The 288,358-nt window shown below is 42.6% G+C and overlaps 1 protein-coding gene and 1 pseudogene across 1 annotated transcript; both read right to left on the bottom strand.

Annotated features, from left to right (window-relative positions):
• Positions 1–62,075: 62,075 nt before the first annotated feature.
• On the bottom strand, positions 62,076–201,693 carry frem1b (Fras1 related extracellular matrix 1b). The gene is given in 38 exon segments (XM_034141012.1): positions 62,076–62,388; positions 63,375–63,460; positions 64,068–64,186; positions 64,701–64,847; positions 64,930–65,016; positions 65,230–65,537; positions 65,862–66,011; positions 77,200–77,272; positions 77,392–77,521; positions 89,047–89,191; positions 89,299–89,500; positions 93,651–94,071; positions 96,231–96,367; positions 96,369–96,496; positions 102,034–102,238; positions 103,768–103,909; positions 130,018–130,162; positions 137,779–138,004; positions 138,446–138,642; positions 138,731–138,872; positions 138,874–138,920; positions 143,031–143,225; positions 143,337–143,589; positions 145,843–145,936; positions 159,014–159,222; positions 159,424–159,591; positions 162,970–163,060; positions 163,257–163,453; positions 163,563–163,705; positions 164,324–164,668; positions 168,405–168,536; positions 168,662–168,770; positions 169,083–169,406; positions 169,891–170,090; positions 190,190–190,446; positions 190,857–190,951; positions 191,029–191,273; positions 201,674–201,693. Coding segments are annotated over 37 exon segments (6,459 nt in total). The 5' UTR covers positions 191,248–191,273; positions 201,674–201,693; the 3' UTR covers positions 62,076–62,197.
• On the bottom strand, positions 196,485–198,991 carry LOC117491150 (annotated as a pseudogene).
• Positions 201,694–288,358: the final 86,665 nt, after the last annotated feature.

The raw sequence follows: 288,358 nt of genomic DNA, 5'->3' as shown, positions 1-288,358 counted from the left end.
GCCGCCTAATGTAAAGTGAATGAGGCTCCTTTGTCGTGGTGCATCCACACGCATTTCTAACAACATCCCGCAGTAGTGACTTTTATTCTATAAAACGTTTTTTTAAATCTACTTTAGTAGCTTGTAGTAACTCACGGGAGGCTTTCTTTTATTTTTCGTCAGAATGTAAAAATTACATTAGTTACGAATTTTTTTTTTCTCAAAAACAGTGCATTGTGATGTAATAAAACTGTGATTTTTATTAAATTAGTTAGTTTTTAAGGAAGGCCAGAGCTTCAGCTGTGTCAAATAGATTGTTCCCTTTAGTTAACGTTTATTTAAAGGGCCCATGTCATGCTTTTCCGGTTATTACCCGTTCCCCTTGTGTTGTTATGAAGGTTTTTTATGCATTTAAACGGTGTGCAGAGTCAAACCCTCAAAGTACACCCGTGTAGCGAGTAAACACTCTAACACAGAAAATACCTCCCCCAAAACGCCTCGTTGGAGATACGGTCACTGCCCATTTGAGTCTTCCATTTAGTTCCGGGTACGGCATGATGTCCATGCTGGTACCCGGAACGAAATGGACCAATCCCGAAGAGCTATGGCCACACCAGCCTCTGCCAGCCTAACATTTACTGTTGGAAGCTCTGGTTCAGTTCACAATCGATCCAGTCATGCCAATGCCAAGGACCCTGTTTCCTGAAATGTGAGGAGAAATCTGAGCTGTTTGTCCTACCGACGGAAGAAGAACCACGACGAAGTCAGTGTGTTGAAATGTCTTTTTAACACTGTTCCTTCAGAGGTTCGAAGAACGTTACTGTGTAGCGCGGCATTTCACAGACAAAGCTTCCAAAACATTGCTCAGTTTAAGGCCGGGATATGCACAGCATTTGAAACTGAAGGACGATGCTATTCCTAGTTTGTTTGGACCGTTTGGAGCAGGGGAAGAATTCGGGTAACACAACCTGTAAGTTTGCATTGTTTATTTGTGTATTTATCAAACAAGGTATCTACCACGACTGTTTAAATGTGTAAACATGTTTCGGACTGCTAAGCCAGTGCTAACTGTGCTAACTAAGTTGCTAGCGTTTCCATATCACTCTAATATCAGCAGATGGCCTTACATACATGTATCTCATAGCAGAAGAATGTCTGCATTCACACACGAAATACTCATAGACAGTATAGTTCAGGTGATTTACCGTACGTCAGTCGCGAAACGTAATTACATTATATGCTGGCGTTTCCGAGCCGTGTATGCTACCGAGCTAAACAAACAAGGCTACTAAGAGCTAGACATGAGTTTGCTCGGAAAAACATTGTTTTTTATGCCAGCTACATATAAGATTGCAATTGTAAACATGTGCTTGATAGCCCTAATATGAACCACTATCTGTTGTTCATAGTATAGTATAGCATATATTGAACAACTGAACAACTAGCAAACGTAGATTAGCATTGTAACCAGCTGGCAAGCTGACGAACATCAAACAACTACGTTTATTTCACACTTCCAGCAGAGACAACGGGGAAATCCCCTCTCTTTGCCGCTCACAGACCCCAAAGGACGGCCTAGAGACCTCCAAGAGGTGTCCCTGAAATGGGGACTCTGTTTTTTCACACTTCCAGCAGAGACAACGGGGAAATCCCCTCTCTTTGCCCGCTCACAGACCCCCAAAGGACGGTACATTACAGTTGGCTTTCCTCCGATGCTGATTAGCAATGTATAGCTAACGAGGCTAGCTATACATGTGTTAGAAATTAAAATCAATGTTAAACAGCATAATTCAGTCTAAAACATATCGTCAGTTTAAAGCTGTTTTATTGTGGAAAACCCCGGAAGTTCTCAGGAAATCAATGCCAAGCTTTTATTCTGAAAAATCCTTTATCCGGTTAGCATGTGACTAATGTTACGTTTTACCAATGTCGAAATCATCTGGTCTCTCGCCGATATCGAACACACAGATGAGAAGGGCGGGTCCCACCTATCTGCACAGCGGGAGACAACGAGACGTGAATAAAAAGGGATGAAAGAGGACTGCTCGCTCTCTTTCCTTCGCTGCAGCCTCCCTGAAGACAACACCGGCTTTGTCTCTCCATTACCCATGCTTGTTCTTCAACCACGTTACTTAATTAAACTACCCATTTGAACCTTTCAGAGGACTCCATTAGTCTCGTTATTTTAAGTTTCTTTCCTGGGGAGCGAGAAGATCACGAATTATCAACACATGGCTAGCGGGAAACATTGTATGACCGAACGTAGCAGACTACCCGTATAAGATTGCAATTATAAACACGTTATTGCTAGCCTAATATGAACCACTAGCTTTTGTTCATAGTAGTTTTATTACACTCCATTATAGTTGCCGTTCCTCCGAGCTAACGTTCATATCGTGTTTGCTAAGGTAAACAAGAAAGCTAGATTAGCATATTAGCTGGCAAGCTTACTGTGTTGATTATATAGATGGATTATATAGATCCACACTCCTACCACAACTACTACTAACGAATCTAAAACAACTAAGTTTCTCTAATATTTTGTGATTTGCATTTGATTTCGTCCAGCCAGATCCTGGCGGAAAATACATCACGGGGACGGGACTACCACACTGAGGCCTCGTCCTAAAAAGCCCCGGCTGCGCCCAGGCAAGATGCCGACAACGGGGAGGAATGGATGATATACCGTGTATATATGTATATTTATGTTCATTTTGTACATTTCTAAAAATAAAGTTTGATGGAAATACTTAGTAGGCCTATCCTTTCTTCTCATCAAACAGTAGTAGTTTATTACAGGTAAAAATAACGTACTCTTCTATAACAACAGTTGTAGGAACAGTTCGGTTAGTTAGCGTATAAAATATACGGCTGTACCGACGCCATTATAAGACTGATGTTCCGAGAGCGAGCCGAAACAAGCAGTTTAGACATGGGCGGAGCCTCTCTGGTGGTTGACTAATCAGAACAGAGTGGCCGAGCTGACCAATCGGAGCACACTAGGCTCACAGGGAGGGGGGGGGCAAGAGCTCCAACGAGTCGTTTAGTACACATACTTTACAGAGATGCTGTATGCGAAACCAATGTGAGTTTGGAAAATTGCACAGTATAAATCTATTTTAGTATACCTCAACAATGTAATTATGATCAGTGGAAATGGCCATGACATGGGCCCTTTAAAAGATAATTATATTCCTATTTGATGTCCCCTTTATTGTATTACGGACGCAAAGAGCAATGTGAGCGTCCATTCCCATTGGATAACGGAGGATTTTACACCCGGAAGTAAGTATTCTCCTTACTGTCGATTGATTTTACAGTGATATCTGCACTACTCATCAACTCAAAAACACCAGATTATCCTTGTTAATTACACAATATTGATTGGTTTAAATTGTGTACAATGCTTTTGTATTTTCCCCCTTTCGATTCGGAGAAGAAACAAAATATTTTTGGATGGCAGAAGACACGACACTACCCAGGATCCTCAGCTATCGTTTGGGACTACACCATGTGCTTAGCTTGACAAACCCCGTGATCAGTCCTCAAGCTCTGTGATTGGTTGACCTCCAACTGCATTCCATATGAAAAAAACGTTTCGTAAAAGATAAAATCATACTTTATTCAGCAGTGCTTGCTTTACTCTTTGAAAGTCATCACATGAATGCATTGTAATGAATGGTTTGGCTGCATTAAACATTACACATCTGTCGTAGTTCTTTATTTATCTACAGAGATCGGGCATCAGAATAGACCGGAAACTATTCTTTTACCGTTCTGTTTTAATTTCACAATAAAGTTAGTAGTAATAATATGTTTTGATATTATTGTTTTTTATTAACTACTAGACCGCTGGGTCATGTTAAGACCATCTTTTCTGTGTTGCTGTGGGTTTTTTATATCGCTTTTGTGTTACAAATATCAAAACAATAACAAAATATATCCATCGTAAACTAAACCAGAAACAGCAGTATATTTTATTTTGTTAACACTGTAAACTTGACAGCTTTTTAACCCAAACCACCTACTGGTTAAAGCACGTTATTACACGTTTAGAGTAATTGCAATGCAGGTAGATTGTGTTGCTTTTTAATGACTGGTTAAAATGTCTTTTTCTTAATGTCTTTCATTTTTGTAAAGCGCTTTTGAATGTGTTATATTTGACATTTAAATATTAAGAGTACATACATACGTACATCAATGATATAAATATAGAATAGAAAATATCAAGAAGATACTGTAAATAATATCTACAATAAAACAGTTTAGTGCCTGATAGGAGGATGTGCAAAACAGACAAACTAATAAGGCTTTATTTAAACATTAAAGAATACTTTAGGTTAAGGTCTTCTTTTAAATAAGAAAAAAAGCTTTGGGGGTATCTATCTACAGATAAATATTAAGCCTGACAAAGTACTTAACGTCTAATATATTGCATGGTTTGTTTTGGAACTTGACAATCAACTTTCCTGCAATGTTAACTATGTTGCGGAACCTGTGACCCAAGTTTTTAATTCATTGCATAACTACACCGTAGTGTATATGATATGTCAATAAACCTTAGAAAATCTTGAAATCTTGAAAGGGATGTGCAAAATAGCCATTATATACAGTCTTTAATGAACGATTAGAGAATAACGAGTAATGAATATGCTTTATAGGGATCTGCAGATAAATATTTAGTCTTCTCAAGCACCCACTACCAAATATCTCGCCTGATTGTTGGCACTTGACAATCACCTTCACTGAATTTTACTCAGGTGTAACTAAAGTCTGATTTAAGGGTTGTTTATATTTCACATCATTAATCCAAATCTGTAAAGTAACTAAAATAAATGTAGTGGAGTAAAAATACCAGGTTATAAAAGACCCCCATCACCCCAGCCCAGGGGGGGCGTAGGACACGATTCCTGTTTTGGATAATGTGCCGTCGATGGGTTTCATTCATGGATGTATAATAAGAACTGGATACAGCGTGGGAGGCGGGGCCTCATTCATTCCTATGAGAGTTGCTCAATCGCGCATGATGACAAAATGGCCCAACTTTTGAGAGAGCGAAACGTCACAGATTACCCGGCATGCCCGTATGTGGGCTCATAGCGCATGCGCAATTTTAAACATGCCCCCCAAAATGCTCGTTCACATCAAGCACGTCAATTTGCGTACACGTAACAGCACCGCGCATTCATGACAGCATGGTAATGGGTTGTTATGATGGATTTGATATTAACGACGAGGCGGCAGTTAGCAGCTAGCGGCTAGCTAGTAATTATGCTAATTTACACATCAGTCGTTATGTACTTTTATATTATGCTGATGTAACAGGATCTAGTGATATCCAAGCAACAGAGCTTAATTTAGCATGAAACTTGTGTGGGTTGTAGCCTACATGAAACCACTTGGTAATATATAAAAATATATGTATTTTGAGTTATGATCAATTGTGATTTAAATCTTTATCTAAAAAGTAAAGCTGATGATGGATTACTGTGGTGGAGTTAAAATAACAATAGCCTATTTCTCTTTGAAATGTGATGGAGTAAAAGGATAGTAACTGTGATTATTCATGTTAAGTACCCAACAAGTAACTAAAACGTATAATACTTGAAGGAAAGGTGTAAAATGTTTCCATAAATAGAATACCAATATCACACAGTACAACACCCCTTGTTGTTAAATACCAACCATGTGTATGTATATATATATATGCCGCTAAAACTGTGTAATATACCTGGCTGCTAAATCCTCCAAATTGTTACAGGATGTGTATTTTGTAAAATGTGTAACTGTTTTTATTATAATTTCTTGTTTTTAATCTTTAATACTTTTTGTATGCATACTTTAAGTAACATTAGGCTGTCTTTGGCTCTTTTCTGCTGTAACAATGTAAATGTATTCTGATTCTGAACTAATTGATATGTTTTTGTCACAGTTTGTTTCCCTATATTGCGACACTTGTTTTGTTTAAGATTATTTCTCCTTTTTTTACAGACATCCCCAACCATAGTGGAATGCTGTTGTAAAGGATTGCATTGATCCGTGCATCAATACCTTCACCCAGCTTTGAGGCCTCCAATGAATGAAATCATCTTGTGGCTGGGAAAAATGTGAAAAAATAAATATCACAAAGAGTGACTTTCTGGTGTAATCATTATAATATCAAAGACAAGCGCATTCAGTAACAATATATAAAATCATTCAGCAGCAGAGGTTGGGGTGGAAACAGCATTTCTAACTAAGATGATTACAATATTACAAGTTAAACATCAAGATGAACATACTATTATTAATTTAAAAAGTACATGGGAAACTTAAATATCCTGCAATATACCATTAGCAGAATAGGAACAAATGTGCCAAAACATTTCTAACGTTAACATAAACTGAGGGCTTTCTTCCTGAGCCGCTGGGAGTAAAGGTCCTCCATGGATGGCAGCTCCGTCCTGGTGATGTTCTGTGCAGTTTTCACCACCCTCTGTAAAGCCTTACGATTAAGGGCGGTGCAGCTGCCGTACCAGGCCGTGATGCAGCCGTGTCCGTGATGGACACAGAGGAACCTGAAGCTGCTGACTCTCTCCATCGTAGTCCCATTGATGGCGATGGGGGCGTGTCCCTCTCCCTGCTGCTTCCTGTAGTCCACAATCAGCTCCTTGGTTTTGCTGACGTTGAGATGGAGGTTGTTATCCTGGCACCAAGATGTCAGGTTTTCGACCTCCTCTCTGTACGCCGTCTCGTCGCCGTCTGTGATCTGGCCGATGACGGTCGTGTCGTCAGCACGTAGGCCCGTACCAGTGTCTTGAAGTGGCTGCGCTTCCTCCTGGGCCACATCCAAAATTGAGAAGAAAGAGAACAGACACACCACAGCTGGGTGAGGCTGGTGAGGCTGGGGAAGATGAGTAAAACAACTCAAGAGTAAGAGTGGGTAACTCAAGAGTAAGACTGGGTATGTATACATTCACTCCGCAGCTGCTTATAATCAGCTCATCACAGGCGTTCTCTTTAACCTATTACATTCACCTCATTCTCCAGCAGCCAATCACCGAGCTGCAGCCAAACTTTAAAATGGTTCTCCTCTCTCCTGCAGTCAGCTGTGATTTCAGGTGTTCATGCTGCCGCCCGCCTCCTCCCCATCCACCTCCTCCCCATCCACCTCTTCTCCACCCACCTCCGTTCATCATATCCAGAGCCAGGAGAGCTAACCAAAGACCTCATCACACCTCCTCTTCATCCCATCTCCTCATCAAATCCAGATCTTCATCATCATCACCAGTGTCTAGACCCCGGGGAGGTTCCCTATATGCTCACGGCTGCATTTCCCCCTTTAGATATAAGATTTCAGGATCGGGGTCTAATCGCCAAAGACTTAACATTTATCATATGACATGTGTCAATAAATGTTCTTTAAACAAAATGAAGTCTCTCCTGATTTAACTGTCTGGACCCCATCCTCAACTTTTTTTCAAACCACAACATGCCTTCAGAGGGCTTTCCTGTTGATCATAATTGGTGGATCTTTTAATCTAATAATTGCAATCAATATTATATATATTATATAAATTGTATTTACATTTGTTGTCACTATTTTTTCCACCTAGTTCTACAATGCCAGCCATAAGAGGTATACATTTCTTATTTTTGTGAATTTCTATATAAAATGCTGATTTTCTACCTGAAAATGCTTATGTATTTTTAATTACATTTTCGTAGAGCTTTGACTTTTTCAGCTGAATAAATATTATAACTAGATGGTTTTGTTCAGCATTGCCAGCTTCACTTTTGAGCTTTATGTTGTGCCCAGCATTCTCCTGTGCTCTGAAATCAAAATGTGGATAAGCATAACACAACACTAAAATAAACACTACAATACAACTTGTTATTTGACACACACAAGGTTGCTCATTTGTGTGTATAAATATAAAACACAGGCTATATACATATATATATATATATATATATATACATATACAAGTATAATTAATACAACTGTTAATTTGATTAGAGCTTTGACACATATATCTTTATTTATATATGTATAAGTATGATGACTTCCTCGGGCGATATCATGGTATAGCTAATTAATCTGGTTCAAAACGTGTTGTGCCCACATGCAAAGGTTGTAAACTCTGGTTTATCCCTGCGTGGTATTATAGTAATAGCAAACAGCAACGTTCAACTCCTTTAATGGTATATTGCAAGTGCAATAAGAAGCTACAGGGACGTTAATCTACGTCGGTAATATTAACTTTATTTAATACAAGATTTACATCATACAGCCCATGTCGTATAATATTTTACAAATGATGAATTACAGCAAACATGTGCAATATATCCATTATTACAGCTCCGTGGGCTGGCAGTAAGGCGATATGGGTCCGTTCTTATCCATGGGTAAAGATAAACGCATGTGGTGCTGAACACGTCACATCACATGAACGTGCCGGGCGGCGCGGTCCCGTGGGTTAGATGCGCGTTCATAATACAGAGGGAAATAACTCTCAGAATAACGTTATTAGCACATTTTTACAACTTGAGGAACGAATGTTTTTAATAAGGGCTATACAAGTGTTCATACTAGGTAGTTTATTTAGTTTAAAAAAAATTATCCAACGAGTTACAGACCACTCTTTCCCCATGTAAGTCAATGGGAAAAAGTGTTTCCGGGCCTGGCAACCAAAAGGAAGTGTAGTACCGCCGTTTGGCCAGCACAAATATTTTCATCAGAGTCCGGCGCACTTCCTGGGGGCTTGGTTTCATTCCATTTCAAAGTGCTTTTTGACGCTCCGTGTAAATTTCGCGCACTGCCACTCCAACATCCAATCACAGAGCTTGAGGACTGATCACGGGGTTTGTCAAGCTAAGCACATGGTGTAGTCCCAAACGATAGCTGAGGATTCTGGGTAGTGTAGTGTCTTCTACCATCCAAAAACTCCGAAAAAATATTTGTTTCTCCGAATCGAGAGGGAAAAATACAAAAGCATTGTACACAATTTAAACCAATCAATGTTGTGTAATTAACAAGGATAATCTGGTGTTTTTGAGTTGATGAGTAGTGAAGATATCACTGTACACTGTTAAAAATGATTTGTTGACTCAACTTGACTAAGGCTAGTCATCTTGTTGCTTTGACTGAGTTAAGTTGTGTCAAGTTGATTCAACATTTAGTGTCAAGTCTATTACACTTCAATAAACTAGTTGTTACAACTTGTAGTCTGTTGACACAACATTTAGTGTCAAGTCTATTACACTTCAATAAACTAGTTGTTACAACTTGTAGTCTGTTGACACAACTTCATGTGTCAAGTTATTTGGACTAGAAAATATTAGTTAGGATAACTTAAGAAGATGTTGGTTTAACTTATTTTATTGAGTTCTTAAAAATGTGTTAATCAAGTTGGCTCAACATGTACAACTGTTTGTTCAACTTCTAGTACCAAGTTAGCTTACCAGGACAAGCAAACTAATAGCTACAAAGTTATACTATAAATCAACATGAGAACTAGCTTAGTCTAAACTATATTAACACATGAAAAAATAGCTGAAAAGACATTTCATTCAGGACTGTTATTACAATATCAATAACTGAAGAAATGAAGAACTCCAACCCACACACTCATTAACTGTTCAGTGTTGCTTTTTAATTCAAATAAGTGTGTCAATGGATGTCAACATATCATAAAGACCTTCCTTGGGACATGTAGACAAAACAAAAAACACCCTCTAACACACCATTGTTTTTGCTCTGGGCTGCTCAAAAACTGAAATGACACTGTCCCATGGATAAAACTGTAATTGAGTGACTTGTTAAACAGAGTCCATTCTGAGGAGTAAGTGTTCAGGGTTGCTGCAGTAAAATGCAGTAAAACATACATAGAAAATAGTATCTCTCTTAACTTAACTTTCAGTCAGAAAATGTTTCACTATCCCTTAAGCCTTTGTACCACCATGTTGTTTATTAAATCATTGAACTGCATCAATCTCTGCCTCAGGCGCCTGCTTTTGGGTCCTTCCCCTGTATCCCGTCGTAACAATTACATTTGAGTTTACACGAGAACATAGAATGAATGTGGAAAGGCAGCTCTATTGCCTCAAAGTACTTTAAAGTAAAGAACTGTACTTACATCCTTGTCGAGGCTCTCCATTAAGGATGTAATTTCTTTGATCCCCTCAAAGCGCTTTGACCTGAACAACTGAAGGAATTTCTGCAGGTGGCTGTCCAGACCCTCATAGAGCGAATTGAGGTCCATCGACATCAGCCTGGTGAATTCATTGACGATCTATATGAAGAAGTGACATTACATCATTTTTAGTGCAGTGGCATTACTGTACATCATTTTAGTCCAAGTTAAAAGTGACCTACGTTTTCACATTTCACAAGCTGCCCAGATGTAATATTTGGTATTGCACAAGCATATAGATTTCAAACCATATACAAATGTTGAACATGCAATACATGAAATAGAAGAACATTATTACTTTGTCATGCCTGTTGCTACAGTCATCTTCGAAGCCTAAGATTTTGCGTTGGTAAAATTCAAAGCACTCAAAGCAAGCAAAAACGTATGCACTTTACCTGTCTTTCAGTAAACAGCGCGGGCCATCTGACTTTCATTTCGGCCACAGGTGGCTCCTCTTCAACAAGCTCCTGTCTTCTCAATGCATATGTGGCGTTCATTGCATCATCAATGAAGGCCAGGTTTGGGGTTGTTTTTCTCATCTCCTGGGCCATCTTTTCTCGCTCTTCTTCAAGATCTTGTCGGTCTCTTCCCTGGGGGAGATCTGGAAAGAAGTTTGTTTCAGACCGTCTTGGTTTCTTTACTTTGTTTCTCTTCCCTCGCGTGTCCCCAGGACCTCTCTTCTCGGAATTTACCATCAGTTCTTGACAGCCTGCTTCTCTCAATTTCTGCCTGTAATAGCCCATCTTAAACTTTAAACTAATTTTCCATCCATACCATCCAGATGTGGAGCCACGTTCTTTTAGGCAAGGGTGTTTTTCAATGAGTGCAATGGCTGCACTCTCAAATTGTTGTTCATCAGGGTAGGCCTTGAATGAATACATTGCTTCAGCCATTTTCTCCAGAATTTCAGATTTCATGTCCCTTGAAATGGATGGAAGTGTTCCATCTTTTCTGAAAGCACCATTGCCGTGACTGAGCCTCAGCTCAACATCATATGAGAAGGTGGGAAGGGGAAAGAGAGTTGGCCACGGCTGTGAACGACCTGCAAAGGACTCTGTATGGCTGCTCGATGCAGAGGACGTTGAAGGAGATGATGGACACCCTGCACTTAAAGTTTCCAAACTGGAGTCTGAGGAGACGGAGCAAAAATTGACTTTCAATGTAACCTTCTCCTTTGGGAGATCGTCAATACACGTGAGGTTACAGAAGTCTTTGAAGTCCTCATCTTCATATTGAAGGTCAAACAAGGAGCATAGCTGAAAACTTTTTTTCAACACAAGTTTCAGGCCATGAACTGAATCTGGAACCGAGTCCAATCGGAGCTTCCTTATGTCCTGTGGTGAAATGATCACGCGCAACAGCATCTTCCTTTGATTGAGAAACTCTCAGGACTTTTCTGGAGATGGAGAAGAAACACCCTGAGAAAAGACAAAATGAACAAAAAAGCCAATTAACATTAATTCGTTTTTGCGTTGGATGAGAGGAATACACCATTTAAAGTAAAATAACAGTTAAACCATACCTTAGTGAAGCAAGAAAACTACTGGTGTCACCATCAGTTTGCCTGCTCTTGTGTATGGATACAGGGGTTGATATCCATTTAGTTCATGTGATTCCACAATCTCCAGTTCATAAGACTGTTTTTCTTTCAGCTCATAACTCCGCAGGTGCTCTATGTACCATGCTTGATATGGTTTTATGATGAAAGACACTTTGCTGGACGCAACCACAATTTTAACTAGCTTCCCAAAGTTAGGCAGGCCACTGGTGTGCCCCACGGACAGAATCATACCCTCCGAATACTTGGTGCCAAAGAGGCAGGCATGGGTTGCAAGAGATACAAGAGTTGTGTTTCCATATTTCAGCTCTACAGCCTGCTTCATGGGGTGCTCAAGTGTATTAGGAGAAACAACAGCAATGTGTCCAACTTCCAAATCTGGTCTGAAAAGACTTGGCAAGTCTAGATGGTAAGCTAAAGAAAGCTGGTGTTTTTTCGCTAGAGTGAGCAAGATGTTTCTGAAGTTGTGAGAATCATGCACCACCCTTTTAAAAAAGCTGTGCTTTGCTTCAAACCTAATAGTCCAGAAATCTATCACGGGCCCAAATCTCCGAATCAGTTCCAGATAATGTTCCAGGAAGTGGTGCTTGGGCAGGAGGTGGAAATCGGGAAACACCTCTTTTAATAGACACCTGTGATCAGAGATTTTACACTCCAAGTATGACAATGTCTCATCTGAAAAATGCCCACTAGCCAGTATTTCAACTATTTCTTTTAAATCTAATAAGATTTGCCAAGTTTTGTCTTCTTCTGGTATAACGTGACCGATCATCAACGGCAGTAGTCTCAATAGCGTCCAGTTTTCATGGCAATTCCCACCAATAGAATTTTTCTTTGCAAAATACTTTGAAATTGGTTGAGGTCTGTTGGTTTTGTCCGTAAACTTGAAAGGGAAGGATTCAATGATGGAATTCAGATAATCTACTGTAAAATACTTTTTGGATACCAGAGACTTTATACAAAGACTCAACTCCTTTGGCACTATTCCTTCAAAAAGGTCATGCATAAAATCTGGGGGGAAGCCCTGGATTGTGTGGAAATGAGAAAGTCTATTGAGAACACAGTCTCTCTTTACTCCATTCAGGGAAACTAACTGCTGTCTGTTCAATTCCAGAAGGTCGTGATTGTGAGCTTCAACTGTCCGCAGTGGAAATACTCCCTCCTTCACCTCGTGAATGTCAATATCTTGCCGACTAGCTAAACAAAACCGGCAAAATTTGTTAACATTGAAATTCTCTTGGAATCCAGCAAGCGAATGGGCCCCCAAGTTGTCTGCAGACACGTACAGCACAGTACCTCTAACAGTTGTTCCTAATTTCTGAACATACAATCCTTGCTGCTCAAATACTGCAAGGTCTTTTAGGAGTGGTTCAAGAATCGCGCCATACCCGTACTTCTTCACATCGTTGCTATTACACAGACATGCAAGATAGATTGACTGTACAGATGACCTATACCGTATTGGTACATTTGAAATGACCCAATAGACTGCACAAATCTTGTGTTTTTTTCTTGATGTTCCTAATGGGTTGCAAACCTCAAAGTCATCTATATACAGTCCTAGGGCAATGCTTAGATCTTCTGATGAGAGCAAAATATTCTCTTTGCAATATAGACCGTCTCTGTATGTTTTATACTGAGTTGAGTGTTCAACAGTTTCCCTGTGTTCTGTCTCCAAGACTTTATCTAACACATCGTTACGATTTAACAGCTCTGTCAAGACTTTCAGAATTGGAATATAAACAAATTTACGTCTGGAAGATGCATCTAAAACATATTCAATCGGCTCAATCACTTTAAAATTATTCTTGTAAAAGGTTTCTCTTTTGTATTCAGAGCCAAAAGGTCCGCCCTTTGACAGGAAACTTAGGGGGTTTGCTTTTTTAACTATCTCTGTTATAGCAGTGGTGACTGCACTATTTACTGCACAATTGTGGTTGATCAATACACTTTCAATTATTTTTGGTGTGCACTCTTCCACAACTGAGCTAATACTACATAGCTCGTTTATAATTTCCTGAGTTGTTGTCTTAGACACATGCAAAATCGTTTGCATACGCAGTAAGAGAGATGCAACTTTCTGTTGTAACAAATCATGCAGGTCTTGATCCTCTATGTAATCATCTGTTAAATCTAGATGGTCCGAATTTGTTTTATCAAATCCTGTACTTTCAGAGTTTGAAGTGACTTGAGTACAAGTTTGATACAAGTTTATACGGAAATCACCAACAGTACAGAGGTGATGTTTCTTGCTCTTATGTGCACGAAAAGTACTGTATACGCTGGACTGAAAACTACAGTCTTTGAAGGGACATTTCACAGTTTCCTTATTGTGTATGTGTGTTTTTAGATGTGCAAAATACTGTGTATCACTACAAGTCTCTGAGAAATTGCACAGTTCACAATTTAACCTTGAGGTCACCTGCGTTGAATGTGCTTGACTATGGTCTCTAGTTAAATGTTTTTTCAGAGATGATTCGGTCCTGAAGGAGCACACACAGTCTGCATAAACACAGGGAAGAGGACAGTTCCTTGCCTGATGACAGTGTTTCAGTTTGTAATGGACAATTAGTGTGCGTTGGCTCGGTGAGGAGTAATGACAACACTTGCAGGACCACCTCATTGAAGGGGAATTGCTCCAAACTGCACAGCCTCCACTGAAGTTATCCTGTACAGAAAAAAGAAAGAAAAACATGTTATATTACTGAGTTATGAGCACACAACACAGTAAAATAAGTCCACATACTCTACTCTAAAATGTTTTTCAATCCAGATTTTAATGTATCCAGACATGTAAACACTGTTATTACAAAGTGGAAATAAATACATTGAACAGATGTTAAAAATTGATTGATGTAAACGATAAATGTCTGGTAGACAATCAAGTTTATCAAATCAATTGTCAATGTATCACTATTTTTCACATCACATGCATTTTCATCACCTCCATTCTTTATTTGTGTTACATCCACCCTTGAGGACACTTAAATGATAAATGACAATTTTATGTTATGAATGCTGAAGAATGATGAAATGTAAGACGGGAAAATTATGTAACATTGCTCTGTTTTCATGATCACATTACAACTGTTTTAATCAAATCGGCTTTAGATTAATCTAATCACTTTTCCAATTCACATCTGTTATACCCCCTTCAGGGTTCTTACACCTTTTCCAAAGTCAAATTCAAGCACTTTTCAAGGTGCATTTTCAAGCTTTTCAAGCATCTTACAGCTGTTGTAAATTACATATTTATATACTCAAATGATTATTTCCCTACCACACATTAAATCAGATGTTCTTTATGCTATAAAGTATAAACAACCAAATGTGTTTCGTGATAGCATTCTCCATGAGGATGAAAAATTAAAGAAAAGAAAACTAAGTTTAATATTTCAAAATGAGTGACCCATCTGTACGTAGACTGGGCATCCCATATAACCTGGCTGAGCCAATATAAAACAATTAGCCAAATCACTTTTCAATACATTATTGATTACTATTTTTTAGGTACTTTTAGGTTGGCAGTAAACACAAGTCAGAGGTAAATGGTGTACTTTTACTCCACTACATGTATTGAATACCTTTAGTTACTTTACAGATGTGGATGAATGATGTGAAATATAATCAAGTGTTAAATCAGACTTTAGTTCCACCTGGAGTAAATCCACAAGCTACCCTGCAGTATACAAAGTCATTCAAACTAGCTGCACCTTTACCAGCTTTGAGAACACTTTCATGATCAATCATTATAAAACATATCATATATATTATTCTGACATGTACCAATTTGCACAATGACTACTTTTACTGTCGCTACTTTAACTATATTTTGATGATAATACTTTTCTACTTTTACTTGAGGAACATTTTGAATGCAGGACTTTTACTGTAACAGAGTATTCCTACACTCTGGTACTTGAGTACAAGATCTGAGTACTTCTACTTTTACTCAAGTACAAGATCTGAGTACTTCTACTCAAGTACAAGATACGAGTACTTCTACTCAAGTACAACATCTGAGTACTTCTCCACCTCTGGTAGCGTATTAGCCTGAATTGTAGCCACAAAATCACGCAGAGCTGCATACAAATAGACTCACAATTGTAACAAGTGGAAAATAATATTTACAAATGTGTACAATGATTTGTAGGTAATGTTGACTACTGAAGACACCTGATTTATAAATCTTCAAAGGAAGACTGTGTTCATTCTACAATTACATGGGATTAAAGCTAAATGTAGTTTTACTTGTATAATACTTCAAGATGTTATATTAAAGCCTGTTTCTAAAAGTATCAACCATAGCGACGCGGTCAAATCGCACCCTGCTCTTCCGCAGCGCCGCTCGCCCTCCCTCCGGCTGAAATTATGAAGTAAAGGCGTAATCAAAGATAACACGACAGGGTCCGGGACAGTTTGTTTTCAAATAAACAAAGTATTGGCTTTCAGAATATTAAACTTGTTTCAGCAAATTCAGATGATAAATACAACTTTGAAGCTTGTAACAGCATAATTACAAGCGGAGAACCGAGTAATTTAACATCAGAACAAGCATAACAACAGCCGGTGTTTCTTGTGAGTGTTTCCCCGGTACACAAACACAATAGGCCTACATACAAACGCAAAAATACACAAACACACACACTTGCGAGCTTCCCCCAGACCAGTAATACAAACGAAAATGTGTCTTCGGGAAGTTCGGGTCAATGTGACGATAGAGCAAGTCACATTTGGTTTAGGCACGAAACATACTACCAGTAGAAATACATTGCTTTTTAAATCGCTCTGTGTCGAATCAATAGATTATATTTCGTGACTAAAACACGAAATGCCGTGAGACTGGGTTGAATTACAACAGTGAGTGCTTCACCCTCTGAACACCACAGGATGGCGACTGTAACTCTGTAACTGTTTGTCCCCTGCAATTATTATTATTATCCCTCATCGAGTTCGCTATTCAGCTTGCTAACGTTAGCTTAAACAAACGTAACATTCACGTTAGCCTAATCTAAAATGCTCTACGACGGCATACCTTTCATGTGGCCCGTCAGCGCACTCTCCCATCGTTATTTTTTGCAAACTTTGCAGGAGGCTACTCGTGGGCTTGACCCTCGTCTTAGCCATGGCTTGTATTTGTCTTCTGCTAGCCAACGCTCGTTGAAACTGCAACCTCCTGGCATACTGTCATCTATCACTCTCATCAGAATGCCCAGGTCACACGTAAAACAAACACTTGCAGGTCACGCGCATAGCGCGGGAAGTTTGGAGCGGAGCTGTTTTATGTAAAAGCGAAGCAATTAAGCGCACTCCGACTTCTTTATTTTCTTTTAATCTAAAAATCGAAGCATTTACAATTTAAAGCACTTTATCCCAAATTCAAGCACCATTCCCAAAATGCAAGCACTTTTCAAACCTTGAAAACACCTCATACAATTTCAAGCATTTTCAAGGATTTCCAGCACCCTACGCACCCTGTTATTATCGTCTTTAGCTGAGTTTCTTCCCGTTAAGAGGGTATGACACATTAATAGGTTGTTAAATGTTAACAAGCCCTGGAACAGTGTTTGTTACAAGATGCTGCGTCAGCCCGCGTGTCCGGGGCAATCGGGCTAGCAACAAAAGTGCTAAATTGGCATCACTGCACGTGTGTGTGCTTGCGCTTTCGACTTTTTACTCGTAAAAAATACTTTTACTCGTGAAAAGTACATTATCCGTACCGGATACTAATTTCAGCCGAGTTTTAGGCTCAACCCTCCTTCAAATACTCGCTATTTCACTCGGGCAGCTCTTAATTTCCAACCCACGGCTAGCTAGCTAGCTAGCTCGCTAACATGCTGTTTTTCCTAAAACTAACTAACGTTAAATATGAAATATGCATAAAAAATTGTGGCGACAGACAGTCTGAGACAGAGACTAACGTTAGAGGATTAATTTGCATTGTCTGCTGATGAACTAGATTACATTTGAATGTACTTACTTGATAACTGCAGTCCGGGCTCTGAGCGAGGAAGAAAGATGGCAGCCAACTTCAAATTAATTTCAGTTTTGGGACACTGCGTGAGCGTGTGACGTCATATTGCAGGCGCATGCGTGTTACATACAATGCCGAGGCTGACGCATGTTATCAATTTAATGCAACGGATTATTCAGAGTTTACAAATATTTTTCAAGTTGAAGATTTTGTAACTCGTCTTAATGTGTTGTAATGGGCAGTGGGTTCACTCAGCATGATAACATTTGCCCATCTGACTAAAATCCAATATCCTTTTTAACAGTGTACAATCAATCGACAGTAAGGAGAATACTTACTTCTGGGTGTAAAATCCTCCGTTATCCAATGGGAATGGACGCTCTGCTCTTTGCGTCCGTAATACAATAAAGGGGACATGATCAAATAGGAATATAATTATCTTTTAAATAACGTTAACTAAAGGGAACAATCTATGTGACACAGCTGAAGCTCTGGCCTTCCTTAAAAACGAACTAATTTAATAAAAATCACAGTTGTATTACACACAATGCACTGTTTTTTGAGAACAACAATTCGTAACTAATGTAATTTTTACATTCTGACGAAAAATAAAAAGTATTATGAATACAAATAAAATTAAAACTGCGGTCACAGACTTGCACGCAGTTGTGGGCGGGCCTTCGCATCCGAGCGCCTGTAGGGGAGTGTCGCCGGTCGTCCCGGCGTCCAGCGGACGCGCGCGAGTCCGCCGAAATGAGCCGTTTGTCAAATGTTTGCGTCCCGGAGTCCCAGGTCCTCCGGCAGCGACCCGGAAACGGATGTGGGCGCGCCGCCTGGAAGGAAATGGAATTTCTGTAAAGGCTCGTCGAGGATCGATTATGGCGGAGGCTGTCTGGAGGAGCAGTAACCGTGGCATGTGGTGCAGTGGGTTGTGCAGACTTTCTGCCCTTTACCGTTTGTTTACTCAAGAAACGCATCTTCTCTGGATATTAGGCCATGTATATTTTTAATACAACTGCTTTAATTGTGAGCCGACATTTACAGTGACAACAGCTGCTGAGGCCAGTGCAGAAAGCAGAAGAGTGTGTATAATATATATCACTCAGTAATATAAGTTAGACCCTCCAGAAAAACGCGATTATGCGATCGCATAATTTACCGCATAATCAGCAAAATGGCGCAGATTTGTAAAAGGGTGCATATTTATTAAAAGGGCGCATAATCCCCGCATTTTTCCACACAAAGTTGAGAAAAAAAAAAGTGAACTCGAGAGAGAACACACCAAGATCAAAAAATCGAATCCATCTCATTTACCGACGAACATTTCTGCTAAAGACCGGGCAAAGCAAAGCTGATGTCTTGCACGAAAGTGGGGGGAAACTATTCTGCATCCCGTGCAACTGTGTGTTTGGAGCATTAGATAAAATCGACGGTGACGACCCACTTTGATTCATTCAAACATTCGAAAATGCTTTCTGCTGCTGCGGACAAGAAAGCCAAACAACTCGCGTTCACCGAGGCATCAACCTCCAAAACCCTTTCGAGGGCTACAAGAAACGAGGTGAGTAGCCTACAAGATTGAAGCTGGTCAGATAACGAACGAGGAAATGAAAACAGAATGAGGCGGAGAAGAGTGTGTGTGTGTGTGTGTGTGTGTGTGTGTGTGTGTGTGAGTGTGAGAGAGTGATTAAAATAGCCCATATATAAATACATAAATAACACTTTGTGATGTAGCTTGCTTCTAGTATGCTTGTTTATCATAGGAACTCTTTAAAAGGGCTCACTTTCATTCAGTAGTAGCCTAGTAACAGGGTGTGGGAGAAGAATCACCTTTTTTCCGCTTCCCGCATATTTCGCAACTTTTCGCATATTTAGCATATTTCCGCATATTTCGCAACTTCACCGCATAAAATCACATAAAAACCCCACATGTTTAATCGCATAATCAAGGATTTTAGCCCGCATAATCAAGGATTTTAGCCCGCGTTTTTCTGGAGGGTCTAATAAGTAACAGGCCAACATTACACACTGTATTTGTATGCTTTAGTAGATATCTACAAATAAACAGTTGATATTTTGCATGAAACCAAATAGTGTAAATGGTGAAAAGTGGTATCTTCTCTGTTAGCTTACGACCGCCCCGATTGAGCTAGCAACTTCTTCATTCCCAATTCAGCATGGCTGTGGATATGGGCATCATTTGTCCTTGAATGGAATGTTTCCGATCATTTCCCTGAGAGCAGTGTGCAAAAATGTGCTCAAAATGCATGGCAAACGGCCATCTTTCAAAATGGCCATTTGTCTTGGGGGTGGGGCTAATGAAACGCCATGTCAAAAATGTGTGCCATGATAATAGCAATGTGTATACAGCGTGTCATGAATATGGGGAAAACTATATGCGATGAGTGACTAACCCCTAACCCTAACCCTAACCCTAACCCTCGTCAAAAATGGTACATTCTCTGTTCGCTTACGACCGCCCCGATTGAGTTAGCAACTTTTTTATTCCCAATTTAGCATGGCTGTGGATATGGGCTCAACTGGTCCTGGAGTGGAATTTTTACGATAATTTCCCCAAGAGCAGTGTGCATAAATGTGCAGAAAATGCATGAAAAACGGCCATCTTTCCAAATGGCCATTTTTCTGGGGGGCGGGGCTAATGAAAAGCAATTTGAAATATGTGTGCAATCATAAGAGCAATGTGTATACAGTGTGTGGTGAATATCGGGAAAACTATATGCGAGTAGTTTGGAGTAACCCCTAACCCTAACCCTAACCCTAACCCTCGTCAAAAATGGTACATTCTCTGTTAGCTAACGTCCGCCCCGATTGAGCTAGCAACTATTTTATTCGCCATTTAGCATGATGTTGGATATGGGCTGAACGTGTCCTGGACTGGAATGTTCCCGATCATTTCCCTAGGAGGTGTGAGCAAAAATGTGGTTAAAATGCATGAATAACGGCCACTTCTGAAAATGGCCAACTTTCTGGGGGGCGGGGCTAATGGAAGCCATTTGGAAATATGTCCGCAATTCCATGAGGAACGTCTGTGCCAACATTCGGGTAGTTGGGAGAAACTATATGTGAATACCGCACAATAGGGGGCGCTACTGAGCTGATTTCACAAAATGCACGATTTTATTGTACAGTCTGGAAAAGGTCGTGGGCAGTGACGTGTGTCCCAAGTTTCACGTCCGAAGCTCATTTTAGCGAATTTGTGCCATTGAAATCGTCGAACATGGCACATTCTTCTACAAATGTTGAAATATGGCTGAAACCCTCCGTCTATTTACGATGAATAACTGTCCCAGTGATAAGTTAATGTCCAGGAGCCGCTGCTCAAAGTTTTCAGAGAATAAGAATAGGAAAATCAGCATAAAAAGTAAGCAGAGGCAAGAGCGAGCAGAAAAGCGTCTGCACTGTAAGAAAGATAAGGGAGGAAAAAAAAAAATCTCCAGGTTCACTTTGAAATCTATAAAGAGAGACTTGGCCTTTATAATTTGGAATTGAAAAACGCACGACAGTCTTTCTTCTCTGACATCATTACCAAAAACAAAAACAACGCACGTGCCTTGTTTGCTACCGTCGACAGACTAACTAACCCCCCAGTGTCAGTAGCCTCTGAATTTCTATCCACCAGGGCGTGCAATGATTTTGCCTCCTTCTTCACTGACAAAATTCAGCAAATTAGACAAGCAGTCAGTGCCTCTGCATCAGGTACAGGTAAATGTGTCCACCTAATATCAATTCAAACACCATGACACAATTCCATCAGATTAATGGTAAAAACTTAGAGGACATTATTCAACTTCTGAAATCCTCCTCCTGCTGCCTTGATATTATTCCAACAGGATTTTTCAAAGATGTTTTTCCTTGCATGGCCTCAGATCTACTTCATATAGTAAACACATCTCTTCACTCAGGTATTTTTCCAGAGGCCCTGAAAACTGCAGTCATTAAACCGCTCTAAAAAAAGAATAATCTAGATGCTTCAGTAATGAACAATTACAGGCCAATATCAAACCTGCCATTTCTAGGTAAAATCATTGAAAAAGTTGTATTTCAACAGTTGAGTAACTTCTTGCATTTAAATAACTGTTTGGATGTGTTCCAGTCAGGATTTCGTCCAAACCACAGCACTGAGACTGCTCTTGTAAAGGTCTTCAATGACATCCACTTAAACACAGACAGTGGCAGAACTTCAGTGTTAGTATTATTAGATCTCAGTGCTGCGTTTGACACTGTTGACCACAACATATTACTAGACCGACTAGAAAACTGGGTGGGACTTTCGGCAACAGTTCTAAATTGGTTTGAGTCCTACTTAAAGGACAGAAAAAACTTTGTTTCTATAGGTAAATACACATCAGAGTTGACAAATATGACATGTGGGGTACCTCAAGGCTCCATCTTGGGGCCTCTTCTCTTTAACATCTACATGCTACCACTGGCTCAGATAATGAAAAACAACAAAATAAGTTACCATAGCTATGCGGATGACACACAAATTTACGTAACAATTTCACCAGGAGATTATGCTCCAATTCAAACACTGAGTAAGTGCATTGAACAAATCAATGACTGGATGTGTCAGAACTTTCTCCAATTAAACAAAGATAAAACTGAGGTAATGGTTTTTGGAGCCAAGGCAGAACGTATAAAAGTTAGCGCTGAGCTTCAGTCTGCAATGTTCAAAACAACAGATAAAGCCAGAAATCTAGGTGTAGTCATGGACTCTGACCTGAGTTTCAACAGTCACATTAAAACAGTTACTAAATCAGCCTACTATCACCTAAAGAACATATCTAGGATTAAAAGACTAATGTCACAGCAGGATTTGGAAAAACTTGTCCATGCTTTTATCTTCAGTAGACTCGACTACTGCAATGGTGTCTTTACAGGCCTCACTAAAAAATCTATTAGAAAGCTGCAGCTAATTCAGAACGCCGCTGCTCGAGTCCTCACTAACACTAAGAAAGTGGATCACATCACTCCTGTTCTGAAGTCCTTACACTGGCTTCCTGTGTGTCAAAGAATAGATTTCAAAATATTGTTGCTGGTTTATAAAGCTTTGAATGGTTTAGGCCCAAAATACATGTCTGACCTACTGCTAAATTATGAACCATCCAGAACTCTCAGGTCTTCAGGGACTGGTCAGCTTTCTGTCCCCAGAGTCAGAACTAAACATGGTAAAGCAGCTTTCAGTTATTATGCTCCAAATATCTGGAACAAACTCCCAGAAACCTGCAGGTCCGCTGCAACTCTTACTACTTTTAAATCCAGGCTGAAGACTTTTCTTTTTGCCGCTGCTTTTAATTGAACTATTCACATCTTAAACTGCACTGTAACTTTTAACTTTTATCCATGTATTTTTTCTTTTAATGTTTATTTTATTATCTTTTCTTTTTAATGACTGATTTTAAATGCTATTTTCATAATGTCTTCCATTTTTGTAAAGCACTTTGAATTGCCTTGTGTTGAAAGGTGCTCTATAAATAAACTTGCCTTGCCTTGCCTTGCCATTCTCCGTTAGCTAACGAGCACCCCGTTTGAGCGGTCGACTATTCATTCGCAATTTAGCATCACATTGGATATGGGCTGAACTTGTGCTGGATTTGAATTTTTCCGATCATTTCCCTAGGAGGAGTTCGCAAAGACGCGCTTAAAACGCACATTTTCCAAAATGGCCGACTTTATGGGGGGAGGGGCTAATGGAAGCCATTTTGAAATATGTCGGCAATTCCATGAGGCATGTCTGTGCCAAGACTCGGGTTGCTGGGAGAAACTATATGTGACTACTGCACAATAGGGGGCGCTACTGAGCTGATTTCACAAAACGTACGATTTTATTGTACAGTCTGGAAAATGTCCTGGGCTGTGACGTGTGTCCCAAGTTTCACGTCCGAAGCTCATTTTAGCGAATTTGTGCTATTTAAATCGTCGAACATGCCACATTCTCCGTTAGCTTACGAGCACCCCGTGTGAGCGGTCGACAATGCGTTTCGCGATTTAGCATCACATTGGATATGGGCTGAACTTGTGCTGGATTGGAATTTTTCCGATAATTTCCCTAGGAGTAGTTTGCAAAAACGCGCCTAAAACGCACATTTTCCAAAATGGCCGACTTTATGGGGGGAGGGGCTAATAAAATATGTCGGCAATTCCATGAGGCATGTCTGTGCCAAGACTCGGGTCGCTCAGAGAAACTATATGTGACTAACGCACAATAGGGGGCGCTACTGAGCCGTATTTGCAAAAAGGCACAATGTTTTTGTACAGTCTGGAGGAGGCCGTGGTCTGTGACGTGTGTTCCAAGTTTAAAGGCCGTAACTGTATTTTCCCGCTACTTATGGCTCGGTACGTTTTTTAACCCTTCGATTTTGACAAAAAACTGAATAGGTCACGCCCACTTCCGTCATTGGTTGCGCCCCTTTAAATCTCAGTTCATACTCATCCTGCCAGTATGTGTATGACAAAATATATTCATTTCGTCTATCGGATCTTGAGGTATAAATTTGTTGTGCTTTTGGCGCCCCCTATTGTCCAAAATGAACATGCTTTTTTGTGCCTATCCACCGAAATCTGTGATATTTAGATACATTGCGGATGAATTAGGAGCATTTATGTCTAAGCCACACCTTTTTGCTAATACGTTGCGATTGATGTCGGGCACATTTTTCCACACGTCGTGCTCATGTTCTACGGTAGTGTGTCTGACCCTCCACTGATGCTGTACACTAAGTTTGGTGTTGAAAAGCCAAAAATTGAAATTATAGTTATTTCACTGTTTTTCACATTATGCTAATTAAAAAAAAATCAAAGTAGGCGGAGCTTAGGGATATGAGAGGATAATATGTAGGGCTGCTTCACCCGGATCAGTGTGCAAAATTTCAGGTCCATCCGATTTACGCTGCGACTATGTACATTTTTCGAAAACTGAATTTTGACAGGTGGCGCTAGCGAGCATGTCGGACATTTTGCAACCATCGAATCCAGAATGTAAAATTTTTCACCCGTCCTGGCGGCGTTGCCAAATGTCGCTACGTGAATAGTGTGGGAACCCCCTCAAAAACAGGTCCAAAGCGCAGACCCGGTAAAATAAGAATAAGAACACTACCGATTTCAATAGGTCTTCGCACACTTCGTGCTCAGGCCCTAATAAAAGAAGCCTCCCGTGAGCTACTACAAGCTATAAAGTAGATTTGAAAAACGTTTTATAGAATAAAAGCTCACTGCGGGATGTTGTAGAAATGCGTGTGTGCACCACGACAAAGGAGCCTCATTCACTTTACATTGGGGTTGTTTGCGTGGTGCCGACACGTAAATGTAGCAAAGTGCGTGACTCCACCACGTACTGCGGTGTTAAGGAGTCGTGGTGGAGTCACGCATTCTGGTGAGACCAGGTTGGTCTAGTCATGTCCAACCTAATTAACCCAGCCTCTCCCGGCCGTTCCATTTTGTATTTAAATTATAAATGCCTAAAATAAAAATAAAATCCCAGTATTTCAACTGTCGATACTTTCTTGTAGTCTTTCCCAGCCCTTATACTTTAGCACATTGATAGCAATACCTGTTTTTTGCTTCATTTCTTATAACCTCTCCTAAGATCTCAGCTGGTAGGCCTGTAGCTTTTCTCTCGCACCGTGCCCTGTCTCCCTTCTCGGCTTAGCCCCGGTCACTGTTTGCCACTCTGTCCCTCCTCGCGTCCTCTCCGCTGCAGGTTCACTGTCGCCGCCGGGGATTTCCACTGCATAGCCCCTTTCCTTCATATCTTGCGCGGCTTCTCTGGCGCTTCCATACGTCTGTGCTCCGTTGTTCCAATGTATTCGCATTTTTGCGAGTGGTGTCTGGAAACGTATCCCCTTTTCTTTCAAAAGGCGCTTTCACACCGCAGTACTTTTCCCACAAAGGTTCATCAGAACTTAGTTCATGAGAACTCTTTAGTTCTCATGAACTAAGTACAGATCGCGTTCACACCGGAATAAGTTCCTGGGGGAGGATTAGGCAAATGAAGCCGCTGACGTCACTTCTTCTTCTTCTGCTTTGGGTTTACTGGCAGGCCGCAAACAACTTCACGACGTATACTGCCACCCGAAGTCCCCGGAGTTGGGGACTGGCTTCAGTAGAAGCTGCTGGGACTCCCAGCGGCTTCCACCGTCCTCCAGAGGGGTCCCGCCCTTTCAGAAACGGCTGTATCAGAAACAATGCGCGACGTGTTTTATGTAATATGGTCTGTGTTTACATTGGCAAGCATCGCTAACACTCAGAGCTAACGCTGTACTGGAGAATATGTGTAAAGAAGCCGGATATAAAAGGTACTGTCCACAAGAGAGAAAGCGTTTGAGCTTCATACTGTTTCAGAAATAATCCTTGATGTGGTTTGGAACATAATATGGCGTTTAATCACGGCAGTGTTTAGCTGAGTTTCTGCTGGTAGACAGCCTTCTCTTCACAGAGCTCGCTGCTGGCATGTGGACGCTCCAAAGGGGCGTGTTTGTATCTCTGTTTAGAGATCCATGTTCCATTTACTTGTAGCAAACATAACGTATTGGTTAGCACCTTGAGGGGGCGTATAAACCTTTATTCTGTGATGTTTTCCAAATCAGATATTCATATGTGTAAAACTAAAATATGTGAAATAATAGTTATATCCTGTAAAATGATGTGAAAACTTGAATAAAACTACACATCTTCAGATGTTCTAAATACACATGTGTCCTACACTAATAATAAAAAGCTATTTTGGCATTGTATGCTGTTTGTACCTTATTTGTAACATCTTCAGAAAAAACCTTTCTAACTCAACTGCCTGTTCTTGACTATGACAGGTGTATACATGGTAAATTGCAAAAGCCTCAAATAGTACATATTTTGCTTGGTTATGATAATTACATAAGTGTAGAACTTGAAAAGTAATCGTTATATTGTTGAGGTTGAGCCTCCAAAAGGGTCGGTGGAAAGTAACCCTGGGCTAAGGCTGTGTGGAGGAAATGGCAAAAATTAACCTGTTAACCTTTGAACGTTGGCTTCAGTTAATTTTTAAGAGCTTGTCATTCTGTTACAGAAGGGACCAACTGTTAGAAAGACCACTTGACCTCACATTCACATAACATAGGTCCGAAGCTATGTGAATATGCCTAACTGGGTAGAATCAACAAACGGGGGCGCTGTAAAATAGGGTGGAACAATTAAGTTCAGTTATTTAACGGTTAGCTATTGAAATCAGATTCCATAGATTTGTCTCCCATCACCTACAACCCCTGACTATACTCTCATCTCAGTATTTACATTCTTTAATGCAAAGGAAATCAATAATATAAAAAAAAAATACAACTCCCATCATATCTGCTGTGCACCGTGATGTAAAACAACACAATATTTGTAGTTCATTTTTTGGTATGCAAAGAGAAGTTGTGATTAAGGTTAATACAAAAATAGCCTATCTACAGATTTGATCAAATATAAATGTCAGCCGAATTAGTATTGATACTGCAAGGAGATGTATTGTACGAAGAGAAATGTAAGATGTTGTTTAATTATGGATATATTTATGATCCACGTCATGCATTCAGTTTCGTTGTGGGAGTTCTTCCAGTTTGCCCAAAGGTCTTCTAATCAGGGCTCTATAAATAAAGAACTACGGCAGATGTGTAATATTTAATGCAGCCGAACCGTTTATTACAATGCATTTATGTGATGACTTCCAAAGAGAAAAGCAGGCACATGCGGATTAAAGTATTATTAAAATGTTGTTTTTTATGTTTTGTTTTTCTTATCGTATCAACACCATATCCCAACGTGCATTGCGACTAAAACATCCAATTACTGAGCTTCAATGATAGCTGAGGATTATGGGTAGTGTAATGTTTTCGGCTATCCAAAAGAAATGTGTCCGTCAGAATAGAAAGGGAAAAACAAAAAAAACATGGTACATAATTTAAACCAATCAATGTTGTGTAATTAACAAGGATAAAATGATGTTTTTTAATTGATGAGTACTGCAGATATCACTTTAAGATTATTTGACAGTGAGGAGAATACTTCCGGGTGTAATATGCAGCGAGAGAGCGTCCCTAGCAACCACCCTGGAACTACATCATTGGATCTTACACAATCATATGTAAACACAACAATGCACCTTCGGACATGGTGTGATCCAGGGGCGTATGGGGGTTATTCCCTATCTTTATTCAAGAGCGTGGTATTTAAATTTGAGAGCATACTTTATTGATTTCACGTTCAGATTATGTATTTCTTTCCCTCAAACCCTGTCCTCACACTCAAATAGTGCCTGCTTGCGCTTAGATTTGCTCTGCTTCTGCTCAAACTGTACGCTTGCACTCAGATATATTGCTGCTTACAGATTTCCTGTGTTCCAGCTTAAAACCTTCTCCTCGCACTCAGGCTGTTTCTGTGCGCTCGTGAAATGTCTGCTCTCAGATTTCTTCTGTGCACGCTCGGATCTTTTGTGCAACAACCCTGTCAAAATCCCTCAACCAATAGGAGGCCAGGTGTCCTTGCGGGTGCGTTCGCTTTACTTATTAGAGCGTCCCGTAAGGGCGGTTACTCTTTGGTTTATAAACTACCGCCCTCCACGGCTTTATAACATAACATGTACTTCACTTGTTTAATTTACAACTTTTAGGGGGGGAAAGCACAGTTAGTATATATATACCAGCACCTTACATAATAGCTACGTTCTGTGGCGGACTGGGACTAAAAATCAGCCCGGGAATCTCGACCGGTGTTCCGGATTAACTGGTTTCCCGATCAACTTGGCCTTCGACTGAAATACACATTTCGATCGCTTCTTCTGTCGTTTACATAAATCTTTTGGTATATTTGGCTCGGTAGGAAGACTTTGATGCACATTCAGTACCAGTGTGTGAGGTTGTGGTTACGATGGCGATATCCGGACGCGAACAGCGAGGACTACAAAAAGAAAAACGAGTTGACTGGGGATGTCTGTTGCGAGCTCCAATAAATCATTTAAACCAACTATTGTTGCCAGACTTATTACTGAATATCGTTCTTAATGTGATACCAAGTCCATCTGAGACCTGTGTACACCTTCAGATAGCCTCCAAGTGAGACGTTGATGTATGGAATACATATTTATTACCGGGACACATAATATGACTGTAATAATGATTGCCACAATTATAACAGGAGAATGGAATGGTGTTTGGCGATTAGGCCCCAGTTTGCAGGATAATCATTCAGGAGGGGGAAGAACCGCTCCGATGAAACCCCCCGGGGTCTAGACACTGGTGGTGGTGATAAGTAGGTGGGAACGGACAGAAGGGAGAAGGTTTAGCTTGGTCCTGAAGGAGACGGGAGGCGAAAGGGGTGGAGGAGGGTTGCGTTTTGTCACCTGAAATGACAGCTGACAGAGGGAAGAGCAGATATAACGGGATTAGCGGGAGCTATGATAGGCTTGTGAGAATGGAGAGAGGAGAGATTGGTTAGCTGGGGAGTGACGCCCCCTATCCCTTACGGCCCGTCCACACAGCAGCGTTAAAAAAATCTTGGAACGCTTCTGCCCATTCACTTTGAATGGGGTGGCGTCACTTTGCCTCACTTTTCGCCGAACTGCATTGTGGGCAGCAGAGCGAAGATTTTCAGGATTTTCAGGATTCAAAGTTGAGCAATGTTCAACTTTTGAAGCTGAGGTGGAAGCATCAGCCAATCAAATCCCGTGTATGCAAATTTGACAGTTCAAGCGCTAGCCAATCAAACCGCGTGTAGGCTGGGAGAGACATACCGCAGGTCATTTCGTCATATTCCAAAAAATGGAGGAGAAATTAGCGGTAGGGAATCACTCGGTGCTTTATGACCAGTCCCTATTTACCTACCGGGATACAAACCGGAGGAGCCAGGCATGGAGGGAGGTGGCAGAGACAGTGGTAGGTTTTCGCCTGTTTGGGGAGTTTATATCCAGTTTACTTCAAACTTTTTTGCTTCGTATGTCGGGGGCGGGAGATTCATGTGATTGGTTGTTGGTGCCTTGCTCGCAAAAAATCCCCAAGCTTCAGATACGCCCACCGCCAAGATTTTTTTAACGCTGCTGTGTGGACGGGCCGTTAATGAGGAAGGAGAGTGTAATGAGGTGACGTGTAATCTGAATGAAGAGCTTGGTCTTCCTGATTGAACTTACGCTGAGCTTCATTTCAATCAGGAGAGACGTTGATGTATGGAATACCTATTTATTACCGGGACATATAATATGACTGTAATAATGATTGCCACAATTATAACAGGAGAATGGAATGGTGTTTGGCGATTAGGCCCCAGTTTGCAGGATAATCATTCAGGAGGGGGAAGAACCGCTCCGATGAAACCCCAAAAGAAGTGAAGTATAATATACTGAGATGTAATGAGTTTCTTACCTTGTGGGCTGACTGCAATGATCTATGGAGGAAATGAGAGATTAACACATGATCGCACAATTTGCCGGAATCAACTGCCGGGTTTACGGGTCCACCCGCGGACGCTGACGGCCAAAATCAGTGCCAGGCTTATATGAAAACGACCCGATGGTCGCCTGCCTGGCTACGCAGGGCTTGACTACGCCGACACGATGGTCGGACGGCCTGACGATGCAGGGATCTTTATTACGCACGGACACGATGGTCGGTGGCCTGACGATGCAGGGTTTAACATCACCGACACGATGGTCGATGACCTGACGATGCAGGGTTAAACATAACACAGACACGATGGTCAACACAGACACGGTGGTCGATGGCCTGACGATGCAGGGTTTAACTTCACCGACACGATGGTCGATGACCTGACGATGCAGGGTTAAACATAACGCAGGCACGATGGTCAACAGCCTGACGTCACAGGGTAAACATTAACACAGACACAATGGCCGACGCCTGACGTCACAGGGTTTAACATGAACACAGACCAGAAATCAGTGGGACATAGGCCCGTGACTTGAAATACGAACATGTGACACGAACATTATTCCCCGGGGATACGAGCCCATGAACTCAAGTAGACATGAAATTAAAATCCAGAATCAGATGAGAGACACGTATACATGCTGACGTGCTATGAAACCACCACCAGTTATATGCATAAATCCCAGAGTTAAGGGTTGAAGAAATGCCTGATGGCAGCAGAGGTGGCTGCACCGTCTTGACGGGAGCCCTGATATGCTATTAAGACACCACCACCAGTTATATGCATATTTACCATAGGTAAACTGGAGAGATCTTGGATTGCCAGCACGAGCCGATGTCCAGGCGAAGAGGGAGATGTAGACCACATAATGCAAGTGAGCTGTTACTTAAGTACAGTAATGCATGAATATCATAACCTGGCTTAACACAAGCCCTGTGAGCATGAGCCAAAATATGAATGAAGTGCAGGATGCACGCATGAAATGACATGCGCTTAAAAATGTTAGCATTTTTAGCTACCTAGCGTCACCTGTTTTGATGTCAGTTTTTGCTTATAACGTCGCAAATACGTATAATACAGTGTTAATGTCGGTGTCAATCGATTCTGTGTCACCTCACGATGTGAAATGTGTTGTGTTGGATGTGGTGAAAAGATAAATAATAAGGTTTTGTGAGTGATTTTCGGTGCAGTTTTCTTTTGAAAACCCACAATTAAGCTAACGTTAATAGCCATGTTAGTTCATGCAGCTGTCAATGAGCAAGACCTGACGTGGTTGATTCACGACACCCTTGCCAGCGTAAAAAGTATGGCAAATAAAACGATATCACACAAAACAAAAAACAAAAACTTACTTGGGGTCCTTGACTTTGCTCCATGTTGGACAGCGATCCTCCAGACTGTTGTTCTTCTCCAGCACGGTCTGCTACGGCTTGGTTCGGCCTGAAGTGAGCTATTGCATTTATAAAACGGTTACCACGTGTGGCTGGCAATATGATAGAAAAATACACACTCCAATTTAAATAGTTTTTATTATTAAATAACAGAGGTGAGGACTCGAGTCACATGACTTGACTCGAGTCAGACTCGAGTCGCATATTTTTTGACTTGAGACTTGCTTGACTAACATTGATAAAAGACTTGACTTGACTTTGACTTGGTATTCATGACTTGAGACTTGACTTAAGCTTGAGACAGATGACTTGAAAGGACTTGACTGTCTAAAATTAAATATTTGCGTTTGTTTTTGTAGTGAGATATTACGTTTAGTTTTTTCGAAAAACGTAATTGGGTGATTATAGCGCTATGCGCGCAAACCTGGCAACCCACTAGACGGCAGGAGCGTCGGTTAACATGGCAGCGGCTAGCGTTACTCCACAGTGAAGTTTGGATTCAAGGATTATGTTGTCGATGACGCTAATAAGAAGAGAACAGCGGTATGCAGGGTCTGCAGCATAAAGATCAGTGACACGACCACCAAAACATCCAACTTCATTCGTCACTACAAAAAAACCCACAGAGAAAGGTGCGTGAATGTGTTGTGTTAGCTAGAAAGCTAACGTTAAGTTTAAGCTACGTTAGACTTGGTTTCAAATCGATTAAGCATTGCAAAGAAAAGAGATGCCTCGTTTATTTCCCCTGTGTTATTATCAGAAGTTACTGTAAACTTTTGAATAATGTAGTTCATCTACTTTTAGTAGTTTGTTTAAATGTTTTAATTATGTTGTTTTTGTTTGTAGAAGTGCATCATTCCTTGATTTATTGTAAAATGAATCTGAACTTTTTGATCTGTTATGATGATAAACTGAAGCAATTTCTAAATTAACCCAATTAAGTGAGTTTTAAATCGTCCTACTTATAGTTTATAAGGAAATTATGAAGAGGAACAAATTAAATGATTTGAAAATGATATCTATGTAGGTGCTGACGCTGTTGGCGGTTCTAGTGTTAACAGACATTTAAATTAAATATGTGTAATGGCAAATGCCATATATGATTTTCTTACCTGGAATTCTGCCTTTTTGAACAGGCTTTTTGATTGAGTCCTAGCTATATTGTCTGCAGTTCTAGGGTTAATATGAATCTAATATGATTGTCATCGGTCTAAATTAGATTTCAAATGATTAACTGTGTATGTAATGAAGATCACAGTGTGGGTTAAATCCATTTTCATAACCACTGTCTGATTTAAATGCGGAAACTGGGCTTATTCATCAGAATTTCGTATGACTTGACTTGACTTGCTTGACCTGAGCAATGACTTGACTTGACTTGCTTGACTCTCACCACAGTGACTTGGGACTTGCTTGATACTTGTAGGTCAAGACTTGAGACTTGCTCATGACTTGCACATGTAGGACTTACTCCCACCTCTGTTAAATAATGATGTTCAACATAAAATAGTCCCTCCGTTGCCTTGTGCACAAAACATAGTGCGAGGTGGTTGCTATGCAACAACAATAACAGCTAGCGAACATATTAGACAGACAACATTGTCGTCGTTTAGGTGCTTTTTTTTCTGGAGATAGGCACTTCTCAATCCACTCCTCCATAGTAAGGCCACCCCGGAGGTCGAAGTTAACCTTAAAGGTGGGGTAGGTAAGTTTGAGAAACCGGCTCGAGATCGCTAGAATTTGAAAATACACAACCGGAGAAAATCTGCCACTTCCTTATAGAGCCCCTCCTCCAACACACACGAACGCGCACATGACCAATGAGGGCACGAGATAATTTTGTGCACAGATGGAAGGCTGACAGGCAGGTAGGCCATCCAGTTATTTTAGCCGGGCCGGCTAAAATAATTGGTCGTGCTTTTTACAGTACTACGGCTTCCACAGATTACATTTTTTTATGGATTTTTTGTCAAAGCACTTAAAGGGCCCATGTCATGGCCATTTCCACTGATCATAATTACATTGTTGAGGTATACTAAAATAGATTTATAGTATTCACTTTCTCCACTAAACGACTCGTTGGAGCTCTTGCCCCCCCCTCCCTGTGAGCCTAGTGTGCTCCGATTGGTCAGCTCGGCCACTCTGTTCTGATTAGTCAACCACCAGAGAGGCTCCGCCCGCTTTTTTCGGGGAACATCAGTGTAATAATGGCGTCGGTACAGCTGATATTTTATACTAACTAACCGAACTGAACCTACAACTGTTGTTATAGAAGAGTGTGACGGCCCCAGGGCTTACGGTGGGGTGGAGCTGAAGAGGGTAATCAGCGCGATCACGGACACCTCCGTAGCCGGTGCTATTAATCCCAGCGGCCCGGAGTCTCTCTCCAAAGCGGCTGCAGAAGGACGAACTCGGCGACCCTCTCCCCTCGACCACCTATCTCTGCATTTACCACAATAAATGTGCCGTGGTTTTGTAAACTCGTGTATGTCTCCTTGCCTTTCCGTTGTGGCCTACGAGCCGGTCATAACAAAGAGTAAGTTATTTTTACCTGTAATAAACTACTACTGTTTGATGAGAAATCAAATCATGGTTTGCTATATATGAATTCAGGGAAGAAAGGATAGGCCTACTAAGTATTTCCATTAGGGCTGTCAGTCGATTAAAATATTTAATCGCGATTAATCGCATGATTGTCCATAGTTAATCGCGATTAATCGCAAATTAATCGCACATTTTTTATCTGTTCTAAATGTACCTTAGAGGGATATTTTTCAAGTTTTTAATACTCATATCAACATATGAGTGGACAAATATGCTTTATATGTTTGTTTATTATCATTTGAACAATGACAAATATTCTCATGAATATTAAACACAACAACCTCTGAACATTACAAATATTCGCCTCAATTCAACCTGGAACCTCTCATACAATAATACAATAGTGTGTGTGTGTGTGTGTGTGTGTGTGTGTGTGTGTGTGTGTGTGTGTGTGTGTGTGTGTGTGTGTGTGTGTGTGTGTGAATGTACTGTGATGGATCGTTGGAGCTATGTGCAGCTCAAGGCATATATGCTCGAACGGGAGCTGCAATCATGGTGCGCGTACTGAGTGTGCTGACTTTTCGTACAATGTCCCACTGTCTGGCTACCTGCATAAAGTCAAGTGCTCGGCGCAGTTGTCGGCGAAATGTCATTGAAACAGCTCCTTATATCCGTTAGCGCAGCTAGCTAGCACCGGATGATAACAACAACACGTAAGGTGTGCCTCGCTCGCGCGAGTCGCGCCGCGCCACACATACATACACACACACACACACCCTCCCGGTCCTCCCGATGGCCAGTCCGGGCCTGCCGGTGAGCGTGGAAGTGTGGTCTGCCACAAGCGGGCGGCAGGAACGGGGCTGTCAGCATCAGCTTGTACAGTAGATGGTATTTTAAACTCGATGCGCTCTGAAACTACGGCGGCCGAGGACAAAAAATACACATGCGTTAATCGCGTTAAAATAATTAGTGGCGTTAATTTTTTTTTGCGTTAACGCGTTATTAACGCGTTAACTTGACAGCCCTAATTTCCATTAAACTTTATTTTTAGAAATGTACAAAATGAACATAAATATACATATATACACACGGTATATCATCCATTCCTCCTCGCATCTTGCCTGCGCACAGCCGGTGCGGTGCCTTTTAGCACGAGGCCTCAGTAGTAGTAGAAGTCCCGTCCCCGTCATGGATTGTCCGCCAGGATCTGGCTGGACGAAATCAAATGCAAATCACAAAATATTAGAGAAACTTAGTTGTTTTAGATTCGTTAGTAGTAGTTGTGGTAGGAGTGTAATGAACAGCTTGCCTGCTAATATGCTAACCTAGCTTTGTTTACCTTGGTAGCTAACACGATATGAACGTTAGCTTGGAGGAAAGGCAACTATAATGCAGTGTAATAAAACTACTATGAACAAAAGCTAGTGGTTCATATTAGGCTAGCAATAACGTGTTTATAATTGCAATCGTATACGGGTATTCTGCTACCATACAATGTAACTTGCATGAATACATTGTTTTGCGCTAGCATACAGCTAGCCTCGTTAGCTATACATGCAGTATATGTACTGTCACAATGTACGGTAAATCACCCGGAGTATACTGTATGAGTATTCCGTGTGTGTGACTGCAGACATTCTCCTGCCATGACAAACATGTAAGGCCATCTGCTGACATTGTAGTTGATATATTTAAACGCTAGCAACGTAGCATCACAAAAATGTTTTTCCGACCAAACCTAGCTCTAGCTCCGTGTGTTAGATCGGTTGCATACACGCTACGCCAGCTATAATGTAATTACGTTTCGCGACTGACCGCACGGCAAATCACCCGGAGTATACTGTCAATAGGTATTTTGTGTGTGAATGCAGACATTCTCCTGCTATGAGATACATGTATGCAAGGCCATCTGCTGATATTAGAGTTGATATATGGAAACTCTAGCAACTTAGTTAGCACAGTTAGCACTGTGTCAATGGCTTAGCAGTCCAACACAGTTTACACATTTAAACAGTCTTGTTTGATAAATACACAAATAACAATGCAAACTTACAGGTTGTGTACCCAGATCTTCCCCTGCTCCAAACGGTCCAAACAAGCTGTGCATATCCGGCCTCAAACTGGGCAATGTTTTGGAAGCTTTCGTCTGTGAAATGCCGGTTCTTCGAACCTCTGGAGGAGGAACACGCCGCTGCTGGTGTGGCCATAGCTCTTCGGGATTGGTCCATTTCGTTCCGGGTACCGCATGACATCAGGCGGTACCCGGAAGAATCAAATGGGCAGTGACGTATCTCCAACGAGGCGTTTTGGGGAGGTATTTTCTGTGTTAGAGTTTTACTCGCTACAGGGTGTACTTTGAGGGTTTTGACTCTGCACACCGTTTACATGCATAAAAACCTTCATAACACACAAGGGGATGGGTAATAACCGGAAAAGCATGACATGGGAGCTTTAAGATATTCATTGCTATCGGGATGTTAAAGGAGAGGTGTCATGGCCATTTCCACTGATCATAATTCCATTGTTGAGGTCTACTAAAATAGATTTATACTGTGCATTTTTCCAAACTCACATTGGTTTCTCATACAGCATCTCTGTAAACTACTTGTATTCACTGAATTTCACTATTTGCCTTTAACGGCTCGTTGTAGCTCCAAAAGCTCCAGCCCCCACCCTCCCTGTGAGCACAGTGTGCTCTGATTGGTCGGGACGTTGTGAATCGCGCTGAGCTCCGTGGAGGTGTTGCTTCCTTGTTTAGGATACATAGCGAAACACAGCCAAACTCATCCTGAGCACACACAAACTCACATCCGAAGTAAAAACAATAAGTGTGGCTTGATATTGAGTAAGAAAAAGGTTGATAAACGCTGTGAGAATGGGTCTGCAGAGAGAATTTTGCCGCGATCCCAACTGTCTGTTATCAGCCTGCAGCCAGGGAGGAGAAATCAGCTGAGCTGCCTGCTCCCTGCACACAGATGTGTGTGTGAGGAAGTCCGTGGATCGGTCAATTTGGACCAATCAGCGGGGGCTTAACGTAACGGCTCCGCGGACGTAACGTAACGGCTCTTCGGGATTGGTCCATTTCGTTCCGGGTACCGCTTGACATCATGCCGTACCCGGAACGAAATGGAAGACTCAAATGGCCAGTGACGTATCTCCAACGAGGCGTTTTGGGGAGGTATTTTCTGTGTTAGAGTTTTACTCGCTACAGGGTGTACTTTGAGGGTTTTGACTCTGCACACCGTTTACATGCATAAAAACCTTCATAACACACAAGGGGACGGGTAATAACCGGAAAAGCATGACATGGGAGCTTTAAGAGCATTCCATGGAATATAACAAAAAGTGTATCTCGAGCCGGTTTCTCAAACGTACCTACCCCACCTTTAAATGTTTCCATCTTAAGCTTTGTTAGTTAGTTTCGTAACAGACGTAATGTAACAGTTGTAACGGTTGTAGCTTTTCTCAGACGCGGAGGGATACTGACTTGTGAAAAGTAACTACAATTGTACCCGGGATATACGCTCATTATATCACGGCTAAGAAACATCATTGCAGATTGCTTGATTTGACTTGTCCGTTTTATAAATATATACTAACTGTGCTTACCCCATCCAAAAAAAAACAAGTGAAGTAAATGTGATAAAGCCGTGGAGGGCGGTAGTTTATAAACCATAAGTAAAGCGAACGCACCCGCAAGGACACCTGGCCTCCTATTGGTTGAGGGATTTTGACAGGGTTGTTGCACAAAAGATCCGAGCGCGCACAGAAGAAATCTGAGAGCAGACATTTCACGAGCGCACAGAAACAGCCTGAGTGCGAGGAGAAGGTTTTAAGCTAGAACACAGGAAATCTATAAGCAGCAATATATCTGAGCTCTCCCCCTCCTGCCCCCAGGCAGGCGAGGGGAGCCCTTCAGCCCTGTAAGGGCCCAGAGCGCATTACATCACCCCGCGACCCTCCAGGGGTCCGGGGAAATGTAAGCGCATTTACGCCCGGGGAGGGGGTCAGATGCCCACTGACCCACAGCCCCCCCCCTCCTCACCAGTCCTGTGTTGCCACAGCAAGCACAGACGATGAGAAAGAGCCAGACATATCCAAGAGATAAAACTTTATGAAGGGGCCTGGCGTTGACCAAGACGCCGCCGTGCATATATCCTCCACACTCAAACCGCTGAATAAGGCTGATGCAGCCACAGCTCGTGTGGAGTGCGCACGGACCCCCATGGGACAGGCTCTCCCTGCCTGCTTGTAGGCGTGTGCAATGGTTTCACAAAGCCAGCCTGCCAGGCGTTTCTTGGACAGAGCTTTCCCAGTCACCCCGCCCCCGAAGCACACAAACAACTGTTCAGTGCGTCTCAGGGTAGCTGTGAGCTCTACATAATATGCTAATGCGCGCACCGGGCAGAGGAGGTGTAATTTAGCTTCCCTGGCCCCACCATGGGGTGGAAGACTAAAACCCCCCAACTGAATAGCCCTCATACTGAACACACTCCTTAGGCTCTTGGGCACAAAGGAGGGGTTCGGTCTGAGTGTCGCCCCACTCTGGTCACCCCGAATCAATAAACAGCTCGGGTGCACCGACAGAGCGGTTAACTCGGACACTCTTTTGGCTGACGTTAAGGCAAGTAGCAACGCTGTCTTCCACGACAGTGCTTTCAGGGAGGAGAGCTCAAGAGGCTCAAATGGCCCCGTGACCAAAGCCTCGAGCACCAGCGGCAGGTCCCACTGTGGGGCGGAGGCGTGCACCACCGGGCAAGCTGTCACCGTTGCCCCCTGTCGCAGCCTGTGCACCGCCCTGAGAAGGGACGCACGCCTGTTCTCTGACAGGGTGGCACGCAGCGCGTCTGCATCGAGCACCACTCCCAAATACAACGCCTGTTGGTGAGGTATGGGGGTGCTCTTTCCCCAATTGATCGCAAAGCCTAATTTGGTTAGGTGTGTGATCAATTGTGCTGTGCAACACATTGCCTGTTCCCGGGACCCAGCCATGACTATGAGGTCGTCTATGTAAAAGAAAACTCTCATGCCCTGGGCGCGCAGCGGTTGAAGCGCTGTGGCCACACATTTGCTGAATGTGCGTGGGGATAGGGAGTAGCCGAACGGGAGTCTGTTGTACTCGTAGGCTATCCCTTGAAAGGCAAAACGCAGATATTTCCTGTGCTCTGGCACAATCTCCACATGAAAATATGCGTCTTTCAGGTCGATGGTGGTGAACCAATCGCCCGGCTGCACTAGCCCCATTAACTGTTTGATAGTTAACATGCGAAATTTCCTGCGGCAAATGTGAAGATTCAGGCTGCGCAAATCTAGAATAGGTCTGAATTCCCCTGTCTTCTTGGAAACCAGGAAGTACATGGAATAAAAACCCCTTTCTTTTTGCTGAGGATGCACCACAGACACTGCCTGTTTCTGCACCAAAGCCTGAATCTCTGTTGAGAGGAAACCCATCTCCTCTTGGGATGATAGAATTACCTCTCGCATGCCTCTGAATGGAGGTGGGACGCTGCAAAACTGGAGTGAATAACCCCGTTTCAGCGTCCTGTCCATCCACTCTGACAGTACACAGCTGAGTTTCCATTCCCCATAATATTGAGTTAATGGACAAGCCCTTAGCTGTGGGGCCGCAGCTATAAAGCTGTGATACTCTCTGGTGACCCGTTCCGCCGCAAAATCCCCCGTGAAAGGAAGATTTGCCCATGGAGGGTCGACACAGAAAGGGCCGATTTTTTATTGAGGTCCCTAAACACACCGTTGCGCGCTCTTGTGTGAGCGCGCGCTCCACCCTAACGCTGTTCTCATTACCATGGTAACCAGCATTAACCGGAGTTTTTGTTGACGTAATGTGTTCACCTGAGGTCCCTGAACACACCATGGGCTCTTGAGAGAGCGCGAGCTCCGCCATAATGCAGCTCTTACCACTACGGTAAACTGTATTAATTGGAGCCTTTATTCTAGGCGTAGTGTGTTCCCTAACCATAATGCGCCGACTAGCAAGCCCCTGCACCCGCATAGCGCTACTATAGCACTTCCTGCGGTTTATCTCTCTCATCTGCGCATGCCCACTAGCTATCTCCTTTACAGGAGAAATAACCGGGGTAGCGAGTGGGGAATATGTACAGTCAACAATGTGTGTGAGTGCAGGATTGTGAAAACAAATGACACTCAGACTTGGCTGAAACGCTGAGTCACCGAGGCTATAGACCCAAAGAGCCCTTCCGTGGAAACGGGGGCTCCAAGGAGATCTGCTCGGTCCTTTTTGGGCAGCGCGGTGAGTCCCAGCCACACATGACGAGACGCCACTGTGGCTAAGGACATCACTCGCCCGGCTGCGGTGGCCACTCCATGGATCAGATTATTCATCTGACCTATGCAGCGGTCCGGATAATCCTCCCCGTCCTGAGACGGGAGAGCGGGGGCGTCTGCTCGAGGAGTAATCAAGGAGACGCCCAACACAACCAGATTATTAGCCGCAGCCGCCATCTGTGAACCGAGCCTGAACATTTTATCCAAATATTCTAAGGCTTCCCGGTCCCGCGGCAGCGGGGGCAGAGGTTTCTTCCCCTCCGCCCAACCAGCTGATCGTGGCAACAGATGGGCCGCCAGGCTCTCGTCGAGGGGGGGCACGCCAGAACACACCGTGTCTGATCGGCCCTGCACCCTGATAATGCCCGACATGGATGATATGGCGGCCTTCGTCCTCAATGGACGCCGCCATGTCGCCTCCACACACTGCCAGATGTCTGGCAACGGGGGCGAGACGAAAGCCGGCTGCGCCGGAAGCACCGGGCCGTAAAACCCCTGCCTAAGGCGGCTTACAGGCCTCGGTGGCAGCGGTGGGGAGAGCGGTAAGCCTACACGCTCTGCTGCCTGAGTCATCACCGCTGGGAAGTCCAGTCGCGCAGACCTGAGTGCTGGGCCCTCCTGGCTGTCGGACCCAGGGGTGTCGGACAAGGAGATGTCGTCATCCTCCTCCGTGAAGTCGACCACTCGGTCCCTCGGAAGGACGAACTCAAACGGCACGTCCTCCAGGTCGTCCATTTCCACCACCTCGAGGTCCACATCCTCTTCCTCTCCGTGCACCTGCGGGCCGAACTTCCTTGAGAAGTACTCCGCACGATGCCGGCGGTTTAGCATCGGGATCGAACAGCAGGAAACACAGGCCGGTGTCTGGCCTGCTCCCTGCTCAGCGTGATCCTGTCCCAGGCACTGGAACATTGGCGATGCGGGTCTGCTCCCGCAATCAGTCCAGGGCACGACGGGCAACTGCGATGCTCCAGGAGTGGCTCCATTTTCACAATATCTCTCTCTTTCTCTACTTCCTTTCTCCCACTTGTACGTCTCGGACTCAGTGCTAGGTTACCACCTCCGCTCGCTGAAGAGTAAAGGATGGTGGTCAGGAGGCGAGGCCTCCTTTTATAGGGAAGTGAGATGCGCACGCATTCAGGTAGGCCCGCCCCGGGGCCGGCTACGTCTATAGAAATCTCAGTAGGTGAATGCTTGCATGATAAGGTAGTACCCATAGAGTCCAGTAGAGGGCGGAGCCTGTGAGAGATATAACAGGGTAACACTTTATTTTGATAGTCCATAGTTAACACTCTATAAGTCATCAGTTGACATTTAGTAGCATGTCAACAGTGCATCAGTTGACATGTATCAGTTGACATTCAACAGCACCGTTCAAACCGACAAGTAACATGTTTTTTGCAACAGCGTGTTAACCAATATTCAACCTTACTATCTGTAGATTGTGTCAACATCTTCAAAATTGACAATCAACTACTCAAAATGAATCTGTCAGTTGAAAATCAACAGGGTCATGTCGACTATCTGTTGATAATCTGTTGAGAGTCAAGATGTCAACTAAAGATTACATTAACCATTAGTTGATGATCAACAGATAAGCAACTAAAGTTTAGTTGACTATTACATTAAGCATAAGTTGATGATCAACAGATAAACAACTTTAGAGTTTAGTTGACTATCTGTTGATTGTCAACTAATCTAGAGTTGACTATCAGTATACTTTTAGTAGGCATTCTCCACTAAGCGTTTGTAGGCATGTGTTAGAACTATCCAATTAAAGTGAAAAACATTTGAGAACAGTAGAGAGTCTATAATCTATCAACAGAACACATTCATCCACTAATTATATGCAACACACATGGGAATAAAGCGAAATGTTTTGCACAACTGATCACGAACACTGGATAACTGAAGTCAATACCAGGCTATAAAGCACAGTAGAACAAACACTATATGCAGCATATCAGAGAAAGAAAGCTTTTTTATTTTAAGAATATACTGGAAATATAGTAAAAACACTGAACAATGGTCAAAAATAAAGTTTGAAACACATTATCTACCAGCTGGTAGTCAATACCAGGCAAACGGAAATAAATCACTGCACTGCAGATTTGAACAGTTTAACGAAACTTGACCAACAGAAGAACATTCAATTATTGATCTACCCTGAGGCCAAGGTCAACCGTTAAAGGTATAATATGTAGGAATTTCCTAAAAAACAATATATAGATATATATATATATATATGATCCACTACAAGTGTGTGATGGTGTCTGTATCTACAGAGACCCTGCCCTCTGCCTGTATTTTCTCTTCTCCTTACTGTACTGAAGTTTGGCTTCTTAATTTCCTGTAGATTGTAAATAGGACATCCTTGGCAGGGGAATGGGGAGGGTGGATCACCATTGTAAAATTACAGTGGCATGATGACATCATAATGAAACAGTTTTTTTATTAACTGATTGACAGCTTTGGCCGAAATATTCATTTCGGCCATTATTTATTTTTTATCCTATCTATGACTCTCCCCTCCCACCCACTCTCTATATCTATCCTAAATTATGATTCACATAATGATGCAAGCTCTTTCAGGTTATAGAAAATGTAACACATTTAGTCAAGTGTATTGCACATTTAAATTAAATTACCTTGCGTTTGTGGCAGAATTTGCTCTCATCAATGTGAACAAGGACATTAGGCTTGTTTGAGACGAGCTGCGGCTCGCCTCGAAAGTAGACGAGAATAGTCGATCGCAGCCGGGGGAGGTCTCAAAAAGCTCGCCTGAAGTCAGACAGCTCGAAGTCGGCTTCTTCTTCTTCTTCTTCTCTCGGTTTTTTGGCGGATTGCAAACAACTTTAAGGTGCATACCACCACCTCCGGAGTCGGCTTGACTCGGTTTGCATTTATAAAGAATGCACAAATGTGTTTAATCGTTAATGTCAGATATGTACTAAGTAAATACATTTGTTCCTGCTCAAGATTAGATTCAACTTTATTGTTATTGCACATATTACAGGTACTGAGACAACGAAATGCAGTTTAGCTTCTAACCAGGAGTGCAAAAAGCAGTAAAGTGAAAAGTACACAATCTACAGAATAAAATATAGAATGAATTGAATGATGAATAAACAGTGAGGGGTATGAACACACTAGATATACACAGCAGCCTGTGAGCAGTATGAACAGTGTGTATGAATATGCTAAGATATATAAAGTATGACAACGGTAAGCAGTGCAAGTATAGTATAAAATATATAGATATTCATTTCATGATGATAAACATTGTGGAACAATGATGAAAAATGTGAATGGAAGTGGCGACTGAAGGAAAAAGATATGATTCTACACTGTATTGAAGTAAACATGTATTGTTTGAACGGGTTTTGATAATCACTTAGAAAAAGAATGTTATTCTCACTTTTAAACTCACTGATCCAGAGATTCTGTGTTTCACACACCAACATTGGCTGTTATCATCTCTAAGAGCCAGATGCTGTTTCTAAGTCGTTAAAGACATCGTAAAATAGGAAAAGATCCCCTGGGAAAGGAATGTAGAGTAAGATAAGGTAAAGATAAACATTGACTTTTGACCTGGGGTGGCTTGGGATCTCACATGCTGGGCAGACCTCTGATTGAACCCGGCCAGAAGCGAATCTAGCCAATCAGGACACTTGGGGGAGGTTAGCAGTTTAAACAGCTCCTCCCCAGGGGTTCTCTGATTCGCTTGGGAGAAAAGTGGGAAGGAAGAATCGACAAATCTCCGCCCCAAAGACAGATAGAAATACTGACGTTTGTGTGTGTAAAATTGCTTTTGGGTTTGGTGAGTGGTTTGATCCCGATATCTGTATCCGTTTCGCATCACAGACCTGAAGTCCAATTTCTTTTTGGTTTGATGAGTTGGTTTGATCCCGACACATTTATCCGCATCGCATCACAGACCTAAAAGCCCGGGGTACCCGGAGTACTCTGTATAACTTGTATATGTGTTTGGTTTCCTACTAGAAGTAAACTCAGATAATTTGTTATAACTTTGATTCCGGTGTTTTCAATTCCTTTCTTAATTTAATAGAGATCCAGCCTCATCCAACGAACGGCGCGTAGCAGAGGTATTCTACCCCAACACGACGTAAAACTTGTTCTATTGTTATAAGTGTTCACTATAACTTATATAGAGGCTCTTGTATAGGAAAGGATTGGACCAACGTGTAGGTTGACTTGCTCTCATTTATTAATCACCGATGCACAACACGTTACATCATAAAGGTTCCTACCCGATTATGCCTGATACTACAAAACTGACACAAAACAACAACAAACTTTTGCCGAGCCAAATGGAGAGTTTCATCACCAGCACGGGGTAAAACCCACCAATGAGCGCTCAGCTCGAGATACCAGCGAGTCGTTTCCCATCAAGCATTTCGCTTCCGCAGCTCGTGGAGAAAAACTGCGCCGCCTCGCCGCGCCTCGCTCTCAAGTCTGCGGGCGTCTTTGTCCCGCGAGATTTCAACGTCTCATGTAGGCGAGCCTCCAGAGCAAGTCGGACAAAATGACTAACCATCATGCAACGCACTAGCAAGACGGCGATCGCAATTGCGCAGGTCTGCGTCGGTCTCGCTCGTCTCAAACAAGCCTACCAACTCCACCGACTTTCTGCTTCTTTTTCTTTTGGTGCTTTCCCAGGCTTTTTACACAGATTCGTCTGAGTTTTTTTGACATCATGGAAAGTGTCAGCTCTTTGCAATGCCATCTTGAAGCATGTCAATTTGCCGTAGATGCAAACCCTGTGCAAATCTATCAAGGATTAACACAAATAATTAAATAAGGACAGTGCTAAAACTGATGCTCATTGCAACACAGTGTCACATCTGGTTGTAGATAGAATCACCACCATACTCTTCTGTCAGAAGCCCAAACTTAAAAAGAAATCCTAATGCTTGAAAGCAAAAAAAATAATACTTAAGAGCAGAAAAACAAAATATGGTCAACTTACAACATGATGAAATTATATATATATTATATATATATAAAACTCTGCCCCTCATGTGTTGTATAGGCTGGCATGATAGGCTGTTCAATGGGGCTGATGTGTTGTGTAGATTCTGCCAGAAGAAAAATCAGCGGGGAGGTGCCACATTGCTTTTCTTCACGACTGCAACGCTGGTCCCGCAAATCAAGCAAGAACGTGATTGGTCGATATTCATTGTGGGGGTGGGGGGAGGAGGGGTGTTAGATAGATATAGAGTTGTAGTAAGTAGATAATAGAGTTCGCTATGATTGAGGTTTCGTTTATGCATAGGGTAGATTCTTTTAATTACATTTCCTTTTTTGTTTTGTGTATTTTATACATTTTGGATTTGCTTGGCGAGCTATTTTTAGAACATGCCCCGCGGGCGACTCACGTTGCCCCTGCGGACGACTCACGTTGCCCCTGCGGGCGACTCACGTTGCCCCTGCGGGCGACTCACGTTGCCCCTGCGGGCGACTAAGTGCCTACCCCTGTTCTATACTATACGCTGAAATAAATATGTTGTAACATTAGCTAGCTGGCTACTTGTCTAAATTGTATCTTGCCTCCATGCACTGTAAAAACAGTTCCGATGGTGAAGTCAACAAAACTCAATTTTTTATGTAATTAACTTGCCCTAAATTACTTTTTTTTCAATGTGCATTTAAATAAGTAACACTTAAGCAACAATGAGAGCATGTTTTAAGAACTCATTAATATCACATTTTCTGAACTTTCTTTTAATACGTTTTGGAAAACTTCATGAAAATGCTTTTGTCAACGCCACAGTCATGACACGCCCTCAAACGAGAATCCCGTGGTGTGAGACTTCCTGTTCCTCTTTGCAGCGATTCTTCGGCAGTTGGACACGTGTTTGCGTTGGATTCTCTTCAAATCATCGTAAAACAAGTAAGCATGCCACCTGAGTTATTAATTACTGCTTTTTAACTAGCAAGTGTTATTTACTTTTCTTGTATTCACTGTTTTGAACGGAACATCGACATGCCAGCGCCATTACTGCTGTTAAAGTTAGACTCAGCCCTGTCGTGCTCATGTAGTCTATTTTTTCGCGCAAATGGTGTTGGGCAAAGTTTGCATCAAGTGCCTACCGACCAGTGGCAAGCCGTCAGGGCCCTCTAGGCCTAAGATATTCAAAATATATATATTTGAAAACATAAAAAAAACAAAAACATTTTCTTTTAAATATTAAAAAATATATATAATATATATATCTTTCATTAGTTTTACCAAAAATAATTTGATTTAATTGTATTTAAAATAACATTTCCAAAGAAATAAATCCTTCGAATCTGCCTGTTCAGTTTCTGTTGGAATGTGAAGGGTTAAATCGTCTGGCCCTCTCTGCGATTCACAGAGGGCTATGGAGCTAATTTCCTGCCATAACTCCACAAACAAACTAAACAGGTTTTACAAATGCCTTATGATTCACTAACAAACACAATGTGGTTTGCAAATACAAAACACCATCTACAAACTAATGAATTTAGTTTTGCAAAGAAAAAACGTATCTATCAAACAAACACATAACAGTTTTCTAATAAATCATGTTTCAGAGACAAATTCAGCTTAGGTTTTACAAGTACACAACTTTTTTTTACAAGTGCACACATTTGTTTTACAACTACAACACTTTGTTTTACAACTACAAAACTTTTTTTTACAAGTACAACATTTTTTCTTCTCACGGCGGAATATTACTGCCAAAAGTCACGTGAGTGAGTCACGTGACTTTTGGCAGTAATATTCCCTGGCTCATGCACAGTCACACATGCTCACTCACACATGCTACACGGCAGCAGGGGGCGCTACTGAGTCCATTGGGAAGACGGGAGGTTGAGCAGAGCATGGAACAGCCCTTGCCAGTCTGATGACAGGTGTTTCTCGCGATCCAGCGATCTGGGTCAGTGTTATAGTGATAATATTATAAACAAGGTGAATTTAGGATCACAACGAAAACAGCCAAGACACATATTGAGCCCAGAAAATAAATGTTATTAGGGGTTGTAAATATAATAAGCCTTTGTCTAAAATGGACAACATTGTAACTAAGGAGATTTAAACTATATATACAGCCAGGGGACGTTCGGGATGAATCCCGATGGGCCGGTACTGAAGTGGGCCGGTCGGATCTGTGTGTGTCTGTGTCCTGTGTGTGTCTGTGGTCTGTGTGTGGGGGGGATCTGTGTGTGTCTGTGATCTGTGTGTGTCTGTGTTCTGTGTGTCTGTGGTCTGTGTGTGTGTGTGTGTGTCTGTGGTCTGTGTGTGTGGGGGATATGTGTGTGTGTATATGTGTGTGGGGTCTGACATATATTTTTTTAATCATGTGTATATTGTCACAACCAAGCAAAGCAAAATAATCTTTTTTTTCGATTATGTTGTTTTCGTAATTGTGGCAGGCCAAAATCGTAATTGCGATTAAAATACGATTAATTGCACAGCCCTACTATAGATGCAAATCCATGTTTGAATCTGCAGGAGAGTTAACGTTAGCTCTCTTCAGTTAAGGTGCATTCAGGCGCAATTCAGTAAAATTGTGTATTGGGCGAAGATGGATTTATAACGTCAGCAAGATGTGTTCAATGTAGTCCAGTAAAATGCAGTCTTTAGCTAGAAATATCAATAAGTACAGTTGTATTAAGGAGATGTTTTACTACAACGTAAAATAGATATTAGACAGTATGCAAACGAGATAAAGGAGTGTATATTGAAGTAATTAGGATCCGCTGTGTCGAGAATCATCGAATTGTACTGGTATCTACCAATACCATCCTTAACCTGTTAAGCCCTGAGCCTGTTTTTCAGGTCTCAGGCTCGAAAATGACATTCCCAGAACAAAAATATCTTCCCTTCTAAAAGGGTTAAATTAATAATCTTTTTTCTCAAAGTAATGATAAACCTGTGAGTTGGATGTAGAAAAGTCAGAACAATATAGATGCTTTTTATTTTAAAGAAAATTCAGATTTTACATAGTAAAAAACTGTAAATTATAGTGTCCGTCCAAAAATTATTTTTTACTTATAGTGAAAACTACCCTTGGATGATGGGTTAGTAGACTAAAAGCTTTAGGAATCCAAAGTACAACATATAATAAGTACCCTGTATCAAGATTGATGCAAAACAAGTGACATTTGACCTTTTTAGAGAGGTTTAGCCAAGAAAACTCCACCTCTGAGGTGATTTGGGTGGAAATGTTTTTTTTTCCATATCTCTGGCCCCCCTTTGTCGATTTTGATGGTTGACACCTCTTTCTGACCGTTAGAGCCAATAGAATTGAAGGGGGACTCCCCCACACAGACACGTTGTAAAACAAAAAGGTGGGGGCTTCGCGCATGTAGTTTTGCATCAGAGCAACCTACACTCTACACTGTAAAAAAAAAACGTTGTTTTTACGGTAAAAACCTGGCAGCTTTGTTGCCAGAATAATGATGTAAAAAACAACTTTACAGAACAACGTGTATATTTTACAGTTTAAAACTGTTGTAATTTATATTTTAAATCTGTAATTTCAACAGCCCTTTTCTGCTGAATTAGCATGATCACATTGCTATTAAACTGATTATTTCAGTAAGATTTGCATGCAGTTGTCTATTGTACATTGAATCCCATTCAATTTTACAGAAAAATACCAAACAAATAACACTGTTTAATTGTAAAAGCATCAGTGTAATGCTGTAATTTAACTGAATTTTCAGAAAAAACTGTTCTATGAATATCAATCTCAAATATATAGTATAAAACCGCCTGTAAGGATTATTGCTCAGTGGAAAAAAAAAGTTTTTCCTATACATAGGTCAGATTGAAAGATTTCATTTAAACTACACTGCCTTCGTATATATATGTTTGACTATTACCAGAAATGCAAAGCTAGATAAACCTCAAGAGCCACTGTATTAAAAGTTGAAAAAATTCCAACAAGAACTTGCCTTTCCAAGAATTTATTATATATATATATATATATATATAATAGCAGTGATCAAAAACATCTGTCATTTCTCAACATACATATTGCTAAAACATACAAACTAAGGCTGCACAATAAACAAACAGCTCACATTGTCCAGGAAATTCAAGCTGAACAAAGTTGAGAGGTTACTTACATCACATCAAATGATTTATGGGAAATAATGTTTTTAAATATTTTATTACTTTATATGTCTCATCTCTTATCACCTGTATAATATAATACTCGACTGTCACAGCCACAGACTGAGCTGTAACTGTAAGCCAAAATAAGGGATTGTCTTAGTTGAATACATGTTCATTGCTAAAGGAAGTGTGTACGTCAGGGCTATTCAATTAGTTTGGAATGGGGGCCGGTTGATGAAAATGATCCAAAGCAAGGGGCCGGGAAAAAGATGGCTTGAAATATGAGCAATCATATTTAAGAGCTTCAGATACAGTAAATACTACAACAGCATAGTGGAGTGCATATATTGTGTTTAATTCAATCAAACAACATAGCCCCAAGGCCTTTATAGATCTAAATGGCAAGTTCAGAACTCAGTAGGCCTACATGTTTCATTTGATTTCATTTAGGCCCCAGCTCCACGGGAACCCATACGGCAAAATGCATCGGAGTAACGCAAATGCAACCGCAAAAAACCTTCCGCCCACACGCAATATACACCGGATTGTGTCAAGCTCCACGAGACGGCTCCGTTTACATCCAACCGCTGGAAAAGCTGCAGTACATATGCCGAACCTGTACGTGGCGCTGTAACTTCCTCCACAAAAGCAGCAACTTCCTCCACAAAAGCAGCGAAGAAGAATGGTTGTCATGGCTGCACTTCTGTTTATTCTCCGCGGTGGGGGCGGAGGGAACCGCGCAGAGTTTTTCGCCGGTCAATGTGTGTTAAAGTTTAAATCTTCATGCTTCCTCATGCAGCAGCTGATCCAGTAAGTAAACCCGACAGTAAAAATAAACATATTTATAACTAGTTTAGGTAGTTTGAGAGGTAATTAAAATAGCTAAGGGTGGTGATCTGACTTGAAGTGTGTGTTTTGCTCCCGCTGCTTCACAGCCGGAGGAGCTGCGTGTCTCCGTCCTGTCAGATTAGACTTCACTCGCGTTTATGTTCATATCGAGATAAAGATAAATAATCTGAATTCAGTGTGCAGTGTACTTTTGCGGGGGTGAGCAGCAGAGGTGGGGAGAGGCGGGGCTATGAAACGGGTGACCGTATAGGCGACCCCACGGCCCCGTTGGACCCCCCAGAGCGCTCCGTTCCCAGATCTATCCACCTTTGGACCCGTTCTCGTTTGCGGGGTCTGTTTCTACGTTTCTGTTACGGCGTCGTTGAGCTTAAAGGGCTATACGCATGAGAAATATGCGGATTCAACCCGTTTTCGTCCTCGTGGAGCCTAGGCCTCAGGTGAAATGATCTAATCATTCACGCAGAGATGCAATCAATGACAGGAGTTGTCACTACAGTATAGTAGGTGGGTTCGAAACCCGAGCCCGTCGAAGTTTTCAGGCATTGTCTACCCCTCTATCTCTCAATGTAACACCCTCTCTGGAATAAAGGCACTATGGCACAAAAAGAAAAAAAAAAAAAAAAAAAAAAATTGATGACTTTTTAACATTATACTCAAAGGGCCAGTAAATATCACCCAGGCCGCCAATTGAATAGCCCTGGTGTACGTGATGAAGCTACAGTTGCAAAACAGATGTGAGTGTGTGTCTAAGTGAGATAGGTGAAGAGGTAGGGTCAGCAGAGACCCTTCACTTCAGAAGCAAAAACCCAAATGGAAAACAAAACAAAACCACCCAGTGGAATGTAACACGTCAACATTTTTACACTCAACAGTGATGTCCTGAGCTTTTACATCCACATAAGCCAACCGAAGATTGTTTAAGCAACTTCACTTTGTAACAGCAAACCCCAAGAGTGGCTACAATGACCTTAAAATAATAGTTTGACATTTTGAGAGTTACATATTGCATTTTTTTTAATTAGTTAAAGGGGACCTATCATGCAAAATGCACTTTTGTACGTCTTTTATACATGAATATGTGTCCCCGGTGTTCCAGGGAACTCACCAAGTGTCAGAAAACACAACCCTCTCTATTTTCCTCCATACCCAAATCTCTAAAAAAGGGGCTGCAACGGATCTGATAAAAACTGATCCAGATTTGAACATTGTCCTGACGTCAGGACGGTGGAGCTACGGCTATTGGGCCAACTCCACCAATCAGGAGGAGACAGCCACGGCCATTGCTGTTCGAAAGCGCTGGAGACGCTGTAGTACATATGCCAGGCCTGTAAGTGGCGCTGTAGTCTGCCACAAAAGCAGCGAAGAAGACTTGGTTACCATGGTTACCCTTCTGTTTATTCGCCAGCTATAATATAATTACGTTTCGCGACTGACCGTACGGTAAATCACCCGGAGTATACTGTCTATGAGTATTTCGTGTGTGAATGCAGACATTCTCCTATGAGATACATGTATGTAAGGCCATCTGCTGATATTAGAGTTGATATATGGAAATGCTAGCAACTTAGTTAGCACTGTGTCAATGGCTTAGCAGTCCGACACACGTTTACACATTATTAAGAATAAACATCTTAAAGGTCCCATGTCATGGCCATTTCCACTGATCATAATTCCATTGTTGAGGTCTACTAGAATAGATTTATATTGTGCATTTTTCCAAACTCACATTGGTTTCTCATACAGCATCTCTGTAAACTACGTGTATTCACTGAATTTCACTCTCTGCCTTTAACGGCTCGTTGGAGCTCCAATAGCTCCAGCCCCCACCCTCCCTGTGAGCACAGTGTGCTCTGATTGGTCGGGACGTTGTGAATCGCGCTGAGCTCCGTGGAGGTGTTGTTTCCTTGTTTAGCATACACAGCGAAACACAGCCAAACTCATCCTGAGCACACACAAACTCACAACCGAAGTAAAAACAATAAGTGTGGCTTGATATTGAGTAAGAAAAAGGTTGATAAACTCTGTGAGAATGGGTCTGCAGAGAGAATTTCGCAGCGATCCCAACTGTCTGTTATCAGCCTGCAGCCAGGGAGGAGAAATCAGCAGAGCTGCCTGCACTGAGCATAGATATATATAAACACTAGATGGCTCATGGGAGATTTTCCAGCATAGCTCACCGGCCGCCATCTTGCTACAGTCAACAGCTACTCTGGAACGCGCTATGGTAGCTGTTGTAAGGTGAGTGATCTGCACAAAAATACTCTTAACTCGCTGAAATCTTGACTGATTTACAAACGGTTTGGTTTATTATAAACATTATTAGCATGGCTATGATACAGGATGCTTGGACATGTTGAAATTGCAGCTTTTATTTGTGTATGTGGCAGAGTTCCCGTTAGAATATTTGTTTGCTGGTCAACATGTCCGTTAAAGTTGAAATCTTCCGGACAAAATGAGAAAAGTGCCGGTCAAAGGTCTTCTTTGTTATTTATTGAGCTTTAAAACAAATTGATATGATTCGATATTAAACAAACTAATTATAGTAGATTAACTACATTATTCAAAAGTGTACAGTAATTTACAAAAACGCGGGAATAATAAACGGAGCGCTCTCTCCTTCTCCTGACAGCCCGTCAGTATCATGCAGCTCGCGGTAATGAGTGACCCGACAGTAAAACTAAACATATCTATAACTAGTTTAGGTAGTTTGAGAGGTAATTAAAATAGCTACGTGTGATGTTCTAACCTGTAGTGTGTTTTGCTTTGCTCGCCGCTGCAGGTGATCATGCAGAGCTGCGTGTCGACTCGTCAGCAGCAGCCGATCTCTCTCTCCCATCAGATTAGACTTTACTCGCGTTTATGTCCATATCGATCAGATCTAGCTAGTTCTAGCTAATGATATGACTACCTGCTTGTTAAAAGACACCTAAACAATAAGCGTCGCTATGCAACCGGGTGAGGCCACAAAGTATAGCGCAGCATTATGCATTTGTTTACAGGAAATTGCTGGCTTTGTGTTTACAGAAGTACCTGACTATGCCGGACTTTTGTGCAGCCTACGGATGCTCTAATCGCCGCAGTCTGGAAACAAGAACCCGTGGAATCACCTTTCACGTGTAAGATATGACAATATTATGACTATAATTAGGATAATCGTTAATTACTTAGTGGATGTATGTACATTACAAGTCCTGCTACACAGGATCAGTGGGGCTATGTGAGATAATAGTATTGCAAGATTGTTGTTGACCCAGCCTCTTTAGAATATGTTGCAACCATTTCTTTACACAATTATTTAATGTTTCTTTTGGACACCTTTTTTATAACTCTTAGTGTGGTTGTCTTATTCTTAAAGTATACATTACATACATACATACATACATACAATTACCCCAAAAATATGATAATTTCTGTGTGTATTTTTGTCCTTACCCTTAATGTTAAAGGAAAGAAGGGAGGAAAATGTTGACAATAATGTATATATCTGGCTACCTTTCTCGTGTTTTTAAGGTTTCCCAGTGATCACTTCAGGAGTGAGGACTTTGAAAGGACGGGGCAGACTGTCCGGCTTAAAGACGGTGTTGTGCCAACCGTATTCAACTTCCCAGCTCATCTTCAAAGGGTATGTGTATCATTGGCCAACAAGAATTCAAGGTGTATAAGATTGATATATAAATATGTGATTAAATGTCACACTTTAGTTTTTCTTTCTGCAAGTTTAGGAATAAATAATGTGTTGTGTATTACAGCACATTTTAAACACTCAAAATGTCTTTAATGTTTATTTTAGCCGGAAGCAACAAGAAGCACAACCACTTCAAGAAGAGCGGAAGATGAACCTCAGCCTAATGTTGTGAGTATTCTGGTCTCAACAAAATTATGTTGGACATGCTGGAACGACGGCGTCAGGAAGATGAGGCCAAGTACGGATGTGTCACTCTGATGCTGGATGCCATGGCCATCAAAAAGCACGTCCAATATGATCCTCAGACACAAACAATGTCTGGATTTGTGGACATGGGGGATCGAATGAATGAGACTGACATTGCTTCTGAGGCTCTTGTGTTTATGGTGGTTGGGCTTCAAGGTTATTGGAAAGCTCCAATTGCTTATTATTTGACCAAGTCCCACAACAGAAACACAGAAAGTCTTGGTAGAGCATGCATTGGAAGAGCTACATCATCGTCAGATAAGGGTGGTGTGCATGACAATGGATGGTCATGCATTCAATGTCAGTATGTGCACCCAACTTGGGTGCCATCTAAAAGGAAACCCCTGTGAGCCCTTGAAGACCCATTTCCCACATCCAGTAACCCATGACAAGGTTTTTGTTATGATGGACGCTTGCCACATGCTGAAGCTGACACGCAATATGTTGCAGGTACATGCTGATTATTGCCTATTTGCTCTGGTTGACTCTATTCTGCTTTTTATACATTTCGATGTATGTTTGTATTTACATCATTGTGGAGAATATGGTGCTTTACATTTGACGTGTGCTAGCAGTGAAAAAATATTCTGATTCTGCAGGCATACAGCCCAATAAGAAGCATCACTGGCAGCATCAATTGGAGGTACATAGTTCATCTGAACAATGTCCAAAAGAAAAGTGGACTACATGCTGCCAACAGAGTCACAGATAAGCATGTGGACTTTGCTAATCAGAAGATGAAGGTATGTTTGTATGATGATTTATGTATAGAGGGCCGCAATAGAAATAGGCTCTAAGGCTTTATTGTGTTTTTATCCGTGGTGATGATGTTTGTATCTTGTAGAGCTAATGTGCTCTTCATTTGAACTATCTCCTTATAAACTCAATCAAGGTCTCCCTGGCTGCTCAGACTTTGAGTAACTCTGTGGCAGTGGCGCTCCGCACCTTGCGGGAGATGGGCTATGCAGAGTTCAAAGACTGTGAGGCTACTACAGAATTCATTGAGGTAATACAGCTAGGGATTTGCATCATTGACCAAAATTCATTTTCCAATATTCTACTGTTCTTAACAACATTTGAGTGATTAATTGCTTTAACCCATTTGATCCTGGTGGCATTCCCATTTTGTCATGTCATCACAGGTGAGAGATTTCAATGTTTGGTGTTTTGGTGTTTGGTGTTTTGGTTCCAAATTTTGGTTTGGTGTCCTCTGCTTACTTGTAATACTTGTAAATAAAACTTTTGGCCCGTCATTTATTTCCCTCATTGTAGCGACCAGAGAGGGGGGGGGGGGGATATATCCAGTCTCTGATAGTGTTATTATGGGAGTGCTCTGTTTGATTCTGAAATTGTATATATTTATATAAATATATACATATTATGTGTGTGTGTGTCTGTGTGTGTGTCCGCATCTGTAGCCTGTTATTGTCTCATTATACCGCACTGTGAATGAATTAAAAGTAAATATATAAGTCGTCATGAACACATCTGTCCATCAGACAGAGGGCTGTGCCTCCTGTCATTATTAATGGACGTCTCTTTAAAATGACCGCTCAGAGGAGAGGAGTTCTCATTTCTCTAACCGCCTGCTGCTTCCCCTCCTCTCTCCTCGGTTCCCCTCCTCGGCTCCTCCGCTCGCATCTCCTGTGGGCGGGACTAAGTCTCGAGGATAGGAGTCGAGGAGGGGAGTCGAGGAGGGACATTTGAAGACATGAGAACGGGCCCTGGTATTACAAAGTTGACCCAGCAACTTTACACCAGTGGGAGAGGCAGAACTGCTCTTTCTTTTCAACATAACTTAAGTTACACATGATTTCTTCCAAGTGGTTTGGCTTGTTAAAAATATCTTACATTTAGATACATTATGATCCAGGAAATTGCTGGCTTTGTGTTTACAGAAGTACCTGACTATGCCGGACTTTTGTGCAGCCTACGGATGCTCTAATCGCCGCAGTCTGGAAACAAGAACCCGTGGAATCACCTTTCACTTGTAAGATATGACAATATTATGACTATAATTAGGATAATTGTTAATTACTTAGTGGATGTATGTACATTACAAGTCCTGCTACACAGGATCAGTGGGGCTATGTGAGATAATAGTATTGCAAGATTGTTGTTGACCCAGCCTCTTTAGAATATGTTGCTACCATTTCTTTACACAATTATTTAATGTTTCTTTTGGACACCTTTTATATAACTCTTAGTGTGGTTGTCTTATTCTTAAAGTATACATACATTACATACATACATACATACAATTACCCCAAAAATATGATAATTTCGGTGTGTATTTTTGTCCTTACCCTTAATGTTAAAGGAAAGAAGGGAGGAAAATGTTGACAATAATTTATATATCTGGCTACCTTTCTCATGTTTTTAAGGTTAACCAAAACCGGAGAGAGGAGGAGGCAGTGGGAAGTTTTTGACGGTTTTGTTTCCTGTGGCAGGACACTGCTCTGCAGTGAGCACTTCAGTTGTGAGGACTTTGACAGGACGGGGCAGACTGTCCGGCTTAAAGATGGTGTTGTGCCAACAGTATTCAACTTCCCAGCTCATATTCAAAGGGTATGTGTATCATTGGCCAACAAGAATTCAAGGTGTATAAGATTGATATATAAATATGTGATTAAATGTCACACTTTAGTTTTTCTTTCTGCAAGTTTAGGAATAAATAATGAGTTGTGTATTACAGCACATTTTAAACACTCAAAATGTCTTTAATTATGTTTATTTTAGCCGGAAGCAACAAGAAGCACAACCACTTCAAGAAGAGCGGAAGATGAACCTCAGCCTAATGTTGTGAGTATTCTGAATGTGGCCAAGACCAGAGAGATGGTCATTGATTTCAGGAGGGTGAGGACGTCTCCTCTACCCCTGTGCATTCTGGGAGAGGATGTGGCTGTTGTGGAGGACTACAAATACCTGGGAGTGCACTTAGACAATGGGCTGAACTGGAGGATCAACACTGACGCTGTGCACAAGAAGGGGATGAGCAGACTCTATTTTCTGAGGAAGCTGAGATCCTTCAACGTATGCAGTAAGATGCTGGAGATCTTCTTTCAGTCTGTTGTGGCTAGTGCACTCTTCTTTGCTGCGGTCTGCTGGGGGGGCAGCATAAGAGCCGGTGACACCAGCAGGATCAATAAACTGATCAGGAAAGCTGGGTCAGTCATCGGCATCAAGCTGGAACCCTTTGAAGCTGTGGTGGAGAGGAGGACACTGAACAGGCTGTTGTCCATCATGGATAACCCCCCCCCCCTCTCCACCTGCAGCTGGACAGTCAACGGAGCTCCTTCTCCAACAGACTGCTGCAGCTCCGCAGTGCCATAACTCTGTACAACAAATCACCTCTGGCTGGAAGATAACTCTGCTCCATAGTTTATCTTGAATATAACCACGTTGTACATTTTACACATATATAATCTGTTCAATATTTAATATTTAACATTAATATTCCATATGCCTTATATGTATGTATATGTATATATATAGATATATATATAATATCCTGCCAAACTCAACATGTATATTTTCCTCTTTCTTTATTTTCTTTATTTTTCTTGCTTATTTCTAATTTATTGTAAAATGCCTTGTCCCTTATGCTGCTGTAACTAAAAATGTTTTCCCAAATTGGGATCAATAAAGTACCATCTTATCTTATCTTATCTTATTTGCATGTGGAATGTGGAATGTCACTAACAAATGAGAGCATCATATGGCTTGTCATATTAAATCCTTTATCTCGGTGGTACCCAGGAAGGTCTATGATGGTGTTACTAGGAGAGCCCAATATCATTTGAGCTGGTACTCTGTGTAAAAAGTTTGAGAACCACTGGCCATCTCACTTGCTCTATGTCACTCATCCACTTGAATAAACATGTGCAAACATTGAAACTACACCCAGGGGTTGGCAACCTTTACAATCAAAATAGCCATTTTTGTCCAGAGCCTCAAAACATATTTCTGCCTTATAAGGGGACAAGCCTATTAAGATCAATTTCTTAAAAGTACGCTGAGTTGTGTTTTCTGTTGGAGAACGTAAAACATTTTTAGGAGAATAGAAACCACACCAAGTTGTTCTTCTTAATAATACATTTATTTTGGGGGGCCGCCTTTCATAACACCCAAGGACACCTTACAGGGCATAGGGGCAATATAGGGAACAATTAAAACTGGATTTAGTGAGATATCAGCCGGGGTAAGACAAGACAAACAACAGTAAATGGACTACAAAAGGACACGGGGTACAGTTTATATTATTCTTGGGATTTTTTCGACTACAAGAACTCAGCGCACCGTGCTGTGAAGTGGTAACGTATTTCAAAGGTTCTGGATTTGTTTACAAATCTAGAAACTAAATACAAAACTAGGACGATATGAAGATCTCATGTCAAAAATAATTGTGATAAATGAGACAGAACTGGCCTGTCTGTGAGCTCATTTTATGTTGGTTTGGTTCTTCTGATAAAGGTGTGAATATCTAAATAATATACCACCATATGCTATTGTCATTAGTTGTGTCCCTGTTCTTCAAGCAAAGGTATTGCTAAATTAACAACTCTTGGCTTACAGAGTGGTAACATGACACCGATTTTTATATATAAAATATAAATATATTTTAATTTTATAATTTATTTTAAATATTAACAATATAATAAAATAAATGGAAATATATACACCGGCAAATATTTAATATAAATACCTTGTGTGTGTGTGTATAGCTATTGCTTTATCTGCTTAATGTTATTTTCGTATGAAAGTCCATGATTATAAGTATGCAGTATCATAACTACATCTTTGATGTTTATAAAAAAACAAACCGTTTGAAAATTGGTTGAAAATTGAGCAAGCTATGGTTATTTAAATAGTAAACCATAATGTTATGAATGAGAGCACTGCCTGTAGCAAGATGGCGGCCATGTGGCAACGTTGGTCTCCATTGGCCAGCAGCGCGGGTGAGTCATCTAGTGTTTATATATATCTATGGCACTGAGTGGGTGTTTCTCAATCGCGAGTACGCTTGCTTGGTAGCACATGTCTGCCGAGCGTCTTGCTTCAGAAGCGAGTCAAGAATACTTCCTGGCATTCGGAAAACGAAGTGTGGAACACGCTAGCAAGTGTGCGTCATATGAGAGGCCACGCCTTACATCTTCCGCCACAGATTTGGGGAAATTGGTCCGTGCGCAAAGCATTGTGGGGATTTTAAGACCGCGGAGTCTACTCATGTGCAGCCTCGATATTTCTCCAAACGGAGTACGCCGTGCTCGGTAGATTTCCAAGTATGCTTGAGATTGGAACAGTACTTCGGTGGCACTCGATGACGTAGTATGCTTGAAATAGTGGCTCTGAAGCAGCTTTACTCGCGATTGAGAAACACCCAGTGTGTGTGTGTGTGAAGAAGTCCGTGGATTGGTTAATTTGGACCAATCAGCGGGGGCTTAACGTATGGCTCCGCGGACGTAACGTAGCGGCTCCACGGATTGGTCCATTTGGTTCCGGGTACCGCTTGACCGTATCGTGTCATAGCTCTGGGCGTGGCTACTGGGTATCCAGACGTCACGATGCCCAGGAAGAACATGAGAAATCTCCAACGAGGCGTTTTGGGGAGGTCTTTTCTGTGTTAGAGTTTTACTCCCTACAGGGTGTACTTTGAGGGTTTTTGACTCTGCAGACCGTTTACATGCATAAAAACCTTCATAACACACAAGGGGACGGGTAATAACCGGAAAGGCATGACATGGGACCTTTAAAGTAAATAACAATAAACAATAGCCCTTAACCCTGTAAGGCCCCGGTTGTAATCTTACAACATTACTTTAAGCTATCCTACAAAAGTCAGAAAATGTTTTGTTTTTTTAAAAGACTACATTTAGTCAAAAGGTCCTTTTTTTCAGCCTCACAATGCTATTGGGTAGTACATGTGTTTATAGGTCCGGCCCTCTGGCCATACACGCCAGGAATTTTGGGCCCCATGAAAAGATATCACATTGGGCCCCACCACCAGGCCCAGGCCACGGCAACCAAGCACAATCACTGTAACCACACCTCCAGAACCCAACCGACTAATTTATGCTTTAAATAACTCTACCTGTACAGGCTTGCATCTATCTTGTTGTCCAATACTAACCGCACAATATTTACTGACACTGAGCTGTGAAAATATAACACTGTGCAGACGTGCAACATTCTGCTGCAGTAGAATTCACTATTTGATATAAGACTAACATTCCTGACAATAGATCTCAATAGTCATCTTTTATGGTGTAAATGCCTTTTTAATAATAACATTTTTTAATGGAACATTCTCAACATGAATGCATAAATCCAAATAAATATAACTTACGGGGTGGGGGAGGGGGGTGGTGGACCCATTCAAATCCAGTTTTGGATAGTCTGCCGTGGTTTCATCCCATTTCAAAGTGCTGTTTGACGCTCGGCGTAACCCTCGGCGCACTGCCACTCAAACATCCAATCACAGAGCTTGAGGACTAATCACGGGGTTTGTCAAGCAAAGCGGAGAGAATACTTACTTCCGGGTGTAAAATTCTCTAAAGCAACTACTATGAGCTGCTCCGACCCTCGGTCCTGACGGACTCCAAAAGTCCGACATTATACAATCAAACAAATAAATAAACACAAGGATAATTGTGTCTTATTGTTGAGTAAATAACTGTGTGGTTTAGAAAAGAATACAAAATTAGAAGGAAAAAACAATGAAACAATACAGATTTCAGTTTTCTTAGCCCCTACCCTCCCCCCTAACTGACGGCAACAAAAGTCCGACATTATTCAATTAAAATAAAGAAGTAAAAACAATAAGTGTGGCTTGATATTGAGTTGGAAAAAGGTTGATAAACGCTGTGAGAATGGATTTTTTGCGCAGACACATATTCTTACGCATTCATTATGCATGCAGCTATCAAGTGTACTATACACTGACAATTAAGCACAACTAAACTATACATAACATAACTTTGAGTCAATTCCTTCATCATAATAAAGCCTACGTTAAATGAATAGGTACACATGCATGCAACTATAGTAGGCCTACGTCTTAATGAAAGTATACCCAAACTCATTCAACAACACCGTTAGCTACGGGAATATCCGTCTATGCATCCATTAATGCATATTCCATAGGGCTTGAGTTTGTCGTAGCCATCTACGTGCCATATGAAATTAGGCCCTTGTGAAAAATACTTTCTCCGGCTGAGACGTCTTGAGAGTTGACTGGGTCGAGCAGAGAAAGAAGGATCCTCACGTCTTCTTTCCGGATGCGGATACCTCGCTCCAAAAGCTTTGCATACATCCAGCGATATCCATGAAGTTGTCCAGGGCCTTCCAATTGATCAACTATATAGTCGATAGCATCTTCCAAATCAGCATATTTCCGACGATTTAATCCACACGCTCTCTTTTTATTTGTCCGCACAAATGAATAAAACGTGACCTCGTTTTATTTAAATTGAGGCTACGAATTACATCTTGTGCGCACAAATTAATAAAACGTGGCCTCGTTTTATTTATTTTTCTATCTATGAACCCTCCAGGGCTCCGTAGATTTATTTTACTATTCTTTGTTTGCTTTGAGATGTAGCCTATAAGAGTCGTGTTAAGTTGCTGCACATGGAAACTAATGTTTCCTGATTTTCCTGCTTCACAACAAAAGCAAAATAACGGGGCGGTTTATTGTAAAAAATGTCCACTCTTAAAGTCTAATACTACATGCATAAACCTACATAAAAATACATATACATTCCTCAAGTAAATAAAACGTACCTCCAGTTGTGCAGTACTTGAGTAAAGTGTTGGAAATGGATATAAAAAATCTGAAAACAGTCAGTTTGCACAGCCATGTTTATTATGAAAAAAATATGAAAACTATTGTACAGTAAAGCATTGTTACGTATCATTAAATATGACCTAAACATATTCAAAAAGGTTATTACGACAGAGCCCTCTCAGTGAGTACGAGCCTGCGAGGAACAGATGAATGTGTGTTGAGTTTCGGGGGAGCAGCTTGTGGAGATCCAGCTTCTGGGGTTTTCAACCAGCACACAGTCTGAGCCCAGCAGCGTCTCCCCGCTCAGTCTGGAGAAGGAGACTGACTGACCGTCAGCCCACATCCAGCGACCCGGACCTCCAGACAGACCTGAGGTAAACAGGAGGTACTGATCAGGATCCAGTCCTCAAACTCACACAGGAACACATTTTTATTCTTATCCTAAAGCTGTCTGTGTCAGATTCACAAAACTCTCTTAGCTTCACAAACTTGTTAACTGTGAGGATGGGGAACGCACTGGCAACTGGCTATAATTTCCTTCAATCATTTATTTGATTTCTGACACACGCACACGCACACGCACATGCACACGCACACGCACACACACACACACACACACACACACACACACACACACACACACACACACACTGTATGAGAGAGGTTCCAGGTTGAATTGAGGCGAATATTTGTAATGTTCAGAGGTTGTTGTGTTTAATATTCATGAGAATATTTGTCATTGTTCAAATGATAATAAACAAACATATAAAGCATATTTGTCCACTGATATGTTGATAAGAGTATTAAAAACTTGAAAAATATCCCTCTAAGGTACATTTAGAACAGATAAAAAATGTGCGATTAATCGCGATTAACTATGGACAATCATGCGATTAATGGCGATTAAATATTTTAATCGACTGACAGCCCTAGTTGATTGTAAAAAAGTTTGACATGACAAGTTAGGGCTCTGTGATTAATATGCAAGTAGGTCATGTGACGGACAGAGAGATATTAGACAAATTCGTAATCCTCAGTGTTTGATGTCACACTGTCAGGTGCTAAAGCAGAGGATGATTCTGGACCAAGACCTACAGAAAAATCTCTCAGTAAATTGGCAGACATGATGGCATTGATAATATAGAGAGCATAATTTTAGGTTTGCATTACGTTTGTTTTAGTTATATTTTAGTTCAGTTTCTGTATCAATATTTTTCTTGATATGACAAAACTGGCGAATGTGACAAATTCTATTTAATCACTTGTATGACATTTAAAAAACCAGTCTGCACGTACAAAACGTTCTTGCATGAGCAAATTGGAAATAATCTGACAGTATGTTAGCAGCCACTTACCAATCCAAAACGGCTTCCTCCCTGCAAACTTCCATAGCCAGGTCATATCTCTTCTGGAATTCACGCCGGTCAGGCTGCTGTTGAACCTGACACACAAATATTCCAAGTTCCAAAAACACATTAAAAGATGTATTTACAACTAAAGTTAACTGAAACGTGTGTAGGTCCTTAAACTCAGACTGAAACTGTACACACAACAAGCATTATGACAAATGAAACACTGTTCCACCCAGTTGGGCACGTTTTTATGTAATTCACCCAGTATAATGTTTCATATAAATTAAATTAAATGTAAATTAAAATGTTTCCTCTATTCAAGTGATTTGGTAGCAACTGTTAGGGAAACATGGTAAAAATCACATCTGATGAATACAATGAAAATGTTAATGTAAAATAGGTAATTTTTTGCCAATAAGGTTGTCAGAGTTTGGTGCCATGGTGAAGTTGCAAGGGATCATGATGATGTATTTAGAAGCTGGGTCTTATTTTAATTTCGAGAAGAAAACATGGTAAAACGCTGTACCAAAAAAATCTACATTTATTCACTTCTATAAAAATAAGGATAACAGGAAAACCTTTCTGAATTATCCTCAAGTATTAAATCCAATAAGAAACATTCAAACCTGAGGTTATGATTTTAATAAGATATAGTCAGAATAAAAATAAAAAGAGGAGTGTTTTGGTGTTATTTACAGCATTGAGCAGCTCCTCTCTGCGCTGGCCCAGCTGGCCACAGACGAGCTGACGGTGTAACAGCGCCTCCTGTAGTGAGTCCAGCCTTCAGCACACCAGCTGCTCACTGACTTCCCCGTCTGAGAGCACCATCACAACAGAAACATTCAAACACTCAGCCTGGAGAGGAACAGTTATTATTACTTTACTGAAGCTGCATGACCGTTTTATTTGGGTTTTCTGCCTCCACAGTTTAATAGTATTAATATATATTTACTTTCGAGTACAGAAGTATTAGCATTGAAATATGCTAAAAGCTAGGGTGGGTAGTGTGTTTAAAAAACGTTTTTGTTATATTTATTGAAAGACTCTTTACTGCTTATAATGACTGAATTCTAATGACAATGAAAGAAAAAAGAAGACTCTACGGCTGCTACAAGACTGTAATCAATTCTCCTAACTAACTTTTAAAGTTTTGACTGGAGCAGATTTTGGTCTATTCTTGCTTGCACTTCCAATTTGTCGATTTGGAATTAGAATGATCGATGCATTGTGGATGTGTTTATCATCACTAATGTTGTGCAGCCAGGGCTTATTTAATAACTTCATGTGCTGCTTCACAAGGAAAAATGCAACTGAACTGTGTGTTTATACCTTGCGCTGACGTAGCTCTGGGTTGTGTCTGGGTTCTGGATGATCCATCTGAGGAGGATCCTGCAGGGGGGGACTGTCAGGGGACCAGTTCCTCCCAGCATCGCCCGGCTTCAGCTCCTCCAGCCGGAGAGGAGTCAGACTGTGGAACTGATGGAGGGGAAGAAATTAACATTTTTTTTATCAATTCACAGCACTGTTTTTATTTAACTGTGGAATAACTGAGTCTTACCGTCCAGACCTTCTCCTCAGACCTCCTCCCTCCTGACAGCTGGACCTGAACATCAGCAGAAGGGTCAAACGGACCAAAAGGACCAGCCTTGTACGGGAGATTCACCAATAACACCAATAAGTATATTTAAACAACTCAACATCCAGACCAAATCTCTTCATTTCAGAATAGGTCTTGCACAGACATATACTGTAGCATATGAGACAGCCTGATTATAAGATACGATTGTAATTACATGAAATCTTCCTTTAAATAGTATAAAAGTAGGATAATAGGCAGCAAAGCTGGAGGAATCCTCACCTTCAATCCTCCATGCATGACCCTGGGTACAGAGCTCCCGGAGCTCCCAGTGCTGGGGGAGGATCTGTGGCTGTGGGGGGCCACCTGATCTTTTGATTCCCCCTCCCTGTAGTCCAGGTAGGGCCGGCGGTTAGGGACATCTCCTTGAGGAGGGTGGGGCTGGTTCTCCCACAGCAGCTCTGCCTCGATGTCTGTGACGCTGTCCTCCTCCTTTACTCTGGTGGGGTCAGGGAGTTGAGCCGGAGGAGGGGCGGTAGGGAGTCGCTCATCCTCCTCCTCCACCATTAGGTCATCAGGATTACACCTTCCTGATACATAGCAGAGAGGGTATTCTTTATCTTTTACTGGCCAAACTTTCTCTAAACTACCACACACATCTGTACTAATCTCTGACATAAATCTTAGATTATACATTTAGTGCACAAGAGATACATCTCATAAAAAGAATGACATAATTATAAAACATCCTCATCCCTTTCCTAATCTAAACATAAGGAATTCACATACAAATTACCAAATAATCAACATTTAGCAAGGTGATAAATAGAATTACAAAAAGAGTTAACTCAAATTAACTTTGCAGAACTTAATACTAATGCAAAACCAAAAGTATGTGCCTGATAATGCTTCACCTCCTCTGGGGTCGATGATCTCGACACTAGCTGACGTCCTCTGTCCCAGGACAGCATTTTTTGCATTTTTCAGGGTGACAGTGAAAGTCTCGTGGTTTTCCTCCAGACCGTCGTCTATCGGGTAAATGTTCCAGGTTTTCACACTCACTCCTAAGCAGGAAACAATTTAAGAAAAATCACCATCATACTGATTTTTGTATAGCAGGAGCAAGAGCTGCATAATAAATACAAGAATCTGAAAGAGCATCGAAAAGTATCTAAAGTTCTCAATATAATACATTATGCTCATTCAAAGATCATCTTGCCAATCTGAAGCTCTCTGATTAGACGTTACTTACAGCAGTGCTTCTCAAACTTTCTTCAGTAACGTACCCCCTTTGAAACATTTTCTCAGCCAAGTACCCCCTGACCGACCCCGGACATTTTTGATAGAAAAAGCCTGTATAAATAATTACAATATAGTGATGTTCCATCAGTGTTTGATTTATTAACTCCTTCATGCATGAATTACAACAAACTAAGGATATTTTCATCTTTATGCATGAGACATTTTTTTAAAACAAAATTATATATTATGCAAAAACTATAAAATACAATACACAAATATTATAATAAAATCCACTGTGGTGCGCCTGATGTGCAACAATACCATCCGAAACCCCATGCATATCAAGAAAACAGCATTTAATTAGCAGTCTCTAATGAAGTGACCACAATGAATGAAAGGTTGTTTTTTTTTAAAACGTTGTAACTGAAAATAAATGTGCAATTATAAAACAAACTATGTAATAACACTGACACTATTTAGGAGTTTTAGGTCCTCAGAGACCGTGTACGGCTTTTTGGCTTTAGCGATGAGCAGTGACACCGCATACGATGCCTCCAGTGCTTTGGCTGATGTTGTGGAGGCTTTTTGCATCATCTCTTGCGAGGATCTGTAATCAGCAAGTTTTCTCTTGAAAAACTCCGGTGGCTGACCAACATGACACAGGTGTTTGGTGCTGAGATGTCTCTGGAGGTGCGCTGGTTTCATCAAGCTGTTGGGTAGTTTCTCCCCACAGAAAAAACACAATGCCTGGGGCGGATTGCCGTTTGTTGACGTGAATCCCATCAAAGCATACGCCTCCAGATATTGACGGCATTTTGTTGGCTACATTTTGGCTTTCTTTTTTTCTCAGTTGTCCACGTTCCCTGCTGTAGTGCTGCTACGTTTGAACCACGATTCCATTTCAATGTCTATTTCTTATACTCTAATCTTGCAACTGGCTTCCCGCTCAGCGTGGTTCCGGGCTAGAGCCTGGTTTAGCTCTGGTTCTTCCTGTTTCTACTGCAGCGGAGCCGGCTCTCAGTACCGAAAACCGGTTCTTAGCTGGCCCCACTCGGCTGCCCGGCAAGAACCAATACTTCATGCTTACGTCGGAGGGGGGCGAGATTAACCTGAGCAATAACAGTTAATGGCGAGTACGGCATTAAAAGTTGTAACAAGCAGTAGCGCTGAGCAAAGTGACTAGAACGTGACCACACACTTGTAAAAACAGAGAAGAACCAGTTAAGTACCAGAAAAGCTTGAACCCTTTTTCTAGGAATATTTTATATAAAATTGTGTTTTCTATTTAACTTATTGTACTATGATTATTTTTGTAATCATGGATGGTATTTTTTTAATTAACCTTTTTTTTTTTTGTATCCCTGCAGTACCCCAACGTACCCCCAGAGGTCCATGTAGGCCTAGCCCCATTTGAGAATCACTGACTTACAGCAATGCTTTCTGGGAGTTGTAGTTGATATTTCTCTTAAGAAGAATGTTTCTTATTAAATTGATCATATTTTTATGAAACCAGCAAAGGTTTCCTCGTCACGATTTTTAAATAATCTCACAGATTCCCCTGACAGCATCAACTGGTGGAAAGTAACTAAGTACACTGTGGCAGCGGGTTGTGGTTAGAGCACCGGCTGCTAGAGTGATGGGAGTAGCTCCGCCGGAGACCAGACAGCTGATCAGAATCAGGTAATCAGTCACTCAATAAAAGCATGTGGTAACCTGGTTCTGGTCGGTCTTGCTGGGTCCTGGGAGAAAGTCTGGACCACGGACGCGTGACTAATGCTGCGTTCACACCGGACGCGATGCGAATATTCGCTTCGCTCTAATCGCTCCTATCGCATCGCTCTAAACGCTCGAGTTTCACCGCGGCAGTCAGCTGTGTTTACTCGCGTCATTCAAACAAGACCCGCTGGCTCGGGGGCTACAACTACAACAAAATGAACATATTTTACCGTGATTAAATTGTAATACACGTTTCTAAATTATGCCGAAGTAACAACATACTGATACCGGTTAGTAAAAAACATGAATTAATGCTTGACAAGTCTACAGACAAGACGGCAGGCGAAAAACCTTTTAAAATACTTGTTTTCTGAATGAAGATCGGGCCGATCAGGCTAAGCTAACGTTGTATACAGATGTAGCAGCTTATTTAGGACAGTTTGAAACGCGAGGGCCGTGATCTGCCCGTGATCAAGAGACAGCCTCCAGTCTGACTTGAGACCGCCCCGTGATAAATAAATGTAATTATTGTGAAGCCAGCTGCAATGGATAATTGATCCACCAGGGGTTGCAGTGGGGTTCCACACTGGAGCTCATGTGAAATCAACTTCGATACAGTACGCTGGATGTACAGTATGTCCAGTGGCGTTTTTATATGTACAAAAGTGGTGGGGCACAAAAAACTTAGATGTCTATATATAAGCTTCTGCAGTGACATGCAGTGAGGTTCATGGCTGGTGAGGCACTGGCACTGACTCTTCAGGTTTACAAATATTATATTTTGACCTAAACCAAAATATAATATTATTTTCAAAAGCTTTTTTTGTCTGATGCTTCGATTAATTTTAAACAGACAGTTCAACAAAAGGATACCCAAAAAATGTAATTTTATCATTTAAATATTGAATTGTTCTCTCTTAGTAAGATCCCATTTTCAATAAAATTGCGGTCTTACCTTGACTTGAAGATGAAGTCCATTTGCCTATCCTTCTGGACAAACATTTCTATTACTTTTTTGTAAAAGTCCTCCTTATTTTCTTGTAGTTTCAAAAGTCTATCATAAATCTAATCGATAGATTTATGATAAAAAAATTATAAAAGTAGGGTAGACATGTGGATGTTATCCGGCTGAACAAAACGTGCATTTATCTAACAGGTACGTTTCCCACAGATCTTATTTCGAGCTATTTTCTAAAATCCTATGGAGAAATCTCATTGCTTTTTTGTGCTTACTTCCTGGTTTTAGGACGCGCCACTGCAGCTCTCTCGTCTCCTCTTCAAGCACCACACTTTTCGCGGCACACGTACTTACAGCCAATCAGCTCTGAATGATTTGAGATGACGTATGGTGGGGATGGTAGCTCTGTGCCCCTCTGGTCATTATTTTTTTGCCACACACATTACATAGAAAAATACTCTGAGCATGCGTAGTGTAGTTTTTACAGTCACCGTTCACTTCACAGCGAGAGGAAGGGGCAAGATCAGGTTTTGTCCCACATGGCTCTAAACAGCTCAATAGGCACACACTGTGACTGTAGACACACTAATTAGAAGAACACAGACTAAAACAGCAATGTACAGACGAATCAGATGATTAAACATGATCTTAAAATATATTTTATGTATAAATATAAATATATTTGTAATCATTATTTGTAATACTTTCTGCTGACACTAGGTGGGGCTGTGCCCCACCTGCCCCTAATGACCAGTCGCCACTGAGTATGTCTGGTACTACTGTATAGCGGATCTTTGTTAAGATCCATATGTCACGGATAGGATCATAGTCTGTGCTAAATAAGAGACATGTAATCATTTACAAAACATCACCATGTTGTTATTTAACAAAATAATGTTGTTTAGTCGAAAAAAACGAACGAGAGGAAATGCAGCCGGCTCTCGATTTGTAATCCTAATTTAATCATCATCTTCACCACGATCATTTATGTTTATGTTCGCCGAATTGACATGAAATCACTGACAAATATGAATATACTGTATTCAACTTCATTAAAACGTTATTAACGTGCTTAAACTCAGTAATTCACTAAAAATATTTATATTTTAATGGAGCCTTGTCAGGCAGATCAGGATCCCGACGCATAGCGGAGGCATCTTGATCCCTGGGTGTTATTTTTCCCCATAATGACCAAGTCGCTGCAAATTATCCCGCTTATTACATGGCCACATTTTCAACAAAGTAACGACATGACTCCCAATATTAATTGAAATGCTTTTATGGATTTAGAAAATGTTTTTATTGATTTAAAAAATAGTTGTATGTATTGATTTAAATTGACATGCATCCGCTAAGAAAAATAGTCCGTTGTTACCGTTTTTTAAACAGTCTGAATGAAACGGCAGCTCTCAGCTGTGTGTTTACACACCTAATGGCCCATCAGCCACAGCTCTCTCCCCCCCCTGATCTTTCTTCTCCAGCAGTTAAGGCTGCTTTTACACGGGAACGTTTGCGTTTATGCACAGTATGCGTTTTCAAAAAAGTCTTCCGTTCACATGCATTCGTTTCATTTAACGTGTCTGTTCAAACGAGACCGCTGGAAACGCTGTAGTACATATGCCGGGACTGTAAGTGGCGCTGTACTTCCACACAAGACCGCTCGAAAGCGCTGGAAACGCTGTAGTACATATGCCGGGACTGTAAGTGGCGCTGTAACTTCCGCCACAAAATACACCAAAAGCAGCGAAGAAGACCCCGGAGCAGCCCGGAGCAATGTTGCCATGGCTACCCTTCTGTTTATGCCCCGCGGTGGATTTAGCAACATCTAGTAGTTCATGTAATTCTCCATGTCCACTTGTTGCTGATGGTTGTGGTAGAGGAGCTGTAGATTTTGCACTAACATCTGTAGCATGGTCGAGCTGTAGATGTTGTACTAACATCTGTAGCATGGTCAGTAGCAGTAGCACTAGCAGTAGCTACTGGCCATGCTACAGCAGTGAGCAGCAGAGGCGGGGAGAGGTGGGACTATCGTTATTTTTTCAGGAAATATTCGTATAGAGGCGATTACACGGACTCGTTTGACCCCCCAGAGAGTTTCGTTTGCAAATCTATCCACCTTGGGACCCGTTATTGTTTGTGGGGTCCGTTTGTTACGGCCTCGTGTAAATAATAGGGCTATACGTAAGAGAAACTATGCAGATACAAGCCGTTTCGTTCCCGTGTAAATGTGGCCTAAGTTAACTGTAGGTTACTCTGAGTGACAAGCTTACAGTTAGTGAAGTAACACTTTTTTTTTGTGAGTCACGACCTGGCTGTTTCATTCTAACATAACGCTCCAAATGCTACTGTTTCCACTCGGACTTCAATACAGCTACACCATTGTTTGGTTTCCATGGTAGCGCGTCTCTTTAGTAGCGCGCACTCCTTTCCTGTAAATTACAGGTCCAGCCAGGCAAAACAGTGCACTTCTCTTTCCTGCACTACTGTGACAGACCATGGGGCTGGGTCAGCCACTAACATATTCATATTGCTCTTCTCAAAAAGAGAAATATGAACGTTAGTTTTTAACTGAAATGATCAAATAAAGTAAAAATGTCACAGTGTTTACAAACATTGACCATACCGTTCACCAGCCCCCACCCCCCATGCCTACTGTAGGCCTATGTTGAGTATACTCTTTGTTTAAAACTAATTGGCCATCGGAATGTGTGTGTCCCAACCCCCCCCTCTGATATCTCTTCTCCAGCAGTCTGTAGGTTTGTGTTGGCATATTTATGCTGTCGCAGTTCCTAAATGACACGTTTACACCTTAAAACGATGTTTAAAACGAAAAGTAAACGTTCAGGGTTTTTATTAATGGTAATTTTCAGACTATGTTTAGTGGTAGCTCATATAGTCTTGATTCTTGTGGTTAAACTTTTCGCTCCGTATTTGATGGTAGTGGTGTCGAAATTCATTCGTCACTTCCTTTTCAGTTTTTGTTTATCTTTTTTTGTTGTTATTATTGTTACGTCCTGTCTGTATACACGTGCTTTAAAATGTATTGTTTAATTCTACATATTTGTCATATAATAATGAAAATATATGTTTACAAATGTTACATAGTCTTTGTCAGCATATTTTTGCCACGATATGCACCCCTTGCTATCTTACATAATAAAAGTGTCACATTCATGAAACTTGCTCCATTCATTGGTACTAGTCCTACAACTATACCCTAAAAAATGCTTGAGGGTGGGATTAATACAAACATTTTTTTGGGTGGGGTGCATTTTATGACAGGCCTGGTTATCACAATATGCCCCCCCTTGCTATCTTACAAAATAAAAGTGTCACAGATGCATTTAACTTCAATATAAAGAAAAACATCTTCTGTTGTAACAACAATAACATTATAAATAGTAACATAGCTGAACATGGTATTGCATATTTAGCTTTCAGTGTTACTGACCTGAGATGTTTTTATTACATGAATTAAGGTGACTGAGGCTTTTTAACATAGACTTTTCAGTGTCCCACATTTTGCACAGAACTGTCCCACATTAGGAAATGCAGATTGTCTGAGACAACTTGGCACTAAGAGTACTGATATGTCTACCATTTCTTTTCTGAGTGTAATATCTGCATTCTCTCTTTTGGTTTGATTAGGACACATCCTGGGGATTGTGTTTACAAACATTGACTATACCGTTCACCATTCCCCACCCCCCTACTGTATGTTGATTTTTGTTTAGAGCAGTGAATTCTCTTTCAACTTGGCACTAAGAGTACTGATATGTGTACCATTTATTTTCTGAGTGTAATATCTGCATTTTCTCTTTTGAAAAACTAAGTCTTAGTTTGGCCACTCATTTTTAATCACACACGTCTCCCCATCCCATTCAAATTCAAATTCTTGACTGGAAGGGCAGTGTTGCCTACATGTAAATGGCCTATATGCATTTGAAAATAAATAGTACCCCCCTCTGAGTGACTATCTGTTGACTTCACATCTTGTCACAAACCAGGGGACTTTACTTCCTGATTTTTGGAATACAAAATAATTTATCTGTGTACGTGTTTTACTGAACGAGCATACTGTACTGTGATCTGCATGCACTTATCAAACATTTAATTAAAGTAGTGAGAACAAATAGTGAGGGGGTCCAAAATCAGCCAACGTGCTTTGTTTTTAATGTTCATCACTATAATAATAATTACATTATTCAAAAGTTTACATTCACTTTGGATAATAACACGGGAGAAACGGATCCTCTCTTTTCCTCTCTCCCTCTCCTGACAGCCCGTGAGTTTCTCATGCAGCTCGCCAAACAGTGGGCGGAAATAATAATAATATTAATTATTTCACACAAAAAGGTTATGACAATATATGACTATTGACGTACAAATAACACTGTCACTCACACTGTAAAACACTGTAAAAACACTGTAAAATAAGAGGATTAGATTACAACTTGTATTTAGAAATACTCTGTTGTAATTATTGATGCATAAATGTGTTCATCCATTCAATGTGGCATCTGCTATAATGGGGTTAATGTATGATATTACTTAATAATACAATACACTATATAATATATGATATGATAATTACATTTGAATTTGATTCATTTCTTATTTCATAGTTTCTCATCATTATTATGAAAGCACCTATTGTTTTAAATAATGGTCGGAATGTGACCTGTGAGTCTTCTGAATTACCGTGGGATAGAACATTCTAAACTAAAATGTTCAATAAATAAAGTAACATCTTATCTTATCTTATCTTAATAATATCTTCATATTAATAATAATAATAAATCATACAGTATGTGTCCGAAAGGGAGCAGGAGGAAGCAAACACAAAAATATACAAAAAATATACTGCATATTAAAGCAAACGATTGTAAAGGTAAAAGTATGAGCATCAAATCAAATCAAGTTTTATTTATATAGCACATTTTTAAACGATTTTTGGTTGAGCCAAAGTGCTGTACATATAATAAAAATACCCTACAGTAAAGACACTTTACAGCAAATACAACAGCACAGTTTGTTCAGAATATCAGTATGAGAAAACGACACCCTCTGTCCTTAGACCCTCACATCGTACAAGGAAAGACTTCCTGAGAAAAACCCACATTTCAAAGGGAAAAATGGGAGAGCAAAAGAGGAGGGATCTCTCTCCCAGGATGGACAGACGTGCAATAGATGCCGTGTGTAAATCGAAGAGATAATACATTTTACAGCGTAGGTAGACCGCATGACGCGAATATGACACTCGAGTTGAAAAAATTGAACTCGAGCGTTTGTCGCGGCCCCTTCAATCGCCTCAATCGCACCGCGGAATTCGCGTCCACCGCTTCATGCTTGCCGTCGGAGCGAATTCGCGTCTGTCCGCACCTCTGCATTGACTTTACATGTAATCGCGCCGCCCCCAAACATCGCATCGCGTCCGGTGTGAACGCAGCATAAGTCTCCGCACCGCCTCCGCACAGCCTCCCGTTTGTTTTTGGAGGAGCTTTTTATTTTTGCATTATTTCGAACAATAAACACCTGTGTTAACCCTGAATCCTTCTCTTTCTGTCCATTTCAACCCGTGGGTGAGCTGAGGTGCTCACATACACCTTCTTAAGTAGTTAGGCACAATGTTGAGGTACGTGTACGTAATTAAGTTTTTCCATTTTATGATACGTTATACTTCTACTGCACTTTATTTTGAAAGCAAATCATGTATTTTTGATAGGGATGCTCCGATCGCCAATTTTGGGGCCGATCGCCAGAATCAGTATCGGCCGGAATCAGTATCGGCCGATACCGATCGCCGATCCGATCGAGTGGGTGGGGCCTATGGGGATCTTCCATTTAAAGTGATGTTTAAAACTCAGTTAATGGGGCTCATTCACTGGCGCTTCCACAAACAACAACCAACATAATTATTACATTCAAATGAAGTAGCCTACATTATTCAAGTTTACATTAACTTTGGATAATAACACGGGAGAAATGAGCTGAAGCGCTCTCTTTTCCTCTCTCTCTCTCCTGACAGCCTGTCAGTATCCGTCTCATGCAGCTCACTGATCCAGTAATGAGTGACCCGACAGTGAAGAATAAATATATTTATAACTAGTTTAGCTTGTTCCAGAGGTAGATAAAATAGCTAAGTGTGTTAGGTCTAACTCTTAGTGTGTGTTCTGCTCCGCTCACCGGTCCGTCACAGCGGGTGGAGCTGCAGGATTTCTGCTTCACACACGTTGCATACCGCTATTTTATTGTCATTTTCGGACACCTTAAAATACTGCCAGACTGGTGAAGACATTTTGGCGAGCTTGTTTTGCCGCGCACAGAGAAATGTGTCATGTATTTTACGTCATGTGATCGGCTCTCCTGATCGGCCTTTATAGAGAGCACCGATCGATCGGCAGAGAATGAATATCAGCCGATAACGATTGGCGGCCGATCGATCGGAGCATCCCTAATTTTTGACTTCACTAAATTCATTTGAAAGCTTTAGTTAATAGTTACTTTGAAGATCTATATTATTATTTCAAATATAAATGTATAAATCACTATAATTATTATAAATGAAGCGACCAAGACGTTTATAAGTATTTTAAATGTGACCCACATTTACCATATGCAACAATGAAGGGACTAACACATTAATGCATTAATAATAATATAATAATAATAAATTGAATTTATATAGAGCTTTTCATAGTCTCAAAGTCGCTTTACAGTTTGGAGGGGGGGGTGTGGGAGAAGGACAGACGAAGACGAACGACAGACAGGGATCGATGGGGGGGGCTATGAGTATACTGATGAGAAGAGATGGGTCTTGAGGCCGGACTGGAACAGGGTGAGGGACTCAGAGTCACGGAGGTCTTGGGGGAGGGAGTTCCAGAGCTTCAGGGCTGCCACAGAGAATGCTCTGTCCCCAAAGCTCCTGAGTTTGGCCTTGGGGGTGGAAAGGAAACTGGCTGAGGTGGATCTGAGGGACCGGGGGGGTTGGTAGAGGATGAGGAGGTCAGTGAGGTAGGGGGGGGGCAGATGGTGGAGGGCTTTGTATGTGAGGACCAGGAGTTTGTAGTGGATGCGGTGAGACACAGGAAGCCAGTGGAGTTCTTTGAGGACCGGGGTGATGTGATGCCATGATTTGGTGAGGGTGAGGAGTCTGGCGGCTGCGTTCTGGACACGCTGGAGTCTACTGAGGGAGGTGGAGCTGATGCCGTAGAGGAGTGAGTTGCAGTAGTCAAGGCGGAAGGAGATGAAGGCGTGAATGAGTCGCTCAGCTGCAGGGCGGGTGAGAGAGGGACGGAGTTTTGCAATATTGCGGAGGTGGAAAAATTAGGTTTTAACTACTTGGCGGATGTGGGGCTCGAGGGAGAGGGTGGGGTCAAAGATTACGCCGAGGTTGCGTGCCTGGGGGGGGGGGGGGGGGGGGGGGGGGTTGGGGACGGGGGGAGGCGATGGTGAACTGTATGAGTTTGTGATCGGAGAGGGGAGAAGGGAGAGGGGAGAGAGGGGAGAGGGGAGAGGGGAGAGGGAAAGGGGAGAGGGGAGAGGGGAAAGGGGAAAGGGGCAGGGGTGGAGGTTGACTACTGGGAGGTTGGTGGAGCAGACGAGGTCAAGGATGTGTTCTATATCATTGGTGGGGAAGGTGACATGTTGGGTAAGTGAGAAATTCTCACAGACACAAATAGACTTAATATTAAGTAATAAACCTGAGAGAGTGGATAAAACATTTAATTTCATCACTGGACTATCTGACCACAACTTAATATTAATATCCAGAAAACTCACAAAGAAACGGTTACACCACTCTTACAAACCTCTGGAACAACTAAGAATACCTAAAAATGAATTTGCAAACTTTGAGCAAGCTGTGCAACAGACTGACTGGGAAAGTATGCTAACTGGGAGCAGTGTAGAAACAGACAGCCAAATGTTTGCGACCAAGCTACATGATTTAGTGGAGATGTTCTCCAGAAAAATGAAAAGTGGAAAAAACTAAACAATGCACTTCCTTGGTTCAATACGGACATATTGAACTTGATGAAGGAAAGAGACTTTGCACTGAAAAGAGCACTGAAAACTAAATTAACTACTGACAGACATAGGTTTACTTCATTACGTAACAAAGTAACTCAAACAATCAGAAAGGCCAAAGCCAACTTCTTCATAACAATAATTAATGAGGCAAAAGGTGACACTAAAATAATTTGGGAACAGAGTAAAACCTTACTGGGAATCAAGTACAGGCTGTAGCAGAGTATTTCTACACTGTTGTATTTCTACTTTGACTGTATAATGTTACTCCCATCACAGTGTGTATGGTAGATGAAGCAGGGTCAGACCTGGGTCAAACTGGATGAGAGCAGCGGTGCTGTGAGTGAAATCTCTCCCCGGTTTGGCCGAACCTTCCTCCACCTGCACAACATTAAACAAACACTAAACACTGATTTATTGGCCAAATATTGAAAAGATACTTAATTGACAGCACTTAAAAACTAAGTAAGCCAGCCTGGACAAAGAGGTCTCACTGGTACCTGGATGGCGACGTATGCTGGGTCGGCGCTCCCCCCACTGCGGTGGATGTGGATCTGAAGCGTTCCCACCGTCTCGCAGGTTCTGTAGCAGGTTGCTGACAGCTCCACCCGGGACCAGGACAGCTCCAGTCTGCAGAGACACTTTGAGTCCTTCACACTGAACACACACACACACTGCTGTATGTGACACATACAGAAGGTTTGGGTAGTTGTGAAGTTTGTGACGCTGCGTGTGTGGGGTGAAGGCAGAAGATACCTTAAAACCAAATCTATCGGCTGAATCTGAGCTTCGTAGTTAGAAGAGAGGGAATATGTCGTTTTTAGTCATTTGGGTTAAAAAGGTTATACTACTTCTAAACATATGAAGAAAATACTCCCCAACACCTGAAAAAGGAGGGGGAACCCTGGTAAATTAGCATTGTGATTTAACCAGATTTTTTTATTCAAAATCGTACTATTTCAATTTTCTTCTGCTTTCATTTTCAACGAGGAATGCACCCGGCAGATACCTCTTTTAAAGTAGTTAAAATAAGCTCCACCTTTTTCAACATTAAAATCATTAACCCATTAAGGCATCAATAATTATAAACTTATAATACCAGTCCAGCACAGAGACTACTCAGCTGCTGTACTAGGACGCTTTTGCCAACAAGAGCAAGTCTCCTGCAGCCAGAAGTCATTCAAGCACAGCAGGATCTGAGGAATAAACAACAACGTCTGCATGTCTATTATGACAGATCATCGAGGGACCTCGAAAAGCTGAAACCAGGTGACTGTGTGAGGATACAGCCACTCAGACCCCATACTGTTTGGAGATTAGATACAGTGTTGAGGTCTATTGATGCTAGATCCTACGAAGTCAAGTTGGACTCAGCTGGTCTTTTGAGGAGAAACCGGAGACACCTGAGACTTACTCAAGAACTGGGTTTTACTGATAACACTGACATAGCGACTGTTGACACCAGTCACTCAGAGACTGTGCCTCAGCACACTACACACACGGCCAGGGACACTGGTGATGGGCCATCTTCAGTTACCACCAGAGGTGGTCGCACTGTATTGAAGCCACAACGTTACAGTGACTTTGTTGCTTAAAAAGAAAAAGAAAAAAAAGAGAGACGAGAATGTATTTAAGTTGACTGGAAAGTTGGTGTACATGTTAATGTTTGAAAATGAGAAGGTTATGTGCAATTTATTGTGATATTCAGTCAGCCAGTATTTGTGTTATGCTACACTGTTCTAGATCTCAGTAGTAGAAGATGTGCCTTATATTGAACATACATTGTAATGTTATTTTAAGAGAAAGTTTAGTTTCAGGTAGGCACAAGGCTGACATGGAGTTGTTATAATTTCTATACAGGAAAAGAGAAAACTCTCAAAAGAGAAAGGATGTAATAGTAGGAACTATTGTTTAGGCAGTAGAGCTACCTACCAATTGTGATGTTGCTACTCTGACATGTTTTGGTGTTACACACATGCGGAGCATACAGGCATGAGATATAAGATGTTCACGTTTACCGAGGTAGAAACAAGGTATTCTGTAGTCTTCCTGTGATACAAAGAGCATAATATAACATTTTGGCAGCAGTAGTGAACTTCGCCTGTGTTAAGAGAGACGGTCGACAGATTTTGCTAGCTTGATTCCGCTGGAGGGAAGCTAGTTTGATGCGCAAAATGACTAAAACCACCCCAAACTTTGTGCCTAGACTCCACTAATCTTTCAATGACATGGAAGACATGGAGGGACGAGTTTGTTCTGTATGTGGATTTAACCATGGCGTCCGACTCTTTTCAGCTATCTGGTCGGCGAGAGTGGCAGGGAGCTACTAGACACACTGATGGGTGATACGTCTCGTGATGAATGGCAGGTAGACAACGTTATTGAAAAGTTTGATCGTCATTGCAACCCCAGTGTTAACGAGACTGTGGAGCGCTATCGTTTCTTCACAAAGAACCAAGGCTCCGGTGAGACTAATGACAGTTATGTGACAGAGCTGAAATTGCTGGCGAAGACATGTCATTTTGGGACTTTAAGAGACTTGCTCTTTCGCGATCGGATTGTGTGTGGGATTAACAATGCAAGCATGAGAGAGAGACTGCTACGGGAGAAGAACATGATGCTGGACGCATGCACACAGCTTTGCAGAGCTGCGGAGCTGTCTCGTGAGAACAGCAAAACCATATGCGGATCGCTGACTGAAGAGCTGCACGCAGTGCAAGGTGCAGCCCGCCAGAGACAAACCAGCGGCACAGTGGATTGCAAGTTCTGCGGGAAAACGCATTAAAAAAGCACAGAAGTGCCCGGCATACGGTAAGCAGTGCAAAAAGTGAGGAAAAGAGAACCATTTTGCCGTGAAGTGTAGAGCAAGACTGGAACACAGAAAAAAGAAACCAGTACACAATGTTGCAGAATGCCAGAGTGATGAGTATGAAGATATTCTCTGTGTCAGTGAGTTAGAGACTGAAAGTGTGAATAAAATGGACACAAGTAAAGAGAAGGATACTCAGCTCTTTGCAAGCATGCTCCTGGGCAGGGATGTTGTAAAATTCCAAATAGACTGTGGTACTATCTGCAATGTCATCCCAATTAATCTGCTCAATGCTGATACGAAACTTGAAGTCACAAAGACTGTACTCTTCATGTACAACAAAAGCAATCCGAGGCCACTGGGGCAATGTAAAATCAAACTGAGAAACCCCAGAAACAAGAAACTGTACCAGCTGATGTTCCAGGTGCCACTGCTTGGTAAAAGAGTGATTGAAGCCATGAAGCTGATGAAGGTGCATTATGAAAACATTATGGCTTTAGACACTATTGTTACCTCAGAGAAGCACACAAGTGGACAGTGGACGAAAGATAGGATAAAAGCAGATTATTTAAAAAGCTAAAGTGTTTACAGTGTGCAATGTCAAAAGTGGTTTCTGGCATGTCAAACTGGAAGAAGAGTCCAGTTACCTAACAACGTTTTCAACCCCGTTTGGTCATTATCGATGGCTAAGAATGCCTATGGGGATAAGCCCTGCACCTGAAGTATTTCAGAGAAAGCTCACTCAAGCATTGGATGGACTGCCTGGTCTGTACATTATTGCAGATGATGTGCTAATCACCGAACAAGGTGAGACGCAAGAAGCAGCTGAACGTGGTCATGATGAAAAACTGAGACTGTTTCTCAACAGATGCAAGCAAAAGTGCATTAAACTCAACACAGAGAAGCTCAGACTGAGACAAAAGGAGGTCCCATACATAGGCCACCTCAATCTAAAGATTGATCCTGAGAAGGTAAGGGCAATCACACAAATGCCAAAACCGACAGATGTTAAAGCAGTTCAGAGGCTGTTAGGTATGGTAAATGATCTGGCCAAGTTCTGCCCACATCTTTCTGACCAGTGTGAGGTGTTGAGGAAACAGGGGGTTACGTATTGTAACCCTAGTTATATAAGCACAGGCGGAGCCCTCTACTGGACTCTATGGGTACTACCTTATCCTGCGTGCATTCTCCCACTGAGACTTCTTTAGACGTAGCCGGCCCAGGGCGGGCCTACCTGAATGCGCGCGCATCACACCGTATAAAAGGAGGCCTCGCCTCCTGACTATCATCCTATACCTCTCTTCAGCGAGCGGAATAGGACAGACAGTGCCCTGAGTAGAGGGCTCCGCCTGTGTTAATATAACTAGTGTTACAATACGTAACCCCCCGTTATATCTCTCACAGGCTCCGCCCTCTACTGGACTCTATGGGTACAGTGGGTGGAGCCCTGATGTATACGCGCACTGTCGTCCAACACCATTCTACCCTACTGCCCCTGACCGGCTTTTCTGGTCAGCAGCTGCTGCCCCACACTCTCCCTTAACCCGGTTGTGACCGAGGAGAAATCTGGGCTGCGGCTGACAGAGCACACCCTGCTGCGCTTACCTCGCAGAAAGTGTGCTCAAAAAACAGTGCCGGGGGACCCCCCCACCCCCGCCGCCCATAGATGGATGGGGAGAGCCCCCTCGGCCCCGTATGGGCTTACTATGCACCTGCCTTCCTGAATCCCTAAGGATAACAGGGAGAGCGCCAGCGCCCATGCCTCACACTCAAGCACTGATCCCGTGCAGAGTGAGAGGACTAAAATGTGGGGGGGCAGCCCCTCCGTCCCGTAACGGGCCAGCGCGCCCCTTTCCTATCCCGGGACCCTCAGAGGGCCCAGGAAAGGCGAAGGCATCACGTCCGGGGAGGTGGTCAGATGCCAACTGACCGACAACCCCCCCCCCCCCAACAAATCCTGTGTTGCCCCAGCGAGGAGAAAGAGCCAGACATGTCCAAGAGATAAAACCTGATAAACGGGCCTGGCGTCGACCAAGACGCTGCTGTGCATATATCCTCCACACTCACACCGTTGAATAAGGCTGTTGACACAGCTACAGCCCGTGTGGAGTGCGCACAAATCCCCGTGGGGCAGGCTCTCCCTGCCTGTCCATAGGCATGTGCAATGCACTCGCAGAGCCAGCCTGCCAGGCGTTTCTTGGACAGAGCTTTCCCGATCACCCCGCCCCCGAAGCACACGAACAGCTGTTCGGTGCGTATAAGGGCAGCTGTGTGCTCCACATAACATGCTAGCGCACGCACCGGGCAGAGGAGGTGCAGTTTAGCCTCCCTGGCCCCACCATGGGGGGGGAGACTAAAACCCCCTAACTGAATAGCCCTCGACCTGAACGCACTCCTTAGGTTTTTAGGCACAAAGGAGGGGTTCGGTCTAAGTGTCGCGCCGCTCTGGTCACCCCGAACTAGTAAACAACTCGGGTGCACCGACAGAGCAGTTAACTCGGACACTCTTTTGGCTGACGTTAAGGCAAGAAGCAAAGCTGTTTTCCACGACAATGCTTTCAGGGAGGAGAGCTCCAGAGGCTCAAATGGTTCTAAGACCAGAGCCTCGAGCACTAGGGGCAGGTCCCACTGCGGGGCGGAGACGTGCACTACAGGGCGCAGCCTCCTGACCCCCTGTAAAAACCGTGACATCAGTGGTTGACTAAAGGCTGACCTGCCACCAAATCCCTCATGACAGGACGAGATGGCTCCTGCATACACCTTCACTGTGGAATGCGCCAGCCCTCTGTCCACCAATAACTGTAAGAAGGACAAAATAGAGCCTAGCTCACAAGATAGGGGCTCTATTCTCTGCTCCTCACACCATCGCTGGAATCCCAGCCACAGGCTGTGGTGGATCCAGCTCTAGCTGCCTGGATAGACTGAATAACACTGTCAGACAATCCACCCTGTCTCAGCCTGTCCCTCTCAGGAGCCAAGCCTGGAGAGGTTGGCCGAGCGTGGGTAACGCCCCGATTGCACCTGCCTCTTGAGACATCGCCCCCCAGAACTGGGGGATCGCCCAGGGCTGGCCCACCTTCATCTGTGTCATTTCTGAGTACCACGGAGCCCCGACGCGATCCGGTGCCACCAGAATGACTGCCAGACGTTCTCGCCTCACTCTCCCCAGGAGAGGGAGAATGAGACGCAAAAGCCTATAGCAGCTTCCTTGGCCATGGCTCGTGTGCAAACGCGTCCACCCCCAAGGGCGGGTCGTCGCTCAGGGCCATGGAGAACCACAGGGCACAGTGGCTGTTGCGCCGGCTGGCGAACAGGTCCAATTCCGCTCTCCCGAACTGGGCCCAGATCTGCTTCACCACCTCCGGGTGAAGCACCCACTCGCCTGGCAGGGGGCCGCCCCTCGACATGAGGTTGGCCCCTCTGTTCTCCAGTCCCGGGACATGGAGGGCTCTCAGAGATAACACCACCTCTGAGGCCAATAACCACAGCTCCTCCGCTGTGGTCAACAAGGAGGCGGAGCGGACTCCGCCCTGCCTGTTGATATAAGCCACTGTGGTGCTGTTGTTGCTCCTGACCATTACATGTCTCCCCTGAATTAGGGGCATGAAATGCCGAAGGACTAACACAACTGCCCGTAGCTCTAGGAGGTTGCTGTGTCGAGACTCTGTCACTCTGCCCACCTATAGCCCTCTTCAGGCAGGTCCCTCCCCATCCTGTTCTGGAGGCGTCCGTGAACACTGTGATGTAGGAGGTCACCCGTCCCAGTGAAGACCCCCTCCGGAGGTGGTCCGGAGACCCCCGAAACCGGAGGTTGCCCTCCACTGAGGGGGGGATGGTCACCAGCCGTCGTTTGTGCCTCTTGGGGTCCAAACGCAGGCTGGAGAACCACCTCTGCACCCTCCGCCCAACCAGCCGCCCGCGGGAGCAGATGGGCCGCCAGGCTCTCATCGAGGGGGGGCACACCCGGACATGTCGTGTCCGAGCGATCCACCACCTTAATGATACTCGCCATGGCGGCTACCGGGGCCTTCGTTTTTAATGGCTGCTGCCATGTCGCCTCCACACACCGCCATACCTCTGGCAGCTGGGGCAAAACGAAGGTCGGCTGCGCCGGATGCACCGGGCCATAAACCCCCGATCTCAGGCGGTTTACAGGCCTCGGTGGCAGCGGTGGGGGGAGCGGTAAACCTACATGCTCCGCCGCCAGAGTCATCACCGCCGGGAAATCCATCCGCACAGAGCTGAGAGTTGGACCTCCGGATAGCGAGGCGTCCTTGTCGTCAACCATCGGAACCGGGACTGTCTGGCCCCACGGCAGGGAGAACCGGAACGATGTGCCTTCGCTTCCCGTATCGCCCATGTCCACGACGTCGAGATCCAGCTCCTCCGACTCCTCCTGCGGGGCAATCTTCTCCAGGAAGTGCTGCCCACGATGCTCCCTCGTGTGCCGCAGGATCGCCTGGCAGGCTGAGCACGCAGGCGTTGAGCCCATACCGTTCATCGCGTGGTCGGGCCCCAAACACGTGAAGCAGAGGGGGTGCGGATTGGCCCCCGCAATCAGATTCGGACATTTCGGGCAGGTCTTATGGTCCAGTACTGGCTCCATACTTTCTCTCCTTCACTTTCACTTCAGATACGTCTTAGTCTCCTGTGGAAACACTTCCGCTTGCTGAAGAGAAAAAGGATGATAGTCAGGAGGCGAGGCCTCCTTTTATACGGTGTGATGCGCGCGCATTCAGGTAGGCCCGCCCTGGGCCGGCTACGTCTATAGAAGTCTCAGTGGGAGAATGCACGCAGGATAAGGTAGTACCCATAGAGTCCAATAGAGGGCGGAGCCTGTGAGAGATATAACTGACACACAAGGATTGTGAGTGGACCTGGATGGAACAGCATGAGGAAGCTTTCCTCAAACTGAAAGAGACAATTGCAAATGCTCCAGTGCTGAAATATTATAACCCAGAGGAAGAGCTTACAGTACAGTGTGACGCCTCAAGACACAGGTTTGGGCGCAGTGCTCATGCAGCATGGCAAGCCAATCGCATTCGCAAGCAGACCACTCACACAAACAGAGCGAGGCTATGCTCAAATAGAAAATGAATTTTTAGCTATGGTGTTTAGTATGGAAAAGTTTCACCAGTACACATATGGACGTAAAGTAACAGTATAAAGTGATCACAAGCCGTTGGAGGTCATAGTATGGCGACAAATCTCTGTCATAAATCACGAGGGCATATGAGATCCACGCGAGCACAAGTCAAGCAGCCGCAGACTCATATTATTTTCGCGAGCACTAAAACGGCACCCGCGCGAGAGCAATATTGAAGTGTGCATGGGGAGAAACATGCCTTGAGCATGCGCATAATCTACAGGAGCTCTCCTTGCTCTACTGCGAAGGTCACTTCGCTCTCGGGGAGCTCTTCTGCTCGCGAAACCTTTGCCTGCTCGCTCGAGACATTTTATTTTTGACAGGAAGCGGGCGTACCGTGTCCCACGCTGCCGTGTAGACGGGCCGTGACACTTCTGGTGAAAGCGATATGTTTCCACTATAGACTATAAGCTTTGTCCCAATATTTTATGTATATATAAAAATAAAGAAATCTTGTATTTTATTTACATGCGCTATTGATTTATTCAGTAAAAATAGGACCTTGACACCGTCCACATAGCTATAGTGAAATAAAATAATAGAAAACATAAAGCCTCTTTGATTTAATAATCTGATTTGAAGTCTCTCTGCCATCTCATATAAAACACACTTCCTTATTTATCTTTGAATAATAATAACGTAAAAATAAAGACGACTATACTACGGTATTTTTACTGCCATCAGCTGAGTTTAACATGATTAACCGACAGCTGTGGGTATTTTGTATGATAAATATTTTAACTATGTCAGCATGTCACCACTTATGGAGGTCAGTAAAAGTTAGTTAAAACCATATTTATTTTCTTAAAATGATTAGCCTCATAAGCCTCAAAATCTTAAATATAATATGTTACTTTCAACTCTCTATCTCTCTCTCTCGCTGTCTTTGTATGTGACGATGAGCTCGCTGTTCTTTTGCCGGGTCGCTTATGGTGGTCATTTTGACCCGGCTGAAGACTGGGGGCCAGCGTCGGAACTGAAGCTTGTACCCCTGGGTTAAGGTGGAAACCACCCAGGGGTCTGAAGCTTGAGCTACCCAGTAGTTGAGCTGCTGCTGGGAGAAATAACCAACAGCTGGCCCCAGACCCTCAGTACCTTGCCCCCCGGCCTCTGGTTCTGGGGGGGCGACGGTTAGGCACCGGATACCGAGGCTGCCTTGGGGGCGAGTTAACAGGACCGTAGCGGGCCAGCCCCCTCGTGGGGCGCTAAGGCCCATGGCGGGCACCGGGGTGAGCCGGTGGATGGGAGCGGCCTCGGGAGGCAGACGCGGAACCTCTAGGCCTACCGGGGGGAGGGCATGTCTCTGCGAAGAGCTGAGAACTGTTGCCTGGTCTGACTAGCTTGGACAGTCCGTTCGAGCACCTGTATGGCAGCTGAACCGAACAGCTCCCCCGGCTCCACTGGGACAGCACGGAGAGTCCTCCTACATGTCTCTGATAAGGGTGATTGTGCCAGCCAAACCTGGCGACGAGTCTGGACGAGAGTGGACATCAGGCGCCCAAGCTCTCTAGACATCAGAGCGAACGCCTGTAATGAGGCATCACTGAGGCTGGTAGAGGAAGCGCTGAGAGCATCCTGCTGCAGGGAAGCTGAGAGGGCGAGCATGAGGTGAGAGAGGGAATTGCCTATACGGCCCATGCGCGCCGCTGCATCGTAAGCCTTAGTGAGCAGGTCATCAGTGACCCGACATTGGAGTCGAGGGCACCTGGCCTCCGACCTCAGAGCTTCGTCAGGGGAAACTATGAGGGAAGCAATGGTAGGCTCAACAGCCGGCGTGTGGTCAAGGCCAACTCTTGCCGCATCTTGCATGGCTGCCAGGGCTCGGCCATCGGACGTAAGACGGTAAAGAGCCTTAGTGTCCCTCCAGCATGCATGTAACTCCCTCAGATACTCACAAGAAGGAGGAACAGTAAAGGTGGCGGGTGCCGGAGAGCGCCTAAAGAACGCACTGGCAGGCGCTGTTTCGGGCTGCTGCGCATCCAGCTGCTGGTGAGCCAGTGCCATGCGAATGACGGTACCCATGGAGCCGTCATCTGCCTCCTCCGAGGGACCATGAGCTGAGGTACAGGAGCCAGGCCCAGAAGCATGGGATGGGCTCTCCCCGTCATACTCATTAAATTGAGTGGCTGAAGCTGCCATCGAGAACACATCGTCATCTAGAACCAGCTCAGCCACGGGTGGATTGGGTGCAGCGGCGTGCTCTGTACGGGCACCAGAATGGAGAGCCAAGAGGAGTGACTTCATCTGGGCTAGCTCAGTAGTGAGTAGGTCCACCCTGGAGGACAGCCTATCAGGCTTAGTCCTCTACTTGGGCGGTGCATCCGCAGCCTCTGCGGCCCAACGCCTAGGATGGGTAGGTTGGGCTGGAGTTGACTGTGCAGGGGGAAGGCCACCCTCAGTCAGTAGTTCAACCTCGGCTAGTCTAGCAGCTCCTACCGCACGAGGCATGATGGTGCAATTCATGCACGGGTCCTCCGAAAGGCCCTCCCTCAGATGCTCGAGGCCAAGACAAGAGGGGCAAAGGTCATGGCCATCCTCTGGTTAAAGAGGAGCCATACAGGTGTTAGAGCCGTTAGACCTAGCGATAGCTAGAGCACTCAGCTGAGTGTAAATAACTGGGCCAGGAAACAAATATGCAGTGGAGGGGAGTGAGCACAATAGTAGTTAGCTTGAGCGTGAGCACTCTGCTAACTGGGGTGAGAAAAATTAAGTCAGTTAATGGTTTTATGCCGTGAGAGGAGAGCGGAAACACTCTCTTCACTAGCGCTGTAGCAAGTTAACTTTGAGCGAGAGCACTCAGTTAACTGGAGGATGGATGCACTTTATATGTTGTTGCCACTCTTTGCATATCATGTATTTTGTTTTAGTTTTGTTGTATTTTGCATTTTACATTTTGTATTTTGCGATCTCACCGGCTGACGTGCAGGAGCGTCCGCTCTTTACCGGTCCGGAGCTCCTGGGGTCCGAGCGGTGAACACCGCGGTCCCCTCCCTTGGGAGGGCGGACAGCTTGTCACAGCCTTTGGAGGGCGAGCGTTTTTCTAGCCCGCAGCTCTGATCGAGACGATCGCAAGGCTACAGGTAGCGATGAGCTAGAATCTAATTTTCAATAAGCTAGCTTGGCTTCTACTCAAAAAGTAGTAACCTGCGCAGCGAGAAGATGAAAAAGAACTGAACTCGTTGACAACACCGGAACTTATGCCTTCCGGGGTCATACGAGGTCACACGTGACTTTGTTGATATAAATATTCAACCTACGCATGCGCGAGACAGAAGATATCCAGTGCTAAAGCACCGCCTCTGGCGGTCAGTATGGATGAAATAGAACTGGTCCATGCCTTCATCACCTCCCGCATTGACTACTGCAATTCTCTGCTTGCAGGCATTCCAGCAAAAACCATTCAGAGACTACAATATGTTCAAAACTGTGCCGCCCGGATACTCACAAAAACACGCAAATCAGAGCACATCACCCCCATCCTTCACTCACTCCACTGGCTCCCTGTAACACACCGGATCAACTATAAAGTCCTCATAATGGTCTTCAACGCCATCAACCACACTGGCCCCACCTACCTACAGGAACTGCTAACCACACAACATTCCCATACCTCACACACACTCAGGTCAGACAGCTCCAATCTCCTGGCTGTTCCGCGGACAAAACTAGTCACCATGGGAAACCGTGCTTTCTCCTCCCTGGGTCCACATCTGTGGAATCAGCTTCCAGAGAACATACGGACCTCAGCATCACTCTCAGTTTTTAGGAAATGCCTCAAGACCCACCTGTTCCGCACCGCATTTTACTGACTGTCCTGTATTTTATTTATTTATTTATTTTTAAACCTTTTATGCTCTTAACCTTTTATTTATTTTTATTTTTATATTGCCATTTTTTATCCAATATGCTCCTTTAGATAACTTTTTACTTATTGTTCCTTATAGCTTTGTGAAGCACCTTGAGATGACGTTGTCTTTAAAGTGTGCTATATAAATCAAATGTATTATTATTATTATTATTATTATTATTATATATCTTTATATGCCAGTACATTTCTAAACTGTGATATTTATACTTGAGTGAAAGACTTCTTCCTCGTTAACTTTATATTCATATCATATTTGTGATATTTAAGATGGTTGACCCTGACTGGACCAGGGTTCCCGAGCTTCTCTCGGACCCTTTCTTTTACAAACCTACATTTGGGGTAGCATGGTGTTTCCTGCAGGGTCAGTGAGGAGGAACTGGAAGCTGTCCGCCGTCACCTCCATGTCGGCAGGGAGGACGAAGGCCACGGCGCGCTGGTCCACGTCCCGCTGCGTGAAACGACCTTTGATGTATGCTCCTGACAGGACAGGAATTTTTAGTCCAACTTAAAGAGTATAACAGTATGCAATACATCTATAATTTCTGATTCTGATAACCTCAGCTTTAAGTTCACACACAGCCCACCTGTGAGAGCATTTTCCAGGTAGCCGAACTGCGGAGGCCTGCTGATGGAGAACTCCAGCTCTTCCGCGGGGCTGTCAGGGTCGGAGGCCTGCAGGTGTTTTGAGGTGATGAAGATGCCATACCGGCCCCCGCCTAGACCCACCACAGTGCTGGGAATTCGCCTGGTGGACAGACTAGGCGGTAACCTATCCACACGATCCACCTGAACACAGCAGGAGACTTTTATTTAGTAAAGAACTTTGATTTAGTGTAGGAAGAAGAGCAGATCTGAGCCTCTGTGGGAATAATCAGCTGTTTCAGTCGATTTCTTTTGTTTGGTGGAAGTGTACGAAAAGATAGAGACAAAAGATAGGAAATATCAGAAAGAGAAGTAACTAAATACAATTAATGCAGAACTGTCATTTAATTCAAGTGTGCGTCATCATACACAAACCTAAAAAAGATAATAAAATGATTTACAGTGCAGAGGCAGAAAACACGGGTTTTATTTGAAGCCTCCATCTTAATAACGTTCAAATGTTTCAAATGTTATAGAGAATACAATATTCTCTAATATAACTAATAACTACTACTGCTACTACTAATAATAATGATAATATTAATAACAATAATAATAATAATAGGTTCTGGTGTTTTTTATTCAACTACATTATTGGTTACTGAGCAGTTTAAGTTTGTTTTATATTTTTGTTATATTTATAAATCACTCTTTAAGCAAGGAAAGTAGAAATGAAGTGCAATAACATGAAATCATAAAAGCAGCAACAACCACAATCATTTCAACACAAAGACATAAAAACAAGTTACATGACCAAAGCCAGTCTTTGTCAAGTCTGCAGAGTCTCCAGCTGCCAGATATATTGCAAATGTTTCATTGTGAAAAGTTTCAGACCAGAAACAGAAAGTCTCTACATGGTTTGAAAATAATTACTAGAGATGTAATTGTTCTTGTTCAGACAATTGACACAGGTGCAATTCTGTGTTTCAGCCACTGGATGCTGCTCCTGTCATGTATCACATCAGATGAATAAACATTCTCCTTTTAAATGTTACAACCTCACCCATATTTAAAAGTTACTTTATTTTGTATTTCAAATGTTAAGATATGAGTTGTAACTATTCAGGCATCTTCTGCTGTATTTCATTGACCTGATGTGAGTCTTTATTCTGAATACAGCACATGAGAGAGCTCTGGCAAAAAAATGTTGTGTAGTCTTCTCAAAGAGTATGCACCATCAGCCCAGTGAAAGTGATGTAAAGTAAATGCTCATAATTTGTCTGTTGATTGCCTTATAGTTACATTTACAAATGACCATTTTATATCAAGAACTTACCCCATGTTGCTTTTAACTCTGGAAGAGAACAGTCTTTCTTTTATCTTATCACAGTCCACAAAGAGAACATTTAATAAAAAATAAGTTTAACAACAGCAAAACCAAATTCCAAAACAAAAATCATTTTCACTAAAACATTACTATTTAAAAAACGTTTAACCTACTTGAATAGACGTTTTTTGGGGAACATTGAACTGTTAGGACGTATTGAGCATACGACTGTATAAATACCTAACCCTAATACCTGGAATTTCCCGCAGAAGTTTGTGAACATATGATTCGATATAGTTTTGCGGTTTAACAATCCACCAGGTCATCAAGACTCTCCTCCGCTTTTTGGTTATTTGTTCAACACGGAGAGATGTGAGCAAAATGAGTCTCTTGTTCATGAATTTACTTCTACTCCGCTGCATCTCAGAGGGAAATATTGTAATTTTACCTCCAATGTATCGACCAATTTGTTGATTTTTGATGTTTTTGATGAACTGATGAAGAAAGTGTTCCTTCTTCTAAAGCTAAACAAACTATTTGAAATCCTCTTGGACCAACCACACAGCTGAACACCTCATGAAAAGTAGATCTTTAATCATATTCATTGAAAAACATCAAATATAAAAATAAAACACTCACAGGTAAAACTTAACTACTACTTTTATCAACACTACTTTTTAAACTTTTCTTTTCTTCAAAGCTTTTGGAATTGTTTGATAATTCTTTTTCTAAATTAGTTTCCGCTCCTAACCCTGTCTTTATTGCTCTGTGCTCATGTCCTTTGGCCTTATTGTCATTTCATCTGACTTGTCTGGTTTTATAAAAAATAAATAATAAAAGGTACTTATTACACTGAAGTACTCTTATGGCGCATTTCCACTGCAGGGCCTCGCACGGCTTAGTACGGTATAGTTAGGCCTTGGTAGGCCAGGCTCACTTTATGCTGCATTTACATTACAGTTTAGGAACTGTGGTAGTAACTATAGTAACGCAGTGTAGGCGGAGCCGCGATGTCATCTTCAATGCGAAACACAAAACCAACATCAGCCGTTAGCTGTTAGCACTCTGAGCTCACAGCTCCTCATATCTGTTCAGAAACTAGACAAAAGTTAAACAAGTACAAACCACAGACTCAGGGTCGGCGTCATGGGGGGTCATTCGCGGGCCATGCCCCCCCAAATGAGTCACTGTGCCCCCCCAACGCAGGGCGGGCAAGCCTTGCCACTTTGCGGTTTTTTATTTTTTTATCATATAAGTGAAAACGTTTCCACTAAAAGTTTTTGGTGTGAAATAAAGAATACAAATATAAAACACAGCCTGAGGTGTGCTCACTGCTGCTCTCTGATTGGTGTGTTGCTTGACCAATGACCCCCGACCTTTGTTTTGTTATCATTACTTGGCTGTGTGTTTAGATGAAAGCCCAGTGGCGATCTGTTCATCTGTTATACTGATTACAGTAAAGCCATCGAAAATAATATGATATACAGTACAGTATAAGTACTTCTGGGTCTCTGTGTTTCATTCAAGCTCGGCTCTGTGTGTGTGTGGCACGAGCACATTTTGTGTGAGTGCGCGAGCGGTAACGTGGAATGTTGTTGTTAGCATCTGGTTTGCTAGTTATGCTAACGGATATAAAGAGCTGTTTCTACACCAAGGTGGAGGAGAGTCCTCTCCTGTCAGACTGAGAGGATCTTATAACGTCAGCTCAGTGAGGTAAAGGACTCTCTCAGTGTTTAGATAGTTCACTTTAGTGTAAGTTATCTCAGTGGGTCTCAAACGGTTTGGTCACCATTTATGTAAACAAGTATTTGCGAGGAACACCTTTTATATGATCATTATAGTTATTAAAAAATAAGAGATTAAATGAAAAACAGGTATGAAATACTATAGGACAGTAACACAAGAATACAGTTTAAAAGGGGAGTGATTAGTAAAATATCCATAAAGAAAAAGTACCATATGTTTACAGTTCTGTTTCAAATGGGTGTTGAGAGAGGTATCCATAGATCTCTTAATTTTGCTTTCAAAGTGCACCAGATTGATGCATTTAACTTCAATATTTAAAAAAAAATCTTCCCGGGGGAGCATGCCCCCAGACCCTCCTAGAGGAGGTTAGGTTCACCCTCCACCTAAAACATGTTCACATGTATAGGATACTAAATACATTTGCACACTTTTTATATGGTGGCCTATGTCCATATGTTTCTGTTTTGGTGGTCGTGCCACAACCGTGTATGCACAAGTCATAGGTGCGCTATAAAATAGCACGACACCCCTGCAATGTGTGTGAAAGACAATAGACTTTACAGCATGTTTTTTTAAATTGAAGTTGCGTTGGTGTTTGTGTGTTGGTTGTTGAGGGCAGTGTGTGCCCCCCCGTGGTAAATGATTTCCCCCCCGTTCGATTTGTTCTAGAGCCGACCCTGCACAGACTGTCTGTGTCATGGCGAATACAGTCGCTGGTTTATTTATGTCTGTCGGCCGTTGTTGTGAGTGTGGACGGTCGGAGCATATACTGCGTTAGCTTAGCTGATCTCCATTCAGAAAACACGCATTTTAAAAGGTTTTTTTCCTGCCGTCTTGTCTGCAGACTTGTCAAAGCATTAATTCATGGTTTTTACTAACCGGTATCAGTATGTTGTTACTTCGGCATCATTTTGAAACGTGTATTACAATTAAATCACGGTCAAATATGTTCATTTTGTTGTAGTTGCCAGCGATTCTCTCACTAGTTTAGCATACTCAGACCGGTTGTTGGCCCGGAAAGAACCTCGATTTTGGAGAGCCAGAAAACTGTGAAAAAGTACCCGCTAGCCGGAACTACGCCTAGTGGAAACGCAACCAAAAACGGGCCGGGCACGGCACGCTTAAACCGCGCTCCGCACTGTAGTGGAAATGCGCCATTACTCTAAGCACAGTGTAGTATTACTTGTTATTACTTGGTACTTCAGTAACGTATACCTCTACAGTTCAGCGCAGTCTCCTGTGTTAAAGAAATAGGAAATGTGTTTTGTGTGTGCTGCTCACCTGTATGTTAAAGACAGCCGGCTCCTCCCTCAGCTGTCCAAACTCCAGGTACCCGATGTTGGTCCCGTCGGTCGGCAGAAAGTAGAACCTGTCTATGTCCACCAGGCTGCCCAGCTGGTGTTGGTAAGCCAGGTTCAGCTGGTCCACATCCGTTTGGGTGAACCCCAGTGGGGGAAACAGAGGGACTCCTCTCAGCAGCAGTCTGCCATGGCCTGGCGGCTGCGTGATTACGAAGCTCAAGTTGGAGGTGGCGGTGTCGGGGTCGGTGAGCTGCATCTGGGCGGGTGAGATGGTCTCCGTGGAGCCGTCCTGCAGCCGGAGGCCCGTGTTGTGGTTGAGGGTTGGTGGGATACGGTCACCGTGCTCAATGGTGAAGTGCAGAGTTCCACTGCGGGACGAGGCGCCGTTGGTGACCACAAAACTGCCAGAACAAAAGATCATGAAGTCAGAAGCAGATCGCATCATGTTAATGTGTTGAGCTTAACCTGTTAAGCCCTGAGCCTGTTTTTCAGGTCTCAGGCTCGAAAATGACATTCCCAGAACAAATGACCATATCTTCCCTTCTAAAAGGGTTAAATTAATAATCATTTTTCTCAAAGTAATGATAAACCTGTGAGTTGGATGTAGAAAAGTCAGAATCAATATAGATGTTTTTTATTTTAAAGAAAATTCAGATTTTACATAGTAAAAAACTGTAAATTATAGTGTCCGTCCAAAAATTCTTTTTTACTTATAGTGAAAACTACCCTTGGATGATGGTAAGGTAGACTAAAAGCTTTAGGAATCCAAAGTACAACATATAATGAGTACCCTGTGTCAAGATTGATGCAAAAAAAGTGACATTTGACCTTTTTAGAGAGATTTAGCAAAAATAAACCACTTCTGGGGTCATTTGGGTGGATTTTCCATATCTCTGGCCCCCCTTGCTCGATTTTGATGGTTGACTCCCTCTTTCTGACCGTTAGAGCCAATAGAATCGAAGGGGAGTCCCCCACACACACTCATTGTGAAAAGAAAAGGTGAGGGCTTCGCGCATGCAGTTTTGCATCAGAGCTCTAGCTCTGACATCTGGAAACGGAAAAGCAGTTTTATTGCTTATGGATTATCAGAAATCATTTCAAAGGGACACAGACACATTGGATTAACCTATGGATTAACTTCAGCAGCGTTTTTATCGTTTTAATGCCATTGAAGACCACTTTGGAGAGACTACAGAGCCAAGGTAAAAATGTTAGCATTTTTAGCTATCTAGCGTCACCTGTTTTGATGTCCGTTTTTGCTTATAACGTCGCCATTTCGTATAATTCAGTGATAATAAGGGTACCCATCGATTCTGTGTCACCTCACGATGTGAAACAATGTCATGGATGTAGAGAAAAGATAAATAATAAGGTTTTGTGAGTGATTTTCGGTGCAGTAATCTGTTAGCATTTTTCGCTCGTTGCTAATTCAGAGGCTCAGTGTTAGCATTGTGGGTTTTCTTTTTAAAAAAAAAAAAAATTATCAGTTAGATGAGTTTCTTCCCGTTACATGGATATAAAACATTCATAGTTTATTAAATGAACATGCCCTCAGACACTGTTTCCTGCAAGATGTTGCGGCAGTGCCCGGTACCGGGGTCTCTCGGGCTTAACAGGTTAATGTATTGTTCCTAAATTACACATACATTTTTAAAACAAGCTATTTACGATTCACACCGTTAATATCACAACTTAAAATATATATGTATTATGTCTAGTTAAAAATAAATGCCCTGGGCCTCAGTACACAGGCCACACACATACAAACACACACACATTCAGAGGAAGGCAACATCTGGCTTCGATGTCGGCCATATTTGCCCAGGGACGGCACTCTGGCCACAGATGCCATGCCAGTGCTGTTGTTACTCTCCTAGTAATGCCTATTCATCATCTGCTGTCACAGCAAACACAAGTAATGCACAGGTCTGTCTGTCTGTCTGTGTCTGTCTGTCTGTCTGTCTGCCCTCCTTCATTCTCTCAGTCTGATTATTGGCTGTGATCTGTCTGGCTTGTTGAGAGCCAAACAGGCATCCGGTTAAGGCAGCAGAGGTCTGAGTGATAAACCCGGGGTCTGCACACACTCCAGGTCACAGTCACCCTCCTCCTCCCTCCCCCTTCCCCCTTAAAAAACCCTGCTGCTGCCAAATTGGCTGGAAAAGCAGATAAACATACTGTAGCAGAGAAAAGCTTTGCGTCTCCTGACACTCTCTCGTCTCGCTGCCCATTTTCTTTTTCGCCGGCCAAATGTTGTGAGTGATTATTTTTTAGGGTTGACAGAAATATCCTCGTCTCACAATATGTTGGCAGATCATGTGCCATCTATTCTCCCCATGTGTGCAGAATGTTATGATGTCCTGCAAAATAGCTTCACTTATTGAAACAGCTGGACATAATGCTGACACATGGATGGGTGCATTACACATTCTGGAAATATTAAATAAATTCAAGTTACTTATATATTATGTCTAGTTAAAACAGGACCAATCGCTATTTAACCAAGATGATGATAACTTCATTTGAATATTTCCCTCGCAGACCTCCATGTGTATATTCTCACCTGAAGGAGTCTGTGTCTGCGTGGTGGCTGTTGTCGTGGGTGTAGCACACTCGATGTGCGGCTATGTCCAGCTGAGTGAAGCTGGCCAGAGGGACGCCCGGCTGCTGGACACCGTGGACCAGGCCCTGCCGGGGGGGGGGCCGACAGCGTGTAGACCAGCTCCTCTGGATGGCCCGAAGAGTCCCACGCCAGCAGGATGTTGGTGTTCAGGACCAACCGCTGCCCCTCCGTCAGATGTCCCCCCCTGATGAGCAGCAGCAGCTCACCTGCAGGTGGATCAGTTTGAAACTCTCACTCAGCCAACTTTATTTACCTGAATGAGTTTCTAAACACTACATGTTGCCAAAGTACCAAAAACACGTAATCTTAAAAAAAGGAACACAACACATTTTCTTTGTGTTTATCTGGGCAATACATCCAAATAAGAATCAGTATAAATTGTTCTGCTCCTTTTTCAAAAAAACATATATTTAAAGGTATTTGTTCACTACTGAAAATCAATAAAAACACAAAATATGGATTTTGTCATCCTGAGATACAACACGAACATCTGCACTGTATTGACAAGCCGCTCAGAATATCTTCAAGACATGAGGAGAGCAACAGCTGTAGACTTCATTTTCGAAATGATCTTGGCAATGCTTTTGATACATTGGTTATTGTTTTACTGTGAATTATTTCAGTCTCCAACAACTGGCAAAAGTTAAAGGGTAAAATAATTTTTTTGTAAAAAGAGGATAGATTTGAGTTCATCTGGCGACAACCACAATAAAAAAACAAACAGGCCTAAATGTCTCAGCACCCAGAGGACATGAGCCAACGCCCCTCCACAGCTGCTCACCCCCCCTCCGTTAATTATTCACCAGCTGAGGAGGCCGGTCGTTTCTCACCTCCGCTCCTCCAGGATCAGAGGGCCCGGAGCCAGAAGGGCTGAGGCCTCGCTGCTCTGTGTTCACCCGACTGGCAACGCTGGCACGGTGAGTGGGAGGGGGAGTTCAATAATAAATGAAGCGACCGGCCAGAGGGCCCAAAGAGGACCGAGGTGTGTGAAGGTGCAGTCTTGCTTCTCTTCTGAATTTAAAAAACACTTGATGTTGATTGTTCATTGGTCATGGAGCTTTAAGAAATCCTTGTCCATGTTGACTTCAAAGTTTAGCCTGTTAAGCCCCATTCCCCCGCGGGCGGGGGAAGAATCGCAACATCTGCAAGAAACAGCGTCTGAGGGCTTCTTAACATTTAAAAACCTATTAATGTGTCATACCCACTTAACGGGAAGAAACTCAGCTATCAGACAATATTAATAATTTTTAGCAAAACGAAACATAAGGGTAATAACAAATTAGCCCTGAGCGAAAAAATGCTAACACACGCATCTCAGGATCACAATGGCCGCCGTTAGCCGGAATACCGTCCGCTGACTTTTCTATATCTGGAGAAGACTTGTGTTTCGTTTTTCCGGCAGTTTTCCATTTCCGCTAAGGCTGCTTTTACACGGGAACGTTTGCGTTTATGCACAGTATGCGCTTTCAAAAAAGTATTCCGTTCACATGCATTCGTTTCATTTAACGTGTCTGTTCAAACGAGACCGCTGGAAACGCTGTAGTACATATGCCGGGACTGTAAGTGGCGCTGTACTTCCACACGAGACCGCTCGAAAGCGCTGGACACGCTGTAGTACATATGCCGGGACTGTAAGTGGCGCTGTAACTTCCGCCACAAAATACACCAAAAGCAGCGAAGAAGACCCCGGAGCAGCCCCGCAGCAATGTTGCCATGGCTACCCTTCTGTTTATGCCCCGCGGTGGATTTAGCAACATGTAGTAGTTAATGTAATTCTCCATGTCCACTTGTTGCTGATGGTTGTGGTAGAGGAGCTGTAGATGTTGCACTAACATCTGTAGCATGGTCGAGCTGTAGATGTTGTACTAACATCTGTAGCATGGTCAGTAGCAGTAGCACTAGCAGTAGCTACTGACAGTAGCTACTGGCCATGCTACAGCAGTGAGCAGGAGAGGTGGGGCTATCGTAATTTTTTCAGGAAATATTCGTATAGAGGCGATTACACGGACTCGTTTGACCCCCCAGAGCGTTTCGTTTGCAAATCTATCCACCTTGGGACCCGTTATCGTTTGTGGGGTCCGTTTGTTACGGCCTCGTGTAAATAATAGGGCTATACGGAAGAGAAACTATGCAGATACAAGCCGTTTCGTTCTCGTGTAAATGTGGCTTAAGTCATTACACTAACGCCTTGTTAACCTGTTAAGCCTGGAGCCTGTTGTTCAGGTCTCAGGCTCGAAAATGACATTCCCAGAACAAATGACTATATCTTCACTTCTAAAAGGGGTAAATTAATAATCTTTTTTCTCAAAGCAATGATAAACCTGTGAGTTGGATGTAGAAAAGTCAGAATCAATATAGATGTTTTTTATTTTAAAGTAAATTCAGATTGAACATAGTTAAAAAAAACATTACTTATAGTGAAAACCACCCTTGAATGATGGGATAGTAGACTAAAAGCTTTAGGAATCCAAACTATAACATACAATAAGTCCCCTGTATCAAGATTGATGCAAAACAAGTGACATTTGACCTTTTTAGAGAGCAAAAGAAAACCCACTTCTGGGGTCATTTGGGTTGATTTTGACGATTGACACCTCTTTTGAACCATTAGAGCCAATAGAATCGAGGGGAAGTTCCTAAATCCACCTACACGTCAGGCCCGGCTCCAGGATGAAATGACTGAGGGGGCTGTTAACAAATCCGAGGGGGCGATTCTTTTTCACAACAACGTAAAAAACCGGCAATGTAATGAATTGACACACCAAGCTTTTTTCCTTCTCACTGCTCTACAATCTCTTTGCTTCTTTATTTTTATTCCGGATTTACCCCTCTCATTCTGTTCTTTTCCTCTGATCTTTAATAATAGTACTTTATTAGATGGCTGCACTTTGGTTAACAGACTAACATTGATTTCCTCCATTTATACATTGACAGGCTCTGTAATTATACCATAACCTTTTCTCCTCTATCCCTTAACTCCTCTTCCTATCAGACTTACTTACTAGCTATCTACTCTAGTCATGTCAGGATTAAAGAACAATTATTTACAGGATTGAATGTTCAAACCAAGGCTTAAAACCTGGCATTTCATAAGAAAGTGACTAATATATCAACCAAATGTAATATTGGATCAAACACTACACCAAATGGACAGACACAGATTAAACATAAACATAAAGTCCCCTGGTTTGTCTCTAGAGTCTTCTGCCAGGAGAAAAATCAGATCAATTTTCCACAATCCGCCACTAGATGTCGCTCATTGTACCCATACGGTTTATATAATACATAGGCCTAACATATTATTATTATTATTATTATAGTAAAAGGGCTCGCTTTGGCAGAAGCCTGATCCATACAGGCAGCCCTAAATAATAACAAGTAACCATCATGTGTGGTGCTATCTATAGTTGTCTGTCTTATTTTTTGTTGATTTCATATTGTTTTCACAGAGCTGTGAAAATGAATTTCCCCCTGGGGACAATGAATCTAATCTAAACTAATTTAATATTCAATCCCACACTTGGAGATTGAGAATATAAATTCGTAATTTACCTCGTTTAAAGTACTTTTGTTGTAATACTATGGATTTAGTTGACACTACTAGCCAAGTTTATTTTGTCCAATATCTCGCGGGCATTGAATTAGAAGTAGAAGAAGAAGAAGTAGGTAGAAGAAGAAGTAGTAGAAGAAGAAATACGCTAACGCTACAAACAGGCACAACACTGTTACTCTGTTTTTACTGACATGTAACGTTTTATTTCACCGTGCTCTATGTTTTTTAACGCACATTCAAAAACGGGAACATTTTCAGGAGTTTCAACCGGGTACCGGCCACCGAAAACGGGGACTTTGCCCGGAAAACGGGGACGTTTTGGTCACCCATCCGACTGTGTTTACAGCTAAGCACACACGCTAACATTAATTAAGACTACAAGCTCACTTGGGTTTGAGGCTTTTTTACACGTTTCTTGACTGCCTGCCGACATATCTGATCTAAACATAGTAACGTGTATTGGGGAAGATAATTATTTAAATGATTATTTAATAATTGTGACATTTATTGTACTTTTTGATGGATGAATGATGCTCAAGGTGAGGGGGCAAAGAATACAACTGAGGGGGCAATGCCCCCTTTTGCCCCCTCGTTGTGCCGGGCCCGCTACACGTTACCATTGAGGATTGAGAGTGATGCGCACGCAGTTTGCCCAAAACAGGAAGCTGGGTTGTAGCTCTCACACAAAGGGACATGAAATCTCAGTTTTTGAAAAAAATGGAATGATGGATTATCAGTAATCATTTCAAAGTGACACAGACACATTGGATTAACCTTCAGCAGCGTTTTTATCGTTTTAATGCCATTGAACACAACTTTTGATCAGAAAACAGCAAAGGTAAGACGTAATTATTGTTATGGTTTTGAAAACTGATGTTGTTTTCTTGCTCTGTTCTGGCTGCTCGCTCAGTGAGTTCTGGCCGTGCAGTGATGAGACTTATACCAATGGAATATGTGGAGATAGTATGAAGTATAAAAGATAGTTTTTGAGAGTTATGAGCAGAAATAGCATTAGCCCGTTTTCGCTAAGGGCTCATTTAGACGCTTCTTGTGAGACTTGTGTTTTGTTTTGGTAAAAATTGTTCATATCGTCAGTTAGCTGAGTTTCTTCCTGTTAAGTGGGTATGACACATTAATAGGTTGTTAAATGTTAAGAAGCCCTGAGACACAGTTTCGTGAAAAAACCTGTTTCGTGAAAAGGGCTGCCGGGCTTAACAGGTTAATAATACATGTCTTTAGGACAGTTTTAACCACAGAAAGAAGGCGTCTTGCTGTCAGGGTCAAGGAGCTCCAACGTTAAGCTGCCGGCATCATGGCCGCTCAACTGGAAGTCCTATGAGGTGCTTATTTAAGTCAATGTATACAGTAGACCGGGGGTCAGCACGCCCCCAGTTTGGAGAAACAGGCAGTATTGGCATGGAAGCCAAGAAATGCCGAAAAATGTATTTTAACCACAGGAAAAAACACTTTATTTCTCTAATTGTTTTTTTTAATGAGAAAATATACCCTGTGGTCAGACATTCCTTTCCCACGTCCTCTATGCTCTCGCCGTAGCCACCAGATTCCTTTGACACAAACATTACATTTACCTCAAAGAACAGGGGTGTTGCTTGTCTACTGTTGCCTCAATCGGTGGGTAGTTTGTTTCATTGTGTGACTGGAGCTTTATTGGGTTAGTTCGGATTTACCAAAGTCACACCATAACACAAACAAACAAGATACAATTATATTTGTTGTCAATGGAGGTCTGGAGGCTTAGACGAGAGCATAGATACTAGTGATGGGAATTACGGCTCTTTGAAGGCTGCCGGATCTTGAGTAAGAAAACTACTTTTACTCACAGAAAAATGTATAACTTGCTACATCTCTAAGGTGAGTGGATTTATGGCAGGCAGTGAACCAACGATAAAAAGAACGGCTCTCACCAAGTACGACTCGGTTCCCTTCGTTCATACCAAAGAGCCGTTCAAAAGAATCGGATCGTTCGCAAACGTAACATCACTAATAGATACCACGTCTGTTCCCTGTGGGTAAGGGCTGTGTGACACAAAGGTAAAGCTGTGAAAATATTGTAAAATTATTGAAACACAGCAGTTCATTGCTTCCTTGTAAAGTTTTATAAAGGTTAGGGCATGCCATCCGCCATGAGTGAAGTCTCGTCTTCACTCTACCACTGAGGTGAAAGCTGACCTTTCTGCACAGTGTGCACGTTGATGAAGAAGCTCTGTGCCGGAGTCTCGTTGTCCAGGTCGCTGAGGGTGAAGCGGAAGCTGTCGTGACCTTTGAACCCTGCTGCGTTTGTGGCGGCAGTGTGAGCATACCACAGACGGTTCATCTCCACATCGTCCTGAGTGAAGTTCTGACCGGCCGACAGCTCGCTCCAAGCCGACTCCTTCTGCAGATGAACCACCACAACATGAGCTCATCTCAAACAGAAACAATGACCAGTTTATATTCTAGTTTAGACAAATACATGTATTGCTTATAATAAAAAAAAATAGTAGAGGGTAAGAAACCATCTATAAGGATAGGTACTTTTCCAGGGATACTAGAAGTGTTCAGATCCTTAAATCAAGTCAAAAAAGGTATTTGTGTGAAAATAGTACAAAAAAATTAAAAGTACTCAATATGCAGTTGAATGTTTCCTGTGTCAGTGTTATCACTATTATATACATAAACTGTATACAATGTTTGTTGGATCAATATTACTGCTAAATGTATATGACTATATCTCTAAAAAAGTAGCTATTCAGAGTTTAGCTTTGTGACAATGCATTTTCCAGTTTATTGTTGAGGCTTTTTAATTAAGTTTATTAAGGTAAAGAATAAATATAATGTCCTCAACACATAAAGGAACACTTCATCATTCAGTTTATCACAAACATTCAAAAATATCAGCAGACAGTGAGGGGATAACTAACAATAATCTGTATAGTAACTAAAGCTCTCAGACCGATGTAGTGGAGTGACAATATAGAATGGCATAAAAAGTAAATACTTAAAGGGCCCATGTCATGGCCATTTCCACTGATCATAATTCCATTGTTGAGGTCTACTAAAATAGATTTATATTGTGCAATTTTCCAAACTCACATTGGTTTCTCATACAGCATCTCTGTAAACTACGTGTATTCACTGAATTTCACTCTCTGCCTTTAACGGCTCGTTGTAGCTCCAATAGCTCCAGCCCCCACCCTCCCTGTGAGCACAGTGTGCTCTGATTGGTCGGGACGTTGTGAATCGCGCTGGAGGTGTTGTTTCCTTGTTTAGGATACACAGCGAAACACAGCCAAACTCATCCTGAGCACACACAAAGTCACAGCCGAAGTAAAAACAATAAGTGTGGCTTGATATTGAGTAAGAAAAAGGTTGATAAACGCTGTGAGAATGGGTCTGCCAGAGAGAATTTCGCCGCGATCCCAACTGTCTGTTATCAGCCTGCAGCCAGGGAGGAGAAATCAGCTGAGCTGCCTGCTCCCTGCACACAGATGTGTGTGTGAGGAAGTCCGTGGATTGGTCAATTTGAACCAATTAGCGGGGGCTTAACGTAACGGCTCCGCGGACGTAACGTAACGGCTCCACGGATTGGTCCATTTCATTCCGGGTACGGCATGACATCATGCCGTACCCGGAACGAAATGGAAGAATCAAATGGACAATGACGTATCTCCAACGAGGCGTTTTGGGGAGGTATTTTCTGTGTTAGAGTTTTACTCGCTACAGGGTGTACTTTGAGGGTTTTGACTCTGCACACCGTTTACATGCATAAAAACCTTCATAACACACAAGGGGACGGGTAATAACCGGAAAAGCATGACATGGGCCCTTTAAGTAAAGTGCGAGAACCTCAAAATAGTACAGCACATTCCACCACTGTCTCAAATCAAAGAAAGATATCCACACACATCACCGTTGTCTCCTCACCTTTATCTGTAGCTTTCCGAAGCGTGGCGCAGCGATCAGGGAGTAGAACAGCTGCTGCGGGGGGTTGTCCGGGTCCTCTGCCTCCAGAGCCACGCTGGAGATCACCCTGCGCTCACCAGGGTCTACCTCCAGCCCAGCGTTCCTAAAGACACCAACGCAGAAGAAAATATGGATTTACATATTTTTAACATTTTAGAATTGGGATGAGGTTTGGATGAGTTTTAGTAGATTCTTCTTTCGTCTGGTGTTCAGTTAATTATTTATTTTGTTTGTTAAAGAGCTGGATTAGTGGTTGAAATGTCCAACATCTACCAGTCCAAGTGGTAATATGGAAATCATTTTTATATTTTATTTTATATTTTGATTTCCTCACTGTTGTGTGTACTTTTTGATTTACTTACTTTTTTTTATATACATTGTACTAGTATTGTTGGAGGCAGCCTGGGAGCAGAACATTTGGTAACACTTTCTATAACTACCATTTGTATAATGCATTATAATGTGTCAAAATCAGCAAGCACTGTTTAATTAATCCAGTGAAATGTCTCGTGAACAACACAGTGCTGAAAACCTGCAGACACAAGCAAGAACATTTTTTCTGAGAGCAGATTTTTCCAGCGGGACCATGGAGATCAGGGGTGGTGTAGTTGTTGTGTGTAGCTGGTGTTTGGGGGGGGTGGGCAAACATCAGAAAGCGTCTGGCTGCTTCCTCATTTGGAAATAAAATCCACGCAGGAGAGGAAGCTGCCACGTCCATCTTGCAGGAACGCAAAAACAAGGAGGCTGGCACCTGCCAAGTCTTTGTGTTACTTCTGCCTCGGCAGCTTAACAGGACCTGCCCGGCGTGTGCCCACACACACACACACACACACACACACACACACACAACACACACACACACAACACACACACACACACACACACACACACACACACACACAACACACACACCCACACACACACACACACACACACACACACACACACACACACACACACACACACACACACACACACACACACACACACACACACACACCCCCAACACTGACATGGGGACAGCGCAAGTTAAGGGGGGGGGGGGTCATAGATTTCCAGCAAAGAGAGCGTCCACAGGTTAATGAGGTACTTGTATTTCTATTGTATGTAACTTATGTAACTGCTTTGCTAATTATAAGACAACAAATATATCACTGTTAGTTAGTTTTCTGATAAGAAAAATTAAATATACATGATTATTATAATAAAGCTATCAAGTTTTACAAATATCTCCGGCTTTACAGATGTAGCACCTCATTTCGGACAGTTTAAAATGCGAGGGCCGTGGTCGGCACGGGCTCTGCCCTCGCTCAAAGGACAACCTCCAGCGTGACTTGAGACCGCCCCCTTGATTAATAAATGTAATTATAATGAAGCCAGCTGCAATGGATCATTGATCCACCAGGGGGTGCAGTGGGGTTCCACACTGGAGCTCATGTGAAATAAACTCTACGGTAGATTTAAGGACAGAGGGTGTCGTTTTTCTCATACTGATATTCTGAACAAACTGTGCTGTTGTATTTGCTGTAAAGTGTCTTTACTGTAGGCAAGGCAAGGCAAGGCAAGGCAAGGCAAGGCAAGTTTATTTATATAGCACCTTTCAACACAAGGCAATTCAAAGTGCTTTACAAAAATGGAAGACATTATGAAAATGGCATTTAAAATCAGTCATTAAAAAGAAAAGATAATAAAATAAACATTAAAAGAAAAAATACATGGATAAAAGTTAAAAGTTACAGTGCAGTTTAAGATGTGAATAGTTCAATTAAAAGCAGCGGCAAAAAGAAAAGTCTTCAGCCTGGATTTAAAAGTAGTAAGAGTTGCAGCAGACCTGCAGGTTTCTGGGAGTTTGTTCCAGATATTTGGAGCACAATAACTGAACTTCTCCATGTTTAGTTCTGACTCTGGGGACAGAAAGCTGACCAGTCCCTGAAGACCTGAGAGATCTGGATGGTTCATAATTTAGCAGTAGGTCAGACATGTATTTTGGGCCTAAACCATTCAAAGCTTATAAACCAGCAGCAGTATTTTGAAATCTATTCTTTGACACACAGGAAGCCAGTGTAAGGACTTCAGAACAGGAGTGATGTGATCCACTTTCTTAGTGTTAGTGAAGACTCGAGCAGCGGCGTTCTGAATTAGCTGCAGCTTTCTAATAGATTTTTTAGTGAGACCTGTAAAGACACCATTACAGTAGTCGAGTCTACTGAAGATAAAAGCATGGACAAGTTTTTCCAAATCCTCCTGTGACATTAGTCTTTTAATCCTAGATATGTTCTTTAGGTGATAGTAGGCTGATTTAGTAACTGTTTTAATGTGACTGTTGAAACTCAGGTCAGAGTCCATGACTACACCTACAGATGGAGCGTCTTATTTTGGACAGTTTAAAACGCGAGGGTCGTGATTGGTTCGTGCACGTTCCGTGATGGCCGGCCGGCCCCCAGTCTGACTTGATACCGCCCCCGTGATAAATAAATGTAATTATTGTGAAGCCAGCTGCAATGGATCATTGATCCACCAGGGGGTGCAGTGGGGTTCCACACTGGAGTCATGTGTGGAGTCTTGTACAGTATGTCTGGTACTAATGTATAGCGGATCTTTGTTAAGATCCATATGTCACGGATAGGATCATAGTCTGTGCTAAATAAGACATGTAATCATTTACAAAACATCACCATGTTGTTATTTAACAAAATAATGTTGTTTAGTCGAAAAAAACGAACGAGCCGGCTCTCCCGATTTTTAATCCTAATTTAATCATCATCATTGATGTTTATGTTCGCCGAATTGACATGAAATCACTGACAAATATGAATATTCTGTATTCAACTTCATTGAAACGATCAGGATGGGTGTTATTTTTCCCCACAATGACCAAGTCGCTGCAAATTATTATGGCCACATTCTCAACAAAGTAACGTAACGAAACATTCTGTATTCCTTGCTTACTTCCTTAAACCTTTTCTCCTCCTTATCTCTTTCATGACTTTTTATTTAATGCTTTATAACAGCTGGAATAGTTCGTTTAGAACAGGCACCTCACTCGCAATCTGCTCCTCCGCAACGCCTACCAGCTACCTCCGGCTGAAATTATGAATGTACAGTAAGGCATAGTAATCATAGATAACACGGCAGGGTCCGTTACAGTTTGTTTTCATCTGATTTCAAATATTTCAAATGTCTGAAGTTAATAAATACATTCTCAGTGTTCAAGTCAATAATAGTCATATAAGAAAAGTACTGATCTAATAACAGAGATTTTATAAGGACTTTTCAATGTTCGACATCGCTCATGTGAAATCAACTTCGATACAGTAAACTGGATGTTGTGGTGCCGAGAGACGGGAGTCAGAGGCGGGGTATCAAAAGTACAAGCTAAACTTTTATTTAGCATCTGAACACACTTGTAAACAACGTCATGCCTGGGAAGCGAAGACCGGCGGAAACAGCTGGTCTGGTTCACTAAAATGTCAGTGCGGAACAATACCCCAACCCATAGATCCGTGGGTGAATAATGTCAATCACCACAATGTACAGTTTGTCTGGTACTAATGTGTAGGTTACTCTGAGTGACAAGCTTACAGTTAGTGAAGTAACACTTTTTTGTTGTGAGTCACGACCTGACTGTTTCATTCTAACATAACGGCCGCTCCAAATATGACTGTTTCCACTCTGACTTCAATACAGCAACACCATTGTTTGGTTTCCATGGTAGCGTGTCTCTTTAGTAGCGTGCACTCCTTTCCTGTAAATTACAGGTCCAGCCAGGCAAAACAGTAATATGAAATATGAACGTTAGTTTTTAACTGAAATGATCAAATAAAGTCAAAATGTCACAGTGTTTACAAACATTGACCATACCGTTCACCAGCCCCAACCCATATGTTGAATATAGCCTACTCTTTGTTTAAAACTAATTGGCCATCGGAATGTGTGTGTCCCAACCCCCCCCTGTGATATCTCTTCTCCAGCAGTCTGTAGGTTTGTGTTCGCATATTTATGCTGTCGCAGTTCCTGTTCTTTCTATCGCGCATTGCCGGTATGAAAGGGTCTGTGCCGGAAATATCAAGATAACACGGCAGGGTCCGTTACAGTTTGTTTTCATCTGATTTCAAATAAACAAAGTCTTGGCTTTCAGAATATTAAACTTGTTTCGGCAAATTTAGATGATAAATACAACTATGAAGCAATCGTGAAAGTGCAAAGGGGTCTGAAACCAAGAAACGAAATCTCATTGGCTGGTGTCAATTTCTGACAACGTGATTCGTTCAGATGCGTCACGTGGTGTGCTAAAGCACTTCCTGGTTAGCTTTCCGCTAGAAATTTAAATCTGAAAATGGCAAAATAACGGAGAAAAAAACGTTCACAGAGAAGACGACAACAATTGTCACTTGCACAAAGCAAGGTTATACAAAAAACAAATGACCCCGAACATGAAATACCTTCACAGAGTGCGTCGATGTGCAAGCTATCATCCAGATAACAGGAGGGTTTAGCTAGCGTAACACTGCAATCTTTAAAGGTCGTTTTCTCAAAATGAGTTTTTTCTCCTACTCTGAGTTCGAAATTTCCACTTCAGTAGCAGTTACATACACCAAACCTTCCAGTTATATTCCTATCAATATTATGAAGGCTTTTACAGAAGGGTTTGGTCATATATAATTCATAGCCTGAATTATATAACATTTTATACCTAAAAACATGGTGAAAATTGATATTTTAGGGCTGTTGACAGTATTTTCTGATTTATGGAGTGATACAAAGAGATATCCAAAATCCCTTCTGTAAAAGCCTTAGATACTAATATGACTACAAAATGAAACAATAATTTTGATCCTGGCTTTATCCAAAGTTCAGATTTCGGTTTCTGAAATGTGTTAAAATGTGCGCATATTTCATGAGATAATGGTTCATTTGCATATTTAAACATGCTATTTCAGAAAACTTGTAATACAAAAAACAATTGCCATATTGTAAGTAATTAACTGGAGAAATTTTAGCTGATATCTTTAAGTTAAAAAAATTACCCTATTCACCTGGGGTGTCTCGCCTTAAAGCCTATTGTATACTAACTCTTCCCGTCAAGAATATGAATAGAACTTAGATAGATCACTTCTGCGAATGAATAGCTAAAAAAATGTATTTCTTAATAAACTAAATAGGCCACCATTGGTAGCAGTTCTCATTATATACTTCTCAGTAACTTTCACACACGTTGACCGGCGAAAAACTCTGCCCGGTTCCTTCGGCCCCCACCACGTTGAATAAACAGAAGGCTGCTTTTTGTGGAGGAAGTACTGTATGTTGATTTTTGACATGTAAATGGATACCTACCCCCCTCTGAGTGAATACCTGTTGTACCTGTCCGGGGCTAAGCCCATAGGACGATGCGCTGATGTCATCACCCTCGCACATTTGTCATATGTTTACAAAAAACGATGTTAACACTTTCTCGTTCTTAATATATGCTATATTTAGGGTCGATATGTGTTGAATTTACTTTAAAATAGCAGATCACTGTGATTCGGCTTAGTGAACGTGTGTCTCTTCTCCGCGGCTCCTCCGTGCAGAGAGGCCCCCCCCCCGTTGACAATTCACGAGCGTCTAACTCTCTCCCCCCTCCCCTGTCGCACCTTCTAACAGAACCCCCCACATATCAAATCCCAATTTAACTGCTCTGGAGCAGAAATGAAAGAGTTTTAAAAATGTTTACGTTTTGGTAAGTTTTTAGGGAAATGTTGTAATATTGTTGGCCTTAGGTGGGAGCAGAATTTCTGTATTTCTACTCACATTGTCTGAATAAATATATTGAACAACTAAGGGTTCATTTGCAGGATTGATTGCTTACTTAGCCCTATATCAGTATATAGCATGAATAATAATCACACATCACTCATATTTGTTATGAATAATCATTTATCATTTATTAAATAGTAAGTTGCTTTGGATAAAAGCGTCAGCTAAATGCAATTTATGAAAGCCTCACTCAGGATTTTTTTAACAAGTGTTTTTATTGCTCTTGGGGCATTAAAAACAAGATTTTAACTTTAGTTTTTTATATAATATCTGCATTTTCTCTTGTGAAAACTAAGTCTTAGTTTGGCCATAGTTATTTAATATATAGCGCCATCTCCTGGTTAAACCCTGAAATTGGAAAATAGTGGGAGGGCTTAACATTCCCGGATACTGGTCTTTGGCAGGTCTTAGGCAGGTAACTGGCTGGTAGTAGGCAGGAAGCTGTATGCTGGCGTCCGAAATAAGATGCCCCATCTGTAGATTTCTGGCTTTATCTGTTGTTTTGAACATTGCAGACTGAAGCTCAGCGCTAACTTTTATACGTTCTGCCTTGGCTCCAAAAACCATTACCTCAGTTTTATTTTTGTTTAATTGGAGAAAGTTCTGACACATCCAGTCATTGATTTGTTCAATGCACTTACTCAGTGTTTGAATTGGAGCATAATCTCCTGGTGAAATTGTTACGTAAATTTGTGTGTCATCCGCATAGCTATGGTAACTTATTTTGTTGTTTTTCATTATCTGAGCCAGTGGTAGCATGTAGATGTTAAAGAGAAGAGGCCCCAAGATGGAGCCTTGAGGTACCCCACATGTCATATTTGTCAACTCGGATGTGTATTTACCTATAGAAACAAAGTTTTTTCTGTCCTTTAAGTAGGACTCAAACCAATTTAGAACTGTTGCCGAAAGTCCCACCCAGTTTTCTAGTCGGTCTAGTAATATGTTGTGGTCAACAGTGTCAAACGCAGCACTAAGATCTAATAATACTAACACTGAAGTTCTGCCACTGTCTGTGTTTAAGTGGATGTCATTGAAGACCTTTACAAGAGCAGTCTCAGTGCTGTGGTTTGGACGAAATCCTGACTGGAACACATCCAAACAGTTATTTAAATGCAAGAAGTTACTCAACTGTTGAAAAACAACTTTTTCAATGATTTTACCTAGAAATGGCAGGTTTGATATGGGCCTGTAATTGTTCATTACTGAAGCATCTAGATTATTCTTTTTTAAGAGCGGTTTAATGACTGCAGTTTTCAGGGCCTTTGGAAAAATACCTGAGTGAAGAGATGTGTTTACTATATGAAGTAGATCTGAGGCCATGCAAGGAAAAACATCTTGAAAAATCCTGTTGGAATAATATCAAGGCAGCAGGAGGAGGATTTCAGAAGTTGAATAATGTCCTCTAAGTTTTTACCATTAATCTGATGGAATTGTGTCATGGTGTTTGAATTGATATTAGGTGGACATAGGGACAACACATTTGCTGTACCTGATGCAGAGGCACTGACTGCTTGTCTAATTTGCTGAATTTTGTCAGTGAAGAAGGAGGCACGCCCTGGTGGATAGAAATTCAGAGGCTACTGACACTGGGGGGTTAGTTAGTCTGTCGACGGTAGCAAACAAGGCACGTGCGTTGTTTTTGTTTTTGGTAATGATGTCAGAGAAGAAAGACTGTCGTGCGTTTTTCAATTCCAAATTATAAAGGCCAAGTCTCTCTTTATAGATTTCAAAGTGAACCTGGAGATTTGTTTTTCGCCACCTACGTTCAGCTTTTCGACACTCTCTTTTTTCTGTTCTCACGGTCATGGCCTTTCTCCATGGAGATATTTTCTTGCCAATCACTTCCTTTACCGTAGTTGGAGCAATGGTATCTATAATTTTTTTTATTTTTGAATTGTTTACTGTAGGGTATTTTATTATATGTACAGCACTTTGGCTCGACCAAAAATCGTTTAAAAATGTGCTATATAAATAAAACTTGATTTGATTTGATTTGATTTGATTTGATTTATGTCTGGTACTACTGCATAGCGGATCTTTGTTAAGATCCATATGTCACGGATAGGATCATACTCTGTGCTAAATAAGAGACATGTAATCATTTACAAAACATCACCATGTTTTTATTTAACAAAATAATGTTGTTTAGTCCACAACTACTGTACAAAAAACATCAGGAAGCCCGCCGGCTCCAAAAACGAACGGGAGGAAATGCAGCCCGGCTCTCGATTTTTAATCCTAATTTAATCATCATCTTCACCACGATCATTTATGTTTATGTTCGCCGAATTGACATGAAGGCACTGACAAATATGAATATACTTTAGTCAACTTCATTAAAACGTTATTAACGTGCCTAAACTCAGTAATTCACAAAAAATATTTATATTTTAATGGAGCCTCGTCAGGCAGATCAGGATCCCGACGTTGGCCACATTTTCAACAAAGTAACGACATGACTCCCAATATGAATTGAAATGCTTTTATGGATTTAGAAAATGTTTTTATTGATTTAAAAAATAGTTGTATGTATTGATTTAAATTGACATGCATCCGCTAAGAAAAATTGTCCGTTGTTAACGTTTTTTAAACAGTCTGAATGAATATTTCAGACTCCAGCATACAGCTTCCTGCCTACTACCAGCCAGTTACCTGCCTAAGACCTGCCAAAGACCAGTATCTGGGAATGTTAAGCCCTCCCACTATTTTCCAAGAGGGCGTTGCCAGATTTTCAATTTCAGGATTTAACCAGGAGATGGCGCTATATATTAAATAACTATGGCCAAACTAAGACTTAGTTTTTCACAAGAGAAAATGCAGATATTATATAAAAAACTAAAGTTAAAATCTTGTTTTTAATGCCCCAAGAGCAATAAAAACACTTGTTAAAAAAATCCTGAGTGAGGCTTTCATAAATTGCATTTAGCTGACGCTTTTATCCAAAGCGACTTACTATTTAATAAATGATAAATGATTATTCATAACAAATATGAGTGATGTGTGATTATTATTCATGCTATATACTGATATAGGGCTAAGTAAGCAATCAATCCTGCAAATGAACCCTTAGTTGTTCAATATATTTATTCAGACAATGTGAGTAGAATACAGAAATTCTGCTCCCACCTAAGGCCAACGTTGCAATATTACAACATTTCCCTAAAAACTTACCAAAACGTAAACATTTTTAAAACTCTTTCATTTCTGCTCCAGAGGCCAGGGGTTAAATTGGGATTTGATATATGGGGGGGCTCTGTTAGAAGGTGCGACGGGGGAGGGGGGAGAGAGTTAGACGCTCGTGAATTGTCAACAGGGGGGGCCTCTCTGCACGGAGGAGCCGCGGAGGAAGAGACACACGTTCACTAAGCCGAATCACAGTGATCTGCTATTTTAAAGTAAATTCAACACATATCGACCCTAAATATAGCATATATTAAGAACGAGAAAGTGTTAACATCATTTTTTGTAAACATATGACAAATGTGCGGGGGTGATGACATCAGAGCATCGTCCTATGGGCTTAGCCCCGGACAGGTACAACAGGTATTCACTCAGAGGGGGGTAGGTACCCATTTACATGTCAAAAATCAACATACAGTAGGGGGGTGGGGGATGGTGAACGGTATGGTCAATGTAATTAATTCATGTAATAAAAACATCTCAGGTCAGTAACACTGAAAGCTAAATGTGCGTACGTAGAGCTGTAACTTCCTCCACAAAAGCAGCCTTCTGTTTATTCAACGTGGTGGGGGCCGAAGGAACCGGGCAGAGTTTTTCGCTGGTCAACGTGTGTGAAAGTTTAAATCTTCCTTATTGAGCTTTAAAACAAATGAATAACGACTATATATAATAATAAAATAAACACCGGCATTAAATAAAAAGTCATGAAAGAGATAAGGAGGAGAAAAGGTTAAGGAAGTAAGCAAGGAATACAGAATGTCGAAATCCTCTGTTTTCACGCAATGAAGACAGAGGACGGCGGTCCCCCAATCTACACAGCGGGAGAACGAAGATCTTAAAGCTGATCGGAGGAGACATCACGATCTTTCCCACATTAGTGCAATTCACCTCTACTTAACCCCAAATAAAAGAACCCAATAAAAACAGTTGTTAAATAATAGTGAAGTCACGTTGTAATAATAACTCATCTCTCGGTTTGAGTGTTCTTTTTCTGCTTTTCTGACTATTTCTCATTGTGGGGAAAAATAACACCCAGGGTCCTGATCATTTTAATGAAGTTGAATACAGAATCGTGGTGAAGATGATGATTAAATTAGGATTAAAAATCGGGAGAGCCGGCTGCATTTCCTCTCGTTCGTTTTTTTCGACTAAACAACATTATTTTGTTAAATAACAACATGGTGATGTTTTGTAAATGATTACATGTGTTATTTAGCACAGACTATGATCCTATCCGTGACATATGGATCTTAACAAAGATCCGCTATACAGTAGTACCAGACATACTGTACATCCAGCTTACTGTGTCGAAGTTGATTTCACATGACTCCAGTGTGGAACCCCACTGCACCCCCTGGTGGATCAATGATCCATTGCAGCTGGCTTCACAATAATTAAATGTATTTATCACGGGGGCGGTATCAAGTCAGACTGGGGGCCGGCTCTTCATCACGGGCCGATCACGGGCCGATCACGGACCAATCACGACCCTCGCGTTTCAAACTGTCCAAAATAAGACGCTCCATCTGTAGTTTTTAACTGAAATTATTAAAGTGAAAAACAATTAACAAGACTTAACGTATTAATAATAATTAATTATATTTATTCCGTTTGAATGTATGATTTTTGACTTTGTTTAGAGCAGTGATCTTCTCTTCCTCTCTGCAGCAGAGAGCTAAGTGCTGTCAGACCGGACCTAACCCTAACCCTGAAAAGTATTATCATCTGAAAGTAAAATGAATCATTATGTTATTAGTATTAAATACATATAAGTATTTTTACAACTTGTATTTAGAAATACTCCGTTGTAATTATTGATGCATAAATGTGTTCATCCATTCAATGTGGCATCTGCTATAATTGGGTTAATGTATGATATTACTTAATAATACAATACATTATAATATATGATATGATAATTACATTTTAATTGTATTCATTTCTTATTTCATAGAAACTTATCAAACATGTAATTAAAGAATGGTGATATACACAGTGATAGATGTTAAGGACTAACGTTTATAATAAATAGCCTAGTATTTATCCATATTCATAATAATATTTATATATTCAACAACCATTTTTAATGTAAAAGGTTCATAAAATAAAAACACAACACTGTCATTGCAAGTGACACTCAGTTAGTTGACTTTTATGTTCAACTGCTAAATTCGTTACTGATAAAAAAGGGCTTCTACCTAATTACCTTAAATAAACTCACTAATTAATGAAACCAGTTCAATACGCATTATTCTTATCATTCTTTATGAGCGCAGAAATAGTCTTAAAATCAGACCTGTTTTTTAAATGAAATCTGACGGCAGGCAGGCAGCTCTGATCACCTAATGATAAATGTGCAACACCTAATCGCCGGCCATTCAGCCACAGCTCCCTCTACTGTATGCAAATCAAACTGTAGACGGTGTGAAAGCGCCTATTGTTTTAAATAATGGTCGGAATGTGACCTGTGAGCCTTCTGAATTACCGTGGGATAGCACATTCTAAACTAAAATGTTCAATCAACAAAGTAACATCTTATCTTATCTTATCTTAATAATATCTTCATATTAATAATAATAATAAATCATACAGTATGTGTCCGAAAGGGAGCAGGAGGAAGCAAACACAAAAATATACAAAAAATATACTGCATATTAAAGGTAGGGTAGGTCAGTTTGAGAAACCGGCTCGAGATACACTTTTTGTTATATTCCATGGAATGCTCTTAACATCCCGATAGCAATGAATATCTTAAGTGCTTTGACAAAAAATCCATAAAAAAATGTCATCTGTAGAAGCCGTAATACTGTAAAAAGCACGACCAATCATTTTAGCCGGCCCGGCTAAAATAACTGGATGGCCTACCTGCCTGTCAGCCTTCCATCTGTGCACAAACTTATCTCATGCCCTCATTGGTCATGTGCGCGTTCGTGTGTGTTGGAGGAGGGGCTCTATAAGGAAGTGGCAGATTTTCTCCGGTTGTGTATTTTCAAATTCTAGCGATCTCGAGCCGGTTGCTCAAACTTACCTACCCCACCTTTAAAGCAAACGATTGTAAAGGTAAAAGTATGAGCATAACAAATAAATAAGTGTAATGTAAACATTTACATTATTATTATGATTATTTAATATATAAAGACTATATATTATTGAATTACAAGATTAGATATACTTTATTTGATCTAAAATATTGATGTGTTCAAATGCTCTTCAAAACACAACTCTTTCTGTATTTGTGAATGAAGCGCCATCTCCTGGTTAAATCCTGAAATTGAAAATCTGGCAACGCCCTCTTGGAAAATAGTGGGAGGGCTTAATATTCCCAGACGCTGGTCTTAGGCAGGTCTTAGGCAGGAAGCTGTAAGCTGGAGTCCTATCCAGAGTGCTACATCTGTACATGCTGCAACAGTGATTAACTCATTATTCATCAAAAATAAGAATCCAAAAATATTATATATAATTCTTAAATTGGCCATTCTGCACAAGAGTACATTCACTATTGGTCAGTGGTGTAGTGGGCGTTGGACGCGGGGGTACGCCGTACCCCCACTTATTTGGAGCATGATCTTTTTTTTAATAGTCTAATAAATATAAAATCATTGCCAGTGTTATCAGTTGCAAGTGTGTATTTGTTGTAATAATGACAACAACATAATTCATTTCACAGTAATTATAATACAAAATAAAAACGATTTTGTTAAATAATTATGATTCGTCATCACGCTCGTGACCCCGCGGCGAGCTGGGGGTGTGTCAGTGACACACCCCCAGCTCGCCGCCCGCCGATTTCGCGGCAGCTCTTTCCTTCAAGAACGCAAACGAAAAAGCTCTATAATGGCAGGCAAACATTTTTTACTTGACTTCTTTTCTAAAAAGAATATAATTCACAAGAAGAAAGAGGCTAGCAGCACCGAAGCTACAAGTGAAGCTGCTACTAGTACTACATCATCAGAGGAGCCGCCTAAAGACGTGGATAATGCTAGCACTAACGTTAACGTTAGCTGCGCTAGCAACGTTCCCCTGGCTAGCTCCAGCTCACCTTTCCCAGAGGTATGGACGGAGGAGATGTGGCGGAGGAAACAAGAGGCATACCCGTGGATAGACTGCAAAGCTGGGAAACTGGGCTGCAAAGTTTGTTCATCCATTTCGGATTGATCAGTCTTCAATCGGTGTGTGTGTTTGTGAAGCAGCGCTGTCTGCTTATTTGCAATGTAGGCTAGGCCTAATCAGAATAATTTCAAGTCCAGATTCAATGTTGTTTGCATAACAAGTAGTTTATTTAATAAGTTAATTTCAGGACAACTTTGGGAATTTTGTTTGTTTGTTATGAGTTTTAAATAGAGAGAGAGAGAAAAAAAAGAAAAGAAAAAAAAGCAGCGCTGTCTGCTTAGTTGCAATACTGTAGCATATGCAATTTAGGCCTATACATTGTTTATGTGTCGGTGTGTCCATGGTTTTGAGTCTGTGTGTGTGTTGAGCGCAGCGCCGTCTGCTTTTTGCAGTACAGTAACTAAAGTAGGACGAAGCATACCGGTAGTTTCTGTGGACCTGTCTGCCCGTTTTGTGAGTGCACTGCGCGCTTGCGCACTTGTGTGGCATTGTTTGGGATGACCTAATTAAAATAGCGTCCCCCCAGTAAAAAAATCCCCACTACACCACTGCTATTGGTACTTAAGGTTTTGGTGCTTATACTTTTGTAGTAAGTCCACAATAAATTAGTAAGGTATATTGAATGCAGGGCTTAACGTATTTCTACACTGTGGTAGTACTACCTAAAAATACACGTAAAGATGTTTTCTCTATGTAAAACTACGTATAAGTCAAACCTTATCCATCTGTCGGGCGTTCAAAAAACCTAACCTTGACCTTAAACCTCACACAGACCTCATATTTCCATCATATGAACAAACGTGTGTGTGTGTGTGTGTGTGTGTGTGTGTGTGTGTGTGTGTGTGTATATGTGTACAGTGCATCCGGAAAGTATTCATATCCCTTAACGTTTTTTACATTTTGTTATTTTAAAGCAGGGGTGGGGAACCTCCGGCCCCCGGGCCGTATACGGGCCGCGAGATCATTTGGTACGGCCCTCGAGGTAATTTATAAACACACGAAAAAAATTAAAGAAATCTAGACCGCAAAATAATTAAACAAGCGAGTGCCTGTTTTTCCTGGCCAAGGTCAGGGTCCTTGAACACAACACGAGCCTAACGGTACGTCTACACAGCAGCGTTAAAAAAATCTTGGAGGTAGGCGTATCGGATTTTTTGCGAGCAAGGCACGAACAACCAATCACATGAATCTCCCGCCCGCGACATACGAAGCAAAAAAGCCCTAAGTAAACTGGATATAAACTCCCCAAAACAGGCGAAAACCTACCACTGTCTCTGCCACCTCCCTCCATGCCTGGCTCCTCCGGTTTATATCCCGGTAGGTCTGGTCATAAAGCACCGGGTGATTGATTCGCTACTGCTAATTTCTCCTCCATTTTTTGGAATATGAGGAAATGACCTCGTATGTCTCTCCCAGCATACACGCCGTTTGATTGGCTAGAGCTTGAACTGTCAGATTTGCGTACACGGGATTTGATTGGCTGACGCTTCCACCTCAGCCTCAAAAGTTGAACATTGTTCAACTTTGAATCCTGAAAATCCTGAAAATCCTGAAAATCTCCGCTCGCCTGCCCACAATGCATTTCGGCGAAAAGTGAGGGAAAGTGACGTCACCCCATTCAAAGTGAATGGGCAGAAGCGTTTCAAGATTTTTTTAACGCTGCTGTGTAGACGCACCGTAACGTGTCATCACATGGTATATGTCTCGTCTGACAGGGGTGCAGTTCTGACGGAGAGCACCAGAACACCGCTCCGCCACTTCCAGAAATGTCAGTACCCATAAGGAGCCGTACACATGCCGCAGTTTTTGCGTGGCTGTGTCTTTAGTTGAAAGCCCAGTGGTGATCTGTTCATCTGTCATACTGATCATACAGTCAATAACTTTGTTGTTATTAGCATCTGGTTAGCTAGCTATGCTAACGAATATAAGAAGCTTTTTCTCCAACCAGTGAGGTAAAGGCACATCTTTATATGATCATTATAGTTATAAAAAAATAAGAGAATAAAGTAAACAGGTATAAAATACTATATGACAGTAAAAAAAAGTTTACAGTTTGAAAGGGGAGTGATTTGTAAAATATCCATAAATAAAAAGTAAATCTGCTTACAGTTCTGTTTCATATGGATGTTGAGAGATGTATCTAATCTCTTAATGCTGCTCTCAAAGTGCACCAGATTAATGCTTTTAACTTCAACATTTAAAAAAAAAAAAATCTCCCCCCTAGAGGAGGTTAGGTCCCCCCCCACTTAAATCATGTCCACATGCAGTGGCGTTTTTATATGTACAAAAGTGGTGGGGCACAAAAAACGTAGATGTCTATATATAAGCTTCTGCAGTGACGTGCAGTGAGGTTCATGGCTGGTGAGGCACTGGCACTGACTCTTCAGGTTTACAAATATTATATTTTGACCTAAACCAAAATATAATATTATTTTATCTGTGTTTAGTGTCCTGTCTGTCTGTAACTTTGTGTGGTAGTGTTACCACTGACAGGTCTCTCTTGAAAATGAGACCTTGTGTCTCAATGAGATTTTACACCTGTATAAATAAAGGCTAAATAAAAATAAATACAATTTTCAAAAGCTTTTTTTGTCTGATGCTTTGATTAATTTTAAACAGACAGTTCAACAAAAGGATACCCAAAAAATGTAATTTTATCATTTAACCTGTTAAGCACAAAGCCTGTTTTTCATGTTTCAGGCTCGAAAATGACATGCCCAAAACAAATGACTACAACTTAACTTCTAAAAGGGTTATATGAATAATTTCTTTTATCAAAGCAAGGTTACATCTGTGAGTTGGATGTAGAAGTGTCAGAATCAATATAAATGTTTTTTTATTTTAAAGAAAATTCAGATTTTACAATAGTAAAAAACTGTAAATTATAGTGTCCGTCCAAAAATTATTTTTTACAGATAGTGAAAACTACCCTTGGATGATGGGTTAGTAGACTAAAAGCTTTAGGAATCTAAAGTACAACATATAATAAGTACCCTGTATCAAGATTGATGCAAAACAAGTGACATTTGACCTTTTTAGAGAGGTTTAGCCAAAACCACCCCACCTCTGAGGTGATTTGGGTGAAAATGGGGTTTTTTCCATATCTCTGGCCCCCCTTGGTCGATTTGGATGGTTGACACCTCTTTCTGACCGTTAGAGCCAATATAATCGAAGGGGGAGGCTCCCACACACACACGTTGTGAAGAGAAAAGGTGGGGGCTGCGCGCATGTAAATGTGCAGCAGAGTGAAGCGATCTCTAGCTCTGGCATTTGGAAACGAAAAAGCAGTTTTATTGCTTATGGATTATCAGAAATCATTTCAAAGAGGGCACAGATACATTGGATGAACCTATGGATTAACTGCAGCATCGTATTTTTATCGTTTTAATGCCATTGAAGACCAGTTTTGACCAAGGTAAGCCATGTTAGCGTTTCTAGCTACCTCGCTCCACGTTATGATGTACGCTTTCGTTTATAGCGTCGCAAATGTCTATCACTGAGTGTTGAGGTGGGCACCCCTAGAATCAGTGTCTCCAGGAGAACAAAAACGAGTGGTTGGCTGTGCATCTAGGATAAGTAATAAGGGAGTTATTGTGAGTTTAAGTGCCGTTTTAGGTTACATTTTTTCGCTCGTGGATAATTCAGAGGCTGAGTGTTAGCATTGTGGGGTTTTTTTGGAAAAAAAAATTAAAAAGATCAGTTAGCTGAGTTTCTTCCCGTTACATGGATATAAAACATTCATAGTTTATTAAATATTAAGATTCCTTAGACGTTGTTTCCTGCAAATGACGCGTTTATCCGCCCGCTACCGGGGGGGCCGTGCGTAACAGGTTAAATATTGAATTGTTCTCTCTTAGTAAGATCCCATTTTCAATAAAATTGCGGTCTTACCTTGACTTGAAGATGAAGTCCATTTGCCTATCCTTCTGGACAAAAATTTCTATTACTTTTTTGTAAAAGTCCTCCTTATCTTCTTGTAGTTTCAAAAGTCTATCATAAATCTAATCGATAGATTTATGATTCAAAAATTATAAAAGTAGGGTAGACACATGTGGATATTATCCGGCTGAACAAAACGTGCATTTATCTAACAGGTACGTTTCCCACAGATCTTATTTCGAGCTATTTTCTAAAATCCTATGGAGAAACCTCATTGCTTTTTTGTCGAGGGAAGCCATGCGCAGCTTACTTCCGGGTTTTAGGACGCGTCACTGCACCTCTCTCGTCTCCTCTTCACACACCACACTTTTCGCGGCACACGTACTTACAGCCAATCAGCTTTGAATTATGTGAGATGACGTATGGTGGGGATGGCAGCTCAGTGCCCCTATGGTCATTATTTTTTTGCCACACACATTAAATAGGAAAATACTCTGAGCATGCGCAGTGTAGTTTTTACAGTCACCGTTCACTTAGACAGTGAGAGGGAGGGGCATGATCAGGTTTTGTCCCACATGGCTCTAAACAGCTCAATAGGCACACACTGTAGACACTAATTAGAAGAATACAGACTAAAACAGCAATGTACAGACGAATCAGGTGATTAACCATGATCTTAAAATATATTTTATATTTTTATTTTTATTTGTTTTGCATTTTTTGTAATCATTATTTGTAATACTTTCTGCTGACACTGGGCTGTGCCCCACCTGCCCCTAATGACCAGTCGCCACATGGATAGGAAACTAAATACATTTGCACACATCTTGTGTCCATATCTTTCTGTTTTGGTGGTCATGCCACAACCGTGCATGTGAATGCATGCGCGAGTCATGGTAAGATATCTGGATTAAGAGGTTGCTTTTTCTTTGCACAGCATGAAAGAAAGGCCAAATGAATGGGCTGTGATTTTAGTTTTTTTAACCTGTTACGCACCTTCCGCCCGGTACCGGGCGGATAAACGCGTCATTTGCAGGAAACAACGTCTAAGGAATCTTAATATTGAATAAAACTATGAATGTGTTATATCCATGTAACGGGAAGAAACTCAGCTAACTGATCTTTTTACATTTTTTTTTTAAAAAAAACCCACAATGCTAGCACTCAGCCTCTGAATTATCCGCGAGCGAAAAAATGTAACCTAAAACGGCACTTAAACTCACTCATAACTCCCTTATTACTTATCCTAGATGCACAACAAACCACTCGTTTTTGGTGTCCTGGAGACACTGAATCTAGTGGTGCCCTCCTCAACACTCAGTGATAAACATTCGCGACGCTATAAACGAAAGCGTACATCATAACATGTGGAGCTAAGTAGCTAGAAACGCTAACATGGCTTACCTTGGTCAAAACTGGTCTTCAATGGCATTCAAACGATAAAAAAAACGATACTGCAGTTAATCCATAGGTTCATCCTATGTATCTGTGCCTTCTTTGAAATTATTTCTGATAATCCATAAGCAATAAAACTGCTTTTTAGTTTCCAAACTCCAGAAGGAGAAAATCTGCAAATCTAGTTTCATTTCTAAACGCGCAGCCCTCACCTTTTCTCTTTACAATGAGTGTGTGTGTGGGCCTCCCCCTTCGATTCTATTGGCTCGAACGGTCAGAAAGGTGTGTCAACGATCCAAATCGACCAAGGGGGGCCAGAGATAGGTCAAATCCACCCAAATGACCCCAGAAGTGGGGTTTTTTGGCTAAATCTCTCTAAAAAGGTCAAATTTCACTTGTTTTGCATCAATCTTGATACAGGGTACTTATTATATGTTGTACTTTGGATTCCTAAAGCTTTTAGTCTACTAACCCATGATCCAAGGGTAGTTTTCACGATCTGTAAAAAATAATTTTTGGACGGACACTATAATTTACAGTTTTTTACTATGTAAAATCTGAATTTTCTTTAAAATAAAAAACATTTATATTGTTCTGACACTTCTACATCCAACTCACAGATGTAACCTTGCTTTGATAAAAGAAATTATTCATATAACCCTTTTAGAAGTTAAGTTGTAGTCATTTGTTTTGGGCATGTCATTTTCGAGCCTGAAACATGAAAAACAGGCTCGGTGCTTAACAGGTTAAGCAGAGGTCAATAATTTGTACGGCCCTCGGAGGATGTTGAAAAAATTGAAATGGCCCTCGAGAGGAAAAAGGTTCCCCACCCCTGTTTTAAAGCCTTATTTCAAAATTGATTAAATAAAAAATGTTTCTCAACATTCTAAACACAATGCCCAATACTGAAAACGTTTTTAAAAAGTTTTTTGCAAATGTGTTAAAAATAATACAATGAAATATCACATGTACATAAGTATTCACACCCTTTGTTAAGACACTGAAAATTGAGCTCAGGTGCATCCCGTTTCCACTGATCATCCTTGAGATGTTTCTATAACTTGACTGGAGTCCACCTGTAAACTAAATTGATTGGACATGACTTGGAAAGGTACACACCTGTCTATATGAGGTCCCACCGTTGACAGTGCATATCAGACCACAAACCAAGTCATGAGGTCCTGGGAATTGTCTGTAGACCTCAGAGACAGGATTGTATCAAGGCACGGTTCTGGGGAAGGGTACAGAAAAATGTCTGCAGCAATGAACGTCCCAACGAGCACAGTGGTCTCCATCATTTGCAAATGGAAGATGTTTGAAACCACCAGGGCTCCTCCTAGAGCTTGCTGCCCAAACCAAACTGAACATCGGGGGAGAAGGACCTTCGTCAGAGAGGTGACCAAGAACCTGATGATCACTCTGACAGAGCTCCAGTGTTCCTCTGTGGAGATGGGAGAACCTTCCAGAAGGACAACCATCTCTGCAGCACTCCACCAATCAGGCTTTTATGGTAGAATGGCCAGAAGGAAGCCACTCCTCAGTAAAAGGCACATGAAAGCCCCCATGGAGCACCTAGAGGACACTCAGACCATGAGAAACCAAATTGTCTGGTCTGATGAAACCAAATTTGGCCTAAATGCCGAACATCATGTCTGGAGGAAACCAGGCACCGCTCATCACCTGGCCAATACCATCCCTACAGTGAAGCATGGTGGTGGCAGCATCATGCTGTGGGGATGTTTTTCAGCTGCAGGAACTTGGAGACTAGTCAGGATCAAGCGCTCTGGACCTCAGACTGGGGAGAAGGTTCACCCTTCAACAGGACAACGACCCTAAGCACACAGCCACGATAACAAAGGAGTGGCTTCAGGATAAGTCTGTGAATGTCCTTGAGTGGCCCACCCAGAGCCCAGACTTGAACCCGATTGAACATCTCTGGAGAGATCTGAAAATGGCTGTGCACGGCATTCCCCATCCAACCTGATGGAGCTTGAGACGATCTGCAAAGAACAATGGGAGAAACTGCCCAAAGATAGGTGTGCCAAGCTTGTAGCATCATACTCAAAAAGACTTGAGGCTGTAATTGCTGCCAAATGTGCTTCAACAAAGTATTGAGTAAAGGGTTTGAATACTTATGTACATGTGATATTTGAGTGTTTTGTTTTTAATTAATTTGCAAATATTCTTTTACAACTTTTTTCACTTTGTCATTATGGGGTATTGTGTGTAGAATGTTGAGAAAATAAATGAATTTAATCCATTTTGAAATAAGGCTGTAACATAACAAAATGTGGAAAAAGTTAAGGGGTGTGAATACTTTCCAGATGCACTGTATGTGTATGTGTGGGCGGGCGGACTCTCCGGCAGCACTACGACCCAGAGTGCAGGCATATTGTCATTCAAGAGAGAATACGATGCGTAGTTCTTTTGGAAAATAATAAATAATACTCATTACATTGAAAAATGCATTATTTGTGATTAAAATAATGGTTGTTGGTAATGTATTAGCGACCCCCACAGATGTATGATTTCACTGCTTTCATGGGAGCTCAGACCCCTCATTATGGGAGCTCAGAAGAGAAGATCTTTGGAGACTTTGTGCTCAAGTTTGGATTTCCTGCCAAATTGCATCACAACCAGGGCATAGAGTTTGAGAAGAAGCTGTTCTCTCAGCTTGAAGAGTACTGTGGCATCCAAGGCTCACATACAACACCTTACCACCCTGCCGGAAACGGTCAAGCTGAGAGATTCAACCGAACACTCCTGTCCATGCTCAGGAACCTGACAGAGGAAGCAAAGTCAGACTGGAAAAGCTCTCTAGCGAAGGTTGTGCACGCATATGACTGTACGCGCAGTGAAGCAACAGGTTATGCTCCTTACTAACTCCTCTATGGTAGAAATCCTCGGCTACCTGTTGACATCATGTTCGGCCTGACTCCATGTGACCAGAATACTTCTCAAAGTGAATATGCAAGTAAGTGGAGAAGAAGGATGCAAGATGCATACAAGCTAGCATCACAGACATCTCAGAGAGAACAAAAAAGAGCAAAGAAGCATTGATTAGATGTTTAAAATATGATGCCATTTATAACTGTTTAAGTTCTAGAATTACAATAAATACATTAAAAAGCTTACAGTGTAGTGCCGAGAGATGAGAGTCGGAGGCGGTGCATCGAACGTGCAAAGTTTACTTTATTGAGCAGCAGAAAAGCACATGTTGCTGGCTTGAAGACCGGGAAGACAAGAGAAAGAGAAAGGAAGGAGGACACAGTATATACCCCGGAGGTACAGTAAGCATAAGTGTCCGTGCGGAACAATACCCCCAACCTGTAGTTCCATGAGTGAATTATGTATTAATAAGTGATCACTACACAAGCCCCCCCAGAATTCAAACATGGCACAATCCTCGCTTCCGGGAGGAAGCACCACAGGGGCTGAGGAGGGTGGGGTTGCAGGTGAGGGCCGGGCCATGGAACAGGCAGTCGTAGGGGGGCCGCAGGGGTAGGCGTTGAGGCGAACGAAGAACACATCCGCCAGCCGTAGAAAACTGGGTCGCTGAGCCGCGACGTGGGGATGGGCATGAATATCCCGGTGGTCCCCAGCAGGGAGGAGCGCAGCCCGGCCGCAGGCAACGCGCAGCGGCGGTGGACACGAAGTCCTCGGGAGGAATGAGCGGTATCCCCGGGAGGCAGGAGCAGTCTCCCTGGGAGGAAGGAGCCGTGGACAGAGGAGAGGCCAGACAGGGTCCCGAAGCGCGCCACTTCGGCCGATGAAAGCATGGGCGACATCCGAAACTGTCGAGGGGAACCGTGAGCCGCGGTTAGAGGAGAGGTCAGGCAGGGTCCAGTAGTGCGCCACCCAGGCGCCGATGAAAGCGAGGGCGACGTCCGAAGCCGCTGCCGAGGAACGCCCTAATTTATGCAAAAACTTTAAGACCTAATATAAATAAAAGGGTCGCGTTTTATAAAACAATTCACTCAACAATTAATAATCATTAAGGTGGAATCTAACTATATCCCGAATGATTTTGGCACTTCCTTATTGGCGTCCCGGCTCTGCCCCAGAGTTTGCCGCCTGGTTTATTCCTGTCTACATTGCATCCCCGCCAGAGTCCTGCACGGATCTGATTTTCAAGACCCGCTCCCGCCCCGTACCCGCGACGTGCAATACCGAACCCGCCCCGTCGGCACAAGATCCGCAAACCGACCCGAACCCGCATATCCTGTGAGCAGTGAAAACATGCAATTATTAACACACACAGCGTATTTGGCTCAAAAAGCGTGGGATGTTGGTTGGTTATATACCAAAAGCCTCCCAGACGTTGGATTTCGCTCGAGGAAGAGTTATTTACAATGCTGTATTCTCCGCTAGAGAGCTTCACCTCAGCCATTTCGAATGTGGCGCGCTCAGCAGCAGATTGATGCGGTGTAGATATTATGATTATGCGCGGGGGAGAGGTCTGAGGAATCTTTAAACATTAAATTAAATTATTATTATATAAATATATTTATTATGCAACACCCGCGACCCGACCCGCATCTTCTTTGTTTTACCCAGAAGCGAACCCGGATTTTTCTTTGAAAAAATACCACCCGCGAATCACTTTTTTTGTGGGTCACCCGTCGGGTACCCGACCCGATGTAGGACTCTGATCCCTGCATCATCCGCCTGTGCGCATCAAAGACGCAGACTCATTGTTCCCACTAAAGTAGGGGTGAGTGTAGTAAGGAGGCAAAGTTGACGTTAAGTGTGTTGACGGGAGCATATAAGGATTTATCGACGATGTTGAAAATGTAAAAAATGTAGTGTTTAAAACATAACAAAAATGTATGTTTAAAACATAAAGATAAAAATGTTTTAAAAAGTTATTGTTTAATGTTTTAAGGAGGTGACGCTACTCAGCCAATCAAATCGGTGCAGTCAGTGAGTAATTTCAAATGGCGTGCTCAAAAAAGAGAAAGGTAGACAGCGAAAACAAAGCATGTAATGACATTTTCTCTTACTGGACCTCTTTGAAATGCAATTGAATACCCCTGCATTATAGCAACAACAACAATAATAATAGCAATAATAATTGGGAGGGGGGTCGCGGCTGTTCTTATGTTCTCTGAGGGGAGGCTCACCTTCCCACACTTTGAAAACCCCTGCTCTAGATGATAGGAAAGGAGGTTTCAAACTTCCTTTATAACTTCCTTTAGCTTAGGAACCACTGGACCTCCCTTTACGAAAGGAGAGGAGAAAATGCTGCCCCACAATGCCTTGCAGACGCAGCATTTGCCGTCTCACAACATTCGGCCATTCACGGAAACAACCGATTATGACCGAGGAATGATATCATGAAAGTTACGGTGCTTATTAAGTGCTTTGATTTGAACGATCATCAGTATTATAATCAAAAAGAGAAATATTAGTTTTTACTGAAATGATCAAATAAAGTCAACATTTCACAGTCTTTACTGAGCTGTGTGGGGTTTGTTCAACTTTAAAAAGATGTTTGAATGGTGATATACACAGTGATAGATGTTAAGGACTAACGTTTATAATAAATACATTTGTATTGATTTTAAGATCTTTTCATAGTTCATACAATCATACGTATTGGGATCATTTGTATTAATGTGGACCGGAGGAAGAAGATGACGAGCATAAGTTTCACTTTCCTTTTTTATTTCAATTCCAACTTTGGTCATGAAGAATATGTTTCTCTGTTGTTGTTCATAAAGCATAAATCAACAGCATCAGAGCACGGTGCAGAGTCTCTAGATGAGTTTACAGTAGTCCCTCGTTCTTATTAAACATCCATGTTGTAGTCCGCTGTATAGAAAACTGTAGTTTCCATAGTTTACCCACAGCAGCAGACGCACATTTATGACCTCCGCTGGCGCATCATAAACACGTTGGATAGTGAAAGTGCAGTCGGATTCTCTAAAGTACCGCAGTCTCTTCTCCTAAGTCCTTTTGAATTCTCCTATCCACTATCCCTTAACCCCATGACGTTTCACTCCGAGGTCAAGGGATAGACGATAGGGATAGACGTTAGGAGCTGATTTTTGGACTATTCGACCGCAACCCTGGAATAGAGGGACATGAGGGATGTCTAAAATGTATGATCTGTTTGTATTTTGAGAAAAACACATCATAGACATGTTTTTATATATTTGTATACATCTGAGACCCATAATATATGCCTAAAAATAGCATGATAGGTGCACTTTAAGTTAAATTAAAAAGCTTACAGTAAATATAATTAGGCAATTCAATTCATGTTAAAGCTGTGTTGATTTATATACATTGTGCATATTTGTGTATGTAAAAATGATCATAGAATTTATTATATTTTGTTTTGTTTATTTTAGTTTCACACCATCCTTATAACAATAAACCTGTGGGCAAAGGATTCACGTCTTCAGAGTCTTGGTGTACGGAGGGAGTTTATCTGGCTGTTAAGCTATATACACTACATATACCGGGGACAGCACAGTGGATTTATGCAGTTTAGTACAGTAATTCATGTAAGTTAACCGGTAAAGTACCAGAACCAGACCACTGACACATAGAAGTTTGCTGGGATATGTGAGGCATACAGTATATATATGGGTCTGTGTTATGGGTTATAGGTAGTAATAGGGTAAGAAACCTTTCAGTCCAAGATACTTAGCTGCCTGAGTAGCAGAGTAGCATTTCAGTTATCGCCTGGTCAGTGATTTCTGTTGCATGACATCAAGAGGAAGATGCATGTCATGTCCAAGACTGTTGTTGTACAGAGTATCCCCAAAGACTGAATTCCATGTAAGCTACCTCTATAACTCACCAGTTGAAGACATAAGAACTCTGGGAAATCATAATTCTCACTCACATTCCTCACTAACACTAAAAGAGTGGATCACATCAGTCCAATTCTGAAGTCTTTACACTGGCTTCCAGTCTGTCAAAGAATCGATTATAAAATACTGCTGCTGGTTTTTAAAACACTGAATGGTTTAGGACCAAATTATTTTAACTATCTCCTGCATAACTATGAACCATCCAGGAGTCTCAGGTCTTCTGGGACGGGTCTGCTCTCTGTTCCAAGAGTAAGAACTAAACATGGAGAGGCAGCGTTTAGCTATTATGCCCCGACTATCTGGAACAAACTCCCTGAATCCTGCAGGTCCGCTGCAACTCTTACTATTTTCAAATCCAGACTGAAAACTCATATTGTTGCCGCTGCTTTTGATTGAGCTGCAGTATGGCTTCTATTCATGTATTCTATACCTGTTGTGTTTATCTTATTATCTCTGCTTTTCAATGCCTGTTTTTAAATGCCATTTTATAATGTGTTTCTGCTGTATTTCATCGTAAATGTATTTTATTTTATTTTGTAAAGCACATTGAATTGCCGTGTGCTGAAAGGTGCTATATAAATAAACTTGCCTTGCCTTGCCTTGCCTAATGTCGAGACGACATTCATTTTGGAGGGGAGAGTGTGGGACCCATAGTAAAAGTAGGCTTGGTGATTAACATGAAACTTATGTTGTTTGTTTTTGTATGTTTTTGTAACCTGTGTTTATTCGATTTATATATGTGCAATGCTAAAATTAGTGAAGCTTACACAGGCACGGGGGGGGGCAGCTCGGGAGTCCATCAGGTGAAGCGCGCAAAGGTAAAGGGATCGCAGATTGGACAAGAGGAGTGTATGCAGACTCGTGATGTAAAGTGCTTGTGCTCATGTAAACTGAAGAACTGAAGTTATTTTTTAACTTATGCATGCCTGGAAATCCCTTTTGTGTCCGTGTGTGTGTGTGTGTGTGTGTGTGTGTGTGTGTGTGTGTGTGTGTGTGTGTGTGTGTGTGTGTGTGTGTGTGTGTGTACCTCAGCAGCCGTGGCCTCTCATCGTTCAGTGGCAGCACGGTGACCCTGGCCCTCCCCTGCACTGTGTGGACACCGTCTGTCAGCTGCAGAGCCACCGCGTCCTGCAGGGTCTCTGTGTCATCGTGCATGTACACGATCTTCATGCCTGCAGAGGGGGGGGGGGGGGGGGGGGGGGGGGGGGAGCAAGAAGATATAGAAAAGTTATTAATGTAGTTCTTGTTTATTTCATTCATTTATTTGCTTACATTTTCATACTATACTGTGCATATACTTTAATAATAGTTCAGGAGAGGCCGGACTGTGAAGGCTAATACAAGGAAGAGCAGCGACCATAAGCCTTTAAAAACCTTATTTTAGTGGGCTGACTTAATTTACAGTCAGTCCCTCTAAGTATAACATAGAATATGTTATTTTTTGAAGAAGAAGTTTGGCAACTTTGACCTGCTGGTGGACCAGATGAAAAATCAAAGGCTCACTAAAGTCAGATGGATTCATCAAAGTTATTGTATGCAGTGCTTGAAGTTGGGGGAAAAAAGTGCCAGTACTCCTTTATTTACATATAAGCATGTGTATCAGTAAAGTCCTTCTCAGTCTGCTCCAAGTTTAATTATAATGCCCTTTGTTGGAAATATATAATAATATTTAAAAGTGGAGATGGAGCCCTTCACACAGGGTTCAATTTATAATCTGAGGGTCTTTAAAACTAACGTTAGGAGCGAGGATAAATATATCAATAACAGCCGGGTAATAACGTAAATAACGGCTGATATTTATATACCGTGGAGGCAGAGGTTGCGCTAGACTTTTTCGCTGCCCGTCATTTTGACGGACAGGATCGCAAAATGTCCGTCCAAATCCATTATTACCCGTCGGCCTGTACACAACTCTGCCGGGGGGGAGGAGAGAGCACGCTCGTGAACTGTGTTATGCATGCCCACAGCACCTCGCGGGAACGCGCACAGCGTAAAGCAAATACTTTCGTTGATCTGTTCGGCAAATTTAGGTTTGGAAACAATATCATTTCCTTTTGGCATGCATAACACGGCATAATACCGGAGCCCCGCTGCGGGGAAACTTTGGCGCTGTTCGGAGTTTGTTCTAATCTGTCAAAATGACGGACGGCTTTCTGATTTTTCCGTCATTGTTAAAAAAAAATTGGTTAACGCGACCTCTGCTTGGAGGTGAAGTGCAGGCAGGGGTGTAGTGCTAATCTGCTAAAGTGCCGGAGCGCACCTATGACTCGCGCATGCATGTTGTGGCACGACTACCAAAACAGAAGCATATGGATATAGTTTACGTTATAAAAGTGTACGAATGTATTTAGTATCCTATTCATTTGAATATGTTTAATTGGGGGGTGAACCTAACATCCTCTTGGGGGGTCCAGGGGGCATGCTCCCCCGGGAAGATTTGTTTTACATTTTGAAGTTAAATGCATCAATCTGGAGGCCAAAATTAAGGACTAGATCTATGGATACATCTCTCAACAACACCCATGTGAAACAGAACTGTAAACAGATTTACTTTTTCTTTGTGCATATTTGACTAATTACTCCCCTTTTAAACTGTATTCTTGTTTTACTTTCCTATAGTATGAATTGGAATTATTTCACACCTGTTTTGATTTATTCTCTTATTTTTTGGAAACTATAAAGATCATATAAAGGTGTGCCTTGGAAATATTTGTTTACATAAATAGTGACCAAAAGGTTTGACACTGAGATAACTTAGACTAAAGTGAACTATCTAAACCCTCAGAGAGTCCTTTACCTCACTGAGCTGTAGTTATCTCTCTCAGTCTGACAGGAGAGAGCTCTCCTACAGCTTGTTGTAGAAACGCTGGGTTACGTATTGTAACCCTTGTTATATTAACACAGGCGGAGCCCTCGACTGGACTCTATGGGTCCTACCCTCTATGCAAGCATTCACCTACTGAGATTTCTATAGACGTAGCCGGCCCCGGGGCGGGCCTACCTGAATGCGCGCGCATCTCACCGTATAAAAGGAGGCCTCGCCTCCTGACTATCATCCTACACCTCTCTTCAGCGAGCGGAATAGGACAGACAGTGCCCTGAGTAGAGGGTTAATATAACAAGGGTTACAATACGTAACCCAGCGTTATATCTCTCACAGGCTCCGCCCTCTACTGGACTCTATGGGTACAGTGGGTGGAGCCCTGATGTATACGCGCACTGTCGTCCAACACCATTCCACCCTACTGACCCTGACCGGCTTTTCTGGTCAGCAGCTGCTGCCCCACACTCTCCCTTAACCCGGTTGTGACCGTGGAGAAGTCTGGGCTGCGGCTGACAGAGCACACCCTGCTGCGCTTACCTCGCAGAAAGTGTGCTCGCAGAAAGTGTGCTCGCAGAAAGTGTGCTCAAAAATCAGGGCTGGGCCCCCCCCCCCCTCCGCCCATAGGCAGATGGGGAGAATCCCCAGCCCTGTATGGGCTCACTGTGCACCTACCTCTCTGAGTCCCTAAGGATCACAGGGAGAGTGCAAGTGCCCATGCCCCACACTCAAACACTGACCCCGTGTGTGTGGACACTAAAATGTGGAGGGCTACCTTGCCCATCCCAGGACCTCAGAGGGCCCGGGAAAGGCGAAGGTGCATTACGTCCGGGGAGGGGGTCAGATGCCTACTGACGCGGAGAAAGAGCCAGACATGTCCAAGAGATCAAACTTTATGAAGGGGCCTGGCGTCGACCAAGACGCCGCTGTGCATATATCCTCCACACTCACACCGTTGAATAAGGCTGTTGATGCAGCTACAGCCCGTGTGGAGTGCGCACGAATCCCTGCGGGGCAGGCTCTCCCTGCCGGTCCGTAGGCATGTGCAATGCACTCACAGAGCCAGCCTGCCAGGCGTTTCTTGGACAGAGCTTTCCCGATCACCCTACCCCTGAAGCACACAAACAGCTGTTCAGTGCGTCTAAGGGCAGCCGTGTGCTCCACATAACATGCTAGCGCATGCACCGGGCAGAGGAGGTGCAGTTTAGCTTCCCTGGTCCCACCATGGGGGGGGAGACTAAAACCCCCTAACTGAATAGCCCTCGACCTGAACGCACTCCTTAGGCTCTTGGGCACAAAGGAGGCGTTCGGTCTGAGTGTCGCGTCGCTCTGGTCATCCCGAATCAGTAAACAGCTCGGTTGCACCGACAGAGCAGTTAACTCGGACACTCTTTTGGCTGACGTTAAGGCAAGAAGCAAAGCTGTCTTCCACGACAGTGCTTTCAGGGAGGAGAGCTCCAGAGGCTCAAATGGTTCTAAGACCAGAGCCTCGAGCACTTGGGGCAGGTCCCACTGCGGGGTGGAGGCGTGCCCTACTGGGCGCAGCCTCCTGACCCCCTGTAAAAACCGCGACATCAGTGGTTGACCAAAGGCTGACCTGCCGCCAAATCCCTCATGGCAGGACGAGATGGCTGCTGCATACACCTTCACTGTGGAATGCGCCAGCCCTCTGTCCACCAGTAACTGTAAGAAGGATAAAATAGAGCCTAACTCACAAGATAGGGGCTCTATTCCCCGCTCCTCACACCAATGCTGGAATCTCAGCCACTTTGGCCTGTAACAGGCTGTGGTGGATTCTGCTCTAGCTGCCTGGATAGACTGAATAACGCTGTCAGACAATCCACCCTGTCTCAGCCTGTCCCTCTCAGGAGCCAAGCCTGGAGAGGACAGCCCAGAGTGGGTAACGCCCCGATTGCACCTGCTTCTTGAGACATCGCCCCCCAGAACTGGGGGATTGCCCAGGGCTGGCCCACCTTCATCTGTGTCATCTCTGAGTACCACGGAGCCCCGATGCGATCCGGTGCTACTAGGATGACTGACAGACGTTCTCGCCTCACTCTCCCCAGGAGAGGGAGAATGAGACGCAGCGGTGGAAAGGCGTATAGCAGCTTCCTTGGCCATGGCTCGTGTGCAAACGCGTCCACCCCCAAGGGCGGGTCATCGCTCAGGGCCATGGAAAACCACAGGGCACAGTGGCTGTTGCGCCGGCTGGCGAACAGATCCACTTCCGCTCTCCCGAACTGGGCCCAGATCTGCTTCACCACCTCCGGGTGAAGCGTCCATTCGCCTGGCAGGGGGCCGCCCCTCGAATTGACATGCCGGAGGACTAACACTACCGCCCGCAGCTCTAGGAGGTTGCTGTGTCGAGACTCTGTTAGAGCCCAGCGCCCACCTTTAGCCCTCTTCAGGCAGGTCCCTCCCCATCCCGTTCTGGATGCGTCCGTGAACACTGTGACCCAGCCATGACTATGAGGTCGTCTAGGTAAAAGAAAACTCTCATGCCGTGGGCGCGCAGCGGTTGAAGCGCTGTGGCCACACATTTGCTGAATGTGCGTGGGGATAGGGAATAGCCGAACGGCAGCCTGTTGTACTCGTAGGCTATCCCCTGGAAGGCAAAAACGCAGATACTTTCTGTGCTCTGGAGCAATTTCTACATTAAAGTACGCGTCTTTCAGGTCGATGGTGGTGAACCAATCGCCTGGCTGCACAAGCCCAGTAACTGTTTCATAGTTAACATGCGGAATTTCCTGAAGGAAATGTGGTGATTCAGGCCCCGGAGATCTAGAATAGGTCTGAATTCCCCTGTTTTCTTGAGAACCAGGAAATAAAGACCCTTTTCTCTGTGCTGAGGGTGCACAACAGACACAGCCTGCTTCTGCACCAGAGCCTGAATCTCTGCTGAGAGGAAACCCATCTCCTCCTGGGAAGACAGATTTACCTCTCGCATGCCCCTAAAAGGAGGTGGGATGCTGCAAAACTGGAGTGAATTGCCCCGTTTCAGCGTCCTGTCCATCCACCTTGTCAGTACACAGCTGAGTTTCCATTCCCCATAACATTGTGTTTATGGACAAGCCCTCAGCTGTGGGGCCGCAGCTATGAAGCCGTGATACTCTCTGGTGACCCGTTCCGCCGCAAAACTCCCCATGAATGGAAGATTTGCCCATGGAGGGTCGACACAGAAAGGGCCGATTATTTACTGAGGTACCTGAACGCACCGCCTCACGCTCTTGTGTGAGCGCGCGCTCCACCATAATGCTGTTCTCACCACTACGGTAAACAGCATTAATCGGAGTCTTTATAGGCGTAGTGTGTTTTTACTAAGGTCCCTGAACGCACCGCCACGCGCTCTTGTGTGAGTGCGGGCTCCGCCATAATGCAGCCTTTACCACTACGGTAAACTGCATTAATTGGAGTCTTTGCTCTAGGCGTAGTGTGTTCTCTGACAGCAATACGCCGGCCATAATGTCCCTGTACCCGCATAGCGCTTTCCTTTAGATAGCACTCGGTTCATCCCTCTCATCTGCGCATGCCCACTAGCCACCTCCCTTACAGGAGCTACAGCTGGGGATGTGGGAGCCAATGGGAGCTGAGCTCCCATTGGCTCCCACATAACTCGAACCCTGCCTTCACAACTTAAATAAAATAGTGTAGCTGTACAGCTCCATCAGATGACCTCCATCAGAGGACCCATTTTGAAAAACTCATATGCGTTTAAAAGGGTTGTAACTTGCAGTCTGTTCAATAAATCCATGTACACACGTTGTAAGGGAAGTTGCCGTCTTTATTCTCCGTCTCTAGCGTCAACTCTTTTTACTAACCTCGTCAAGCCTGAACCTCCTAGCTTGTTACTTCCGGTTTCCAGATCAGGTATACCAAAATAAGGGTACTGCGTGTAGCAGTATAATTAAACATTACAAAAAGAGTAGATCTACTAGAGTTTTGTACTCAAGTACATGTACAAGTTAGCATACTCAAAATACATGTCAAAATGTACATAAAGAAATATAAAAGAGTTACGGAACGTCTACACAGCAGCGTTAAAAAAATCTTGAAACGCTTCTGCCCATTCACTTTGAATGGGGTGACGTCACTTTCCCTCACTTTTCGCCGAACTGCATTGTGGGCAGGCGAGCGGAGATTTTCAGGATTTTCAGGATTCAAAGTTGAACAATGTTCAACTTTTGAGGCTGAGGTGGAAGCGTCAGCCAATCAAATCCCGTGTACGCAAATCTGACAGTTCAAGCTCTAGCCAATCAAACGGCGTGTATGCTGGGAGAGACATACCGCAGGTCATTTCCTCATATTCCAAAAAATGGAGGAGAAATTAGCGGTAGGGAATCACCCGGTGCTTTATGACCAGTCCCTATTTACCTACCGGGATATAAACCGGAGGAGCCAGGCATGGAGGGAGGTGGCAGAGACAGTGGTAGGTTTTCGCCTGTTTTGGGAGTTTATATCCAGTTTACTTCGGGCTTTTTGCTTCGTATGTCGCGGGCGGGAGATTCATGTGATTGGTTGCTCGCAAAAAATCCTCAAGCTTCAGATACGCCCACCTCCAAGATTTTTTTAACGCTGCTGTGTAGACGTTCCGTTAGTGTTGTGATGAGGTGCTGATCTGGAAGTAGAACTAAGCACATATATTTTATTTGGATTTGTTTATTTTGAGAAGGCCTGAGGCCTACACCTGATAATAAATTATCAAAAAAAAAAAAATATTCACTGAGTTGAGTAACTAATTGACTCAGAATAACCCTACACTTAAACAGCAGAATAAAAACACATCGTGGTCGCAAACATAAGCCCCATTGCAGCGCCAGCCATGCAATGTGTCTCCCATCACCTAAAACCCCTGACTATTCTCTCAACTCAGTATTTACATTCTTTAATGCAATGAAAATCATTAATATCTTTATGTGCATTGCGCATTCACTCATCGAGCTTGTTGTCTCATTAACTGGGGTCTTCTTCACAACGATAGCTGAGGATTATGGGTAGTGTAGGGTCTTCGGCTATCCAAAACTCAGAAAAAACTATTTGTTTCTCAGAATCAAAAGGGGAAAACACAAAAGCATTGTACACAATTTAACCAATCAATGTTGTGTAACAGGACAAACGGGTGTCTTTTAGTTGATGAGTAGAGCAGATATCACTGTGAAATCAATCGACAGTGAGGACAATACTTGCTTCCGGGTGTAAAATTCTCTGTTATCCAATGGGATGGACCCTGGTTTGCCAGGCCAGCAAGAGCTGCGTCCCTAGCAACCACCTTAGTTACTAAGAAAAGGCAGAGATCGGAAATACTGTTTTCACCGCGTGAGAGTTGACAATAACTTCACATGGACGCTGGTCAATAGAAATTAGTAGGGGGAAAGACGTAGCAATCTTACAATTTCAGGGGGTGCGCGCAGAGCAATCTCTATAGTTTACATACGTAGTATTTACACAAATATGTGTTGCCACAATTACAACCATTTGTATACCAATAGATTCTGGCCTTATGACTGAGGCTGTGAGACTCATAGTAATGTTTTGAAGGAACTTGATAAATGATTAGCTATTCTCAAGTTTCATTGCTGCTTATCTGCCAATTGCACAATTTCCATATTCCACAATCATCATCGTCGTGGAACGGAGTTTCTTTTTTCAAGTGGATGCAATCAAATAATTTCAATTAATATAGGGAGTCAAGTCTTTAGTTTGGTGACAGTGTAATAACCGTAATAATGTGCAGCGAGGCGGTCATTATTGAAAAAATAACTTCAGGCTGATCAAGATCCTCCGCTTCGTCTCAGGCTCCGTGATCACCCTGTCAGTTGTTATTTTTCTCCCATGCATTTATTTGCAGAAATAAGTTTCAACATCAAATTGAATTAACTACGGTGGAACAGAAACATCTACCTTTAGAGAATGTGGCACTATATGGTGATATAACTATTTGTCACAGTGACTGATTGGCCTCCCTCTCACCTTGTTGGAGCTCCTGCAGGGTGAAGGAGGTGATGGGGAGGCTCCTCTGCAGCAGCTCCGCTCCCTTGTCCGTGTAGCGGCTCTTCTCCGAGCCGTAGATGCCGTTGATCAGACTCCCGTGAGCCGGCGGCTGCACCACCGTGAAGGTCAGGGTGTCCAGGGGGGAGTCCAGATCAAAACCGTTCAGAATAGACGGAGTCAGCTCCCTCATCCCGCCCTCGTTCACCTGCAGGAGATGAAGAATGGGGATAACTCCACAGAGCGCCCCATGAGGCTGGATTCAGGAAAACATGTTTCAGGTCCAGGCCGACCTCCATCAGAGGACCCATTTTGTAAAACTCATGTGCGTTTATCGTGCTTCTATGCAAATAATGTTTCCTTGCCAGTATTAGGTTTGTGGCCTACACTATTTAAACCAATGTCAACAATACTCCTTCTTACCCTTAACCTAACTTATACGTTTGTAAACGTAAGCAAAGAAGTTAACGTTAGTGCAGGAAAATAAAATCAAAAAGCTTAATGTAAACATTTTAGCAACATTAGCTTGCTATAGACATGAGCAGAGTATTGGCTGACATTACTAAACTAATAAGGTTAGATAAAGTTAAGGTAAACATTTGTCTTAAAAGAAACAAAATAAGAAAAGTTAGTCTTGAGGTGCACGTACCGTGAAGTTGGCGAGCAGAAGGGAAGGCGTTTCATCATTGGTTGGACTGATGATGATGTAAAAGGGGACGGGGGCGGAGCGGTGCAACCCATCACTTACACTGATGGACATCTGGTCGATAGTTGGCTCCGCCCCTTTGCTTTCTGATTGGACGTAGTTGATTAAACCCATGGTCAGGTGGACAAGACTGAAGGATTCTAGGAAAAACAAATAAATACGCCAGGGTAAGGTCAGGTAAATGCTCAACACATACGCACATGCACACACTCACACACACACACTGACCAACTCTGACTCCTACGTTGCTCTTCTCGGAGCCTGACGTCGGCAGGGTGTTTTCCAGGTAGCCGTGCAGGGGTGGAGTCTCCAGGTGAAAGGTCAGCTGATCGGGGGGGCTGTCAGGGTCTGAGGCTGCCAGGACCCCCCCCACAAAGACAGGAAGAAGAGCCCTCATCCACCATCAACATGGACGCACCTGCACCACACAACAATGACATAAATCCACCATATTTTATTGCTTATTTTCACAAAAAACGGAAGAAAAACTTTAAAGACACGCAAATAGTTTGTACATTTGCTGATAGCAAAAGCCAAGAAGAGATGCAGATAATGGCAGAATAAAGTAGTAGAGTATCAGTATTGTCCTTTAAAACTCTTTAAGATTCACTTATTGTAAGTATTACATTGTTATTATTATTTTTGGGATAAAAAAATAAATGTCTATAAAAAATGTAATCTATTTAAATAAAATGATCATTATTACCCATCCATTCCTCCAGCCCATTGTTAGCAGCTTATGAATCCAACACTTGGGCGGGCCATCTTCCTTTACACCATGTTAATTAACAAGCAGAAACACCTTTGGACCTGTGTCCATACTGCCAATAATCCCGGTTTATGTAATAATTGTATACAGTATGTGTATGTATCAATTGTGGAAATGTGTGTTAGCACAATGATAAACAGTCCTGGATCTTGCTGATGAACTAAGATATAAAACAAGGTAAAGCTGGTTTCCTCGTGTTCCGCCTTGCTAATGAGTCTTTATTCACTGCTAATGAATTAAACCAAGAAACACCACCACCTAACCACCCCCACCCCCATACACACCCTGCACTGCTGGGTGGTGCGAATTAATGGGTAGATATTCTAGGATTAGAGAGTTATCCTGCCGCTGGTATTGCCTCAGTAATCCGGCTAGCGAAAGGCTAGTAGACATTGTCACCGAGGGATGAGCCTCTTTCTGCTTTGGTTCTGAGAAGGTTCACTCTCTCCTGGGAACAACACACACACACACACACACACACACACACACACACACACACACACACACACACACACACACACACACACACACACACACACACACACACACACACACACACACACACACACACACACACACACACACACACCACACACACACACAACACACACACACACACACACACACACACACACACACACACACACACACACACACACACACACACACACACACACACACACACACACACACACACACACACACACACACACACACACACACACACACACCACACACACACACACACACACACACACACACACACACACACACACACACACACACACACACACACACACACACAGGAGAGTGATAATCTCACCCAGCATGTGGTTCTGTGTGTTTCTGTTATACCAGCAGATTTAACTTAAAACACGTCAGTGTCAACTTCGTCAGCCCTGCCGAAGGGTGACAACAACACACACACAAACACACACACCAGAATTACCCTTAATGCAATCTGCAAACAATGACACTCTGGACAAGGAAAAACACACATGCTGACAAAAGGTTTTTTCAAAAAAATTGTTTAATTAATAATTGAGATACATTAGCTCCAAGTTTCAGGAAGTTTCTAGAAATATGCTTCCCTATGGAGGTAGGAATAAGGAGGTATAATTAGGTAGAATCAATGAAAAATTGTTGAGATGTTTTGCAGATATTATGTATCAGTATTTTAACTTTGAATGAAAAGGCGACAGAAACTGGATGTTCGCGTTATGGAACAACATAAAAACTACTTTAAAGGGGACCTATCATGCAAAATGCACTTTTGTACGTCTTTTATACATGAATATGTGTCCCCAGTGTGTCAGGGAACTCACCAAGTGTCAGAAAACACAACCCTCTCTCTTTTCTTCCATACCCAAATCTCTAAAAACGGGGCTGCAACGGATCTGATACAGACTGATACAGATTTTAAATTGTTCTGACGTCAGAAACGGGGAGCTCCGCCTATATCGGCAACTCTCCACCTATCAGGGGAATGGGGGGTTGGGCCACGGCCATTGCCGTTCGAAAGCGCTGGAGACGCTGTAGTACATATGCCAGGCCTGTAAGTGGCGCTGTAGTCTGCCACAAAAGCAGCGAAGAAGACTTCTCACAGAATCAGCCCTTGCAAAAACAGGGCTGGAAAAGAGCAAATAGAGCGAAATGAGGCATGGCTAAAATGCATGATCTGTTTGGTATTTTGAAAAAAATACTTCACAGACATGTTTTATATAGGTCTGGCCCTACAATATATTATTCAAATATAGCATGATAGGTCCACTTTAAGGGTTGTCCTAAGGGTTTTAGTTGTTTAGCTTTTAGGGATCTTTGCATAGTTCAATTTAAATGTGGTCTAAATACTTGTCTTACATACTATTGCAACTCATTTTGCAATTTTTGCTGATTGTACGGAAGGGAAACACAAATGCAAATGAATACCTGTTTTGCAATTATTTTGGGCCAAAGCATTTTACTATGATGGGAAAGACATACAAATATTTGATATTATTTGATCACATCTTTTGTCAGGATAAAGCAGTTTATAACAATAACTCATAATTAATCTAGCTAAAATATGGTAGTGGTTCAATGCAACAAAAAATCATTACTCGTCTTAGATCTGTGGTACTTTTCTCCTTATGCTACATACGCTTTAGTTACTTGACAAAAAAAAGATTTTATACAAAAAACATCTTAACAGTTTATAAAATATGATGTTTGTTATTAATTAAACTACACAACAGTGTATACAAATAGCTGAAACTTATTTTGATGGTTTGAATTCATAATGAATTTACATTATGTAAAATCAATCAATAATGTTACAGTTTACCGCTTTTCCTTTTCAAATTGATTATGTAACGTTACTAATGTTGAGGTTTGGCTTTAACACTGGGAAGATGTCTCTTTGGGCTCTTGGTAATTGTGTGTCATTTCTCACTATTTTAACAAACCTCAGATTGATCCATAATGGAAATCATTTTTTCTTAATAGTTTAAAATAAGCCCAACATCAACCAAATATAACAGCAAAATAAAATGGCATTATTATTATTTATGTCTTTTGATATAATAGAATATAATAAGAGTCACTTGGGACCTTTTATTGTGGTAATATTTGAACTACATTTTCCTGATTATACTTCAGGGTTCCTATGGTCATTAAAAACCTGGAAAATTCATGGAAATTCAAAATGCAAATTCCAGGCCCTGGAAAAGTTATGGAAAACAATATCTTTCCCAAAGTTTTGGAAAAGTCATGGAAATGTAACCAAAGTTGCATCAAATATAATTTAATTTGATTTAATCGCCGAAATAGTTATACTATAAGGATAATAAATAGTGTATCGTATAGTAATGAAACGTAAAATGGCATTTAACTGTCGCGGTATTTTGCTGGTGAGAGATTTTAGTTGCTTTAGCCTGTAGGAGCTAGTAAGCCTACTATTTGATTTGTTTTAGATAGGCACAACATGTTTCATATGCAGACCTTATTTTCCAGCTTACCATGTTAAAATAAAAATTGGATCTTCAAAGAGCCCGATTACGATGGCCAGTCAGGCAAACAATTACATTAAATCATTCGAAATCGACAATCGGGCTCGATATATGGTTAAATTAAAATCAGCCTCTCATGAGCAAGGCTGAAAATAATTGTTTTATCATGCCAAAAAGCTGCTGTGTCGTTTATTGCACCTCAAAACATTAAAACAAATCCAGAGTTCAGTGTTTCTGTACTTCCTCTGAGAAAAAAGGACAGTAAAAGAAGAGCTCTGTGGCTTCAGGCTTGATCGCCATTCAAATGACAGCGTTGTTTCCCCCAAAAGTGGGCGGGGCCGTAAAGTGACGTAGATTTTACTCTCATCTATGGACATTGATCGCCTACTGCTATATTTAACCATATATCAAGCCTGATCGTCGATTTCCAATGATTTAATGTAATTGTTTGTCTGTCTGGCCATTGTAATCGGGCTCTTTGAAGATCCAAAAATCCATGGTTTTCTTACATTTCTGATCGGATTGGCAAAAACTTCAGAATTTGTAGGCATGTATGGCTAGAATGGGTGATCTGTTTGGTATTTTGAGCAAAACACTTCATAAACATGTCTTTTATATATTTTTATATATCTGAGACCTATGCTATTGCCTAAAAATAGCATGATAGGTGACCTTTAAGTAAAAGATCGGAAGACTTCCTCTTACAGCAGCCAACAAATAAACTGTTCCTCACATCCTCAAACTCAGCTGTTACATGTGACAGGAATCTTACCCAGAGTGATAGATGGGACTTCATTGTTGACAGGAAGAATGGTGATGTTAAGGTCGTACACAGGAAGTGTACCATGAAGAGGCACTGGTGGGGGAGGGGCATCTCCGTAGCAACAGCCATCTGTTCCTCCGGCCTCCCCGTCAGAGATGATGAGGGTGACAATGTCAACCACTGGATCAGGTCCAATCTCTCCTCCTGACACACAAGCCAACAATGTGTTCTGTATCTGGGGAAACTGACACAACCATAACACAAAAAAGTGACCTGATGAAATGAGCATTGTTCTGTTCCATGACGCTCTCTCACCAGTGTGGACGTAGTAGACGTGTCCCTGCAGCAGGTCCTGCTGGGAGAACTTGTCCACGCTCAGCCCGTCTCGCTGCAGCTCCCCCCTGCCAGGCCTCCGAGCCAGCATGTACATCAGCCTGGAGTCCTCGCTGTCCCGATCTGTGGCCGACAAGTAGTCCACCGTGACCTGGACCCGCCCCCGCTCCTGGCAGCTCAGCTCCCCCCGTAGACCCCCACCCAGCTGGGGAGGTTCATCGTTCATCTGCAGAACCTGGGGACAGTAGGAGAGGAATCATTAGAACTATGGTGACTTCAAAATCAGAGACAAAGCATTCATTTATCATACAGTGTAGTTTGTTTGTTAGTTAGAAACAAGGCTTGATTAAGGAAATGGAAACATTTTTGATTTATACATAATTTATAAAAAGCTTTTTGTTGTCCGCTCAGGAGACTGAGAACTTTTGGGGTGCAGGGGGCCCTCCTGCAGACCTTCTATGACTCTGTGGCGGCCATCTTCTATGGTTTGGCCTGCTGGGGCAGCAGCATCTCGGCTGCTGACAGGAAGACACTGGACAGACTGGTAAGGAAGGCCAGCACTGTCCTGGGGGGTCACACTGTGGAGGACTTGGGGGACAGGGCAGTGATTGCTAAGTTGTCATCATTGTTGGACAACATGACACCCCCCCACCCCCCTCCAGTACACCCTGTCTGCACTGTTCAGCTCCTTCAGTGAAAGGCTGCCCCCCCCCAGGTCCTTCGTTCCTGCAGCGGTCAGACTGTACAACAACCATGGCCCACGGTAGACCCCCCCACACACAACAACAAAGACAAATAAAACCCTGTTGTGCAATATGTAATACTTCTCTATGACTCGTATTATTACTGGCTGCCTTCTTAGTAAGACTTTTTAATACTGTAACAAAGATCTGGTAATACCTCTGCTGCTATCACACTACTTTCTTCATACAACACTTTTTTATAAATACTCTTACTGCTACTTATCTTCTCTATCTGAATGTGTTTTAAATTGTAATTGTGTAAGTTTTATTTTAGCATTATGTGCATGCCTTAGTGCAGCGGTTTTCAAAGTGTGAGGCGCGCCTCCCCTGGGGGGCGCCAGAGAGCTTCAGGGGAGGCGCAGCGTGAGAAAAAATAATAACGAGAAAAAGACGAGTAAAGTGACACTTGCACACTTTTGGCTGTCTGTGGAGACCGAGTTCCCCCACCTCGCCAAACAGGCTGTAAAAGTGCTCATTCCCTTCACTTCCACCTACCTGTGTGAGTGGGGGTTTTCCGCATTGACTTTGATCAAAGGAAGTGCCGGTCAAGGCTGCAGCCAGAGGATGATCTGCGTTTATTCCTGTGTGCATCAAAGACGCAGACTCATTGTTCCCACTAAAGTAGGGGTGAGTGTAATAAGGAGGCAAAGTTGACGTTCAGTGTGTTGCCGGGAGCATATAAGGATGTATCCACGATACATGTTAAAATGTTAAAAATGTTTAAAAGATATGTGTTGAGAACACGGCGTGCGAAAATATACGGGTCGTGCTGCAGCTAGAAGGTGTCGGCGACTGACATGCAAGGAAGAACGGCTGTCCACAGGCTGTTACAACTTTAACAACTTTATTAACTTCTAGGGTAGTGAATTGAACATGCTATTGTAATTGGGTGTGTGGTATATTTTCATGCACGGACACGCATGTTCCTCAACACACAAACTGAACACTCAATTGTACGATCGCTACCAGTGTCCTTGCGATCTTGTTATAACAAGTCAACAAGTGCACGTTACTGATGCAATATGGTTGAGACCATTCGGGCTTATTCTAGAGGGGTGCAAGGAATAGTCCAAGTAGTGGGGGAGTTTTATACAATATGTTTAAAACATAAAGATAAAAAGGTTTTAAAAAGTGATTGTTTAATGTTTTAAGGAGGTGACGCTACTCAGCCAATCAAATCGGTGCAGTCAGTGAGTCAGCACGATAGATTCAAACACACTCACAGAGACGAGACAAGAGGAGAGAAACAGTCGGAATAATTTCAAATGGCGGAAGGTAGACAGCGAAAACAGAGCATTTAATGACATGTTCTCTTACTGGACCTCTTTGAAATGCAATTTAATACCCCTGCATTATAGCAACAACAATAATAATAATAATAATAATAATGATAATAATAGCAATAATAATTGGGAGGGGGGGGCGCGGCTGTTCATATGTTCTCTGAGGGGAGGCTCACCTTCCCACACTTTGAAAACCCCTGCCTTAGTGTATAGTGTTTTCTTTTTTTGTCTCTATGCTCTTGCTGTAACAATCTAAATTTCACCTCTGTTGGAAGAATAAAGGAATTCTGATTTGGATTCTTATAACTAATTCATTTTGCTACCCTTCTTCAGTATGGTGCCTGTTAACAGATAGTGTTTAGTTGAAGTGATTTAAAGTTTTGGTTGTGCGATATAGACAGGATATCTTAAGTGGAAGATATCTCATAGGATGTTGAATGATGATGGCCGCAGGAAGTCTACCTGTATGGCCAGGACGACGTCAGCTGAGTTCAGGCCGTCCGTCACCTTCAGATGGACTTCATCCTCCGTGGTCTCAGAGTCATCGTGTATGTACCTGCGACACAAAGAACCAGCATCAGTATGTACGTCTGTCAGTACACCCAAGATCAATTTAGTTTTACAGCTGTTTGTCAGAGGTGGACGGTCGATGGAGGACTTTTTTAAATAGGCCACAAATATATCAGTTCACACAGTTTGCAGATATGCTAATTTCCCTCTTTAGTTAACTGCTGTACTTATTTGAAAAACAAACTTTTTTTTAAGGTCACAGACAAACAGGTGCCTTTTTACACGTGAAAGGTTCATGTTTTTGTTTCATTGTATACATTTTATCCGGTTAGTTCTGGCTTCACATTGCAATGATGTGTGCACATTAAAGAACATTACATTACAAACCTATGCCAGTGGTTCCCATCCTTATAGAATAGTGACCCCCGATAATAATGACGTATACGCCTCTGAATGTAATGAAAAATGTTGAATTGTCAGGTAAAAGTGTGTGTTTTTCCTTATTTTCCTTTATTCCTGTGTGCTACAGCAGCTCATTTTGTTTTGTTGTTCTTCTTATGCCGGTCCTGACAAAAGTCTGCCAGAACTTCCTGTAATTGGTCTGAATTCCTCAACCCCCCAAAAAAATGTGTTCACACTGGAAACACACTGTGTCATGATTCAGGCTTAACTGGACCAAGAACGTCTGTTTGTAATTTAGATTTGTATCAAACTGAAAAGATCAAACTAGACGTCAATCTTTTAGGATGGTACTCAAATACAATAACTGCAAATTAAAGAACAGTATATATATACACACTATATTTTTAAATTCCATATCATCAAAAAGCACACATAACTTCAAGCTGTCTAACTCTTGATTGGCTTGACATGCCAAATTTAGCTTTTTTTTTTGAACATTTACATTGTAATAATTCCATTTTTTCCACAGGTGCCAATTAATATTACAAATATTTTGTTTTGCTTTGTTCGAGTGCACTCAGGCTGCATGAGTTACAGGAATACTGAGATCCACAGTTGGGAAAGATTTGTGGGTACAGAGATGAACTCACACAGGGACCATGGTAACTGACACCCCCACAATAAAATATCCACATGTAAAACACAAAGCTGAATGAATGTGTTATTTCTTCCTGAGTTCTACAGTAAGTGTATGTTACTGTGGGGAACCGTAAACAGAAACTCCACTACCATCCAGTCAAAAAGCTGCAGTACCAGCGGAGATATTCACACAGCTTTGATCCCATTTAGACTGCAGAAAATCATCAATACATTTTTTTGTTTACATAACTTCATTGTTCCAGACTAATTAAATAATAATAATACATTTAAATGTTAAAGTAAATAAACTATCTTCTTTTTTAAAAGCATCCACAGTGTGTGGGGTCCTCAGAGCAGAAGGCCCCCATGGTTTTGAGCTTGGTCCTGGGGGGATGGAGGAGGTTAGCCTTTCCAGAACGGTGGTTTCTTGTGGAGGTTTGTGGGGTGAGCAGTTCTCTGAGGTACGATGGAGCATTTCCATGAATGCACTGATGGGTGAAAAGGGAGATTTCATAGTGAGACCGGGATGATGATTTGAGGATGGGTGTGATGTTTACGTACTTTCGCACTCTCATCATGATCCTAGCAGCGCTGTTCTGGATGTATTGCAGCTTCTGGATATTCTTGCTAGGAATCCCGGGTGTATTACAGTAGTGAAGCCTGGAGGAGACAAAGACGTGGACAAGCTTTTCAGCCTCTGACAGAGTGAGTGTGGGGCGAAGTTTAGCGATATTTCTGAGGTGGTAGAAGGAGGTCTGGCATATTTGTTTGATGTGGTCCTCAAAGGTCAGATGAGGATCCATTTTAAAACCGAGATTGGTGACTGTTGATGAGAGTGGAATGTTCTGAGCGGAGAAGCTGCTGTGATGTGAAGTGATGGAGCATTAATTAACCTGATGTGGAGTGTGTACTAGAATGGCTTCAGTTTTGGAGCTGCTTAATTGAAGGAAATTGTGCTTTATCCACGCCTTTATCTCCTCCAGGCAGGTGGTTAAGGGGGTTGGATTTGTTCTGATGCAGAGTTGGGTGTAACACATTACATTTTTCGGTAACGCAGTACAATTTGGTACAGCTCACCTGCTCCACAGCAGCACCACCAATCAATGGGTGGGGGTTGAGGTTCTCCTGAAGTCAACAACAATCTCCTTTGTTTTCTCCACATTGAAAAAAAGATTGTTGTCTATGCACCACGTGGCCAGCTGGTTCACCTCCCTCCTGTAGTGGGTCTCGTCGTTGTGGCTGATGAGACCCACCATGGTTGTGTCATTTGCAAACCTAATGAAGTGGTTGGAGCTGTGGGTGGGCGTGCAGTCGTGGGTCAGCAGGGTGAAGAGCAGGGGGCTGAGCCCACATCCTTGGGGCGCCCCCGTACTCAGTGTGATGGTGCCTGCAGACCCGTACAGATTGGGGTCTGGCATTGAAGAAGTCCAGTAGCCAGTTGCAGAGAAAGGGGCTGAGGCCCAGGTTTGTTAGTTTACAAACCAGCTGCTGGGGGATGATAGTGTTGAACACTGAGCTAAAGTCTATGAACAGCATCCTAACATAAGAGTTTTTAGTGTCCAGGTGGGTGAGGGCTGGGTGGAGAGCAGAGGAGATTGCATCCTCAGTGGACCGCTTTGCTCGGTATGCAAACTGAAACGGGTCCAGCAAGGGGGGGAGGTCAGATTTGATTTGCTTCATGACTAGCCGCTCAAAGCACTTCATGATGGTGGAAGTCAGCGCTACGGGGCGGTAGTCATTGAAGCAGGAAGGTGATGACTGAAGCACGAGGGAACAACAGCCTGGCTCACGGAGATGTTGAAGATGTCTGTGAGGACATCTGTGAGCTCAGCTACACAGTCCTTTAGCACACGACCAGGAATGTTGTGAGGCCCAGAAGCTTTCCGGGGGTTAATCCTTAGCAGTGTGCTCCTCACACTGTTAGGATGGCGTGGAAGGGTAGGACCCAAATGCAGACTATCAAAAAGGTAACAGGTCTCGTAACAAAAAGCGAGCTTTATTTTAAAAGCTGATCAAAACAAGGCATGAAACAAATGGGTTGTACAAAAAACTGACCGTGACCCACATGGAGGGAGACAGGAAAAACCAACAATGAACCGACAGGGGAACACAGGAAGAGACAAGACTAAATACAGGGAGGGGTAATCACAAGACAAGACACAGCTGGGGTAAGAGAGGCAGAAACACAAGGGCAACAGGTGAACACAATCAGACACACCAGGGGAACTAATGACAGGAAGGCAAACACAGGAAGAAGGAACAGAGAAGACACAAGGAGGCAAACATTTCAAAACAAAAGGTGGAAAATGAAAACATAAATACAAAACCGTAACAGAACCCCCCCCTCAAGGGACGGATTCCAGACGTCCCAAGAAAACCCCAAAAGTCAAAAAAATTCCAGCAGGGTGGGTGGAGGGGGTCTGGAGGACGGGTTTGGGCTGACAGCCCAGGGGCACAGCGGAGGACCCGGAAGGGGTCTCGGGCGGACGGCCCGGGGGCAAGGCAGAGATCAAGGAGGGGGGTCTCGGGCGGACGGCCCGGGGGCAAGGCAGAGTTCAAAAAAGGGCGAAGACCACAGCGGGCGAACTCAGGGGGCCGGGCATGAGAGCAAAGGCAGCGGCTGAAAGCGTCAGGAGGCCGGGCTCGAGGGCGAAGGCCACAGCTGGGGAAATCAGGGGGCCGAGCTCGAGGGCGAAGGCCCCGGCACTCAGGGGCCGGGCTCGAGGGCGAACAAGAAGGCGTCGACGGGACAGCTCCGGAGGCCGGGCAGGAAGGTGCTGACGGGACAACTCCGGAGGACGGGCAGGAAGGCGCTGACGGGACAGCTCCGGAGGCCGGGCAGGACCCGTTGTCGGCCAGACAGGAACCGGAGCCGACGGAACAGGCGTAGACGGGATCCTGGACATGACATGGACTGGTGTCAATGGGACCCCGGATGGAGCAAGGGCTGGTGTCGACTGGACCTCCAACGGAACAGGACACAGAGTTGGCAGGACCCCCGGTGGAACAGGTGTCGGCGGGACCTCCAACAGGACAGGACACCGAGTTGGCAGGACCCCCGGCGGGACAGGTGTCGGCGGGACCCCCAACAGAACAGAACATGGAGCTGGTAGGACCCCCGGCGGGACAGGTGTCGGCGGGACCCCCAACAGGACAGGACATGGTGTAGGCAGGAAATCTGGTGGAGCAGGTGTCGGCGGGACCCCCAACAGGACAGGATCTGGTGTTGGCAGGAAACCTGGCGGAGCAGTAGTCGGCGGGACCCCCAACGGGACAGGACATGGGGTTGGCAGGACCCACAGCTGAACCCCCAACGGCACATGACACAGGGTTGGCAAGACCCCCGGCAGAAGAGTAGTCGGCGGGACCCCCAATGGGACAGGACATGGAGTTGGCAAGACTCCCGGCAGGAGAGTAGTCGGTGGGACCTCCAACAGCACAGGACATAGGGTTGGCAGGACCCCCGGCAGAAGAGTAGTCGGCGGGACCCCCAACGGGACAGGACATAGGATTGGCAAGACCCCCGGCAGAAGAGTAGTCGGCGGGACCTCCAACGGCACAGGACATAGGGTTGGCAGGACCCCCGGCAGAAGAGTAGTCGGCGGGACCTCCAACGGCACAGGACATAGGGTTGGCAGGACCCCCGGCAGAAGAGTAGTCGGCGGGACCCCCAACGGGACAGGACATAGGATTGGCAAGACCCCCGGCAGAAGAGTAGTCGGCGGGACCCCCAATGGGACAGGACATGGAGTTGGCAAGACTCCCGGCAGGAGAGTAGTCGGTGGGACCTCCAACAGCACAGGACATAGGGTTGGCAGGACCCCCGGCAGAAGAGTAGTCGGCGGGACCCCCAACGGGACAGGACATAGGATTGGCAAGACCCCCGGCAGAAGAGTAGTCGGCGGGACCTCCAACGGCACAGGACATAGAGTTGGCAAGACCCCCGGCAGGAGAGTAGTCGGCGGGACCTCCAACAGCACAGGACATAGGGTTGGCAGGACCCCCGGCAGAAGAGTAGTCGGCGGAATCTCCAACATCACAGGACATGGGGTAGGCGTCGGCCATAGAGCCAACAGGACACGGGGTGCTGGAGTCGGCCGGACCACCGACAGAACACGAGGGGCTGGAGTGGGCCGAACCACTGACAAAACACGGGGGGCCGGAGTCGGCCGGACCACCGACAGGACACGAGGTGCCGGAGTCGGCCGGACCGCCGACAGGACACGAGGTGCTGGAGTCGGCCGGACCACCGACAGGACACGAGGTGCTGGAGTCGGCCGGACCACCGACAGGACACGAGGTGCTGGAGTCGGCCGGACCACCGACAGGAGACGGGGTGCTGGAGTCGGACGGACCACCGACAGGACACGAGGTGCTGGAGTCGGCCGGACCACCGACAGGACACGGGGGGCTGGCGTCGGCCGGGGAGCCAGTAATGGAGCCGAAACTGAAGTCGGGACCATGGCTGCTGGGACCGGAACAGGGGCCGGAACCATGGCTGCTGGGGCCGGAACCATGGCCGCTGGGGCCAGAACTGGGGCCGGAACCATGGCTGCTGGGGCCAGAACTGGGGCTGGAACCATGGCTGTATGGGCCGGTTCTGGAGCCGGAACCATGGCTGCTGGGCACGGAACCGGAACACGGAACCATGGCTGTGTGGGATGGTACTGGAGCACGGTACCATGACTGTGTGGACCGGCACTGGAACACGGAAACATGACTGTAAGGTCCGGTTCTGGAGCAGTGACTATGGCTGCTGGGCACGGAACAGAAGCCTGGACCCTGGCTGTGTGAGCCAGGTAATGGAGCACGGAAGCATGGCTGTGTGGGCCGGTACTGGTGCACGGATCCATGGCTGTGTGGGCCGGTACTGGACCACGAGCCGGCCTCCCGACCTTGCGTTTCTCCGAGGCCCCCTGGAGGCTCCGTGGACCTCCAAACGCCAGGCGGGATCCCAAAAAAGGGCCAGAGAATGGAGCTGGAACCACTGGAGCACGGGCTGGAATCTTGGTCTTGCGTCTCCTAGAGATTCTTTGGAGGATCTGTGGGCCTCCCCAGGCCTGGTCATACCCCAGGAAAGGGTTAGAGGCTTCGGACAAGTCCTCAGGACTACTTGTGAAAAGTTGTAGCCACTCAGGCAACATGCTCCTAAGCCAGGGCTGGCGAGCAACCTCCTGACGTGCCTCCTTCAACGCAGCCTCTCTACCACGTCTAGAAGAGGCGCCATTCCAGGTATAAAAAATGTACTCCAGAGAGTACCCAAGACATTCTGCCTGTAGAGCAAAACGATCCGAGTCTGCTGAGTCCAAAGCTGGTCGGTTCATTCTGTTAGGATGGCGTGGAAGGGTAGGACCCAAATGCAGACTATCAAAAAGGTAACAGGTCTCGTAACAAAAAGCGAGCTTTATTTTAAAAGCTGATCAAAACAAGGCATGAAACAAATGGGTTGTACAAAAAACTGACCGTGACCCACATGGAGGGAGACAGGAGAGACAACCGTGACTGACATGGAGGAAGACAGGAAAAACCAACAATGAACCGACAGGGGAACACAGGAAGAGACAAGACTAAATACAGGGAGGGGTAATCACAAGACAAGACACAGCTGGGGTAAGAGAGGCAGAAACACAAGGGCAACAGGTGAACACAATCAGACAATCAGACACACCAGGGGAACTAATGACAGGAAGGCAAACACAGGAAGAAGGAACAGAGAAGACACAAGGAGGCAAACATTTCAAAACAAAAGGTGGAAAATGAAAACATAAATACAAAACCGTAACACACACTGCCTGGGGACAGACAGATAGCCTGGTCATTGGGTGGAGGCGTTGTTTTCTGCGCAGGTGTGCTGTTCTGTGCTTCAAAGCATGCGAAGAAGCTGTTGAGGTTGAGTATTATTTTCTCTTGTTGGGAAGTCAACATGTTGATACATGTTTGGCATGAACATTTTCAGGTTTGCATGATTAAAGTCCCCAGCGACAATGAGAAGGCTGTCTGGCTGTGTTGTCTGCTGGTTAGAGATCGCTCGATGCAGCTCACCGAGTGCCTCCTCTCTTGCCCCTTTCACACCAACGCGGTTCCCGTTCTAGCTCCTCTAGAGCTTTTCTGGTTCGGAACCGGTTTTTCTTTTCAGCCCCCGTTTTGTTCACACCGCCCAGAGCCCGACTGGTGCTGCCGCTGCTGCATCATGACGTCACCGTTTACGTCGCTGATTTTCTCCCCAACGGCATTGGGTCGATGATCGTGTTGCTTTTAATCATACGAAGCCAGATTCAATTAAATAACTACTTCTCAACCCTTGTACTTTTCTCCAGAGTGCCGTGGTTCATTGTTTATTAATGTGTTTCAGCGGCATTTACCGACCGCTGCAGTGCTGCCCGCTGTTTGGCAAATACCAAAGTGTTAAAATCCCAGAGTACTGATGACCAGAGTAGAAATGTTTACACTTTGGAGTAGAATGGACATAAAGTACACTTCTCAGAGTGCACCAGAACCTCTCTTTGGTGTTGTTTCTTGGTGTGGTGTTGGTGTTGACTTGTGTAGTGTTTATTCTGGGATGATGGACTCCCTCAAAGTATATTTTTGCATTGAGTCTGTCTGGTCCACATTGATCTTAGGTTTCGATTCGTCATCAGATAGGCCGCGCCTTCTCATTGGTTTAATGCAGCCTCGTGACCCTCGGCTTTTTGAAAATATTCTCCAGGAAAAGCGCGACCGTGACCGTTTCAGATTGATGCAAGAGTTATACAATACAGCCATGGATCGAACACGGCAACATTTCTCCGCAGGACGGTAACGTTAGGTAAGTAGACACCAAGTGAATAATTCTGAATATTCATATTTGTCTTCTTGTTTTAATTTGTATAACTAAACAACTAAAAACGATAACGTTAGCAAGTAGAATATTTGTGACGTTATTGTAGTGGTAACGTTAGCCGTAGTCAATCAGATTAACGTTATTCTGACATCGAAAGATGTATTTCTCCCGTGTTAATTGTTAGGCTTCATTCACACTGACTCAGGCGGAAAACCGCTCCTCTTTCCAGGGTTCCTGCAGGTTTCGCCAACTCAAATTTAAGACTTTTTAAGACCTTTTTAAGACCACTTTGAATAGAATTTAAGACCTATTTCACGGCAATAAAGTATGAAGGAAATTGCTATGAAAGAAGAAATACGTCCCATAATTACCTACAAAGTAAATGTATTCATGTTCAACATAAGAACAATGACTGAACATAACAGCATAACAGTCCATAACTGTGTTAGCGTGTTAGACAAAAAGTGTGTGTGTGTGTGTGTGTCTGTGTGTTAGGGCTGTGCAATTAATCATATTTTAATCGCAATTACGATTTTGGCCTGCCACAATTACGAAAACAACATCATCGAAAAAAACGATTATTTTGCTTTGCTAGGTTGTGACAGTGCACTAGAACATATTTGATCTAATTAATTTTAGTCTAATTTATTTATCATATTTATATATGTTTAGTAGCTTGTGGAAGTGCGCTCCAAAATATTTGTTGATCTTGTTTATTGGCATTTATTATTTTGATATTATTTATTTAAATGTATCATTTAATTTATTTTTGGATTGGTTTTTCAGTTGAATTATACGTTCAGGGAATCAACAGTTAAAAAGATACTGTTCAAATTATTATTTGTTTTAAAGTTCAATAAATGGATGTTTTCAAAGTCAATGAAGTTTCGTATTTAATAATCATGATATCAATTATTGACCAAAATAATCGTGATTATGATTTTTGCCATAAACGAGCAGCCCTAGTGCGTGTGTGTGTGTGTGTGTGTGCGTGTGCGTGTGCGTGTGCGTGTGTGTGAGAGTGACAAGAGCTATATTCAGAGCTCTGCTGCCTTGGCTACAATCTTTCATCGTTGCTGTTGTATGATAGGTGTTTAACTACGGTATTTAGCGTCAACAGCACCTCCGCTTTTAGGGTTGACGTACACCCAAACGTCGCCCGGAGGTCCCCCGGTGTTGTTGCGGGAGCTGCTGCACTAGCTAACGCTGCACTAGCTAACGCTACATTAGCAAAACAAACGCTAATTTATTTAGCAAAAGGTGCAGCGGGCTTCAAACACGTTCCCCTCCACTGGTTTCAACCAAGCACTAAATTCGATGTTTTCCAACCAAATACGGTTGAACTGACACTTCCCCATATTAATTTGTAAGTAGATTCGAAGATACATGAGTTTCTGACTGCCGCTAGCTGAAGCTTGGTTGCTTGGTTACTAGCTGGGTGTTCTCCGATAAGGGGCCGGGAGGAAACAAAGTTAGTTATTACTGGTTCCATGTTGATTTAATTAAATACAAATTGTTGGGGGGGAACTGAAAGGCTATTACCGTACTGGTTACTTTGCAGCCCGGACATTTCCCCCAAAACACATTTAGACGCTATCGCAACACAGAAGTACCTTTCAGATCCGATCATTTTTAAGACCTTCTAAATCATATTTAAGACCTTTCTTATTTGTTGGTCATATTTAAGACCTTTTTAAGGCCTTAAATTCAGATTATCAAATTTAAGACTTTTTAAGACTTTTTAACCTGTTAAGCACCAAGCCTGTTTTTCATGTTTCAGGCTCGAAAATGACATGCCCAAAACAAATGACTACAACTTAACTTCTAAAAGGGTTATATGAATAATTTCTTTTATCAAAGCAAGGTTACATCTGTGAGTTGGATGTAGAAGTGTCAGAATCAATATAGATGTTTTTTATTTTAAAGAAAATTCAGATTTTACATAGTAAAAAACTGTAAATTATAGTGTCCGTCCAAATATTCTTTTTTACTTATAGTGAAAACTACCCTTGGATGATGGGTTAGTAGACTAAAAGCTTTAGGAATCCAAAGTACAACATATAATAAGTACCCTGTATCAAGATTGATGCAAAACAAGTGACATTTGACCTTTTTAGAGAGGTTTAGCCAAAACCACCCCACCTCTGAGGTGATTTGGGTGGAAATTGTTTTTTTTCCATATCTCTGGCCCCCCTTGGTCGATTTGGATGGTTGACACCTCTTTCTGACCGTTAGAGCCAATAGAATCGAAGGGGGAGTCCCCCACACACACACGTTGTGAAGAGAAAAGGTGGGGGCTGCGCGCATGTAATTTTGCAGCAGAGTGGACCGATCTCTCGCTCTGACATTTGGAAACGAAAAAGCAGTTTTGTTGCATATGGATTATCAGAAATCATTTCAAAGAGGACACAGACACATTGGATTAACCTATGGATTAACTGCAGCATCGTTTTTTTATCGTTTTAATGCCATTGAAGACCAGTTTTGACCAAGTTAAGCCATGTTAGCGTTTCTAGCTACCTAGCTCCACATGTTATGATGTACGCTTTCGTTTATAGCGTCGCAAATGTTTATCACTGAGTGTTGAGGTTTTTTTACACAGATTCTGTGTCTCCAGGAGATGCAAAACGAGGGGTTGGCTGTGCATCTAGGATAAGTAATAAGGGAGTTATGAGTGAGTTTAGGTGCAGTTTTAGGTTACATTTTTTTCACTCGTGGATAATTCAGAGGCTGAGTGTTAGCATTGTGGGGTTTTTTTTGAATTTTTTTTTTTAAAAGATCAGTTAGCTGAGTTTCTTCCCGTTACATGGATATAAAACATTCATAGTTTTATTAAATATTAAGATTCCTTAGACGTTGTTTCCTGCAAATGTAGGTTGAATGATTTCTAAGCTCTCGCCTCCCGTCTGATATAATGCTGTTAACAGTTAAGTCTAACTTTGCACTACATTTGGTACTGTACATGTGCAATAGACCAATTTCCACCAGTTGTGGAGGAAGTTTTCATATGATTTAAGTTAAAGTGGACCTATCATGCTATATTTGAATAATATATTGTAGGGCCATACCTATATAAGGTATATTTATACGTTTTCTTTTTCAAAATACCAAACAGATCATGCATTTTAGCCATGCCTCATTTCGCTCTATTTTGCTATCCTCCACCCCTGTCTTTGCATGCGCTGCAGCTGACCACGCCCCCCTGCAAAGGAGGGGGCCGAGTTACGAGCGTCATGTTACCATGCTGTTTCCATGCCACAGCAACCTCTCATTCCCCTGATAGGTGGAGAGTTGGCCATATAGGCGGAGCTCCTCCGTCCTGACGTCAGGAAAGTGTTCAAATCTGGATCAGTCTGTATCAGATCCGTTGCTGCCCCGTTTTTAGAGATTTGGGTATGGAGGAAAAGAGAGAGGGTTGTGTTTTCTGACACTTGGTGAGTTCCCTGGAACACCGGGGACACATATTCATGTATAAAAGACGTACACAAGTGCATTTTGCACTTTAAAGGGGACCTATCATGCAAAATGCACTTTTGCATGAGAGCACTAGTTTATGGTATTCCACGTTGTCCATTTGTTGTAACAGGAGTGTTTCCCCAGGCTAAAGAGGCCTAATGAGCAAATGTACACACATTTCCACCTTTGACCAATGTATTTTGTGGGTTGTTTGATGTTGCTACTGATTAGATGTTATATTTAAAACACATCAAAATCAAAATAAATGCATGTTTTCAAGAATCTGCATGTACTTTATTTCCTGAAGTGTTAATGATTCACCACAAAATTGTTTGTTTGGTGTACACCAGCTAAACAGCACTGAAACAGTATGAAAAATGACCATGGAGTACATTTTCTCTCTCAAAGTGTTGAATAATCAGCGTACATTTTTAACTCTCTTCTAGGTATACACTGCACGTGTTGGAAAGCACTCAAACAGTGTCAAAAAAGTACCAGTTATAGAGTATATTTTGACTCCCAAAGTGTTCAAATCTAACTCTTTATTTGGAGTTTATATTTTACTCTTTTGACAGTGTTCAGAGAACACCAAACTCTTGGACCTATATACACCCCGAAACTGGTGTTAAATGTACTCTTATAGAGTACATTGTACACTGTGGTTTTTGCTGTGTATCTATCATAAACGTATCGATGTGCCACTGCGCCAAGCCATGCGGCACAGTGGCACATCATGTCATAGCTTAAATAATAAATGATCTTTATCAAAACCTATGGCTTTTTTTGTTTTCAGAAGGCTGAATCCGAAGGCTCTGTTAAGATAAAAAAAACAAAAGGTAGCTAAAATGAATGTTGTCTTTTGTTTCAAAATTGAACACATGCATTCATTTGAGAGGCGTCAGAGCAAGGGGCCTGCCATGGTTAGGGGCCCGGAGCAGTGTGGGGTTTGATGCCCTGCTCAAGAAGACCTCACAGTGCTGAGTTAGTGAATATTGCCCTGCTTGGTCCAATTGGGACTTGAACCAGTCACCCTCACTCTAATCCTAACCCTCCAAACCAAATCCTTACCGAGTGAGCTACTGTTCGAAGAATATTTCCAGTAACGATGACCACAACGAGACACAAAAAGGCCATAAATACACAGTATGAAAACAAAGAGGCACACTATCGACCACAAAGACACTAAACAACCAGAAAGGCACACACAATATCAGAAAAGGACATAAAAGAATACAAAGAAACATAAAATGGGACAAACAACAGACATCAAATTGACCAAAGAAGTGAATCAACCACAAACTCACACAAAACGATAAGAAATAAAGTCAAAATAACTAGCAAGTGACTAGGGCTGCTCGATTATGGCAAAAATCATAATCTCGATTATTTGGGTCAATAATTGATATCACGATTATTAAAAACGATTATCCATTTACTTTGAAAACATCAATTTATTGGAGAAAGAAAATGTGAACATGATGTTTTTAACAGTTGATTACCCTGAACTTTAAGTATAATTCAACTGAAAAACCAATAAAAAAAATATTTTATTTGAAAAAATAAAAATAAAAGTAATAATAATAATAAAAAAAGAATCGTTTTATTTCGATTACGTTGTTTTCGTAATCGTTGCAAGCCATAATCGTAATTGCGATTAAAATACGATTAATTGAGCAGCCCTACAAGTGACATAAAACAGAAAAAACAAGGCTAAACCCTATAAACTCTGTCTTGCTCATATGTAGAGTTGGTGGTGGGGCCATCAGGGGCCCGTCATAATCTCTTCATGCCAACACTGTGTCTGACCTGAGTCTGCGCTCCCTCAGGTCCTGCAGGGTGAAGGTGTGTCCTTGCAGCAGCGTGCGGCCCTGCAGCTCCAGCCTGCCATGGCCAGCCGTTCTCTGAACCTCGGCCCTCAGAACCTCCTCCCAACTGTCCCGGTCCTGAACCAGGAGATGCTCCTCAGTCACAAAGGCCCCTCCACCCTCCTCCACCCGCAGCAGGTTGGTGAAAGCCTGACACAGAGGATCAACCAACAAAGCTATATATTCAAAACGGATTGAATTATTAATTATAAAATGAGTTTACTGCATGTTAATTATAATGGTCATTCAGTCAGAGATTATTATATGACATCAAATCCAGTGTTTATTCCCATAACCCATCCCATGCTCAAACCAGCACTACAGTGGTTTGACCTGTGTTTGACCTCTGACCTCTGGCGCCTGGTCGTCTACAGGGATGACGGTGATGTTGAAGACAAGGTCGGAGATGGTTCCGCCATGGTGGTCGCTGACGGAGAAGACAAACTGGAGAAACAGTGGATCTGGACCGATGTCCTCTACTGGAGGCATGAAGGCCACCTTCCTGTGGTTCACTGCGTGCTGCAGGAACACAACAACACTTCTCTTCTATACAGTTTTAAGCTGAAGCAAATTCAATTTCCTAACCACCCAACCTTATACGTATTCCAAAAGAGTGTGTCTGATTCTCAGCCACAAAGGTCCTGAAAAATATAACCTAGCAACCACCTCGCAACACTTTTACAAATTCTGTTTTTTGGAACAGAAAATAGCTATGTACATTATCTCAAGTAGTGTACAGATGTACCACCTAATTTTGCGCGTCCCTAGCGCAGTGGGGCCGTGATCGGCACAGAGTCGATCCTCGCTGAAAGGAAAACCCCCCGCATGACGTAGTGAATACGTTTCAGACTTGATACGCCCCCTTGATAAATTATAATGAAACCAGCTGCAATGGATCATGAATCCACCAGGGGGAGCAGTGATTAAAAAGCTGCCACACTGGAACTCATGTGAAATAAACAGCTGATAGATTTATGTCTGATTACTATAGCGGATCTTTGTTAAGTTGATATGTCACGGATAGGATCATATTATGTGCTAAATAAGAGACATGTCATCATTTACCAAACATCACCATGTTTATATTTAACAAAATAATGTTGTTTAATACACGTTGGTGTTTACAAAGCTACAACTACAAAAACAATTGGTTTGTTTTTTCATCAGGAAATGCAGCCCGGCTCAAACAAACGATTTTTAATCATCATCCCCACAATCATTTAATGTATCATATGTTCGCCGAATTGACATGAAAGCACTAACAAATATGAATTTGCTGTAGTCAACTTCATTAAAACTTTATTAACGTGCCTAAACTCAGTAATTCACTAAAAAGAGGTTTATTTTTAATGGAGCCTCATCATCTAACCACGGTTAGATGATGAGGCTCCATTAAAAATAAACCTCTAGGCAAACAATAGTATTTACAGTGTTAATAGTTTACTGTATTATTACTGTTTAATATTACTGCTATAACAATCACACATTGAGTTCATTGTTTTGCACTGATAAAATCAGACCGTTGTTTTTTTAAATAGTCTGAATGAAACTCGGCAGCTCTCAGTAGGTGATCAGCTGTGTGTGACTCTCTTTGTTTACACACCTAATGGGCCATCAGCCACAGCTCTCCCACCCCCTTTGAGCTCTCTTCTCCAGCAGTGAAGTTTAACTGTAGGTTTGGGTTTGCATATTTATGCTGTCGCAGTTCCTGTTGTTTCTATCACACATTGCTGGTATGAAAGGGTCTGTGCCGGAAATATCAAACATTTAATAAAAGTGAAAAACAATGAACAAGACTTAACGTATTGATAATAATGAATTAGGCTATATTCATTCCGTTTTGGATGTACGATTTTTGACTGTGTTTAGAGCGGTGATCTGTCTCTTCCTCTCTGCAGCAGAGAGCTGAGCGCTGTCAGACCGGAACATTGCTGTAAAGGCAGAGGGACGTCTCTAGCTCCCCCTCGACACATAGACTGATCCTTTTTTTTGTCCATGTCTGATTGGCTTAGAGCTTTCGCAACTGCAAACATTTTTAAATAAACATTGACCATGTATCGTTCACCAGCTCCACCCCCGACAGCTCCCTTAAGGTGATCAACGCAGGCAGTGGCGGCGCCAGAGCATTTTTGTTGGGTAATCTATGGTAGGGCTAACCCATACAGTGGTGGTGCTCAAGTCAGTATTTGCAATGTAATTACATACACGCTATATCGCCCCCTTGACAGTGAAACGCCACGCGTGAGGTTTAGATTATTTCCCTGTCTCAATCAAAATGGAACTGTATGAAATAAAACGGCACATTTGTCTTGTAGTAAATAAAAAGGGATCACTGTGAACGTGACGTATGATAGTACACGTTGAAGATCCAATGGGGATACTGAATGGCGGTTTCGATTGATCTCAATCAATAAGGCATGACCATAGACTGTATATATAAATGGCATGACGCAGATCCAACGTTGCGTTGCTCTGATTGGCTGTAGGTCTATTCAAATTGCATTCGGAGGCATTTTGATCTGACCGCGGCCGCGCTGATATTATAACGCCAGAGAATTTTCACACCTTTTGTGTATAAAACTCCCCCACTACTTAGACTATTCCTTGCACCCCTCTTATAGCATAAGCCCGAATGGTCTCAACCATATTGCATCAGTAACGTGCACTTGTTGTTACAGCAGGATCAGTTTGTGTGCTGTGGACACGACCCGTATATTTTCGCAATCCGTGTTCTCAACATTTAGCATTTCGCTTATTATTTAATTGAATTTGCATCACTTTTCATGGTGGGGCTAAGGTGGGGCTAAGCCATTTCTTGGTATGGCTGTAGCCTACCCCAGCCATACCCTGGCGCCGCCACTGAACGCAGGGCTGTGACTCTCTTTGTTTCAAATCTAGTAATGGGCCATCGGAATGTGACAAAACTCTCCCACCCACCCTCTGTTCTCCAGCATTGCCGGTCTGAAAGGGTCTGTGTAAATAGCAAACATTTAATTAAAGTTTTAAAAACAGTGACGGTGTCCAAAATCAGAGGTGGAAGAAGTATTCCGATTATTTACCTAGGTAAAAATACGTGTTAGAAGTAAATGTCCTGCATTCAAAATGCATGAATGAAGCGCCATCTCATGGTTAGATCCTGAAATTGAACAAATGGTGAAATCTGGCAACGCCCCTCTCAGGAAATAGTGGGAGGGCTTTAAAATCCTAGCAGCCACTGGGAACCGCTGGGTTTCTGGTTGGAATCCACTGGGTGGAGTGCATTCTAGCGTGTTACATCTGTACTCAAGTACAATTTTGAGATATCTACTTTACTTTTCTTTTTTTTATTATTTCTAATACAATGCCTTTAGAATACCAACTTTTTGTATAATTAATATAATAAATCAAAGTTTATTTATATAGCCCAATATCACAAAACACATTTGTCTCAGTGGGCTTTAAATATAAAACATTTTTATTATTTTACTATATGTATTACTTAAATAACTTTGCATCATCAGATTTAACTCTAACTGCTTATTGATATATTTCAGTTCCTTACTGAGCTCTTAAATCTTCTTTTCTTTCTTTTAAACGGACCAAATCTGCCACTGCTGTAAAAAAATCCAAATAGTTTTAGTTTCCAATGAACCTGTTTCAAGTATTTTTTTAATACTTTATATTATTTTTCAGAATTGTAGTGTCGAAAACTGATATTCTTTTTTTTCAAGCTACAGGAAAGGACTTTTACCTTCAAGTGAGATTGTTTTGTTACTTATCCAATAATTGTTTAGTTAATATCACATCTGTTTAGAATCCTATTATAAACTTCATTAGACTTCTTTCAAATGGTAGGATGTGTTGGTGCTGGTTATATAATATAGTATATAGTTAATGTGTTTTTATATATTTTCACACCTGTGTGAAGGACTTTAACACCGGCACCATGTGGTCTTTCTTCATGCTGTTGGTGGTGTCTGTGTAGAACAGACGTCCCGCATCCATCAGCCTGAAAATAAAAGATAAGTAAAAAACTGTTTCATTCAATATTAGAATCAATGTGTTTATTCTCCAGAATAAAATAGTTAATCAGATGTTTTTGAAGGGGTTTGACATTTACATTTCAGGTAAGCTGTCTTTTTGCTAAGCTAGGCTAAAGATGTCATGGACCTGAGGATAGCAGAGAAGTCCCATCCTGTCCTTACCCAGGATGCAGCGGGTTGATGCAGGGCTGTGTGATGACGTAGCTCAGGTCTGTGTCTGGATGCTCCCGGTCGGTGAAGTGGAGGTGAGCCTGAGTGACATGAACCACCTCCGTCTCCCTAACCGTCAGGGAGCGCATGCTGCCGGAGACCTCCACCGGCAGCTGGTCCTTCACCGGGAAAACATGGACCACCACCGTCTGGATCCACAGAGGGGAAAGGGGTCAATGTGACAGAAAACCTTTTTATTCTGATGACAGAAAAGTATCAGTTAGTGTTGATTTGAATCAAACACGTCATAAGACTCACATATGTCTGGGAGAGGTAGGGCGGCTGGTGGCTGTCAGACAGCGTGAAGTCGAAGGAGTCCTCGAACTGTTCCTCTCCTGAGTGCTGGTAGTAGATCTGACCCTGGATCAGACCTCTCTGCAGGAAACTCTCCACTGGATCTCCTGCATGGAAAGCGAAACGGATCTAAATATGTATATCACCAGATGACGAGCATCAACTTTAACTTTAACATTGTTAAGGTTGTTAAGGTTGTTAACACTGCTGAGAGAAACTGCTGAGATCAGTGTATTTACATGTATTGAAACCTAGGGCTGTCAATATACAGTATGTGAAAGTGAAGTGATCTGACTATGGGATGTTTTTTTTTTATGAGGTAGTACGACTAGGGAAGCATTTTCTTTTGGCGAAAATTGATATTTTTTACTGATTCATTGATGTTTGTGTTTTTTGTATTTATTTTATTTTCACTTGTAGGTGCACAAAGCTGTAAAACATGAAAGGGACCCCATACACCAGACTGGGAAAGAAAACAAAAACAATTCAATTCTACAGCTAACTAAATAAAGAGAGAAACCATGACTTCATAGAGGTTCACTCTAAGGTCAAAATCAGTTTTTGTTGCTGAAGAAATGTCTTTAACAAGGAATGGTACAAAAAAAGAAACCGCCCGGTTAGGCTTAATTTCTAACCACAGTAACCACTTTGAGCTTAAAAACTGAATAAAAAACAACTCTTTTATATCAAAGTGTATTAAGTAGAGTGTATTTTGCACCCCTCACCTGTCTCCTGGGTGGAGGTCTTCCTAAGCAGCTGCCCCGCCCGAGGGCTGGAGGTCACCTGGTACAGAATGTAGTCGTCGCTGGAGTCCAGGTCGGAGGCCAACAGCATGAACTGCTCCAGCCTCACGGCACCACCTTCCTGTAACTCCACTGCCACGTTGTTGATGAGAAAGGGCGGGGAGTCGTCTTTGGGCAGAATGTTGATGGGGAACTTGTGGCGGATGCTGTGACGGCCGTCGCTGATGCGGAAGACGATGTGGTCGTGGGTGGTGTCACTGTCGGAGTGATGGTAAACAACCACACCCTCCCTCAGATCCCCGACACGAAACATGAATGCCTTCCTACCTGGGGAACAGGAAACAGCATCAGACTGTACACATGTTCACATCTGGAGAGGAAGTCTTCTTAGTACAAGATGATGAAAAACAGATGGTGAATAAGGTCAAGTATTATTATTAAGTACATTTGATGTTATTTAAATGTAAACAAAGGAAAACTTTGTTTACATTTTTCATATTTTAACGACTAAAGAGAGGGGTTCATGGGAAACTGATTTATAATTCATTAATGCTATGTTGCGTACCATGATCACATAATAATGTTCCTTATATTGTGATTTATGTTTTTGAAAGACACAAACATTAAAATCAGTTTTGCTTATTGCATGACATATAACCTTCATTTAAAAAAAAAAAAAAAGTTTTAATCCCTTTTTTAAGGCATTTGTTATGCTATAATGAAAAATATCATATTTTTTGTTATTTTGATTGATTACAATGAATATAACCCATCCATAACATAAAGCAATTGAAGAAGAAGCTTAAAATCACATTTATGTCAATGTATGTAGATATAGACAATGTGTCTGCATAAAGACAAATACTTAAAGTTAACAGTTATATTTATATATATATGTTACATTTTTGCAGTTTCTAGTCAAAAGAAGTAGGACATTGTGCTTGAAATATAGACTGTGGCGTGGGAACTTTTTCCGTATGAGTGGGGCGGATCATGAAAAACGTGTCTGGCCTACATTAATTAAATGTAGGCCGTGTCCATCTGTCAGCTCTCTGTTGGCTAGCCTCCCTACCACTGCACATCATGCTAACCGCTAACAGGCGAGCATCACATGACTGGCAGCCTACCGGCAGACATGTGTTGTTGTCAGAGGACGGCTCGGTTTCCAGCCAAAGCTTTCGCACTTTGATTCAATTACCGTCTCCAACACATGCACTGTTTTTTTCTCTCATTGTCATTTTGAAATAACAAGTTTCTCTTAGCGCCTGAAGGCACCGCGAGGCGCTGGCTTGCGTTTGTGCTGCGAACATCGGTGGGGTAAAACATGGCGTCATTCCCGGTGGCCGCCCGGTTGCCAGGATTAGGCATTAGATTTCCTGTCTCCCTGCGCGCGTGCCAGAGAGACAGAAGGGCAAGGTCGGCAGACAGATTGAGAGATGAGCCGTCGCGAGCCCGAACCTCATTAGCAACTTTACTAAGGGAAGCCGGCTACTGGTCCAAGTGAGAGAAACAACTTGGTAATTGGGCCCAAAGGTGGCTTTGGGCAGCAGGCCCATGAAGAAGAAAATAGGATGGGAGGAGTGTGCGTGTGTGGTGTGTGTGTGTGTGTGTGTGTGTGTGTGTGTGTGTGTGTGTGTGTGTGTGTGTGTGTGTGTGTGTGTGTGTGTGTGTGTGTGTGTGTGTGTGTGTGTGTGTGTGTGTGTGTGTGTGTGTGTGTGTGTGTGTGTGTGTGTGTGTGTGTGTGTGTGTGTGAATCAAGACAGGCAGCCATCCATTTGGCTGAAGGCGTTGGACCGAGTCTGCAGTGACTGTCCCCCACGCTGCAGCACCACCCCCACCCCCCAGAGTCACAGCATGGAGGGTCAGTGCTCTCCTCAGAGGACCCCCTCACTGCTTCCTACTTCCCCCGCACAGACAAGCAGCCAAAGTTTTTGAGGCAGCCAAACAAGAGCCCAAACAGAGGAAATACTAGAACAGGTGCTGCCGTCCCACATGGAGGGGGGGGGGACATCCAACCATCCAACTTTTACACTGTTCTGTTTCATATCGTCTGTCTGTAGAGGTGTTTGCATCTACATTTATAAAAAAATTATTCTGCATTATAAGAACTTTTCCTAAGTAAGATTTTGATTGCTGGGATTTTACAGTCTACACACTGGTACTGCTTCTTTTGAAAAGATTGCTTTATATAATTATCACAAAATAAAAGTTCCCTTTCACATCTGCCCTTATATCCATATACCGTGAACTTGTGGAGTCTGTTAAATAAATTATCATTACATCATTTTCCTTCCCAATTATTTGTAGTTAGCAACAGTAAAAGTGGTTTTGAACCAGTCTTTTTTATTTGATTTTCAAAATGTGCAACCTTCTAAAGCAGTGGTTCCCGAACTGGGTCCGGCTCCCCGAAGATAAATATAAGGAATCATGAGATGATTAAAGGAAAAAGAAGGAACACATTATATTTATTTTATAACAAATGATGTTTATCTATTCAAAGCTTTCACCTGGGTTTTGCTTCTGTAAAATACTAAATACGCTAACATCACCTGGCCTTTAAGATGTCTTTCAATTCAACACTCGATCAAAATAAATTGACGTTTAACACTCGTCCAGTCTCATTTATGGTGTTTATTATGGTGGATGGAGCTCACAGCCACATGTGCAGAATAATTCTTCAAACACAGATAAGCAGGAGAATCAGTTGAAAACACTCCTCCGCTCCCCCTGAGCTTTCCTCTGAGCTTCCCTCTGTTCCTACACGTCTAAAGCGACCATGAAAGGTTAACTCCCCGCCTGTACCCCTTGGGGCGCCTGCACTCCTGCCACCTCAGCCCCCCTCCCCTTACTGCTAGCGTCCTAGCTGGTAGCATGAAAACCTGTTAGGGGACAGTGCATCTGCTCCCTGTGCACGGCAGCATGAAATGGCATAAATCCCTCCAATCTGCTCGGTCCAGCTTCTCGTTGGAGACAAAGTCTCCAAATGCGCTGGGCTAGAAGGGACAGACGTGGACGGAGAGGGAAGCAGTGCGACGGCAGCAGCCGTCGCACTGACATGGTCCCCCTGGCGATGTGACCGCGGCCCCCTTTTACACCTGATTAGGAAACACATGCTGGGCCACTTCACATATGCTTTCCCAGCCACACCACAGTAAGGACGGATGGGCAACACATGGAGGAAAAAGGGCGGAAAAGGCCAGACGAGCCTCTCTGGTAATTCCTAGGGCATGTGTGCCGGAATACCAGCACAGGTTAAAGGGGCCACGGTATGAGGACAGGGGATCCAACCTTTTTTTAAAGTAATGGGACTCCATCTGTGTACTGTGTGTCAATAAATGTACAAATGTGCATTTTACTGCCCTCCATCAACAAACTTCACCCAGTTTATGTGCTGCATCCAATCAGGAATGCGCTGAGGTGATTTATCTTGTGGTGTTACTTGGGGTTTGAACACACATCTATAGTACAACAACATTCAAGTGGGTGGATTCATGGAAAACTCATAAGCAAAATTATTGTTTAAATGTGTTCTTTATTTAATTTAGAATTCCATTTTTTGTTTAATAACTGTTACATTTGTCTGTATGTACATGTGTCTTCTTCGTTGAATACTCATTGCTGATCAGTCAATGTGGAACAATCTGCTGTCTGCTACTTTGGTTGCAAAGTGCTGCTGAGGACGCTCTGATCGAGTCATATCATCTGCAGAAAGAACTCCAGTCCATTCAAAAACCGATTGCAAAAATAAAAAATAAATATTTATTTCGGTCAGTAAACAAAGAGGAACTAGACTCCTAGTACTAGGATGGATTAAAAGCAGAGAACACATTTCACTGTTTGTGCTGTGTGCTCTGCATGTGTGACAATTAAAGAGGGTTTCATCCCTCCCAATTCTATTCTATTTAAAAAAAAAAAACACACATTTCAAAAAGAAGAAAAACTTTGGAACTGCTAATATGAAGATAACATACTTTGTGATGGAATCTAAAACAAGCAGCATATAAGGGTTGTATGTTGTCATTCAAATGTAAAAGTCAAGGTCACTAGTGACCTTTGACCTCACCTCTGACACTAAGGTGTCCATGTAGCGGTCCGTCAACAGCCACCAGGTACACTGCATTGATGTTGTCGTTGTCTACTATCTGCAGCTCGTCCCAGGTGACCGGTCGGGACTGACCCTCCAGCAGGTCCAAACCTGAGACATAAATGACACCATCATAAATCTGAGGGCCTTTAAAGTTTAGCTTAAACATTATCAGACAAATTGTTTTTTACTGATCAATCAATGTAAATCGATTTAAATTAGTAGAACCTTAGTACCCATGTTCCAGGAGACTCTGGGTGCGTTTGTTTCAGCCACCCTGATGGAAATATGGACCATGAACGGCGGGCTGGTGATGTAGGACCCGTCTATTACATGGAATTCCACCTTACACACAATTGATAAACACAATATTACAAGATATAAGAGTAGAAATGTAATATTGAATGAAAAACATTGTAACAGTTAAACATGTAATATCTGCATTTTGTGACTTATAATAAAATGTAAAATATTTAGCCAAAATGTACTTGAGTTCTGTTGATGAAAAATAGATGGTAACAGTTAATTTTCATTTTGTATTTTAATCCTCCAGTTGTGTAATCCAAGTGAACATAATTGGTAAAACAATATTTTCAACACTTCTCTTTTCCATATATTAAGTCTGCCTTTATCCTTCATTATAATACCCTCCAGTACCTCGTGGTTCCTGCGTTGTGATTGGCTGCTGTTGGGCGGCTGGTATGCAACCTTCATCTCGTGTAGATCCAGCCAGGTGAAGGACGTGACAGGCTTTGTATGGTCATCCAGATGGGTGACATAGCCCTCGGCGGGGGGGGTGGTTATGTTAAAGACCAGCCTCTCCTGCGGGGTCTCAGGATCTTTAGCATCCAGAGAGGCCGTGGTGAGTGGGGTGAGGATGAATTGGTCCACCTCCAGGATGAATGAGGCCATGAAGACGGCTTGAGGCGGCTGGTTCTGCATGGCACCGTGGATCAGAACTGGTAACCACACCGACTCTGCCTGGGAGCGGGTTACAGGGACGTGAAGGGAAAGTAAAAATAAAGTTGGATCAGAACTTTTCCTTTTACCCCCATGTATATGTTTCAACACATGTGTATCACATAGAGATCAACACATACTGCCACAACTCTCGCTGCTATATTCATTGTTGAAGAGAAGGTAAGAATAGACAATCAAATGTGTTAAAAACGTGAAGAAAAAAGTTAAGACACACTGATTATGTGCTAACTAGGACAGGATTTTTGTTTTGAACATTTAGGATTTTTGAAGCCGTTCTAACCCCTGAAAATCCTTTTGCTCCACATCCTGCTCCACACTCAGAGCTGAGAACATGAAAGTGGGATATCGCCTTCTTTCTGCCAATAAACTTCTTCTTCACGTCTCAGACGCTAATCTGGCCTGAAAACTTCCCACTTGGATATGACTGAAGCTGCAGTTAAGGGAAGTGAATGCATACATATTAATGTCTGGATGTTGCCCGTACCTCCAGCAGAGCCCTGCTCCCCTTCTCCCTCAGCTCCACCCTGATGGGGATGTAGTCGATCTCTGGTGACGGAGGGCTGAGGTGCTGGTACTTCAGGTCGGAGCTCAGGAAGTCCTGACAGCTTGTTTTCAGAAAACCAACCTCCTTGGTGTCATGGAGACAGGGTTGGTTTCCCTGACAGAGTGAAGCTGTTTCTCTGCCTGGAGGAGGACATAACATACACACATAATACATTACGTTTATAAGTTCATAAAGTATGGGCGGAGTCACGGGCACTGAGGATGTAAGACGTGTTTCTCCGCTGCTCCTGAGAATGTGACTTAATTTCATAAATCCTGCACAATTTTGGTCTTTTATTGTTGAAATGAAATAGAACATAAACTAAGGATTCGTCGTACGTGACTTTTGTTAACCAAAACAACCGAAATGTCTTCTGCTCGCCAAAAATCCGAAGCACAGAGAGGAGGCCGCAGCAAAACCTCGCCTTTGCCTGACCCGGCTAACGCTACTCGAGGGGTGGCTGAAGCTAACGCACTCGACGCCGAACTTTTACAAAGTATGATGGACTCCCTGAAAGCCGACATTTTTGGCAAAATTGACTCTTTGTCTTCCAGCCTACGCTCCGAGATTACCTCTGTCCGAAAAGAACTAAAAGAGTCAATAGGACCATTACAAGATAAAGTCGAGCAACACGGGCAAACTGTGCTTGAGCTTGAACGAGCTGCTACGGACCATAGCGGCCGGATAACGGAGCTGGAAGCTACAGTTAGCAGGCTAACAGCTCAGGCTAAACATATTGATGATCGGTGCGAGGACCTGGAGGGGAGATCCAGAAGGAATAACATTCGGCTGGTGGGCATATCGGAGGGATTGGAGGGACCTCGTCCTACTGAGTTTATCGCCAAACTACTTCAGGAAATACTTCGCCTGGATGAAAAGCCCCTGCTAGATCGAGCCCATCGGACACTGCGGGACAGGCCCAGAGACAAAGATGCATCCCGACCATTCGTCGTAAGAGTTAATTACTTTCACATTCACAATGAGATCCTACGTCGGGCCGGGGAACTGTCTCCCCTCCTCTGTCAGGGTAAGAGGATTTCTATCTTTGCTGACTACACCTCCACCGTCGCTAAAAAGCGAGCTGCTTTTGGAACTGTCAAGCGCCAGCTGCACTCATGTCCGGGCAGAGAATCTGCGGAGGGGAGCTCCACTGGGGCAGGTAACCTCCTATATCACAGTCTTCACAGACGCTTCAGTGACAGGATGGGGGGGGGACGTGCCTAGAGAGAGCTGTGGGTGGTTGCCGGCCTCTGGCAGAGGCGCGGCACAGCAACCTCCTGGAGCTGCAAGCAGTGATGTTGGTCCTACAGCACTTCAAACCCTTAATACAGGGCAAACATGTGCTAGTAAGGAGCGACAACCGCACCACAGTGGCGTACATTAACAGGCAGGGCGGAGTCCGCTCAATAGCCTTGTTGACCGCAGCAGAGAACCTGTGGCTGTGGGTTTCACAGATTGTGTTGTCTCTAAGGGCCCTGCGCATCCCGGGACGGGAGAACGGGGGGCCCGACCTCATGTCAAAAGGCGGACCCCTGCCAGACGAGTGGAGGCTTCACCCGGAGGTGGTGAAGCAGGTCTGGACTCAATTTGGGAGAGCAGAGGTGGACCTGTTCGCCAATCGGCGCAACAGCCACTGTGCCCTGTGGATCTCACTGGCTCGGTGGGACAACCCGCCCTTGGGGGTCGACACATTTGCACACGAGCCATGGCCAAGAAAGCTCCTTTACGCCTTTCCACCACTGCACCTTATCCCCCCCCCCTCCTGGAGAGGGTGAGGCGGGAACAGCTGTCAATCATCCTGGTGGCCCCAGATCGCCGCCTGGCGCCGTGGTACGCGGGGGTAACACAGATGATGGTGGGCCAGCCCTGGGCGATTCCTCAGGTCTGGGGAGCGCTGTCTCAGGAAGCAGGTGCAATAGGGGCGCCCACTCTGGGCCAACCTCTCCAGGCTTGGCTCCTGAGAGGGACAGGCTGAGACAGGTGGGGCTGTCTGATAACGTTATTCAGACTATCCAAGCAGCAAGAGCAGAATCCACCACAGCTTGCTACAGGCCAAAGTGGGCTGGATTCCGGCGATGGTGTGAAGGAAGGAGTCTCGAGCCTCTGTCGTGCACGCTGGGCTCTATTCTTACCTACTTACAGCTACTGGTGGACAGGGGGCTGGCTCATTCCACAATTAAGGTGTATGCAGCAGCCATTTCGTCCTGCCATGAGGGATTTGGAGGCAGGTCAGCCTTCAGTCAGCCGCTTATGACGCGGTTTTTGCAGGGGGTCAGGAGGCAGCGCCCAGTAGTGCACGCCTCCGCCCCGCAGTGGGACCTGCCGTTGGTGCTCGAGGCTCTGGTCACAGAACCATTTGAGCCTCTGGAGCTCTCCTCCCTGAAAGCACTGTCATGGAAGACAGCATTGCTACTTGCCTTGACTTCGGCTAAAAGAGTGTCCGAGCTGACCGCTCTGTCGGTACACCCAAGTTGTCTTTTGATCCGGGGTGACCGTAGCGGGGCGACACTCAGGTCGACACTCAGGTCGAACCCCTCCTTTACTCCTAAGAGTATCAGAAGTTCATTCAGATCAAGGGCTATTCAGTTAGGTGGCTTTAATCTTCCACCCCATATTGGGGCTAGGGAGGCTAAATTGCACCTCCTCTGCCCAGTGAGTGCGCTAGCATGCTATGTAGAGCGCATGGCTGCCATTAGGCGCACTGAACAACAGTTTGTGTGCTTTGGGGATGGTGTGGCTGGAAAAGCCCTCTCAAAGAAGCGCCTAACAGGATGGCTATGCGGGTGCATTACACATGCCTATGGACGGGCGGGGAGAGCCCTCCCCACTGGGGTCCGTGCACACTCTACACGGGCTGTGGCTGTGTCAACAGCCTTATTCAGCGGCGTGAGTGTAGAAGATATATGCACGGCGGCGTCTTGGTCTATGCCAGGCCCCTTCATAAAATGTTTATCTCCTGGACATGTCTGGCTCCTTCTCGTCGCCTGTGCTTGCCGAGGCAACGCATGACTGGTGAGAGGGGGGGTGGCTGTGGGTCAGCAGCTATCTGACCCCCCCCCCCCCTGGACATAAAGCACTTATGTTTTCCCATGCTCCTGAGGGACCTGGGGAACATGGTGCGCGGTAGGCTCCAGACGGAGTCTCCGCACAATTTTTTCCATGCACACTCTACACGAGGTAAGCGTGTGTGAGTGTGCCTTATCCAAGTTGCGGCCCCGACTTCTCCACGGTTACAACCGGATGGGAGGAAGTGGGGATGCAGTGGATGTTAGCCAAAAGCCGGTCAGGGACGGTGTGGTGGGACGATGTTGTTGGACGACAGGGCGTTTATACATCGGGGCTCCGCCCACTGTACCCATAGAGTCCAGTAGAGGGCGGAGCCTGTGTGAGATATAACGGGGGGTTACGTATTGTAACCCTAGTTATATAAGCACAGGCGGAGCCCTCTACCTGGGGGCCCTGTCTTTCCTAGTCCGCTCGCTGAAGAGTGTATAGGATAGTGGGGCGGCGGGTGTAGTCGCCTTATATACTGTGGGCCTGCGCGCGCATTCAGGTAGGCTCGCCCCGATTGGCCGGCTACGTTTACGTAAATTCAGTAGGTGAAAGCACGCACAGCATGATAGAGAGTAGTACCCATAGAGTCCAGTAGAGGGCTCCGCCTGTGCTTATATAACTAGGGTTACAATCAAGCGGCAAACTCTGGGGAAGAGCCGGGACGCCAATACGGAAGTGCCACAAACTGCAGTTCATATATTGGCCGATAGGCGATGACTGCAGAAAAGAGCAATTTTCATAGACCCCAATGTTAAAATGCCCATTTTCACAGCAGAAAAAAAACGTTTCTAGCCCTGGCTCCAATACATTTTATTATGTATATAGTTAGATTCCACCTTCGTGATTATGAATCTGTGAGTGAATTGTTTTCTAACGCGACCCTTTTATTTATATTAGGTCTTAAAGTTTTTGCATAAATTAGGGCGTGGTCACATTGAGTGACAGCTCTGTCAGGTGACTGCTGCTGTTAGCTTCTTGTCTCTCTGCTAGCTGCTCCGTCCGTGAAGCTACAGGGACACTGCCTGCCCAGTTCATCCAGGGAACACAACTTGATCCCGGCCGTGTTTGTTTGTTCTTCATGCTTATATATCGGACTATTGTGACTCGCTCTGCGGTTAAAACAGACGGTGCATGAATGCCGTTTTGCGGTAAGTGAAATTCGAGTACTTTATTTATGTGTTTATGATACGTAATGAATGTTAAGGCTTGGGTTTGCGTGTAAGCGAGTGGTAGCTATGCTCAAGTATGTAGACAAGCTAACGTCGAAGTAGTGTATGTGAAATCAACCTCACAATAAGATGTGTGTATATTACAATTATTAATGTCATATTTTCAAGATGATTACTTAGATATTACAATATGGTTGGTTGAGCTGGAGTTCATTATTGAGTTTACACGTTAACGTCACAGTCATCTGAAGAACGAACCCAAACGTTGTTGTTTTTATTAATTGCATTACCAAATTGGTATCAAATAAACAGTAACACAACAGCATTGGTAACACAACTTCCAAAGTTACAGTAAAATAAAAAGAACCCTGACTCGGACAATACACAATCCAACATGTTCAACAGAAGAGAATAAGTTATATTGTTTGTACACATGGTTCTTTACATATATATCTGTTTGTTTAAAGTTTCCAGGTGATGCAGACAGGATGGACCAGAGAGTGAGAGACAGAACTGGACTCCTCACAGCAGTGAACTTCAGCACAGGTACAAATACTCTTTTTTCATACTGTACAAAGAATCAAGAAAGATATTGGTTTAAATAAATGAAGTATTGACTTTAATACACTGATATACATTCCATTAAACAATACTAAATACTAGATCACCTACACATCAGTGAAGTTGAGGGTTTTTTCCATGCAAAGGGTTACATTTAGATGTTAACAAGCAAGTCAGCTTTCTAATTTAAGGTATTGAAGGCAAAGCTATTAGTGACAACTGCTATTTATCTCTCAATATTGTCTGTAAAAAAACGTGGTAAAAGTTATGATTTCAGTGAGAGAACAGAGCAAGCTTCTACAGTTGCACTAAGTTTTGATAACAGTTCAATATTATTTTGATAATAAAATATATTTCAATGTTGATGAATTTCATACTGTTCATTCATAATCTGATTGTCTTTGTAGCTCACTGTTGAAATAAAATAAAACATTACAATTACAAAATAATTATATCTACAGCCCCTAAACACAAGCACACCTCTTTCATAAATAACACACTTGTTCTGCAATAATATGTTTTATGTTTCCTGTAATTTTTGTTAGGAAAGGACATGCCTGAAAGACACGACTCAACATGTTCTCCTTCTCTGAGGGTCAAGAAGAACATCCAAGAGGAAAATTAAAAGCTGATGTTATGAGATTTTAAGACCAGTACAGGACATTCACTAAGAAACTACTTTTATTGTGAAGTCAGCTGATCGAATGCACCTATTTCCACATCTACACTCCATCAGCTGATTAATTCTATTTGCCTCACTTTATGAGCTTCACAACATGTACCTTGTACCGCAGAGTTTGCAACGCAAATAAATGGGGCCAATCTTCAGTCGGATGTGAATGTGTAATCTAACATTTTCAATAAGAATAATGGACAAAAGGAGTGCAAATACAAATTCAATTTATTGAAATCTGAACCAAAAGTTAATCAAACATGTTTTAAATAAAAAAGCACATATGGACAGAAGGTGTAAACCTATTAAATGTATAAGTAAACACATTTAGTCAAATAAAGTGACAGACAAGGCCTGATCAGGTGGTATCAGCTATGCCCAGCATGGGCTCCTCCATCAGGTCTGATCCTCCTCACAGAGGAAAGACCCTCAGTCCTCTCCAAACCAACAGACTGGACGTCCATCACACGGAGGTTTCTCCCTGAAGTCTCTGCAGCTCTCTGGACACCACGCTGTCTCAATCCGTCCACACTGAATATGAGAGGGGAAAATAATAAATGCTTTAGACAATAAGAAATATAAAGTTGACTGTTGAGTTGCTCAGTTTTTTTAGATTGTCAATACTATTACTGTATAACTAATATCCCAGGTTAAGAGGCACCTTCAAATAAAGATTGGTCTTTAAATACATTTTGTCTTTTGTATTGTTTGTCTAAAGTCAAGGATCTAGAACTGGTACTTATAGTTTTAATGATACAGTCTGGTTATAATGCGGTTTGGAGGAGGCCTCACAGGTAAGAGCACTAACTAGCTACCATCACATGCACCTTAGCTTAACTTAAATGTATTAAACGTATAATTAAGTGATAGCAAAATATAAATAACTAATGTCATGCAAACATATTAATATTTGCTTGATTCCAGTGTTGCATTTAGCACATTGCATACAAACGTTAAGGGATTTTAAGATTCTGAAGTATTATGCTAAAAACTCAATAACTTAGATTATTATTTATAGTTTTGCTGAATAGTTTCATGTCCGCTTACCTTAGAAACGTAAAATGTGACGGCAGTGTGCTGATGGGGAAGCATGTTAGCTTAGCTTCTTAGCTTGAGCTAGCTCTGTTACTTCCCAGCTGGAGGCAGAAGGTCCCGCCTCGGCTCCGCCTCTTTGCCCTTATTTGGAGCAGGCTGGAGCAGGCGGGAGTTAGACTCAGACGTCACTGTCGAGCCGTTAGTGGCCGACTCCGCCTACTAAGGGCTTCTCGGCAACTCTGCAGAATCCTATGGGTGACGTCACGGACCCTACGTCCATTTATATATACAGTCTATGGTTACAATACGTAACCCCCCGTTCTATATTGTGTGTTTTTTGGTTGTTGTTTTTTATTTTTCCGTGTCTGCTTGGTCTATCAACATTGTACATGTTGTTGAAATGCTGCTATTCGTTATACCTCATTCTGCTTATATGTTATATTATGCTTCACTCCTCTTAAGATGCTTCTATTGTTTCACCTAAATTAATACAACAAGATGGAGAGGGGCTTCAATTTTGTACCTGGAACTGTAGGGGCCTTAACAATCCTGTTAAGCGCAGCAAAGTGTTGCACCATCTCAAGCACCTGGGTGCACAGATAATTATTCTACAAGAAACTCATATTAGAGTCTCTGATCAGAGCAGATTAAAGGCCAGTTGGATTGGCCATACCTACCACTCTTCTTTCACGGGGTAATCTAGGGGAGTAGCTATTTTATTGCACAAGTCAATTCCTTTTGTGTGTTCAAATGTGACGGCAGACCAAAACGGGAGGTACTTAATTGTTAGTGGTAAAATGAATTCTACTCCAGTGCTTCTTGTCAATGTATATGGACCAAACTGGGATGATGATGGGTTTTTTACACACACATTTCCTTATTTTGGGAGGGGATTTCAACTGTTGGCTGGATCCTCAACTGGACCGATCATCGACACGAAATTGTAAACCATCTAGGTCTGCTAAGGCAATTCTTTAAAAAACGATTTGCCATTTCTGACCCCTGGCGTTTTTTCAATCCCTCTGGAAAGGAATATTCATTTCTCTCAAATGTCCACCACACTTTTACTCGTATAGATTATTTTCTCGTAGACAATAGAATTCTTCCTTCTGTTAAATCAATTTCCCATAATGCGATAGTCATATCTGACCATGCCCCAGTCACTATGAGGATACATTTCACAGGGTCTGATAAAAACCGTGCTCCATGGCGTTTCAATAACCGTTTGCTTTCAAATGAAGACTTTGTGGAATTTGTTTCCGGACAAATAGATCTCTTTCTTAGTATAAACAAAACTCCTGATGTGTCTGCGTCACTGTTGTGGGAGACCTTAAAGGCATACATCAGAGGTGAAATAATTTCTTACAGCGGCTATGAGAGGAAATTGAGGAGGGAAAGACTTAATAATTTAACGATATGCATTGCACAGCTGGATGCAATTTATTCTGCTTCTCCTTCTTCAGATTTATACAAGGAGCGCCTCTCCTTACAAACTGAGTTTGAGGTCTTGGCTACGGATCACACAACAGAAATGCTACTGAAATATAGACATACTTATTATGAACATGGGGATAAGGCTAGTAGATTGCTAGCCTATCAACTGCGACAGACATCGTCGTTTTACCAAATTCCCCAGATTAGGACCTCTTCAGGCTCGACGATTGATCCTATGAAAATCAATGATGAGTTTAAAGATTTTTACATATCGTTGTATACTTCTGAAAACACATCTGACTCTTCACACTTGGATAGTTTCTTTAACTCACTCCATATACCCACCGTTCACCCTGACTTTGTTGACGATTTGGAAAGAAATATTACTATTATTCACTCAGGCCTCGATTTCCCTCATTTTGAAAAAGAATAAGGACCCTTTGTCCAGTGCCTCGTTTCGTCCTATAAGCTTGCTGAATGTAGACTTCAAACTACTGTCTAAACTCTTAGCTTTGCGCCTTGAGTCGACACTTCCCTCTGTTATCTCCCCTGATCAAACAGGTTTCATTAAAATACACTCTTTTTTTAATTTAAGACGGTTGTTTAATACAATTTATAACCCATCTTCTTCTAGTGCTCCAGAAGCATTAATATCCCTGGACGCAGAGAAGGCTTTTGACCGTGTGGAGTGGGGCTATCTCTTCTACTCCTTAGACAAATGTGGCTTTGGGAAAAAGTTTACAACCTGGATTAAACTGCTTTACTCCTCGCCTCAGGCCTCCGTTAGAACTAATAACAATCAATCGGAATATTTCCCTCTTCATAGATCCACCAGACAGGGTTGCCCTTTGAGTCCTTTGCTTTTCTCCCTCGCCATTGAGCCCCTCGCCATTGAGCCCCTCGCCATTGCGCTTCGCTCTAACCCCCTCATTACTGGGATAACCAGAAATGGCGCAGAATAGAGAGTCTCTCTTTATGCGGACGACCTTCTTATGTATCTCTCAAACTTGTCTGTTTCAATCCCTGCTACACTTGCCACGCTGGACTCATTTGGTTTCATATCAGGATATAAACTTAATCTTGGTAAAAGTGAATTATTTCCTCTAAACTCAACCGCACGTAAATGTCCTTTACATAGCTTCCCATTTAAAGTATCTCTGCAAAGCTTTACATATCTTGGAATACAAGTTACTAGCACATTTAAAAGTCTCTTTAAGGCCAATTGTACACCCTGTTTAGAACGTATGCAACAAGACTTTGAACGCTGGTCACTGCTCCCTTTAAATTTGGCCGTGAGGATCAACTCAGTAAAAATGAATCTCCCTAAATCTGTTTCAGTGTATACCTATTTTTCTTCCTCAAGCGTTTTTTCGGAAAATTGATAGCTCAATGTTGGAGTTTATTTGGACCAAAAAGAAACCTAGACTTCGTAAAGACTTTCTACAAAGGCCAAAGCCTCTTGGAGGAATGGCCTTGCCAAACTTTAGATTTTACTATTGGGCTTCCAACCTAAGAATCTTACAGTATTGGCTTGGGTCCAATACACTTCATCATCACCCCGCTTGGCTGGCTATGGAGTCTTTTTCCTCTAAGCCTGTGTCACTGACATCACTTGTACACTCCCCCATCAACAGCCCCGTTTCCCTCTATGCTAAAAATATAGTTGTTAAAACCTCCTTAAGGATTTGGAATCAGTTTAAACGTCACTTTGGTCTGCAAGCTTTTTCTACCTCGGCTCCACTAGCTGCAAATCATGTTTTTCCCCCCTCCATATCAGATGGTGCATTTTCTATATGGTCAAACCTTGGTATTAAAACATTTAAAGATTTATATATTGAGAACACTTTTGCATCTTTTCAACAGCTCTCAGAATTGTTCTCTCTTCCTAAACATCATTTTTTTAGATACCTGCAAATTCTGAGTTTTGCTCGCAATAGATATGCTCAGTTTCCTAACCTGCCTGATGACACGCCTCTAGATGCTTTTCTCACTCAGGTCCCTGTGATGAAAGGAATTATCTCGTGTATTTACAATCAAATCCAAGCCCTATCTTCAACCTCTCTAAACTCTTTGAAAGCTGTTAGGGAGGAGGATTTGGGGCAGGAGATCTCAGAGGATCTTTGGGGCAATATTCTTAAGCGTGTGCATACTTCATCCGTCTGCGCAAGACATGGTTTGATTCAGTGTAAAGTTGTTCACCGCACCCATTGGACTAAAGTCAGGCTGTTCAAAGTGTTTGACAATATAGATCCTTCTTGTGAAACATTTCACCAAACACCTGCAAACCATTTGCATATGTTTTGGTCATGTACGTCTCCGCACAACTACTGGACTTCAATTGTCAGAGGTAACTGGGACGCTTATAGAGCCTAATGCCATTACTGCAGTATTTGGCATCCCAAACCTGCCTTTGCCTAGGCTCAAAGCAGACCTTATAGCCTTTGCAACATTACTAGCCAGACGTCTTATTCTAACAAGATGGAAATCACCAACACCACCTTCCCACACAATAGGTGCGTTCACACCGGAGTACTTTGGTGTACTTTTCCCACAATAGTTCATCAGAACTACGATATATTTGCGTTCACACCAAAAAGCCCCAGGAACTAAAGTAGCTCAGTTCGCGAGACTCGCTTTTCAGTCCCTGCCACAGAGCAGGGTCTTTCGTGGGATAAAGTAGTTCGTACGTCTGATTGGCTGTGCGGAATGCAAACCACGCCCGTTTGACTCAGAATTTTTTGTTGTAAGCGGCCATTGTATTTCCTCGCTTCGCAGCACACACGAAGAGATTCCTTTTGTGAAAGCAGTTATTATAGCAACACTAAATAAATCAATTGGAGCGGTGGAGTGATGAGGATGAGGATGAGGATGAGGATGTGTCTGCGCTTCTGGCGATTGACTCGGAGGACGCGAAGCGCCACATTCCGAAGCTTCTACTGAATGCAGTTTCCGTGGATCAGCAAAGTTAGCAGACCTGGCAAAGTCATGTCGGGACGACTACCAAGGTAAAATAAAATACATGCACTGCACTGTTTTAATCTGCACAATACTGGTCTTAGATGTACTTTTATTTGCTCAGTAGATCGAGCTAGCCACGGTAGAACTTGCTAACGTTAGATCCAAGCTGGCTAATAACATCTAGCTAGCTAGCTATTCTCATCCATGCCCGCTATGAACACGTTTTGACTTGTGAATAAGTGTGCAATGTTCTGTAATTTGCTTCACTAACTCATGGCACTAATCGTGTGTTTCAGGCGAGGTGTTTCTCTCAGGATTAGAAACTAGTTTTCCCCTCCGGGATAACTCGATAATATAACGTTAGCAATTAGCATGCTAGCTGGACCTGTGTGGCTACACTGAGGTAAACAATATATTGTAGTTGCTCTAATTTCAAGTAATTTGCAACATTCATTCTACATGTTAATGGTAAAAGCTTAAACAGTTGATTACCTGCATGCCACAAAGACTGATGTTCTAATATTTTTGCACATTTAAGTAGAAATGTAATTGAAATTCTATTTACTGGCTTAACATTGTTCCTTCTCATAGTATTATCCTAAATAGTTTGACCTTGTTTCCTCAGAAGGCTTCTCAGACTACATGGAGGATCCCTCAGAGAAACACAGTTTCCACGTTCAGTTCCCCCCCGCTGAGAGTAGGCAGCCTGCGCCCGGTCAGCGGACACCATCAGGACCACTATCTGATCACAGAGGATCCCATCCTGACCGCTGCTGCCATACTGCAGCAAACAGGAGGGAACGGAGGTGAAAACACACTTTATACATTTAGATATGTGGAGCACGAAGAAAAGTGTTGAGTTTAACTATAAAAATATTAGTTTCAACTAACCTAATACCGTTATATGAACTTTGCTGTGTTTTCAGCGTAGCTTTGTAAAGGTAACATTTAGCAGCTAAACTGTGGATAACAAGTAAACCACATTGGTTTGTTATTCAATATGGCCACCAAAAGCTTTTTGAATCATTACATGTCACTTGTTAGACGCTTTTATCCAAAGCTTACCTACTCAATACTGTGGGCAATCCCCACAGGAGCACTTTGGGGTGAAGTGTCTCGGGGACACAACGACATGCTACACCCTACCCCTACACACTACCCCTCCGTTTGCGCGTTCGCGCGGAGGGTCCGCCACATTAAGTGCTGTTCCAAACCAACGAGTGTGGAGAGGTGTGGAGGGGGAGTGGGCTATCAAGCCCTCAAACAGCGAGTCTGCATCGGTGCTGACTTGAGACCGGTCTCTACCTGACCGGAGTCACGCTGTGTGTGTCCGTCAGGAAACACGCTGTTAAAAAGTAGTTCCAGCAAACATCCACTGATAAATTGCGATGTTAACAACCTCATGATAACCTCATATTTTTTTAACTTAGGATCATACCTGTGGTTAGTCTAGAAAAAGGTAAATGTGTGCATTTTATTAGAAAGTTGTGTATATTTACAGACTGTTGCAAAAACTAAGAAGCTTATAAACATCAGGTTTAAAACTAAAAGAGCTTTACAAAAAAGTAACACAATGAAAGATGTTTGGAGTTTTATTTGAGTTATTAATTTACATTTTTTGTCTAAGAGAAGCTGATTTGAAACCGTTGTTACATACAGTTACGGCATTTCCTGTTTCTGCCGGAGAGAGGGGAGTTTGTCCCAAAGCTTGCCGCTGTATTTACTCCCTCCATCTGACAGGAGGGAGCCTCGTTGAGCTGCGAGTGTGGCTACAGACGGAGTTCACTCCGTCACGGAGGGGTAGGGTCGAGGGAGTGGTTTGGGATTGGGCCTCAGAGGTGGAGATCGCCCACAGTGATGACTCTGACGTGGGGGGCTCTCTGTTATGGGCTGCTCCCCTTCTGGTATTTGGACAATGTTGTGTCGTTGTTGCGATTAAACTGATCTTGTATCTTGCATATTTCACCTTAGGAAAGTGGGCACGCGATGACAGCTTCCTTGACACCATGGACTGCCGTGCCATGGTCAGCAAGGAGAATGAGGACCTGCGTGCCAAGGAGATGCACGACGAACGGCTGCTGCATTCACACAAGGCCCAGGAATCGGACGACCAGCTGCTCATGTTGATGCAGCGCCATGCTGACTCGGCGGTGCCAGGTGGAGCAACAAAATACCTTTCAGGCTGGGCTTCTGGCAGTGCTAAGCGAGCTGATTAAATCCAACAGGCCTTCAATACAAAAATTAAGAAAAACTTGTCGTCGTTGATAAACTGTACAATGACTTGTTGGGAGGCGTGTGGTGCAGTGGTCTGGTGCGTTGGTGTTCGGATCAGGGGAGCACAGGTTCAACCCCACTGCAGTCAGGATGTCGTTGTGTCCCTGTTATTATATTGTTTTGATACTACTGACACTTATTGATCTGCTGCTGATAAATAAAAGAGAACCTACATTGCGATTAAACAGAAAATGTATCTTGCTTATTTCTCCTGACACTTTATGGTGACCTGTTTAGCATCCTATACATCACATGTAAGTGATTATTCTGATACCATCATGACACCATGAAACTGGCGAAGCTTTATTTATTGTGTCCCACCCCATATATGTGTCTTTTTAATTAATTATAGTAAGGGAACATAGGAGGATATATAATAAAGGTGTTAACTGCTGAGCCTATTTACTGTGCAATACTACAGACATGTTAGTGGTATTATTTCTTATCTAACTCTTTCCTATGGTCAGACAAATCAGAAGTCATTTAAACAATTTCAGATTGTTCTTTTTGTTTCTCAATTGATTTTCCAGAATATGCACCACCTAGGCACAGACTTTATATCACAAATAAATGAATGACATGTACTACAGTAATTGATTATATTGATATTGCCTACTCGGATATAAATGTGTATAAAATGAAATCAATTCAAAGTTTCTTGCTGCTTTTAATGCAATTCATGGCTGCAGGGCAAACGTCCAAAATCCTTATTCTACAATCATTTAATCAAGACACTTTTGTATATTTTACTTTCATTTGTAATAAACAAAAAAATATGAATGGTTGTCATCAAGCTGGGTCGCCGGTAAGGCAGTCCATTCCTCCCTGTACTCATCACCACGACGCTCACACAGGTTATGCAATACGCAACATGCTGCCACCTGGATTTTGATATTGTCCATGTTGCAGTCGTTTCGCTTCAAGCACCGCATATCTGGAACACATACAAAGACACAAATTAGCCCGACATAACTCCATAAATCCTACATTAGATAGTATTAATGTGATTTACTGAACGTACCATTGCTGTTCTTTGGGCGTGATAACGGTCATCATCCTCAGCTGACGAAACATGTCCATAGCGTGTGCTTGTCGCCGTCCAGTCCTTTTGTTAAGGCTTCTTAACCGCGATCTGTATTTGTGGCTGAGTTATTGGCTTAAATAACTCAGCACCAAAACCACAACTTCAGTCAACTCCATAGCATGTCTGACTGAGGTCGGAAGGTAAACACAAGCATACAGCGGAAGCGGAAGTTTTTTTTCTTCTTCTCTCGGTTTTTTGGCGGATTGCAACTTTAAGGTGCATACCGCCACCTACTGTACTCGCCGTGAAGTTGTTTGCGGCCAGCCAGGAAAAGCTAAGCAGAAGAAGAAGAAGTGACGTCAGCGGCTCATTTGCCTAATCCACCCCCAGGAACTCATTTTGGTGTGAACGCGATCTGCTTTAGTTCATCAGAACTAAAAGAACTCTCATGAACTAAAGTTCTCAGGAACTACTGTGGGAAAAGTACTTGGTGTGAACGCGCCTTATGTGGATAAGGGACATTTTTAATAATTTGCAGCTTGAAAAAATCCATTACACATTGAGAGGCTCCTCCGGGAGGTTCCGGAGTGTCTGGGGGCCTTTCTTTGCCTATGCAGGGAGGATGACCTTCCCGGATATTCCGAAATAAGACCCGAATATGTATGTATGTGTCTTACCTGAAGAGAATGAGGTTATGTGTTTGTTTGTATTTTGTTGTGTGACCAAGCCGACTGTTTTTTTTTTTTTGTCTTGTTGTAATGTTTCATATGTTATGTGATCTGCATAACTGTAATGTGACACTGTCAATCACAACCGCTCTGTCATCTCTGTTTAATTTGTGAACGAAAATCAATAAACAAAGTTTATAAAAAAAACAAGTTCATAAAGTATTTGTTATATTATGATCTATATATAATATAATATTTTTTAAAGATATTTCTTAATTTACTTTTATTTGTTTTGTTTGACTATTCTCTATCTTATACTTACATCTTAAAATTAATTTGTGTAATTTTTACCGTTTAATTTTTCCTTTAAAGGTGGGGTAGGTAATTTTGGAGAAACCGGCTCGAGATCGCTAGAATTTGAAAATACACAGCCGGAAAAAATCTGCCACTTCCTTACAGAGCCCCTCCTCCAACACACACGAACGCGCACATGACCAATGAGGGCACGAGATAAGTTTGTGCACAGATGGAAGGCTGACAGGCAGGTAGGCCATCCAGTTATTTTAGCCGGGCCGGCTAAAATGATTGGTCGTGCTTTTTACAGTACTACAGCTTCCACAGATGAATTTTTTTAATGGATTTTTTGTCAAAGCACTTAAAATATTCATTGCTATCGGGATGTTAACCTGTTAAGCCCTGAGCCTGTTTTTCAGGTCTCAGGCTCGAAAATGACATTCCCAGAACAAATGACCATATCTTCCCTTCTAAAAGGGTTAAATTAATAATCTTTTTTCTCAAAGTAATGATAAACCTGTGAGTTGGATGTAGAAAAGTCAGAATCAATATAGATGTTTTTTATTTTAAAGAAAATTCAGATTTTACATAGTAAAAAACTGTAAATTATAGTGTCCGTCCAAAAATTCTTTTTTACTGATTGGATGATGGGCAGAGTTGTAATAATGGGCAGAGTTGTAATAATATTACTTTTGTCGGTAACGGAGTAGTGTAACGCGTTACTTTTATAATTCAGTAATCACACTACAGTTACTAACATTGCCCCGACACGCGTTACTTCGTTACTTTTATAAAATCAGTCATAATCACACTGACAGACAAGAGGGGTTTCCGCCGCAGGTTTATATGTACGTAATCTGCGCGACTTGCGCGTCCACATCTCCACGTGCAGTGCTGCATAAACATGGCAGAGTCAGCGATAACTTTCGAGGGGTGGAGGTATGCCCATTATTTTGAGTTCGTCCGAAGAATAGACAGGAATGTGATGGTGAGGTGCAAACTGTGTCCAGGCCAGAAGCTGTTATCCACTAGGGATGGGAATGATTAATCGAATATTCGAAATTATTCAGGTATTCGAATAATTATTCAGGTATTCGAATATGAGTTATGAATCTTTTTATTAATTTTTTTTTTTTTTTTTTGGGAGGGATGCCTAAGTTGATTACATATTATCAAATTGAATAATTCAATGTATACGACAGTGCCATAGCTAAATGTGTTAGGTGACGTCTAAAGGTGTGTTTTGCTCCGCTCACCGGTCCCTCACAGCGGGCAGAGCTGCAGGTGCTGATCTCTCTCTCTCGCGTCCGGTACTTCACTCGCGTTTATGTCCAAATCCATCAGATCTAGCTAGTTCTAGCTAATGATATGGCTGCTGCCCCTGCCTACACGCAAATCACGCAGACTCAAACCTCATCTTATGCCCAAATGCGGCGCAAATGCGCTCCGCAGCCGTTGCGAGGTTCCGGCGCTAACAGTTCATGAGCGTGCTCCCCCGCCCCCTGTCAACACTCGCGACACATGAGTGGCCAGCCTAAACAACAATAAGCACTGCTTGGCAACCGTGTGTGGCGGCAAAGTACATAGACATTTTGACAGGAGAGATTTAGGCGCCGTTTACACGAGGAGAAAACTGCTTGTATCTGCATAGTTTCGCGTGCGTATAGCCCTATTATTTACACGAGGCCGATAGAAACTGACCCCACAAACGATAACGGGTCCCAAGGTGGATAGATTTGCAAACGAAACGCTCTGGGGGGTCAACCGAGTCCGTGTAATCACCTCTATACGAATATTTCCTGAAAAAATAACGATAGCCCCACCTCTCCTGCTCACTGCTGTAGCAACTATCAAAAATAGCTGTGTTAATTAAACGCACAAGGGGTTCTTGAATGAAATAATATTATAAAAGGCAAACCAGAATTGTTAACGCCCAATATACTCCTTAAACAAAATAAACAGAGTCAGATTTCATGCATTGATCCATTATATTGACAATTTTCCAGCCAAACAACACAAACAAAATTAAACAGTCCGCTCTGCGATACACCAAACTTGTCTTTACTGCCTAATCCAGGCCATTATTGTTCATTGCTCCTGCGCCCGTCGGCGGCAAAAAGAGAAATGTTTGTAGGCAGAGGACCGGCGTGTCCCAGAGGAGCGATCTCACCCGGTGTTTGTAGAGAATATCTCTCTTTCTGAGCGCCTCCTCTCCACGGAGACGTGCTTCTTGGTCGGTCGATGCAATATCCACAGATTCGGTTTCTTTCAGTTAACTTCCCCGTTGCATTTATCCATATGCTGAGGAAATTACTATATCCCGCTGAATACCAGCAATCGCCACACACACTTCCTCCTGTCAGTAGCTACTGCTAGTGCTACTGCTACTGACCATGCTACAGATGTTAGTGCAAAATCTACAGCTCCTCTACCACAACCATCAGCAACAAGTGGACATGGAGAATTACATGAACTACATGTTGCTAAATACACCGCGGGGCATAAACAGAAGGGTAGCCATGGCAACATAGCTGCGGGGCTGCTCCGGGCTGCTCTTCTTCGCTGCTTTTGGTGTATTTTGGCGGAAGTTACAGCGCCACTTACAGTCCCGGCATATGTACTACAGCGTTTCCAGCGGTCTCGTTTGAACAGACACGTTAAATGAAACGAATGCATGTGAACGGAAGACTTTTTTGAATACGCATACTGTGCATAAACGCAAACGTTCCCGTGTGAAGGAGGCCTTAGTTTTGCCGGTATTCAACATATTTTACCAGTCATAGTCCGGTAATTATTTACACTCTAAGAAGAGTCCTACACAACAGACATGGCGTCAAAAAGGAGTAATGTGTGGAAATATTTCGACCAGGTTAGTGAGTGCGGTGTAGAGTGCAAACTATGCCAAATTAAACTTATATATATACATACTATACCTTGCTATACCCGCAACCTCCGTTCCAGCTGAGAGGGTCTTCTCTACAGCTGGCCTGATTGTGAATCGCCTCCGCACATGAAAGCTGTAGGCCTATAGCTGTCAAACTGTGATCACCAGTTCAATACATTTGACAAATTCGACTTGGTTTCTATACTTATTTGAACATGTATTTATTTATTTCCAAAAGACATTGAAATTTTTTTGGAATTTTTTTTTTTATCCAATTTTTTTTTTATAGGATATGTACATTTCGGTTAACCGGTTAGCCGTTTTTTGGGGGGTCGAATATTCGAATATACATTTGCTTTCAAATTCCCATCCCTATTATCCACTGCTGTAAACACCACGTCAAACCTCAACAAACACCTGCAAAGAACACATGCTAAGGTGAAGCTAATAGCTAAGGACCCCCGAACCCAGAGTGAGGATGTTGTGAGTGCGCCGCCGCCGACTCCGAAGCAGCAAAAATGACCGGTAACCAAAGCAGAGATGGACAGGCTTGTAGCATCCTTCATAGTAGAGTAAATGTTGCCCATTTGCACAGTGGAATCACCATCGCATCGTTCAGAGATATACTGCGCAAAATACAGATAGCAGGAGACAGAGGACAGCCATAGTCAGAGCTATCTGGATCAGTCTTATGCGACAATGGAAACTGAACTAAAGAGAACATTTGAAACTTTAGCAGTCTGCGTGATCTGCCTGTAGGGAGGGGCTGGCCGGCCCTGCGAGTAAAGTAACGAGTAAAGTAACGAGTAAAGTAACGAGTTACTTTATGTAGAGAGTAACGAAGTAGTGTAACATATTACTTTTTTTTAAAGTAATATGTAATATGTAATATATTACTTTTTTTTAGTAACGACCCCATCTCTGATGATGGGTTAGTAGACTAAAAGCTTTAGGAATCCAAAGTACAACATATAATAAGTACCCTGTATCAAGATTGATGCAAAACAAGTGACATTTGACCTTTTTAGAGAGATTTAGCAAAAAGAAACCACTTGGGTCATTTGGGTGGATTTTCCATATCTCTGGCCCCCCTTGCTCGATTTTGATGGTTGACACCTCTTTCTGACCGTTAGAGCCAATAGAATCGAAGGGGGAGTCCCCCACACACACACGTTGTGAAGAGAAAAGGTGGGGGCTTCGCGCATGTAATTTTCCATCAGAGTGAACCTATCTCTAGCTTTGACATCTGGAAACGGAAAAGCAGTTTTAATGCTTATGGATTATCAGAAATCATTTCAAAGGGACACAGACACATTAGATTAACCTATGGATTAACTTCAGCAGCGTTTTCATCGTTTTAATGCCATTGAAGACCACTTTGGAGAGACTACAGAGCCAAGGTAAAAATGTTAGCATTTTTAGCTACCTAGCGTCACCTGTTTTGATGTCCGTTTTTGCTTATAACGTCGCAAATACGTATAATTCAGTAGTAATGTCAGTGTCAATCGATTCTGTGTCACCTCACGATGTGAAACGATGTGTTGGATGTGGTGAAAAGATAAATAATAAGGTTTTGTGAGTGATTTTCGGTGCAGTAAGGTGTTTTTTTCGCTCGTTGCTAATTCAGAGGCTCATTGTGGGTTTTCTTTTAAAAAAAAAAAAGATCAGTTAGATGAGTTTCTTCCCGTTACATGGATATAAAACATTCATAGTTTTATTAAATGAACATGCCCTCAGACACTGTTTCCTGCAAGATGTTGCGGCAGTGCCGGGTCTCTCGGGCTTAACAGGTTAAGAGCATTCCATGGAATATAACAAAAAGTGTATCTCGAGCCGGTTTCTCAAACTTACCTACCCCACCTTTAACTTTCATATTTTTATATTTTGTGATATTCTTCTCATTTGAAATCTCTGTTTGCTGTTGTTGTTTTAATGTAATGCAACATGCTGTAAATACGTTTGGTGTTTCTTTGTTATTTCAGAGAATCTTCTAGACTTTAGCTGGCATCTCATTCATTACAAGAGAGTTGACTGCTAACGGAGGCTGAAGCATAAGTGGAGTTGCTATGGTTACAGTGGTTAATCTATTTGAACATAGCAGTGTTAGAGGATTTCTGTCAGCCAATCAGAAACAACTATTTTTAGCTCTAAAAGCCATTAATTAAAAACCAAACCTTGAACCCGTTCTGTATCTGTCCAGATGTGACGTACCTTTCCTCTGGGTGGAGTCCTCCTTCCTCACCAGCTGACCCAGAGCGGGGGTGCTGGTGTCGCTCATCAGCCTGACAGTGCACACCAAGTCTGCAGAGCTCCGGATGTTTAAGACAGAGCCATCGATGGAGTTGGATAAACCGTAGAACACAGGAACCACCAGCGGAGTGCCACCGAGCTCCACAACACCAGATCGAGAGTCTGCTACCTGCACCGTCAGAAACACGGTCTCCACCAGCGTGTCAGAGGACGTGAACCTTCAGACAAACAACAGTGTGTGAGAAGGGCATCTTAAGGGTTAGTTTAAAAAAGTGATATTCCAAACACAGTTTCTCCACAACATAAAATACAGTTAAAAGTAGATAAATCCAAATTCATCAATCAGAGCCATGTTTGAAGTCTACACGTGCTGGCAGGATCTGTGATCTGATGGTCACAAGATAGATTTTCTGAGGCACCTTTTTAATGTACTTTGGTGCATGAGCAGAAGCTTATGTGTACATTTCCATCTTCGCTTTTACTATGAAAACAAGACCAGGTAAGTTATAAAAATGATGACATTATTATTATTATGAATATTATCTTTGATTATCTTATATGAGATGAAGGTGTTTTAATGACCCCTATGTTTTTGTTGAACTAGCTTAAGGGACTTTGGCTCACTGACCTGTAGATTCTCAGCATCACTGTGTCCTGGTCCAGCAGAGGACTTCCATTGTGGCAGTACTTCACCTCGTCCTCTTGAAAGCTGCAGTCAAACACCTGCATGAACACAAACGACTGTAATACCACTGTACTGCTTCTCTGAATGTATAACCCTGCAGCAGGTGTGGCCTCACCTGTGGAGTCAGCTTCCCCACCCTCTGAGTGATTGGTTCGTTCATCACCACCTCCACCTTACAGTCTGCAGTCGGACCAACATTGATCCTCAGCTCCATCTCTGTGATAAACACTGATCGACCTCTGGTGACCTTCACGCCAGAGTTCACCACGACCAGAGTCCCGCTGCAGATGGCCGTCACCACCAGCAGCAATAGCGTGCGGACAGCAGCAGCCATTTTGGTCGACTGTGAAAACTTGTATTCTGAAGAAAAATGAGCTGACAGATTTCCATTCAGTCTTTGACACACATCCTCTTCTTTTGTTAAAGGGCCCATGTCATGGCCATTTCCACTGATCATAATTACATTGTTAAGGTATACTAAAATAGATTTATACTGTGCAATTTTCCAAACTCACATTGGTTTCGCATACAGCATCTCTGTCAAGCATGTGTATTCAGCAGTATTCACTTTCTCCACTAAACGACTCGTTGGAGCTCTTGCCCCCCCCCTCCCTGTGAGCCTAGTGTGCTCCGATTGGTCAGCTCGGCCACTCGTTCTGATTAGTCAACCACCAGAGAGGCTGCGCCCATGTCTAACAATGCTTTTCCCGGCTGCTCTCAGCGTAACATCAGTCTTATCATGGCGTCGGCACAGCCGTATATTTTATATACATATATATTTTTAACTGTTGTTATAGAAGAGTGTGACGGCCCCAGGGCCTTTGTCTTACGATGGGATGGAGCTGAAGAGGCTAATCAGCACGATCACGTACACCTCCGGACACTACGGCCCCAGTCTCTCTCCAAAGCGGCTGCAGGAAGACTAACTCTGCGATCCTCTCAACCACCTATCTCTCCATTTACCACAATAAATGTGCCGTGGTTTTGTAAACTCGTGTATGTCTCCTTGTCTTTGTGGCCTACGAGCCGCTCATAACAAAGAGTAAGTTATTTTTACCCGTTATAAACTACTACTGTTTGATGAGAAATCAAATCATGGTTTGCTATATATGAATTCAGGGAAGAAAGGATAGGCCTAAGTATTTCCATTAAACTTTATTTTTAGAAATGTACAAAATGAACATAAATATACATATATACACGGTATATCATCCATTCCTCCTCCTTGCATCTTGCCTGCGCACAGTCGGTGCGGTGCCTTTTAGCACGACGCCTCAGTAGTAGTAGAAGTGCCTTTTAGCACGTCATGGATTGTCCGCCAGGATCTGGCTGGACGAAATCAAATGCAAATCACAAAATATTAGAGAAACTTAGTTGTTTTAGATTCGTTAGTAGTAGTTGTGTAATGAACAGCTTGCCTGCTAATATGCTAACCTAGCTTTGTTTACCTTGGTAGCTAACACGATATGAACGTTAGCTTGGAGGAAAGGCAACTATAATGCAGTGTAATAAAACTACTATGAACAAAAGCTAGTGGTTCATATTAGGCTAGCAATAACGTGTTTATAATTGCAATCGTATACGGGTATTCTGCTACCATACAATGTAACTTGCATGAATACATTGTTTTGCGCTAGCATACAGCTAGCCTCGTTAGCTACATGCAGTATATGTACGGTCACAATGTACGGTAAATCACAGTACAGTATACTGTATGAGTATTCCGTGTGTGTGAATGCAGACATTCTCCTGCTATGAGATACATGTATGCAAGGCCATCTGCTGATATTAGAGTTGATATATGGAAACTCTAGCAACTTAGTTAGCACAGTTAGCACTGTGTCAATGGCTTAGCAGTCCAACACAGTTTACACATTTAAACAGTCTTGTTTGATAAATACAGAAATAACAATGCAAACTTACAGGTTGTATACCCAGATCTTCCCCTGCTCCAAACGGTCCAAACAAGCTGTGCATATCCGGCCTCAAACTGGGCAATGTTTTGGAAGCTTTCGTCTGTGAAATGCCGGTTCTTCGAACCTCTGGAGGAGGAACACGCCGCTGCTGGTGTGGCCATAGCTCTTCGGGATTGGTCCATTTCGTTCCGGGTACCGCATGACATCAGGCGGTACCCGGAACTAAATGGAAGACTCAAATGGGCAGTGACGTATCTCCAACGAGGCGTTTTGGGGAGGTATTTTCTGTGTTAGAGTTTTACTCGCTACAGGGTGTACTTTGAGGGTTTTGACTCTGCACACCGTTTACATGCATAAAAACCTTCATAACACACAAGGGGACGGGTAATAACCGGAAAAGCATGACATGGGAGCTTTAATGTCAATTCAACCTGCAAAGACAAGTGAAATGCCTTCAGAAACATCAACCACCAATCCAGGGGGAAATTATCAATCCACTTAACTTATGTCTGTGTGCACCTGATGAATTTAAGTAAAATATTCACACAGCTGTGAAGATGACGCTTGATCTCTCAAAACACACAAACTTCTTCCCTCAACATGTTATGTTCAAACTACTTACAACGCAAACTCATGAACATCTCCCAACATTCTCCAACGTTTATTATCACTTAAAACTTCTAACGATGAGCTGCTCAGCTCTAAATTGCTAAACTGACCTTCGTCAATACCAAATTCCTCTAAGTCCTCCAAACTCTCTCCCAGCATGCAGCAGGCCGGCCTAGTTTTTTCACCCCGCTGCTCCTCACTCTAAGCTGGAAAACGCTTTCACCCTCCATTTCACGTTGACCAAAGCCTACTCAAGGAAACAAGGGGTTAATCTGCATGACCCTGTAGAGGTGCTGGAAATGGCATGGGTGTTTTCAGGATCAAAGCGGGGCGCCAATTGGAGCCAGTGTGTCACTTCCCATTGAGCCAGACGATTCGTTAGTTTGGGTTTGAGCTGCATGTGTGTAACCTCACAGTGCCTGCAGTGCTGTGGAAACACACATGACATGGAGCTCAGGAAATGTGTGAATCCACAAATCTTTCTGAAGACTTTGTGAATGTGCTGATTCAGATTTATTTTAGACTTGGGTTTTAAAGTACCTGCATTCATGTATTTTATTGTGGCTTTGCTTTCCAATGTGCCAGTGATTACGTTTTAAGTACAGGCCTACTGCATGTGTGTATTATGTCAGTGCTTCTGCTTTGCATGTTTCAATGAAAGTTTCTTATAATGAAGGATAATGTTGTCATATTTATTCTATATTTCTACCAACATTAATATCCCCCCCATTTCATTGCGTTGTACAATATGGCTTGTATTAGTATTACTATGCATGCTTTAAAAGATCTTAACTTTGTTATATTAATGCTACGTAATTTTTTCAGATCGCCTTTTAATATCTTTCCAGGGTAAACAAATGACTCATTAACAGCACTGTTTAAGGTCAAGTGTGTAGGATATAAGATTATTCCAAGCGCTTTGAGTTGAAAATTCTAACTTTTCAGAAAAGTGACGTTGACATCACTGTAGAAATCGGAGAAGCTTGTTTTTGACTGTGACAGTTGGAAACCATCATAAAAACGAGCAGACAGCCTGAACATGTTTATTGGACGGGCAGACCCTGAGTGCTGCTGCTGGTGAGTAGAACAAATTAGTGCTAGCTAAGTAGTAGTAGGATAATTTTTTTAATAAAACGCTCTCCACGCCCTGCAGCCTTTTTCGGGCACAAGTAGGCGCTATGTGGACACAGGCCCTAACGCAGCTATAGCATGGCCAGACACTGACAATACATTACAATACACACACTACATTTGAGGTCAGCTCTAGTCCAACATCACATAGTTATTTAACACCTAAACTTTATGTTTTGGACCAGGGCCTCCATTTCCTCTCTGAGTGCGGACAGTGCATCTGACCAGCCGCAGGAGCCCATCAAGAGACGGAGGACGCTGGGAGCTGGAGAACAACAGAGGCTAGCTACAGAGGTAAGTTGTGATCTGTCAGTGTTTGCCTTAGAATATTTTTCAGTGCTTGTGGTATGTAGCCAAAATAAAACCTAAACCGACACTGCACACAGGATGGCATATTGCCAGAATGGTGGAATGATGCAGCAGGCAGTCTGCAATTTATATATTGGCATTCATATTTTTGTTTACTATTTTTGTAGATTCCAGGTTTATGTCAGAGCAGTCACAAAAAGGATAAGGCATCCTCACATGTAACAGAAAATATGTGGTTTATTTATTGAAATGCCACTGTAAACCTTGTTTTGTTGTGGAAAGCAATAGAGAGTTAAAGATCAGGAGAAGGAAGCATGCTGTGAAGTACAATTAGGAGTAATGGTGTTAAAACCTTAGTAGTCATATACTTGACTTGGAAATAGGTATGTGTTCAGCATCACTTTCACAGCTTTATTGCAATTTTAGATAATGATATATCTTTTACAGGTATGGGACACCATCCCGATGCACGCCAAGGAGCGGTTCTCCTTCACCCAGCACTTCATCAGCATGGAGAGTTGTTCCAACAACACAGTGTGAAGTTCCCTGATGCAGCACTTCAAACGACAGTGCAGGCGTATCCCATGTTGAACAAGGCCAAGCTCAAAACGGAACTGTCCCTCATCTATGATAACAGCGAGTTCAAGGCTTGCAGTGGTGCAGTGTCTCTGTACCAGTTTTTCATGGAGAACAACCTTCAGAGCACTTTCACAGGGACTGTCAGTCTTCTCAGGATCCTTATCACCACACCCATGACAAAAGCTGAATCTGAGAGGTGCTTCTCTACTTTGAAGAGAATCAAGACCTTCCTGAGAAACACCATGTCACAGGATCGCCTCAATGCTCTGGCTATGCTCTCCATGGAGAAGAAACTTGTCAGGGAAATTCCTGACTTTAATAAGAAGGTCATTGAGAGGTTTGCCACCCAGAAGGAGAGAAGAGCAAGATTCCTCTACAAATAAACTGTCAAAAAAACATCCATGTTTTCTCACCACAGTATTGCTAATGCCATTGTTTTTATGTTTTTGTACATAGTCCTCAGTCTCAAATGCTTAAATTGTTCATGGAGGCATTACGATTTAAGACTGGTAAATTAACACTGAAAACTCCTGTTTTTTTTGCATTAAGTCATACTGGGATGTTTGCTGAAATTGTGTGTGTGTGTGTGTATGTGTGTGTGTGTGTGTATGTGTGTGTGTGTGTGTGTGTGTGTGTGTGTGTGTGTGTGGGTGTGTGTGTGTGTGTGTGTGTGTGGTGTGTGTGTGTGTGTGGTGTGTGTGTGTGTGTGAGAGGGAGAGAGAGTGAGTGTGAGTGTGTGTGTGTGTGAGAGAGAGAGAGAATGAGTGTGTGTGAGAGACAGTGGATCTTACCTTTTAGAAGTGTTTCTTCCTTGCCTTTCTCTTTGAAAAGTCTGTGATTAGGTCATCAAAATCCAGATCCCTCACAGGATCAGACTCGATGGCCATCAAAGAAAGGGCTCATTTTTGATGCGTTTAAGCTGTGAAAAGGACCTCTCACCCTCGCAGTTGGTTACAGGCAGTGTGAGAAAAATCCTGAACGCAACAAAAACTTTGGGGAATGTTGTCTGTAGTCCATGTTTAAGCACCACCTGCAGTCTGTTTGCAGGAGTTTTATCTGGCTCTGTGCTGACAAAATCCCTAAACTGGATCAGCTCATCTCCTAATGACTAATCCAAGTCAGTAGGATATGACGAGGAGAGAATATTGGCCCGTCTGCGGAGATCAGTGTCATCACAGCACATGTCAAATAGGACTCCAAAGTGATCATTTATGTCTTTGTATGCATCCAGGCGTTTGCTAAGTCCTGAGAGCAACCTGTCAATAATTACATTGAATGTCTTAACCTGGAATTTTTTACTGCCAGTCAGTACCACCTCGTGCTCCACTGTCTCGTCATCAAATACTCGTCTTTTACTAAAACAGTGAGTCTCGTGCTGGTATGTCTGTGTCACGCCGGTGACGGCCCGGGCAGATGTCTCAAAGTCAGAAAATGTCCCTCGTAGTGATGCAACATAAGTGCGCAGCGATTCCAAAAGTCGCACAGCGGTCAATAGGTCAATGTCTTTATTTCAAGGAGTGTGCTGCGCACGGAATGTAATGTATGAGTGGGTTGCTTTTCTTGAGATGAGCTTGCAGCCCATTATATTTTCCTGACATGTTGGATGCGTTGTCATAAGCCTGACCACGGCAGTTTGAGAGATCCAGCCCCATATCAATGACCATCTTCATCACACAGTCAGCCAGACTTGACCCAATGTGAATGGGTTCGAATCCAATAAATCTCTCAATAACCTTTCCTTTCTCACTCACAAATCCGAAAACAAAAGTTAATTGGTCGACGTGAGACATGTCAGGTGTAGAATCTACGATGACAGAGAAATACCTTGCTCACTGTAGTTCTGTTGCTATTGCTTCCTTTGTTCTGTCACCCATCAAACCAATAAACTACTCACAGATAGTTGATGACAAGTATGAAGTCCTACCACGTCCCTTCTGGCCAAACTTCTGCAAATGATCCTTTAAAAATGGATCAAACTGCGCGAGCAGCTCCAGGATTCCCAGGTAGTTCCCGTTATGTGCGGATCCTAACGGCCCGTCCACACAGCGGCGTGCGTTGAAGCTTGCCGGCGGGGGGGGCTGAAACTCGACCAACAACCAATCACATGAATCTCCCACCCCGGACACACAAGCACGCGGTTTGATTGGCTAGAGCTTGTACTGGCATATGATTCGATTGGCTGACGCTTCCGCCGAAGCTTCAAAAGTTGAACATTGCTCAACTTTTGCAGCAAGCAACGCTTCGCTCCCACAATGCAGTTTGGTGAAGCGTGACGTCACATCATTCAAAGTGAATGGGCAGAAGCGTTGAAGCTTCAACGCACGCCGCTGTGTGGACGGGCCGTAAAAGTTCGTCATTTCCCCGGAAAGGAAGCCCCCTCTCACTCAATAATTTAATCACCGCAACTACACGTCTCAATACATCCTTCCAGCACTGACTTTCTATGTCGACCTGCATCCCTAGAGAAGCATCCACAGTGCCCATGAGTTTAGTGCGATGCATAAGTGAAAGTATGCATTTTCTGTGCTCACCACTCGTCTCATGTTCCGTTATCCTCTCGGGATGCTTCCAATCACTAAAGCCGAGAACAAATCCGTCGTTCCACGACCAGGACGGAATCCGCATTGTTCCTCCTCAATCTGAGGTTCGACTATCGGCCTGACCCTCCTTTCGAGTACCTTAGAGTAAACTTTCCCGGGGAGGCTGAGTAGTGTGATGCCTCTGTAATTGGCACACACCCTCTGATCCCCCTTTTTGAAAAGGGGAACCACCACCCCGGTCTGCCACTCCTTCGGTACTGTTTCCGACTTCCACGCAACGTTCATGAGACTGCTGGTCATACACATTAACAATGGCAGGTTACTCTTACTACAGCTCAGGTTCAGGTACTTTCAAAAGCAGGGATGGCAAGTACTGCTATTGTGTTAGGATAGGGTTAGCATCACTGTTTATCTGTCAGCATTTAGGTTTATATGTGTAGAGCCGATGAATGGCAGTCGGAGGCGGCGTGTTTAGTATGGAACTCCACACTTTATTTTCCATCACATTACAGCAAGGCAGTCCTTGTCCTGACACAACACAGGTGCACTCACTAACCCATCCGTGGTGCAACACACTCGATATAACCCAGTGAATTGTGTCCCGTAAATGTCACCACATATGTCAATATGTGAGTTTACCTGTTTTTCTTTGCTTATTTGTGAGTTTTATCTGTTCGTACGTATTTTAATCTTGTCTGTTCTTGAATTTGTCTGTCAATACATGAGTTTTTCCTGTATGTAAGGGAGTTCTGTCCGTACAGGGGTTTATTTGTTTGCACCTGAGGTCATCTGTTTGCAGTGCACGGGAGTGTGTCTGCGTGGAAGTGAAATTATCTGATCACACGTGAGTAGGGATGGGTATCGAGAACCGGTACTAAGTCAGTACCTGTACCTGATTGGACGGTATTGGTAAACCGTTAAGCCACTGGACAAACGGTGCTGCTATCGGTATATGAATTATGCTACTTCCTTAGTTTAAACAATTCTGGTTGGTTGGGAACCCTCATCCTGTGTGACGTATCCGGCTTGAGTACCACTGATTGGCCACTGTGAATGCCACTCATCATCTCTCCTAACAGCGCTCTTATTATTGTAAGACTCCCGGGGGCAGACCATAGGGGCAGACGCAACATCTTGCTAGAAACAGCGTCTCAAGGCTTCTTAACATTTAACAACCTATTAATGATGCATACCCACTTAACGGGAACAACTCAGCTAACAGACGATATTAACCATTTTACCTACATGGAACAGAAATCCAACACCAAGAGTCTAAATCAACACTTAGCAAAACGGGCTAACGGGGCTAACGGCTACTTTAGCACATAACTGGCAAAAGCGATCTTTTCTACGTCATTTTATCTGCACAAACAACATATCACACGAAAGCTGATTCTATTGGTGTAAGTCTCATCACTGTACGACCAAAACTCACTGAACTAGCAGCCAAGAAAGAGCAAGAAAACATCTTCAGTTTACGTAGCCATGATGATAATTATGTCTTACCTTTGCTGTTTTGTGATCAAAAGTTGTGTTTAAGGGCATAACAACTGTTAATCCAATGTCTCTGTGTAACTTTAAAATGATTACTGATAATCCATCATTACAATTATAAATAATAAACGCAATAAACTGATTATAATGGTTAGCCGACCGGAGCTTCCGGTTTAGGAGGTGTGCACGCAGCGTCTCGTTTCAACTGAATAATGGTCATGTTTACATGGATTTATGAACGGCCCCTAATTACCGCCCCCCTTCCAGAGACACACTGTCAAACACACTCATACCTGCTTGGTATGACATTGAAAAAGTTACATTAAATAAAAAATAAATTACAATAAAATTACTGTTGTTTAATCTTCACATCTTTTAATCATGTCTATAATTTTAGAAGAATAGGGAGGGATGAAACCCTCTTTAATGGTCACACATGCAGAGCACACAGCACACACAGTGAAATTTGGCCTCTGCTTTTAACCCATCCTAGTACAAGGAGTCTAGTACTAGGAGCAGTGGGCAGCTATTGTACAGCGCCCGGGGAGCAATGGGAGTGGGGGGGAAGGGGGGTGTCCAGTGCCTTGCTCAAGGGCACCACGGCAGGGCAGGAGGTGAACTGGGACCTCTCCAAGTAGAAGTCCACACTCCATATTTAGGTCTGGTCGGGGACTTGAACCAGCGACCCTACGGCTCCCAGTCCAAGCCCCTACTGACTGAGCCACTGCCGATTTTGAGCACCAACTTATTGAAAAGTATCGATAAGAGTATTGAAAAATACCGGTATCGATAAGCAGTATCGGTATCAGTATCGGTATCGATAAAATCCTAACGATACCCATCCCTACACGTGAGTTTATCTGTTCATACGCAGGTTTATCTGCCAATATATAAGTTTACCTGTTGGAGGGGAAATTCTTAGCTTATTCGTGAGCTTATCTGTTTTAACATGAGTTTATCTGTTTTTACCTACTTTTATCTGAACATACGCAAGTTGATGCTTTCATTAGTAATTGTATTTATCAGTACAAGATTTGATCTGTTTGTTCATGACTTTATTTGTTCGTACAGGAGTTGATTTGTTAATATTTTAGTTTATATGTTTGTACCCGGATTCACCTTTGCCTATAAGTTTATCCATTTGTCACTAAGTTTACCAGTTCTTATTGGAGTTTCTTTACTTATTTGTGAATTTATATGGGAATTAATTTGTGAATTAATTTGTGAATTAATTTGTGAATTAATTTGTGAATTAATTTGTGAATTAATTTGTTCATACATATCTTTATCTGTTTGCATGTGAGTTTGTCTGTTAGTATGTGAGGTGATGTATTTGTTGATTAATCTTTTATTAGGATGTTTATCTGTGTTTATCTTTATCTCATTCAGGCAGTTTATATGACCATCTGTTGGTACGTACATTTAATCTGTTTTAAAGTTGTTTGAGCTGTTAATGCATACGTTTATCTGTTTAAGCGATCTATTGGTTCTGTAAATACTGTAGGTGAGTTGATCTGTCCATACATGATCTGCCTGCATGCATATTTATCTGTTTGCATGTTAGTTGACCTGTTGGTCTGTGAATTATTCTGTCAACATGTCAGTTGACCTGTTTGTAAAGGAGTTTCTTTGTTTATTTTTAAGTTTGTGTTTTTACATACAAGTGTATATTTGCATACTTGTTAATACAGAATTGATCTCTTACTACAGTGAGTTTTTCTGTCCATACACAAGCCCATATGTTCATACTTGTTCAACTGTTAAAACAGCCTTTATCTCTTGATATATTAAGTTTATCTGTCCGTACATGAGTTTACATGTTTGGGTGGGAGTCTTCCTATCCACATTGTGAGTTTATTTGTCCATGTAGTGAGTTTAACTGTCTATGGAGTGACTAGATATGCAGGTCTGCAGCAGCTCAACACACTGCAACAAAACACTGCAGAGAAAGTTTCCATTCAGCTCCTGCTGCTCTGATTACACCAACAGCCTGTAAAACTGAGGGGACACACTTCCATAAATGTGAGTGTTTTACATTAGAAACAAGCCAAAAGACTAATAGAATTGAGAGACCCAAAGCAATGCCATCCCCCAATTGTTCCCTAGTTTGAGTTTCTATTTAGTGCCATGGCCCGTTGGAGGAGAGCAACAACCAAGAGTATGTGAAGCTTGTGGCACCTACCTTCAATATGTTGGAGCTTCTCTGTTCGTCTTCTTCACCTTCTGCACACGCTCAGAGGAAGAGGAATGCTGTTATACATACACACACACACACACACACACACACACACACACACACACACACACACACACACACTTTTGCCACCACCCCCTCTATTCCACAGCTCACTGAACCACGAGATGTCTGGCATCCAACAACAGAGAAAAGAGGGGTGAACTGTAAGATAGGGAGAACAAAGGGGCGTGCGAGTTTCCTCAAGTCTGTCCTTAAGCCAGAAACCAGAGCGAGAGAGAGAGCAGACAGGAAACGTGCTCAGAGGTTTCCAGGACTTTTATTTTTACAGCCCCCCGCCTCACTGCCTCTTACTTTGTCTCTGTCTTTAGTTCTTTCTCTGGTACGCAGATACTGTACATGTGAAAATCCGCCTTTCTCTCTCATTAGTACCACCTGAACCACAACAAGGTCCTAATGCACTTTAGAGCCGCCGTTTGTTGTTGAGTAGTCAGACATTTGTGATCAGATTTTTGTATCTAGGTGGAGGCAGAAACAAAATTGTGGAGGGGGGGGACTTATAGCTGCTAACTCTACCAAAAGAGAAAACTCAATCTGATTCCAATTACTTTGGATGATTCTATGTAAGGGTTTTGTTCTGCAACAGCCCTCTGTAAAGACATACTGTTTCAAACACGGAGACCGTTATTTTTTTACTACAGTGCTGCTGTTGGTCCAGAGGGATGGTGAAAGTCTGCTGCCCTCATTCATTCCCGGTTACAAAACAAACACAGGTCAAATCCCGGCAGAGCTGCACATCTCTTGTCCTGATGTTGCACTACAGGAAGTCAGGGGTTAAACAGTAGACCGTGAAGAAGTTACTGTACCTGGTAATTCTGTTGACAACAGGAATTTGACAAAAATCTTATATTTGTGCTGCACAGTGCCGACTGTTTTGTTTCCTCACAAAGCAGTGTGCTGATTTCCTTTAAGTGTTTAGACACATGTTGTTTATGGAGGGCCTGATCGCTGGCAAATCCATTCAGGAGGAAGGAAATCTGCTGGACTGAGGAGGAAGTCATTTCTGTCCAGTGAAAACTATGGATCTCTAGATGTTTAAAAAAGTCTCTAGGATCAGCTAAAAAGTGCATCACCATAAAGCTAAAAACACGCTGTTTTGCTGAGCTCATGAAGTTTTAACTTTCTTTTTCAGGTATAGATAAAACCACAAAACAGTATAAAAAAGGAGTTCAAATTAACTATAACTAACTATAAACATAGTTAACAGTAACATACATATTAATGCAGCTCTAAAATGAATCCATCATGTTTGATTGTATTTCACTGATAATTCTTCTTTACTTTAGTTTTAGTTTGGAAGCACTACTTTTACTGAAGCAAAGGTTTGGAATACTTCCGACACCACTGGATTTGACGGGGTCAAGAACAGTCACACTTCATCACAGCAGCCAATCAGGAATGTGTTCAGGGTTCGAGTTATGTGGGAGCCAATGGGAGCTGAGCTCCCATAATGAGGGGTTCTGAGCTCCCATGAAAGCTGTGAAATCATACATCTGTGGGGGTCGCTAATACATTACCAACAACCAGTGGCGACTCGTCGTATATGTAATAGTTAGAAGGACTTCCAACAGCTACAATATGGCTCCAAACATGGAAAATAGTTTTGAAGAAGAAAATAAAATTACAAAATGACATTCAAATTCAAAATAACTCCACATCTTTATGTTTTGACCTCAGCAGTGAGAGGTCAGATAAAGAAAGTTGTGTTGAAGTTGAGGCGTCTGTCACTCCTGATTTAGATGTATTGGTAGGCTTTGGTGCCAGAAATGTGGCTGCACTTCTGACTGACTTCCAGCTGACTGTCCGGCCTCTCTGATCACTTCTGACTGCTACCCTTTGCGTGTTGGCCTTAGACTTTGCCATGGCGTTTGGCCCTCTGCCCACTTTCTCTTCGGTCCCCGGGGCCCCTGTCAGCCTGGCGCTGTGACTCCTCCACCGCCTCAAATTAATTTCCCTTTCTCACTGACCCATAATTAAACCCTGGAACAGCCTGTTCTGACAAATGGAGGCAAGATAAAAACAAGAAGAATCCTGTTTTCGACTGAGTTACTTTGTTGGCCACAAACTCAGAGAACATGTTGTTCTTGTCTTGATTCAGCGCTCGATTCTCTGGGTGTTTAATCTGCAGAGGTGGAACTAGAGACTGCAGACACACTTTCAGTGGAAGCTGAGGGTTTCTGCAGAGCCACAACTAAAGTGATTAAAGCAGCACCATGAAGCCTCTCCACCAGCAACGTGTTGGCAGCAGAATCAGAGCCATGGGCCGCCGCCAGCCCTGTGGCATCCGTTCAGCTCGGTGGCACCGGCCCATAAAGATTCCGAGTCCACATGTGCCTTCCTCCCTTCCAATGCAAATGGCGGGTAGAGGACATCTTATCTGTAAGATTCACAGTTAAAGGCTGAATATTCCTCTACGTTGCTCCCTGTTCACTGTCTATGTATCTAGAGGCAACAACAATAACTGAGGGGTCGTTCCCAATGTCCCTCCTGAACCCTAAACCCAGCCCTCAGGAATAGTGCCAGGCTTTGAGGCACATTTATTTAAAACTGCTGTCACCTAAAAACACTTTTTCCCATTGATTGAGATTGGGGAAATTATGTCTGTGAATCAGCAGATTTATGGCTGTCACTTTGTTAAAAAGTCAAGTTTATAAATGTAAACAAACACATAGTTCCTATTGTTACTGATAAGCTTAATTTATTCGGCTTAGTTGTCCTGAATTTCCCTACAGCAATTCATGTTATCTTTTACTTAAAGGTTAATATATGATTTTTGGAGCCCGCTCTGATGGACAAAAAATAATCTACTTTACTTCGAACAGTCTGTGCACTTAAAGACTGTACATTTAAAATATTCATTCTCATTCTCATACTGCCAGTACGTATGAGACGCAGCTACAGTTCAATGTGTAAAGAGACGGTGTCCAAGTGTCTGCTGAGATGATCTCAATCTTCTATCCGGCCCATTAGACCAATTAAAGAGTCATACTTGGGACCAGTGGAGGTTCACAGTCACCATGCAAACCTGTCATCTTTAATAAGAAACACTGAATGACTGACAACACCCCCTTCCTGTCTTTTCTTTTTCCCCCAGGAGAGGATGGAGAATGTCAGGGGGAACAACAAGAGGACATGGATCACACACGCACGCACGCACGCACGCACGCACGCACGCACGCACGCACGCACGCACGCACGCACGCACGCACGCACGCACGGATAGATGGATGAGATGATGGAGGGAGAGAAGAAAGAGGAGGAGGAGGCAGTGTGTGGAGGTGGTATCACCTCCTGAGCAACACAGAAAATATTTGGTTGGGGGGGGTTAACGTTCTGGGGGATCTGACCTGCCAGCGATGAGGAGGGGGGGGCTCTGTCTCAGATTATGCAAATGAGGGGGGTGTTTTGATGCAAAGCAAGCTGGACTGGTCGCTACTGTTTCTCCAGTCGTGAAAGGGCGAGACTCCCTGGGAGAAATACCAGGAGAGAGAGGGAGAAAGGGAGGGAGGAGCGGGGATCTTGGTAATGAGCGGGGCAGGGCGGGCGGCTCCCCCAGCCTAATACATTATCATATTTCCACATAATTAGTTGGTTTTTCCACATGAAATGAGGAAGCGGTTCGACGGTGCGTTCACTGCCGCGAGGAAAACCGGCCTCTCTTCCTTATTGAGTGATGACCTCTGACCTTTTCTCTCTTATCATTGACCTACCAACCTCACATACACACACATTAATAAACACAACCCCCGTCATTAACCTGAAACAATGATTGAGTCCACAGATCTGAATAATATGTGAACGCTGGCCATTAGTGAGAGACAGCGAGCTAACAGGAGCCTTCAGGGGCCTCCTGGGGCCTTTGGCAGCCTTATTTCAGTATCACCAACATACACTGAAAACACGAGGCAGGGTGACCTGGGCACACTACCAGACACGCACATGATATTCAAGTGGTTTGGGTTGTGATAGCGTCCCGTAGCTGAAGGGCCTTGAGAGACCTGCTGGGAGCCACGAGGGGCCAACACTTTGGATGTGATATCACTGCAGACCTGAAGGCATCATAATGCACAATCATTACTTTGCTACTGGACAAAACTACAGTTACAGTCATCGCTCAGTTGAAGAACATATGAACTACTTTCTCTGTTCTGGGTCGAAAAGTATCTCCAAACCTTGGAGATAACAACAATAGAATAGGTAAAACAAATTATAAATGCAAAGATATTCAGAGTGTTCATGATAAAATCAGGCAGTCAAACTGGCAAACAAATTCAAATAGTAAGTGACTTTTGTTATTGAGATAACACCTAAATGCCTTATACTATTGTAAAACCTTTTCTGTGAACCCTTTGTATGATGATCAAAAGTGTAACTAATCAGAGAATGGATTTAAACTTCCTGTAGAGGATTGTCCAGACCATCCCATAAAAGAACATTTGTCTGTGGAGAAAAAAAACGTGTAATAGCTACGTTGGTCCACAGGACAACATGTAGTATATTCACAAAAGAAACTCTCAAATTGTGACATTCAGAAGGCTGAACTCTCTCCACCAGGAGAACGTGTAAATACTACGTATGTAAACTATAGAGATTGCTCTGCGCACAACCCCTGAAATTGTGAGATTGCTACGTCTTTCCCCCTATTCATTTCTATTGACCAGCGTCCATGCGAAGTTATCATCAACTCTCACACTGTGAAAACAATATTTCCGGTCTCAGCGTTTTCATAGTAACTAAGGTGGTTGCTAGGGACGCAGCTCTCACTGGCCTGGCAACACAGTCTCACTCCCTGCACATCAAAAACCAGGGTCTATCCAATTGGATAACGGAGAATTTTACACCCGGAAGCAAGTATTGTCCTCACTGTCGATTGATTTCACAGTGATATCTGCTCTACTCATCAACTAAAAGACACCAGTTTGTCCTGTTACACAACATTGATTGGTTTAAATTGTGTACAATGCTTTTGTGTTTTCCCCTTTGATTCTGAGAAACAAATAGTTTTTTCTGAGTTTTGGATAGCCGAAGACACTACACTACCCATAATCCTCATCTATCGTTGTGAAGAAGGCGCCAGTCTGCTTTGCTTGACAAAACTCCCGATTTGTCAAACTATCCTACAGTTTTAGATTTTCCACAAAAAACCATTAGAAATATATAGCCATGTCAAAATTTGAGACGGTTATTTGTGAATGTACTACGTTTAGCCTTGTGGACATACGTAGCTATCGACTGGGTTGAGAGTATTCATCAAAGTTAACTCCTGCAGGTGGGTTTGTCTTCCTGGTGGTGCATTCAAGGACACATGAAAAATAAGACCTCCAGTCAGCTCTGGAAAACTGATGTGCTGATGAACTTAAAGACATAGAATTATATATACAGTCTCAAACCTCAGTTGGCAGTAAGATGTTTCAGAACATAATCATTTTCACAAAAGTCTTCTATGGACATGATCACTTTTTTGGACAGTCTACCTAAATACTTAAACAATATATGCAGAATTAAAGCTCAACCTTTAAGGTCTTAGATCTTAGACACAAATGTTTATGTTCATATGTTTACTGGTTGACTTCTATTGTTTTGCCTGTCGGAATAAAATATGGACAATTTGGAAGAAACTCAGTAATCAAAGTGTAAACTATTAACATTTAAACCTTTCACCTTGTGTCACCTCCTCAGGATGATTTTGTCGACCATCTCACATCAGTTTTACCACAAATTCCTTTTGACGTGGTCTCCATCTTCCCCGGGGGTCCTGCTGAATCTCTGCCATGATGTGTGTTTGGAGGGGGCATGGGCTCGGGCTAACCCGGCCCGGCCCGGATGGATAGAGCAGAGGCTGCGGGCCGGGCTGTGTGGCGTGCGTCCCAGGGAGCGTGCTCAGTGAAGCAGCAGATGGGCAGTAGCCTCAGATTAGCCCAGTGAGGCTAGAGAGGAGCTGGCTGCAGTCCGGACTTCATGCATCATCAGCCAGAGCCCTGTCCTGTCCTCTGTGTGTGTGTGTGTGTGTGTGTGTGTGTGTGTGTGTGTGTGTGTGTGTGTGTGTGTGTGTGTGTGTGTGTGTGTGTGTGTGTGTGTGTGTGTGTGTGTGTGTGTGTGTGTGTGTGTGTGTGTGTGTGTGTGTGTGTGTGTGTGTGACTAAACTGAGTTCTTAAACTAGTGTGCGACACACTCTACGTATGGTGTCATCATACCAACTAACAACAACCAACTTTTAGCATTTCACTGTTTTCTCAACTGATAATATTTTCTCTGTGCATGAGAGGTGGTAATTCACTTATACATGTAATGCAATGATTTTATTAAGACAAAACGAAATGTGGCAGAACAAAAGGCCATTGTTCCGACAAGCCTTCACTCCGAAAAGAACATCCTCTACCCGCAACAAACAAAGGCACATAGCTAACTTTAATGTGGAACCAGCTTTGGACCTTTGCAATATTTGTTTTCCCCCAAACACCCTTATCTTTCTCGTATTGACGCTTGTGCTTTGTTGGATATCATAATACCGATGGCACATTTAACGCAATAACGTTGAATGATTTAACAGATTGTTAGGTTGTTCCAGTTCTGTCTCAATCTGTGTAGTAGACGTTACTCTGTTCCATGTCTAAAGGGTCTGTTGAAAGGGGCCTTGATGTGGACATGGTCATGAAATCACAAAGGGTTAGGGTAAGAAAAGACAGAAAGTTGCCCTCTTAACGTTGTGACCACCAGTTTCATAGTCATCACCCCTGAGAGCATAACATCTGGTATTGGGTGTGTAACTCTTTGTGTTGACACGAGGCCGGAATAGAGAAGAAAACCTGAGTTTTCAGATGGGGGCAGTGGTGTGAGTCCTCAGAGGAGATGGAGGAGGAGGCTTTGGAGCAGGGCAGCGTGGCCCGGCTCCAGTTTGCTGGCCGGAGCCCAGTTTGTGCTTAATCACAGCAAGCGGTCAGCCTCCGCCTTTCACAGCCAGCTGACATCAGGACTGTGTGTGAGGGGGGAGGTGTTAGGGGAGTTGGGGCTTCCCTCCCCCATCATCCCCCTCTTCCACCCCTCGTCCAGCATGTAGGTGTGTAATCTTCAGCCAGGAGGGGTGGTGGTGTTTGTAGCTTGTGTGTGACCTGCCAACACTGTGAGCACATGCAGACGGTGGGGGGGGGGGGAGTTGAGCCAAGGCCAGAGCCGAGCTGCCAGCTGAGCGGGGTGACCCGTTCGGCCCCCCTCCCCAGACCCTCTGCAGCCGCTCACAGCAGAGCGGTGCCAGCATGTGAGTGTGTGAACGGGGTCTTTAAGGTGCGAAAACATCTCCTGATGACAGTTTGGCCGGTAACACACAGCAGCTGCTCAGAGTCACATTTACATCCCCAGTGATACTGTACTGTTATTGGTAAATCACCAGCCTGGCTTCAGGTTGACAGAGAAACATAATAAAATATATAATGTACAGATAGAATAGTGTAAATCCAAATGTAAAAGTTGACAGAATTTGGGTACACAATCCACATAATTTCTTTACAAGTGTGTTGTTATGTTTTACAGAAAATACATCAGTTTACAGGATAAGAAATATGAATTAGGGTTAATTCAACGGCAGCAACAACTAGATTCTCAAGACAAATCCAGAGAATAAAATATGACTGGACACATGCTGGTGTACTGCTCCATATTCTGAGGTAAACTAGTATATATACAAATCTTAATTTGCCATATTTTCACAACATATAAGACTGGACCCACACCAACCCTTTGAGCCAGTTTATCCAGTTCACATTTTCCTCTGTTTCCTCTTTTTCCTCGATTTGTATTTGCCACATTTAGTGACTTGTTCAAAGTTTGCAGAAAGTTAAGCTTGTAACTGTGCTGAACTGACAGGGTGTGTTACCATTATTGTGAGACACTAATTTCTCTTAGAATATGTACAACAAGCCTTCGGAACATGTTTTGGTGTGTTAGAAAGAAACTGAGTGAGAAAAAAAGACAAAACAATAGAGACCTGCAGTAGAGAAGCTCACCCTCCAATTAGAAACAGTTCAAACTGCGAGAGAGGGGAATCTGTCATTTAACTTTTGATAATGACCAATCTGTTGGAAAGGATCAGGAGTCAGGAGACATTCAGGGTAAGGCGTTGTGCACACGGGAACGTTTGCGTTTATGCACAGTATGCGTTTTCAAAAAAGTCTTCCGTTCACATGCATTCGTTTCATTTAACGTGTCTGTTCACACGAGACCGCTGGAAACGCTGTAGTACATATGCCGGGACTGTAAGTGGCGCTGTAACTTCCGCCACAAAATACACCAAAAGCAGCGAAGAAGACCCCGGAGCAGCCTGGAGCAATGTTGCCATGGCTACCCTTCTGTTTATGCCCCGCGGTGTATTTAGCAACATGTAATTCTCCATGTCCACTTGTTGCTGATGGTTGTGGTAGAGGAGCTGTAGATTTTGCACTAACATCTGTAGCATGGTCAGTAGCAGTAGCACTAGCAGTAGCTACTGACAGGAGGAAGTGTGTGTGGCGATTGCTGGTATTCAGCAGGATATAGTAATTTCCTCAGCATATGGATAAATGCAACGGGGAAGTTAACTGAAAGAAACCGAATCTGTGGATATTGCATCGACCGACCAAGAAGCACGTCTCCGTGGAGAGGACGCGCTCAGAAAGAGAGATATTCTCTACAAACACCGGGTGAGATCGCTCCTCTGGGACACGCCGGTCCTCTGCCTACAAACATTTCTCTTTTTGCCGCCGACGGGCGCAGGAGCAATGAACAATAATGGCCTAGATTAGGCAGTAAAGACAAGTTTGGTGTATCGCAGAGCGGACTGTTTAATTTTGTTTGTGTTGTTTGGCTGGAAAATTGTCAATATAATGGATCAATGCATGAAATCTGACTCTGTTTATTTTGTTTAAGGAGTATATTGGGCGTTAACAATTCTGGTTTGCCTTTTATAATATTATTTCATTCAAGAACCCCTTGTGCGTTTAATTAACACAGCTATTTTTGATAGTTGATCGTTACAGATGGCTACTGGCCATGCTACAGCAGTGAGCAGGAGAGGTGGGGAGAGGTGGGGAGAGGTGGGGCTATCGTAATTTTTTCAGGAAATATTCGTATAGAGGCGATTACACAGACTCGGTTGACCCCCCAGAGCGTTTCGTTTGCAAATCTATCCACCTTGGGACCCGTTATCGTTTGTGGGGTCAGTTTCTATCGGCCTCGTGTAAATAATAGGGCTATACGTAAGAGAAACTATGCAGATACAAGCCGTTTTGTCCTCGTGTAAACGGCGCCTAAAACTGGGCTGAATCTGAACCGTGTCTGCCCAGTTAAACACACACAGACAAATAAGTACAATACAAATAATAATAAATATAAATAAGTGGGCCATTCTGCAACATTCATAGGTTTATATTTAGTGCTACGCAGTGGCGTTTTTATATGTACAAAAGTGGTGGGGCACAAAAAACTTAGATGTCTATATATAAGCTTCTGCAGTGACGTGCAGTGAGGTTCATGGCTGCTGAGGCACTGGCACTGACTCTTCAGGTTTACAAATATTATATTTTGACCTAAACCAAAATATAATATTATTTTCAAAAGCTTTTTTTGTCTGATGCTTCGATTAATTTTAAACAGACAGTTCAACAAAAGGATACCCAAAAAATGTCATTTTATCATTTAAATATTGAATTGTTCTCTCTTAGTAAGATCCCATTTTCAATAAAATGGCGGTCTTACCTTGACTTGAAGATGAAGTCCATTTGCCTATCCTTCTGGACAAACATTTCTATTACTTTTTTGTAAAAGTCCTCCTTATGTTCTTGTAGTTTCAAAAGTCTATCATAAATCTAATCCATAGATTTATGATAAAAAAATTATATAAGTAGGGTAGACATGTGGATATTATCCGGCTAATCAAAACGTGCATTTATCTAACAGGTACGTTTCCCACAGATCTTATTTCGAGCTATTTTCTAAAATCCTCTGGAGAAATCTCATTGCTTTTTTGTGCTTACTTCCTGGTTTTAGGACGCGCCACTGCAGCTCTCTCGTCTCCTCTTCACACACCACACTTTTCGCGGCACACGTACTTACAGCCAATCAGCTCTGAATGATTTGAGATGACGTATGGTGGGGATGGTAGCTCCATGCCCCTCTGGTCATTATTTTTTTGCCACACACATTTCATTACAAAATACTCTGAGCATGCGCAGTGTAGTTTTTACAGTCACCGTTCACTTCACAGCGAGAGGAAGGGGCATAATCAGGTTTTGTCCCACATGGCTCTAAACAGCTCAATAGGCACACACTGTGACTGTAGACACACTAATTAGAAGAACACAGACTAAAACAGCAATGTACAGACGAATCAGATGATTAAACATGATCTTAAAATATATTTTATATATTTTTTTATTTATTTCTTTGCATTTTTGTAATCATTATTTGTAATACTTTCTGCTGACACTAGGTGGGGCTGTGCCCCACCTGCCCCTAATGACCAGTCGCCACTGGTGCTACGGTTTGATGCTTATACTTGTACATTTACTCAAGTAGAATATTGAATGCATGACTTTTACTTGTAAGTGCTTACAAGTAAACAAAAGAGGTCTTCTCGCAAAGGATCAACAGATTCAAGAACGAGGTTTGGTGTTTGGGGGCCAGCGTTTCCTGCTTGCTCCACACTATGCCCTGATCTGAATGAATGCTAACGCTGAGTGTGTGGTGTGTTGCTCGCCCCGAGGCGTGGTGCGGATGAATGTTCCTCTGAATGTCAAAGATACACAACCACCGAGCCGCAAGACACAGAGGTAGCACAGGAGCAGGATTAAAGCAGCAAAGTCACACAAGTTTTCTCACACAGCCTTCATGCAGTGCAGCACAGCACAGCAGTGGTTAATGAAAGCTAGATCAGGTCATATTCAAATGCCCAGCCTTTGATTGTAAAGAGAAGCGTCCGTCAAATAAGGACTCTTGTGGTGTTTTTTAAGAGAAGCTATCCTTCCACTATAAGTACATACAAAACAAAAATAAACAAATAATGTCTACCCTTTTTGATTGACTGACTTGACTGAAAACAGTATTTTAATTTTGCTATTGGCAAAAGGTTTTTTGCTATTTTTTTGGAACATATGGAAATGAGAACAACGTAACCACCATTGAAAAAAATATGTGCGCAGATTTTTTACAGTTTGTACATTTAGTGATGGTGACAAGAAATGCTAACCACACCGGTTACCATCCTGCCCCCCCCCCCCCCCACACATTTCACTCCACCCTAAGGTTCCTGCACATATGTAATGCTACATCATGTAGGCAGGTGTTCAGTTTAGCTTTTGTGTTTTTTTTTTAAAGTATTGGTTTAGATTGATTGATTATTTGTTTATTGATCTGTGAAACTTTATTTATTTTCCATTTTTTTTATTTATCTTTTATTTTTTAATCTAGATCTAAGATATGAGTATAATTGATTTAGACTACAAATTAGACTAACATCTTGACATTTGGTTATGTAAATATTGATGTTTATATCATATGCTGTATATTTATAAAGCAAAATGTCAAGATCTTACAGTTAATCTACATATATATATATATATGTATATGTTTATATTAGGGCTGTCAGTCGATTAAAATATTTAATCGCGATTAATCGCATGATTGTCCATAGTTAATCGCGATTAATCGCAAATTAATCGCACATTTTTTATCTGTTCTAAATGTACCTCAGAGGGATATTTTTCAAGTTTTTAATACTCTTATCAACATATGAGTGGACAACTATGCTTTATATGTTTGTTTATTATCATTTGAACAATGACAAATATTCTCATGAATATTAAACACAACAACCTCTGAACATTACAAATATTCGCCTCAATTCAACCTGGAACCTCTCTCATACAATAATACAGTGTGTGTGTGTGTGTGTGTGTGTGTGTGTGTGTGTGTGTGTGTGTGTGTGTGAATGTGAATGTGAAGGATCGTTGGAGCTATGTGCAGCTCAAGGCATATATGCCTGTGTGTATGAGCTGTGTTGCGGCACTATCCGTGCTGAGTGTGCTGTCTGGCTACCTGCATAAAGTCAAGTGCTCGGCGCAGTTGTCGGCGAAATGTCGCTCCTCTGTTTTCATTGAAACAGCTCCTTATATCCGTTAGCTCAGCTAGCTAGCACCAGATGCTAACAACAACACGTAAGGTGTGCTTCGCTCGCGCCACACATACACACACCCTCCCGGTCCTCCCGATGGCCAGTCCGGGCCTGCCGGTGAGCGTGGAAGTGTGGTCTGCCACAAGCGGGGAGCGGGGCTGTCAGCATCAGCTTGTAGATGGTATTTTAAACTCGATGCGCTCTGAAACTACGGCGGCCGAGGACAAAAAATACACATGCGTTAATCGCGTTAAAATAATTAGTGGCGTTAATTGTTTTTTGCGTTAACGCGTTATTAACGCGTTAACTTGACAGCCCTAGTTTATATATTAGCTGGCTATATATTTTTCTTTAGTCTGAATTGTTTGTTTATGTTTTTCAATCAATTGGTTGCAAACAGTGGTAAAATAAGTATTTAGATACAACATTTCAATAGTATCTGCATAACAATGTATTTGAAGTACCATCATTCTTATTATTCAGAATGCATGATTTTAGTTAATTGATAATTGAAATTATGTAATTATAATATAATAAATGAGGTGGAGTAAAAAGTACAATTCCCTCCGAGTGGTTTGATAAAGGTGAAGTTGTATCTGCAGGTTTACCCACCAGCATGGGATGTTGCTGTGTATTTACACGTGTGAATGTCTTTACACAGCAGCAGAAGGAGGAAGAAGGTTACACAATTGAAGATTAGAGGAAGAAAAAAGAGTTTGATGTGTACATATGCAAACAAATTTTGAAATGTCAAATTAGCATAGATTTGGGCTGACCCTCGCAGCTACAGGACGCTGACAGCTCGGCCCGCATCCAGACGGCCTGCTTTACATATCAGAGTGGCCTCCCATCACCGCGGGTTAGGGCCTCCCTTCGCCAAGGTGACTGATGGAGAGTGACAGGGCGGATGGCCTGACTGACAGACAGGGAGGATGGATGGATGGATGGGTGATGTATAGAGAGAGAGAGAAGGGGGGGGGGGGCATTAGCTCTGGGCCTCGCTGGCCCACAGTGGAGAACATAAAAACACTTGATTATGTTAATGTCCTTTATTAATTTAATCAATTACTGGTGGACTGTTCACCACAAACACAGCAGCTTCATGACCTCGGGCGGAGGCAGGGCTTCTTTTGTTGTTCATCATCATTTAACCTTTAAACACATGCATAACAATACATTATTTTTCACTTTTAGAGGGTCTTAAAATAAGACGATTAATTATGTTCCATCATATTCAAAAAACAAGAGCAAAAAATATTATTTGCAACAAAAGAAAAGAAGGACAAAATATCTTTAAAATCTTTTTAAAAGAAAAATATTTAGTGGAAACTCCTTAAACAAAAATGTAGTGGAAACTCCTTAAACTATTATGTGTGAGCAGTGGAATATCTTTGTCTCCAAAACAGAAATCCACTTGTTTCAAGACTTCTCGAGAAATGGGTGTATTAATCATGAAAAAACAAAACAATGACATACTGTAAGGACAAATACGGTAAAGAGCAGAAAATGATATATGTACTGTAATCATCCAACATTCAGGAATGTAAAATATCACAACAACAAAACATGATGTGTGTCCCCAGTTTCTCATCTGTGAGGGACTGAAACTCTTCTGAGATTCTGTCTCGGCTGGAAGAGAAATCTGAAACGCTCCTTCTAATAATTATTTCCTTTTTAAACCCATCATGAAGTATTACTCCAAAGTCTTTCAACAAAAAGGACTGATTTGTTTTGCCCCTTTATCGTGAATGTTTACTGAAAAGTATATTTATAGCTATTAGTATATTTCAGTACTTGAATCATAAACCATCATTCTTTTTATTCTGAAATTGGTTTGCACCTTAACCACAAAAAAAAGGAAAATACTTCCTGAAGCTTCACCAAACCACAAAGGGAGATTAACATACCTGTAAGTGAGTGTGTGTGTGTGTGTGTGTGTGTATTACCCTGCAGCATTATGAGCAGAGCTCCTCCTGCTGGTGAAACATCAGAAGACACAGCATGAACTCTTCCAACAGCAAGAAAACTCTCTCTCTCCACGCACGCACGCACGCACGCACGCACGCACGCACGCACGCACGCACGCACGCACGCACGCACGCACGCACGCACGCACGCACGCACGCACGCACGCACGCACGCACGCACACACACACACACACACACACACACACACACACACACACACACACACACACACACACACACACACACACACACACACACACACACACACTTATCAGCAGGTCTCAAGCAGCAGTTGATCCTGTATCTCTGTCTCCATTTAGGTCACAAACCAGCCCAAGGCTTTAATCTGCAACCTAAAGAAACTGATGTGAAATCAGTTTGGAGGTACGTTGAACAACTGCCATGTGACACAGCGGCTCAGCTCTGCAGGAACCGAGAGGTCATTAGACGCAGGTCTGAGATCAGCTCAATGTGACAGTGAGGCGCTCACGCTGCTGCAGGCCTGGAAACACACATAGATCTACATTCATACATGCCATTAGAATAATAATTATTGTGTATAATACGCTGGAGAGGACTGCAGGACATGTTTGTGGTTCCACCACCAGAAGAGGAACACTGTATAGTTTAAACATTACATGTATTATTATTTGGAGCATACAGAGGCCTATTCTACAAAATAGTCCAATATATAATTTTAAAATTAAGAAAAAACTACTTAGTATTTAGAGTATTTTAAAGTTTGTTGTCAAAGGATAGGAGCTGAGGAAATATGGAAAAAAGGCTTATCTGTAATATACTGATTTTTTAAATGTTGGCCTGCAAGACATCTTTTCATTTCATAAAGCACAGCCTTTAAAAGCAGTAAAAGTCAACACTTATGTCTTGATTAAAATAATGAATTACTTTGAATTTACACTTAAGAATTATTTTTATTATTTTAAAGTGCAGTGCCTGCTGATGCACAGCGCGAGCAATTGCACTTCTTGACACTAAACCAGAGTTCCTGTTTATTACATTTCTTTATGCACGCTTTTTTTCAGAACATTTATAAGTTATACTTTTAAAAAGTGGTGGGGACAAAATTGTCCTTTTCAAAAAGTGGTGGGGACATGTCCCCAGCGCAAATGACGCCTATGGTGACAGGTCACCGAAACCCTGAATGAATGGATGAGTGTCCTGTCAGTACCATGTGACTTGTGTTTACAGGTTCAGATTGGTTGTTAAAACAGCAGTATTCAAACAGACCACTGGAGAAGATCTTTAACTAGACCCCAGAAAAGACATGAATATTTGTTGTTAACATTTCATTTCACACACACTACATGGCCAGAGATGTTAGGACACCCTTAACATCATTTTACAAACCTTACAGCTTAACACTTAAGGCGCTCTCAGAAAATATCTTGGAAACAAAGGATCTGAACAAGCCAAATGATTGATGATGTCGAAAACAGAAACTTATAATATAACTAATGTATCGAAGGGGCAGAGCTGTATCATGTATTGATGTTGAATGTAACCCATATGCTTATATATAGCAATCTAGTACAGAAATAATGTACTAAATCATGAGGTTTATAAACGGCACTGCTTGATTTAAGATTGAGTGTTTACTAAAGGGCCCTTTCAGACTTACCTCATTTGATCTGGACTTTTGGGCTTCTCAGTCTGAGAAGTGTGAAACTCCCAGGACAAACATGACTTACATACAAAAGTTAAAAAAGGTCAACTAGTTTTGGTTTCACACGCTACATGAATAGCGGGCTCCTGGGTGCTGTGTTTTTTTAACAACCTGACCTATGCAGACTTTATTCTTCTTTAACTGCACTAACCGACTTCCTTCTCTACTCCCCTCATAACTACTATAGCCACTAAAGATCACCACTTTAGATTTTAACCTCCCTGCGGTGATCGAGCATACAAATAGATGATTCTGCCCTGTTGCCAACAAGGACTAGTTCACTGTTACGCTGACGACACACAGATTTACCTCAGCACCAAATCCCCCCACAACCCCCCCCTCACCCACATCGAATCCTGTCTGACTGTTATTAAATCCTGGATGGCACACAACTTCCTCAAACTCAACAGCAATAAAACTGAACTCCTCCTCATCGGCTCCAAATCCACCCTCAGCAAAACCCCCAACCTGACACTCACCATCGATGGCACCCCTGTTTCCCCCTCCACCCAGGCACGCAACCTTGGCGTGATATTTGACCCCACCCTCTCCCTCGAGCCCCACATCCGCCAAGTTGTAAAAACCTCATTTTTCCACCTCCGCAATATTGCCAAACTCCGTCCCTCTCTCACCCGCCCCGCAGCTGAGCGACTCATTCACGCCTTCATCTCCTCCCGCCTGGACTATTGCAACGCACTCCTCTACGGCATCAGCACTACATCCCTCAATAGACTTCAGCGTGTCCAGAACGCAGCCGCCAGACTCCTCACCCACACCAAATCATGGCATCATATCACCCCGGTCCTCAAAGAACTTCACTGGCTCCCCGTTTCACACCGCATCCAATACAAACTCCTGGTACTCACCTACAAAGCCCTCCACCACCTGGCCCCCCCCCTACCTCACTGACCTCCTCATCCTCTACCAACCACCCCGGTCCCTCAGATCCACCTCAGCCGGTTTGCTTTCCATCCCCAAGGCCAAACTCCGGAGCTTTGGGGACAGAGCATTCTCTGTGGCAGCCCTGAAGCTCTGGAACTCCCTCCCCCAAGACCTCCGTGAGTCCGAGTCCCTCACCCTGTTCCAGTCCCGCCTCAAAACCCATCTCTTCAAGTCTGGATATCCATAAGCCCCCCCCCCTCTCAACCAACTTCCTCCTGACTGCTTTTCTGTTTTGTTTTTTGTTTTTCTGTTTTTGTTTTGTTGTTGTTTTATTGCCTGTCCTTGTCTGTCTACCCTTCCCCAAATGTAAAGCGTCTTTGGGTTCGAGAAAAGCGCTATAAAAATAAAATGTATTATTATTATTATTAAGGACGTAGAGTAAGGCCACATCGAGTCTAGTATCTGCTCCTGATATTGACTGACACGCCAACATTTATAGGCGGATAATGTAGGAAGCGGTTGAGCAAACAAACTTTGGTCCAACAAAAACAGACGACGCTGAAGTTGGCTTCCGATTCAGAGCTTCCGATTCGGCAGTTAAGGGGAAAGTTAAGGGACAATTAATTTCCAGCGCTGAGCGAACAATCCTCCGTGTTTGTACCTCTTAAATCGCTGCATAGCCGATTTATTTGGACTAGATTATCCCAGAGAGTCTAAAGATTCTTTATAACACAGTTTTAGATTTGTGAAACCTTTTTTGTATTTTTGAAAATACAAAAAGGGAGATTTCGCTGCTTTTTTCGCATCTTGACCACATTAGATCTAAAACCACTATACCTACACTCATCAAATCTGGACTAGATTATCCCAGAGAGTCTAAACATTCTTTATAACACAGTTTTAGATTAGTGAAACCTTTATTCTATTTGTGAAAATACAAAAAAGGGAGATTTCGCTACTTTTTTCCCCATCTTGACCACATTAGACCTGGTCCTGACACACCAAGCAGTCACCAGAGAACTCGCCGACTCCGAAGCCGACTGTTGCGTCGCCGTGTTCTCCTGCGTCTTGGCCATGTGTCGCACTGGAACACACCGCAAAGACTTCAGCCGAGCACGTACGAACTGCGCATGCGTGAGTGGCAATAACTCTCCTTACCAGCAGGCGGCGGTAGTGTGTATTCGTCATTCAAAAGAGGCAACAACCGGAAGAGAGAAGAAGAACAGACTGCGTGATCTAAACAAACAACAAATAGCGTGTGCGTTCCATTTTCACTCTCGTCCATCGAAAACATGTTTCGTGCGGTACTAGAGCTATCAGCCATTGGAGTGTTGCTTGTGGAAGACATTAGGCGCGTTCACACCGGAGTACTTTTCCCCGTACTTTCCGCGTTTAGTTCCGTTAGTACCCCTTATGTCGCGTTCACACCAAAAAGAGTACTGAGTGCCGGGAACTTTTACCCCCATTTTTAGTGCCTGCTGAGAGATGGTACTTTCCTGGGGGAAAAAAGTGCCCCAGTTCTGATTGGCTGGGCGAATCCCGTAAAACTCTGAAATGTTTTGTAGAGCCGCCATTTTATTTGCTCGCTATATTAACCCAGCGCACCAACGGAGAGTAGTTTATTGTGAAAGCAGTTATGGCAAGCATAAATAAATCATCGGAGCGGTGGAGTGATGAGGAGGTGTCGGCGCTTCTGGAAATCTACTCCGAGGACGCGACCCAGGGAATGCTACTGAAGGCAGTACCCAACTCCAAAATGTTCGAGCGTTGTTCGAAAAAGTTACTCGACCTGGGAATCGTGCACAGCGCCAGTGCATGCCGGCTAAAAATAAAGAAACTCAGGCAGGACTACTAAAAAATTAAAGACTATAACAACAAGAGTGGTAACGACCGGAAGACCAGTAAATGGTACGAGCGCTTGGATGCTCTGCTCGGCCACAGACCTTCATTCTCCGGCACAGCATCGACCTTCGATTCGGGCACGATGATGTCGGAGGCCGCTCAAACGGCGGATTCAGTGGCCAACGACGACGACCACGACGAAGGTAAAATCAACTACATGCACTGGGGTTTTAATCTGCACAATAATGGTCTCAGATGTACTTTTATTTGCTCAGTAGATCGAGCTAGCCATGCTAGGCTGAACTGGCTAACACTGTTAGCAGGCCGGCCCCGAGCTGGCTAATAACATCTAGCTAGCTAGATATTCTCGGCCGCTATGAAAACGTTTTGACTTGTGTGTGCAGTGTTTCTGTAATTTGCTTCACTAACTCATGGCACTAATTGTGTGTTTCAGGCGAGGCTGGACAACTCTCAGGATTGGAAACAAGCGAGCTTTCCCCTCCAGATCACAGCGCTTGCTCGTCCCCCTTTCCAGCAACCAAACGCAAAGGTACACACACTGAAACTTGGTCTTGAAAGAACGTTACTGAACTGATGTTCACAATCACGTTTATTTCCTTCTTCTTGTTTCAATTTTGAAACAGCGTGAAAGCGTATTCGCCTAGACCGGCGTTTACAAATTTTCGCGCCCTTTTTACTCTCTCACAAACATTGTAAACATCCGGGCTAGAGGTCACATGACTTCCGGTAAGAAAACTTGCCTCGACAAAATTAAACAAAGTTCAAGCATACATGAATCACAAAACAATAAATAAGGGCACTTTGAGCGGCAGCTACACATACACACACACAGTGTGTGTGTATATATAAATATATATATTTTATGCTATTTGATCCTATATTATCTTCTAATATACACCTGCATTGTGTACACTATCTTGTCCCGGCCTGCACCCTGTCCAATGTTGACTAGTTTGTTTGTTTGTTTATTTATTTAATAAATATCGACTCTTTGACCACGGCGTACCCATGTGCACATACAGAAACCTCCCCGTGGTGCAGCCTGGGAAACGCTGGTTGAATGAGATATACATCCGAGAGGATATAATCTGATACTGCCAGTAGGCCAATCTCTGTATACTTACCTACGCAATCAAATGATGAAGATGCCTGCCGGATCTCGACAGCGTCACAGATACCTGCCCCTCTCTGGACCCGCACTGTCAATCGTCTCAATCGACATCGAAGGTTTCTCCGGATGCAAGGCAGAGATACTGGCAACGATGGCCAATCGCTTTGACATACTCTGCATGCAGGAAACCCACATCGGCCCTGCACAACACCGACCTACCATCCCTGGAATGAAACTGGTCGCTGAGACCCGACACAGACAGTATGGATCAGCTGTTTTCAGCAGACCAAACCTCAAGATTGAGGAAGTCTGGACCCACACTATGGAAGGAAACATGGAAACCATCACAGTTGCCCTCCCAAACATCTCTGTCACATCAGTCTACAAACCACCCGCAACCCCTTTTCTGTACACAGAACTACCAGAAAGATGCAAGAGGAGATTCCATATCAGCATCGGCGACTTCAATGCCCACCGTACATCATGGGGCTATGAGAACAACAACCAAGATGGAGATGAAGTTGAGACCTGGCTTGAGTCCAAGCACCTGACCCTAATCCATAACGCTAAACTACCCAAATCCTTTCACAGCGCCAGATGGAAACGAGGATACAACCCAGACCTCGCATGCGTAAGCAGTGACATTGCATCCAGAACTGAGAAGGAAGTCCTGGACCCTATCCCCCATACCCAGCACCGGCCAATTGCCATCACCGTCAGATCCGCTCTCCAAGCAACCACCGTCCCATTCCGCAGGAGGTTCAACCTACGGAAAGCCGACTGGTTGTCATTCCAACAGGAGATAGAGCATTCCATATCTAACATACCACCATTTCCCAATAACTACTCCAACTTCACAGACCTATTAAAAAGGTCAGCCAGACATCACATACCCAGGGGATGCCAGACACAGTATATTCCTGGGCTATCAGAAACATCCAGCGACCTGCTGAAAGCCTACTATGAGGAATATAATAAGGACCCTTTCTCCTCTACCACCATGGAACTTGGAGAGACCCTGATCAGTGAAGTTGGGGAAGAACGAAGGAAAGTCTGGAAGGAAATGATAGAGAACACCAATATGACAAATAACAGCAGGAAGGCATGGGCTACAATCCGCCGTCTTCGAAGACCACACCACACCACCCATAATCACAACGGTCACAGCAAACTCGGTTGCATCACAGCTGGTGGCCAACGGCCGTAACCAACACCGCCGCCAACCCACAGGAGAACACCATCGCACAGTGGTATCAGACCAACCACAACCAGCCAGCCCTCTCACCAAACCCTTCGACATAGAAGAACTCAAAACTGCAATGGGTAAGCTGAAACCCGGAAAAGCAGCAGGGATTGACGACATACTGGCAGAAATGGTACAGCACCTGGGACCTAACGGAAAGACCTGGCTCCTGGAGATGCTGAACACATGTATGGCACAAAAAACCATCCCTCCTGTCTGGAGAAAGGCCAAAGTGGTTGCAATCCCCAAACCCGGCAAAGACCCATCATCCCCAAAGAGCTACCGACCCATTTCCCTCCTCTGCATCACTTACAAACTCTACGAGAGGCTGCTACTCCAACGCCTCATGCCACTCATAGACACCAAGCTGACTAAAGACCAAGCTGGTTTCCGTCCTGGCCGCTCCTGTGCTGGACAGCTACTCAACCTCACCCAACACATTGAGGATGGGTTTGAAGGAAAACAAATAACTGGAGCAGCATTCATAGATCTTTCTGCTGCCTATGACACTGTCCAACACCGTACAATGGTCAGGAAACTACTGGACATGACTGGTGACCTGAATCTGTGTCAAGTCATCAAAAGCCTCCTCAACAACAGGCGCTTCTACGTCCAGTTAAATGACCAGAGGAGCAAGTGGAAAGCCCAAAAGAACGGCCTCCCACAAGGTAGCGTACTGGCCCCCCTCCTTTTCAACATATACACAAACGACCAGCCACTACCCCCAGAATGCCAGCATTTCATCTACGCAGACGACCTCTGCATCACCACCCAACAAGTAGACCTCCAGAAGATTGAGCCTGTCCTTGAAAGTGCCCTCCAAGAAATGTCAAGCTACTACAATAACAACCACCTGAAACCCAACCCATCAAAAACCCAACTATGCAGCTTCCACCTGAGGAACCGAGACGCTAAAAAAGAACTGAGCGTCACCTGGGATGGCCACAAACTGTCCAACCACACGCATCCCATGTATCTTGGTGTTACACTGGATAGGACACTCTCCTTCAAGAAACACCTGGAGAACACCAAAGCCAAGATCAACACCCGCAACAACATCCTGCGCAAACTAGTGAACTCCAAGTGGGGCGCAGATCCACCAACAATCCGTGCAACTGCCATGGCCCTGTGTTTCTCTACAGCAGAGTATGCCTGTTCAAGCTGGAGCCGATCACGTCACACCAAACTGGTCGACACAGCCTTGAATGACACCTGCCGCATCATCACGGGATGCGTTAAGACAACACCTGTCCCGTGCCTCTATGCGCTAGCCGGCATCTCTCCCCCACACATCAGACGACTAGGTATCGCTCAAGATGAACGGAGAACACAGGAGACAGACATCAGACACCCCTTGCATGGCCATGTAGCACCCCCATGCAGGCTCCGATCCAGAGCCAGTTTTGTGCAGACAGTCCTGCCCCTCCAGACAACCAAACAAGCAGCAAGGACCAACATCTGGGAAGATGAATGGCAAAGACATAACACACGAGCTCTTGAATGGCTGGACAGAGGAATCACACCAACGGAAAACCTTGCTAGTGGCCACGACCTTGGCTGGACAACCCAGTCACTCAATAGACTGCGTGTGGAACAGGGGAGGTGCAAAGCACTGATGAAAGTGTGGAACTACACCACAGAAGACACGTGCAGCTGTGGATCAGTGCAGACAATGTCCCACCTACTGGAATGTGCCGATGCCCCCCGGTGCAGTCCAGAAGACCTGGCAGAACCTACCCCATCAGCTGTGGCCTGTGCCCGATACTGGCAGAACGACATTTGAGATTGCTACGGACTCGAAGAAGAAGAAGACCCAGGAAACGGAGGACAAGATGCTCGCGATGATGGAGCGCCAGGCTGACGTGTTGACGCGGCAGATGGAGCGTCAGGATGAAGTGTCGGCGCAGCGCCACGAGCGCCAGGATGAAGTGTTGGCGCAGCGCGAGCGGCGCCAGGATCGCCAGGATGAGCGACAAACCTCTTTTCAGAATGGGTTTCTGGAAGTGCTTTCCCAGCTAGTGAAAGCCAACAGGTCTTCCTCCCTATTGTTGCCACTGTTAACAATGTCTGCTGCTGAGCCTATCCCTACACCTGGGACAGTTTATTTTATATTATTGTTATTACTGTTATTATATAGTCTTGATACAACTGACACTTTATTTGATATTGAAAATGTTAACTTACATGTACAACTTCTATTTTATTTACATTAAAAATCTGAACTTCTATTTACTACTGTTATGTCTTGAGTGTGCAATAAAGAGAACCTACATGGCGATTAAACAGATCCTGTATCTTGCTTATTTCTCCTCTGACACTTTGTCTTTAGTGACCTGTGTAGCATCCTATACATCACATGTAAGTGATTATTCTGATACCATCATGTTTCATCGGTTATAAACTGGCGAAGCTTTATTTGTCATTTATCATCAATGTTGCAACCTTGTGGAGGAATTTCAGGGGCACATACACAAATATGATAATTTATATCATTTTAAATATTATTTGACCTAAAACTAAATGTTTTTATGAATGTCCTCTGAGGAGGACATGGGGATTTGCTAACTTTTAATTCCCCCCCCATTTTACACAACACAAAATGGAGTCCACTATGGGCCAAAACTAACATGTAGGTTTCCATAGTGTTTATGGCAGACGGATGCAGTGGGTCTCAGGAAGATATATATATAATAAAGGTGGGTTTGCTGCTGAGCCTATTTACTGTGCATACAACACACCTGGCACAGTTTATTGTTATTATATTGCCACACTGTACACTATTGTAATGTTACCTGTCTTGACTTTGGTAAATAAAAGAGAGAACCAAAAGCACTGTACAAAAGATCAGCTTTATTGTCAAAATGTTTACAATGTACAATTTACACGCTGTTCAGATGCCTCATAAGGGCTGTGCGCATGTCTTGCCCCCCAGCCTCGGCAATGGCTGGCGCTGGCCCATCAAGCTGGGTCGCCGGTAAGGCAGTCCATTCCTCCCTGTACTCATCACCACGACGCTCACACAGGTTATGCAATACGCAACATGCTGCCACCTGGATTTTGATCTTGTCCATCTTGCAGTCGTTTCTTTTCATCAAGCACCGCCACCTGCCCTTCAGTCTGCCAAAAGCGTTCTCCACCACCACTCGTGCTCGGCTTGTTTTGTTATTGTACGCAAGTTGCTGGGGTGTGAGCGTTCCTTGGAAAGGTTTCATCAGGCATCTTTGCAGGGTGTAGGCTGAGTCACCAAGGATATAGTAACCCACATCATGTCCACCAATATTCCTTGTTACATGAGGAAGTAGACCACCTCTATCCACACAACTACACAGTGATGACCTGCCTAACACTCTGCTATCATGCATGCTACCTGGTAAGCCAACAAAAACATTCCAAAAGAGGCCCTTACCATCCACAACACCCTGCAGGACGAGCGAGTGCCAGCCTTTGCGGTTGAAATACTCGTTGTGGTATTCCTCTGGTCTCAGAATGGGGATGTGTGATCCATCTACTGCACCTACACACTGTGGCACACCCCATCTGCGCTCAAAAAATAACGCCATCTCCTCAAATTTTTTAGGCACAGGGACACACTCCCGGAAGTTGGTGTCGCTTCTCCCCAACGTTGCTTCCAGGCAACTACAGAGGTATTGGAAAGAGTGCTTGGACATTCGGAAATCTTGGATCCACTGCACATCGGTGTACGTTGGCACCACCTTCTCCCACCAGGCCGATGTTCTATTGTTCACCCAGAGAGAGCACGGGACACGACGCGTTCCGTAGTATTTGCATATCTGGAACACATACAAAGGCGCAAATTAGCTCTACATAACTCCACAAATCCTACATTAGATAGTATTAATAATTGTGATTTACTGAACTTACCATTGCTGTTCTTAGGGCGTGAAAACGATCAGCCATCCTACGGTGAAACATGGCAATACTGTGTGCTTTCGTCGTCCAATCCTTTTCTTAAGGCTTTTTAACCGCCTTTGATGCTGAACCAGCTTTGCGATTATAGCATTCGACGGGTGGCGGCTCCGGATTTGTGTCGAAGGCCTAGTTGGCTCAGGCTCAGGCTGCATTAACTCAGTTACAAAGCTGTATAACATGAGCACAAACAGCACAACTTCAGTCGACTCCATCTCCATCATGTCTGAGGTCGGAAGGTAAACAGACGCCTAATGTACAGCGGGTGGGTGGGCGTGGCAGTATACGCGGGAAGTTTTTCTTCTTCTTCTTCTCTTGTTTTTTTAGCGGATTGCAAACAACTTTAACCTGTTAAGCCCGAGAGACCCCGGTACCGGAGCACTGCCGCAACATCTTGCAGGAAACAGTGTCTGAGGGCATGTTCATTTAATAAAACTATGAATGTTTTATATCCATGTAACGGGAAGAAACTCATCTAACTGATCATTTTTTTTTTTTTTAAAAAGAAAACCCACAATGCTAACACTGAGCCTCTGAATTAGCAACGAGCGAAGAATGCTAATACCTTACTGCACCGAAAATCACTCACAAAACCTTATTATTTATCTTTTCACCACATCCAACACATCGTTTCACATTGTGAGGTGACACAGAATCGATTGACACTATAAATCATTTTTATTTATCTGCCACTAACACCTGCTATAATTTCAGACTCTGCTCTTCCTCTCCTTCCCACCATTTTCCCTCATCGTGTTCCTACCTTTGCAGTCCCCTGACCTCGCAACTGCCTGTAGACATGATTCCTCATTACCCCATTATCCATAGAGTTTATACTGTAGACCTGCACAGCAGCCGAGTCAGGAGCAACTCAGGAGATTTTGCTGCTTTTTTTCGCATCTTTTCGCGTCTTGGCAGATAAATGAAAATTATTTATATGTTGATAAATGAGACAAAGAATTGAGAGAAAGCTTTTTATGAAAATGTCTTAGTATATAGCTGAAATGAAGAACAAGCACACTAATGGCTGATTTCGTCTTATAGTCACGACATTTAATCTATTGATTAGTGTTCACCAACACGATTTTCCCCTTTTTCGTGTCACACAGAACGATTTTAAAAGCAATGTATTTCTATTGGTAGTATGTTTCGTGCCTGCACCACGTCTTTTTGTCCAGTCGGGTCTTGGAAGACCGGAAGCTGTGTGGTTCATAAAAACATGTTCCTACTCCCTCTTAGGTGCCTTACAAACAATGGACGTCCACTCTCGGGAGCGTCGGAGTGGTGCGGTCACCCTAAGTGACAGACCTAAAGTATCCGGGATTCAGGCATCTTCCCTGGCTTGTACATTTTTGGTGATGCGCCCTGGAGGTATCAGACTATTTTAAACAACTTTTCCCCGCTTTTCAAACACTTATTCCGAGGTTTTAGCCAGTCATTTTGCACGAAATCATTTAACATTGACGGTCTCCTGAAAAAGCACATATTCTGTGCATTTTCAGGAGAGCGTCTATGTTAAATGATTTCGTGCAAAATGACTGTCTAAAACTCTCTTCCAGACATTTAAAAATACTTTCCCCGACCATTTAAACATTATTTCTGGCTTGTAAAGTGCAGTTATGCGCCCTGGAGATATTGCACTATTTACAAAATGTAGCACTCTGTTTATTTCACACCTCCAGGAGAGACCAGGGGGAAATCACCTCTCTCTGCCCCCTCACAGAGCCCCAAGGACGGACTAATTACCTCCAGCATGTCCCCATAACAGTGGGACTCTGTTTCTTTCACAGCTCCAGCAGAGACCAGGGGGAAATCACCTCTCTCTGCCCGCTCACAGAGCCCCAAGGACGGACTAATTACCTCCAGCATGGGCCCCTAACAGTGGGACTCTGCACCTCCAGCAGAGACCAGGGGGAAATCACCTCTTTTTGCCCGCTCACAGAGCACCGAAGGACGGACTAGAGACCTCCAGCACCAGTCCCTAACAGGGGGACTCTGTTTATTTCACACCTCCAGGGCGGAGACCGGGAAAATCACCTCTCTCTGCCCGCTCACAGAGCCCCAAGGACGGACTAATTACCTCCAGCATGGGCCCCTAACAGTGGGACTCTGCACCTCCAGCAGAGACCAGGGGGAAATCACCTCTCTCTGCCCCCTCACAGAGCCCCAAGGACGGACTAATTACCTCCAGCATGTCCCCATAACAGTGGGACTCTGTTTCTTTCACAGCTCCAGCAGAGACCAGGGGAAAATCACCTCTCTCTGCCCCCTCACAGAGCCCCAAGGACGGACTAATTACCTCCAGCATGTCCCCATAACAGTGGGACTCTGTTTCTTTCACAGCTCCAGCAGAGACCAGGGGAAAATCACCTCTCTCTGCCCCCTCACAGAGCCCCAAGGACGGACTAATTACCTCCAGCATGTCCCCATAACAGTGGGACTCTGTTTCTTTCACAGCTCCAGCAGAGACCAGGGGGAAATCACCTCTCTCTGCCCGCTCACAGAGCCCCAAGGACGGACTAATTACCTCCAGCATGGGCCCCTAACAGTGGGACTCTGCACCTCCAGCAGAGACCAGGGGGAAATCACCTCTTTTTGCCCGCTCACAGAGCACCGAAGGACGGACTAGAGACCTCCAGCACCAGTCCCTAACAGTGGGACTCTGTTTATTTCACACCTCCAGGGCGGAGACCGGGAAAATCACCTCTCATTGCCCGCTCACAGAGCCCCGAAGGACGGACTAATTACCTCCAGCATGGGCCCCTAACAGTGGGACTCTGCACCTCCAGCAGAGACCAGGGGGAAATCACCTCTTTTTGCCCGCTCACAGAGCCCCAAGGACGGACTAATTACCTCCAGCATGGGCCCCTAACAGTGGGACCTCCATAACCTTGCACACCCTGAGTCCCCGGGCCCCCACAGTTAAGCACTCCCCCACGGACTAAACACAGGTATTCACACCCACCAGAACCTCGTGCCCCTGGTGACCTTACAAGGGGGTGGTTTTATGGTGCTTCTGTGTCCGCCCATCAGCATCCATATTCGGCCGTCTTCACGGCATCACCCCCCCTTCTGTGGAGGGTATTCTCGTGCCCCTGGTGACCTTACAAGGGGGTGGTTTTATGGTGCTTCTGTGTCCGCCCATCAGCATCCATATTCGGCCTTCTTCACGGCATCACCCCCCCTTCTGGGCTGGAGGGTATTCTCGTGCCCCTGGTGACCTTACAAGGGGGTGGTTTTATGGTGCTTCTGTGTCCGCCCATCAGCATCCATATTCGGCTTTCTTCACGGCATCACCCCCCCTTCTGGGCTGGAGGTTCAAACACTTTAACTTTTGTTCACCCTCCTCTGGCTTACACCTCCTCCGCCAACACTTGAGCGCTCATCACAGGGTTCAGCACCAAGGAGAGTGCCTCCCCGGTGCTGATGGAAAGTGGCACTTTTTCTGCCCCTGGTAACCATCAAGGTTATTGTTTTTTTTTTTTTTTTTATTTTATTTGAACAAAAAACACAGTTGACAGTACAGAGAGGCTAAAACATAAACTATTTACACGTACTACTGCTACTATAACAGTACTACTAAATTTCTTAACCTACGTTTTAAAGTGCAGTTATGCGCCCTGGAGGTGTTGCACTATTAACAAAATGTATGCCCAGGATTCTGGCACCTTTCCTGGCTTGTAAAGTGCAGTTATGCGCCCTGGAGATATTGTACTATTTACAAAATGTATACACAGGATTATAATAATAATTATATACACGGTATACATATTCACAATGTTTAGCGGGATTCAGGGGACCAAATTAGGCGTCTAATTCTTACGGTGCACCAGGGCAAACAGGTTGAGTCCACGGCCCCTGCCCCATCATCAGGAGTGTCAACCAGCCCCGGTCCCGACTTCATTGGCCTCTTTCCCTCCCGCTTCCGCTTCCGCTGCTGCTGCCGCTCCAATGACCCATCAGGTGAAGATGATAGAGCTGTACTGTTATAGCAGCCCTCTTCGGAGGTCTCCCCATCTGACAGCGGTAGACATCCTTCTGATGATGATGCAGCTGCTGCCGCATCTGATAACGCCCTGAACATGGAGCGGATTCTCAATGCCTCCTTTATACCTGGCGCATTCGCGTAGAACCGGTCCGCCGTGGTTACGTCGTGACACATAAACCTGGCGAGAATCGACCGGCTTTCTGGATCTTGGTGATGCTTGATATTGTCAGCCAGGGCAGTGCGCAGGATTGTGAAGGTGACGGCTGTTTCTAGCCCAGCATCAGCCCATGCCCTCTTCAAGTGAGCGTTCAGGTTCTTGGAGGCCCGATTCCCCCTTGTGAAAAGGAAGAATTCATTCTGAGGACCCAGCAATGCCTCTTTAATCCCCATCCACCGCATGACCCAGCTAAACTCCTCTACTGTAAGCGCCAGCTGTGCTTCGCCATATGTCTTGGCCGTCTTGTGATCCTGCACATGGATGATGTAGCCCTCAGCAGTTCCCCTTATGGCTGCCTCTAAGACCTCACTGTTTTTCATGTTTGCGTACACGCCCGTACGGTGGCCATACAGGAGGCTCCAATGGAGGGTGAGATAGCCATAGAGAAGCTTCTGGGTGGTTGAGGTCGGCGTGCCGGCCATCAGGTCGAGGAGCTCCGGGATGCGCTTCTCAGCGGCCGCCATGGCGGCGAGAAGCTCCGCCTGGCTTGGCAGACGATCCAGTTTGTTCCTCTTCACCTTAAACTGATGTAGAGTGACTGCCTTATTCAAGTGTTTCATGTTGGCTTTCACCTCTCTCATTATGTGGGTCATATCAGACTGGGTGAGCTTGCACCCCCGGGGCTTTGACTCAGACATGTACCCCATGAACTGGTGCACATTCTTCAGGAAGAACTCTGATGTTGTGACTGCCCGGCCCGGCTTTACAATATACTCGCTCCAGCCACGGATCATCTTCATGTTTCTTAGGAACAGCCAGTCTGACAGGCGGTTAACACCATGGGCCATGTATACTATGAAGTTCTTTATCCGGCTGATCTTCGACACAACATTGTCTTTCTGTTTTACTGTCGGAGCGACACCCAAACAGTGATCCAAGTATGTCTGAAGGTACGCCTCCATGCTTCTAGGCAACGTGATTTCACGCATGGTATTCCCCCGTCCACACCCAGTGGACCAGTAATTTGAGGGAGAGGGCAAGTCATTAGCCAGCTTAGAGGCACGGGTCTTCCGGCATACAGGGGTCTCGCTACCGGAGGCTACTGCAAACATGACAGTTTCCACCGGGGTCTTCACAGGGGTCTCGCTACCGGAGGCTACTGCAAACATGACAGTTTCCACCGGGGTCTTCACAGGGGTCTCGCTACCGGAGGCTACTGCAAACATGACAGTTTCCACCGGGGTCTTCACAGGGGTCTCGCTACCGGAGGCTACTGCAAACATGACAGTTTCCACCGGGGTCTTCACAGGGGTCTCGCTACCGGAGGCTACTGCAAACATGACAGTCTTCACCGGGGTCTTCACAGGGGTCTCGCTACTGGAGGCTACTGCAAACATGACAGTCTTCACCGGGCTCTTCTCAGGGGTCTCGCTACCGGAGGAAACTGGTAATATGACAGTCTTCACTGGGCTCTTCACAGGGTTCTTGACCGGTCTCTTTCCACCGGAGGCTACTGCAAGCATGACAGTCTTCATTGGGCTCTTCACAGGGTTCTTGACCGGTCTCTTCCCACCGGAGGCTACTGCAAGCATGACAGTCTTCACCGGGCTCCTCACAGGGGTCTCGCTACCGGAGGTTACTGGGGACTGCATGACAGTCTTCACCGGGCTCTTCACAGGGGTATTGCTGCCTGAGGCTACTGTGTTTATGCCGGAGGTATTTGGGATTGCCAGGCCCTTAAATCGTATACATTCGTCCTCTTCCTCAAGAACAGCAGCACTCTGCTTCCTGGGTTTTAGCTCCTTTTTCAGCCTGGAGCGCAGGGTCTTCACCTCATCATTGAGGGCATCCTTCTGAGCCCTCAATGCCACATTTTCCAGCATCACCTGCCTGCAGTCCTCGTTGTCACACTCGGTATGTGGGGAGAAGGGTGGAGGGTGCCCGGGGTATTCCTCCTCATTGTCTATATCCAATGATGTAGCCATTCCAATGATGGGGTTAGTCTCACGGAGGTCATGGAGCAACTGCAGTGCCACACTATGCTTCAGCCTTGCCATGACCTGATGTGCCTTATGTCGGGACAACTCAGGGTGGTCATGTTTTACATGACGGTCCAGTCTCTTCCCAGCGTACGAACACCCAGCGATGGGACAGGGTTTGGTCCGAACATTTATCCTTCCACTGGCTATTTTCAGGAGGATTCCCCTCTCCTCCAAGTTCCGCACTGCATGCTTGTGCTTAAGGTGTTTGTTCAATGCCAGATAGAAGAGTCTGCACACCGGGCATTCAGATGACATCCTTCCTGAAACACACATAATGATTTTGATCAAAATTATGTTATAGTTCTCCGTTTATATGCGTTAGCGTGAGCGGTGGTTGCGACACTGGGTCCGATGCATCAATTCATGGTGCATGGACGAAGGGAAGTATTGGGTTACCACCGGGTCAGATGGTCCCACTTCCGCACCAACGCGGGGCTGGTGATGGCAACATTGGGTCCGATGCATCAATACATGGTGCCCCGACCATGAGAGGGTTTGGGGTACCCCGGAACCAGGCACCACCCCAGCAGGAAACGGGTTGTATGGTCAAAGGAGGAAAGAGTGATAGAACCGGGGTAAAGCAAAGAAAGTGTCCGACAATAGTGACTTGTGAGGCGGCCAGAGAGTCTGTCATATCTCGGTCCTATCCTCCAGGCAACGCTGTGGCCAAAACTGGGCTAAAAACTAAAAAAACTAAAAAATATTTCATCCAGGGAAATTTGGGTGAAAATGAAAAAAAAGTACCCCAAAATAGTCCTTCATTAGCCAGCAGCAGTCCCCTGTCGACTCATGTGACATTCCTCCAGGGTTACATAGAACCAGGGTGTGGGCTCCGAGCCATCTCCGAGACATCTCTAGTCCGTGTTGATAATGGGGGAAATGTACCCCAAAATAGTCCTTCATTAGCCAGCAGCAGTCCCCTGTCGACTCATGTGACATTCCTCCAGGGTTACATAGAACCAGGGTGTGGGCTCCGAGCCATCTCCGAGACATCTCTAGTCCGTGTTGATAATGGGGGAAATGTACCCCAAAATAGTCCTTCATTAGCCAGCAGCAGTCCCCTGTCGACTCATGTGACATTCCTCCAGGGTTACATAGAACCAGGGTGTGGGCTCCGAGCCATCTCCGAGACATCTCTAGTCCGTGTTGATAATGGGGGAAATGTACCCCAAAATAGTGCATCATGACTCAGCAATCATCACACTCAACTTTGGTGAGAACCGGGCAAAGGGGTCAAAATCCGTCAATGTGGGGGGTGAAACGGCTGTACGCGAGCCCTGGGGGGGGCACCCGGGACCGGGCAGTGCCCCCGGCAGAAGGAACCGGGTCAAACGGGCCAAAACAGGAAAAAAAATAAAAATAAAAAGAACCAGGCAAAAGGGGGGAAAATGGGAAAAAAGTGTCCGAAAATAGTGCCTCATGACCCCGCAGGAGTCCCCCGCGGACTCCCCTGACATTCCTCCATGGTCGAAATCATCCAACTCAACTTTGGTGAGAACCGGGAAAAGGGGTCAAAATGTAAAAATTGTACCCCAAAATAGTGCCTCATGACCCCGCAGGAGTCCCCCGCGGACTCCCCTGACATTCCTCCATGGTCGAAATCATCCAACTCAACTTTGGTGATAACCGGGCAAAGGGGTCAAAATGTAAAAATTATACCCCAAAATAGTGCCTCAAAATCGGGTAGAGTCACCTGGAAAGTGCCCTCGCATTCCTCCATGGCTCAAAATGTCGAACTTAAACTATTTGGAGAACCAGAGAAATGTAAAAAATACGCCCCAAAATAGTGTCTCAAAATCGGGTAGAGTCACCTGCAAAGTGCCCTCGCATTCCTCCATGGCTCAAAATGTCGAACTTAAACTATTTGGAGAACCAGAGAAATGTAAAAAATACGTCCCAAAATAGTGTCTCATAATCGGGTAGAGTCACCTGCAAAGTGCCCTCGCATTCCTCCATGTCAAACTTTAAGTATTGAGAGAACCAGGCTGGGGGGTCCTTGCGCCACAAAATTAGGCCCACTCAAAGTGCTTGGTGAGCGGATACATTCTTCCATGATTTGCAACAGCCGTTATTTTTCTGAGTGCACCCAAAAACTGGGTTTCCGATTTCGTGCAGACGGTAGTTTGAAAAGTATGGATGAATCTTTTTAACAGAGAAGTGGAAATGAAGCCCAGGGACTTTTTCCCCTTCTCCGTTGTACCAACCATCGGAGAAGGGGAAAAATCGGCCTGAAGCGCCAATAGTCTGGCCCCTTCTCCCGTTGGCACTCTGTCATTTTTTTGACAATTTTTCAAAACTTCATTTTTGATTATTTTAAGTTATAATTAAGCGTTTTCTTCAATTGTTTTTGCTTTCCACGGGTGGGGGCGCCTGGCAGGCCGCCTATGAGCACCCAAATTCGGCCTGGATCATCCAGGATTTGTGGGCTAAGCTCCATAAACTGACTAAATCACCCAGAGAGGTCACCTTTCTAGCCCAAATATATATAATACAAATACATTTAAATAGTAAAAGGTGCACTTGTGCTCTGCATTACCCGGAATTTTATTTTCATAGCCCCATGATAGTGATTAAAAATCATTTTCATGGGAAAAAGTGTTAAAACGCCTGATTAAATTATATGCAGGACCCCAGTGAGCTCCAGACTATGTGCATTGTGTTGGGGAACCATATAAATGATAGAATAAATGCATTTAAATGCAAAAATAATGATTTTAAATCATTTTAGGGGGACAATTGTGGAGAGGAGCCTGAAAATGACTCTGCAGCAGGCTGCCTATGAGCACCCAAATTCGGCCTTCTTCACGGAACCACGACCCCTTCTGTGGAGGGTATTCTCGTGCCCCTGGTGAGCACACAATGACCCAGGAAAGAGTCTTCAAAACACAGGTAAAACTGTGTTAAACAGTGGGGTAACATGTTTGAAATGACAGCACACTGCTGCTTGTTGGCAGCCTGACTCACTTGACTTGTCTCACACACACCCAGGGGGGGAGAAAGAGGACACATTGACCCAGGAAAGAGTCTTCAAAACACAGGTAAAACTGTGTTAAACAGTGGGGTAACATGTTTGAAATGACAGCACACTGCTGCTTGTTGGCAGGTAAACATTGTTTAATTGTTTAAGTGTTTTTAAATGTATGGAACAGTGTTTTGTCTCTTTCAAAACTCTCCCGTCATTGGCCGGATACATGGGGACGATTTTATATTCACTATGACCGTTACTATTCCAGTGAGACGAAGTACGTCCGGTGACGGGAGTGATCCCATGTTAATTTTGTCCAAAAACCAGAGCATTCCCTTATCAATATCAAGCCGCGATTATTGTTTTTATTTTAAATCGTATAATGTCTGACTTTTTTTGCCGTCTGTGAGGAAAATAAATGGGGCTCAGAGCCTACTGAAATCTCAATTTTTTTCCTTCTAATTTGTTATTCTTTTCTAAATAACACACTTTTTTTATTTGATCCAATTGGTAGATAGGTAGCGGTGCACAGCTGATAGACAGGGACTTGTAGTTTTTAAAGATATTATTGATTTTATTTTAATTAAAGAATGTAAATACTGAGTTGAGAGAATAGTCAGGGGTTTTGGGTGATGGGAGACACATCTATGGATTCAGAATTTCAATAGCTTACCATTAAATGACGGATATACCTTTCTGTCTTTGATGTTTTACAAATCAGATATTAATGTGTAGAAGTAAAACGTGTCAAATAATATAGCAATATCCTGTAAAATTATGTGAAAACATGAATAAAACTACACATATTCAGATGTTATACATACATAAGTGTCCTACACCAATAATAACAAGTATAATTTGTTGTGTTAACACTTTAAACTTGACAGCCTTTTAACCCGTGCTTTAACCACTAGGGTTAAAGCACGTTATTGCATTTTTTTGTTGAATATGTTATATTTGATGAAAAAAATATTAAGAGTACATACAAAATAGGGGGAAAGTAGAAGGTCAATGATAGAAATATAGAATATAAAATATCAAGAAGATACTGTAAGTCAGGGGTCGGCAACCTTTTTGATATGAAGTGCCATTCAACATTTTTTATTTTATCAGCGTGCCGAGGGGAGGGGGGGGGTGAAGAGCTCGACACTTGTGAACTGTCAACAGGAGGGCGGGGGGAGCCTCGCTGCGGGGGAGCCTCGCTGCGGGGGAGCCTCGCTGCGGGGGAGCCTCGCTGCGGGGAAGCAGTGTGTGGACCTGTCAGCGCAACTTACATTAGGGATGGTCCAATCGCCAATTTTGGGGCCGATCGCCGGAATCAGTATCGGCCGGAATCAGTATCGGCCGATACCGATCGCCGATCCGATCGAGTGGGCGGGGCCTATGGGGATCTTCCATTTAAAGTGATGTTTAAAACTCAGTTAATGGGGCTCATTCACTGGCGCTTCCACAAACAACAACCAACATAATTATTACATTAAAATGAAGTACATTATTCAAGTTTACATTAAAGGTAGGGTAGGTAAGTTTGAGAAACCGGCTCGAGATTGCTAGAATTTGAAAATACTTAACAGGAGAAAATCTGCCACTTCCTTATAGAGCCCCTCCTCCAACACACGCGAACGTGCACATGACCAATGAGGGCACGAGATAAGTTTGTGCACAGATGGAAGGCTGACAGGCAGGTAGGCCATCCAGTTATTTTAGCCGGGCCGGCTAAAATGATTGGTCGTGCTTTTTACAGTACTACGGCTTCCACAGATGACATTTTTTTATGGATTTTTTGTCAAAGCACTTAAGATATTCATTGCTATCGGGATGTTAAGAGCATTCCATGGAATATAACAAAAAGTGTATCTCGAGCCGGTTTCTCAAACTTACCTACCCTACCTTTAACTTTGGATAATAACACGGGAGAAATGAGCGGATAAGCGCTCTCTTTTCCTCTCTCTCCCTCTCTCTCTCTCTCTCTCCCCCTCTCTCTCTCCTGACAGGCAGCCTGTCAGTATCTCATGCAGCTCACTGATCCAGTAATGCGTGACCCGACAGTGAAGAATAAATATATTTATAACTAGTTTAGCTTGTTCCAGTGGTAGATAAAGTGTGTTAGGTCTAACTCTTACGGCCCGTCCACACAGCGGCGTGCGTTGAAGCTTGCTCCATTTTTTGGAATATGAGGAAATGACCTGCGGTGTGTCTCTCCCAGCGTTTGATTGGCTAGCGCTTGTACTGGCAGATTTGCATAAACAGGATTTGATTGGCTGACGCTTCCACTGAAGCTTCAGAAGCTTCAAAAGTTGAACATTTCTCAACTTTTGCAGCGAGCCACGCCAGCAAAGCTCCACTTCGCTTCCCACAATGCAGTTCGGCGAAAAGTGACGTAACCCCATTCAAGTGAATGGTGAAGCTTTCAACGCACGCCGCTGTGTGGACGGGCCGTTAGTGTGTGTTTTGCTCCGCTCACCGGTCCGTCACAGCGGGTGGAGCTGCAGGATTTCTGCTTCACACACGTTTCATACCGCCATTTTATTGTCATTTTCGGACACCTTAAAATACTGCCAGACTGGTGAAGCCATTTTGGCGAGCTTGTTTTGCCGCGCACAGAGAAAAGTGTCATGTATTTTACGTCATGCGATCAGCTCTCGCGATCGGCATTTTTAGAGAACACCGATCGATCGGCAGAGAGTGAGTATTGGCCGATCGATCGGAGCATCCCTAACTTACATGATGCCGAATTTAACAAACAAATTTAAATAATTGGTTTAAACGGCATAATAAGGACGATCGTCCGTTCTGTGATTCTCCAGAACACACATGGCCAGTCCGCCCCTGTGTAGCATGTCATTTCGATGAGAGATGAGCAGATCGCCACTGGGCTTTCAACTAAAGACACAGCCACGCAAAAACTGCGGCATTTGTACAGCTCCTTATGGGTACTGCAATTTGTGAAGTGCTTTCCTCTGTGGTGAAACGATCAGCACTGCACCACGGAGGAAAGCGGCAGAAAGTCGCCTGGAGTTAAAGAGAGCGGGGCTGCGTTGCGTGCATTCTTCCTTCTGCAGGTAACGGGGAGACGCGCTCTGGCGGCGGTCTCATTCAGGATCCGAAAATCTAATTTAAATATTTTTGCACACTTATTCCACTTATTCCTAGTGTGCTACTGGTTACGGTGCCGCGTGCCAATGGTGGCACGCGTGCCAGGGGTTGCCGACCCCTGCTGTAAGTGATCTCTACAATAAAACAGTTTAGTGCCGGATGTACAAAGATATTAATAGGAAGATGTGCAAAACAGAAAAACAAATTAACCTTTATTTAAACATTAAAGAATACTTTAGGTTAAGGTCTTCTTTAAAATAAGAAAAAAGCTTTGGGGGTATCTACAGATAAATATTAAGCCTGACAAAGTACTTAACGTCTAATATATTGCTTTCCTGCAATGTTAACTATGTTTAAGCACTTATTTTAACTGATATTATACATATGTATTATACTCTTGTAAGATGTATGTAGATAGTATAAGAAATGTGCAGAATATGACAATGTAATGGTGGAGGTATACACACATATTGATAGATGTCTTGTAATGCACTGTTGAGGAACCTGCGACCCAAGTTGTTCATCATTGCATAACTACACCGTAGTTGTGTATATGATATGTCAATAAACCTTAGAAAATCTTGAAATCTTGAAAGGGATGTGCAAAATAGCCATTATATACAGTCTATAATTAACTATTAGTAGAGAATAACGAGTAATGAATATGCTTTATAAGGATCTGCAGATAAATGTTTCGTCTTTTCAAGCACCAACTATCAATTATCTTGCCTGATTGTTGGCACTTGACAATCACCTTCCCTGCATTTTACTCAGGTGTAACTAAAGTCTGATTTAAGGGTTGTTTATATTTCACATCATTAATCAGGATCTGCAAAGTAACTAAAATACATGTAGTAGGGGGGGGGGGGGGGGGGGTTCGAGTCCAGTTTTGGATAGTCAGCCGTGGTTTCATTCCATTTCATAGAGCTGTTTGACGCTCGGCGTAACCTTGGCACACTGCCTCTCCAACATCCAATCACAGAGCTTGAAGATTAATCACGGGTTTGTCAAGCAAAGGGACTGTAGTCCCAAACAATATTTTAGGATTATGGGTAGTGTAGTGTCTTCGGCCATCCTAAACTCCCAAAAAACTATTTGTTTCTCCGAATCGAAGGGGGAAAATACAAAAGCATTGTACACAATTTAAACCAATCAATGTTGTGTAATTAACAAGGATAAACTGATGTTTTTAGTTGAGGAGTACTGCAGATTACTATGCAAACTTCAAAGCCGGAAATACTGTTTTCACCCCAAGCTGTTGCCTGGCAACGCAATATCGCATGAACACCATATCCCAACGTCCATTGCGGCTAAAACATCCAATCAACGAGCTTCAACCATAGCTGAGGATCTTGGGTAATCAGTTCAGTTCAGTGTATCGCCTACGTCTGTTTCCGGTGACTTTATTTTGAAATTCAGTTCCTGACGGACGGCAAAAAAGCCCGATATTATAGAATTAAACAAATACATAAAAACAAGGATAATTGTGTGTTATTGTTGAGTAAATAACAGTGTGTTATTTAGAAAAGAATAACCAATTAGAAGGAAAAAAGAAAATACAGATTTCAGTATTCTGAGGCTCTGAGCCCCATTTCTTTTCCTCGTGGACGGCAAAAAAAGTCAGACATTATACGATTTAAAATAAAAACAATAATCGTGGCTTGATATTGAGTAAGAAAAATGTTTTTATGAACCACACAGCTTCCAGTCTTCCAAGACCCGACCGGACAAAAAGACGTGGTGCAGGCACAAAACATACTACCAATAGAAATACATTGCTTTTAAAATCGTTCTGTGTGACACGAAAAAAAGGGAAAAATTGTGTTGGTGAACACGAATCAATAGATTAAATCTCGTGACTATAACACGAAATGCCATGAGACTGGGTTGTATGGTTGGTGTAGCACTTTGAAAGCTGGGCTGCCTGGGTTATTGTGGGTAGCATTTGCCAAATGATGTCCCATGGGCTCACGAGAATACCACACTGATTCACTGTTGAGAAGCTGTTGGTCTTTTTTTAGCGGGTGAAGGTAGAAGGCTTTGTCGCCTGATGGGCACAGGGAAATATACTTGTTGAAGCTGGCAATGGGGCAATTTTGGTTTTCAGGCTCGGCGAAAATAAAACCTGTCATTCTCTTTATTCTGATCTTTTGCATCTTTATGATTATTGGTATCGGCTTTGTGGGCAAGAGATATATATTCGCATCCATGATCATGACGTTTCAAGATAAAAAAAGCTTTGAATCAAATATTGATTGCGCTCTCTGCAAGATGCAGCTGGACATCCATCCACACTTTCCGGACCAGTCCGCCGGCTGTGAAGCCCTGAGCAGCCGCAAGTCCGCAGCTGAGATAGGTGGGTGGTGCTGGCTGACGTCTTTCCCGTTTTTGCGGAGCTTTTTGATTACAGATTTGAAAACATTGTTGCTTGCTTTAAAAGTAGCACAATTCATAATGTCAAACCTTGGAAAGTATCTAGATATCCCTGCCCTAATGCCAAAGTAACTGGCAACTGAATATGTGTTGCCGTTTGATGTCTGGACCGTTGTGTAAAAGGACCGAAGCTCCGTGTTGAGGGTTTCTGCCCCGTTGCTGTCAAACTCTGTTGGTTGTTTTTTTTCAATCAGCCAGTCTTTAAATAGTTTCATAGCCCATAATGGGGTCCGTTTTGTATTCAATTCATGCCTGTCCTCTTCAATTTGGTCGATTTTTCTGTCATTCAAATCTCTGTGTCTTTTCGCCTCTCTTACTTGTCCCTCGTGTCTTTTTTATTTTCTTCACTGGGGACTCATCAGCCACTAACCATTCATCCAAATTACTGTGATCTCCAAGTATATTAAAATTAATATTAAAATCCTCCATGTTGCTCTCAGACGGTAGACAACGGAAAACTAATAAATCCTTGACAGCGGTTTGTGCTACTGGATTAACAACGTGTCACGTGTTCTGAATTGACCAATCAGAATCGAGTATTAAACTAAGCCATGTAATAAACCTATTTAGTGTTCACAAACACTGTAATCATATCCTGCATTATTAACTATGAATTCAAAATTCAGAATATCAATAAATGCAAACGGGAATAAATAAATAATATAAGGGCCCTCTGCTGGTAGAAAAAAGTGAACAGTGAAGAGAATAAATCAACCTGGTCTCACCAGAATGCGTGACTCCACCACGACTCCTTAACACCGCAGTTCGTGGTGGAGTCACAAACTTTGCTACATTTACGTGTCTGCACCACGCAAACAACCTCAATGTAAAGTGAATGAGGCTCCTTTGTCGTGGTGCACACATGCATTTCTACAACGTCCCGCAGTGAGCTTTTATTCTATAAAACGTTTTTAAAATCTACTTTATAGCTTGTAGTAACTCACGGGAGGCTTCTTTTATTTTATTTGTATAAATAATCATAATCATTTTTATTTTTCGTCAGAATTTATTATGGTGCATTAGTTACGAATTTTTGTTCTCAAAAAACAGTGCATTGTGTGTAATACAACTGTGATTTTTATTAAATGAGTTAGTTTTTAAGGAAGGCCAGAGCTTCAGCTGTGTCAAATAGATTGTTCCCTTTAGTTAACGTTATTTAAAAGATAATTATATTCCTATTTGATCATGTCCCCTTTATTGTATTACGGACACAGAGAGCAATGTGAGCGTCCATTCCCATTCATTTTACACCCGGAAGTAAGTATTCTCCTTACTGTCGATTGATTTTACAGTGATATCTGCACTACTCATCGACTCAAAAACACCAGATTATCCTTGTTAATTACACAACATTGATTGGTTTAAATTGTGTGCAATGCTTTTGTAATTTTCCCCTTCGATTCGGAGAAACAAATATGTGTTCAGAGTTTAGGATGGCCGAAGACACTACACTACCCAGAATCCTCAGCTATTGTTCCGTTTTGCCTCAAGTTCTGTGATTGGTTGACCTCCAACTGCATTCCATATGGAAAAAAAACGTTTCGTAAAAGATCAAATCATACTTTATTCAGCAGTGCTTGCTTTACTCTTTGAAAGTCATCACATGAATGCATTGTAATGAATGGTTTGGCTGCATTAAACATTACACATCTGTTGTAGTTCTTTATTTATCTACAGAGATCGGGCCTCAGAATAGACCGGAAACTATTCTTTTACCGTTCGGTTTTAATTTCACAATAAAGTTAGTAGTAATAATTTGTTTTGATATTATTGTTTTTTATTAACTACTAGACCGCTGGGTCATGTTAAGACCATCTTTTCTGTGTTGCTGTGGGTTTTTTCCATCGCTTTTGTGTTACAAATATCAAAACAATAACAGAATATATCCGTCGTAAACTAAACCAGAAACAGCAGTATATTTTATTTTGTTAACACTGTAAACTTGACAGCTTTTTAACCCGCGCCTCCTGCTGGTTAAAGCACGTTATTACACGTTTACAGTAATTGCAATGCAGGTAGATTGTGTTGCTTTTTAATGACTGTTTTAAAATGCCTTTTTCTTAATGTCTTTCATTTTTGTAAAGCACTTTTGAATGTGTTATATTTGATGAAAACATTTAAATATTAAGAGTACATACTCTTAATATAGTGGGAAAGTGGAAGGTCAATGATATAAATAATATAGAATAGAAAATATCAAGAAGATACTGTAAGTGATCTCTACAATAAAACAGTTTAGTGCCTGATAGGAGGATGTGCAAAACAGACAAACTAATAAGGCTTTATTTAAACATTAAAGAATACTTTAGGTTAAGGTCTTCTTTTAAATAAGAAAAAAGCTTTGGGGGTATCTACAGATATTAAGCCTGACAAAGTACTTAACGTCTAATATATTGCATGGTTTGTTTTGGAACTTGACAATCAACTTTCCTGCAATGTTAACTATGTTGAAGCATTTATTTTAACTGATATTATACATATTAATTATACTCTTATAAGATGTATGTAGATAGTATAAGAAATGTGCAGAATATGTTTAATGGTGGAGGTACACAGATATCGATAGATGTCTTGTAATGCACTGTTGAGGAACCTGTGACCCAAGTTTTTCATTCATTGCATAACTACACCGTAGTTGTGTATATGATATGTCAATGAACCTTAGAAAATCTTGAAATCTTGAAAGGGATGTGCAAAATAGCCATTATATACAGTTTTTAATTAACTATTAGTAGAGAATAACGAGTAATGAATATACTTTATAGGGATCTGCAGATAAATATTTAGCCTTCTCAAGCACCCACTACCAAATATCTCGCCTGATTGTTGGCACTTGACAATCACCTTCACTGAGATTTACTCAGGTGTAACTAAAGTCTGATTTAAGGGTTGTTTATATTTCACATCATTAATCCAAATCTGTAAAGTAACTAAAATAAATGTAGTGGAGTAAAAATACCAGGTTAACCTTAAAGAAAGCCTTCAGGATTATAAAAGACCCCCATCACCCCAGCCACAAACTGTTCTGTCTGCTGCCGTCTGGCAGGCGGTACCGCAGCATCCGGACTAAAACCACCAGACTCAGGGACAGTTTCATCCCACAGGCCATACGACTATTAAACACCTGAACTTAGAAACAACATCCATAACATTCATCTGGCTGCTACTTAGAAATTATTTATCTAATATATAATATTCAATCACTTGTATATAGACTCTTATTGCACTATTTCACTTTTTACTATTTTACTATTTTTATTTTTGTATTTACTGCACTATTTTGTCTGTGTATCTGTTTTATTGTGTTGCACTGTTGGAGGAGCCTGTGACCTAAGGGGGGGGGGGTAGGACACGTTCTAAGCACATGGTGTAGTCCCATAGCTGAGGATTCTGGGTAGTGTAGTGTCTTCTGCCATCCACACACTACGAACAAATATTTGTTTCTCCGAATCGAAAGGGGAAAATACAAAAGCATTGCACACAATTTAAACCAATCAATGTTGTGTAATTAACAAGGATACTCTGGTGTTTTTGAGTTGATGAGTAGTGCAGATATCACTGTAAATAAAATCAATCGACAGTAAGGAGAATACTTACTTCCGGGTGTAAAATCCTCCGTTATCCAATGGGAATGGACGCTCATCGCTCTTTGGGTCCGTATATAATAAAGGGGACATGATCAAATAGGAATATAATTATCTTTTAAATAACGTTAGCTAAAGGGAACAATCTATTTGACACAGCTGAAGCTCTGGCCTTCCTTAAAAACTAACTCATTTAATAAAAATCACAGTTGTATTACACACAATGCACTGTTTTTTGAGAACAAAAATTGGTAAATAATGCACCATAATACATTCTGACGAAAAATAAAAATGATTATGAATACAAATAAAATAAAAGAAGCCTCCCGTGAGTTACTACAAGCTATAAAGTAGATTTTAAAAACGTTTTATAGAATAAAAGCTCACTGCGGGACGTTGTAGAAATGCGTGTGTGCACCACGACAAAGGAGCCTCATTCACTTTACATTGGGGTTGTTTGCGTGGTGCCGACACGTAAATGTAGCAAAGTTCGTGACTCCACCACGCACTGCGGTGTTAAGGAGTTGTGGTGGAGTCACACATTCTGGTGAGACCAGGTTGGAATAAATACAGAGAACACATGGAGAACAACATAGTACATCTCTTGCTCTCTGCATATGTAACTATACAACAGCTCCGTGTAGCAATAACCAGTGGTGGAAGAAGCACTCAGATTTGTTACCTAAGTTAAAGTAGCAATACTACACTTAAAAGTACTTTGTTACAAGTAAAAGTCCTGCATTCAAAATGTAACTTGAGTTAAAGTACAAAAGTATCGGCATCAAAATATACTTAAAGTACCAAAAGTAAAAGTACTCATTGGCCCATTTCAGAATGTACTCTATATTGATCTACTGGGTTGCGATTGTGATTATTCGTGTGTTTTTATCACAACTGGTAAATGTAGAACTAATTTGAAGTTTATTTAATAATTTACTTAGATTTTGTATTAGCTAATTATCTAAATCTAAAACGTAATTAGTAACTAAAAGCTGTCAAATAAAATGTAGTGGAATAGTGTAGTGTAGTGTAGTGGACTTGGGTTGGCAACTGGAAGGTCACCAGTTCAAGTCCCGGCAAGACCAAGTGCTACCGAGGTGTCCCTGAGCAAGGCACCGTTCCCTACACACTGCCCCCCGGGCGCCGTTCATAATGGCAGCCCACTGCTCCTAACACTAGGATGGGTCAAATGCAGAGAAACCATTTTGTTACATAGTAAGTAGGCCTACTGTGTAATGACAATAAAAGTATAAAAAATAAAAAAATATATATATATATAAAGTAGCATAAACGGAGAAGGCAAAGTACAAGTGTAATTGTACTTAAGTGATTGATTGATTGATTGAAAAGTTTATTAACAGCTTGTATATTGGGTACAGTACAGTACAGCTCAAAACATACAATTGTTAAGGGGATGCAGACCAGAGAAAGACTTTCGTCTTGTTTACATCAGGGTCCCCCATTTCCAATTCATCATATCATTTAAGACATATAAGACATATTTGACATACAGATGGCTTATTTACAATTTACATACAGGTGGTTTTTTACATACAGATGGCTTATTTACAATTTTCATTTTAGATTTCGTTCTAATACATCCTAACCGGACATTTAAGACATACCAAGTCTACAGATATACAGTTAGTAACAGAGTCTAAAATGCGAGTATATACATAGATGGGGGGGGGAAGCTGTCCATTGTACGACAGGTTGAGATTTGTACCATTACCGGGGCCAGTTTTGCAATGCTTTCCCCCGAAGGTGCTCTTTAAGAGAGGTTTTGAAGGTAAGTATAGTTTTACTTTCCTTTACAGTTGTGGGAAGAGCGTTCCACCTTGATGTGGCATAATTGCGAAACGTGTATTCCCCTTTTTTTGTGCCAAATCTGGGTTTTACATGATTTGTGGAGCTCCCTCTGGTGTTATGATCATGGTATTCCTTGACCTTTGGGAAGAATTTTGACATGTACATGGGTACCATAGAGGTGTAGTGGATCTTGTAGACCAGGCCCATTGCAAGTAGCTGTACTCTGTCGTCTACTCTAAGCCATCCTAGGTTGTCAAAGTGGGCAGAGGTGAGGTGGGTTCTAGATGAAAGGTCAAGCAGTAGTCTGACCAGTTTATTTTGCGATGTTTGAAGTTTTATTTTTAGCGCCTTGGAGGTGCTATGGTACCATGACGTGCAAGCATAGTCATAGTACCCTTGAATGAGTGCTCCTGCCAGAGTTTTCAGGGTGTTTTTGTTTACCAGAGAGGAGATCCGGTATAGGAATCTAGTTCTTTGATTGACTTTTTTTATTACATTGGATGCCATTTTGTCACAGGAGAGGTTTGCCTCAAGAATAGATCCTAGGTATGTAATTTCCTTCTTACTTGTGACAATAATGTCACCCACTGCAACTGAGAAGTCGTCGGATTTGCTGAGATTATGTTTCGAACCGAAGAGAATGGACTCTGTTTTACCCAGGTGTAATGATAATTTATTATCGGCGAGCCAGGTGCAGATTCTGCCGAGCTCGGAGCTGAGGGTTTTTTCAACCTGCAATCTGCTCCTGTCAGAGACCAGCAGGGCTGAGTCGTCCGCGAACAGGAACAAGTTGCAGTCACATGCTGATGACATGTCATTTGCATAAATTAGGAACAGTAACGGACCTAATATGCTTCCTTGTGGAACACCACAGCTCACTGGGAGGGGGGGGGGACAGAGTACCGTTTACCTCCACCATCTGTTCTCTCCCCTCCAGGTAGGATTGCATCCAGCTCACCGATAGTTTATCAAAACCAATTGCTTTTAGCTTGTCAATCAGAATGGGGTGATTGACAGTGTCGAAAGCCTTTTGTAGGTCCAGCATCACCATGCCGCAGTATTTACCCTCGTCCACCTCTTGTTTGATGTGGTCGTTCAAATAAAGAAGGCATGTGTCAGTGGAGTGGGATGTTCTAAAGCCAGATTGAAATTCATAGATTAGTTTCTTTTCTGCGAGGTACTTTTCGACCTGTTCATATACTATTTTTTCCATGACTTTCGAGATGGAGGTAAGTATAGAAACAGGGCGGTAGTTGCCTGGGTCCAATTTGCTGCCCTTTTTGTGCAGGGGGGTTACTCTTGCAATTTTGAAGTCTTTGGGTACTTTTCCCTGTTTTATGGAGAGGTTAATTATGTGAGCTATGACTGGTGAGATGGCGGTTGCTGTGTCTCTGAGGAATTTGGAGGGGATATTGTCGTGGCCAGTGGCCTTGTTAGGTTTGAGGGCGCTCAGTTTAATGAGTACCTCTGCTGTTGTTACCCTTGCTAGACTGAAATCATCTTTGCGTACCCCTAGGTTTTTGTAGTAGGTCATGATGTGATCTACTCCAAAAAGCCCTGAGTGGGAGGGTAATTTATTTACAAGAGTTGTGGCTATGTTTGTGAAAAAAATGTTCAAGTACTTGGCCACATCCAGTTTGTCTGTGATGAGCCTGTTATCTGTCTTTATGTTTACGTTTGAAAATCTCGTTTTGAGTTTTTTACTGCAGCCAAGCTGGTTATTGAGTAATTTCCAAAGTTCACGGGGTTTATTTTTGTTTTCCTCAGTTTTGTCATTGATGAAATTCTTTTTGGCAGTTTTGATCATGGAGCTTACGTCATTTCTTAGTCTGTTTCTTTCAATTTTTAGTTCAGTCACGTGGGCCTGGAGTTCACTGCTCGTGCTTTTGGAAAGCATTGACTGACTTTTATGAAACTCAGAGCATTTTTTGTCTCTGGTTTTCATGGCGGTCAGTATGCCGGAGTGCATCCACGGCTCAGCGCGATTTTTTACCCTGGTTGTTCTTAGGGGGGGCCAAATCATTGAGTATTGCAGAGAATTTGTTTTTGAAACCAAGCCATGTTTCTTCAACTTGTGTACCACTGAGCTCATCTGACCAGTCCAGGCTCTCCAGTTCTAGGTTAAAGGCCTCGCTAGAGTAGTTTTTGAGGTCTCTAGATATGACTGTTTTGTGACAGCCGGCCTTTTGTTTTAGCTTTTTGCGGGTACAGAATATCATATAATGATCACTTAAACCGCATGCTATAACCCCTTTACTGGAGATCCTGGACCTGTCAGAGGTCAGAATGAGATCAATGGTAGTTTGTGTTGTTTCACATACCCGGGTGGGTTGGGTGATTAGCTGGCTGAAGCCGTGCAGATCACAAATCCTACTGAAGGACTTGAAGACGGACGTGTCTTTACGTTGCATATCCGTGTTCCAGTCTCCAATAATAATTGTCTCTACATCCCCCACATCAGCCAAACACCCATCTAATGTATCATAAAAGTCACTCTGTTCCGGTGGTCTATAGATTGTCCCGACTATTACAGATTTAGCATTGTCAAAAAGAATTTCAACCCACACAGATTCAATATTTTCATGATGCAGGTCAGTACGGTTTTTTGAAATTGGTGTCTTTATGTATGTACATGCAGACACCACCTCCATTCACGTTCCTGTCCCTTCTCACTACAAGATAATCTTCAATTTCAATCTCTGAATCTGTAATGGAATTGTCCAATTTGGTCTCAGAAAAGCATAATATGCTTGCCTTACCGTTCATGAACAGTTGCCTGAGTTCAGCCAGTTTGTGTCTCAGGCTGTTAGTGTTCAGATGAAAAATATGTAGTCCATTTTTGTTGTTTAAATGCATAATGTCGTCAGCTTGAAGATATTTGTCTTTGTCCGTTACAGCAAACGGCTTGCGGCCTGCCGTGGTGCTTGGAGCGGTGGGGTGGTGGGGGGAGGGAGGCTCCGTTGTAGCTTTAGCCGTCGATATGCTAGCAGGGTGGCTAACAACATGGTGGATATTTGTTCCCTCGGATCTCGGTTCTCTTCCTCTCGTCACTGCCTCATGCGTGTCTGTCTGCCGAGGCGTCCCCGGGGGAATGTCGAAGTCTCCGTTGATTCCTCGGTCTCCGCTGTCTCCATGGTCTCTGTTGTCGTCGCGTAGTTGTTGCTGTAGCGGAAGAGATGCTAGTTGTGATGCTAGTTGTGATGCTAGCTCCTCGAGCCTGCAGGAATGGCTTCTTGTCTGCACCGGGCCCGGATTCAGATGGATGTCTCCCGCTAACAATAAGACCAAGACGATCATACTTCTTCGGTCTAGTTTGCCTGACGGGGGTAAGTACTTTCGCGTCGGGTTTGCAGTTAATAATGCATGAATGCTTGCACTTCCAAAAGCGAGGTGTTTCCTTTCCCAGCCGTTGAGAAGGTAAAAGTCATTGTGGTTCATTTTATCCCTGCTTTCACTACTCTCCTTCTCTAAGTGATGTTGCCTCATTGATGAGTTGAGGTAGGAGTCCATAATCCATATTGTCAGGAGGATGAAATATGTAAAAAATCGTGAGGAATAACCTCCAAAGCGGGAGCTCTCGAAAATGCGACCACTCATAGCGAAACCGGAAGCTACTGTACAGTACTTAAGTACAGTACTTGAGTAAATGTACAGTACTTGAGTAAATGTACTTAGTTATGTTCAAAATTCCAGGAAAGACAGACAACTTCTAAGTTTAACTATTTATTAAAAGAGAGCAAAATATATATATTCACTTGGCCAAGGACTCCGTCACGTCATAGAAATTACAGGCAGCAAAGCTGTAATCTGTAACCACTATTTCTGGAAAAGAGCCTCGAACCTCGTGCGACAATACATTTGTATTACACGGCGTTGCCCGTACATTTATGATTGGTCAAGACTAGATGAAAAGATACCGTGGTTTAGACTTGGTTCTCTTTTGGTTGGTTCACAGACAGAGTCTCTTGGCAACACAATCCTCCCAATCAGCATTCGGCCGGCTGGCGAAGTCCCTCCCTACTCTGTCTCTATTCTAGTCATTTGTTTTCGCTAACGTTTCTACAGATATAGTGGGAAGCTCACCCACACGGCCAAGGTCAGACTCAGTAACTCACTGTCTTCTTACTGCGTCTGCACCTGGCTCTGCTACATTAGTATTGCAAGCTGAAAACTTCCTTCTGTGACTTTTCCCTTCGTTTTCTATCCAATCCATCAAACCTTGGGATTGGTGATTTTGTCTATTTATTCCAAAGTCATAGCAACAGAAAATGAGCACAATAAGCAAATAATAATCAGTCTTTCTAATGTTATATAAAAATAGACTCCACAGTTACTATCCATATTACATCCTTCTCTTGAGAGTTTTCTCTTTTCCTGTATAGAAATATAACAACTCCATGTCAGTCTTGTGCCTCGCTGAGGATAATAAAACTTTTTCTCTTAAAATAACAATAAATCCTGAACATGAGGCACATTTTCTGCTACTGAGAAGAACAATAGCTTATTTTGTCCTATAGAGTGCAGGTACCAGCATAAGTAGAAATTGCACATAACTTTTACCATGGCCAAACATTAACATAAACATAAAGTCATTGTGAGCCTTTATAATCTGCTTTAGTTTAGGAAATAGTGGACATGGAGAACAAACCTGTCCCACAATACCTTGCGTCCACAACATTTAACGTGACACAATATCTGGCAGTCCTCTGACACACAGCTTTACAGCTTTTGCCGTTACTTGCAAAAAGTGCTTTGTTTTGAACTTTCAACACTATATTAAATCATAAGGAGAAATATGAATGTTCCGTTTTATTATTGCGAATGATAAAAAATGTCATCATCATAATTACTTCGGATAATGTAAGTCTGAACATCGTCCTGATGAATTCCCCTATAATTTAAAGGGGACCTATCATGCAAAATGCACTTTTGTACGTCTTTTATACATGAATATGTGTCCCCGGTGTTCCAGGGAACTCACCAAGTGTCAGAAAACACAACCCTCTCTATTTTCCTCCATACCCAAATCTCTAAAAAAGGGGCTGCAACGGATCTGATAAAAACTGATCCAGATTTGAACACTTTACAGACGTCAGGAAAGTGGCGCTACGGCTATTGGGCCAACTCTCCACCTATCAGGGGAATGTGGGGTTGGGCCACGGCCGGCCATTGCCGCTCGAAAGCGCTGGAGACGCTGTAGTACATATGCCAGGCCTGTAAGTGGCGCTGTAGTCTGCCACAAAAGCAGCGAAGAAGACTTCCCGCGCATAAGGTAACCATGGTTACCCTTCTGTTTATTCTCCGCTGTGGCTTTTTTTCTCCCTCCCCGAGGCAAGCGTTTGCTCCTCCTGCTTTAATTCAATGCAATCCCTCCCCGTCGAGGCAAGCACTGTAATTCTCTCCGGTTAGTCCACCAGCAGATGACAAACACCCACCTCTCCGCCTCTTCCAAGGAACGAGGGGACCGTGCGGCAGAGTTTCAGTTTCAGTTTCTTTCGCCGGTCAAGATGTCCGTTAAAGTTTAAATCTTCCGGACAAAATTAGAAAAGTGCCGGTCAAAGGTCTTCTTTGTTATTTATTGAGCTTTAAAACAAATGAATAACGACTCTATATAATAATAGGCTATAATAAAACACGGAAGACGGAGATCTATTTTTCTCCCCCTCTTCTGACAGCCCAACAGCTGTTCAGAGCGCGCTCCCCTCTCCTGCAGGGGGGCGTGGTCAGCTGCAGCTCACAGAATCAGCCCCCTGCAAAAACAGTGCTGGAGAACAGCAAATAGAGCGAAATGAGGCATGGCTTAAAATCATGATCTGTTTGGTATTTTGAAAACAGAAACGTATAAATATACCTTCATATATATATATATTTTATACCTTAAAAATGAATAAAGTACGCCTGCAGCAGCTGACTGGTTATGATTACTTTCTTAAAGTGGACCTATCATGCTATATTTTAAAAATACATTGTAGGGCAATACCTATATAAAACATGTCTGTGAAGTTTATTTTTCAAAATACCAAACAGATCATGCATTTTAGCCATGCCTCATTTCGCTCTATTTGCTCTTTTCCAGCCATGTTTTTGCAAGGGCTGATTCTGTGACGTAGCTTTAATGCAAATGAGCTGCAGCTGACCACGCCCCCCTGCAGGAGAGGGAGATCAGCTGCTGGGCTCTCAGAAGAGGGGGAGGAAAAGAGAGGCTCCGTCCTATGTGTATTATTCTTATATTATTATATAGAGTCGTTATTCATTTGTTTTAAAGCTCAAAAGCTTACCGCAGGTCTCCCTTGTAAAAGAGATCGTTGATCTCAATGGGATTTTTAACCTGGATAAATAAAGGCTACAAACAAACAAACAAACAATAAATAACAAAGAAGACCTTTGACCGGCACTTTTCTAATTTTGTCCGGAAGATTTAAACTTTAATGTTGACAGGCGAAAGAAAAACTAGTTCATAAACATGTCCGTGGTAAAATGTTTAGAACACACAAGCAGAAATCTGCCGGAGTCTTCTGGCACATGTCCCTTGAAAATGAAGTCTAGCCACAGATTCTTGTCTTTTTCCAGGGATGGCATTGCATGCAGTCCCTTATCCCGATTCTTGCAGCCAACAACAGCACAACATTTGACTCCCTTAGACATCCTGGCAAGAGCAGGCAAAAACACAGATGTGACTGGGGGAGATTTAGCTTTCCGACAGCCTATATGCGAATGAGAGGTTAGGCAATGGCCGTGGCCCAACCTCTCATCCCCCTGATAGGCGGAGCACCCCTTTTCTGACGTCAGAGAAATTCAAATCTGTATCAGCTCCGTTGCAGCCCCGTTTTTAGAGATTTGGGTATGGAGGAAAAGAGAGGGTTGTGTTTTCTGACACTTGGTGAGTTCCCTGACACACCGGGGACACATATTCATGTATAAAAGACGTACAAACTGCATTTTGCATGATAGGTCCCCTTTAAACTTGATGTTCAGTAGGCAATACTAAAATAGAAAGGTTAATACCAACGTAAAGAAGCTCTAAACAGCAAGCTCATGCAACCATTCTTCATGGCGATTTAGGGGAACGTCTACAAATGTATGACATTTGTAAAAAAAAAAGATTGAAGAATTTATCTTTTGACACAAAGTGAAAAGAACAATGTCATCTGAAATATCAGGGTTTATTGTAGCTTCAAGATTTATCTTTACTAGAGCCTAAAATAGGTTTTGTAACACCCAAGTGTGTTCATGTTCTCAGAGAGGAACCTGCCAGGTACGATGTTTCAAAAATATACATTAGTAGCTGTGAGAGTTTCCAATTTGCAGAGTGTCGCAGTGAAGCGAGCTGAGTGTCTTCACCTGAGGACGCTCAAAGAACCAACGCATGTATTATACATACATGGGGGGAAGGACGGGTGAGGCGGGGGTGTCCAGATGTTGCCAGAGAGCCTGGTTGCTGTTCTCAGTTGAATGGGCAACTCAGCTTAAATGGCCCAAAACACATTTCATTTATTCATTCACCATTTTTAATTGATCTGCTGGGGAGGTGGAATCACATGCAAACACTGCTGACTCTCACACACTCACACACTCACACACTCACACACACACACACACACACACACCACACACACACACACACACACACACACACACACACACACACACACACACCACACACACACACACACACACACAAAGCTCTGGCACATATGGACACTTATGAAGTACTAAAGTAGTGATGAAGAAGAACAACAGGCCTGAATTATCTTTCTGATATTTTACACATTAACTTTTGGTCTCTTTTTGAACATATCCTGTAAGAAAAAGCATGACAACATTGCTTCCTGGTTAACCAGATGTATAAAATATTGTATAAGAAGTAAGAGGTAAAACATCCAAATATATATTTAGTTAACCCTGTTTTTAAATAGCTACATTCTGCAATGTTATAACATTTTACAAGATAAACAACTCTACACAGCTGAATGTTATATTTTAACACATGTTGAGCAAGACAATAAAGATCTCTATATATTCTCTCTCAATACAGTTAGACAACAGGATTCAAGTGATTCAATAGGACGAAACATTTCGAGAACAAAAGCTACAGAACTGACACACACAAAACACACACACACACTATAGCCAAGAGGGGCTCACAGTTGCCAACCAGACAGCTAAAATTCATTTTTTCCTTCTTCCATCATTCACAAATGGAAACCAACTGGGAGAACAGGCTGGTGTATGGGTGGACATCACACACACACACACACACACACACACACACACACACACACACACACACACACACACACACACACACACACACACACACACACACACACACACACACACACACACACACACACACACACACAGCTGACGACAGCTGATGATGCCAACGATACAAGTTGCTGGTGATTGTTGGGTCTGATGCACTGCCTGCCTAGAACACTCCTGACTCCAAACTTCGATCTAAATGAGACACAAATAAAAGGATAATACTCACATTAAGGCCTATTTTCTATACACAGGGAGTGTGAAATACTTTATTCAAATACTGTTCTATTGATGTCCAGGGCTTTTATATATTCGTAGGGTATATATATACACAAATAATAACGCATTAAAACGGATACATTTTAATGAATTTTAATCAAATTCAATGTGTCTGTTTCAGTAACGATGCCATCCGAATGCCCGCTGTGCAGACTGTGCTACAAGGCTCTAAACAAGCACCTCAAGCACAAGCATGCTTAAGCCGAAAGCTAGCCCGGCTAAGAAAACGCCCTCTCACCCAAACCTCTGGTCCTCTGGGAGGGGACAGGCGAATAACATGCGGAAAATAACGTTCCCGAAGAGCATGGAGGCGTACCTAAAGGCATACAGGGAGCATAATGAGGGCGTCGATCCGACCATAAAACAGGTCGACAATGCTATGCCGAAGGTCAGCCGGGTCAAACATTTCCTCATGTTCATGGCCCATGGTGTTAACCGGCTGTCAGACTGGCTGTTCCTGAAAGATATCAAGAGGATCCGTGACTGGACCAAGTACATATCAAAGTCGGGCCGGGCAGTCACGACTGCGTCGTTCTTCCTGAAAAATGTGGCCCATTTTATCAGGTACATGGCGGAGTCAAAGCTCCGGGGGAGCAGGCTCACCCAGTCTGACATGTCGAGTATAATCAGAGAGGTGAAAGCCGGCCTGAAAGGCCTGAAGCGAGCAGTGACTATCCACCAATTTCAGGTGAAGCGGGACAAACTTGAACGTCTGCCGAGCCAGGCGGAACTAATCTTCGGGATGGCTGCCGCTGAGAAGCGCCTCCCCGAGCTCCTCGACCTGATGGTCAGCCAGCCGACCAACGCCACCCGGTTCCTGTTATATGGCTATATGACACTCCATTGGAGCCTCCTGTATGGCCACCGTCCGGGCGTGTATGCCAATATGACCAACACCGAGGTCAGAGAGGCGGACAAAAGGGGAACTGATGCAGGCTACCTCATCCACGTGAAGGAGCACAAGACGGCCAGGACATTTGGAGAAGCGCAGCTGCCGCTTACAACAGAGGAGTTTGGCTGGGTGCAGAGGTGGATGGAGATAAAATGGGCATTGCTGGGTCCTCAGAACCGCTATTTCCTGTTCACATCGGGGAGGAATTTACTAGTGTGTTTCCCTGGATGACGGAAATAACCTAAGTGCACATGTTAGGGAGAAATTCTGGAGGTCACTTTCCCCGTCATTTGAAGCACTATTCCTGCCTTGGAAAGTGAGGTGCTGCAGCCTGTTCTCTGGGTAGTACACTCTGTCCCTATTCCACTATCTCTTCCTTATAAAGTGATATAATGCGGCCTGGTTCTCTGGGTACACTCTGTCCCTATTTAAGACACTTTCCCGACACTTGGAACACCTTTCCTGCCTTGTAGTGATTTATTGTAGCCTGCTTCATGTCCAATTAATGGTCTTTAATTTGTATTGTATATGTCACTGTATTGTACATATGTTGGACATGTACCTTTCAATATAAATTAAAGTCCATTAATTGGACAGCTAAAATAATCGTCCCGACATTTACAAACACTTTCCCCGTCATTTGAAGCACTATCTCTGCCTTATAAAGTGATATAATGCGCCCTGGTCGTCTGGTACACTCTGTACCTATTTAATACACTTTCCCCACATTTGAAACACTATGTCTTCCTTATAAAGTGATATAATACGGCGTGGTTCTCTGGGTACACTCTGTCCCTATTTAAGACACTTTTCCCCACATTTTAAACACTTTCCCTGCCTTAGAAAGTGAGGTGCTACAGCCTGCTTCATGTTCAATTAATGGACTTTATTTTGTATTGAAAAGATCCCTGTATTGTACAATTTTGTCCAATACAGGGACCTTTTCAATACAAATTAAAGTCCATTAATTGGACATTTTAAAACAATCGTCCCGACATTTAAAAACACTTCTCCCCGCATTTTAAACACTGTTCCTGCCTTATAAAATGATATAATGCGCCCTGGTCGTCTGGGTACACTCTGTAACTATTTAATACACTTTCCCTGCATTTTAAACACTGTTCCTGGCTTATAAAGTGATATAATGCACCCTGGTCGTCTGGGTACACTCTGTACCTATTTAATACACTTTCCCTGCATTCTAACCTGTTAGACCCCATCCCTGTTTTTCAGGTCTCAGGCTCAAAAATGACATTTCCAGAACAAATGACCATAACTACACTTCTAAAAGTAATGATAAACCTTTGAGTTGGATTTAGAAAAGTCAGAATCAATATAGATGTTTTTTATTTTAAAGAAAATTCAGATTTTACATAGTAAAAAACTGTAAATTATAGTGTCCGTCCAAAGATTCTTTTTTACTTATAGTGAAAACCACCCTTGAATGATGGGATGGTAGACTAAAAGCTTTAGGAATCCAAAGTACAACATATAATAAGTACCCTGTATCAAGATTGATGCAAAACAAGTGACATTTGACCTTTTTAGAGAGGTTTAGCAAAAAACACTTCTGGGGTCATTTGGGTGGATTTTCCATATCTCTGGCCCCCCTTGGTCGATTTTGCTGATTGACATCTCTTTTTAACCGTTAGAGCCAATAGAATCGAGGGAAAGTTCCACATACACACACAGGTTACCAAATAAGGAGTGAGAGTGACGCGTAGAAAAACCGGAAGCTGCGCTAACCTCTGGTGGCTACCATTAGCAGCTAATTTTTATTCTCCGATTTTTGCATACAAATTGAATTATGGATTATCAATAATTTGTTCAAAGTGACAGACACATTGGATTAACCTTCAGCCGCGTTTTTTCTCGTTTTAATGCCATTGAACACGACTTTTGATCAGAATAACAGCTAAGGTGAGCATATCTCCGTGTTTTTTGCTACCTAAAACTACTTGTGTGTTGTCTGTATTTGCTTCCCCTGTCACGAGTTCTGATCGCTCAGTGATGATCCTTATATTTCTATAATCTGTGGACTCTCAGGATGTTATCTAAGCTTGTTTGTGCAGATCCAATAAGTATATCGATCGGTATAGCTAGAGTTCTGTAATAACGGCATTAAGATTTTTTCGCTCAGAGGCTCAGCGTTAGTCTTGTGTTTTTTTTTGCTAAAAATGGTTCATATCATCAGTTAGCTGAGTTTCTTCCCGTTACATGGATATAAAACATTCATAGTTTATTAAATATTAAGAAGCCCTCAGACGCTGTTTCCTGCAGATTATGCGTTTTTTCCGCCCGGGGGCGGGTCGATAGGGTTCAACAGGTTAATCTCCCAGCCACTGGGATCCGCTGGGTTTTTGGTTGGAATCCGCTGGGTGGAGTCCTATCTGGAGTGCTACATCTGTACACACTCTTATTTACATTAGACACGTTATTCAAAACCGACAGCCTGTGTGTTGTTTGCTAAACACTGGCATTGAAATACCACACTCAATTATCAAACCCCTGCACCCAGAATGCACATGTTAAAAGCCATGTAACCAATTAGATCACTTAGAAACCTGAGCTTGAACACTTTGTTGTGCACAACAATGGAGACCAATTTTGGAGAGAGAGTTAGAGGAAGAGGTAAATGCAATTTACTGTATTTTGTCTTCAGTAGGCTACCATACAGTAACTATGTTCATGTCATTTTCACTCTCAGTAAAGTCATTGTGTCTGATACTGTTATGAGTATTGAGAATAAACCTATTTGTGTTTCCACATTGCATGTGTTCATTCATAGTCCATATTTACAGCGTGCTACAAATGAAAATGCCTAAAACTTTGACTTGAATTAATCAACTAATGGACAGTGTTTCAATTCAGTTCATGTAAGCCTTACACACACATTCCTCTTTTGCGCGTCTAGCAGTGATTATGGCCTGCATGTCTTTCTGTTCTAACTCAGCTGTCAGCTTCTTAGCAGTTTAGACAAACATCAAATTCATAATGTAGACTAGTTGGACAAAATAATACTTAACAACTGTTCCATTTACTGTGTGAACTGTTTTAGGGGTCGACTGTATGATATATCGTTCTCCCGCTTGCTGCTGGGTGCAGGTGAAAGTAGGGCGACAGTTCTATTCACATCGCTGACATTTCTCACAGGTAAATCTTGCATGTACAGATGTAGCACTCCAGATAGGACTCCAGCTTACAGCTTCCTGCCTAATGCCGCGTTTCCACTACACAGCCTCGCTCGGCCCCGCTCGGCCTCCTTTGGCCGCGCCCGGCCTCGTTAGGACCAGCTCACTTTGTGGCGCGTTTCCATTACAGTTTAGGAACCGGGTCAGTATCTATAGTAACACAGTGTAGGCGGAGCGACGCTGCTTAAAACTGCCGTGACGTCATCTTCAATGCGACACAACAATGGAGATGTGAAAGCGATCGTTTGCTTGTTTTTTGCTGTGTGGTTTATTATCACAAGAAATAGACAAGAGTTGTTTCGAAAGAGGCGACTTATAGCAAGACGAGGTATAGAAGAAGCTGACGCGAGAGTTCGGGCAGTCCTCCTACGCCGCAGAGACTACAGGACGACTCGAATCACTACTAACTACAATGCTACTTGGTAAGCTAACGTTCGCTAACTAGCAATGTGTTTAGGCTCACGCTCCCTATACGACCAAAGTATTTCAAGTATTTAATTAATTGTAGCTACCACTTTTACGTATTAAAATATGTATGCTTTTGTTTGTGTATTTCAGAAGTTACCGACCGAGCTACCGAGTGGTGGAATGTGATTGTTCCATCTTTCACACACTCAGTGGGTGGAGAACTTCAGGATGCCTGAGGAAAACCTACGTGTAATACCTAAATATTCATTGTATTGTATTGAACATAAATACATCTTTTCTTTTTCACATACATGTGTTTGTCAAATTATTTAAACCAAAAAAATGTTATCAGAATTGACTATTTAGTAAATATTTGAATTTCAAGCACCAGTACTGCCCCCATAATAATAATCTAATAAATTAAGCAAATATCAAAGCAAACTATAAACATAAATACAAAAGTGTAAAACACAACAGAACTATATTCATAAATGCAAGTGTAAAAAATTGTTAACATGGATGGAGGCTAAAGTATCCACAGCATAAAATAATATGATTATGATGGTTTGTCTGAAAGACACAGCCTCAAGGTTCAAGGTTTTTTATTTTGTCATACGAACATAGCTACAGTGTAGTTATGACAATGAACATCTTAGGTCACAGGCTCCTCCAACAGTGCAACACAATAACCCAGATCAACAGAAATATAGTGCAAGTAAATATTAAGCGCTGTGCACCGCTCTCTTTGTATAGGTGTTTTCTTTTGTTCTCTTCTCTTTGAAATATATAAGCAATGTGTTTGAGTCTAGCACAACGAGGGTATTACAATTGAGTAATTTTTCTACATGTATTTATCATGTATTCTTAATACCATTACAAAATATGTAATGTTATGTTTTAGAGGAGGACCTCAAGCTAGCAAACTCAATTTCAAACAGTATGCAGAGTTGTCCTGCGAAAGAGTTAAAATGTATTATTTAACCAAGTATTTATTCTCTTATTTGCTTTAATTGCAACAGATGATAAAGGTTTCACTGTGATAAGTATTCTCTTAAATCCATAAACCCCTGTACAGTGCTTTGTGGACGATGGTGTTTATGATATTTCTGACTGCAGAGGGACGCCTAGATGATGCCATCTTTCTGTGCGATCGCTGGTGGGTGCAATTATTTATCAACAAGCAATAAGATAAGACATGGCATTGATTCTGCTGGGCCAGTTGCCGTTCCTGCAGGGCCAGATCCTCTCCTCCTCGGTTTGTGCTGTTGATGCAGAGGACGTTGTTCGGAACTGTTCCTCCTCGCTAGTCCCAATGTAATCATCTAGAACAGAAACATGACTTGTAAATTCCACAAACTACTGCAGCACAATACTATAAATAGCAACAACAACTATAGAAAAGACAAACTGAACGTAAACAATGGCACATATGGTGTTAGCAAACAATAGCTCTCGCTAATGCTATCTGCCTAGCTAGCCTTCGGGGCTCCATCGGGGTTGTCGAACATAAATGTAAGGATAAAATAGACTTATTTGTTAGAAGTGAGCTTTAAAACAGATAGGGACACAAAGCTTTCAAGCAAATAACAGCGTTAGCAAAAACGTACCATGCAGACTCCAGTAACGCCGTTGGAGAGTCCAGTGTCTGTGTAGAGACCTCCTGAAAGACTTTGATATTGCGAGTTGTCCCGTCGAGCACCCGCTGGACCTTATCATCTGCAATATAATGGACGTCGTCACTTCCTCGACCGACCATGGTGTGCTTTTCTTTGCCATTGTTGTAGCTCCTCTGTTAACAAAAATGCTGTTTGTAAAAATGGATTATCTCGCGCGCAGATTGTGACGATTCTCCGACCAATCAGCAGCCGAGAGCGTTGACGTCACAAACACAGCCCGGTTGTCTCGGCCCTGGCCCCACGATTTTATGAGGCCAGAAAAACTGTGAATTAGGACCAGCCGGCCGGTACTAGGCCAAGTGGAAACGCAACCACAAACGGGCCGCTGACGTCACAGCCCTCTTAAACCGGGCTGCGCGCTGTAGTGGAAACGCGCCATAAGACCTGCCTAAAACCAGCGTCTGGGAATGTTAAGCCCTCCCACTATTTTCCAAGAGGGCGTTGCCAGATTTTCAATTTCAGGATTTAACCAGGAGATGGCGCTTCATTCACAAATACAGAAAGACAACTTTTCATGGACTTTCAGTTGTGTTTTGAAGAGCATTTGAACACATCAATATCTTAGATCAAATAAAGTATATCTAATCTTGTAATTCAATAATATATAGTCTTTATATATTAAATAATCATAATAATAATGTAAATGTTTTAGGGCTGTCAAGTTAACGCGTTAATAACGCGTTAACGCAAAAAAAAAGATTAACGCCACTAATTATTTTAACGCGATTAACGCATGTGTATTTTTTGTCCTCGGCCGCCCCGTAGTTTCAGAGCGCATCGAGTTTAAAATACCATCTACAAGCTGATGCTGACAGCCCCGCTCCTGCCGCCCGCTTGTGGCAGACCACACTTCCACGCCCACCGGCAGGCCCGGACTGGCCATCGGGAGGACCGGGAGGGTGTGTGTATGTGTGGTGCGAGCAACGCACACCTTACGTGTTGTTGTTGTTGTTAGCATCTGGTGCTAGCTAGCTGCGCTAACCGATATAAGGAGCTGTTTCAATGAAAACAGAGGAGCGACATTTCGCCGACAACTGCGCCGAGCACTTGACTTTATGCAGGTAGCTAGACAGTGGGACATTGTACGAAAAGTCAGCACACTCAGCACGGATAGTGCGCGCAACATGATTGCAGCGTCCAGGCAGCTCCCGTTCGAGCATATATGCCTTGCACATAGCTCCAACGATCCATCACAGTGTCTTCACACACACACGACACACACACACACACACACACACACACACACACACACACACACACACACACACACACACACACACACACACACACACACACACACACACACACACTTTGTATTGTATTATTGTATGAGAGAGGTTCCAGGTTGAATTGAGGCGAATATTTGTAATATTCAGAGGTTGTTGTGTTTAATATTCATGAGAATATTTGTCATTGTTCAAATGATAATAAACAAACATATAAAGCATATTTGTCCACTCATATGTTGATAAGAGTATTAAAAACTTGAAAAATATCCCTCTAAGGTACATTTAGAACAGATAAAAAATGTGCGATTAATTTGCGATTAATCGTGATTAACTATGGACAATCATGCGATTAATCGCGATTAAATATTTTAATCGACTGACAGCCCTAAAATGTTTACATTACACTTCTTTATTTGTTATGCTCATACTTTTACCTTTACAATCGTTTGCTTTATGCAGTATATTTTTTGTATATTTTTGTGTTTGCTTCCTCCTGCTCCCTTTCGGACACATACTGTATGATTTATTATTATTATTAATATGAAGATATTATTAAGATAAGATAAGATAAGATGTTACTTTATTGATTGAACATTTTAGTTTAGAATGTGCTGTCCCACGGTAATTCAGAAGGCTCACAGGTCACATTCCGACCATTATTTAAAACAATAGGTGCGTTCACACTGTCTACAGTTTGATTTGCATACAGTAGAGGGAGCTGTGGCTGAATGGCCGGCGATTAGGTGTGGCGCATTTATCGTTAGGTGATCAGAGCTGCCTGCCTGCCGTCAGATTTCATTTAAAAAACAGGTCTGATTTTAAGACAATTTCTGCGCTCATAAAGAATGATAAGAATAAGAATAATGCGTATTGAACTGGTTTAATTAATTAGTGAGTTTATTTAAGGTAATTAGGTAGAAGCCCTTTTTTATCAGTAACGAATTTAGCAGTTGAACATAAAAGTCAACTGAGTGTCACAGTCTTGAGTTTTTATTTTATGAACCTTTTACATTAAAAATGGTTGTTGAATATATAAATATTATTATGAATATGGATAAATACTAGGCTATTTATTATAAACGTTAGTCCTTAACATCTATCACTGTGTATATCACCATTCTTTAATTAAATGTTTGATAAGTGCATGCAGATCACAGTACAGTAAAACACGTACACAGATACATTATTTTGTATTTTTATTGAAGTAGCCTTATAGAACCTGATGACAATGTCAATTTCACTTTCCACTATGTCCACCTTTATTTTGCACCACCAATGGCAGAACTTTATTGAGGCCTATAATTAGTCGACTACAGGTATCTTGGGTCAGTCTTGTCTTCCAAAAATCAGGAAGTAAAGTCCCCTGGTTTGTGACAAGATGTGAAGTCAACAGATAGTCACTCAGAGGGGGGTACTATTTCTTTTCAAATGCATAAAGGCTATGCCACCCATTTACATGTAGGTTACACCGCTCTTCCCGTCAAGAATTTGAATTTGAATGGGATGGGGAGACGTGTGTGATTAAAAATGAGTGGCCAAACTAAGACTTAGGCCTAGGCTCCACGGGAACGAAAACGGGTTGTATCCACATATTTCTCTTGCGTATAGCCCTTTTTGCTACACGATGCCGTAACGGAACGGTAGAAACGGACCCTGCAAACGACAACGGGTCCAAAGGTGGATAGATCTGAGAACGGAGCGCTCTGGGGGGTCCAACGGGGCCGTGTGGTAGCCTATACGGTCATCCGTTTCTGATAATGACGACGCAATAGCCCCGCCTCTCCCCACCTCTGCTGCTCACCCCCGCAAAAATACACTGCACACTGAATTCAGATTATTTATCTTTATCTCGATATGGACATAAACGCGAGTGAAGTCTAATCTGACAGGACGGAGACACGCAGCTCCTCCAGCTGTGATGCAGCAGGAGCAAAACACACACTTCAAGTCAGATCATCACCCTTAGCTATTTTAATTACCTCTCAAACTAAACTAGTTATAAATATGTTTATTTTTACTGTCGGGTCACTCATTACTGGATCAGCTGCTGCATGAGACAGACACTGGAAGAGAGGAAAAAGAGACAGGCTCCGTGTATTTTATGATTATATATCATTATATAGAGTCGTTATTCATTTGTTTTAAAGCTCAATAAATAACAAAGAAGACCTTTGACCGGCACTTTTATAATTTTGTCCGGAAGATTTAAACTTTAACACACGTTGACCGGCGAAAAACTCTGCCCGGTTCCCTCGGCCCCCACCAAGGAGAATAAACAGAAGTGCAGCCATGACAACCATTCTTCTTCGCTGCTTTTGTGGAGGAAGTTGCTGCTTTTGTGGAGGAAGTTACAGCGCCACGTACAGGCTCGGCATATGTACTGCAGCTTTTCCAGCGGTTGGATCTAAACGGAGCCGTCTCGTGTGGCAAGACACTATCCGGTGTATATTGCGTGTGGACGGAAGCTTTTTGGCGATTGCGTTTGCGTTAATCCTATGCGTTTTGCCGTATGCGTTCCCGTGGAGCCTGGGCCTAAGTTTGGTTTCCCCACGTCTCCCCGTCCCGAAAATAATAAAACACTTCACTGAACATAAAAACATAAAGTTATGAAGACATATCTGACCGTTAAATAGGCTGCATTATTAAAATATCCATTTCCACTGGGTGACTAATTTCAATTGATGTTGACACCATCTCACAACACTCCAAAAATAACATGACTTTCTGAAGCACAATTTAAAATGTATGCTGTTTAAAATCTCAAATTAGATCTATTGTCCATCTATATTTTGATTATTGTTTTATGGGAACTGTCCATAATCAAAGAGTCCTTCCACTTCAGACTGAGAAAGTCAGTCAGCGAATATCAGGACATTCTGATGTAACATTTCAAGATAAAAGACCTTTGAAATGTCATATATGAGCTATCGTCCCGCTGTTTTTAGATAAGAATGAACTATTAACAATAGTATTGTAGTGCCGAGAGATAGGAGTCGGAGGTGGTGCATCGAAGGTGCAAAAGGTAACTTTATTGAGCAGCAGAAAAGCACATGTTGCTGGCTTGCAGTCCGGGAAGCATAAACGTCTCAAATATCCATCCAAAAATCTTTTGTTATTTTATTTTATTTTATATAAAATGAAGGACATTCACAGTTAATGTAATTAGATATCAATTATGAATGCCATACATATTGCATACATTCACAGTCAATATTTCTTCAGTATGTATGATAGCTGTCTAACAGAAGTTAAATCCATTTCTCACTTATTCTGACAATGTACTTAACCCCAAATAAAAGAACCCAATAAAAAGAGTTGTTAAATAATAGTGAAGTCACGTTGTAATAACAATAACTCATCTCTCGGTTTGAGTGTTCTTTTTCTGCTTTCCCAAAAGCCACTGTGTCAAGTGTCTAGTGACTATTTTTCTTAGCGGATGCATGTCAATTTAAATCAATACAACTATTTTTTAAATCAAGAACGAAGATCATAAAGCAGATCGGAGGAGACATCACGATCTTCCCACATTAGTGCAATTCACCTATACTTAACCCCAAATAAAAGAACCCAATAAAAACAGTTGTTAAATAATAGTGAAGTCACGTTGTAATAATAACTCATCTCTCGGTTTGAGTGTTATTTTTCTGCTTTGCCAAAAGCCACTGTGTCAAGTGTCTAGTGACTCATCAATAAAAACATTTTCTAAATCTATAAAAGCATTTCAATTAATATTGGGAGTCATGTCGTTACTTTGTTGAGAATGTGGCCATGTAATAAGCGGGATAATTTGCAGCGACTTGGTCATTGTGGGGAAAAATAACACCCAGGGATCAAGATCCTGGGTCTGCCTGACAAGGCTTCATTAAAATATAAATATTTTTAGTGAATTACTGAGTTTAGGCACGTTAATAACGTTTTAACCTCTTAAGCCCTGAGCCTGTTTTTCAGGTCTCAGGCTCGAAAATGACATTCCCAGAACAAATGACCATATCTTCCCTTCTAAAAGGGTTAAATTAATAATCTTTATTCTCAAAGTAATGATAAACCTGTGAGTTGGATGTAGAAAAGTCAGAATCAATATAGATGTTTTTTATTTTAAAGAAAATTCAGATTTTACATAGTAAAAAACTGTAAATTATAGTGTCCGTCCAAAAATTATTTTTTACTTATAGTGCAAACTACCCTTGGATGATGGGTTAGTAGACTAAAAGCTTTAGGAATCCAAAGTACAACATATAATAAGTACCCTGTATCAAGATTGATGCAAAACAAGTGAAATTTGACCTTTTTAGAGAGATTTAGCCAAAAACCCCCACTTCTGGGGTCATTTGGGTGACCTATCTCTAGCCCCCCTTGCTCGATTTTGATGAATGAAATCTCTTTATAACCGCTAGAGCCAATGGAATCGAGGGAAAGTTATATACACACCAAAACGTTAACAAATAAGGAGTGAGAGTGACGCGTTACCAAAACCGGAAGCTGCATACACTCTGGTGGCTACCATTAGCAGCTAACTTTTCCGCTCCGATTTTTACATAAAAAATGGAATTATGGATTATAAATAATTTTTTAAAAGGTACAGGTACATTATCAACCTATGGATCAACAGTTGTAGATATTTTTTTTTTCGTTTTAATGCCATTGAACACGTCTTTTGACCTAATTGACAGCTACGGTGAGACGATCTGCCGTAAAAGCTCCGTAAAGGTACGTGTTGTGATGTCTGTGTTTGCTTCCCCTGTCGCAAGTTTGGATAGCTCAGTGATGATACTATACCTAAATAATCAGTGGAGTCTCAGCTTTAATAGGCTATATTGTATGTGCAGCTACGATAAGTAATAAGGGTATCTTTATCTTGAATTGTGTGCCGCTCAGGGGTCATTTAGACCCTTCTTATGAGACTTGTGTTTTGTTTTGGTAAAAATGGTTCATATCTTCAGTTAGCTGAGATTCTTCCCGTTAATCTGGTGCTACACATTAATAGTTTCATAAATGTTAAGAAGCCCTGAGACATTATCTCGAAAACAAAAAGGTGGGAGGGGTCCAATGGGGGGATCGCTGAAGTTGAATACAGAATATTCATATTTGTCAGTGATTTCATGTCAATTCGGCGAACATAAACATAAATGATCGTGGTGAAGATGATGATTAAATTAGGATTACAAATCGAGAGCCGGCTGCATTTCCTCTCGTTCGTTTTTTTCGACTAAACACCATTATTTTGTTAAATAACAACATGGTGATGTTTTGTAAATGATTACATGTCTCTTATTTAGCACAGACTATGATCCTATCTGTGACATATGGATCTTAACAAAGATCCGCTATACAGTAGTACCAGACATACTGTACATCCAGCTTACTGTATCGAAGTTGATTTCACATGAGCTCCAGTGTGGAACCCCACTGCACCCCCTGGTGGATCAATGATCCATTGCAGCTGGCTTCACAATAATTACATTTATTTATCACGGGGGCGGTCTCAAGTCAGACTGGAGGCAGGCTCTTCATCACGGGCCTTTCACGGGCCGTTCACGGGCCGACCATGACCCTCGCGTTTCAAACTGTCCTAAATTAGCTGCTACATCTGTAATGTCCTTGCGGTAAACCCTGCGAGAGAGAAACGTTTGAGCTCCATACTGTTTCAGAAAGAATGCTTGAAGTGGTTGGGAGCCAGTGTTTCCCCTAGGTTTACTGCCTTGGCAGGGTGCTGCTCAAAAAAAAAACGTTGAATTATTTTTGTTTTTATCCTCTGGAGCAGAGAGGAGCTGTGGATTATGGTTATTGTTATCGTACAGTAACAAAGTATTTGTACATTAAAAAGTAATAAAGTACTGTGTTACACTGTACTGTATTACTTTTATTCAAACTGTATTCCCTTCTTATCATGTAGCCTACACTTCTTCCTTTCATTGATACATTGAAATCACCTGACTACAGCATATGACATACCTGCTGCAACCCTGTGCTGCTGCTGCTTCTCTCTGCCTCATCCTCTATTCCTGGAGGCAGCTCCACCTCATCTGATCTCTGATATCAAAGCAATCATGTTATGATCATATTGAGCTATTGGTGTGAGTCTAACATTAAACAAGCAGTCTGCTTGTCATACATTGCTGACGATACATTTTAAGAGGCAATTTGTTGAGTCACTGCCGCTAAATGCCGGTAGCATCAAGCTAGCAAATCCTGCATTAGCCTCACATCAACAGGTGTAGACAGAACATCCAATTATCCTGAGCTAATTTACTGAATAAACCAACTCACATCTCCTGTCTTTTTTTTCACCCAACTCATTAGACTATTCTTCTGCTGGCGTTTCATTGTTGTTTTCTGTCAAATTCAATACACAGTATTCAAAACCGCGGTACCTGCTCACAGATGCTCACAGAGCTATTTTTAGAATGCGCACGCTACGTTCGTTGTCGCGTTCGCGCGCGTCCACCTGGGCAGGCTGTGTGTGTCCTTCTCCTCCGTGACGATAACGGCTTGAGGTTAACAAATAATAATAAACACATTTGAAACTGGGGGGGGGGACACAAACAGGCAGACAGCAGAGCTCGGGGCAATAATGCAGATTTGTTTGACTTTTTTACACTTTGTTGTTCTCCTCCTTTCCTCCGCTCTTGTCTCTGATTGTGAGTGTGTGCATTCGTGTGTGTGTGTGTGTGTGTGTGTGCGGGGGGGGGGGGGGGGGGGGGGGGGGGGGGGGAACGGAGCATGTGAATACGCAAAGCAGTGGACACTGAAACATGCACATACATTGGATAAATAACATAGGCGTTTAGTTTATTTAATAAAAGAGCACATGTTCAATGTGAAAAGTGACCGTAAATAGATTACTTCAGTTGCAATTTGGTGCTAGATATATATATTTTTTTTATAAAAAAACAAAAAAAACATCTTCAATTTCAGGCGGGGCGCGGGGCTCCGTTGGCAGGGCGCAGCGCCCCGCCAAGACAATGGTAGGGGAAACACTGGGAGCATAATATGGCATTTAATTTAGCTGAGTTTCTCTCGGTAGAAAACTCTCTTAGCAGGGGAAAGCTGTGTGATGCTACAAAGGGTCGTGGCTAGCAGCAGCCGTTCCATTTAAAGCAGAATCAGCCTTTTTGGAACAGGGCTGGAATAGAGGGGTATGAGCAGTATGAGGCATGGCTACAATGGGTGATCTGTTTGGTATTGTAAGCAAAAAACTTCACAGACATGTTTTGTATAGGTATGGCCCTACAATATATTTTTCAAATATAGCATAATAGGTCCACTTTAAATACAAATTTAAAATGTCAATACAGTAGCCGTCCTTTTTTTAAATGTCTAAGCTTAAGTCTTTACAGGTGTTGCTATCTGCTTTGTGTAGCGTGGTTCTACAAGCAAGTCAGTGCATTCATTGGGTGGTGTCAGAGCTATACAAGGGTCTGTAAATGCAATGAAAATAATTGGCCACAGCAAATCATTTATATTACAAATGTAATTTTTACTTTTGAATACTTCAGTACAAAGGATGTATTGAATAATTTAAGTGATATATGTGTACATATAAATCATTAGTCAAAACAGGGCTACATTTGATTGAATTATAAAAGGTATGTGTGGTAAAATGAAGAGCCGTTTGGGAGCCGAAAGAGCCGGCTCTTCTTGGTGAGCCGAGCCAGATGAGCCGGAATTCCCATCACTACTTTGAATAGCTCTGATGCGCCTCGCAACAGGTCCACTGTCAATCAAAAGCGGGAGGGGGGCGGTTTCGGAGAGAAGCAGTGCCGTGAGTGGCTCTATCCATTGTGAACTTGCGTCGTGATTGGCTTAGGTCCTCAAGATGGACAGCGAGTATCATGATTGGATGATATATTGGAGATTGGGCAGCCGATCCTGCGCCAAAAAGACCCAAACACTGCCAGACATACAATATGACGGAGGCAAAGTCCCCTAAACTATAGTCCCTTGTTATCTTGATTAATTTATTCATTTGCTTATTTTTTTTTTACCCTAATTGTTATTATTTATGACTATGCATGATTTTGTTATTTTTTTCTCATTTATTTTTTGCCTTCTGTATTTATTGTTATGATCTTGTCACTTATTTCTGTATTGGTATGTTTGCGCTGGGCGTACTATACATGTCTAATTTTTTTTCTGTGAAAAAGTATGAAAATATGCAATGTTGTATGTTTGTTTTTATGGTGTTCAAAAAAATAACAGAAAAAAAAGATTGTCCTTATTTTGACAAAATTCTGGACTCAATTCCTAATGTAAACACAGGCTACTGGGCCAGTAGTGCAGATTCTGAATGACTGCTCTGTATTGCATCTGTCAGTGAGAGATTGAAGGGAATCTCTGAAGCACATCGGAGGGGTTTTCTCTTCGTGCTGCTCGGAGACGTTTTGGTCACACACACAAGCAAACCAAAATCTTTCAAAGGGGACAAACCCGGGGCAAATGACAGTAATTAAAGGCTCTTAATAATGAGCGTATGTTCTCTGCCGACACAGTGGAAAGTCCCTAATGAAATTACCTACTATTAATCTACGCTAATCTGTCCTGTCGCCTGGCAGGACCCCACCCCCCCCTTGTCCACTGAATGGGCTCCTCTGTCACAGCAGTTAGGATGGGATGCTAATCATGGAGGGCCTCCGTATTGTGGTCCCCAGCGAGCAGGTGGTGCTAGATATATATGACTTATGACTCTCACATGCACAGCCAGCCCTGCAGGCAGGACTTCAACAAGCTCCACTGCTTTTAAGTGCTCAAATATGGCACATTTACATCCAGTTTTACATTTTGGAAAACACTTGACCTGAAGCTGCGCAGGATTGTGGCTCTCAGAGACCTGCACCCCTGGCTCTGTTCCAGGTTTCATTTGAATATTTTAGAGCCCAGCAGCCCGCAGCCAGGAATTGTTTAACATTAACACTCAACATATTTTTCCTTTCCTCTCAGTTGAGCAGGAACAGCATCACAGTTTAATGTAGTATATTTTATCAAAACTGTTCGGCTGAATAACAATGAGGAACAGAATATAACATGATTATGAAAATATGTTCACGTGAATATTAAAATCCTCTCTTGAGTCAGGTAACTTGTAATGTCCCCCTTATATAATACTGCAGAAATAAGTCCTAAAAGCATCATAACAAGGATTATTGCACTTCTGATATCCTCATCTCAAATTTAATCGGTTTTCGAACAGATGCCTGTAATAAGGCCAGTGGTTAACACAAGCTAAAACATTTTTTTAAAGTTCTGTTGTACAAAATAAAATACGTCAGGAAATATTCCTTATGGGAGTTTATAGGCTTTCCTAGGGAAACTGCAACATGTTGCTGCTGTCCGCCGCACAGCACACTGTAGAGCTATACGGTGTTATCGACAGGATGGAGACTTCACGGCCCGAAGCGGCTTTTATTGTATCTGGAGATGACATCGTACCAAAAACATCCGTAAGAATTCACGAACCGAAGCTAAGCTCAAAGCACGGACAGAGTTGGATATTTGGATGAGTACAGTAACCCCAGGTACGCGCTCCGGAGAGCTATTAGCAGTGCAAAGAGACACTACAAAGTGGAGTCTGACTACAAAGGCTCTGACATCAGGAACATGTGGGCGGCACTAAAAACAATCACTAATTTCAAAGGAATGGCGGGTGGTGCTGGGGTAGTCTGTGTCGCTCTCTGAGAGCAGCCAGGCTGTGGAGGTACAGAAGACTCTGGATCCCTGCTCTCTTGTTGTAAACAGGGCAGATGTGTGCAGATCCTTAAAGGTTACCTATATAGCAAAATCCACTATTTCATGTCTTCTCAACCCTTTTGCTATCTTAAAACCCTGGACAACCCTTTTCACTGAGAAAATAGAACTTTCACGCGCAGGTGCTGTATCAGCCATCCACGACACATCTTCAGAACAGTTTCAAACAAAATAAACATTTAAGGCATTATTTACAAATGGGGAATGCAGTCAGAGGCTATAAAGGCGCTGCAGACTACAGTAGCCCGAAGGAAGGACTGTAAAGCAAATACTGTGTGCTGCCCATGTAAGAAATACATCTGCAAAGTTTATGCATACACTTGCATACTGTCCTTCATGTGCTAGTAAGAGTTAATGCTGATGTTCTTTGGATACTGTCCTTCATGTGCTAGTAAGAGTTAATGCTGATGTTCTTTGTGTTTTTGTTTTGCATCTATTATTTTATTGGTATATATTTTTGTTGGTTATGCTCATTGTGGGTGGGAGCAATAGTTCAACATTTTTGAAAAACAATTATCTTGCAGATAAATTGTTATACAGTATATAAGAATTTCACTTCTGTTGTTTCCCTACAATAAAATGGATTCAAAACATTATTTTGCACTGTACATCTCTTTTACTTTCTCTGGCCATAAGTAATATGTAAAGCTATAAAATGAAATGATAATAATATTCCTCTACTTTAGTGCAGAAAAACATTAAAACAAGTGTGCTGTAAAAGAATGTAGTCTTTTTGCAATGTGAAAAGGGGAAAGCTAAGACATGTATAAAGGGTGTGGTTAATCACAGGTTGTTTCTTCATGCAAAATAGATTTCTTCAGCAGAGGGGTGTGGCGAGCAAGGCTCCTGGACCTGACTGCATCCCTGGCCGTGTTCTCAGGGTGTGTGCAGTTCAGCTGGCAGAGGTGTTAACCTGTTCCACTCTGAGCCTGTTTTTCAGGTCTCAGGCTCGAAAATGACATTCCCAGAACAAATGACCATATCTTCCCTTCTAAAAGGGTTAAATTAATAATCTTTTTTCTCAAAGTAATGATAAACCTGTGAGTTGGATGTAGAAGTGTCAGAATCAATATAAATGTTTTTTATTTTAAAGAAAATTCAGATTTTACATAGTAAAAAACTGTAAATTATAGTGTCCGTCCAAAAATTATTTTTTACAGATAGTGAAAACTACCCTTGGATGATGGGTTAGTAGACTAAAAGCTTTAGGAATCCAAAGTACAACATATAATAAGTACCCTGTATCAAGATTGATGCAAAACAAGTGAAATTTGACCTTTTTAGAGAGATTTAGCCAAAAACTGGGCCATCTGGGGTCATTTGGGTGGATTTGACCTATCTCTGGCCCCCCTTGCTCGATTTGGTTGGTTGACATACCCTTGTGACCGTTAGAGCCAATAGAATCGAAGGAGGAGACTCACATACACACACATTGTAAAGAAAAAATGTGGCCGCTTCGCGTGTGGAAAACGAAACCAAACTGGAGGAATGTCTCCTTCTGGAGTTTGGAAACTAAAACGCAGTTGTATTGCTTATGGATTATCAGAAATAATTTCAAAGAAGGCACAGACACATAGGATGAACCTATGGATTAACTGCAGCATCGTTTTTTTATCGTTTTAATGCCATTGAAGACCACTTTTGACCAAGGTAAGCCATATTTACATGTTTAGCTTCTTAGCTCCACATGTGATGATGTACGCTTTCGTTGATAGCGTCGCGAATGTTTATCACTGAGTGTTGAGGTGGGCACCGGTAGATTCAGTGTCTCCAGGACACCAAAAACGAGTGGTTGGCTGTGCATCTAGGATAAGTAATAAGGGAGTTATGAGTGAGTTTAAGTGCCTTTGTAGGTCCCGTTTTTTCGATCGAGGCTAATTCAGAGGCTGAGTGCTAGCATTGTGGGGTTTTTTTTGAAAAAAAAAATTAAAAAGATCAGTTAGCTGAGTTTCTTCCCGTTACATGGATATAACACATTCATAGTTTTATTCAATATTAAGATTCCTTAGACGTTGTTTCCTGCAAATGACGCGTTTATCCGCCCGGTATCGGGGGGAAGGTGTGAAACAGGTTAAGGGACATCTTCAACAGGTCCCTGCTGCAGTCGGTAGTCCCCACATGTTTCAAACATTTCTAAAACCACCAGCCTCCACGACTACCGCCCAGTAGCACTCACCTCCATCATCATGAAGTGCTTTGAGCGATTAGTCAAAACCTTCATCACCTCCTCCCTCCCTGACTCTCTGGACCCCCTGCAGTTTGCCTACAGAGCAAACAGGTCCACAGACGACGCCATAGCCCTCACCATCCACACTGCCCTCTCACACCTGGACCCGAAGAACAGGAACACATATGTGAGAATGCTGTTCATTGACTACAGTTCAGCATTCAACACCATTGTGCCCGCCAAGCTGGTCCTCAAGCTCAGGGACCTCAGGCTCAACAGCGCCCTCTGTGAATATTCATGGACTGAAGAAAGGTTAGACCGTCATCACATAGCAGCGGAGTTAACAGACCGGAAGACTCAATGATGGGATAGAACAGCTCTTTGTCGCATATCCCCCGGCCCCACTCACATTCTTTTTTCTGCAGATCAATACTAATCATACAAACAACCTTTTGTGGATCCAAAACTGCGATCTGAAATGGTTTTCATCCCTGTTTGAAAAGGGTCTTAAGGCACTTTCTTTGTTGTTCTTTTAATTATCACCCACAATTTGTAATTGGAGCCCTAAAATAACACATTTGATCCTTTGTCTATTATATTTATCTAGGTTGCTAGTTTCCTTGAATAAACACTTTCTTTTTCAGTCTAATAGTCCTTATCTTCTAAAATGTTTCATGTGAACCATGTTGAATAAATATTGTGACGTGGCTATATTTTTGCATTTGCAGATATACACGGTTCCTTCCAAGACAACAACATGGCCTTACAGCTTCATTTCATGTTCACATGGGGTTAAAAACAAACCTGGCTGAACCTCAGAACAGTTACAGGATCATTTTATTGGAGCAGGCAGTAAAGAAGACCCGTCCCAGCCAGCTCCTGATCAGACTTCATCTTCCCCCAATACCCTCTGACCTGAGGGAACCGATCTGTGAGGATGGAGCCCGTCCTGGGCCCAGCTAAGCTTTGTTTTCAGGCCACTGACCTCAGACGTGTGCTCCCTTTGAGCTGCAGCCACCTCCTTATTGTCACTGCTGTAGCTGTAGGTGTTTCTGTGTCGAACACTGGAGGGGTGGCAGGCGCGCAGCAGCAGGAGAGGAGAGATAAAGATGAGGGGGAACAATAGGCCTTGTAGAGGGTTGGATGTGTCCCCGTGTTCTCTGGCAGCGGGGACACGGGTGGAGATGGTTGTCATCAGTGCTGCAGTATTATAAGGACCTTCCTCCCCTGGGTGTTTGGGTGTCAAAAGCGGTGTTGTTGGAATAGCAGTTGTCTCTGGGCCTGCAGAGGGGCGGGATAATGCTCTCTCCTGGGGAGATAACACTGTTATTTTTAAATGTCCTTCCTTCTAAAGTAAGAGTTTTTCTGTAATTTAACTCCCTGAGTTAAGTTTTTTTTTTTGTGACTTAAACGTATTATATTACATGTCACTTGTTAGATGCTTTTATCCAAAGCGACTTACATACTCAATACTGTGGGCAATCCCCACAGGAGCAATTTGGGGTGAAGTGTCTCAGGGACACAAAGACATGCTGACTGCAGTGGTTTGAACCTGTGACCATCTGATCCCCATACCAAGGCTCTATCCACTGCGCCACACGTCCCCGTATAAACTTCACTACAGTGGTCCACATCACACAGTCTGGAGGGCAATTACAAATGATGCAATTTTTACATCTTATTTTGTTTAACTTCTGAAAAATGTTCATCTATCTATCCATTCATCGTTTGGCATAATGGTGTAAAATAAGGACATTTCAGTAATCCTAGATTAAAACGTGTCAAGGACACTCATTTGAGTGTCAGTGTTTGGAGTACAGGACACATCTGCATGGGAGAGAAAAGGCTTATATCTCATGTACTATGTAAAAGTATTACGAGAGTGGATTGTGACTTTAGAAGTCTTCGTGCTATGCATTGTGAACACCTGAGAAAAAGGCTGTGGTTGGAATCACAGCAGCAGCAGTGGCATGTTGGAGCCTGCAGTCGGACATCTGCTGGGGGGTTGGTCAAAATATGCTTCCACCGCACTGCCTTCCCATAGATACGACAATCTCATGTGCCAGTAAAAGTAAAAAATATATAAATATAAAACCACAACATAGAGAGATTGAATGTGCTGCTGGGAGGAAGTTCAGCTCCAGTCACCCTGTTGTTCGGTTTCCACTGAGTTTATATTTATAACATCAACAGACTCTCCATCTGTGGAAGAATTCAGATTCAATGCACGTGCACGTTAGAAGACGAATATAAATGTGTCCTTCAACAAACTTACATTTCTACTGTTATAGCTCCTAACCCTAACCCTAACCACCCAGCGGCCTAAAACTCTTCCACTAGGAGTAACGCAAGAAAGTTGAAAAAACAATGCAAATAAAAACACACAAATCTGCCAAAACAAATGCAAAGGAAGAAACATCTTCATCAACTTGACAACAACTGCGCAGCATTTACTAAAACTGCATAAACCAAATGATGCAAGACGCTCACAACACAACGGAAACCAGGGAAACTAAAGAGTGACACAGCTTGGTGATATTTTTAAATACTGATAAAACACTTACATTTATAAAACTGTATCTCTGCAAGGGCATCTCTATTGGAAATTCAAATACATCTCCACTGCTTTGCTAAGCAGCATGCAGTCGGTATAAAGTGTTCTGATGTTGATGTCTCTCCGTGGATTTTCCTCTTCATTAACAGCGGCGGCTCGGCCACTGGTTACCACGGCGATGTGATTCCCAGTGGCAGGAGTCTCGGGCTCACTGAGCTTCGCTGTGGGACCATCACATTAATTATGCTAAACAGCAGTTAAAGCAGGAGGTGGGGGGGCTGCATGAGCTGCATTGTTTCCCCGAGAAATAAACGGACAGGCCGGTGGCGTTCACAGATCACAGCCGGCAGTCGCCGTAGCGACTGCACGAGCAGTCAGAGCTCAGGTCGAGCTTTTTAAACAGGGTTGGAGGGCAGATGCATTATCATGAATCATGGCCACTCATGGTGAGGAAGGGAAGCGTGTGGCACAATCAACCTTGTTACATGAAAAGAAAAAAAACATGTTTAACAATGGGTTTCTGTTGGATTAACATCCATAAATTGCTGGAGACAGAAAGAGACCAGCAGAAACACATTGCTGTGGATTAATTAATGCTACATATGATGAGTATACATATGTATGTACAGTCTGAGATTATGTAGGGAATATACATACATTTTAGAGCAGCCTCACTGTGTATAGGCCAAAAAAGTATATGTAATCAACATTAAAACCCTTTTTAAAAGGAGAACATGTAAAATGTACCTGTATAAAAAGGAAAGAAAACGGAAAAGAGCTGTAAGAAGTCATCAACTAATCTGAGAAAGGGTCTGTTATATTAGCATTAATGATAAATTCAGGGTTAAATAAAATCATACCAGTGGAATTAATCCAATGATGAATAGATCTGCTTGCACAGGCAGAAGTAACTATGTATTCTGCTTTGCTGACCATGACACATGCATTGTGGTTGTTGAGAGTATTACCAATGGTGAACCTTTTAGAAAACGGAGAGCCAGAGAGTCCAAAGGCTCTGCAGAATTCCGGTGTTTGTGACCCTGTGCCGGATTCTGCAGCCTTGTGTAGAGAGGCGATCACCTTCCCCTTTCTAACGCTCATCATAGGACCACATTTCAGAAAAAATGTGAAAGATAATTAGTGGAGAGGTACAAATTACTTTAAATTGTGATCTGACTTACACATATTTTGAGATATTAAAGATAAATATGCAAGTCAAGAAAGTTGATTTGTTTTAAAACTGTTAAAGTGTAAGCCGGTGAAAATAGGTTAATAAAAAGACTCACGTAAGTGATGAACATTCTCTCCTGCTCAGCTACAATGCCTTTGTGCTTTGGTATCCGTACGTACTTACACGTGCAACAAGGCTTGCTAGTTACTTTTCTTCCCAGCCAATAAAAGACCAGGAGAAGCGAGGTGAGCTAAAGTTAAATTCAACTAATTTAGCTAGCTAGCTGGTAGGGGTACAGTATATTGTGCAAACGTGACCTCTGCGGTTGATATTTAGAGAAAGTTATCACAACATTCGAAGACGGTAAACCGAGAGAGAGGGAGGGAGAGACAGAGAGATCACCTTCAATCCCCACTTTGTCCTTTGTGTCCTTTGTGTCCTTCTCCTACCTCCCTCCTGTACTCCCCCTCCTTCATTTTCCTCCCAGAGTCTAATTTTTCTTTCAACACTCTATCTGGCTGGTATGGCCCTCGGCCTCATGTTGGGATCTCCTATAATGACCATCTTCAATAAATGTCTTTCATTAGCAGAGTCTAATAGACTACATGCACAGTCACTTCCGCATTGTACGTAGTACTGCCCAACTGTTTCCGGTCAACCCAGTCTCACGGCATTTCGTGTTATAGTCACGACATTTAATCTATTGATTCGTGTTCACCAACACTATTTCCCCCTTTTTTTCATGTCACACAGAAGGATTTTAAAAGCAATGTATTTCTATTGGTAGTATGTTTTGTGCCTGCAACACGTCTTTTTGACCGGTCGGGTCTTGGAAGACCGGGAGCTGTGGGGTTCATAAAAACATGTTCTTACTCAATATCAAGCCACGATTATTGTTTTTATTTTAAATCGTATAATGTCGGACTTTTTTTGCCGTCTGTGAGGAAAATAAATGGGGCTCAGAGCCTCAGAATACTGAAATCTGTATTTTTTTAATCTTTTTTTCCACAGTATTGAGTATGTAAGTCGCTTTGGATAAAAGCGTCTATAAGTAACATGTAATGTAATGTAATGTAATGATGTGAAATATAAACAACCCTTAAATCAGACTTTAGTTACACCCGAGTAAAATTCAGGGAAGGTGATTGTCAAGTGCCAACAATCAGGCGAGATATTTGATAGTTGGTGCTTGAGAAGACTAAACATTTATCTGCAGATCCCTATAAAGCATATTCATTACTCGTTATTCTCTACTAATAGTTAATTAAAGACTGTATATAATGGCTATTTTGCAGCCCAGAGATAACTCTTTCTTCATTGTTTTTTGTGTATTCAGTCAAGCGGGTCAAAGTTACAAAGCACTTCACATTTTATTAATCAGCCTAGTTTTACCTTACCAGTGCAGATAAATTAATCTGTAAAAAAGCACCGTACAGATGGAGCAGCTTATTTCAGACTCCAGTTTACTGCTTCCTGCCTGCTACCTGCCAGCTACCTGCCAGCTACCTGCCAAAGACCAGTATCTGGGAATGTTAAGCCCTCCCACTATTTTCCAAGAGGGCGTTGCCAGATTTTCAATTTCAGGATTTAACCAGGAGATGGCGCTTCCTTCACAAAAACAGGAAGAGAACTTTCAGTTTTGTTTAGAAGAGCATTTGAACACATCAATATTTTAGATATACAAATAAAGTATATCTAATCTTGTAATTCAATAATATATAGTCTTTATATATTAAATAACTATGGCCAAACAAAGACTTAGTTTTTCAAAAGAGAAAATGCAGATATTATATAAAAAACTAAAGTTAAAATCTTGTTTTTAATGCCCCAAGAGCAATAAAAACACTTGGTAAAAAAATCCTGAGTGAGGCTTTCATAATTGCATTTAGCTGACGCTTTTATCCAAAGCGACTTACTATTTAATAAATGATAAATGATTATTCATAACAAATATGAGTGATGTGTGATTATTATTCATGCTATATACTGATATAGGGCTAAGTAAGTAATCAATCCTGCAAATTAACCCTTAGTTGTTCAATATATTTATTCAGACAATGTGAGTAGAAATACAGAAATTCTGCTCCCACCTAAGGCCAACGTTGCAATATTACAACATTTCCCTAAAAACGTACCAAAACGTAAACATTTTTAAAATTCTTTCATTTCTGCTCTAGACAGCCATTTGTAGCATATGGGAGAATGGTGATGTGAACTCAACACGTAGTCACTCAGAGGGGGGTACTAATTCTTTTCAAATGCGCATAGGCAATGCTATCCATTTACATGTACTGTAGGCTCTTTCAGTCAAGAATTTGAATTTGAACGGGATGGGGAGACGCTCTGCCAACACTGACCCAATCTTCTGCTCCTTACAACCCACTCACTGCCTGTGTTTTAACATTCGTACATTTCTGAATGAGGCCTAACATTCCGAGGTTATTCTGTATTTTCTGAGTTCTTGGTCATTTTCCACGGGGGCGTTGGGAGATGGCACATCAGCATAAATACAGCGCTGTGACACCACACCTCAGCAGGAGCCGAGGTAGCGTGCAAACCATAGGCGGCTACCCTGAGTTAGGAATTTCATGCTTAGTTACACTGCAGATGGCCGTTTCCAATTTAAAATCAGATTTTATCACGCTGCAGCATGCACTTCTTGATTCCAAACTGCTATTGAACAGTAAGAAAACCAAAGCAATGCTTTTTGCTCCCAAGTCAGCGTCCTCCTCTTGCCTCTCCATTGACACCCTTGATGGCGTTTCTGTTGAGTTTGTTGATACCTACAAATATCTGGGCTTTTGGTTGGACAGTAATCTGAACTTTAAACACCATATTGAAGTTTTAACAAAGAAATTGAAATTCACTCTTGGCTTCCTTTACAGACTTAAATGTTGTTTTTCAATTTCATCCCGTAAAAGGTTGGCCTCTGGCTTATTCCTGTCCCAGCTGGACTACGGTGATACAATCTATAGATTTGCCTGTCCCACTGTTTTGGCCAAACTTGAACCACTTTACCATGCTGCACTGCGTTATATATCAAATGCACCCTATAGGACTCATCATTGCACACTGTATAGCCTAACTGGATGGTCCTCACTTACTATGCGTAGGATGCAGCACTGGTTTTTATTAATGTATAAAGCCATTTTAGGTAAGCTTCCACTCTACATATGTGTCAGATTTGCCCCAGTTTGTGACTCTTACAACCTCAGATCCAGTGCCTGGATACGGGTCCAGGTTCCTGCTGTACGGACTGAGGCTGGAAAAAGGAGTCTTTCTTATTATGGTCCTTGGTCTTGGAATGACCTTCAATCACGCCTAAAACTGATGGCACTTGTCTCTATATCATGTTTTAAATTGAAGTTGTCTGAAGTCCTCACCACCAGCTGCTCTTGCAGTAACAGGTAGTGTACTTTTCTTACTGTCCGAATGTGCACAATGTAGTGACTGCTTTTTCATCTTTTGTTTTCTTAGTTATGTTCTCTGTATTTTATATGTTTGTGTTATGTGTTATGTGTAACGTTGCTGCCTTCTTGGCCAGGTCAGCATTGAAAATTAGATTTTATCTCAATGTTTTTATCTGGTTAAATAAAGGTTAAATAAAAAATAAAAAGATACTGCACATACAGATGGAGCAGCTTATTTCAGACTCCAGCTTACATACATTTCCCGCCTAAGGATAATATTCCCACAGTGCAGCATAATGTACAGTATCACACTGTATTACAAATTCAAAGTAAATGACTGTGGGTAATACAGCAATTTACTGCCTAGATTACAGATTTTGTTTACAGTGTATGTTGCATGTTTTAAATGTATTGTATTTACTTACCTGTTTTAGATTGACTTTTAAAATCTAACTAACTACAGATGAAAAATAGCCTCTTGGCTAACTCTAAGAAGAAAGGGTAGACATATCTGTACTTAGTGCCAAGTAGCTAAACAGGTATTCACTCAGAGGGGGGTAGGTACTAAATGCCACCCATTTACATGTAGGCAAACAAAGTCAAAAATCAACATACAGTAGGGGGGTGGGGGATGGTGAACGGTATGGTCAATGTTTGTAAACACAATCCCCAGGATGTGTCCTTATCAAACCAAAATAGAAAATGCAGATATTACACTCAGACATTGGAAAAGTCTATGTTAAAAAGCCTCAGTCACCTTAATTCATGTAATAAAAACATCTCAGGTCAGTAACACTGAAAGCTAAATGTGCAATACCATGTTCAGCTATGTTACTATTTATAATGTTATTGTTGTTACAACAGAAGATGTTTTTCTTTATATTGAAGTTAAATGCATCAATCTGGTGCACTTTGAGGTCAAAATTAAGAGATTTATGGATACCGCTGGAAAAATCTGCAGTACATATGCCGAGCCTGTACGTAGCGCTGTAACTTCCTCCACAAAAGCAGCCTTCTGTTTATTCAACGTGGTGGGGGCCGAGGGAACCGGGCAGAGTTTTTCGCCGGTCAACGTGTGTGAAAGTTTAAATCTTCCTTATTGAGCTTTAAAACAAATGAATAACGACTATATATAATAATAAAATAAACACTGGCTGTTGTTATGCCTGCTGTAACGTTAAATTACTCCGTTCTCCGCTTGTAATTATGCCGTTACAAGCTTCATAGTTGTATTTATCATCTAAATTTGCCGAAAACAATTTTAATATTCTGAAAGCCAAGACTTTGTTTATTTGAAATCAGATGAAAACAAACTGTAACGGACCCTGCCGTGTTATCTATGATTACTATATGCCTTACTGTACATTCATAATTTCAGCCGGAGGGAGGGGGGGCGGCGCTGCGGAAGAGCAGATTGCGAGTGAGAGGTGCCTGTCATCTTCCCTTTACAAGCTTCACAAATGTATTTATCGTGTGATTTTGGAAATAAAAGTTTCATATTCTGAAAGCCAAGACTTTGTTTATATATTATACGTGGGTAGCTATGACGTCAGAAGGAGTTACCGTAAATGAGAACTGCCGTAAAAGTCTTTCTAGGATTTCTAAACGAACTATTACAGCTGTTATAAAGCATTAAATAAAAAGTCATGAAAGAGATAAGGAGAAGAAAAGGTTTAAGGAAGTAAGCAATGAATACAAAATGTCGAAATCCTCTGTTTCACGCGATGTCGAACATTGAAGACAGAGGACGGCGGTCCCCCAATCTACACAGCGGGAGAACGAAGATCATAAAGCAGATCGGAGGAGACATCACGATCTTCCCACATTAGTGCAATTCACCTATACTTAACCCCAAATAAAAGAACCCAATAAAAACAGTTGTTAAATAATAGTGAAGTCACGTTGTAATAATAACTCATCTCTCGGTTTGAGTGTTCTTTTTCTGCTTTGCCAAAAGCCACTGTGTCAAGTGTCTAGTGACTCATCAATAAAAACATTTTCTAAATCCATAAAAGCATTTCAATTAATATTGGGAGTCATGTCGTTACTTTGTTGAGAATGTGGCCATGTAATAAGCGGGATAATTTGCATCATTTGGTCATTGTGGGAAAAAATAACACCCAGGGATCCTGATCGTTTTAATGAAGTTTAATACAGAATATTCATATTTGTCAGTGATTTCATGTCAATTCGGCGAACATAAACATAAATGATCGTGGTGAAGATGATGATTAAATTAGGATTAAAAATCGAGAGCCGGCTGCATTTCCTCTCGTTCGTTTTTTTCGACTAAACAACATTATTTTGTTAAATAACAACATGGTGATGTTTTGTAAATGATTACATGTCTTATTTAGCACAGACTATGATCCTATCCGTGACATATGGATCTTAACAAAGATCCGCTATACAGTAGTACCAGACATACTGTACATCCAGCGTACTATATCAAAGTTGATTTCACATGAGCTCCAGTGTGGAACCCCACTGCACCCCCTGGTGGATCAATGATCCATTGCAGCTGGCTTCACAATAATTAAATTTATTTATCACGGGGGCGGTATCAAGTCAGACTGGGGGCAGGCTCTTCATCACTAACCTTTCACGGGCCGATCACGGACCGTGCACGAGCCAACCACGACCCAACCACGACCCTCGCGTTTCAAACTGTCCTAAATAAGACGCTCCATCTGTAAGACAAATTGACATGCTGCAGGATGGCATGGCAGGAAGCAGTCGCACGCTGTCAAAAATTAGCCAGAAGTTGAGGAAGGTCTGCAAGAGTGCAATCAAGAGGAGAGAAAGGAGGGGAAAGCAGAGACTTGGAGGACCAAACGAATTTGTCATGCTGGACGAAAGCAACTTCTACCACAAAAGGAAGGTGTGTATAAACTACAGAGCCTTAGCCTTTGGCCTCACTAAAACTAAAACCTTTGTTTTTCAAGGTGAAATAACAACATATCTTTTAAGGTCAGAGATTAACAAATGACTGAGCAAAGTAATGTAATTTTATAATTGTGTCATTCACACCCTTATGACTGGCGTGCTTAGGCTTCCAAGACAGAGTATACATTAGAGCAGTGGTTCCCAAACGGTGTGCCGCGGCACACTGGTGTGCCGTGAGGCAAGTCCGGGTGTGCCGTGGGATTTTGTGACAACCATACGTTATTTTTGCAATATACAACTACACAAACATAATTATTTTTTAATTTACTATATCAGTACTTTGTATGCACTCATTTCATAATACAGAGGCAAACTCTATACCTAAAAACAATTCTTTTAAAAAAAATCCTCACAGAACCCCATATTTTGCTGTTAACGCAGTTGCAGGTGGGAATTATAAGACCGTGACACATCGAAGGCTGGAGGACAACACTAGAACTGTGTAACTTTTTTTCAATAAAACATTAAAGTCTTCCAGTGTTATGTAGCACCCCATTTATACCTATTTCCGCCCAGCGGGTCATATTGACCCCACCCCTTTTCATATAAACATGACGTGTTGCTATAGCAACGCCTTTTGTCTACTGTGGTTCCTTATAGATTGAGAGATAGATTGAGAGAGAGAGAGATAGATGGATATATATATTGATAGATAGTTATAGAGAGAGAGAGAGAGAGAGAGAGAGAGAGAGAGAGAGAGAGAGAGAGAGAGAGAGAGAGAGAGAGAGAGAGAGAGAGAGAGAGAGAGACAGTGACAGTGACAGTGACAGTGACAGTGACAGAGTCTGTAGTGAAGGAGTGCGCTCCCGCTCACGGGAGACTGCTCGCGCTGCGCTCCGCAGCAAACAGCTGTGGGGCGAGTTGAAAGTACGTTATGCTCGCCGCGGTGTCTAAATAATGCTTCCGGGCCAGAGGGCCATTTATAATGTCGAGCCCTGAGAGTCCACAGATTATATTGGTATACGTTTCATCCCTGTGCTTTGATGAAGCCTAATTTGATAAAGTTTCAAATTAATTTCTGAAATATTTCGTTAATAAATATTTCATGAGTAATATAGTTGTCTTTGTCACATTTTATTTGGCATTAGTAAATAATTATGCACATTTACAGATATTTTACATGATATGAGTGATAACACGTGTTATAAGGGCTATTTCGCACAATAGGTGTGCCTTGAGATTTTTACTTGTCTTTTGGTGTGCCTTGGGCACAAAAAGTTTGGGAACCACTGCATTAGAGAGAGCCAGCTCCACAGTGTATACACACTCAAATAACAGAAAAAAAGAATTTAGAAGCTAAGAAGTATCTCATCCAATCAGATCATTAATCAATAAGGAAATAAATCCTTATTCTTACTTTCTATTACTAACATTTTAAAAGTGCATAATCTATTTATATATCATCTAATTCCAATATCTATCTCACCTTTTCATGTTTCTTGCAGCAAAATAAGCAAACTTTAACTTAATAAAATTAAACAGCCTTTTCTGTTTGTACCACTACATTTTAATATTTTTCTCTTCTTTTTTGAGAAAGGAAGTGAATATTTTTAAATTATAAAAGAACGCAAATAACACATTTGACTTTGTTTATCAATTGAAATTCCTGATGTTTATTTATATATAATTTTGTTGTCCTTTTTCACTGCTTTATTACAGTATGGCAGGGGAAGATTCGGTCCTACGTGGAGGAGGAGAAAATGGGTCTTTGGTATGCTGGGCATCAGAGGAACAAGGAGAAGACCTATCCTGAGGCTGGTGAAACAAAGATCAAGGCGCCACTTAATTCCTCTGGTCACAAAATACGTTCGCCAAGGGACCACGGTGATAACGGACATGTGGAGGGCATACATCACTGCAATCGCAGAAAGTGGCTTTGTCCATTTCTCTGTGAACCACAGCCGTTCATTTGTGAACCCAGACACAGGAGCCCACACCCAAAACATTGAGCGGGCTTGGTCAACTTACAAGTCACAGGTCTGGAGACTGCGAGGAAACCGCACAGTGAAGACTCTGAAGAGTCATCTTGCTTTGATCGAGTGGACACATTGGCTGGCAAATAAACACAAAGATGGTCCCTTAGGCAGATTGCTGGATGACATACGCCACTTTCACAAGTTCTGAAAGCAACCTCGTTTTTGTTATTAGTGTCCTTTGGATTGTTGTTTAAATAAAAATGTAAACTTGAGTGCACAGGGTTTGTTTGTTTGTTAAACTGCTTAAATAATGGTGTGGTAATCATTAGTTAATGGGTAACTACTGTTTTAGTAACCGTAAGGTAATCATTAGGTAATGGGTAACTACTGTTTTTGATGCATTACTTTACTTGAGGGGACACATACTGCTTAAGGAATGGTAAAGTAAGCATTAGGTAATGGGTAACTACTGTTTTTGATGCATTACTTTACTTGAGGGGACACATACTGCTTAAGGAATGGTAAAGTAAGCATTAGTTAATGGGTAACTACTGTTTTAGTAATGGTAAGGTAATCATTAGGTAATGGGTAACTACTGTTTTTGTTTGCGTTCCTTGAGTTTACCGTACCCAAACGGCCTAAGTAATGGTAAGGTAAATAATGATGACTTAAGCAGTAAAACGTGAGTCGGATCCACCTCCACCAGTTGATCCAGTGTGGGACCCAAGCCAGCCGAAGATGGCAGGTTTAAAAGTGCCCTGCTGCAGCGGACCATTGCTTCAATCAAAGTCTCCCAGGAACTCCTCATTAAGTAACCATTAACGAATGATTCATTAATACAGTACCCCCCAGTCTGTTTACCAGTAACTAACCATTAGTTCACTCAGGAACTCCTCATTAAGTAACCATTAACGAATGATTCATTAATACAGTACCCCCAGTCTGTTTACCAGTAACTAACTAACCATCCATCGCAGTCACTGAGGAACTACTCATTAAGTAACCATTAACGAATGATTCATTAATACAGTACCCCCAGTCTGTTTACCAGTAACTAACCATCAGTTCCTCAATCGCAGTCACTGAGGAACTACTCATTAACTAACCATTAACTATCTAGTAGTTCCTCAGTAACTAAGCACATTTTGTGTACCTTATTGTAAAGTGTTACCAATAATTGTGGCATTAATGTCCGGTGGACCCCAGAGGAACAGGATACATTTTGTATTCATTGATGCAACAAGAAGATGCTCTATTATATATTATATTTAATATTGTCTATACAAGTTGAAAAGGAAAACTGACTCATCTAGCTGAAATCATGAATTGTATTTGGCTGCTTTTATAGCCTCATCCCGCCTAACTCTACAGGCCTGGTGTCTGTGTTAGAGTGTGGTGCTGTTTTGCGCTGATATCAGATGAACCCTGTTGGTCCATTGGGGGTTGGAGTTTTTGGAGGTTTGAGTGTTTTTGAGAGCAGTCCTGGCTGTAAGAGAACATGAGGAAGACAGGCTTGGCTGCCACTCACCACCACTCTTCCTGATTGGCTGTGATGTGCCAAGATGGACATCAGCACAGCCGGGGTCTCTCTGGCTACCAGCCCCGGCTGTCCCCTCGAATGCCAACACGAACTGCACAATGTCTTGTTTCAGGGAAACAACCGCGGCACTTTTGGCATTAGGCGTCTGCCTCCATGTCATTTGGCTGCTGTTCTTGAGTCTTCAGGGCCTTTTTGGAGGAAACTATGTGTGTATATTATCAGGAAAAAATTGCTGAATAAATCACTCCAAAACTTTCATGTTCAGTGCCAATGTGACCGTCAGCTCTCACCAAGCAGAATTGATGAGTGCCTTCTGATAATTCATAAAGACAAGGAT

The sequence above is a fragment of the Trematomus bernacchii genome, unplaced genomic scaffold (genome assembly GCF_902827165.1).
Source record: "Trematomus bernacchii unplaced genomic scaffold, fTreBer1.1, whole genome shotgun sequence".
Lineage (NCBI taxonomy): Eukaryota > Metazoa > Chordata > Actinopteri > Perciformes > Nototheniidae > Trematomus > Trematomus bernacchii.
Note: the sequence above shows the minus strand (reverse complement) of the source record. Positions and strands in the feature narration are given on the sequence as shown.